Source organism: Euleptes europaea, chromosome 7 (assembly GCF_029931775.1).
Source record: "Euleptes europaea isolate rEulEur1 chromosome 7, rEulEur1.hap1, whole genome shotgun sequence".
NCBI classification, from domain to species: Eukaryota; Metazoa; Chordata; class Lepidosauria; order Squamata; family Sphaerodactylidae; genus Euleptes; species Euleptes europaea.
In genome coordinates this window covers 4,755,455-5,043,812 of record NC_079318.1, presented here as the reverse complement: position 1 = coordinate 5,043,812, position 288,358 = coordinate 4,755,455, and the positions used below count along the sequence as shown (strand labels likewise).

The 288,358-nt window shown below is 42.6% G+C and overlaps 1 protein-coding gene across 1 annotated transcript; it reads right to left on the bottom strand.

Annotated features, from left to right (window-relative positions):
* Positions 1-101,832: 101,832 nt before the first annotated feature.
* ADGRG6 (adhesion G protein-coupled receptor G6) lies at positions 101,833-233,312 on the bottom strand. The gene is made up of 24 exons (XM_056852758.1): positions 233,216-233,312; positions 200,101-200,442; positions 196,046-196,666; positions 185,855-185,923; positions 183,221-183,301; positions 174,962-175,047; positions 173,589-173,641; positions 173,429-173,491; positions 164,382-164,524; positions 159,339-159,453; positions 158,395-158,456; positions 157,435-157,642; positions 155,224-155,389; positions 148,675-148,815; positions 147,220-147,351; positions 144,826-144,868; positions 143,501-143,607; positions 139,109-139,236; positions 137,415-137,683; positions 132,473-132,587; positions 130,184-130,467; positions 115,758-115,859; positions 112,310-112,462; positions 101,833-102,040 (listed from the first exon to the last, which is right to left on the bottom strand). The coding sequence occupies exons 1-24, from the start codon at positions 233,310-233,312 to the stop codon at positions 101,862-101,864; spliced, it is 3,759 nt and encodes a 1,252-aa protein (XP_056708736.1). The 3' UTR covers positions 101,833-101,861.
* Between the last annotated feature and the right edge of the window lie 55,046 nt (positions 233,313-288,358).

Below are 288,358 nucleotides of genomic sequence, written 5' to 3'. Positions count from 1 at the left end.
TCTGAAGAGCCCTCCTTTTTTACGTTAAGAGGTCTCAGAACTTTCGTAAGGATGATAACCTCTTTGTCTGTTTTGGAGGACACCGTAAAGGTCGACGTGCTTCTCCTCAGACCCTCTCGAGGTGGATCACATCAACCATCAAATTGGCCTATGATCTTGCTCACCAAGAATGCCCCCCTATGATTAAGGCACATTCTACCATCGCCTTTTCTTCCAGAATAGATCTCCGGGACATCTGTAAGGCTGCCACCTGGTCCTCGCCCTCCACGTTTATGAAGCACTACGCCGTGGATGTGGATTCAGCCAGAGATGCAGCTGTGGGACCTGCAGTACTGCAATCTTTATTTCGGTGACTGTCGCACACCCACCGTCCTGGTAAGCGAGCTCGCTACTCTCCCAGTGTGGGACTGCATAGAAGCCACGCAGATGAAAAACAGAGTTTCACTTACCTGTAACTGTTGTTCATCTGGTGGATCTTCTATGCAGGCACACATCCCTCCCTCCTTCCCCGCTGTGGGACCTCTCCGCTAGACAGTGGTTGGTTCCGTGGTGGCTGTGGCAGGCTGTCCTTCAGTGTTACTCCTCTGAAGATGCCTCCACAGCTGCTGGCGAAACATCAGGAAACAAAATACCAAGACCACGGTCACACAGCCCAGATAACCTACAAGAACTCATTGTGGGCATGGAGTTCTGCTTTTTAACCATGCATTGTCCATGATGATTGTGGCGGAGGGACCAAAGTTAGGTGGCCTCCAATGGCTCTCTCCCCCAACCCAACTGCCCCTCGCAAAGACGCCATCACATGAGACTACACCGCGCATGCTTGCAAAGTATAGTGCTCCACCCTCCTGCACCGAGAACCCCCTGAGAAGCGCTCATTGGCAAAAGGGGGGGAAAGTGAGGCAAATTGGTGGGAAAAATCACAACTTCACATAAACACTTATGGGATCTGTGCTTGCAGCAACAGAACAAGAGAGGGATCTTGGGGAGTTAGTGGATGGCTGAATGAAGATGAGAAACCACTGTGCGGCTGCTGTAAAACAGGCAAATTTCCAAGCTGGCCATAATTAGACAAGGAATACAGATTGAAACTGCTGATACCATACTGCCATTGTACATATGTTTGGTGAGACCACACTTGGAATACTGTGTGCAGTTCTGGTCACCACATCTAAAAAAGGAGATTATAGAGCTTCAGAAGGTGCAAAAACAGCTGCCAAAATGATTAGGGGACTAGAGCAACTGTCCACGGTGGAGCGTTTAGGACGCTTAGGGCTGTGTAGCTTTGACAGAAGGCGGCTAAGGGGAGATATGACAGAGGTCTGGATAATTGTGTATTGTGTACAGATAGTGGGCAGGGAGAAGTTGTTCTCCCTCTCACATAATACTAGAACACGGGGTCATCTGCTAAAGCTGGAGACAGAGATTATAAACAGATAAAAGGAAATATTTCTTCACACAACACATAGTTAAATTGTGGAACTCCCTGCCCCAGGATGTGGTGAAGGCTGCCAGTTTGGAGGGGTGGAAGGGGGGAGTGGACATATTCATTGGGGAAAGGGGTCTTCTTGGCTGTTAGTTAGAATAGATAGTAGTCATGCTGCATACCTACTCTCTCTGGTATCAGAGGAGCATGCCTATTATTTTGGGTGTGGTGGAACACAGGCAGGATAAATGCTGCTGCACTCGTCTTGTTTTTGGCTTCCTAGAGGCACCTGTTTGCCCACTATGTAAACGGACTGCTTGACTTGATGGGCCTTGGTCTGATCCAGCAGGTCTGATCCAGCAGGGCCTTTTGTGTTTTTTATGTTATTATGGTTTTGTTGTTTTGTAATTTTGGCAAGCCTGGAGTTATCCACATTTACAGCAGCCGCACACAGTGTTGAAATCTTCACTGAGGTATCCGCCACCACCAACACAAGATGTGATTGAATGCCCCAATTTGCATTACCTGTGCTATTTTGGAATGCAAGCACACAATTTTCACTGGCTCATCCCCGTCCTTATGCTTACCCCCCCATGAACTGCTTATGCTGACTCATGGATATTGTATTTCAAAAATTACTTCCCAGAAAAAGATACCTGACTGTAATAGAATGGGAATGTGTACCTATTTTCTGGGGCCTGACCAAGCTGAGACCTTACTTGTGTGGACCAAAGTTTGAGTTGCAAACTGATAATGCCCCTCTTTGTTGATTGGATAGGGTGAAGAGCACAAACCAGAATTTTTTTGTGATAGAGTCTTACCCGGCAAGACTTTGATTTCACGATAGTACATATTAAAGGGAGAGACAAAACAGTTGCTGACCACCTCTCTGTCAACATATGTCAAAGTTATGCCTAGTCTGCAGTTTGCTAAACAGATCATACTGATCAGAGTGACAGCTAAGTCATGTGATGATGCTGGTCTGATCCAGTTTGTACAGCCAGGAATGGGGATTTCCAGAATGACTCATCTCAGGTGAACTGTGATTGGTCATAAATGTGTATATAAGTCTGTGTAGTGAATGTAAGTTACTTCTTGCCTGAAATATACATGCTGGCGGAGCATGCTGATGCTCAGAGCTGTGAATGTTAACAGCCAAAGGACTCTGTGTAGATATTGTAAATAAACTGTACATAGCAGAACTGCGTGGTGCGAAGTTGCTACCAGGTAAACTCCTGAAGTCCAGACAAGCTGTGCGCGACACTCTCCCGCCTGTATGTGGATTCTGATGTTAACAGAGGTTTGGATGTGTAACCTTATTTTGCTTTCTGTTTTTGACTGTCTATTTGTGTATGAATCCATGAATGTAAGTGCAGCTACAACACCAAACCAGTTCATATGTGTTTAAGAGAACTGTTCTATATCCAAATTCAGAGTGTTGTTTGAGTTTCATTGACCACGGTAGATTAGCCCTTTCTTAGGATGAAACTCAGCTCACATCTGTAGTTTAATATTCCCCGAGGGGACAGACGTAAACGAAAAACCACCTTGGTTTCCTTTTGCTACAAAATATTTGGTCAGGCTGCGGCGTAACAGGGATTAATATCAAACCTTTTTTTTATATATAATTTTATTTATATAATTGAAGGGGTACAGGAAAAAAAAGGAAGGGATTGAATATTATAAGTATAAAAACAATACAATAATAAAAAATAAGCTCGATTGTATATTAAGAGACATTATACTAAAAAAACTGTTACATAGTGTCATTCTGTTATTACTTATATTAGTATTCTATTGTATAAGAGTCTAAGATTACATTACTATTGTGTATAACAAATTGAATATTACATAACCGTCATGTTACATTCAATTAACTAGAATTCATATAGGTGTAGAATGACATCCACTTATCATGAAATTGCTCTGTAGATTCAGTAGATTTTGAATTAATCTCGAAAGTCATCTTAGCCATGCTAGCATATTCCAATAGTTTTTCTTTCCAGTCTTCTATTTCGGGTATATGGGTTTGTTTCCAGGTTCTTGCAAGAACCGTTCTAGCTGCAGTAGTAGCATATTTAAGAACGTCCTGAAATTTCGCAGGTAAATTCAGTGGCACTATACTGAGTAGATAGAATTTGGGGTCAAAAGTTAGCTTAATATTTAACATTAACTGAATTTCTTGATGAATTCTTTTCCAATATGTTTGTATCTTTGAGCATGTCCACCAGACATGAAAATAAGAACCATCAGTATATCAAACCTTTGAGGGCTCCATACAGAAAACAAGCCCCCTTGCAAACGCACTTTGGTGTAATGTTACTTTGTGTTTGTAGCATGTGGGAACGAGGACGGAAGCTCTATCAAAGCTGCCTTCCAGGCAACATCCTTTTCCCTAATTGGGGGCCATAAAGACCCATTTGTTTCCCAGGTGACAAATCTGCGGAGGCGCCATCATGAGTTGCTTTTGCATTTGCTGCAGAGATGGTGTGTAAATAGCAAAGTTGTTGTTCAGATGCTAAAGAATTGAACCCACAGTGAGGTCGGCTTCAGTGGGCTGGTGCAAGGTTGACCCCGCCTTGCATTCTGCACTATTAGTTAAAATGAGTAACCAGTCCCCTCCTGAAACCCGGAGGCTCCCTTCCTCCCAATGTGTGTTATGCCTGGGAGGTTCCGCCTTGGATTTGCCGCTCTCTAGGTGCACATTTTCCCCATCCGAATTCTCAAAACCCTGCATGGGGCGCTTACTGTTGAGTTTTGAGAATTTGGATGGGGAAAATGTGCATCTGGAATTGTGCAAACCCAAGGCAAAACCTCCCGTGCATCAATGGCCAAGGAGCCCCAGACCTCCTCCTCCTCCTTCCCCCGCCCGGGAAGGGGGGAAACCCCCACCCAGCCTCCCTCTGCAATCCCCCCACTCTTCCTCAACTCAGCGCCCTCCAGCCTGCCTTTCCAGGTCGCCCCCAGGGTTCCCGAGCAGCTGGGCTCCCAGCTGTGGGGAGGGCCCGGCTGGCCGGTGACCCACAGCGGCTCCCTTGCTCGACTCGCTCCCAACGCCCGGGCGGAGAAGCCGCCGCCAGAGAGACCTCTGGCCCTTTTCTGTGCCAGCCCAACCGGAAAGCGGATCCGCTCCGAAAGGACGAGGGCCACTGCTTTTGGGGGGGGGGGGAATTAAGCCTTCTGTTTCCAGGAACCAAGAAAAACCGGCAATGGGGGGGGCTGGGGAAATGGGCCAGCAGAAGAGACGGAGGCCGTGGCTTTCCCTCTCCTGCCACTCAGAGGCCTGGGGCATCGAGGAAGAGCTTCGCTGCCCACCCCCGTCTCCACACACGCGTCCTCTACCCCCTTCTCTAGATGCAAACTTTCCCCATCCGAATTCTCAAAAATCAACAATAAGCCACCCTCTTCCAATACAAACCACATTCATGCTGCGAGCTGCAAAACCCCTTCGCCAGTGGCCAAGAGGGGGCATGTGACCTGACCGCTGGATGCGATTGGCTCGAATCCGCCAGCAATCAAGCGGGACTTTTGAAACAAAGGAAATAAATGAAAATAGTCACCCAACGCTGACCAATCCCTATGCTGTGTAGCGCAGTCAGAACACTGAGCAAGGAAGCGATACTTGCTGGCTGCCGCACAAATTGCAGCAAAAGGGGCGGTGTTTTCAACCAAACACGAAACTCACCCCTGCCAATCGCCGTTCTTGGGGGAGGGGAAATAGCCGTCATGGGCAGGGGCAAATGAATCGAAGCAAACAATTCTTCATGGGCTTCTGAGCCACAAAATGCGCACCAACAGGAAAGAACGGCTCATAAGTGGTTTGATTTGCCGCCGTTATAACTCTGCTTTTATTGCTCAATCTGGAAAAATTCGGAGCTGCCATGAATAATCCAAAATTTGCACCGATGCAAATCAGATTTTAAACCACAGCAAAGTTCCGTGAAAAATGCCCCTCTGTTTTTCCAGGGTTTAGTTTCTATTTATTCACTTTTAGCCATTTAACCATAGCAGCTAAGCAGTGATTCAGGGCCTCTACTGCATCGCGAGGTATAACGCACCCCCCACTCTTAGTACCCACTCTCAGACTGATTGTGTATGCTGAGGGAAAGTGTTAGCCTGAGTGTACTGTGTGGAGATTATTTTAATCCTTCTCCAGTCCCCAACAGTTTTTACCTCAGAGAGAAATTTGACACAGGAGATTTCTTAACGTTAACAAACAAAACAGGGAAGTTTATTAAAGAAAGGCAGAATTAAAGGGAAAGCACAAAACCACACACACACACACACACAAGATTACTGCAGAGAGAGAGTTTAGTTTAGATTTTGCTTAGATGTTACACAAGGTATCTTTAGCTTAGACGTTTCTCAAGGTTTCATCAGTTCTTAGGTTACAAGCTTAGTTCTGATCCTCAGAACTCACACAGATTCAGTTTCACAGACTCTGTCCCCAGCCTAGCTATCAGGAAGGAAGAGACTTTCAATCTCTATTCCCAGAGAAGAGCAGAAGTATGGGGATTTACCAAATTCTCTCTTCCAGTTCTCACTGACTACCCCACACCAGTGGCAGTAATCCTCCACACCACCCTGCAACCAGAATAGCTCTGCCCCAGAGACTAATTCCCCTTTGTGACCTGAGAAAGGGCCCTTTTCCACCCAATCTCAACCCTGTCACTCCACAGGTTGTGTGTTCCACTAGCTTAGGCTATACAGAACCCTTAGGTTCACAGAGTTGTTCACAGCTCCCTCTCATGCCAGTTACCAAGCTCTGAATCTCTCTATCTCTCAGAGTGTCAGCTTTTTGGCTTTTCCCACTCTCTGTCTCTCAGCTTCTGCTGAAGATTAACCCCTTGTTCATCACACCAGGAGATTTGGATAAGGATACACAGACCTGGGTATTATTAGCGTATTGATTACAGTCAACCCCCAAACTAGGAATGATTTGTCCAAAGGGCTTTACATAGAAATCGAAAAGCATGGGGGATAGGAATGCATAAGTCCTGTGAGTTGTAGATCCCCCAGATTTATTATCTGTTAGTGACTCCATAGATACCTCTTTGTCAAAAGGTGAACTTTTGCTAAATACCCACTTGAATACCCCTTTCTCAAGTTTCTACCCATCTCACCTCAGATGCACACATGAAGCTGCCTGAGTTCTTTCACATCACCTCCTACCTAATCCTTTGAACTGGATATGCTGGGAGTTGAACCTGGGACCTTCTGCATGCTGAGCACATGTCTTACTGCTGAACCAAGCAGGTCTTCAGAAGTGTAATGGTCCCAAGCCACATTGGGCTTTAAAGGTGAATACTAGCACCTTGAATTGGGCCTGGAAGCAAATGGGGAGCTAGAGTAGGGCCAAATTGGTCAGAGCTCATTTGAAACCTTATAATAAGGTAGTGATAGTGACGAAGAAAGCTTGCTTCACTATTGCCATCATGTTGACTGAATAACAACCGGCACAGTTATTTAGGATGTCAGCAGTTGACTGAAGAGTGAGGTAGCAGTTGACTGAAGAGGAGTCCAATTCTATGGGCCCTGAACAGGGAGTCCATTTCTATAGGCCATCCTCCATTATTTCCTATGGAGAGGGGGAGGGGAAATCTCCAAGCTGCTTCCAGGGCAAAACACTGGTCAAATGTCTCCTATGGAAGAACCAACACAATAAACCTAACAGAACCATTGCAGAACTCAGTAATCCCAGTAGAATCACAAGCCAATGTGTCAAGCCAGAACCAAATTCACACTGGAAAATCTCTGCAGTGGAAACTCCAGGATGGGGGGAGGGCACTTTTGCAAGTTCAGCAAAACAAATTGCAATGTACAAAACCCAGCAGAACCCAGAGCCGCTGTGGCAGTCCAAGCCCAACAAAATCAATTTCAAAGCAGAGAATCACAGACAGCAGAACAAATTCAAGTTGGGGGGGATTTTGCAAGCTCAACAGAACAAATGGCAATGTACAGAACGGGGAGGGGCTGTGGCTCAGTGGTAGAGCCTCTGCTTGGCATGCAGAAGGTCCCAGGTTCAATCCCCGGCATCTCCAGTTAAAGGGACTAGGCAAGTAGGTGATGTGAAAGACCTCCGTCTGAGACCCTGGAGAGCCGCTGCCGGTCTGAGTAGACAAGACTGACTTTGATGGACCAAGGGTCTGATTAGGTATACGGCAGCTTCATGTGTTCAATGCCCAGCAGAATCCAGTGCCACTGTGGCAGTACAAGATCAACAGGACTAATGTGAATCCACAAAAGAACAAATCCAATCACTGAGCAACACTGTAAAAATCATGAAGGGAACACAAAGCAACTCTGGCAAAGAAAAAGAAAAACTCTTGAAACTCACAAAGACCCTTGAAATTGACACAAGCAACCTGGCAAGCCCATTGAACCCCCACACACACATAAAAAGAGGGAAAAGAGGGGGGAGAAGAAATAATCCCTGGGATCCTGCAAATGCTGGTTCCTGATCTTCCTGGTAAATCTTGAATATTTCTGGGATTTTTCTGGACCATTTTTTCAGTTTCCTGAAAAATTCCTGGATATAACTGGTATGCCGAATATACCCCAAAAATGCTAAGTGTGACATTCTACCTAAGGTATTAGCTACCAACCTTTTTGTTCCACTCTAGCCAAGTTCATAACTAAGTTCTGAAGTGCTTGGGAGAGAAGTCTAGTCTTTCTTTTGCCAGTCTCAGCTGCATTATAGCTTATGGAGCATGTGTAGAGTGCGGCCCCAATTACCGAGTTATTGAGGTGGAGGATGTTTCTCCACATATGCCTTTACAGCTGTATATAGCTTGGAAGTTTGCTCCATTTTTTTTCATGCAGCTGATTTTCCATGTTGATCCACGCTACAGAAACATCAAGGTTCAAGTATTATATAACATGGACTTTGCCAGTCTGCCCTTGAAGACGACTTAGAGACTTCAGCTGATGCACAATGTAGCAGCCCATTTGCTATCTATGCTTAATCACTGAGATCACATTACTCCTAGTTTAAGATCTTTGCACCAGCTGTCTATTTGTTTCTGGGTTCAACTCAACGTGCCAGTCCTTACCTTTAAAACCCTTCATGCTGTGGAAACTGTATACTTGAAAGAGCGTGTATGACCTTGGGTGACCTGTTCTACTCAAAAATGACTTCTTTCCATTTCTTAACTGGCTAAGGTCTGTTCTGTTGCTGCCCAGGCTTAGAAATATTTGGTAGTCATTCCCCTATCCTGGAACAGCTTTTGGAAGAGGTGAGGAAGGCAAACCAGAATTATTTAGGAGTATTGAGTAGTGATTTGGAACTGGGGTATGGGAAAGGGGGAACAGCATGCTCAGATATTGGGGTTTAAGTTCTGTTATGGGAACTGACATTCAGTCTGTTAATTGCTTTTTTGCTGGCTGTTTGTTTAGATTGTATTTGGTTTTTTTTAAAGCTGATTAGTTGATGGAATTGTTTAGTTGTTGCTTTTATGTTGTCTTCCTTGGGTCCACTTGGATCAGAAAATAAGACAACAGTTCGCTCGACCCATCGAAAGTCACCTTCAATTCCCGCCGGTGTGGTGGGACTGGAGCAGGCCGATCCCCCGGTGGAGGTACAGCAGGCTGACCTGCCCCCACGGGCTGTCCACCCCCCATGGGTTGCTGTGGCTGCGGCAGCCTCTGCCGCAAGTCGTCCAACTCCCGCGCCATGTCCTGCATCAAGTTATACATGGTGTCCATCCGTTCTGCCATCTCCTGGCGCTCAAACTGCAGTTGCCGACGTTCCTCTTCCCACTCATGCTGTAAGCTGGATTCTCGTCGGGACGCATCTCCATCAAACTCCTCCAAAGTTGAGACCACCGGCTTCCGCCACGTGGTGTTTACCCCCGAAGGGACCCAGGCGTGGGGGGAATCCAGACAAGTACTGAGACGGGATACACGTGGTTTAGCTCCCGCCCCCGCCCCATCCGGCTTCTCTGTCTTGGAGTCAGGATCGGGCTCACCCGGCACCGTCTTGTCCTCCTCTTTCTTGTCATCACTGTCCCCCGAGCGTGAGGATGGGAGCGGAGACCGGAGCAAAGAGATTAGCAGCTTAATGTCAGGTTCTCCAGCCAACCTGGGCAATTCCCAAAAAGCCACTCGCTCAGATAGTCAAGTCAGAAGCAGGTAAACTTTATTGTAGAAGCAACAGGTCAAGCTAAGGCAACTTGCAGTTTCAAAGCTGCTAATGAGGAGCCAGGCTACTAGGCATAACTTAAAAGCATGATTACATTACAGGTGCAATTCAAACGGCCTGGGAAATGACTAGATAACAGCGCTTGGCAGGAAGGAGGAATACAGAGCCTAAACACGGTGCTGCTCGTTATCCGCTCAAGGCCGAGGCAAGGGAGGGGGAACGGACGGGGTGTGGGAATAACAGAGCAAAGGAACATCAAAGCAAGCATGCGAACACTGGCCTAACTCATGTCAGGAGCGTGACCGCTTATACGGGTCATTCCCAGCATGGCCAGGCGAGAACTCAGCAGACATTCAGTGAAGAACCAAAGGTATCGAAAGGCAACCTCTGACACTTGGGTCACAACTTTTTAATAACTAAACAAACAGTACTTTCTAATTTTACTGCAATAATTTGACATTAATATATTCTCGTTCAGCAATTTCACATTTCACAAAAAATAATACAAGACAACAGTTTTCCTGTGGGAGCTCTCATACATAAGAACATAAGAGCCTTGCTGGATCAAACCAGGGGTCCATCTTGTCCAATATCATGACTCACACAGTGGCCAACCAGTGAGTCTCCAGCCTATGCTGAAAACCTTTGTCATGAGGGTTGGAGATGAACTCTAAGATATCTTCTTATAAGGCTGGTTGTTGTCTTGAAGGTAAAAAAGGGGGGGTTGAACTCATCCTTTTCCACTAAAGGCAGAGCCCTCTTCTGTCATGAAGACCCTTCCATCAGCACAAAGTGTGTTGCTCTAGTGGAAGAGGTGTGTCCCTCTAGCAGAAGATTCTTTGCATCAGAGGAATGCTCCACTGCTAATGGCAGAGAAAAATTTGAATCCAACTGCATGGGTTTATAAATACCATTTCCAGGACTTGGTCAAATTATGTGATATCTTGATCAATATGAAAAGAAATTAATAGGCTTTCTGTTTCAGTTTTACAATATTCCACAACAGCTGTTCAAATCAGGGGTCTATGTATATGTATGCACCATCAAGTCACAGCCAACATGGCAACTCAGCAAGGGGCCTTCAAGGCAAGTGAGAAGCAGAGGTGGTTTGCCCTTGCCTTCCTCTGCAGAGTCTTCCTCGGTGGTCTCCCATCCAAGTACCAACCCTGCTTAGATTCTGAGCTCTGATGAGATCAGGTGATACCAAAATATTCCACATCTCAAAGCAGGGGTTAGGTACGGGTAAAGGGAAATGTGAGTAAATTCTCCACTTCCTGGAGAAAAGAAAACTCTCTCATGCAAACACACCCCATTTGTTTCCTTTTAAATCGATATACTTCAAACGATACCAAAGTCTGTCCTGTAGTTGGTTCTGCTGGTAGAAATACCTTCCACGTAATCTAATTAGGTATTGCTAAAATACAGAATACTACTGAAAATGCAATTATCTGGAATAAAGTGAATTTTCCAGCACACACACACACACACAAAAATGGTATTTATGAGTCTGAAACTTCAGTAGTGAGGACGGTTTTAGTCAGTGAGTGTTTTTAATGTCTTTCCAATTCCTTTACACACAGGCTTCTTGACAGGCTGCCTCTTTCAGCAAAATTACAGTTGTCAGCTCCATACTGAAAGTGTTAAAATTCATCAGTGTCACTGAACTCTGAACAGGTGATGCAAAAAAGTGACATTCACAAAGCACAGTGTGATTGTCCAACATTTACTGTAATCCTAATGCTATGGAATTTGCACCAAACAGAATGAAAACCTTTTCCATCCTATAACTAGCAAAATATTACAGTGGAGATGGACAGTGCAAATCAGGCCACAACACAACACAAGTGTATGCACAACTTTCAGTGCCCAGATGACTTAAAGACTGCTAATTAAATCTCACTGCAAATAGGGTTTCATTTTTACTTTTAATGGGGAAGGGAAGTGGTTTTATTATATTTATTTGGCTGGCAGCCAAGGCTACAACTCACTATGAATCAAGAAAAGCTAAAGACCTTCTGCAGTGACATATGGATGTTTGGGAAGTATAAGTCATAAATAGAACCAGATGCAAAAAAAAAAAAAATACAAAACTGAAAAGGAGAGAGAAAGAAAAGTTATAAGGTAGCAACCGCCCTGAAATAGCTGTCAATATTGTTAAATCTGATGGTATTCCCACTTCATTTTGAAAAAGAAAATTACATCTGTACATTAATTGATGCTTCCCTCCTCCAGGCTGTCAGTTGTGGAATGCTGGCATAGTAGAGATTCACTCTGCTCTTCTTGACATAGACCTAATTAAATCCTTCTGCAGGCATTTGTTCTTGTTACCTATTAGAACCTAAATCGAATGACTGTTTCAACACATATTTAATTACCTGGTCCTTTTTGTCATGCAAAAGTGCTCCTTTCTTTCCCTCCCTCTAAAATATTGATACCCACTCTTTCCATTTACTAATCTTTAGAGGAGGCTTACAGAAAGAAAAACTAACATAAAATCTATTTAAAAATTCATTTGAACCCCACCTTTCTCAACAATGGGGATCAAAAGCAGCTTACATCATCCTCCTTTCCTCCATTTTATCCTTGCAGCAACACTGTGAGGTAAATTAGGCTGAAGAGGATGTGTAACTGGCCCAAGGTCACCTGGTGGCTTCTATAGCAAATTAGTGATTGGATCCTGGGTCTCCCAGATCTTAGTCTGAAATTTTAACCACTACACTACACCAACTTTTGTGGTGTGACTGCTGTTGAACAGTAGCAAACCACTAGGCCTCGGTGACTAAGTCGGGTGATAGCAAGTTGCCTGGTGGTTGCTGGTGGGGTTGGCCCCAATGATTCCTCCCTCAAAGGGCAAAATAGTCCTGGAAAGGGACTTTTACTAACAGAAACCAAGGCTTGAACACTGGTAATACTGGTATGGTTACCTAGCAATAGGCATTCACTTCTTAAAGCCTCAGGCACTGCTTTTATTATTTGTGGGGTTACTCCTCCCCCCATGTATTTTTTTTTAAATCAGATTTTTCTGCAAACCTGGGTAGTTTTTTAGGATTGTAGAAAGATCTATCTTTTCTGCTAATGTGTAAATCTCCAGATTTCAGTGACCACAGATGGGGCCATGTTGAGAATTAGATATATTGATATATTAACTTATATGAACTAAAGTATATAAATTCAATGTAAAGACTGACAAAATCAAGTTTGTGTGAACTCCTTCATGTGTCCTTCCCCTTGCAAATTCAGCTGAGCATATAACACTTTTCATACATGAACAGGAAGGCACGGTGACCTATCTGAGACAAAAGCAAAATAAAGGTCACACACGGCATTATATTAATTCTGTAAGCCCATTACATTAACACTGCATTAAGGATCCAGACAGTGAACAAATAATGAAATCATGCAATGGAATGTGATGACATATTCTGTGCTTCAGCCTGAATCCAAAGTTTTCTTAGAAGTGTCTGCCATCTGTGGAGGGAAAAGGAAGGGTTTTTCATTTGAAAGACTGCCATCATCCCACAGTGAACGGCTTTTCCTTTTTCCTGTACTACAGTAATGCTGTAGCCACACTGCTAGAGAGGAGATGCATTCCCTTCCTGTGTGTGTTGTCTTTCCCACTGTGACAAAATGTAAAAGCATAAAAATATTTCAGATGATGCTCAGCATAGAAAGCAAAAGGTCTTGAATGGTTGATCCAAAGAAGCTACGTGTGTACCAGCAGTGGCAACTATGCTTTGTCTCTTCTCCACTAAAATGACATGCTATGAATCACATGTGTTGCTGTCCTTCACTTTCCTCCAGTGGAGCAGTGGGGGGATCTAGTGTCACTCTAACATCCCTCCTGATCCCTCAAAACTACAGCCCCTCTCCCAAATGATCATTTATATACCAACACAAAGGTGGAGACATGGACAAGCTTACTGAGAATGGCCAGATGAAATCTCAGTGTTCAGTAAAGAAATAGCTTTGCAGTCAATGGTCTCTCTAATGAGACCAGGGCCCTGGGGGTCCTTAAGGAGTTCCGCAGAGCCTGCAAGACAGAGCTGCTCCACCAGGCCTATGGTTGAGGGCAGCTGCGGTTTGTCCATCAAAGCTGGCTTCCCTACCCTCCTTCACTTCCACGTGCATTTATTACAGTCTAAGGGGGGGGGGGAGACCTGACTGCCCACAGACCCTTCTGTGGATTACATGCTATTGGGAGTGCCATTCTATACATTTTGTGGATGCATTTATGGACTATGTTTATGGGGCAGGTTGCTTTTTATGTGTTTTTAACATGATTTTATTGTAATTTTAGGGTAAATTGTTGTGGTGGAAATCAATGATGTGTAAGCTGCCCTGATCCCAGCTTTGCTGGGGAGGGCAGGATATAAGATAAACAAACAAACAAACAAACGATACCTCCAGTCAGTTCTTGAGATTCTGATTTGGTTCCATGGGAATTCCTCTTAGGAACTGTCAGAAAGCCACTTTCATAAGATGCATGCCCATGACATTTTCTCAAGTCAGACACAGTAAGAAGACGGTAGAGGGGTCACATAAAAGGAGATGTGATTGATTCTTCCCCTTTTCCCTTAGCGGCCCATTCAGCTTTTGTTCATCTGTCTTTCAGGCTTTTGGCTTTAGCCTAGCACTCCATCAATTTTCCTGCCATTCATCGTTCTATACCCATGATATGCTGGTGAGAAGTACAGAGATACAGAGGGCAGCAATTATTTAATACTTTACAACTATTGTTGAAACTCTGGCCCTATATAATATTTGACACTTGAAAGTTGGAAATTCAGTATTTGTTAGGAAAAGTATTTGATATTTCAGTTTTGATAACTGATTTTCAGTATTTGTTTTGATACCTGACTGTCAGGAGGTTGGTAGTTGCCATTTTCTGCATTATATTTAATGTAATAGTCACTATTTGATCATTTCTGTTTATTTTGTTTATGTTCAGTGTGTGATAGCCATGAAGATCTCACAGAACTTGTCTTCTGCTGTAAACTGGGGCAGACTCATGCATTTTAATGGATTGAATCCAGTGTATACGTCAACAGAGAGTCTGGCATCAGTACTGAAAAAGAGTCATTTTGGAAGAGTTTTATTTCTGGCAAAATGGCTAGTGACATATATAGGTTTCCATTTTCGCAAGCTTTGCGTGCTTCCATTTTTTGATATTTAGCTTAATGATGGCAAGAGCTCTATGAGATCATTGGATAAAAAGAGCTGTAGAAACAGCTGTTCTTGCTTCATTGCTATAATTCTGATTGCAGCTAATGGATTTTGCTTTCCAGGTACAGTGAATTCCCTTATCTAGGTCAGTCCTGAACTACATGAGGTAACTTGCTGGGTCTCAGGTGGTCAACATATGCCTCATGAGCAATACACGGAGCTCCTATTCATGCATCACAGATCACCTAAGAGACACCATTTCTTCCTTTATTAAAGAAGAAAACTTTGAATGTGTGTTCCAAATGTTTGAATACAAAGAAGTATATACAAGTTATTCAATTCAACAGTATTTCTATTAACTGTGTACTTCTGTTCCTTTGCTAATTTCTTCCCATGCTAGTTTGTAATCTTTTACTCTTTCAATACATTGTTTAATTTGTTCCAACTAAAATGATGAAGTCTGTGTCTGATATGGCTTCATACATTTCCTCTGATACCACCTGACTAGGTTCCTCAAGGATGGTATGTTCTTTCCTTTCAGGCTAACGTGCCTCTCCAGGTTGCTTGTGTCAGCTTGATTGCCAGGCTTTCTCATGCCCCTTTCTGTACTCAAACCCCTTCTTGAACCTGGAAGTCTTCAGGTACCTTTTACATGTGAGTCACTAGATGTACCCATCCTTCAAAACTCATGGTTATTCAGTTCTAGAGGCTTTTTTGGGTGATGTTCAGCATAGTCCAAATCCAAATATCAGCACATTTGGGACATGGGGCAGGTTTCTCAGGCCTCCCAGAAACTTCTTGGTAGCTACTTGTTTTCTGCAGTGTTCTTTCACTTAACTGGCAGAAAGTCAACACATAACATACATAACAGCAAGCTTCTTGCCTTTTCTCCAGCCTTCAAACTTCCACTAACGTGCATAACTTTTATGTTTCAAGAAGTACAATTCATTTTTTTTTTGCTTTTAACATTTCAGTCAAAAGATCATTTTAATTTCAAACTATTTTGGTGGAAACAAGATTTAGAATATACTTGGAAATCCAAAAATGAAAAATAGAGCATATTCTTTAATTCAAATCAGTCATATTTCTTCCTCTAATAATGATGTTATATGAAAATGGCCAAGATCCAGTAGAAGGCACTGCTGGCATATCAAAAGAGATGAACTTAAAAGGCCCCTGACCATAAAGCCGAAGCAAAACAACTTTCTTATTTACAGAATAGGGTTTTTTGTTTGGAGTGCTTTGACTTGGGAAACCTGTCCTAAGTTCTTCCTGACCTTGTCAATTCATGTTGTCAGCTCCCTGTCTTTCAGAAGATCTTCCACAAACTCATGTTTTTCCGTTGATTAAAATATATCTTACATCAAGATGGATTCTAACTGTACTGGACACTTCAGGTTTCATGAGGCTGGAATAACATGTTGTCAGGCTGACATTAACAAATTGGAACAAGGGGTATGCTTTGAAGATGACCTAAATTTAATAATTTCTTGGTCAGATACCATCAGAATTATTGTGTTAAATTACTTTACAAAAGAAAAGATTAATTACCATTGAGGTTTCTTATATTGCTTGGAGGGTTTTTTCCCCCAAAGGACAATACATTTCTATTTAGGATAACCAATTACTATTTCTGCAAAATAATAATAATAATAATGCATTGAAAGACAATGGCTACAGTAAGGTATGGTTGCAGTTAATTTTTCATATAGCTGTTTGAACATCGAGTTCTGTTGTGTGGGATGAAGCATTTCCATGATTTCTTATGATACATGTACTCCTGGTCTTTGTATCTGCAGTTGTATGGAATGCTATTAAATGAATGATGCTTTGTCATAAGCCCTAACTTTTTTTTGAAGAAAACAACAGTAACAGCAGCAGCAGCAAAACAACAACCTTTAAAAGATGCTTACCCCCCACAAAAGGGGGGGAAGGTTCTTATAATGACAATCTGAATTGATGACAGCAGAAGTCACAGAAGAATGTTCTAGAAGCACTGTCAGCATTTAATAATATCCTTGTTGCTAGACAATTGGTTTAATGGTGTGCGGTCTGCTGACTTTAACAGGTTTTAATCCATTTTATTCAGTACATTCCATGTTCTCCAGTATATATTATTATACAAGACATTCTAAATTTCAGTGCATTAATTTTCATTGAATTGGTCTAATGAATGTTTAGTATGTCCTGTAAGAAAACAGCAGTAGTATCATATGTGGTTAGTTGTGATAAGGGGGTGGGGGGAGACAAAGAAAGTTAGTTAGTTGTCAGGACTGTTGTCAATAAGCACGAGAATGAGCCAGCCAAAAATAAGCAATTTCACAATATGTCATGTTGTTATTATTTTATGGTTTTGTAATCCACTTGAAAGGGTGAGGTATGTGGAATTAAAATGTTTTAGACAGACAATTAAATACAGCCTACATTTAATTGATAAACCTCTTCTTAAATCAATAGAATTTTAAAATGCTTAACTTCAATTTAATTTCCCAGTTTTCCATTTACTTAGTCAGTAAACAACAACAACAACAACAACCCACCCTCTTATGCTGAAGCTGACTTAAATCTTATTTTCACACTGGCAAAAAAAAAAATTGTTTTGAAGATCTCTCAATGTCACCTTTCTCTAAGAAGCCTGGAATTGGAAACAATACTTAGTTCAGGAAACAGAATCAGGTTTAAACTGCAGAATTAACCCACAATATGTTCTGGAACAAAAGTAATTTCTTCTGATATGCCCTAAACTGTTCCTATCTTCAGAAAGATGGCAAAGTGTATGACTAAAGAGGTAGTTTTTTTTCTAATCCAACAGCTGGATTCTCCCAACCACTTTTCAGGAAGTTGGATGCAGTCCTCCAATACCCAATCAGAGGAACTGTAGGCTTTTAGGAATGGCCTCCACTTCCACAGTTCCAGCAGCTATACACCTGTTCCTTTGGATTGGGCCATGTGTATATAAATCACCGATTATATGGGATATAAGGAGATTCTAGGAGATACATTCTGATCCCTGCTGGGAAAGGATGATCTCTTGGCCACCCCTTTCAACCAAACCTGTGCAAAATTCATGTCAATGTGTCGGGGGCTGGAGACTTCCCCCCAACTCAACCCAGCTCAGGATGGGTGAGCCAAGTGCGGAAGAAGGCCCTACTCAACCTGTCCAGGGGATCCAAGGGCTGAGGAGGGTCACATGGCAGGTGGGGAGCCGCTGCCTGACCGCTGAAGCCGGAGAGACCTATGGGAAGCTGTAAAAGACGGCTGTGGCAAGCAAGGCTTGGGCATGGCGGCCATGACCGCTAGTGACGTTATTGGTGGGCGATGATCACCACAAGGCCTCACAAGTCTGGGGCAGGCCAAATGAGGGGCCAGCTGAGAAGGGATGGGCCAGTCACAGTTAGGATGGGGCAGGAAGGCTCCACTGGAATGAGGGCAGCCAAGCCGGAAGTGAGAGACAGGGCTGTGGCCGAGGTCCAGAAGAGCCCCAAAGGGGAGGGGACTGAGGGGCAAGGCCCTAGCTGTGCTGAAAAGCTCCAGGAAAAGGGAAAAAGCTGGCAGCATGAGGAGGGGAAAGTGATTGCTTCCCCAGCCTTTATACTTTCCTGTGAAGGGTACAGTGGAAGGGGATTGGGTTTGGAGCAGGTGGGGGCAGAGCCAGAAAAGACTATAAGAGGGATGCACTCAGATTGAGGGCTGAGAGAGAGAATGCCAGAGAGACAGGCCAAGGGAAGGAGGAGGAACCGGGTTGTTTAACCCCTCCCCTTCCCAATTCCAAGGCCATTGAGAACAATACCCTCCTCTGGTAAGATGGCCGAAGGCAGGCCCCCCTCTGCATGGTACGGGGAACCTCAAACCATAGTTGAAGTAGGGAACAATACAGGTTCAAGCAGAATGATGCCCAGCCATCCAGAACTATCCTGCATTAGTGGCCGCGGGGAGACAGGTGAAGGCAGAAGCATGGCTCGGTGCTCCTCCACCATGCCGTCCCACCAGAGGTGAGGGGAAGCCAGCAGCGGGGAGGCAGGCACTGGCGGCATGGCTCTGCGCCCCTCCACCACACTGTCCCACTGGAAGTAAGGGGAAGCCAGCAACGGGTGGAGGGGGAGCGTTGGGGCGTTGGGTCTGGGTGCCATAAATGTGCCGCTGCTGCCACCACCGGGTCTACCAGTGGCTCGCTTCTGGTGGGGAGTCAACCCAGAAGCTATACTATTGGGCATGCTCTCTCATTTTTAGTGGGGCTAAATCACAATATCAGAGCAACTTAAAAACTTGGAGAAGCTCCAGGGTGGGCCAGGTCGAACACCCAGGTCAGAGACGGCCATGGGTGTTGACAAGGTAGATTTGCTGCATGCCAGGAGTTTCCCCGAACAAAACGGCCATAAGTGTCAGAATAAGAGCTTTCCGACCAATATGGGGGAAAATGTATTGGTAAGTGAACTCCCCAGTAAGTAATCTCTTCCCTCTGCATGTGGGCAAAACTTGCACTGAAGGGCACTACACCCATACTGCTGACAATGTCAAGTCAAAGAGCCGCCTGAAAAATGCCAGCCTTGGGGCAGCTTGAAATGGTGGGCCTTAGTGAAAAGAGCTGCCGTTTGGTGACATCGCTGCTGTCAGCTGGCTCACTTCAGACTTTCTGCCAAAGGCTCTTGGTCTTGTACTTTGTGACAAGATTCCCATTCTCCTTCCTGGAGACTATGACCAAGGTCGCTTCCAGGCACTGGCTGTGGAGAGCTGTACTAGCACCAAGAGGCCTCTCTGACTAGAGGCACCGATGTCCCTTGGTAACACTAATCCAATGTGAAATCTCTGAGACCAGAGAGAGGGAGAGAAAAGGAAACAAGCCACGCTCTCTTTTGCTGCCTTTCAGACATTTCTTACACTCTGTGCATACAAAACCAGGATCCACGCAGCGCTTCTGAGTTCATTCTGTGCAAGTACGAAGGACACTTTCAGGGAGCCAGGGATGACTGTCACATTACTTTTCTTTGACAGGGAGAAAAGGAGTATAATGTAACATAGCAAGTGTATAGTTTGGTCCTGATGCATGTCATAACACGTTTTGCATCCAAAATCTCTGTGTTTTTTTCATTAGTAAATTGTGCATTAGAATTAACCATTCTCTCTTCATAACAGCCATCACGAAAAACACCCTCTTGTCTCAAAATATGGTATACTTTAATTATTTGTATGCTTATTTCCCCCATCTTCAAAAGTGCAGTTCTGACTACATTCCTGATTATTCAGAGTTAGGCCGTTTCTTCAGAGACGAACCTGAGGTTTTGAGATGTTCCTCATTACCACCTTTTCTCACTTTATAGTGCTAGACTATATGTTTTGCGCAAAGTGGTGTATTAATAGACCAAGAGCTGTTACAGCGAGAACAAAGAAGCTAAAGCTTTCAGTCAGTGTGATTTACGAAAGCAACGACTATTCTCACAACTATGGATCTTATTTTACACAACTGTGGTTTTCAAGCTGGCATGCCAGAGTGTGATGTAATGTTCCCATTTAAGCAAGGGGGGGAACCCCTCAGCCTGGTCTGCTCTTGAACCTTCCACAGCAGCTGTAGATGTCAGCAGCAAGGACTGAGCAATCCTACCCTGGTGTCATGCCTCCTGCACAGGAGAGGTTCTTCACTAAGTCCACCTGCACTGGAGGAAAACAGGGGCTCCAGCAGTAGGGGAGAGGATCTGCTGGTGTAGAAGATTTCTTGGTGGGGTAGGCAGGTGGAACTCTGGTGCATGTGGAGTCCATCCCCAGAAGACACAAACAGTGGGCAGCACAAGCATAAGAGAAGAAACAGAGCTCAGGAGGAATCCTATGCCTGCTCAGGGATTATCCCCAGCTCTTGCATGCCAAAGGTTTGCACTCTTCCTAGCATTATCAGAGTATGTTAGACAGAGTTCCAACACAACTGCATTTATGCAGATACATAATGACTACATTATGTTCCTCAACAGCTGACTCTCCAGATGCAGACATCAGGCAGACAATTTCAGGGAAAGTGTGAACCTGGGCTGGGTCATATGGAATGGAAATGTACACAGGGAGTAGCATCTTTTCTCAATCATCCACACAGTGTGCACCCAAGACTACAGTTTGTTCTAGCTGTCACCCTGTATTCAACCAACATGTGTTTCCTATTTCTCTGTAAGCAGCCCTCCCATACATATCATATGACTCCTCATGCCTGACCATGCAGATCAACAATGGCACCAGCAGCCGCATCTCATGGGAAACTGTGGGTGGTCCTGCCACCTTTATCCTACAAGGCCTCCTGCTCCTTTCCAGAATGTGGCAGACAGCTACACAACAGGATCAGCACTGCCCAGTACTGGGATGGGGTAATAGGGAAAGCTGTACATGTTAACCTTCTGTCTGTCATGTATCTATCAGCGACTCCTGACACTGATATTGTTCAATGAATGTCATCCTATCAAAGCCAGTGTGGTATAGTGGTTACAGCTTCAGAGTAGGGTCTGGGAAACCCAGATCTGTGCTGTGGACACACACTGGATGATTTTGGGGCAGTCACATACTTTCGACCTAACCTACCTCACAGGGTTGTTGCGAGGATAAAAAGGAAGAGAAGAGAATAATGTAATCTGCTTTGGTCTCCACTGTGGAGAAAGCTGGGGGTCTAAATGAAGTAAATAAATAATAAATATAGCTGAAGATGGGAGGCAGATAAAAGGTTGGTTGGGGAATGGCTGAGAAGGAAAAAGTGAGGCAGGGGAAAAGGAGAGGATATGGGGGTTTCCAGAAGGAGGGAAAGAGGGAGGGGATACAGGGGAAAGTGAGGTGCCTCCACGAAGTCCTTGATGGTTCCCTACCACACAACTAGGCTATAGTTTTCCTAGGTAAAGGCTGCTGGGCTGTGGGGGGGCAGGGAGAGGGAACTCTTAAGACAGAGGGTTGGCTGTTGGGTGGGGAGAAGGAAGCAGGAAAAGGGGAGAGGCTATGGGGACTTTCAGGAAAGGGAAAGAGGAGAGTTGTGAATTTCCTGCATTGTGCAGGGGGTTGGACTAGATGACCCTGGTGGTCCCTTCCAACTCTATGATTCTATGAGAGGGGGAAAATAAGATGCATCCCACAAGTCCTTGCGGGTTCCTGCTTGTATATTATAAATCTCAAACTGGCCAAATGTGAGGATACCTAAATCCAGTGATTGGAGCTATGAACAAACAAATTCTACAAACCGGAAAAAATGTCCCAGCTTTGCAGAAATACCTGATATCAGAAAAAAATACATAGGGGTTTAAAAACCTAAATGATAGCCTGGTGTTTTAAGAAAGGGATGCCCTCAGTGGCTGTTGCTAGGGAACCACAGCTTGCCAGGGTTGGGTTCTGTCAGTGAAAAGCAGCCAGAGGGGGCGGGGCCCTTTCCAGAGCTGTTTTGGCCTTTCAGGGAGAACTCGTCAGGGTTGGGCCTGGTGGCAATCACTAGGCAACTTGCTACCACTCGACTTGCATGAACTCATCTAGGCCTGGCTGGTTGCTACTGTTCAACAGCAACCACCCTATGAAAGCCAGCTTGGGGTAGCAATGAAAGCTTCAGACAACCATCAAGGAGACCCAGGTTCATATCACCAGCCTGCCACATGCAAGCTTACTAGGTGACATTGGACCAGTGACATATTTTCAGCCTAACCTATCTCACAGGTAGGGTTGCCAACCTACAAGTGGTGGCTGGAGATCTCCTGGGATTACAACTGATCCCAGGTGAAAGAGATCAGATCCCCTGGAGAAAAAGGCTGTTTTGGATGGTGGACTCTATAGCATTATACCCTGCTGAAGTCTTTCCCCTCCCCAGCCACACCCTCCCCAGACTCTACCCTCAGAATCCCCAGGAATTTCCCAGCCTGTGCCTGGCAACTCTACTAACAGGGGTATTGTGAAGATAAAATGGGGGAGAAGAAAATGATGTAAGTTGTTTTGGTCTCCAGTATAGACAAAGGTGAGGTATTAATTAAGTAAACAAATAATAAATATAGCTGAAGATGGGAGGCAGATAAAAAGTAGGTTGGTGAATGGCTGAGAAGGAGAGAATGAGGCAAGTAAAGGGGAGATGATATGGGGGCGGCCAGGTGGATGGAAAGAAGAAATAGTGTGGGGAGAAGGATACAGGGGGAAATGAGGCACCCCCCCATAAGTCCATATGGATTCCCTACCATGCAAGTGGGCCTGGCCCAGCTACTAGCACCATTAGGGGTGCCAGCCTCCAGATGGAACCTGGAGATCCCCTGGGATTACAGTTCATGACCAGACTACAGAGATCAGTTTCCCTGGAGAAAATTAATGCTTTAGAGGGTGAATTCTATGACTAGGGTTGCCAGGTCCCTCTTCGCCACCAACGGGAGGTTTCCAGGTCCCTCTTCGCCACCAACGGCAGAGCCTGAGGAGGGCAGGGTTTGGGGGAGGGGAGGGACTTCAATGCCATAGAGTCCAATTGCCAAAGCAGCCATTTTCTCCAGGTGAACTGATCTCTATATGCTGGAGATCAGTTGTAATAGTAGGAGATCTCCAACTAGTACCTGGAGGTTGGCAACCCTATCTATGACATTGTACCCCACTGAGGTCCCTGTCCTCCCCAGGCTCCCAACATGGATCTGGCAATCCATTTCCCACTGGTGGCCGGGGGGGACCTGGCAACCCTAAGTATCACACAACTGGGCCATAGCTTTGCCAGGTAGAAGATGCAGGGGGGAGGAAGGAAAACTAAAGATGGGGGGGGTTCAGATGAAGGTTGGTTGGTTGTTGGGTGGGAAAAAGACAAGGAAGCAGGAAAGGGGAGGAGACTAAGGGTGCTTTCAGGGAAGGAAAAGAGAAAATAGTACAGGAGGGGAAAATAAGATACTCCTGCAAATCCCCTACTTGTTTTCTTAAATTCTTAAAGGCATGATATTGTCGAAGGCTTTTGCGGTCAGAGTTCATCAGTTCTTGTAGGTTATCAGGGCTGTGTGACCAAGACCACTGTCCCACAGCCCGGATAACCAACAAGAACTGATCTTAAAAGCATGCTTTGTAATTAACACAATTCCTTTGTCATTAGAAGCTGTTGAGGGCCATGCAATGCCCTTGATGGAAAAGAGTGGACTTGGGGCCTTAATCACAATACTCCATGAAAGCAAACAAAGGCATCGTGGAACATAGTTAAGTCAAAGTCATCTAAAGAAGGCAATTGCTTCTTGCACCACTCTCTTTCAGGCTTTGTGTCACATGTGTATGTTTAACAGGATTTTAGACCAGTAGCGCCTTAGGGACTGACAGCATTTCCCAGGGTATAAACTGCCATGCGTCAAAGTTCATTTCCTCAGATATAAGTAAAAATGATAATGGGGAATATATATCCTATTTGGGGTGGGGGAAGAGTTATTAGATTCACCTTCAGTGAAAAAGGGTGACCTATGTCTGGAGAATAGGCATAGTGGGGCCTACCAGGGCTGCCAGTTCCCAATAGGAGAAAAAAGAAAAAATAGCAAGAAAGACAGTATATGCAGCAGCAATACATGTAAATGGTTGTGAGACAGCAAGGGAAAAGTCTGCTGCAGTACAAGACTGTGTGTTGAGTCAGTGGGGGAAAAGTCATGGTGAATGATAAAGGGGACTGGATGGAACCGCTGTGCTCCTGTGCTCCTGACTCTGTGAAACTACCAGATAAGCACCAAATGTTGACGTGTCATGTCTTAGCATTGAACTAGGATAAAAGTTCATTCCCCAGTACAATCGGGGCTCAGTCTTTATGCTTGTTAAGGCGGCTGAGCCGCAGCCGCAATAAAACTGTTTTCTCAACTAACGGTCTTGGGTCTCTCTCCTCCACGAACCCCTGTTTTGCCGCAACAGTTGCTAATGCGGGAGTTCAAAATCACACACAAGACCAGGGGTTTTATTGATAATGGGGGCCCCCATTATCATCTGCACACCCCTCACTGCCAGCCTGAATGTATGTACCATACCTGTTACACAATGAGGAAGTCCCAGCCCCTGAGAAGCAAACACAGCTTGAGGAGCAATCACCATGTTTTGTGTCTGACAATGGATCTTGCAACATCAGGTTTCAAGAAAGCCTTTTTGGGAGAAATCAGTGAGTGCAAGGGTGTTGACAGCAAAGAAAGCAATTAAGCCACACCAGGCTGGAAGACAAAGACACCTCTCCCTGTATGGTTTTCTACATTATATGCAATCATTGGCCATTAACGCAATTTGGATGTTAAGTGCTCTGTGACAGCCTGCAACCTCCAATTCAGATCTTCCCATTTCCTCTGAATATATAACTTAGCATCATGTCTCAGTGTGTGTTAAATGCGGTCAAGTCGCTTCTGACTCTTGGCGACCTTATGAATCAATGTCCTCCAAAATGTCCTCTCGTTAACAGCCTTGCTCAGGTCTTGCAAACTGAGGGCCGTGGCTTCCTTTATAGATTCAATCCATCTCATGTTGGGTCTTCTTCTTTTCCTGCTGCCTTCAACTTTTTCTAGTATTATTTTCTTTTTCAGTTACTCTTGTCTTCTCATAATGTGACCAAAGTATGATAGTACAAAGCATCATGTCTACAGTTTGGTAATTCTGCTTTATAATTCAATGAAAAACTTCCTGCTGCCCTTCCCTACTAATTTGATAAGCACGCACCCAGTTCTATAGTCTTTTCTCAATAATTCTCTCAGTTCCCAAATTGTTCCTTTGTGTGTGTGTTAAGTGCCGTCAAATTGCTTCCGTCTCATGGCGACCCTATGAATCAAAGTCCTCCAAAATGTCCCATCTTTGACAGCCGTGCTCAGATCTTGTAAATTGAGGGCTGTGGCTTCCTTTATTGAGTCAATCCATCTCTTGTTGGGTCTTCCTCTTTTCCTGCTGCCCTCAACTTTTCCTAGCATGACAGTCTTCTCTAGTGACTCTTGTCTTCTCACAATGTGACCAAAATACATTAGCCTCAGTTTTGTCATTTTAGCTTCTAGGGTCAATTCAGGCTTGATTTGATCTATAACCAACTGACTTGTTTTTTTTTTTTTTTTTGGCAGTCCACAGTATCTGCAACACTCTCCTCCAACACCACATTTCAAAGGAATCTACTTTCTTCCTATCAGCTTTCTTCAATGTTCAGCTTTCACACCAATACATAGTAATAGGGAATATGATGGCATGAATTAGCTGAATCTTGGTTGCCAGTGACACATCCTTACACTTCAGAATCTTTTCTAGCTCCTTTTGATTTCTTGGTTGCAGTCTCCCTTTTGGTTGATGATGGAAACAAGGAATAGAAAGTCTTCAACAATTTCAATGTCCTCATTGTCAGCCTTAAAACTGTGTAATTCTCCTATAGTCATTACTTTTGTCTTCTTGATGTTCTGCTGTAGTCCTGCTTTGGCACTTTCTCTTTTAATTTTCAGCAGTAGTCATTTCAAGTCTTCACTATTTTTTGCCAGTAATGTAGTATCATCTGCATATCTCAAATTGTTAATGTTTCTCCCTCAAATTTTCACTCCACCTTCATCTAAATCTAATCCAACTTTCCTAATTATATGTTCTGCATATAGAGTGAAGATATAGGGTGATAAAATACATCCTTGTCTAACACCTTTGCCAATTGGAAACCATTCCATTTCTCCATATTCTGTTTTAACTGTGGGCTAGTCACAGCTCTCTTAGAGCTCTCTTAGTCCCACCTACCTGTGAGGAAGTCTGCTGAATTGTTTCTTTTAACTCTGTTGTCAGGTCTGGCCCGTACAAGTGGTCAGATCCTGGTTCAGGCTCTTGACACATTTTAGGCCTGTGTTTGCTTTTCAGTTGCTCTGTGATTCCCACTCCCTGTTCCTCACCCCTCCCGAGTCTCGATCTTGAGTAGCTAACAGCCAGGCCGTGTTTAGATTCCTGTTTCACTCCTTCTTCCCTCCTTTCCCCTGTGCTCTGCTATCTCGCTGTTTCCCAGGCCGTTTGATCTTGCACCTGTGATGTAATCGTGTAACCATGCTTTAAGTTAGGCTTTGCAGCCCAGCTCTGTATTGGCAGCTTGCTTACTAGATGCTCTCAATAAACGTTTACCTGCTTCTGACATGCCTGTCTGAGCGAGTGACTTTTTGAGACGACCTAGGTTGGCTTGAGGACCTGACACTACCTCACAGGGTATCTGTTGTGGGGAGGGGAAGGAAAGGTGATTGTAAGCTGGTTTGATTCTTCCTTAAGTGGTAGAGAAAGTGGGCATATAAAAACCAACTCTTCTTCTTCTTCTTCTTCTTTTTCGTTGCTATATTGTTAGGTTTGGATGAGGAATGTATTATTTGTCTGTGCTTTGATTTAATATTTGCTAGTATTTGCTTAGGATAACCTCCCAGTCTTGTACCAAAACCCTCAATAAACTCCATATTCTGTTTTAAACCTTTACATCTGTTTTCTGTCATCTTTTTCCTGCTGAAACTCGCTACTTACAATCCCCTCTTTAGGTAAAGGATACTATTTCATGTGTTTGGGAAGGTATGGTAACAGATTCACTACATGGCAGTTTGTAAAAATAAGTGGCCAAACTCATTTATTTGGCCCGGAAACAGGAGCTTTGGTAGCTCATAATGCTGATGTTCAATGTGAAGGTAACAATCACAGTCCCTGAATTCTAATCTTGTTCAGATTGTATATCCAAGCCATAGAAGAACTTCTCTCCTCCCTCTCATCCCCCTAACCACCCTTACTTTGGCTGCTACTGACAGGTAGGTAGGTAGGTAGGTAGGTAAGCAGATGTTATTTCTGTAGGCAGTGATGTGCCTTGAGACAAGTCTTTCACATGATGGTGTCTTAGTGGCAGGAATCTTGAGGAATACATGTCCAGGGCATTATGACCCAGTCAAAGCATGATAACTCAGAGACCGTGTCCATGATGTGAGGGAAGGTGGATAAATAGGCAGAGGTGGATTCTTTGCCTGGTCAGTTTTCTCCACAGCAGCTGCAATAAGTATGGTTGGAGAAGAAGGAGAAGGATTGAAGAAAGTGTGTGTTAGTGGTTTCAGAACACTGTTGAATACTCACAATAGAGCTTGGAATAAAACAAGCTATTTTCTCCCCACCCCCCCGCAAACACACACACACAAATAGTTCAGTTTTCTCGAGTCTAGTTTTAAGTGACTTATGGGAGAGTGAAACCACCACAACTTGAAAAGCAAGCATTTACATGGACGTTTGTTTAATTAATATAATTTTACTGGTCACTGAATTCAGTGATTTCTTGGATTTATATTACCTGTTTATGAATTCTCTGAGAGTTATGGGTGATCAGTTTTTCTTATTGTTTTGTTTCTTGCTTGTTGCCAACAATATATGCTTCTGATAAAGATTCTGTAAAACAATTGCATGACATTGTTTCAGATGCAATTAGTCTGATGCAAAATGTCAGGCTGTCAGTCACATGCTGTCAGTTAAAACAGAGTAATCTTGAGGATTATTTGGGAAGTCCCACCGGGTGGCTTTTATTTTACTTGTCAGTTTAACTGGACACTTATATTTTTAAGCATGAGCCAAGGTACAGGTGGTGACAACTCTTGTTGACATATTACATTTATCTTGCTCTTTGGAACATACTAGAAAAATGTAAAACTCTGAATGTGGTCACCACATTGCCATTAATATAGTGTAGGATGGTGCCTGCATCTCACATTTTTGTCATTCATTTACTCTTTCTGTAACTACAGACAGCCAATGGGGGTGGGGGAGAGAAATATGAGGAAGACTATATCATGGCATGGGGTGCAACAAGACCTTTTATGGCTCCAAACATAGAGTGACCACATTGCTTAGAACTCAGAAGTGGCTGAGTTATGAATGAACAATGTAGATCTAATCAAATCAGCTACTGTTAAAACTTTATAGAACCACATTGTGTCACGTAGCCTGCTTATGCCACAAGGACTATCTTTAGCCCAATAATAACTATCACTGCAGAAGACAAAGCACACTCCATGCCTTTAGTGTGACTTGTCACTGCACACGTTTCTTTTCTTTGGTAAAAGCCCTTCCTAAGCTGCTTTGCCTTTTTGCCCCGAGGAGTAGATTGTTCCAACGGAAAAAATGACACCGTTGTTATGAGCTGAGCTTCATGCAATGTGAAGTCACATGAATTATGAAATGATTAGGTATTCCTCATTGTTCACTGCTTATTGGGATTGCTGCCTGAATTTTTTTAATATGATCCTGAACCACATGTTGTTTTTATATACATGAACACTGCACAACTCTGAAGCTCTTTGGCTTTGAATTCAGATCCAGAACCAGCACAGTTCTGTCTGTGATCCGTGCTCAGCATTACTTATGCAGTGGTGGAATAGGTGGAGTTTGGGGGTATGGAACATTTCCATACATGGTGAAATATTTTGAAATATGGATTCAGTCAAGACATGATTCAAGCAGGTGACTGGAAATTTAAAAAAAAAGAACACCAGCTTGGTGTTTTACAGTTGTTTTACAGTTGTTTTACAATTGTTTTACAATTGTTTTACAATTGTTTTACAGAACATACAGATGATGAAGGTAGAAGTATAAGGCTATGAAACTGCCTACCTGCTGAATTCATTGAGTTGGAAGAAGAAACCACTTTGTCGGACTTTTTAAAGCACATAGGCAAGCCCTTCCAGGAAAACATGAGGAAGAAAGAAATCAGGAAGCTGGGCTGAGGCAATTGCCTCTTCTATAGGGTTGCCAACCTCCAGGCACTAGCTAAAGATCTCCTACTATTACAACTGATCTCCAGCATATAGAGATCAGTTCACCTGGAGAAAATGGCCACTTTAGCAATTGGACTCTATGCCATTGAAGTCCCTCCCCTCCCCCAAACCCCATCCTCCTCAGGCTCCATCCCAAAAACCTCCCGCCTGTGGCGAAGAGGGACCTGGCAACTCTATGCTTCTATCCCAGAAGCATCAATACTTGGCATTTAGATCTCCAGTATTACTGTGAGCAGGAAAATAGCACAGGGGTTTGGGGGGAGAGGCCCAAAGGGTATTTTGTTGGGTGGAAGGAATGCAACTGTAGAAGAAGACTATTTTGAAATAAAAATTTTAAAGGAGAAATTCTCTGTCCATGATTAGAAGGATCACATAGGAAGTAGAGACTGGGGAAGTAGTTCCAGGAAAAAGGTTTTGTTTTCTAGGAAAAATTGTTTGAGCAAACTTCTGTGCCTCTGCCATCCCTTTACAGCCTACTGCATCCCATAAACTTGTGCTCCCAGGGTCAGTGAACCAAGTGAACTCAGCACTTATCCTTGTTGAACTGCATCTTGTTCACATCTGCCCACTTTTCCAGATCTCATTGAATTCTACCTTTATCTTCTGGTGTGTTCACTGCTCCTCCCAATTTGATGTCATCTGCAAATGTATTGAGTAGTCCCTCCATACCCTCATCCAGATCATTTATAAAAATATTGAAAAGTACCTGGCCCATAAACGAACCCTGTCGCACACCTTTCTTTCTCTTCTCCTTAATTTCCCTGGCTTTCCCACACTTTTCTCCATTTCATGCTCTTTCTTTCACAGTTTGCTTTCATTTCTGCCCCCCCCCCACACTTTATTTTCAAGTTTTGGTCTCCTCATTCCTATTCTGCTTGGCAACTTAGAAAGTTTCAAACTTAGCAGCAAACATTTGTTAACATTATGAACAAGAGGGGGGTGAAGTTAATATTTCCCACAATCTATTAAAGTATATGCTCCCCCCACCCTTTATATGTGTGGTAATGGAATGTTAATCTATTTTAGTGGTTATAAATGTGGAACAGAAGTTAGAGCTCCTTTCCCTTTCCATTCTTTCTCATTTTTAAATTACATTTTAAACATTGTTCTAGTAGTGGATTGTTAGTATAATTGTATGGGTGGATATCTAATACCCCTTCATAAATGCTACATTGCTACTGTAGGAATAAAGCTGCATGTTATGTGACAAATCCCACAATCTTTTTTTAAAAGTCAGCAAAATCAGTCCCAGGGGCCACAGTACCTCTCATCCGGCACCGCTACATAACCCCTCATAGATGCATGGTAGCAGCAAGCGAACGTATTTGTTTGGTTAGGATATTTGGTTTGGAACAGGGACATGGGGGTGGGGCAGCTGGAATCTTTATCTAGGGGCCCATAGGGGCTCTTGGCAGCCCAGTTTGTATAAATATATTAATCCAGTGTATTAGTTATTGTTTCTACACTTACAGATTTGAGCCCCTCTGACAAGTAATGGCCCAGAAACTGAGAAAGAACTGAAATAGCCGGTTCGGGGCACAAAATGGAAGGCTGCTTTCTGTGGTTGTTGTTTTTTAAAAAACCCAGATGGTTGTGTTTGGTGACAGTAGTCCCTTTGTAGCTGCACAGCCCCAGGCAAGTCGTGATTTCCGACATAAGCTGAGCCACAATGTTGCTGAGAGGATGCAATGGGAGACACCAGAGATGCCCTTCTGAGCTCCTCAGAGGAAGGGTGGAATATAAACAAGAGCCTGGAAACAGGCTGCTCAGATGGTAGAGGAGGGCTAGCCAGTCAAGGACGATAAAATATATGGTGCAACTCACACATGTGGCTGCGCCAGCAAGTCTTCACAATGCAGGAACCATCTTTTAAAGTTTTCAGCATTCATTTCCTTTCATTATTATTTTATAACAAGTGATTATTTTATAGTGTAAATAATTAAAGCAGGCAACATGAGAAGCACAGTAAATGAGCTGCCCTTGGCAAGGCTGTGAAGAGAATTTGGGGCCTTCGGAAGACCTGGAAAAAGATACATAAATCTCGCTTTCCGCATTCTTTTGGCATGAGGCTTTGCAAGCCCAAAGAAACCAGCAGTGCTGCTGTTTTGCTTGACACGTTTCAGTAATGAAAGCGAGCAGACAGCGAGAGATGGGTGAGACCCAACTCAGGCTGCAGGAAGTCAGACTGTAATTGAATGTGGAGCGAGAGAAGGCATAAAATGCAAAAACAGCAGGGGAATCTCTCTAGGACACGTTTCAGACTTTCTCCCGATAAATCATCTGGCAGTGGCAAGGGACTAAAAGTGAAAAGAAAAAAAAAGAAGACGTTCCCAGCGCAAGAGGAGTAAGTGGGAACACTGTGCACAGTCGCAAGGCGGAAAGCTCAGTAACATTTCTATCACTCCTTGCCCAAGCTAGAAAGGGAAAATGCTAGCCCTTCAATGCCACCTACTGTAGGAATCACAATATTGACATGCTTCTGTTACCAAGCATCAATCTAGGAGTATGCTCTCATTATCTCTTGCACAAGGATAAAATTGGTAAGAAAAAGTGAATTGAAAAAGGGATGTTACATTTATTCAAGAAGCCACATGAGCTATTTATTTCAGCAATTCGCTGCTGCCATTTGGCAACATTCTCCTTACTGGCTGGAATTTGCATTTTGATAGGGGACAAACTTTAACACCATTAAACACCGACTTGTTCTAAACATTGATTTCTACTAAGAGATCACAGCCATCATCTGGAAATTACACTGAGCAAATAAAGGAGTTGAAATTTCCATGAAGGAAACTAGCTGGTAAAGGAAATAACACTGCTGACTGCCTATGTTAGGTAAATACCCAGTAGAAGTGCTGTAGCGGCTGAGGGATACAAAATATGTGATACTGGAGTGAAGACTGAGAGACTGTGGGGTTGCCATGTTCTGAAGTGTTTGCATATATCTGGATTACACAACAAGCAGTATTATTAATGTTGTTATTCCATCAATGTAACAAGGAATTGTACTAGCAAATAGATTTTCAAACAATAGTTCCCTGCTTTTGCAGCCCATTCCTGAGCTCTGGAGCCAAAAGAGCTCAGGAGGCGCACAAGTGGCCGTGCTGGTGCCAGGGCTGCTTGTGCCAAGAGAGGCAGGGATGCCGGTGTTGGGGCGCTCATGCTGGCTTGCCTGCGCTGGTGTGGCAGTGTGGCCCTGGGATGCTGGCTCGGCCTCCTGCCAGCATAAATCCTTGCGCTGTCATCCCGGGAGGCATTCACAGGGCGTTCCAGGGGGCAGAGCTGCCAGTAAGCAGCTTCCTGACCCCTTTCAGGCTAGGAACCCCCCCTCCAACAACAGTGTTGTTGCGCCAGGTTTTTCCTGGGGCAGCCTCACTGTTTTCAATGGGGGAAATGCCCCATTTTCAGGGGAATTTTTTTAAAAGGCATTTAAAAGCCTTTTGGAGGCTGGGAACGATTTTGGAGGCGCCATCCCTGGCCGCAGAAAGGCTCAGGAATGAGCTGTAAGGAACTTACCATTTATATTGTGGCAGCATAAGGAAGAGGAGAGAAACGGGTGGCAAGGAATATGAATGTCAGTAAATGCATTTACACATACTTTGGATTCATTTCAATTGATGTCAATAACTATGGGGTTAACAGGATAACACATATCTGGCCTCATATCAGGATAACACATTGCCAAGCTATTGATGGACCCAACCTTGATGTATCTGTCTAAACCCCCTCTAAAGCCATTGATGCTAGTGGCCATTCTGGAGCTTTTTACAGCTGTATTTTAATAAGGGTGGAAACAACTTGGCTTCAGTTAAAACTTCCAGTCTTATATGTGGTTACTCATCATTGTCAATGAGTTCAATTGGACTTATGAATAAGTAAATTGGCACATAACTGCAGCCTTAGATATTTTTCAATTTGAAGAAAAAAAATTAGTAGGGCCCTTTGTTGCAAACTGCATGTTGTGAGTCAGCCTGAGAGTTACTCTTCAGAAGAAGAGGAGGCTGCAGAACAAGCCCTCACTCCCTCTGAAGAGATAACACCGGAACAGCAAGACGGGGTCTCTGAGCCAGAAGACTGGCCGTCTGAAACAAGAGAACAGGAACAGGGAAAAGAAAGCCTTTCACCTTCAGGGTCTCCTCCACCAGTGGAGAGAAGAAGAGTAAAAGGTAGAATGGCACTGCAGCAAAGGAGAAAGTCGGCTCTGCTTTTGGACAAAAGATGTAAGTTGGCGCAGGAGGAATCAGAGTCTGAAGCCGACTGTTGAGCTGAAACACCTGGAGAGTCACGAAGGCAATATAAGCAAGACTGACCGTTAAGTGCCTCTGGGGAGCAAATGTTATTGCATGCCGCCTGTCTCTGACAACCTCGTCTGAGATTTATCTCTTATCTTGAGAAGCTTCATTTGGAGTCCTGTTTGCCATGGTGTTGAACTTCGAAGAAAGCCGTGGCCTGCAGCCAAGACCTTAAGGGCGAGGAGCTTGTGTCTGTCTGTGACCTAGTTCCTGTATGGTGAGTCTACTGCTTCTGTGCTTATCAAGGAGCTGCTGGCCCCTCCCGGCAAGAGTAAAATATGCCTCAGGCTCTGCTTCCTTCAGCACCGATACATTGCTTTGTGGAAAGCAGAGACTCAGACCTGCCTGTATGCAACACTGCAGCTTTAAAAAAACTTACAATTTGCATGGACAAAAATCACGTTGAAACACTGAATATACAAACTGACTGTTATTACAGGTTGTAATGTCGGTCTTTTAACAGAAGTAATAAGGAATGAAAACAAAAAAGATTACTTTCCCTCAATATAGCAATAACAACCTACACAGTAGCAAAGTGATATTCTTAGGGAAATTTTCTGTATGAGCTGGGTATAAAAACCATATTTCCCAAGCAAAAAATCCTTGCTTTTTTTCTGGTGAACCAGTAGGTTCATTTTTCCATTTGGACAATATTTCAGATATTTACATATCCTTTTTTTTGTGAGTGGGTTTGATCCCTGGATAAGGTCGGCCACAGGAATAAACCACTACTCTCCAGAACACAGAGGCAGGTATTCCTTTTTATTCAAAACGTTTCCATCCCCCACCCCTTACCAAGGTAAGCAACAAACATCTTCAATGGCCACTTTTGTGTGTTTGTGTTCCCAGGAGGGAGAGCCTGGAATGAGATATGTAGTGCTGACTAGGGCTGTCGATTCGGTTCATCCCGAACCGAAAAACCGCTGAATTTCTCCCGATTCTGCGTTTTCCGGTTTGGGACAAACCGAATTCAAAAAAAGGCGGGAAATGGGGGAGCTGAATTCCCCGACTTTGGGGTGTTTGGCAAATAAATTCAGCAAATTCGGGGTTCGGCGCAGCAGCATAACCGTCAGGCTCCCCCCCTCGCCTTCACAGGGCTTCGCTGAAGGCACACGGGGGGCCCAACTGATCTGCGCCTCCCTTCACAGGAAGCCCCGTGAAGGCGCGTGGGGGGAACAGATCTGCGTCTAACAGCTGTTAGGTGCAGCTGGAAGGCACAGATCTGTTTAAAGGGCCCCCCGCACACCTTCAGGGAAGTCCCGTGAAGGTGCACGGGTGGGGGGAAACAGATCTGCGCCTCCCTTCACAGGAAGCCCCGTGAAAGCGCACGGGGGGGAACAGATCTGCACCTAACAGCTGTTAGGTGCAGCTGGAAGGCACAGATCTGTTTAAAGGGCCCCCCGCGTGCCTTCAGGGAAGCCCCGTGAAGGCGCACGGGGGGGCGAATTTTCCCCCGAACTCTGGATCTCGCGCTGAATTTCACGGATCCGAAGTGGGGGAGTTTGGACTTTGGCACGGCCCGAATTTAAAAGGGCCGAATTTTGCCAAAGCCGAACTGTACCGATTTTTTTTTTCAACAGCCCTAGTGCTGACTGCTCATTTGAAAGAAGTTTCAACATGGCTGGTGGCTGCTTCGGATAGCTAGCTAATGGTTTATCAGCTAGACGGAGCAACAACACAGTCCTAAACCCTGTCTCTGAAAAGTGTAGGCTGGTAACTAAGCCTTATGCTGTTATATTTCAAAGATATGCCAATACAAAGCTGGTGTAACCCTTTGAGCTGGTGTAACCCTGATGCTGGCATATAAATAGGCAGCATCAGGGAGGAGAGGGGCAAAGTAAGTACCCTAAGCTTCTCCAGTACCAGCCATGCCCCCAGTGTGGGCATAACGTTACACCAGTAAGAACCCTGGGGTAGTTTTTAAAATGCTCATTAAACACATGGAGAGTGAAAATACTGCTCCCTCCCTTCAGCCTCCCACATCAGCCCAAAGTCCCAGTGCAGCTTAGGATATCTTTTGAGGGCCCTGGCACATCTCTCTTCTTGTATCTTCAGGAAAGACCGGTTATGGAGAGAACACTAGTGCTATGCCTCCTGTCTCTTCTTGCATGCATGAGGAAAAGAGCAGTGAAATGATCAAATGAGGTTACAGAGTCGTACTATAGATTCCTTGTTGGTGTGATCCTTGGAATGCCCTTTGCTCTGGTACATCTCTTGGTGCTTGGCTCCAGTTTCCAGCTCTTTTGGTCTGCTGCCCTTAGTCCTGGCCTTGTCAGCAATGAGGTCATAACTCTGGCTCCTTCTTTTTCTATCACATGACTTGGATATCATGTGTTTTTGCAAGTCTGGAAAGTCTGAAGAGCACTGCTTTATATATTTCCAAACCATATACTTTCTCTGTCTTTCTTGTTCCAGCTACTATTATAACTTTAAGCCCTAGTAATGCTTTTCTGAATCCAGAAGAGAAGAGTTAAGAAGGATCCTGGGGCTAACAATTTAGACATTAATTTTAGTAATGTGTTTGTCTTTTTGGCAATTTATGGATACTGTGGACCATCAAAAAGACAAATAAGTGGGTTCTAGATCAAATCAAGTCTGAACTACAAGCTAAAATAACTGAGGTTATTGTATTTTGGTCACATTATCAGAGGACAAGAATTACTGGAAAAGACAATAATGCCAGGAAAATTTGAAGGCAGCAGGAAAAGAGGAAGACTCAACATGAGATGGATTGGCTCAATAAAGGAAGCCACAGCCCTCAGTTTGCAAGACCTAAGCAAGGCTGTTCATGATAGGACATTTTGGAGGTTATTAATTCATTTTATTTTTGCTGTCAAGTCACAGCTGACTTATGGTGATCTCATAGGGTTTTTAAGGTAAGAGACTGATTTCCCATTGCCTGCCTCTGCATCATGACCCTCATATTCCTTGGTGGTCTCCTATCCAAATACTAACCAGGGTCAATCCTGCTTAGCTTCTGAAAGCTGATGGGATTGGACTTGTCTGAGATATCCAGATCACAGCAGTTAATTCATAGGGTTGCCATAAGTCAGAAGCGAGCTGATGGCACTTACACACACACACACACACCGGGTCATGTATATTGACTTCCCTAGAGGAAAAAGTGAAACCCAATTGTATGTTTTCAATTTGAACCCACTTAAAATATAATATTTCTGTTCCTTCGAATACTATACGATATGTGTTTCTGGTCCCACCATTATAGTGATTTGTACTAACTTGTGGCTATACAAAATGGTAACAGCTGGCTTTTTGGGGTGACTAGCAAAACATTTGGCTTTCAGCTTTCCATTTCCATTCCATCGTTTGGAAATCACACATAGGTACCATCAACTAGTGCCATTGTGTTGGTCAGGGTGACAGAAATGTATGGATTGCTGGTGTCTAATTTTTGTGGCCACTGCTATAAAATGGTGCCAAAGTAGGGTTGCCAGGTCCCTCTTCGCTATTGGCAGGAGTTTTTTGGGGCAGAGCCTGAGGAAGGCGGAGTTTGGGGAGTGGAGGGACTTCAATGCCATAGAGCAGGGGTTGGCAAACTCATTAGTCAACAGAGCCAAATATCAACAGTACAACGATTGAGATTTCTTTTGAGAGCCAAATTTCTTAAACTTAAACTATGTAGGTAGGTACACTGTTTATTAACTTAATAAACTTTAATTAAAGTTTTAAGTCTTAATTAAACTATAGGTACACTGAATAAAACGTGATATCATACTTAATAATGATCTTATTTATTCCTCTCTTAGCAATCTCTTGACTAACCACAAAACTTGCAATATTAACATTGCAATATTAAATGCAGGACTTGCTATAAATTACATTGCATTAAAAATTATCTTAGTAGTAAATAATGCAAGAGTAGATTGAAATATAATATGAGTGAATAGGGTAATTTTTTTAAGCCTTGCAATTTTAGGAAATCCTAGATACCAAAATTTAAAGTTAACAGAACTCCAGCTAGGACTAGATATAGCCCACCTGCCATCACATATTCGAAACTAAACTCTGCAACATTTACAGAAGTTTTCAATGTTTTCATATCTGAATCCACATCTAACACAAACCCTCAATAATATGAACAAATTTTACTTTTAAAACCTTATGTATTAAGCTTTTCCCACTGCAATCATTTGCTTTTTCTTTCTCTCTCTCTCTGCACCTCGCATTTCTCTTCATTCTCCTTTATAAATATTTTTTAAAGGAGAATGAAGAGAAAATGGTGTTAGTGACAAAATCTCAGATGCAATGCATTTGAAGCTGGGTCACAGCCTAGTTGTGGGTCAGGAGACACCAATTCACAATTACTAAGACACCGTCAAGATAAAATCTGCAATAAAGCTGGTATGACCGAAACAAATTTCCCATTTTTACAGACCTCCAGAACAAAAAGGAGGAGGTAAATCAAGCAGTCTTGGGAATTACAAAATCTAGTGAACCTATTTAAGTTACCTTTTTTGGGGGGGAGCCGATATGAACGAAAGAGAGCGAATGCAAGAACTAGGTAGATTGGAATCAGAGTCCCAAAACACATTAAAATGAGGCACTTCTCATTTCCTGTCACTCTTATGCGGAGAAAGGCGGAGGGGAAGAGCAGAAAGGTAGTCTAAAAAATGAACTTTACAATTATGGGGTTTGGTTTTAAGAAACCAAGTGAGTTAATTTGATGGTGACAAAAGTTCACGTGGACAGCTGACCCCATTCCTGCCTTTGGCCGGGTACGAGAGGAGAAAGAGGAAAACATGCTGGATTCCCCCCTCCCCCCAAAAAAGATTCAGCAGGGGAGGAAAAGTGGTCTGGCCAGCAGGAAAGGGGTCCGCACCACTCACCCCCTCCCTTTCTGCAGGCCCTCCTCCACCGCGAGGCGACTGTCAGGGGAACAAGGCGCCGTTCCCGCCAAGGACGGCCAGGAGCCGCCGCCCACACCCTACCTTTCGCCCACACAGGGTCATCAGCGATGGAAGGAGCAGACGCTCCGAGAACGGGTAGGCCGGCGACCTGCGAAGAAAGGGCAGCCCTGAAGCCGGAAAGGAGCCGGCTGGCAAGCGGCTCCCTGCCGCTGCCACCTCAAAGGCCCAACGGCCATCTGGGAAGTGAGTGAGCCCACCCAGGGCGGGGCCGGGGAGGGCAATGCATCCCCGGCCTCTCTCTCCTTATATGGGCTCTCTCTCCTTATATGGGCTCGGGGGTGGGACCTGGGTCATTTGTGGCAGAGCCGCACTCAGGGACCCAAAGAGCTGCATGCGGCTCTCGAGCCCCAGTTTGCTGACCCCATAGAGTCCAATTGCCAAAGCGGCCATTTTCTCCAGGTGAACTGATCTCTATCTGCTGAAGATCAGTTGTAATAGCAGGAGATCTCCAGCTATTACCTTGAGGTTGGCAACCCTAAGTACAAGTCATTGTTCTGGGAGGCGGGGATCCTGATGCGTTCTTTGTGTCTTTGCGTCTTCCAAACTGTTCTGGGTGGGCAAAGGAATTTTTTCAGCATATAACACAACATATATTCATTTTTTGCTACAGCAATAAAATGCTGGAAAGTGGTTTTCCAGCATTTGCCATAACTGATCCTGAAAGCTCTGGCACACCGGAATGCTCGCCTAGATGTCAAATCGGTTTTGCTGCAATTGCCACAACTAGTTGATGCATTAGAGGGAGCTTTATGGTACACATCTTGATCATGATTGGTACCTGTAAGCACAAAATATACTTAGCCAACTTTGTATCCAATTAGCACTCTCAAGATGGGGATGGGGAACTGTTAAAAAAAGATAATACAAAGGCATATGTATGAAATCATACATATTTGGGTTGTGATATTTGTTGGAGCCAAAATGTCACTCTTGGTTTAAAAAACTGTGTGATGCATTTCTCAATATTAAAAATAAATGTTTTTTTCCCTCTTATATTAGCTACGTTATGGCTCCTTTGACCCACTGTTGGAACCATCAGTATGTTGGGATTGTGCATCTACTTAATCATTTTGGATGGATGTGGTTTGGCCTCCTCACTTCCAGTGATAAGAGTGCAGAAACTTTCCTGCACTTCTTGAGACCGAACCATGAGTGAGGCTCCTCCAGAACAATGTTTGTATCGCTTTTCCCCACATTACACCAATTTTATTGAACGGCCCTCCAAATAAAATAATGGAAGGCACATTTTCTTCTCTCTGGTTTTATACAAAATATTAAAAGGTAACCAATAAAGCAAAATTTTGTATGATTTCTTGGTGTAAGCAAATTGAAATGGAAAAGAGAGTTGTTAAAGAAGAAATAGGAGAGGCCAAATGGAAGGAGTGGGGTTAAAGTAGACTAGGACCCACAAAAACCTGGAACTGGCCCCACAGGCATCAGCAAATGATGTTTGGTAGTTCAGTATTTGTAAACTTTTCCACATTTTATTCCTCCCTAACCTAATTATTAATTTCCCATTTAGTGTCCAGGAAGTTTCTCGATTTAAAAAGGAAAAGTAACCCCAATTTTTTAAGACTAGACCTTCTTAAATATGACTTATAAACTTGCATTTGAACTGATTTGGATATTTATTATAAAAGTAAGGATTACACATATATATTAAAAATCAAATGCAAAGAAGAACGGGACTGCTGCAGCCCCTTCAGTACAGGGAATTCTTTAAGTCTCTTCTGGAGTTTCCCATCATTGGAATTCTTACCAAAATTCACCCAAACAGAGGAGATTCTATTTCTGTAAGGTACAGTATAAACAGTTACAAACACTGAAGCATAGTGTTGTTACATCTGGGAGAGAAATGTCAGAACAATAAATTCACTTGCATTTATATATATATATATTCTACCACTGAGATCTCAAAGGGCCTGTAGTTTCCCAAAGTATATCACTGACAGCTGCATAATTCCTCAGACCTATGGAGACCAAAGGTACCAATATAAATACAATTTCCATGTGATCCAGGGGGGGTAGGCAGTGCCTGGCAACCAACTGAATTTGGTGGGTGGGGACATTGGGGGCTGTGACACTGACTTCCAGGAAAAAGAAAAGAAAAAGAAAAAAGAAAAGAAAAAGAAAAACAGAAGTGCCATAGGTAGCTCTAGAAATCACCAGAAATTCTGTGGTAGAACTATCCCACCAGAAGTGATGTAGCTCTTCACGCGATGCTGTGGGTTTAAATTTTTTTCTTCTGCCACCATTTGGAGCGGTGGTGGGCAATAGGAGTGGGGATGATAGGAGTTCTCCGAGGTCTACCTAGAATCCTGCTAAAGAATATTCAGTGGTACTTGCTTCCAGGTAAGTTTTCTTAGGATTGTTCTATAAATCTCTCCATTTAAAACAAATGGAATTAGCAGTACTTACCTTTGAACTGGACTTTGACTAACTTTGTTAAGGAAGTGGGCATTTGTAGCACATGAATAGTCTAAATAATTGCTTGATTTCTGCTCTACCATTAAGCTCATCAGATGACTTGGGCTGGTAGCTATTTCTCAACCTTACCAACTTCACAGATTGTTGTGTAGATAAAATGGGGGAGAGGCATGCTAGTGTATATCAACCTGATCTCCTTGACAGTATTTTTTTTTAAATAGCTGTGTTTATGTGTTGTAGCAAAGTAAAACAGAAAACAAGATGCAATGTTATGACAAACCAATTTGGGTCTGACTGAAGGAAGTTTATGCTGGAATAAATGTGGTTAGTCTTAAAGATGTCACCTGATTTCTGTTTTACTGATTTTCTTGGAGAGAGGGGTAGGATGCAAATATAATAATAGATAATCTAACAGTTAGGGTTCCCAGGTTCTTGGTTATGGCGGGCAATTGCCTGTCAATTCACTGGGCTGCCCGATGACCATTGGCAGGTCGGCGGGCGGAAACAGGCCCAGCAGAAGGGGTGGTGGTGATCGGTGTCCCTGGTGTAATGACATCACTTCCATGTTAACGCCAAAATGACATTATTGCGCTGGAGATGCTCACTGCTGCCCCCAGCCCCGCCCCCACAGAGCTCCCGCCATTTGCCAGGAGGGATCTGGCAATCCTACTAAGAGTAGATTAATGAAAGGCATGCATATGCTATAAAAGAAAAGGGAATAAAAAAATCACCAGAAATAGGAAGTGAAAATAAAAGTCTCAATTAAATTGAAGAAAATGAACAATATATGTTGTCTTTTGTAGGTCAGATTAAAGCAAGTGCTCTATTCTCCCATTGAAATTAAAGGACGCAAAAAATGCTTAACTTGCCTGGATTGCACTTTTTAATTTTTGTTATTAATGGTTTGAAGGTTGGGAGTAGACATTTGGAACTGAGCATTCCATCCATTATTCAGACAGATGCAATGGATTAGTATACAGTAGAAGAGTAAGTTATATCTTTACCATATTGAAGCCAGGATTACATACAATGTAGCCTGTGTTTTGGATTTGTGTCTCATATAAAGCAGGTAACCCCCCCACATTTCTCAAGCACTTCTCTAAATGTCTTCACAATGATTTCAAAGGATGAGCCCATCTCCAAGGCCAAACAAGAAAAGCCTGTGTTGAAGATCAAGATAAAGAATACTGAGACCAGATGTAAGCTACAATGGACAGGAGGAATAACCACACTCAAATTTGGCTGCTTTGACTGTTGCAGATTCTTTGGAGTATAAACAAATGGCTGATGGTTGGTGGCAATGAGGCCTCCTTTATGAATGGCTCATTGAACAGTTTGTACAAGTCATTCAGGTTGCAGGAACAGCAATAAAATACCTTTATATGTAAACTCTTGAGACTTTCCACCAAGCCCAATGACAAGCCACATGAATGATCCCTTAGAAGAGAATGTTGGTCTATCCTATACATGTGGAAAAATTCTGGATTTAATTTGGGCCCTTAGCTACAAGTGAAAGAAAAAGCACATAAAGGAAGGATGTGAATTTCCAAAAGCGATATGCTCCGAGGAGTATTTCATAATACATTGAACCTCCTGTACCAGAAATTAGGTGGGGTAGATTTTTGAAACACCTTAATTTGCAGAATATTTTCAAGGCTGCCAGTTAATTAAAAATGATTCTGATATGACTTGGGATCTTGCAAGGATACGAAAGCACAAGCACATATGCCTTACGAAGGAATCTTCCAAGAGTTATTACTCAGAGAAGGTGTGGAACTAGATCATAGACGTTTTCTATGTTGCGCCATTCCTTGCCTCTCAGTCTAGTGGCCTTCTTCATTGTCACATATAAAGCAAAGTTGTCTCAGTGGCAGGTTACTCAAAATACAAAGAGAGTTTAATATGGTCCAAGACCAGCATAAAAACATACCAGATATACATACATAACACATATAAAAGTGCATCAAGTGTGAGCCCCTATAACATCTTACAATCTCTCACTCATAAAAGCCGTTAAGCGCTTAATTAAAAATTAAAGTGCACTTTAATTTGGAATTAGTATAAATATAAATATAAAATCGCTCAACCATTAAGTTCGACCCATGCACGCCTGGTCCTCATTGCTTGCCACCCAAATTTGGCCACTTTAAAAGTTATCTCCATATCCTTGTCTGAGAGCATGTTAGAAAGACTAAAGGCTCTGGATCGCCCTGGGAGGTCCAATAATACAGAAAGAATGGCTTCTCGTATCTTGTTGTAGATTTTGCATTCAAACACAACGTGCTCGAGGGTCTCAGTACTCCCATCAGAGCAGGGGCATAATCGTCCTGCATATGGTATCTTTTTGTATCTCCCTTCCAAGACGGCTGAAGGGAGTGCGTTACAACGCATCAGGGTGAAAGCCCTCCTGTATTCTGGACTATCTAAGTGGGAAAGGTAAGACATCGGGACCACGTTGGTAAGAGTGCTGCAATTGTAGCACATGTTTTTGATCCTACTTAGGTCATGCTGCCTTTCCACGTCCAGAACTCTTTGCCTGATCAGGTTACTCAACTTTAGATGAATGGGATCAACCATTCTTAAGTGCCTTCTCCTTAAGCGCTTTCTGACCCTGGATTTAAGATGTCACCTGTTCTGGATGGGCTTGCACTACCCTTGAGGAAACAGGTCGGTAGTCTGGGGGTGCTCTTGGACCCAGGCCTAATGCTGGATAAACAGGTGGCAGCTGTGGCCCGGAGTGCCTTTTACCAGCTTCAGCTGGTTAGCTAGCTGTGGCCTTTCTTGGGCAGAAATGATCTGGCCACTTTGGTGCATGCCTGGTTACATCTGGACTAGATTACTGCAGTGCACTTTACATAGGACTGCCCTTGAAAAGTGCAGAATGCTGTAGCTAGGATGTTGACGAATGAGTTTTAGGGACTATTATCACTCTAGTCTTGGCCCATCTATATTGGCTCTCAGTTTTTTTCCAGGCACAGTTCAATGAGCTGGTATTGACCTTTAAAGCCCTATATAGTTTGGGACCACCATACCTGAAAGACTACCCTTATGAATTACCCGACCACTACCGTCATCTTTGGAGGCTCTTCTTTGGATGCCCTTGCTTTCTGCGATTAGGTGGATGACAATCTGGGAGAGGGCCTCTCAGTATTGGCACCTAAACTGTGGAACTCTTTCCCCAGGTAATTCATCTGTACCTTTCTGTGGCCATCTTCTTCCAGCAGGTAAAGACTTTATGTTTTATTTGTCATTCTCTCAGTGATCCCTACTTCTTGTCCATTGTATGTATTGGTGTTTTTATGTCTTTGTATTTTTGCTCTGGTTGTAATTGTTTTAATGATTTGCTTTTGTTTGGTTGGCTCTAATGCTTTTAAAATGGTTTTACTATGTATTCTTTAATTTGTCAGCCTCCTTGGTGTCCCTTGTGAGGGTAGAAAGGTGGGATATAAATTTTGTAAAATAAATATATAGTAAACCTCTATACCAGTAAAGACAGTCCTGTGTTCCTCTACAAGCATATCTTGGTCATATTAACTACATGCTGTTTAGAAGAGTAGCTTTCCCACCAGTATTCCTAGAATGAAAACAATGCAATACAATAATCCTTTCCTCCTATTATTACTGTCTCTCTGAAGAGAAAGAAACTCTTGATGCAAGTCTCTTTATAAATAGTAACCTGTATGCAAACATCCACGGAATGTTCAGTTTTCCTAAATTTCTGTCAATTCCTGCAGCTCCATCTGATCCCTAAAATGATAACTCCTGGGGTTTGTGGAACCATGTGGAAGAATAGTCACACCAGTCAAAGGGAATGGTGTGAGGAAGGAAAAGGGAGTGAAATTGTCCTTTTATAAGTGCGATTTGTCCCTCATCACTCCATCCTCCCTCTCCCTGCTTATGCAGCTATGCTTCCGAGTAGTACCTGTGACCCAAGGAATTATTGTTACTGGGGCCAGAAGGGTCTGCAATAATGGAGAGGAATGAAGGACAACTGTGTATCTTCCATGTACAGATTGTTAGATGAAAGAGAAGATTCCACCTGTATTTTTGGTTGGGAATATTTAATGACTTAGAAATCTGGAAAATTGCCCAAGGAGAAATGTAGAGACTTTTGTATTGAAGGCATTTGTACCCTTTTCCCAGCAAGGGTTGAAAAATGCACATGTTTAAGGAAGTTTTAGAGGGTAGCCATGTTGGTTTGTAGTAGAACAGCGAGAGAAGAAGAAGAAGAAGAAGAAGAAGAAGAAGAAGAAGAAGAAGAAGAAGAGCTGGTTTCTAGACCCTGCTTTTCTCTACCTTTAAGGGGTCTCAAAGTGGCTGCCAGTTGCCTTCCCTTCCCCCGTCACAACAGGCATCTTGTGAAATAGGAAGGGCTGAGGGAGTTCTGAGAGAACTGTGACTGGTCCAAGGTCACCCAGCAGGCTTCCTGTGGAGGGGTGGGGAATCAAACCCAGTCCTTGTCAGGCCTGCTTTCTGCTGAGACAGCCAGACTGTGTATGTTTTGGTTCCACCAGGTGCGTCCCAAGGCCAGGCTTGTTAACTGTCAAATTCATTTCGCTTACTTTATGGGAACTGCTCTCGTAGGGAGGGTGATTTCCATGGCTGCCACCACTATCTGATATGACCAATGCTTCTCCATATAGGCCTTAGGCCGTGCCTGTAGTTCTCATTCGTGCCAATTTACCTGTTAGCTCTGTATACCTGTAGGTTTTCTAATAAATCAACTCTCTTTTGGACTACTCGTCTGTGGATGTTGTTTATGGGATTACCACGGGGACAAGTGCTCACAGTCCTCCAGATTAGAGTCTGCTGCTCTTAACCACTACACCACGCTGGGTCTCCAGAGTCCAGTAGCACCTTAGGGAGCAACAAGATTTTCAGTGTATGAGTTTTTGATGAAGGGAGCTTTGACTCTCGAGAGCTCATAACCCAGAAATCTTGTTGGCCTCAGGGTGCTACTGGACTTGAATCTGGAAGCTTAAGGGACATAGCTTAGATGCAGAGCATTTGACTGTACGTTGACTGTGGGGCCCGTTAAAATCCAGGTGTCCACTCAGGGCAACTTCCCTACTGAGCTAAACCATAAAAGCAACCCTCCCTTCCTCTTGGCAGCATATTCTGGATAGTGAGTGAGACTTTGGCTGTGGCTTATGAAAGTGTCTTTCTAACAGTATTCCTGGGAAGAGTACTGTTTGTCATAGAAACACAGAACATTGGCTCAGAGGCAGAGTGGCTGAAGGAAGGATGCAGAAAAGTAGCAGAGTAACAGCTGAGACCCCTGTATAGGAGATAATTCTCCTCTCTTTCAGAAGGAGATATCATTAACAGATGTGAAAGACATTGTGTCCAAGTGACTGCATTCACTTGTTTATTCTTTCTTTTCAGTAATCTTGTTACAAGTACGTTAATGAAAGCTGTGCTTTCTTCTTGCCACTTGAGTACATTGGGTAGGAAATGTATATGCTTGTTTTCTCTCAGTGTTGATGACAGGAATATTCCTGGACCTAGAAAAATTGCCTCCTAATACAAGGAGGAACACCAGAGAAAGGTCTTTTCTAAGGTTGAAACATTGCAGGGTGGCTACATATGGGGTAAATTCCTCGCTAATGCTGTTGACTACAGATGATGTAGTCCCTCTTTCAAGTCCAGATGTCCCATAAGTCTTTGCTTCAGCAAGCCTCTTTCAAAACCACTGAAGTCAACTGTGCTTTCCTCTTGCCAGTATGTGTCGGGCTAAGAATTTGCATGCAGTTTATAAAAGTAGCTCTCCTCTCCAGTATTCCTGGTGGAATTACTTCTAATTTTAGAAATTTGGCACATTGGGCCAAGGAGTATTTTTAGAGGCCTCTCTCTGGTAGATGGTTGGGCTCTTTTTTCTCAGAAAGAGACATCTGTGGTGGATCTATATGAGGCATAACTTGGTGATGAAGCCTTTGGCTGCATATTAAGTGGTAGGGCTGTTGAATTTTAAAAAATTCGGTATAGTTCGGATTCGGCCGAATTCAGCTCGTTTAGATTCGGGATATGCCGAAGTCCGAACTCCCCCACTTCGGGTCCGTTCAATTCGGCGGGAATTCAAAGTTCGGGGAAAAAATTCGGCCGAATAAAGCCATTAAAAATGCAATTGCGCCTTTCCACGGCTCTGGGGGGGGCATTTTTGGGATTAGAGGTCCCAAACTTTCAGCAGAGCTTCAAAGGACATTTATTTAAAGACTCCCCAAGTTTTGTAAAGATTGGGTCAGGGGGGGCTGAGATATGGGCCCTGAAAGGGGTCCCCCCACCCTTAATGTGCATCTCTCAGCAGAGCTTGCCGCCCACGCACAAAGCTCCCAGCCCCGACAACAGTTTGCAAAGCAACTGCAAAGCAACACAACCTTGTAAAACAACACCTTTGCAACAGGGAAAACCAGAAGACACACAACTGAAACCTCCCCCCTCAAACCAGGGAGCGAGAGACTCGAGGGGAACACACACCCCAGGCAGAACCGACGAAAGCCCCCTTTGGCTTCCCCCCACCCACAGAAACTGCTCCCTCCCCACACACACACAGACTCTGCTTTCCCCCACACACACACACACATACACAGGAGAAAAAATATAGATTAAAGCCCCCAAAGGGGTCTTACTGAGGCTGTCTTCTGTTCCATCAGGAGGGGCTGGGGAGGACTTGTAATCCAAGATGATTCCAATTAGGCACGGGACGTTTTGCTCTGGAGATGCACACACAGGATCGGCTGATCCATTCATCCCAATAGGGGAAAGGGGAAAGGGGAAAGCCCATATCTCGGGACCCCCTGACCCAATGTTCACAAAACATGGGTGGTCTCTTAAGAACACTTGTCTGAAACTCCGCTCAAAGTTTGGGATCTGCACCCCCAAAATGCGCCCCCTGCAGCCATGGAAAGAGAAAAGGGGGGAGGCGATATTTCTGCCCCCACTGAACCCATCTTTACAAAACTTGGGTGGTATCTTAAGAATGATTGTCTGAAGCTATGCTGAAAGTTTGGGGGCTATATCCCCCAAAAAGCGCCCCCTGCAGCCACATAAATGGAAAAAGGGGGGAGGGAAAAGGGGGAGAGCCCATATCTCGAGACCCCCTGACCCAATGTTTACAAAACTTGGGGGGTATCTTAAGAAGCTTCATCTGAAGCTCCACGGAAAGTTTGGGGTCTGTACCCCCAAAAATGCGCCCCCTGCAGCCATGGAAAGAAAAAGGGGGGAGCCCATATCTCGGGACCCCCTGACCCAATGTTTACAAAACTTGGGGGGATCTTAAGAAGCTTCATCTGAAGCTCCACTGAAAGTTTTGTGTCTGTACCCCAAAAAATACGCCCCCTGCAGCCACAGAAAGGAGCGAATGTGCACAAGCACCCCCCCACACACACACGAGGATTTTGCTCTCTCTCTCTCTCTCCCTGGCCGGGCCGCACATCAGCTGATTCCTCCAGTACTCAATCCTGACTGATTGGCCAGAAGAAGACCCAGCTTGGCCACCAATTGGCCGGGGGAGGAGAATGCTGCTTACTGACGGTTATGCTGCTTACTGACGGCCCCGAATTTGCCGGATTTATTCGCGAACTCGCTGAATTCGGCTCTCCGGTTGCCCGCCAGTTTTGAGTTCGGTTCCTCCCGAACTAAAAACCACCGAATCAGGGAAAATTCAGCTGATTTTCAGTTCGGGCCGAACCGAATCAACAGCCCTATTAAGTGGTCTAATGTTGAAGCCTGTGTCCCCTATGGGTTTTCAATTCACAGAACCATTAAGCCCCTTTTCAGCCAGCAAACCTGAGGGAGAGAGACTGTGCATGTAGATGATAAAAGGCACTTTCTTCCAGCATTGCTGGCAAAGTATTTCAGCTTCTTTGAAGCTCCAACACTGTTCCAAAGGGCAGCAGCAGAGACGACTGCTTTCAAGACATTTCTGCTGTTTCTCATGAGGACCAAACTAGATGTATGGATTTTCAAGGAGCTGGGTGCAGTTTACCCACATCTAGATTCCACACATGGTATGCTCATGGAAGAGGAAAAATGGGGAAATGATTCTCCTTCAGTACTAATTTGGCAAAGGAAAATGGCATGGTCTCCTTTAAAGGAAGGGTCTCCTTTAATTTTTTAACAGCCATTTCATGCAGCTGCTTTGTGGCTGGGGGAACCCAAGTTGGGTCCAGACCCCAGACCCCGCATGCATATCTTGGCCTTCAGAGAGAGGCATCAAGAGGGGTCTGTGGGGCACTTTTTCATGCTAGAGTGTTTGACCACAGATCGAATGGTCCCCAATTTAAATCTAGGTGACCCTTCATGATTAATTCTTTAGTATATCTTTAATAAAGGAGTGTAGACATACAATCTTTTCTTCTTGCCAGAGCTTTTTGAAAGCAACCCATCTAGAAGGATGAAATGAAATTTGCCTTCTTTTGATCTAAAAAGGTAAAGGTAAAGGTCCCCTGTGCAAGCACTGGGTCATTCCTGACGCATGGGGTGACGTCACATCCCGACGTTTCCAAGGCAGACTTTGTTTACGGGGTGGTTTGCCAGTGCCTTCCCCAGTCATCTTCTTTTGATCTATGCAAGAGTATTTATGGTCCACAAATTATACAGAATTAGCCAGTCCAGCCTCATGTGAAAGGGCTGTGCACAATACAGTTTTGCCCTTTTCTCACAAAGTATTACTGAAAGATGCTTGGCTGTGACTCAGTGGTATAACTGCATGATTACCCTGTTCAAATATGGGCATTCCCTGATGGCTTCCTGTACAGAAAGACTTCTTTCCCTCTTGCTGATATTTGTTGAGTGGAGAGAGTTATGTGTGCACCTTGTAAAAGCAGCTTTCTGCCAGTACTCCTGTCAGGAGTATCCTGCAAAGCTGAAGCTTTGGCTCAAAGCGAAGCAGCAGAGATCACAATATAGAATAGGTCTAAGCCTCTTTTTCCCCACAAAGAATCTTTGTGATAAATTCTTTAATTGCATATCACGTGGCCTTGCAATATTGAAATGAATTATGTGCATCCCATGGTCCGAGGATTAGCTCCAGAGAAATATTTTATGCTTGTTTTCGTGGAGGGGCACAAAAACATTTGAATGAAAGCTAATCTATTTTACTGAATTTCTACCCAAACTAGTATAACCTTCCTTCCCTTTCCCTTGCCTCCATATCTTGAGGAAGGAGGACGCTCTTGGGAGGGCTTAGCAAATGTGTGTGTGTGTCTATCTATCTATCTATCTATCTATCTATCTATCTATCTATCTATCTATCTATCTATCTATTGTGGGGAGCTCTCCTCCAGCATTCTGGTCACAAGTACTTGTAGTACAGCACTCCAACATCTAACTAGAAATTCTCTATTAACAAATAACCAAGATTTATTCCATAGTGCAGTCAGAGATTCATATAAGATTTCTCCTGTAAGAGAAAAATACTGATCATTATTTGTAGGGATTCATTATAACTTTCTAATTGCCACTAATGGGATATTATCACTTCAGTGAAAGACTAACATTAAACACATGAATAATCCTACTGATGATAGCAGAAGAATTTTGCTGTACAGTCCCTCTGCCCTCAGCCAATGAATCCATTATATGGAAATTCTTTGGTTACTGTTGGCTGTATAGGAGCAACTAGAGATAATCCTCCAACCAGTTCTGTATATTCTGAGCCCACATATTCAGATAATGAATTCCGTTTGTAATATGGGGATCTAAATCTAAAAAGGCTGTGCAGATTCTCCCTTAGCTACCCAATCCCATCCTCTACCATTGTATTTCCTAAAGTCCTTCTGTGTGCTGTAATTGACCACCTCTGATGCTGAGATTAGTTGAATTCCACATGAAAAATTCACTTCCATATGCTCTATGTTTCACAAAGAGAAATGGATTTAACACAGACTAAAAAGAATTTATAGAAAGTGGCACCTTCTCAGTGGATTTCCCAGATGTGTATGCTGTGTTTTATGCAAGCATATTTTTCTAGTACCATTTGGAATTATTATAGGTTATAGAAAAGAAGGAAAAAGCTACACAATGTTTTGTGTCAACTAATTTTCATTTACCTTTCTTTCAGCATCACATAGGTATCATTTTTACTCTGTCAAAATAGCAATTTTATTCTAAATCGGTTACACAAAATGAATAAAAAGTAGGAAAGAAAACTGTTGCCATATTTACGGAGCTCTGTTTTCCCCCCTCTTATATGGAATTTATAATCAGTATGGTGATTTTGACATTGAAAAGTAAAAAAAAATCCTGCAGAAAGAAGAGGACAATCTTCTGTGTGAATCTTCCTTCCCCTCAACATTAGGTAAACTTTATACAAATTACTGCAGAGTTGTCTGTCACAATGTGACGTGTGAAAGCTCCGTAGTGGTGGTGGAATGGTGGAGGTAACTTATCCTTCATTCTTAACCCAACATGACCTGGAATAAAAACTGGAATGCAGTAAACCCCCCCCCCACACACACACAACACAGAAACAGTCTTGTGGACAGGCATTTGTCTATGTTCAAATACATCTATAACTTCTGCTTATATATTGAACTGAAATTTGATGATGCAGAAAAGCTCCACCCTTTCCCTGTGACTATTTGCTGTTTTCCTGTACATAGTTCCCTGACTCGACACTTGTATATGTGTGTGTGGTATGCAGGGTTGCCAGCCTCCAGGTACTAGCTGGAGATCTCCTTCTATTACAACTGATCTTCAGCTGATAGAGATCAGTTCCCCTGGAGAAAATGGCCACTTTGGCAATTGGACTCTATGGCATTGGTCCCTCCCCTCCTCAAACTCTGCCCTCCTCAGGCTCTGTGCAAAAAAACCCTCCTGCCAGTGGCGAAGAGGGGGCTGCCAACCAATGTATTGCTATATCACTAGAATGTAGATTTTTTTTTTTAAATAGCCTGTGGGCTGGTGCAGAATACTTCCCCCTTCCCACTGTGGGTAATGATGAGTCTGACCAGTGCTGGTGTTCAGAGAGAGATAAGGAATGCAGGAAAAGATACCTAGAACAGGAAGAGGGGACAGAGGCCCAGGAAGAGGATGGTAAGGTACTTGGGTAGCTCTAGATGTCTGAAGGAAGCAAAAGAAATCCTTTTCCAGTTCCTCACAGAGCGAAATGAATTTCCATCAATTGGCTCCCTCTTCAATCTCCAACAAGTGCTGATTTCCACCCCTCCTTTAACACCCCCACCCAGAGTCTGCAGCATGGCTTGCCTGACAATCATGATCCCCACTCATTGTCAGTGCTGGTTTCCAATCTGGGCACCTTTGTGTTGTGGCAACTTTGTCCCCCATCCCATGCCTAGTCGTATTCCCCCAAGGATTTACTTTGATGGATGTCCTTCCAAGTTACATGTCCTGGCTTTGCCTTCCCAACACTTCAGGAGGACAAAATACCTCCTTTCCTTTGGGTTGGAAATGGGAGTGGCATAGAGGGTGAGCCTCACTAACTCACCCCCCTTCTCTTGCAGTTAGGGTTGCCAGGTCCCTCTTCGCCAGCGTTGGGAGGTTTTTTGGGCGGAGCTGAGGAGGGCAGTGTTTGGGGAGGGGAGGGGCTTCAATGCCATAGAGTCCAATTGCCAAAGCGGCCATTTTCTTCAGGCAAACTGATCTCTATCAGCTGGAGATCAATTGTATAGCAGGAGATCTCCAGCTAGTACCTGGAAGTTGGCAACCCTACCTGCAATAGTTCCAGAGGGGTAGCTGTGTTGCCAACCCTGGATTTGTCAGAACACAAATTGACACTGAGGTGAGGATGGGCAGAACTAGCTGAAACAGAGCAGACTTTTCAGAAAGATAAAAATACACAGTCCATGAATAGCACAAGAAATCATCAGTATAAAGGAAGTTTGAGAAAAATTGGGGAAAGCACAGTGGGAAGCTGGCTGAGCAAGAAATAGAAAACAGAGCTGTGAGGAAGCTCAGTAATAATCTGATTAACAAAGGTACCCAAAATGTGGCAACTAGATTGTCAAGAAGAGTTTATCCAAGACAAAGATATGGCAGAAAGGAAAGAAGAACACACTATGTTGTCATAAATGAACATTTTCCTTGTACATCAGACCAACCCAAAATTTGCTCGTGAAGTTCCTTGATGAATTATCAGCCTTCTGTGTATCTACAGAATGAAATGTGATAATCCCAGATGTCTACTGTTTCCAGTAAGACAGTAAATCACCCAAATTAGAGACAATATGATGGAGCCAGGACTCCACTTGGAATTCCCATTTTGCTGTTCATTTTCCACTCAAATGTCTCAATTTCGTTCCCGTTTGCCAAAGCCTGGGTATGTGAGTGATAAACAAAAGAACTTGCTAGACAGCAAACACAAAGTGTTCCCTTCCCAGAAAGAGGTGAGGCTCCTAATGATTGGGAAATAATGGGGGCTGCATTAGCAACCAACAAAAGGAAGTGCTAAACATCTGTTGTGCCTCAAACTCCTTGGACTCCTGTCAACTCATTAAGCTGCATCCCAAGAAACAACAGAGGATTTTTCTGGCAGAATTCTGAGGATTTAGTATTCAACCAGCATGATGTTTTCATTAATTCTGAGAGAAAAACCACCTCTGTTTTTTTATGTAGTATAAGTGATAGAAATGTGTGCAGAGCATAGTTCCTCATAGGGAAATGATTGAAACTGGTACCAACTCTTGAATTATTTTTTTAAATGTGTTTTATGGGCAGGCTAGGGGCCTGAGCCCTCTGGGCTGGGAAGCCTAGCCCTGGACTTCAGTTGTTTTAGTAGTTCTAGAGATGGAAGCAGGTACAAAAATAGTCAGTTCACCTAGGTTTTACACCTATCTGGGAGGGGACACCTTTGCTTTCTTGTAGTCACTAGCCTCAACACACACACACAAGCCCAGAGCAGCCAGGCCATGTCTACTTGGTTGGCAATCCAGGCACCATACCCTTTTTGCAATGCACTCTAGGGATTGCTTTGACTTTGACTTTTCCCCATTGACTAACACTAGTAGAATGCCATCATGAAGAAGGGTAAAGGATGAATAGAGGGCTGATTCTTCCTGCAGATCTGTGGTGGCCATACAATGCTACCTTCTCTAAATATTGTTCCTTGTAGTGGTCGGGGACAACAAATGCCATAAACGACTACAGCAGCCTTCATGTGGCTTTTTCTTGCTTCCATGTATATGTGAACACATGCTTCTGTAAGTCACTTTCAGATTAAAAAAACCCACACAATTATTGCATCGTTTCTTTTTTGCTACATAGTGTTTCTTTCAGAGCACACCCACCTGGAACGAAGACATGTAAACAGTCACACAGCAATGGCTGCCTGTGTCATTTGGAAAGGAGCATAATGTGGCCATTCAGCTCACATAGCTCCTATACAACGACTGCTCTTAGCACTGCACACTAGGCCTGGCTTCAGTTAGCACAAACTGGCATGGTACTGTGGATGTCAACGCAGCAAACACTAACTCAGCATCTGGTCTCACACATGTCTATATCTGGACCATGTATACTGCCTCCTTAAACTCTCCTCCCTTTTTATGGGTAAGGTGGGAAGTACTGGGCTGCCCAGAATGAATGCCTGTTGTGAGCCAGACAGGATGCCAGCATACCTTTACAGTTAAGTGACTTTCTCTAAAGGCAGAGTTAATCTTGGCGTTCTAAAAGCCTAGCAGAACAAGGTGAATGATGAAATCCTACAATGAAGTGACTTTTTTATTAGAAGGTATATTTATTGGTGGTGAGAAATGCCAAATGGACAACACAGGAAACAAGCCCCTCATTTATCCACAAAACAGGTGTAGCCGGGACAGTGGCAGAGCCAGCCTCCCAGCTCCAGCCCTATAAATAGAACTTGTAATGAAAACTGCGATTTAACCTGAGCCAAAAGAGATGTGTTTTAGGGTAGAGAATTGTTTGAATTGGCTCTGTGTGTGCATATAAGTAACATGAATATTTTGATAATTTTTGTAAGGACTGGAAACTTGAAAGCTTCAGGGCTTACGAAGAATAAGCTAACCGGCTGCCATGTAGGCACTCCTCTGAGAACACAATTTCTTCAACAGTATATGTAACAGTAAATATATATATTTATATTGGCCTAATATACAAAACAGTAAATGTTATAGTTTTAATTAATTTTATTTATTTCCTTCATTTATACCCCATTTTTCTTCCCAATAAGGACTCAAAGTGAGTTACAACATTTTCTCCTTCTCCATTTTATTCTCTCAACAACCCTATGAGATAGATGAGGCTGAGAGTGTGTGACTGACTGGCCCAAGGTCGCCCAGCAAGATTCCTTAGCAGCATGGAGATCTGAACCTGGGTTTCTCAAATTCAAGTCGAATGCTCTAACCACTACATCACACTTTAGTATAGCAGTAGTTCCAGGCATGTCTTCTTTCTGTCTTGCCTGGTGCACTCCATGCATCACTATAGTTCCCCAGTTCAATCCTTAAACTTGCTTAGATCCCTAAATCCGGCGGCATCTTCCTATCTCTTTCTTCCTCCTTGGAACTATCAGAGATGTATTGCAAACAACAGTCCAGGCCATCTCAATTGTTCTTTCAAGCATCTACAAAAAACATGGAAGTCACACACGATTTAATGCTTCATATTTAGTGGATCTATGCAAAAATTTTGATGGGCTTCACTTTTGTTCAGCTCAGGCCTCTATCGAGTAATTTTATGGTGAGGGGGTATGAGTACACTGGGGAGGGGGGCTACGGTTGCCAGGTCCCCATTACCCTAAATCCTGAGATTCATTGGATGGGGTCTAATAATGCTGAGGATGAAGTCCACTCATGTCATGGTATTAGGCCAAGTGATGTCACATTGAATAGTGACACATGACTAAGTATGCACTATGTGATACCTGTGAATAGTCACAATCATGTACCTTTGAAGAGGTGGGCTAGAATTAAAAAAATAGCAGAAAATTAACTATGTGCTAAATGTAAAATATACTTTGGATTTTAGTGTCAGTTATTACCTCCCACCTCCAATTTACATATGCAGTTGTTACCACAAATGGCCAGGCATAGAGATCTTAGAAGAAGCCACATGATCTGCAATATGGCACACCTTAGGCTGGACAAGGAAAAATAATTTGCATACTAGAACTGTCAGGACCGGCCTGGCCTGAGAACGGAGTACTGTGGTTTTTGAGGTTTAGCCAGGTGCTAATCCAAGGTCGCAACTGTTATGCTGCCATGCTATTGTTTTGAGAGTTGTATGTGTTGTCTAACTTCTGTGGGAACCGAAGGGTTGCCCTAGCAACCAGAGGGGGCCTGACTTTGTAGCCTTTCTTCTATATATATGATCCTCTGTAGACTGCACCCCCATTAGAGTCCTTCTAGTTTTCTGGCTTCTGCAACTTGTTGTATATTTCCAAATAAACCAGCTTTCTTAGGATTTCTTGCCTACGGAGTCTGTTTATGGATTTGTCAACGAGCACAGAGCTTACATTAGGACTCTAATGGGGGTGCAGTCTACAGAGGATCGTATATATAGAAGAAAGGCTACAAAGTCCTGTACCCGCGCAACCTGTTACAGTGCCTGCTCAACCGACCCCAGGAGTGCCTGGAACCCCTCAGCCGGTGCTGCCAGGAGCACCGCCACCTGCGGTGCCACTGCCACAGCCACCAGTGGTACCCCTGCCACCTGTTCCACCAGTGGTGCCACCGCCACAGCCACCAGTGGTGCCCTCGTTCGCGGTGCCGGAGCAACCAGTAGTACTACCGCCTGGAGGCGGGGGGCCGTTACTCGTGCTACCAGGGGTACCCATGCAGCCGTGGCCACAGCCCCTGCCTTGGCATCTTGCCCTGCACAGAGACCTGAGAGTGACTTTTAATGGCACTGCTGAAACTCTGCCCTACTTCTTGCATCAAGTGGATAGTTTCATGAGAGAACAGGGACATACATTCCCCACGGAGGACAGTCGGGTTCGGTTCGTCTCGTCCTTCCTGGAAGGCCCGGTGGCGGAGTGGATGATTCAACAGTTTGATCTCTGGGCTCGATCAGTACGAAGTTTGAATGACTTTATGCGGGCTCTGCAGAGACGCTTTGATGACCCATTCGGGGGGGAAGCTAAAGCAGCTATTTTGCGACTACGCCAAGGGGCGTCTTCAGTTTGAGAGTATGCTAGCGAATTTCAACGACTCGTGAGCAAAATTGTGGATTGGAGTGAAGCTACCCAATTACAATGTTTTCGGGAGGGACTGCACCCCAACATCCTGTACTGGGCGTATATGCAGCGAGACCCCCCGAATCTCGAAGAGTGGATTATGTTTGTGGGGGAGGTGGAAAGCCGCCGACAATCCCTGTCCCTGATGCGGCACAGGGCGAAGGAAGGGGGACAGATACAAAGTTGCGCTATAACCAGGGTGCCCACTCAGCCACCACAGAGACCGACTGTACCCCTCCCAGAGAGGGCAGAACATTTTCAGAGAGGAGCCTGTCTCGTTTGTGGTGCCATGGGTCACTTCGCTGCGGCCTGTCTGTCATGCCAGGAATGGGCTGTCCAACTCCCTTGCCCAGAGAGCATGCCGCGGGGCCGCGGCAATCTATGCAAAAGCACACCGGGGGGCCGACCCACCGACTCAGGTCAAGCGGTGCCTCCTGCGCTCATCCTCCATGTGGAAGAGCCCCCTGAGACATCCCCAGTCACTGACCCATCGGGGTCCTGGATTACAAATGCTGACCCATTGGGGTCCCGGATTACCAATGCTGACCCATCGGGGTCCTGGATTACAAACGCACCCGTCAAAGGCAAAGGTAAGTCATCGTCGTCCAAGGATGAGGAGCAGTGGACTGCCCTAGCATTAAACCTAGATGCACCAAAGACCCAGGAGCAGCCAAAAAATGAGACGGGTCTGCGGGTGATGGAGCAACACCGCAGACCGTGGCTCCCAGTCGGCCTGCTGCTCCGCAGATGGTGAGTGATGTGGAGGACACTGTTTTCCTAGATGTGATTTTGCAGCATCCCAAAGGAGGTCCTCAACTACCAGTTAAAGCCTTAGTCGATTAGGGATGTGTGCGCACCTTGATTAGTGAGGACACATTTAAGGCTCTTAATGTAAAAGCAGTACGTCTGCCTCATCCCATCCAATTTGCCCAAATGGATGGCAGTAACATTCGGGGGGGGGGGCAGTAGATAGGCGCACCGGCAGGGTGGCCATGGGAATAGGCCATCATTGGGAACAGCTCCACTTAACAATAGTACCGGGCATATGCTATGCCGTAGTACTAGGGGCAAATTGGCTGAAAAGACACAGCCCCACCATTTTTTTAAATGAAATTTTTATTTTATTTTTTACTTTAACATATATATAAAACATCAGTTATTTAAAATCAAACAAGATAATAAAAAGTAAATGATTATAATAATTAAAATATAAAACGACTCCCCCCTCACCCTCTTCCATCCTAAGTTAATTTTTATATACTTTTGCTAACAACTTTAATCCCTATCCTGTTAACTCTTTACAGTTAACAGACATCTCATCTAATTATTAATTCAATATCTTAATATTGATAAATTCATAATCCAAAGTTATCCAAGGGATTAAATCAAAGAGTATCCTTTAAGCGGTCCCATTAAAAATTGCTTCTCACAGTAAAGTCTCCACGCCTCCCATTCCCCCATAAATTGTACATTATCCATCTGATTTATCAACGCCGTAAGTTTTGCCATTTCTGTCAATTCCAGCATCTTATTTATCCAGTCTTTTTTTATCGGAATCTCGTCAGTCTTCCATTTAGCTGCAAATATCAAACGTGCAGCTGTAGTGGCATATATCAAAAAAGTTCGACAAGTAAAGATTGTATCCGGTATCATGCTTAGAAGCATCATTTCAGGTGTTTTAGAAATATTTTGTTGTAAAATCCCTTAGTTCTTGATATATCATCTCCCAAAATTTCTTGGCTTTTTCACAAGTCCACCAAACATGATGAAAGGATCCTACTTCTTTATTACATTTCCAACAGTTTGGTGACATAGAAGGAAAGGATTTTGCTAATTTCTTTGGTGTTAAATACCATTTATACATCATTTTGTATACATTCTCCCTTAATAATTGTGAGGAAAAAAGTTTCAAATCCTTCGTCTATAACCTTTCCCATTTCTGCAACGGTATATCATGACCCAACATTTGTGCCCAACTGATCATGGTAGGTTTTATTTGTTCTTGTTCAGTGTACAATTCTAATAACAGCTTATACATCTTGGCTATAAGATGATCATTTGTATCCAGTAAGAGTTTCTGTAAAGTTGATTTAGTTTTAGAAAATCCAGTTTTCAAATCTTGTAAATAAACCGAGTTTATTTGGTAATACTGGAACCACGATAGTACATCTTTAACTTCTTCATACTCTTTAAGTGAACATTTCGTACCTTCCCATCTCAGAAGATCTTGGTAAGTTACAAATTGAGCAGGTCTTAATGGACGTAAAATTAACATTTCCTGTGATGAAACCCATAATGGAGTTCTTACTTCTAGTAGATGTTTATATCTAGTCCATATTCTATAAAGGGACGATTTGACCAAATGTTGCTGAAATGATGCATGAGATTTCACTTTATTATACCACAGATAGCCATGCCAGCCACTTCTATTATCAAAACCCTCTAAATCTAATAGTCGTGTATTTTTTAAGTCCATCCAGTCTTTCAACCATACTAAAGCAGCCGCTTCAGCATACAATTTAAAATTAGGAAGTGCAAGTCCACCTCTCTCTTTTGAATCAGTCAAGTATTTGTAAGCTATCCTTGGTTTCTTACCTTGCCAAATGAAATTCATCAAATCTTTTTTCCAGGTGTCAAAGTATTTTACTTGGGATACAATTGGAAGATTTTGAAACAGAAATAACATTCTTGACAATATATTCATTTGCACCGTAGAGATACGACCTAATAAGGATAAGTTCTTATTTGTCCAGATCATCATATCCCTCTTTATTTCTTTCCACAGTTTAGGACACAGCCCCACCATTGACTGGGTGGCCAGAACAATCGAATTTGCCCAACCTCAATGCGAACGACACCGCTGGGAAGTTGTCATTAAGACGCCGGCCGTTAAAACGCCTCTCCTCGTTTTTGCGGCTCCCAACCCCTCCCAACTGCCTCTGGAATATCAGGACTTTGCAGACGTCTTTAATGTGAAAGAATGTGACGTTCTGCCCCCCCCCCCCATCGCCGGTCGGACTGTGCTATTGAGGTGGTGGGGGATGGCAAATTACCTAAAAGCAAGATCTAGCCAATGAGCCCAAAAGAAAAGATGGTACTCAGAGAGTTTCTGGACAAGAATGCTCGAGGTTTCATCTGGCCGTCCACCGCACCCTATTCTGCTCCTGCTTTCTTCGTAAGCAAGAAGACGGGTGATTTGCGGCTCTGTATAGACTTTCGCAAACTCAATGCAGTCACCCTCACAAACGCCTACCCTATCCCTCTCATCTCTGATTTATTGAGCAAGCTAAAGGAGGGACACATTTTCACCAAGCTAGATTTGGTTGAAGCCTATTATCGAGTGAGAATTCGGGAGGGGGATGAGCTGCTGACCGCCTTTTCCAGTTGTTTTGGGATGTTTGAGTACCTAGTGATGCCCTTCGGGTTGAAAGGCGCCCTGGGGGTCTTCATGCAGCTCATTAACGAAATCCTGCATGACTTGCTGTTTAAGGGGGTGGTGGTTTATCTAGATGACATCCTAATCTATTCCAAATCTCGCGAAGAACACGTTGCCCTGGTACGGGAGGTATTGCAATGCCTTAGAGCCAATCACCTCTATGCCAAAGTGTCGAAATGTGAGTTCCACCAAGACCAATTGACTTTCCTTGGCTATGTTATTTCCCACCGAGGGTTGACCATAGACCCTGAAAAGGTACAAGCAGTAAAAGACTGGGAACCGCCTGCAACCCGCAAGCAAGTTCAAAGATTCCTCGGGTTCGCCAATTTTTATAGATGGTTCCTCCCCAACTTCGTTCAAATTGCACTGCCTATCACGGACCTACTCAAAACCAAGGGGAAGGGAGAGGTGGCCATGCAACCATCCGCCCGAGTAGAGTGGACTCCCCAACGTCTTTTGAGACTCTTAAGCGCTCGTTCACCTCCGAACCCATTTTGAAACACCCTGATTGCAGCCAACCTTTTGTAGTACAGGTGGATGCTTCCGAGGTTGCCATGGGAGGCGCCTTGCTGCAACGGGGAGAGGACAATCACTTACACCCATGTGCCTATTTCTCCAAGAAGTTTGCCCAGGCTCAACTGAATTGGCCTATTTTGGAAAAGGAAGCTGCAGCCGTGAAACACGCTCTCACGGTGTGAAGACAGTTTTTAGAGGGGTCTGACTGCCCTTTCGAAGTCTGGAGTGATCACAAAAATCTTGAAGCCCTGACAGGTGCCCGCAAACTCTCCGCAAAACAGGTACGATGGGCGGACTTCTTTTCCAAGTTTCGGTTCGTGCTTAAACATGTTCCAGGAAAGCAGAACCTACTGGCGGATGCTTTGTCTTGCCTACCCCAGTACTCGAATAAAGTGGATCGCCCCACAGAGTCCCTTTTCACTTCCGCCCAAAGGGGTCTCATACCTATTTTAGTAGTCCAAACCCGGGCTCAAACCCGGAAGCGCACACAAGCGCCCCCACAGGTTGCAGAGGAGCAACCTCTGAACGAACCCTCTGTCCCATCTGCCCCGCTTCCCCCCACAGCAGCGCCCGGAGAGCCTCCAGCCACCCCCCACACAACACCTACACCAGCGAAGGAGCCCGGGCGTGCCCGGTCGCAGCAGAGCCCAGTCTCTGGGGAGTCCGATGAACGGAGGCTGGAAGGATTGCCTGACTCTTTCAAAGACATGCTTGTTCGGGGTTATCAAGCAGAACAGTCCTCAAACGTTTTCCCTACTGGTCTTGTCAAGCAAGGGGACTTATGGTACAAAAATGATAAGTTGTATGTACCTGAAATGTTGAGGGGGGAGGTGTTGGGTCTCGTGCATGGAGCTAAGACAGCAGGCCATTTTGGGTTTGTAAAAACATTACATTTACTGCGCCGTCAGTTTTGGTGGGTGGGAATGCGATCAAATGTGGACTCTTTTATCCACAGTTGCCCCATCTGTGCCGCTGCCAAACATACCCCAGGGAAACCACCCGGATTCCTACAACCCTTGGAAACCCCCACAGGACCATGGGAAGTAATTGCCATGGATTTCATGACGAACCTCCCTCTTAGTCGAGGGAAAACTGTACTTTGGGTGATCACGGGCCTCTTTTCTAAACAGGTACACCTCGTACCGTGTACAGGTGTGCCCTGCGCCCCGAAACTGGCCTGCCTCTTCGTGTCACATGTCTTTAAACATCATTCGTTTCCGCGCAAGGTGGTCAGTGACCGTGGGACTAGTTTCGTGGCTAAGTTCTGGAGAGCTTTTCTCAAGTTGGTGGGGGTGGAACAAGGATTGTCAAGTGCCTTTCACTCCCAGACGGATGGACAAACCAAATGGGTGAATGCGGTTTTGGAATGTTATTTGCGATGCTATGTTAACTATCATCAGGATGAGTGGGTAGATCTGTTGCCTTTTGCTGAGTATGCTTACAAGAATTCTGTGCATCAGTCCACAGGGTTCAGTCCATTTCACATTGTGTATGGGAGGGAATTCAAACCTGTTACCCATGTGGATGACTCTAACTAGGAGGGGGGTACCGCAGGGGCGGAATGGGTAGATACTGTACAGACAACCTGGTTGTGGCTAGTAAAAAATTTGGAACGAGCCAAACGTGCATACAAGGCTCAGGCAGATAAACACCGGTCGCCGGGTTGGGTAAGCAAGGTGGTCCACCAAGGTGGTCTACTTGTCCACCAAAAACTTACAATAATTCTCCTCCATTTCCCCCCCTCACAACAAGAGTAGGGTTGCCACAACCTTGTGCTAAATGAAATAAAGAGAGTATGAAATAAAGTCTTGTTTTAACATTGTTTTTTAGTTTTAAGGTTGTTGTCTTTCATCATAACATGTGTACATATTCATTCATACGTTCATTGCATAAGGGCGTGAAGTATCAAAAATACAATTTGCTATTTAGCATGTATTACAAAGAACAATAATATTTTTGTTAACAAGAAGGCTGAATATTGTCGAAGGCCTTCACGGTCAGAGTTCATCTGTTCTTGTAGGTTATCCGGGCTGTGTGACCATGGTCTTGGTATCTTCTTTCCTGACGTTTCGCCAGCAGCTGTGGCAGGCATCTTCAGAGGAGTAACACTGAAGGACAGTGTCTCTCAGTGTCAAGTGTGTAGGAAGAGTAATATATAGTCAGAAAGGGGGAGGGTTTGAGCTGAATCATTGTCCTGCAAAAAGTATCAAAGGTAATGTGCTAATCATTGTCCTGTAAGTATCAAGATAATGTGCTAATGAGGGTGTGGTATGTTAATGTGGAACCATTGTATCCTGAAGTGATCTGCTAACATGTGGAATCCAAAGCTAATCTGCATGGCTATTGTGGACTGTAGTCTTTGTTAGTCTGGAAATTTTCAGGACAGGAAGCCAAGCCTTATTCATTCTTAAACTCTCTTCTTTTCTGATGTTTATGAATTTGTGCTGATGTTTATGAATTTCAATGGCTTCTCTGTGCAATCTGACAAAATAGTTTGTAGAATTGTCCAGTATTTCAGTGACTTGGAATAAGACCCTGTGTCCTGTTTGGGTCAGTCCATGTTCAGCCACAGCTGATTTCTCAGGTTGGCCAGGTCTGCAGTATCTTTCATGTTCTTTTATCCTTGTTTGTTTGCTGCGTTGTGTGGTCCCGATGTCCACAACTGTAAGGTATACGATATACTCCTGCAGAGGTGAGGGGGTCTCTTTTGTCTTTTGCTGATCGTAGCATCTGTTGTATTTTCTTGGTGGGTTTAAACACTGTTTGTAGGTTATGTTTTTTCAAACGTTTCTCCATCCTATCAGTGACCCCTTTAATAAATGGCAAGAATGTCTTTCCTATGGGAGACTGTTTTTCCTGAGTTTTCTGATTTTGTTTGGTTTAATGGCCCTTCTGATTTCATTTCTAGAATAGCCGTTTGCTAGCAGTGCGTGATTTAGATGATTAATTTCTTCCTTGAGAAACTGTGGTTCACTGATCCGTCTTGCACGGTCCATTAATGTTTTGATTTTTCCTCTTTTCTGTCAAGGGTGGTGGTTGGAGTTTTTGTGTAAGTAGCAATCTGTGTGAGTTGGTTTCTGGTAGACCTTGTGACCTAACTGAAAGTTTGTTTTACGGATGACAAGGGTATCAAGAAATGGGAGTTTACCCTCAATTTCCTTTTCCATGGTAAACTGAATGTTTGGATGGAGATTATTGAAATTGTTTAGAAAGTCCATTAATTTTCCTTCACCATGGCTCCAAATAGTAAATGTATCATCCACGAACCTGAACCAGACTGTAGGTTTGTAAGATGCTGATTCTAATGCTGACTGGTGCATCCAAAATATTATTCTGATCCGAGACCTATGTTCTTCAATCCTTAGTTTTAAAGGGCATATCGTTTTATCAATATAAATTAAATTACAAGGGCAAATTAATGCGTAAATAACATTCACAGAATTACAATTAGTAAAGAAATGCAGTTTAAATTGAAAGCCAGTATCCTCGTGTTTTATTAAAGGGGTCACTGATAGTAAAGCTTTTTACTTGCAGCGCAAAGCGACAAACTGTGTATGTGCCACAGCGGTAGTGGGTGACTGCCCCAGTGGTGGGTGGAGCCTCTTTGACATCAGTATGAACTAGCAGATCTTTTAAGGAAACAGTACATTTATACCCAAATAGAGGGGGTTCAGAGCATCCTGTTATTCTTTGTATAACATGCCAATGTTTAAGAACTATCCTTTTTATCCCATTGGTTAAAGGCATATATTCCAATGAGGCTGTTAATCTATTTTCTTGGCGTTTGGTAGGTTTAAAAAGAGTTTTCCATTCCCTTTCATCAGCCCATTTTTTAGTAGTTTGGACTACATATGATGGATAACCCCTCTTTTTTAAGGTCGTACTTAAAGTTTTAGCTGCCTCTTCATAGCCCATAGAATTTGTAGCATTTCTTTTTAATCATAAAAATTGGCCATATGGTAAGTTGTTCTTTAAAAAGGGAGGGTGGTAAGAATTATAATGTAATAAGGATCCCTTATCCATTGGTTTTTTATATGGTTTAACCCACAGTTTTTCATCAACATTTATATTAACCCCAGTGTCCAAAAAAGGCAGCATAGTAAAACTCATTTTACAATCAAATTGAATGTTTGAATACATGAATTAATATAATTAATGAACAGCCGAAAAATCATAATCAAATCATCAACATAACGACGATAAAACAATACATTTTGTGTAAGTTCATTAACATAAATAAAATTCTTTTCAAAGTAAATCATATAGATATTAGCCACAGATGGAGCCACTGCTGACCCCATCGCAACCCCCTTTATCTGTTGATACAGTTCATGCCTAAATCTAAAAAAATTATTCTAAGGTCAAATCCAAAAGATCCATTAAGAAATGAGTGGGAGGACTATCTTCGGTTCTTGTTTTTAATAAATCCTCTATTACTGTTCGGACACCCGACAGGGACACATTAGTATACAAAGACTTAACATCTAATGTGGCTATAACTGCTCCTTGCATACATGAAAGAGCTTCAATGTGGGAGATGAACTGGGTGGAGTCTAAAATATAAGATGGAGTGGTCACAGAAAATTTATGTAAGTGGCTTTCCAAATACTTTGAAATGGGATCTAACAGCCCATTAATCCCAGAGACTATGGGCCGTCCGGGAGGTTCAAAGGGTGAGAGGTGAGAGATTTTGGGCCTAGCAGGTCTTTAAAAGGCAGGACCTTACAGCTTCTGTGTGACTGCAAGGAATTAGGTCAGGTCCAAGAATCTGAACCCGACTTGCTAAAGGTTGTAAGGTTTAGTTTGAGCCTTACATGGAGGCCTTCTGGGTCAGTCTACCTATTAAAAAGGCTGCCATATTTTGTCCTGCCAGTTTGCACAGCAATATTACAGAACTGGGTGGTCCTGGATGTATTGTCACCAGTAGCAAGCTGGGATTGGTGCCATATCCCTTCTAAATCATTGTACCTTATATTATTAGAACCATCAAATTATTATCTGAAGTTTTTTTTGCCATCAACTCACAGCTAACTTATGGAGCTCGCATAGGGTTTTCAGGGCAAGCAAGGTTTGGAGGTGGTTTGCCATTGCCTGCCTCTGTGTCACAACCCTGGTATTCCTTGGAGGTCTCCCAGCCAAGTACTAACCAGGGTCAGGGCTGAAAGTGTGTGACTGGCCCGAGGTCACCCAGCTGAAATGATAGGATCTAAAATTCTTTTTAGCAAGCCCCGTGGCGCAGAGGGGTAAACTGCAGTACTGCAGTCGAAGCTATGCTCACGACTTGGGTTTGATCCCAATGGAAGTTGGTTTGAGTTAGCTGGCTCAAGGTTGAGTCAGCCTTCTATCCTTCTTAGGTTGGTAAAATGAAGACCTGGCTTGCTGAGGGGTAAAGTGCAGATGACTGGGGAGTAGGGTTATACATATCGAGAAACCCGAACCAAAAATAAACCAAAAATTAGCCATTTCGGTAATTTTCGGGCTTTGGGTTTACTGAACACCAAAACCTGGGGATCTGCCCGAAGCCAAATAGGCAATTCCCGAAAAAGTCAAATAATTATTCAGCTTTTTCAGGTTTGGCTATTTGCCTTTGCTCAGAGGCACAGCTCTGTGCTTTCTCCCATTTTTCTATCTTTACTTTTTGTTAGGACACCATAGTTGGGGCCCTTTTGAAGTAGGGATCATGTAATTGGAGCCAACTTGGTCTGAACAATCATCCAACCACACAACCATCCATCCATCACCATTCAGTGGGTTAATTTGGATAAAGCATAAGGGTTGTTTAAAAGACAGGGCTCACCAGTCCCGTTCAGAGGGATATACCCTCCTTCTAAAAAGAACTTGTTTATACATTTGCTTATGGGTTTTTAATGAGCAATAAACCAAACAACAACTAAAAAGAACTGGCTTCAACAGCTGCTGACACCACCAGGCTTCCTAAGGAGACTCCCTCACCCACGCATATGAGCAGTCTCCTTTAGACAGCCCCCATGGTCAAGACTTTGGGTGGCTCCGATATCACTCCCCAGAAAACCTTCTGTCAAACTGAAGGTTGCCCTGAGTAGAGGCTTTGTTTCCCCACACCGTGGCTATCTCTTGAAATCAGATTTTTAATGACCACAATAAAGGACTGTTCACAGGATGTGATTTGCCACCAAAAGAAATGTTTTTCATGCTTTATTTTTCTTGTATTTAAGCCTTTCCCCTCTGTATGGAAGCTAATTTGCATGGACATCATGCTATGCACCCCAGATACAAATGGAGCTCCCAGACTTTGAGGTACCAACCTGGCAATAGACTCTTTCCACTAGTCCTTGGCAATGCTGAACTTGTGAACCTGAAAACCAATGGACAGCTCGGTTTGCAAATTCCTGTAGGATGGGGGAGACTCCTTTGTGGGCCGATAAAATTGGATGCCCTGTCCCAAAGTTCACCAAACGTTCGTGACCATCTAAGGAGAGTCCCTTGCAGACACGCTGCAAATTTGGGAAAACTACCTCCAAAAATGCCCCCCCCCCCAGAAGCTTTGAGAAAAATCCCCATGGACTATAGTGGACCTGGATTTTCTGGCAAACCCGGAAATAAGCCAAATACCAAAATTTACTGGCATGGGTATTCGGCTTATTCTGGGTTTACCAAAAACTAAAACAAAAAAATCTGGCCCAATAATCCCAATAATCCCGAACCTGAAACTTACCGAATTTTTTTGGGACAACTCTACTGGGGAAGGCAGTGGCAAACCACCTGGTAAACATAGTTTGCCTAGTAAATGTTGTGATGTGATGTCACCCCATGGGTCAGTAACGACCCGGTGCTTGCACAGGGGACTGTGTGTGTGTTAAGTGCCGTCAAGTCGCTTCCGACTCATGGCGACCCTATGAATGAAAGTCCTCCAAAATGTCCTATCTTTGACAGCCTTGCTCAGATCCTGCAAATTGAAGGCTGTGGCTTCCTTTATTGAGTCAATCCATCTCTTGTTGGGTCTTCCTCTTTTCCTGCTGCCCTCAACTTTTCCTAGCATGACTGTCTTTTCCAGTGACTCTTGTCGTCTCATGACGTGACCAAAATACGATAGCCTCAGTTTAGTCATTTTGGCTTATAGGGTCAGTTCAGGCTTGATTTGATCTATAACCCACTGATTGGTTTTTTTGGCAGTCCACGGAAGCCGTAACACTCTCCTCCAACACCACATTTCAAAGGAATCCATTTTCTTCCTATCAGCTTTCTTTACTGTCCAGCTTTCACACCCATACATAGTAATAGTAACAGGGGACTACCTTTACATTAAGGATTATTTTTGTGAAAAGTCTAACCTTATTTCTCTAAGAATATCTAGAAAGAATTTATCATGCAAAACTGATAATGAAATATTTGCAGATGAACACAAGATAGGGGATAGGTTCAATACATAATTTCAATACATCCTTTATATGCTTCAACACATGGAAATGGTCAGCATTAAAATGAGTGGGTTATTCTTTGATTCCCAGGAAAAAGATCCTTTTTCAACCAGTTCCTTTACTTTAAGATAAACAAAAAGGCTCTCCCGGTATGGAAATCTGGCACAACAATAGTGGGATTTGGCCCTTAAGCAAAACTAGACTTGGTGAAGAAACTGGATTATGCTTTTAAATCCTTTATCTTCCCTTTATGAACAAAACCATATACATCTAAGCACTATTTTAATAGAATGCTGCATTGAATCAGTATAATGGAAAAAAATATGAGAAAAATAATCAGCAGTAGATACCTAGAGACAAATCAATCCCTTCTGTCGAACAGAGCAGATGATAATGCAGGAAGGGGTCAACAGCTTGAGAGCAATCCTGCAGTTTCCCCTCCCTTATTCCTTCCCAGGCAATAATCCCATGGTCCACTGTATCAAAGGCTGCAAATAGATCCAGTAGAAGGAACAAAGAGGCATGGACTTTGTCTGCATTCAGATGGTGATCATCAACTAAAGCTACCAGTGCAGTTTCTGCCCATGGCCTGGTCTGAAAAGGGTCCAGATGAGTTAACCAAGAAGACCTGGAGTTAGTCAACCACAGTTCTCTCAGTCACTTCGCCCAGAAACGGCATAGTAGAGACTGTACAATAAATTGCCACATCTGTTTTCTGGATGGTTTTTTTTAGTAGTGGTTGGAATACTGCCTCTTTCACTGGGTGAAAGCAAGTGCCCCACGTTATGATTGATTATGATGGACATGAAGGACTCGTTAATGTGGCCCTTGCATGATTTCAGCAACCGGGATATATTTAATTTTTCTGTTATACAATGCTTTGTTTTACAGTACCCCAGCATTTGGGGAGGGTTTGGGGAGGGGAGGGACTTCAAGGCCATAGAGTCCAAATGCCCAAGTGGCCATTTTCTCGAGGTGAACTGATCTCTATCAGCTGGAGATCAGTTGTAATAGCGGGAGATCTCCAGCTAGTACCTGGAGGTTGGCAACCCTAACCCCCACCCTTGTCCCTCTACTCACCCCCATCTTTGCTGTTCTCCCCACCTAACCCCACCCTCACCAATCTCCATACCTCCCTACCTTTGGCACTCCCCTCACTCCCACCCTCACTGATCTGTTCACCTACCCCCACCCTTGGCACTCTACTCACCCCCACTTTCGCTGCTCTCCCCACCTACACTCTCTGGCATGGTTGGGCCCAGATGGGTTGCAGGCAAACTTCTCCAGCATGCCTGGGCCTGCTGTGGCTTTCTTCTTCCCCATTGCTGCTGCTACTGATCCCAGGCCCAGCGAGGTTCCCAGCCTCTGCTGCCAAGTCTGCTGTGGCTTTCTTCCACTTCCCCCTTCCTCCTCTGGCACCCCAGGGCCTGGAGCAGCTGCTGGCATCCTCCTCTCCCATTGGTTCGCTTTTTAGTTTATCTGCAGGCAAGCTAGTGAGAGTGGGTGGGGGAGGCCTCGCTCACCCAGCCAGACTGGCTTTGACAAGCTGGCAAGAGCGGGGCTGTGTGTATGAGAGGGGAGGCCTCGCCCACCCAAAGCCACTCTGGGCAAGTGAACTAGACCTCCCCCTGGCTTGCTTGAAGTCACGCCGGGCCCAGTGTGGATCCCTGCAACAGCCACCACTGCCACTTCAGCAGAAAATAATGTTTGTCTGTAGGGCTGTCGATTCGGTTCGGCCCGAACCCCAAAACAGCTGAATTTCCCCTGATTTGGCGGGTTTTAGTTCAAGACGAACCAAACTCAAAAATGGCGGGAAAACGGGGGAGCCGAATTCAGCGAGTTCAGGAGTTCACGAATAAATTCGGCAAATTCGGGGCGCAGCAGCATAACCGTCAGTAAGCAGCATTCTCCCCAGGCCAATTGATGGCCAAGCTGGGTCTTCTTCTGGCCAATCAGTCAGGATTGAGTACTGGAGTAATCAGCTGCTGCGCGGCCCGGCCGAGGAGAGAAAGAGAGAGAAATCCTCGTGGGGGGGTGCAGGTGCACATTCTCTCCTTTCTGTGGCTGTAGGGGGTGCATTTTTGGGGGTAGAGACCCCAAACTTTCAGCGGAGCTTCAGATGAGCCTTCTTAAGAGACCCCCCAAGTTTTGTAAACATTGGGTCAGGGGATCCCAAGATATGGGCTCCACCCCTTTTCCCTCCCCCCTTTTCCATTTCCATGGTTGCAGGGGGGCGCATTTTTGGGGGTGCAGCCCCCAGACTTTCAGCATAGCTTCAGACGAGCCTTCTTAAGAGACCCCCCAAGTTTTGTAAAGGTGGGTTCAGTGGGGCAGAAATATGGCCTCCCCCTTTTCTCTTTCCGTGGCTGCAGGTGGCGCATTTTTGGGGGTGCATCCCCCAAACATTCAGCTTCAGACGAGCCTTCTTAAGAGACCCCCCAAATTTTGTAAACATTGGGTCAGGGGGTCCCGAGATATGGGCTTTCCCCTTTTCCCTATTGGGATGAATGGATCACCCGATCCTGTATGTATCTCCAGAGCAGCAAATCCAAGGCAAAACCTCCCCTGCTTAAATAGAATCGTATTGGATTACCCAGTCCTCCCAGCCCCTCCTGATGGAACAGAAGACAGCCACAGTAAGACCCCTTTGGGGGCTTTAATCTGTAATTTTTCTCCTGTGTGTGTGTGTGTGGGGGGGAAGCAGAGTCTGTGTGTGTGTGGGGAGGGAGCAGTTTCTGTGGGTGGGTGGGGGAAGCCAAAGGGGGCTTTCGCCCGTTCTGCCTGGGGTGTGTGCCCCCTCGAGTCTCTCTCTCCCTGGTTTGAGGGGGGGCTTCAGTTGTGTGTCCTCAGGTTTTCCCTCATTCATAAGATTGGCTAGGTCTATTTTGATGCTTGCTCAAAATTGGTTTTCAAATGGTGACTTAAAGAATGTATTTGCCTGGTCCCGAGTCCGATGCAAAAGGGGAAATTCCACCCCCTCCTGCTCATTATGCATAGCTAGCTGCCTCTGTCCCTTTCCATGGTTTGCAAACTCCCAGGTGTCAGGTGTTGCTTTGCATGGTTGCAAACGTGTTGCTTTGCAGTTGTGTTGCTTTGCAGTTGTGTTGCTTTGCAAACTTCTTCGCACCTGCCCTGGCCTTGCTCCCCACAGCTCAGCTGTTTGTCGGGGCTGGGAGCTTTGTGCGTGGGCGGCAAGCTCTGCTCAGAGATGCACATTAAGGGTGGGGGACCCCTTTCGGGGCCCATATCTCAGCCCCCCCAACCCAATCTTTACAAAACTTGGGGGGTCTTGCAAGAAGGGTCCTTTGAAGCTCCGCTGAAAGTTTGGGACCTCTACCCCCAAAAATGCCCCCCAGAGCTGCGGAAAGGCGCGGTTGTGTTTTTAATGGCTTTATTCGGCCGAATTTTTTTCCTGAACTTTGAATTCGCGCTGAATTGCACGGACCCAAAGCGGGGGAGTTTGGACTTCGGCATATCCCGAATCCAGATGGGCCGAATTCAGCCGAATCCGAACTATACTGAATTTTTTTTTCAGCAGCCCTATTTGTCTGCACATGTAGGGGTTAGATTTATAGGTGGTTGGGAGTTGAAAGAGGCAGTTGCGAAATGACAGTTGGGGAGTGACAGTTTAGTGTTGCCAACTTCTAGGTAGTTCGTAGGAAATAACAGCAAAGAGCGCAGAAATTTGAATATAAGTGTTGTATTATACTAATAAAAAAGACAAAACTTTACTCACAGTGTATAAGTGAAAAACACCACCAAAGTGCAACAATAATTACATATAAAATATACAACAACGACACAAATAATATATACAAACTTTCTATGTTATTTACTTTCTTTCATGCACATAGCATTGCTAAAGTTCATGCACCATACAAACGACATGAATAATTATTGCCTAGTAGGCTAATTGTAGAAGCAAGAAAGGGAATTGGAACACCTTCCTGATTATTTTAGCACGTTTTTGCCCATAGGGGGCTTCTTCAGCCTGGCAGAAGATATAATTATAATAAGCAAGGTTGCTTACTGTCAACATCGATACAAAATGTATTTATATAGCAGCATTGCGAACCAATGAAAAAGTAGAAGTATACATACATATTTACAGCACAATCAGCTTTTATCTGCCCCAAAGGGCTTCATGTCTTAACCTTGCCTCTCGGGACTGGTTGTGGTCGTAGTTCAAAGCTCGTAATGGCAAAAAATGTCACTGAGTTGATTTAAAGTCTCACGTATGCACCAAATGCCAATGAGGATGTTATTGTTGAGTCATGGTCCTAACCGATTTTTTTAAAGGAAACTTACAGCTAGTCATATAAAACAAGATAAATCCAGTTCTGTATTCAGTCCGTTGGGACTCAGGGTATTAAATAATTGTATGAAGGATGCTTCTTTCTGTAATAATTTTTTTTGCACATTGCTGTTGTTATATTGTTGGCCACGATACACCCATAGTACAAAAAATCTAAGATCTTCAGCGTTATGCTTTTTCTCCACAAAATGTCTCACTAATGGGGCATCTAACGTGTGGGATCGAATGCGGGAGCGGTGTTCTTCGATTCTTAATTTAACTTGGCGAATTGTACTCCCTATGTAAAGTTTAGAACAACTGCAGGTAATTGCAAAAATAATACGGCTAGTTGAACAGTTTGAAAAATGTTGCAATTTGAAACAAAAATTTGACATGGTCAATTTGAATTCTTTTACAGGTAAGCTCAGTGGACATACACTGCAAGAACCACATTTGAAATGGCCAAGAACAGAGCGGGGTGGAGGGGATGGAAGAAAATCTGTGCGGACTAAACGATCTCTCAAAGAGAGAGATCTTCTCAAACCAAAAATGGGTGTTTGGGCACAGCCTGGTATTTGAGAAATAATATGCCAGTGTTTCCTGATAATATTTTTGATGGATTCTGTATGCCTACTGTACAATAAAGAACAAAAAATGTTGTTCTGTTTCTTCTTCTGTTGTTTATGACGTACTGAAGAGCGTTCCCAAGTTTGTACTTTTGCCTTAGCTTCGCATAGAATTTCTTCAGGATATCCTCTATTGTTGAGGGTAGTTTGCAAATGGGTAGATACAGATACAAAATCGTTGTGTAGTGTAGAATTTCTCTTAATGTGCAATAGTTGGATGTAAGGGAGATTGTGCTTGAGATGCATAGGATGGTAAGAAGTAAAATGAAGGCAAGTATCTCAAGCCATAGGTTTGCGATATGGTCTGACTGCAAGTGTGGAACATTCAGTGACAAAAACGTCTAGATCGAGAAAAGAAATGTGATCAGAATTACACTTGCCTGAAAACTTTAAATGAATATCTAGAGTATTAATCAACTTCTGAAATTGAACAAAACTGGAGGAAGATTCAAATATGAAGAGCAAGTCATCTGCGAAGCGATGATAGAACATACTGTTGAAAAAGGGATTGTTGTTGTAAAGGTGAAGTTGTTCGAAAGAAATCATATAGAGATTGGCTATCGCGGGGGCTCACGTGGCGCCCATTGCAACTCCTTTAATCTGGAGAAAGAGGTCATGGCCATACCTAAAAAAATTGTTATCAAACACAATATCAGCTATGTCCAATAAGAAATGGGTAGGTGGTATAGGATCATATCTAGATGAAAGACATTCTCAAATGATTTCTCTTGCGCGGTCTAAGTGGTGTATAACGCTGCAACGTCTAAAGACGCTAAAACCGCTCCTTTTGGTAAGTGAAAACCTTCTATATGCTTTATCAGGTCGCCCAAATCAAGAACAAAGGATTTGGTAAGTTTGGTAAAGGGCTGTATGTAATGATCCAGAAATTGGGTTAGGGGTTCCAGAAGGGCTCCTCACGAGGAAATGATGGGTCTACCTGGAGGTTTATTGCTGTTTTCATTAATTTTTAGAAGCGAATAAAAAATCGAAACTTTGGGAAATGGCACTAAAAGAAAGTCAGCAGTTTGTTGGCAATAATTATCCGTGTCATTTGTATGGTTCATGAACTTTAGCAATGCTATGTGCATGAAAGAAAGTAAATAACATAGAAACTTTTTTTTATTATTCGTGTCATTGTTGTATGTAATTATTGTTGCACTTTGGTGGTGTTTTTTACTTATACACTGTGAGTAATGTTTTGTCATTTTTATTAGTATAATAAAAAATTTTATTAGTATAATTCAAATTCCTGAGTTCTTTGCTGTTTTTTTCCTACAAGCTACCCACTTTACAGCATTGGTGCATTTTTTCTTGGCAACTTCTAGGTAGTAGCTGGAGATCTCCTGCTATTAGAACAATACAGATCCAGCCAATACAGATCAGTTCACCTGGATAAAATGGCTGCTTTGGCAATTGGACTCTATGGCCTTGAAGTCCATCCCATCCCCAAACCCTCCCCAAATGTCGGGGGGCTGTAAAACAAAGCATTGTATAATAGAAAAATTAAACCACATAAATGGCAGAGGTTAATTTTCTCCACTTCTATTCTTGGCCATTGTGTGAGGTCCGGGCTGGGAGCGCAGCTGGAGTCAAGGACAAGTAGCTTTGCTTATGTTATGACGGTCTGCACCCCGGCCGATAGCTGTAATCTCTGCAGAGACTCTGGGAACCAGAGTCAGCCTACTTTCTAATGGTGCCTTTCTGATGTATATGTATTCAACCTTCCCCCCATTTCCCCACTTGAGTCCTCTCCTCTCTTTCCTGTAAGTTGCTGCTTTCCACCTTATGCTTTCCAAATAAATGGCTTCTTAGACAACTCTGTTTGGATGTTCTCTTGTTTGGGATTCGACAGGTGGACCCAGACCGTACACATTGCCTTTTCTAAACATCAGCAGTACTAACTTTGGCATCACACTTTGGATAGTGGAGGTCCAATATTCGTTAGAGCACATGAGAGAACTATCAATCCTTTACAAACCCATCATGGTGGATATGGGCATTTTGTATGTTGTCTCTTCCACCTTTAATTTTGAAAGCATAGGATTTGGTCACACATCCACAGGCAGCCCACTCCTAAGTGGGGGGGGGGTTAGAAATGAGGCAGCCAGGAGCAGCGCAACTGCGCCACGTCCTGTGAGGCTTCCCTGCCAGAAAACAGAATAAACAAGCTGTTGGAAAATAAGAAAATCACAAAATTGTGCTGGTGTATCTCTGCTGTAGCATAAAGGGGCACTCCTGGGCCGAAGGGGGTTAGAGAGCTGCCTGAATGCAGCTCCATCCCCAGGAATGCCCCAAACGTCTCCAGGACAACGCCGGCGGGAGGCACTGCCAGTGCCCAAGTGCTGTGCTGCCGCCAGCGACCAGGGGGGCCGGTGTAAGTTGCCCTGTGCCAGCATCTGTGCCAGTTGCCCAGCGCAAGTGTCATGGATGCCGGAGTAGGGGGTCACACCAGTTCCTGTGAGGCTCCACCTCCACCTTCAGGATTGCATGGTTAGTGTGGGAACCAAAAGGCTTCCTTTCTGAGGATGGTTTTAGAAGTCAACAATCTAAAGCGTGTCAGTTGTGATGTCTGATGCCTTTGCCTCTCTTCATTTAGTTTCTGGTTGCACCGCTGCTTCAGTGGACATGTATATGAAAATCTGATGCTATTTTCCAAACAAGACAACTGTGTTTTGTCAGCTACAGAAACAATGCCAGTGGAGGTGGATAATCAAGATGGGGTTTTATTGTGTTGGCTCTCATATCACCCACTGATTCAAATGACTCAAAATATATAAGCCTGAATAATAAAACTGGTAGGATCTGAGTTTCTGCCTGAAAAAAAATATTCACAGTATTTTCCAAACTCTGTTATTAAGCTTTTATACTGGATGCATTCTTTGGTAAGATGGTCGGGTCTAGTCCAATACTGCTTAGTTTGCCAGCATCTTTCCTCAGAGGAAAAGAAGTCAAGGCAAAGATAAGTGATTTATGAAGACTTCAGGGAGGCAAGGAATAGTTCCAAGTCTTAGTCACTTTTATGCTATCAGAGATTAGGAGACCATGGGGATCTTTAAGGCTTATTGGACTCACAATTTTTGGGGTCAATTCATGAACAACTGTTGCCAAAAAATATCTTTCCCTAATGTCTTTCTTTCCTGCTGATATATAGATTTTTAAAAATTCAATTTTGGGAAGGCACAGTTAAGATTAGCAAGATTAGCTAGAATGACTCTAACTTGACATCTAAGATTCCAATCAAATTGTGCCCATGTGTAATAGTTTCAGAGCAAAACTACATGTTATGTGGAGATTCTTGATCAGATTATCTAATATTTACTTTTATTCCTATTGGAAGAACTCTAAGATTCCAACAAAGACTGAATGGATCCGCAAACTATTTTGCTACGATGTCTAAACTGACCTGTTTGATAAATAAACAACCGTTAGATGATTTTTGGCATAAATGGCAATTTTTTAATGATAAATATGCATGAAGATTAAAATCAATTAATTGTATTTAGTAGGGCAAGAAGGCTTAATAAGACACAAAAATTTATATATATCATTAGTGTAACTATTTGTGTAGAAATAAGTAACAATTACTAGATGAGCTATTATTTGACTGGGTGCATAATAGATTAATTCGTTTTTTGTATACTGTAAAATTTTCATGAACTGAATTTGGATATTGAAACTTAATTATTTTTTCGTTTCCCTTTCCCCAACTTTCCTTTTTATTTCTGTACCCCAAAACCCATCAATAAAATATATATTTTTAAAAAGCAGCCATATGCAATTTTTGTGATATTTTTACATGTTCCATGTTTCTCCTAGTGGTGAGAAGTTCAAGGAATTGTGACTACCAGGGTTGATCCTTTTGTATGAGAAAGAGAATTGTAGACTTACAGAAATTTTATAGTATTTATGTTTTTTGCAATTTATGTATAGCAAGGGTTCCCAACACTGCCTTGGCAAATGCTAAGAGATTTTGTGGGCAGTGCCTGGGAAGGGCAGCGCTTGGAAAGGATGTGATGTCGCTTCAGGGTTACCCTATAGCTATAGGCTGCTCCCCTAGCTACTGAGGTCTTCTGTGGTAGATTGGGAAAATTCCTAGAGCGTCACTCAGTAGAGGCCGTCTTTTCCCTCCTACTCCTCAGTTCCTTGGGGGCTGGAAATTGGGAATGGCTGTGAATTTCCCACCCTGGGTGAGTAAACAGGAGGCCTAGAAGGGAATAGGTGAAGGCAAAGGGGCATTCTTTTAGGACAGCAGATCCACCAGCCTACACCAGATGCTGAGAAAGATCCTGAACCCTGAAATACTTTGGCAATTCACAGTGTTCTGTATACTTCCCGCTTTGTCTGTTCTAGAATCTAAATTGCAGGTTTTTCACACACAGAACCACATCTGCTCTGCCTTCAGCTGGGAATAGGGCTGCCAGGTAGCCTGCTTTGGCAGGCAGCCTCCCGTCCTTCACCTCTGGGCTTCCACTGCTGTTCTAATGAGCAGCATCAGCAAACAGAGAGGAGGAAACAGCATCATGTGACACTGCAATGTAATTTCCAACCAAAAAATTGAAAATGGCATTACCACTTCACACGGTGCTTAGCCCTATGATGCCCTTTTTCACTCAGGCCGTTTATGCAGGGCAGTTTCCTTGCAGTCACCCCACTGGCTTCTTTGGGGCTTTGCTTTGATGATGCTTGCATTTTCCGACCGTCAGAGGTTGCATCACTCTTCCTGCGTGCTTCTGCACATTTTGCCCATGTTTTCTGGATTTGTGTTTAGCCAGCATCCAGAAAATGTGCGGGGAGAGCAAGGCGACCTCTGACTGTCGGAAAATGCAAGCATAATCAAAGCAAAGCCCCTAAGTAGTCAGCAGTGTGACCACGAGGAAACAGCCAGGCATAAATTACCACCCTCCACAATCTCTGTCCCACAGGTTCAAGGTTACAGGTAGATCAGACGGTCACAGGTCACCACCTGTTGCCTCTTTTAAAATATAGAGAGAGCTTTGACCATTTAACTTGTCAGGTTCCTTCTCTCACTCACAGAGAACGTACCATACAGGGTAGCCTAGTGCCCTTTAATAATCACCACTTACTCAGACATTGCACAGTGCTATTGGGGTTGGGAACTCAAACACTGCTCCATTCACACATTACCACCATTTATTCATATCCTAATATATCTGTATCTATAGGCCAATGTCTTAGCATGTGTGTGCTTCTTTCTCTGAGACCGTACACATACAGCCCACAGGGTTAAACAAACCAGCTTTTATTTATGGTTTGAACATAACATTGGAGAAAATCAGGTAGAGGTTACAAAGTGTCTTTTCAATAGAACCTTTAAACTATTTCCCTCTTCAGGCTTATTATACCATAATAAAACTAATATATAAATAGGCCCTAAGAGCTTCTGATCAGTATTTCTTGAGATTTTTTTAAATAATAAGATGGAACATTTTTAACCACTTTCATATATAAAGGTAAACTTGGGTAATTTAATTAATTTTATTGCTTTTATGAATGAGCCAACAAAGATTTAACATTCCAGAAAGAACTTTTATATTGCCTGATGTCAGTCAAGCCCTATTCAAACTTCCTGCTTCACACATACAATAAGCAAGTGATGCATGTGTGTGTGTGTGTGTGTGTGTGTATGAAATGACCATATGTCTAGTTCAAGTCAGGCTGAACCTATAGCAAATAGTAAAGCTCTATCATCATGCTGAGAGGCTGTGTCCAAGACAAAGCAGTCATCTGTAGACTTGCTTGGGATAAAGCTGCTTATATTAAATGAATAACTCTCTCAACACCAAGCACTTGCCTACAGGAGTACATTGAGGCATCCAAGTAAATATATGGCAGACAGAAGGTTTACTTCGGCCTTGGTGTGATTTTTTCCATACTAGCCAAAAAAGATTTGACAGAAAACCCAGCAGGCTTGAATCAGCATTGCCACCTTGACAGTAAATGGCACAACATTTGTTTTGGTTGGCAAACTGGTTAAGGAGGATACCATCTGGGAGTGATTTCTTTCCCCTAAGCTGAAGTGGCTGGAGGAAAACATAAGGTATGTTAAAAGCCAGATAATCTTGTTGAAAGGGAAGGGAGGAAGAAAAAAGTTTTTTTAAAAATAACTTTTCTTGGAAGAATCCAAAATGAGGTTTCCAGTGCACTGTAGAATTATGCAGGCTTGGCTTCTAAATGCAAGCAAATTGCAGCCCATTCATTAAGTAAGACAGGAAAGATTCATGAACTTGAATAATGATTCCAAGCAGTTAAGGCAACCACTTAAATGGTTCGCTTTTCCCACTGGATTGCAATAAGTGATCAACACCTTTTAATTTGAGATTTCCTCAAGGGGGAGGAAGAAATTATCTTCAGATCAGCAACTCAAATATGTTCACAGCCCAATAATAAATACTGGCCGAACTATGTTATCTTTCCATATTTAGGACGAACAGCAGAGATGTAAGAAATCTCAGAAAGTGAAGATAGCAATTATATTGTGAGTTCCCCAGCACCATTCCGCTGTTGGTATTACACTGCTTTAATGCCTCTGCATGTAAAAAATATTAGTTGATAAATGGCTTCAATTTTTTAACCTTCCAAAACAAACATGTGAATTATTGTCGAAGGCTTTCACGGTCAGAGTTCATTGGTTCTTGTAGGTTATCTGGGCTGTGTGACCGTGGTCTTGGTATTTTCTTTCCTGACGTTTCGCCAGCAGCTGTGGCAGGCATCTTCAGAGGAGTAACACTGAAGGACAGTGTCTCTCAGTGTCAAGTGTGTAGGAAGAGTAATATATAGTCAGAAAGGGGTTGGGTTTGAGCTGAATCATTGTCCTGAAAAAAGTATCAAAGGTAATGTGCTAATCATTGTCCTGTAAGTTGTCAGGAGCAGATCCTGGGAATGGTATGCTGTGGCTGTGAGCAGCTGCTGTTGTGTTCCTCGTCCAAGGTCTCGCCTTGTTCTCTGTTTAGACTTCGCGCCGTGAGAAGCACCGAGTGCCCCGTTGGTCTCCTTTGGTCTCCAGGGGTGTGTGTGGTTACTATGGTGCCCTGTTATCAGTCTTCGTTTTGCTACTTATGTTCTGTACCTGCCTATTGCCTGCATTAGAGTCCATTTGACTTTTAGGCTTCTGAAACCTGTTGATCTTTCTGAATAAACCTGATTTTCTGGACTAAGCATCTCATGGAATTTATTCATTAAATTATCACGGGGCAAGAGCTGACATTTGGACTCTAATCTCTGTGTCAGGTTCTCCAGCCAACCTGGGCAATTCCCAAAAAGCCACTCGCTCAGACAGCCAAGTCAGAAGCAGGTAAACTTTATTGTAGAAGCATCAGGTACAGCTAAGGTAGCTTGCAGGTTTCAGAGTTGCTAATGGCAGGCCAGGTTACAGGATAATACTTAAAGCATGGTTACATGATTACATCACAGGTGCACATACTAACAGGCTTGGGAAAGGGATAGATAACAGGAAAGGGATTGATAACAATGTCTGGTGGAGAGGAGAGCGAAGCAACCCAAAACAGACTGCAGCTTGTTAGCTGCTCAAGGCCAAGGTAGAGGGCGGGGGAAAACTGGGAGTGAGAACAGCAGAGCAACAATGTAAACACCCCGCAGGGCCCTAACTCATGTCAAGAGCCTGACTGCTTGTACGAGCCAGCTCCACCACGGCTAGTATGGACAACACAGGCATCGTGAAGAAGAAACCAAAGGAACCAAAGACCACCTCTGACATTCTGCCCCCCTTAAGGCCCCCCTCCCACATTAGCGGCCGGTCGAGGCTTGTGGGGGTAAGAACCATTAAACTCGTGAACCAAGCGAGGGGCCGCGACATGTGGGGCAGCCACCAACTCATCCTGGGCTGGTCCCAGGTGTTTCCATCGAACCAGATAAAACAACTTCCCCCTCTTCAGTTTGGAATCCAGTATCTTAGCGACTTCCAAATGCATCTCCCCCACCACCACCATGGTAGGCACTTCAGGACCTGGCTCTGGATGGAAGTGGGGGGCCGCAGTGTGAGGCTTGAGGAGACTGACATGAAATACGGGATGCACCCCTCTAAGAGCTTTGGGGAGCGCCAGCAACTTCATTGATCACTCTAGTGACAGGGTACGGACCCACATATTTTTCACTGATTTTTTACACGGAAGTAAGGATCACAGATTCTTTGTAGACAGATACACTTGATCTCCAACCTTAAACTCCCCCCCAGGAGAACGATGTTTATCAGCTTGCTCCTTATATTTGGCCTTGGCCTGCTCCAAGTTCTTTTGAAGCCAAGGCCAAGTGGTTTGTACTATATGCACCCAATCTCGGATTTCCATAGCTCCCTCCCCCTCCAGGGAAAAGGAAGCATCCCCAAAAGGGCCAAACTCTCTACACAGTTTTCCACCGACTGGGGGGAAGATCAGTAATGAAGTCCATGGCTACAACCTCCCAGGGAACAGATGGAGTTTCCAGGGGTTTGAGAAGGCCTGGGGGCTTGCCCATAAGCTTTTTTGAAGTTGCGCAGATTGGACAACTGCGCACAGATAGATCCACATCGGCCCTCATTCCCGGCCACCAGAACTGACGAAGCAACAGATGTAACAGAAGCAACAGAAGCAACATGCTCTTACTCGTCAGGGGGACTTATGGTTTCATGGAGATCAAATGTATGTGCCTGCAACTGTCAGAAAGGACGTTTTAGAAATGGTTCATGGGGCAAAAAAGGCTGGACATTTTGGGTTTGTCAAATCCTTACAAGTCCCCCTGACGAGTAAGAGCATGGGGGAGGGTCTGACTGCTTTCCTCTTGGCACAACGCTTTGCACAGTTTTACCCGGACAACCTCGGGGAGCTTACTGGATGCAGTGGAATCCTTTGCACGGCTTTGAGCCCGGGTTGTCACGGCCAGCCCTGACACCTCCCCCCGGTGCTCCGGGGTGAAGAGGGAATCCACGGGACGGTCGATTTGCCCATGGTATTGGGACAGGCGAGACAAGGCGTCTGCCAAGGAATTGTCTTTTCCTGCAACATGTTTTAAGACAAACCAAAATTTAGCAAAGAACTGAGCCCAACGAATTTGTTTTTCTGACAATTTTCTTGCTCCCTTAAGGGCCTCTAGGTTTTTGTGATCTGTCCAGACCTCAAAGGGCACCTCAAACCCTTCCAGGAAATGTCTCCAAATTGTGAGGGCATGCTTCACAGCGGCCGCCTCCTTTTCCCAAATGGCCCAGTTAAGCTCCGTTTGCGAAAACTTCATTGAGAAATAGGCGCATGGCTTTAAATGCCCATTGCTGTCTCTTTGCATTAGCCCCCCCCCCCCATCGCAACATCAGAAGCAGCTACCTGCACAACAAAAGGTTTTTCACAATCAGGATGTTGCAGTACCGGTCCAGACGTGAACAACTGCTTAAGAGTATCAAACGGCTGTTGACACTCAGGAGCCCATTGAAGCCGGGCAGATGGCAAGGTGGCTTTGGGCGCTTTCCCTTTAGTTCATAGCAAAGAGGTGAGGGGTAAGGCAACTTGGGCAAAATGAGGAATGAAATTCCTATAGAAATTAGCAAACCCGAGGAACTGTTGTAACTGCTTGCGAGTAGTGGGAGCCTCCCACTCCACTACCGCCCGAACCTTTTCATGATCCATCTCAAACCCTTGATGTGACACACACAGAGCGACCGAACTCCCTACCATGGTGAGATGGAACGCCCCGAGGGAGAGGACGTGCTCGGGACGGAGAGCGCCCCCAGCCCTCCACGTCGAAGAGGTGACCCCGGAGGCATCGCCAGCGGACCCGTCGGGGTCCAGGATTACAATTGCTGTCCCCCCGGGAGACAGTTCTGCTTCATCGGATGAGGGTGACCGCTGGGAAGCCGCTGCCCTCAATCTGGAGTCACCCCTTGAGCCGCCAAAAAATGGGTGGTGTCTGCAGTAGAGGGAGCACTGCCGCAGACAACAGCAGGACCTCCTGCAAAACCTCAAGCTCCCTTAATGGTGAGTGCAGTGGAAGAGACGATGTATGTGGATGTACTGTTGCAACATTATAAATGGGGTCCCCAATTAAGAGTCAAAGTCGACTCAGGGTGTGCTCGCACTTTGATCAATGAAGTAACTTTTAATGCACTCCAAGTGAAATCCCTGCCATTGCCAACACCCGTTCATTTCGCCCAGATGGATGGTAGCGATTTCAGGGGTGGGCCAGTGACTCGGCACACAGTTGGGGTGGTGATGGGGATTGGCCACCATTGGGAACAAATTAACTTCACCATAGTAGCCAGTGTTCGAGACGACATGGTGCTGGGAGTAAACTGGCTCAAAGGACACAGCCCTGCTATTGATTGGGGGGCTGGGACGTTGGCATTCGACAACCCGCTGTGCGACCAACACCGATACGAGGTGGCGGTTAAAACCGTCAATACCCCAACCCCTGCCCTGGCCTCAGAGACCTCTGATCCACCCGCACTGCCCCCCCAATATCAAGACTTTGCAGATGTGTTTAATGTGCAAGAATGTGACATCTTGCCCCCCCCCCACGCCAGACGGACTGTGCTATTGAAGTGCTGGGCAATGAAAAGCTGTCAAAAAGTAAGATTTACCCAATGAGCCCTACAGAGAGGGGGGTGCTTCGGGACTTCCTGGATAAGAACTTAGCTCGAGGTTTTGTCCGTCCCTCCACTGCTCCCTTTTCTGCACCCGCTTTCTTTGTGCGCAAGAAAACAGGAGACTTGTGTTTGTGTATTGACTTTTGCAAGCTCAACGCTGTCACACAAACCAATGCTTACCCCATCCCTCTCGTTTCAGATCTCCTCGGACAACTGAAAGAGGGACATATCTTCACTAAATTGGACCTAGTCGAAGAGTATTACAGAGTTAGGATCTGGGAGGGGGATGAGGCTCTAACAGCATTTTCAAGTTGTTTTGGGATGTTTGAATTCCTGGTCATGCCCTTTGGGTTAAAAGGGGCTCCGGGGGTCTTCATGCAACTCATTAACAAGATCCTACATGACCTTCTGTTCGAAGGGGTTATAGTTTATCTGGATGTTATACTTATATACTCTAAAACTATGGACGAACATGTTGCCTTGGTTAGAAAAGTATTGCAACATCTCAGAGACTATCAGCTCTATGCTAAAGTATCCAAGTGTGAATTTCACCAGAAGCAGTTGACATTCCTCGGCTATGTCATTTCACACCATGGACTATTTCACACTATGGACCCTGAAAAAGTGCAAGCAGTACTCGATTGGAAGCCACCCTCCACCCGTAAGCAAGTCCAGAAGTTTCTTGGATTTGCAAACTTTTACAGAACATTCCTCCCCTACTTTCCCATCATGGACCTCCTTAAGACTAAGGGGAAGGGGAATGCAGCTGCCTTACCTTACGCTCAAGTAAATTGGACCCCCCACTGTCAAACTGCTTTTGACACTCTGAAACGTCTGTTTACTTCTGAACCTGTTTTACAACACCTAGACTGTAACCAAATGTTTATTGTGCAAGTCGATGCATCCGAAGTTGCCATGGGGGGAGCCTTGTTACAGCGGGGGGGGGGGGGATGGTCAATTGCATCCGTGCGCTTACTTCTCTAAAAAATTCACACAGTCCGAGCTCAACTGGCCCATATGGGAAAAGGAGGCTGCTGCTGTCAAACATGCTCTGACTGTGTGGAGGCAGTTCTTAGAAGCTTCCAAACTACCCTTTGAAGTCTGGAGCGATCACAAGAACCTGAAGGCCCTAACAGGGGCTCTCAAACTGTCCACGAAACAGGTGCACTAGGCGGACTTCTTTGTCCAATTTCGCTTCGTTTTGAAACATGTACCAGGGAAGCAAAACTTACTGGCCGACGCTTTGTCTAGACTTCCCCAGTATCCTACCAAAATTGATCGGCCCACTGACTTGCTCTTCACCCTTGCCCAGCAACCTTTATTGCCCATGCTCGCAGTGCAAACGCGATCCCAAACCCGGTCGCCGCCACTGCTGTCGGAGGACGGGCAAACCTCATGCCTAGCTGTGCCGGCAGGGCCACTCGTTCCGCTGCCTCCGCCGGCCGAACAGTCTGTAGCTCCCAAAGTGCAGAGCCCCGGCCGCTCAGCCCCACTCCCTCCCGTAGAACCGGCTCCGCCTACACCGCCCGCCACCACGACTCCCGAGGTTGAGGGGGTGGAGGGACTGCCTGCTTTGTTCAAAGAAACTTTGCATTGTAACTACCAAGTTGACAGCTCTGCCCAAGCCTTACCGGCTACTCTAGTGAAATGGGGGGACTTTTGGTACAAGGATTCCAAGTTGTACGTTCCTGTGGGGTTAAGGGGGGAGGTGTTGGGCTTGGTTCAGCCGGACATTTTGGGTTCCTCAAAACTTTACATCTGTTACAGCGTCAATTCTGGTGGGTGGGCATGCGATCAGACGTAGACTCCTTTATCCACAGCTGCCCCATCTGTGCCGCAGCCAAATGGCCCCAAGGCAAGTCACCTGGACTCTTACAACCCTTGGAGACCCCCTCTAGACCCTGGGAAGTGATTGCAATGGATTTCATGATGGATCTTCCCCCCAGTGGGGGAAAAACAGTGCTTTGGGTAATTACTGATCTGTTTTCTAAACAGGTGCATCTTGTCCATTGGGCAGGTATTCCTTCCGCCCCAAACTGGCCCACCTCTTTGTGTCACATGTCTTTTGACTGCATAGTTTTCCGCGCAAGATCGTGAGTGACAGGAGGGGCACCTATGTGGCCAAATTCTGGAGGGCCTTTCTGATTGGTTGGGGTGGAACAGGATCTGTCTAGTGCCTTTCATCCTCAAACTGATGGTCAAACTGAGCGAGTGAATGCTGTACTGGAATGTTACTTATGTTGTTATGTTAATCACCACCAGGATGATTGGGTAGACTTTAGAACGAGCCAAGCGCAAATAAAAAGTTCAGGCCAACAAGCACCGTTCGCCAGGGAAGGACTGTAAGGTGGGGGACTTAGTGTACCTGTCCACTAAGAATCTGCGCTCCACTTGCCCCTGTGGCAAACTCAGCGCCAAATATGTGGGTCCTTTCCCCATCTCCCGCATCATCAACCAGGTCACCGTGGAGCTCTCCCTCCCCAAATCTCTACGCAGAATTCATCCAGTATTTCATGTCAGTCTCCTTAAACCATATGTGCCCTCAGACAAATGGCATCCAGGGCTGAAACCAGTATCACAATTGAAACCACCGCCTGAGGTGCCCAAGATGGTGGGGGGGGGAAGGAGCATTTCGAAGTCACCAAAATCTTAGATTCGCGATTTCACAGGGGCACCATTCAATACTTAGTCCGCTGGAAACCTTTTGGCCCCGCGCAAGATGAGTGGGTGCATGCCAGGGACGTCTCTGCCCCCCGGTTGGTTCAGGACTTTCATGCCGCCTACCCTCACAAGCCTGCCACTGGGGGGTGAGGGAGGCTTTTCGAGGGGCAGAATGTCAGGAGCAGATCCTGGGAATGGTATACTGTGGCTGTGAGCAGCTGCTGTTGTGTTCCTCGTCCAAGGTCTTGCCTTGTTCTCTGTTTAGACTTTGTGCCATGAAAAACACCGAGTGCCCCGTTGGTCTCCTTTGGTCTCCAGGGGGTGGGGGTGGTTACCATGGTGCCCTGTTATCAGTGTTCGTTTTGCTACTTATGTTCTGTACCTGCCTATCGCCTGCATTAGAGTCCATTTGACTTTTAGGCTTCTGAAACCTGTTGACTTTTCTGAACAAACCTGATTTTCTGGACTAAGCATCTCATGGAATTTATTCATGAAATTATCACGGGGCAAGAGCTGACATAAGTATCAAGATAATGTGCTAATGAGGGTGTTGTATGTAAATATGGAACCACTGTATCCTGAAGTGATATGTTAATGTGTGAAATCCAAAGCTAATCCGCATGGCTATTGTGGACTGTAGTCTTTGTTAGTCTGGAGGTTTTCAGGACAGGAAGCCAAGCCTTATTCATTCTTAAACTCTCCTTTTCTGTTAAAGTTGTGCTGATGTTTATGAATTTCAATGGCTTCTCTGTGCAATCTGACATGTGAATTGTCTCTTCAGTTTTTGCCACATTATTTCTGAAAATGAGTTATCCAAAACTCTTCCTACATTTTGATAAGCACACAGAGATTCTGATTGTGCAAAAATCCCCATTCATTTCAATGAACTGTTTTGCACATAAAAAGGAATGCATATGTGGACTGCTTCTGTCCGATGAAATGAATGGGAAGCCATAGTGGGCACTCGTCTGCCCATACATTTGTTTCAAGTGCAGCAACTCAGATCACTGGATAAGAGCACTGATCACTTTTCATTACATGTTAATTCTTTCATTTAATATCTAAAATAAAATTCTGTTTAAGAATTCCTCATAATAAGGTATAGATTTGTAGCAGCTGAAACAAGATATAATTAGTGATCACCTTGTTCTCTGTGCAAGCACAACTGAAATTTGTGTCATAGATACATAGAGGGAAAAGAGTATTATAAATGGTTTTTTTGTAGTAACTGCTACCTTAAAACAAAATAAATCACAATGGGTAGCCGTATTAGTCTGTCTGTATCTGAAGAAGTGAGCTGTGACTCACAGAAGCTCACACCTTGCCAGAAATTCTATTAGTCTTTAAGGTGCTACTGGACTGTTCCGCTTTTCTACTTCAAACAAAATGTACAACAAAAACATAAATCTGAAACAAAAACTAAAAGAATTATAGCTGATCTATCTCTATATAAAACTAAATTATTCACTTATAAAGGGATTAATTGTCCCATGGAATTTACCTTTACTTACTATTTTGAGATGGAGGGAAATGTTTTATTACAGTTGAGCATACCAAAGCAGTAAATCCCATTTTGTTAAATGGAAGAACAGGCCTAGTTTCACTCAAATCAGAGATGCCAGCAGCTTGGTTGAAACCATCTGATTCTTGAGTGGCTCTTTTTAGGGTTGCAGCCAACTTTGGGAACTTTGTCTCTGTGGAACTGGGCCTGGACTTTTGTGTGAGGTGATTGCTTGTTCCTCCCAAGGAAAGGGCTGAGGCCTGCAGACTTCAACCCACACATAGTTTCTTGGCCTTTACTCTGCTCACCAACTGGGTGTGAGTTTATAGTCATGTTAGAGAAATGTCTTGGAAGGAGGAAAGGACCAGTTGAATGAATAATCCATATGACCCAAAGGAGAGACCACATCAGTTAGGCAAATCCTTTGAGAAAGGTTCTGATGCTAGATGTTCAAATGTAAGTATTCATGAACAGATTTCCGCAATACAATTAAAATGCCAGCTGTGGAGATCAACAGTTGAGTCTTAAAGTCAATATTTCATGTTCAAAATCAGAATTTCCATATTTCCATGGAACTGTTAACTGAATTACAGAACTGCTGTGGACCTGCTACAGTTGCTATTTGCACACCTTCCATGTGGGGGCCAATAAAATTAGACCCCCTAGCCCAATCTTTACCAAACTTGGGGGTGCTTCTAAGGAGCATCACCAACAGCTAAGCTGAAAACTTGCTGCCTCTACCTTGAAAAACAGCCCCACCCCACAGTCCCAGAAAGATTGCCCATAGACTACATGGAGATGTACTATTTAAACTTTAAAGAACTGCTGAATCTGCGGCCTGATTCAAGCTGGGTGGCGGGTTTGGCGGCAGCTCTTTAAAGTTTAAATAGCACAGCTCCATTGTAGCCAATGGGAAATTTTCTGGGGCTCTGGAGAGAGGGGCTGTTTCTTAAGGTAGAGGCACTAAATTTTCAGTGGGTAGCTGTTGGTGACTCTCCTTAGAAGAACCCCCAAGTTTGGTAAAGATTGGCTCAGGGGGTCCAATTTTATGGGCTCCCATTTTTGCTCCACTGGAAACAATGGAGGATGGAGGGGGGGTCACTCTCTTTGGACCCCTGACCCAATCTTTTCCAAACTTGGGGGTTCTTCTAAGAAGAGTTTGGTGCCTCTACCTTGAAAAACAGCTCCACCCCCACCCACCCCACCCCTGGAAAGAGTGCCCATACAGTATAAAGGGCCCAGGTTTTTTTTTCTGATTCCCGACTCTACCCCCTTTAAAAAAACACATACCGGTATGGGGATTTGGGATTTTTCAGGAATCTTGAAAAATGTCGGGTTCAATATACCCAAATCTGAATTTTACTGAATTTTAATGCACACCCCTAGTCTTGGTATTGTGATTTTGGGCCAGGAAAGAAAGAAAACATAAACCAAAACAGAGGCGCACTGGTACCCAGAAATTCCCAGTTAATGTGATTCAGATAGCTGTGAGAGAACCTAAGCTAGGCCCCACTCCTTGGCTGTGAGAGAACCTGTGAGAGAACCTGAGCTACATACTGAGCTAGGCCCCACTCCTTGGCTGAGGTTCTCTAAGCTTTCATAGACAGCCTTGCTCCTTCTAACTGGGCATGGTTCCTAATATTAGCTCCGGACTGCCTGTTGCTGTTAGCTGGAATTTCTCCCTGTAGTGGCTTTTCTGAGGCTCAGCACTGGGCTAGCAGCATTACCTACTGGGCAGGTAAGATATTAGCTACTTGCTGGTCTCTGGTGGGATCAGTTTCTTCAATAGTTTGGCTATATATGAGGATGGCCAAATTAACAGATTTCCTACACGGGAAAGATATGGGAAAGTTTAAACAAACTTGGTCAAAGGCCGCCTCATATTGGGATAAGTTGGCAAAAATGGATTTTATGGTTATAATTAACGAGTTATAGAAATTAGAATAATTTTATACCTTTGTATTTTTAAATATTAAAAACTGATAAGACACCGCTACGGAAGTCGGGTGAAGGGTCACTGTTATTGGTGGGTGGAGGGGGAGGGGTTATCTTTTTTTTGAATATTAGAAATTTTATAATTAAGACTGTAATGAGTAAGACATATTGATACCCTTCTGAGTTTTTATTTTTTATTTTGTGTTACTTAACTTTTTTCTTTGTATTGTTTTTTTGTTTATAATTTGCTTATATATTTTTTTTTATTTCCGTTAAAAAAAACCAATAATTTTTTTTTAAAAAAATAGTTTGGATACAACTTCTAACTCCCAGAGTACCACCATCAACAAGCAACAGTAGCTCTATATTTTGTGACTTTATTAGCCCTCATACATCCCATTCCCACCCCCAGACACTTGTTCTAGGCATCCACTGCCCTGCCTGACTCATATAAAAAGAAGTAGAGATTTATGTCATCAGTATATTGATGATACTTTGTTGGACTTCTCCATCCTGCTCTAAGAACACTCACTAGCAGCCTTCCTTTACTTTAGCCTTGGTCCATACTACTGTCTCTCTCCCTCAGCTTTTAAGCCTCCCTGTTTTCCCACAGCAGACATTTAGGTGTTTTCCTGTCCTTTTTATGATCTTCCTGGTCTTTCCAAGAAGACTGCATAGGTGTACTAGATAGGCAGACATACAGACCGACCGACCAGGGTAAAGGTTTTTTAAAAACATATATAGCCATTAAAAAGAACACATCAATTCAATTATGTAGCACAAGTCCACCAGAAAATGTAACATTTATGAAGGAGCCATTAACTTCTCCTATCTTCACCAAAATCGGCAGGGAGAATCCTCTGTGCCAGTCATGCAGTCGCAAAGAGTCTCATCTTAATTTGTGGAAAACAAAAAAAAAGTTATAACTGGAAATGGTTTGGGAGAGTATACACATCCAGGAACACATCTATGCTTGCCAACAAAAGCAAGCTACATCTACTCATTTTTTTTTTAATGTAGGGCTGAAAGGCTTAGGATTCTCCCTACCCAAACACTCCTAACAAATTACCTCATGCAGTTTTTTTACTTCAGGGGAAAATTCCTTTTCAACTCCAGATGTGCTTGAAAAGGGAAAAAAGTCTGCCAAGCCTTCCCACACAATACTTCACACCATCCAAAATACCTTTTCCAGCTGTGACTGATGCTTCTGTTTCAGAGGAAAGGGAGAAGTCCAACAGTCTTTAAGGTAAACGTTTTGCATTAAATTTTCAATACATGTTGCATGTTGAAAGCTATATAACATTTTGCATCTCACTGTCAGATTATATGCAGTTCAACCCGTTTGAGAGGACGGTCTCTTAAGAGTGCTCTGTCCATCTGAAAGCACGCAACAAATCTTGAGCACCATCTCCTTTGCCAATACTTGTTCATTAGACTGCTAACATGCACCTTAAATTCGGGCTAGTTTTCTTGAAACTGGCAAATTGAGAAGGTGTTCTCTTTTGCTGACAGATTTTTAGTACACTTAGATCTATAAGTTAGAAGATGATGTCAACATTAGCAGTCTCTAGATCAAATGCACTGGAGGGGGTGCTTTTTTAGTCCAACTGTAGTATAGTGAACTAGACAAAAGCTGAAAGTACTTAACTCCCCAGTTTGTGGTTGGGCCTAATAAAGATGAGGGTCCAGATGCTAAGGTATCTAGGATAAAACATTTATGGGGCTTACCTAAGCAGCCAATCATTTATTTATGAAATTTATTTAATTTATAGACCACATTTCCAGAATAAAAACAGTTCAAACTGGCTCACAGCATAGGAATAAATCAAACAACAAAATTGATATGATCACATAGTTAAAATTAAAAACAATCAAGAGAACTCGTACTAAAGAATACAAACTTTATCAAATTTTGAGCTGAAACTTCAAGATCTAAGTCTGTGTTCAAAATTAAGAAACTGATATATTTTGAATTTTTCAAAATTCTGTTTCAGCAGTATTTTAAAATTTCTATCTATTTACTACTTTCATAACAAGGTAAAATGGTATTGATACTCCGTTCTTGTATATTAATCCGAAAGGGCAAGAGTCCAGTAGCACCTTAAAGACTAACAAAAATATTTTCTGGTAGGGTATGAGCTTTCGTGAGCCACAGCTCACTTCTTCAGATACAGCTAGAATGTGAATTCATCGGTCTTTAAGTAGAGGAACAGTATGTAAATGTGAATAGCTGGCTTGATGGGATTAGGTGTGATATGCAGAAGAGTCTGTGATGTCCAGGGGAGAGCTGGGTGTAGAGAAATCAGCATTGGTAATGGGCCATGAATGCAAGGTCTTTATCCTTTTTGACTACTGCAAACAGACTAACACGGCTACCCCTTGTATATTAAAACCTTCTTCCAGGATCCTTCCAATAAGCAAGGCTGGCTCAACGCAGTTTGCTGCCTTGAGAAGGTCTGAGTAGCATGGGTCAGGAAGGTTCTAGAGCTTGCCTTCCTCCTAGGCAGTAAAGGTGCAGATTGGGGAGGTGACAGGTCTTTGCTGGTGGCTGGGACTTGGGGAAAGAAGGGGAGCCCCAGTGGTGCTGCCACTACAATGAGGTCATCTGGGACCCAGGTGGAGCAGAAGTGACTATGAGTACAAACCATGCCAATTATCTTCTCCTGCACTAGGGTTGCCACGTTCCCCCTCTCCTCCAGCAGGAGGTTTTTGGAGCAGAGGTGAGATAAAGATCACGCGCATGATCACATCACTTATGGTTTACACCCGGATGTGCCGCATTGCAAGGGGCTTTTTACCACTCAAGGGGCTTTTTACCACTCAAACTGGTAAACTGGGAGTTTGAGTGGTAAAAGGCCTGTTGCGATGCAGCACTTCCGGGTGTAAACTCATTGCAAGAGGCCGTTTACCACTCAAACTCCCAGCCTGAGTGGTAAATGGCCCCTTGCAATGTGGAGCTTCGGGTGTAGCCCGTAAGTGACCTGGCACGATGGGCAGACGCGCGTGCACGCGTTGCCCACCGACCCTCAGCTGGTCATCGGGCAGCCTGGTGGATTGGCGGGGGTTTGCCCGCCACCACCTGGCACTTGGCAACCCTATCCTGGACCCTTTTCAAATGGTGGCAGCTTATGCTTGTGCAAGTGAGCCACTCCTGCCAATAATGTCATCCAATGTCAGGCCTGTCAATAGGAGTCCATCTTCGGCACATGAAAACGTTTTTTAAAAAAATGAGTCAAGGGGTAAGAAGGGATCATCTGAGTCTGTTGTCCAAGTTTGGTGCAATAAACTCTTAAGAAGAAAAGATGGGAGACAAGCATTTAACCAGCAAGTAGCTGTATTACCCTATCCAAGGCACACAAAAGAGAGGAGGAAGTCAAAGCAGAATGCAAGACAGTGAACAACTGAAATAGTAGTCAAAAAGGGCAAGAGTCCAGTAGCACCTTAAAGACTAACAAAAATATTTTCTGGTAGGGTATGAGCTTTCGTGAGCCACAGCTTACTTCTTCAGATACCTGAAGAAGTGAGCTGTGGTATCTGAAGAAGTGAGCTGTGGCTCACGAAAGCTCATACCCTACCAGAAAATATTTTTGTTAGTCTTTAAGGTGCTACTGGACTCTTGCCCTTTTTGACTACTACAAACAGACTAACACGGCTACCCACTTTGAATTGAAATAGTGCTATGGGAATTTATTTATAGCAATACAGTAAAAACAATCACATTTGCAGAATTCTAGTGTGTAGTTCACAGTTAGGGCTGCCAGACCCCTAGTGGGATATCCCCCGCTTTGGGCCCCCTTCCTCCTTCACTACCCAGCTGGCCAGTGGGGGTCTTACCAGGGACAAAATGAGGCCTAGGTCTTGATGCCATCAGCATGTTGATGTCACTTCCAGAAGTGATGTCATCACATCACTGATGACATGGGATCACATCTGGTATTTGGCTTCTACCATAAGAGTTTTTGCCCAAATACCAGAGCATCTCCCACATCGTCAGTACATGACATGTTGACAGTCTCAAGGCCTAGGCCTCAATTTGTGCCTGGTAAGATTCCCCCCTCCCCCATCAGTTTGGCAGGGGTTACCTGGCAACCCTATTCTCAATTACACAATTGAAGCTAATACTAACTCAATTTGTGTCCTTCCTATAGGGCCAGTCCAGAGTGAACCAACTGAGAGCAAGGAGATAGGTGAGGGGTTGCCCCATAGGGATCAGAAGGCATGATGGAATAAATGGGGAAGGAGATTTGGAAAGGTGGGAAGGGAGTCTCTGACCAGGTGAGAAGGCTGTGAGGAAGAACAGCTAGCAGTTAGGCAGACAGGCTGAGAACAGGAGATGGAAGATGGGGGAATGGGTATAAAGATGTGGAGGGTTAGAGCTGGAAAGGAGAGCAGAACAAGAGAACAACATACTCTGCCTGTGCAGATGAGAAGAAGGGTCCAGTGATTTTGTGCCTGTGGTGCTGGAAGGAGGTTCTGGAGGTCAAACCAGCTACCAGACGGGGAGGGAATCCTATGATTCCAGTGTTGTAAGAAGGTCTGGGAGAAGAACGTACACAATTGGAGGGCTTGATATGCCATTTTAATGGATTTAGCTTTATATGGGCTCCAATTGTGCCGTCAAGTCACTGCTGACTCATGGATTTCAACTCTATGCTGAAGCGGCAGCTTTAACATGGCTAAAAGACTGGATGAACTTATCCAATGTGCGTGTGTTAGATCTTGAAGGTTTTAAGAATATAAGTGGATGGCACGGCTACTTGTGGTATGATGAAATCAAGATACATGCATCATTCCGTAACCATATAATCAGGTCCGCCCTATTTCGTATTTGGATGAGATATAAACACATTTTCGAACCAGTAACACCGATGTGGATATCACCCCAAGAAATGTTGACAATACGCCCACTTAGACCGGATAAATTTATTACCTACCAGGAACTAATTAACTGGGAAGGGAAAAAATGCTCACTAAAAGACTTTCAGTTACTTAAAGACGATTTACAATGGCTTCAATACTGTCAGATTAAATCAGTCTTCGCACAAGATATGAAAAATGGATTCTCTAAAGAAAAATCACTTTTTCATAAGATGTTATTAGACAATGATACTCAACTGATTTCTAAAATGTATAATCATCTTTTAACAATATACTGTGAGCAGGAGACAATTAAACCAACAATGATTGATTGGGCTCAAAATGTGGGACATGACATTGGTTTAAATAAATGGGAAAGATTATGGTCGAAAGACCTGAAAGGATTGAATGCGCAGTCAGTTCGAGAAAATATTTATAAAATGATGTATAGATGGCATTTAACACCTAAGAAGATTGCAAGGATTTACAAAATGACGTCCCCTAAATGTTGGAAATGTAACAAGGAAATTGGTTCCTTTTACCATATGTGGTGGACCTGTGACAAAGCTAAGGATTTTTGGGATATGATTTATAATGAATTAAGACTGATCGTACAAAAAAATATACCCAAAATACCAGAAATGATGCTACTAAGTATGATACCTGATGACTTGTCAACACAAAGAAACTTTTTGATTTATGCTACAACAGCTGCAAGACTGATTTATGCAGCAAAATGGAAAGGGGCAGATATTCCTGGGAAAAAAGACTGGATTATGAAAATGTTCGAACTGGTGGAAATGTCAAAATTTACAGCCATTTTAAATCAAAAAGACAATGCTCGATTTATGGGGGAATGGGAGGCTTGGATGAAATATTGTGAATATGAATTAAAACTGGGAAAAATGGAAGAATACCTTTTAATCTGATCTAGATGATACTATTAATATTAAGAGTTATAACCATTTATATCAATAGAGTATGTTATATGAAATTTAAATGAGTTTAAGAATAATTATGATCAGATCATATTACGATGGGATATAATACTTTATTAAGAGGCGGACAGAGGTGATGGGGAAGTCAAGAAATTTTCTTTATTTTTCTTTTTTCTCTTTGTAATGTTTATATGCTCTTAGTTATCATGGAAAATTTCTATTATAAAAACCAATAAAAATTTATATATATATAAAAAAGTCACTGCTGACTCATGGTGACCCTGTAGGGTTTTCAAGGCAAGAGACATTCAGAGGCGGTTTGTTATTGCCTGCCTCCACACCACGCCCCTGGTATTCCTTGGAGGTTGCCCATCTAAATACTTGCCAGGGCTATATATTTTCTATCTGCTGGTCTTGGACCGTATTAAAGATTATTATTATTATTACTTGCCAGGGTCGACCCTGCTTAGCTTCTGATATCAGACAAGATCAAACCAAATTCTTTGAGACCAGGAACACAATCCTAAATGGGTCTGGCCAGAGATAAGATAAAAGCTAGTATCAAAGTACTGTATAGCTTTTCACTTGGACACCGTGGTTCCTGTAAGCCCGTAGTAGATAAACAGCTGAGAGCAGGAATAGATACAGGGATCTGGTATTCTCCTGTTCCGATTTTGAAAAATCTTCTTCAGGAAGCACTGGCCAGGATTGCACCTGTTTTCCTCTCTCTCTAGCTCTCTCTCTAATCATGTTCCCCCTCAACCTCCTCTTTTTCAGACTAAACATTCCCAAATCCCTCAGCCTTTCCTCATAGGTCTTGGTCTCCAAGGCCCCTGATCATCCTTTTTGCTTTCCTCTGTACCCACTCCATTCTGTCCACTTCCTTTTTGAACTGAGACCTCCAGAACTGCACACAGAACTCCAAGTGTGGCCTGACCAATGTGGTATGCTCCTGTTGATATATCCCAAGACTGCATTAGCCTTTTTTGCTGCTGCATCACAGTGACTGCTCATATTTCGCTTACAGTCCAGTACCCCTAGATCTTGTTCACAACCACACAAGTATATCCCTCATCCCTCAAATGTGTTCCTATCCCCCTACTCCTATAGTTAAAGCTGCAGCACTTTTCTGATGTATGCTCAGTGATTGTATCTTCAGGCTTTCATGCTCTGCTGTGTATCATGAGTCCAGGCTCTCCCTTGCTGTTCTCTGTCCTACTTTGTGTGGTTACTGCTATGTGCTTTTCCCAAGACTCTTACTGGATATTTCCTAGATCTTTGTTTCAGTTCCTGCTCCAACTCCAGCATCCCTTCAGGAACTCCTGATCTTCTCATTTGTATGTAGGTTTGAAGGACAGTGACTGTCTGAATGCTTGGGATCCTTCGCCTTGACTTTCTTATTTTTACCTGGATACACTTTCCCCACTTCAATTGCTCTTCCAATCTTCTCTTGCATCCCAATGTTTCCTAGGCAGACTTTGTTTACAGGGTGGTTTGCCAGTGCCTTCCCCAGTCATCTTCCCTTTACCCCCAGCTAGCTGGGTACTCATTTTACCGACCTCGGAAGGATGGAAGGCTGAGTCAACCTTGAGCCGACTACCTGAAACCAACTTCCGTTGGGATCAAACTCAGGTCGTGAGCAGAGCGTGGACTGCAGTACTGCAGCTTACCCCTCTGCGCCACGGGGCTCCTTTTATGTACAGAGGTAATAATACCAGTCTAGATTTTTATCCTATTGGATTCCTCCAATCCTCACTTCTTGATTTCCCTCACATTCTGGTCTGTAGGGAGACTAGAAAGAAAAGACAGCTGACGTAACAGAATGACCACTGCAATATTTTAAAAGAGGTATGTTCTTATCCATATGTGTCATAGATCTATACAATTTAAAGATGGCAACCTCAAAGGTTGCCTGGAATGATACCAAATGGAACAATTTTATATTGAAGTCAGGCCATACTGCCCTGACCTGGATGGCCCAGGCTAGCCTTGGTCTCATCAGATCTCAGAAGCTAAGCAGGGTCAGCCCTGGTTAGTACTTGGATGGGGGACCAATTGTGCACAGAAGGCTTTTAGCTTGCTCTGGCCATGATGACGTCTTCCATCTCCAGAACAGGTTGATAGACCAGGGGATAAGCAGGAGGAAAAGACTCACAGGTCAGCCATCATTCAGTTTGCTGCTAGGTTTGTCCATCGTTTCAATTGTGATACTGGTTTCAGCCCTGGCTAAGAGATGCACAATGAGCTCTGTTAGTACACGGTATGTGTCTTCAACACTAATATATATTGTGCTGAAATGCCATCACATATCCAACCCCCACCCAAATAGCTGTTAAGCCCCACACAAGCACACAGAATCAACATTAGCTTTATTTTGTGGTGAACACTTTTTAAATAATAGCTGAGATTACAAATTGTATGTGAACCTACTCGCTCTCTTCATCTACGTTAACTGGAAGAAAACAAACACCATTCCCGCCCCCCCCCCCGAAAAGTTTTTATTATTTTCCAACAGCATTCGCACAGTGCCCTCTTCTGACTAGTTCTGGAGAGACAGCCAACTGTGTTTTGACCCGATTGCTCTTTTTATTCTGTAAGGTATAAGAAACATGCTGGGAACGACTGCAATGCAGGACTAGCTTTTAAAAGAAGAAGCCGACCAACAAGGACATCTCACCACACTTTTGAACAGAGGGGAAGGGAGATGGGAGAAAGTGATTTCTAAGGACCGTTACAATTAGCTAATGGAATTGTCAAAAATCCAGAACCCAGCAACCCAATTTTTGCCACACAGTCACAAAGAAAGAAACAAAGACGCCCATGATTAAAAATTTTAATTGTTTGAAGCACTAACAATTGAAATAGATCTTTAAATATTTCTGGTTTGATCACACTCTAAATCCATCTCACTAGTTCCTATTTAGTAAAATACATATTGGAAAAAAATACACATATATATAGTTGAGATGATTTTTCTTCCTTTCTATTGTGAAACAGATATGCATAACAAAAAACAATGGCCACTGTTCAGCTAACACTATGTCAACATATTTTAAACCTCAAAAATAAATAATTATGTACAAGGGAGGGTATGCTTTGCCAACAACAAAAGGAATGATCTCCACTGAAAAATGTGTGACAGAAGAAACGGAACTGGAAAAAGTATAACTAAAAATATATTTTAAGATTACTACATGGTAGTAAAAGCAAAGAATGTTCTTAATTTAATGAAGATATAGGAAAACTGTACATTAATCTGAGGGTTAATCACAGATAAGATTGAGACAGAAACATGTTCACTTTTTACCATTAAACTATCGGGTTGGATCCAGCCAGCCTTTTCACTAAGTCTTACCTAATCCCCCTCCTTGCTACAGCTAGGGATGTTCCAACACTCACTGGCCTGGCTCATGTCTCGTTTGTGGGTCATGAACAGGAGACCGAACTTTTGATGACCAGTTCAACTGTTCATTGACCTGCTTGTGGCAGTTTGACAGGCTGCTTCACTGTATTCCTTCCTAACAGTACAGTCCGATGCAATTGGCTTTTCCTACAGCCATGGCCTCCATTGATAGTTTTTTTTTAGTTTTTTTAAGTTGCTCGTGTGAACTAGCATTCTAATGCTCTATTGCCACATTTGGTAAAAAGTCCCAGCTTTCTTTTCTTTTTTTAAAGTAAGTCTTTAGCCCCCTCTGTTGGATAGTCATAAGGGGAAAAATGCTACCTGCACCTTTCCTCTTATAACTCTACCATTGAAGGATTAGAGACTTTATTTTTTAACAAAGCTGGAACTCCAGAGATTGTGGAATTCAATCATAATGATTATTTGTAATAGAAATTACTAATTAACAAACAAAAATATTCGAAATGCCTTCTGGTGGCACAACAGGTGAAAAATGCACTGGAAAGGGTGGCTTGCTGTAGGAATTCAGTCACAGATAAGTTACATCAGTTCCAAATTATAGAAATCAGTCATAAATAAATGCTATCTTAAAAAAACAACACCCTCCTTTTTGGTGTTCATCCAAGTAATCCTTAATATCGGCCGATTTTTTTGGCAGTGTATGCTCAGTTTTTTTGGGAGAAAACCCTAAGCAAACCTTTTCAGCAGCCATTCCTGGCTATTTAGCACAAACCAAATAGTTTGAGTGATCGGTTCATGGCTGGCTGACACCTTCAAAACATGGTACACTTGACTGTTGGGCACATTCAATATGAAATTTGCAGCTGCCATCCCACTTGATTGCGTGATCCCCTGCATAGTCTTTTGGCAGTGAATGGGGACAACCTCCTCCTCCCTTTTCCAGCAGCAAAATGGAGTGAGATCCAACCCATTGTATTCCATTCATTAGCATTTGGTTTCCCCTCCCATTTTAACTGGAAGAAATATTATAGTGAAGTCACACTCTGAACACTATAAAGGAAAAGTGATAATCATATCAAAGTTAGTGTATAAATATAAATTACCCCTTTCCATGACAAAGTTGTTTAATCCCATTAAAATCCCGCAAGATTTGATGTCTTCAGCGATCATTTAATTATACTCAACTTGATCCACAACTCATCTGAGGTGTAACACTTCAAGTAAATTTAATTCCTATGATCCCTAACCAAGGACTAAACCGTTTTTAGTCAGTACTTCAATGTAACTGTCCTATTTAATTCGGCTGCCTACATGTAAGGAAGTTCTAATTTTAAGTACATGTAATACAGAAGAAAAATGTTGCACTTAATTATAGCAATCAATATATATATATTGAAGACATACAGATAAATAACTTTTTTATTGCATACATAAGGGATAATACCAGCAGGTACTATAGGAGATTATATGACTGACCACTTGCAGTGGGAGACAAATTTTGGTAGAAAAAGGATGAGGTAAACAGGAAGTATTACTTCAGGATGAAGTATAGTGGCATTCGTCTTTAATACATTGAGATCCTTCCAACTTTTCCAAACAATCTCACCATTTAGCTCTATTTTTTGGTTCATCTCTCCTGTTTCTTTATCTAGGAGGAGAATGTGGTATACATATTTACAGTAAAAATAATAATATGCTTCCTCTGTAAGGGTACAAGCTTAACTGAACCAATGCAATTTTAGACATGGCGTTTCAGCCTCAGGGTGTAAAAGTAAAAAAAATTATATGATGGTGAAATGAGTGCTGAGTTGGGGGAAAAACTGGGTGTGTATACCTCTGTTACTTTGGTAGACTGAAGTAATTTGTAGCAACATAATGATGTCCTGTGGTCATGGTTTATTTACTATTTATGTTATTTATAGCCCAGCTTTCTTCCCAATGGGGACCCGAAATGACTTACATCAGTCTCCTCTCCCTTCTCATTAGACCTTGTTCTTTTTTCCAGCTGAAGGGATACATCCTGCACAGGAAGAAACCCTCACAAGAAGTAGTGAATGTATCTTGAGTTCATAGAGACTATTTGACTGGCACACTTGGATACAATTAATTTTGCACAGTGATACATGAATTTAAAGCAAAGAGTGTAAAGGTGCATAGGTTAATAATGATATACTACTTTGTGTGTAGTTCAAGGTATGCAGAGCTCATAGCAGTAGACTTTTCCACTTATTTCGATAGCTGGAAAGCTCGAGTTTGAAAGCATGATGGGAGATGTGTGTTCAAGTGTAGCTCCTGACATAAATGAGCAAGCCATGGATGGCAAAGATACCAGTGGGATTAACATAACTAACATACAGTGACATAGCAGAAATGGGAGAACCTTTTCAGTAAGGAGTTGCAAACAAATGACGATAAACAGATAAAGCACAATATGGTTATAGTATTTATTTCCTTATTTAGTCACAAAGTCCTTCACCGTTGTCAATTCCCAGCCTCTGTTGCATTTCCTTGTTCCAAATGTTCTCAGAACTTTGTGCTGTGGCTCAAAGTGTCTGACATAATAATATTTTTATAGAAGTTGTCCGAGCGAGTGCTGCAATACCCCTTCACTTTGTCAATAACCTGGTGAACAGGGATAATTGATGTCTGCTCTGAATCCACTTGGGTATATTTTAATGAAGGCTTGTCAAGAAAAACATTGTCTGACGAAAAGATAAGAAATCAGAAGTTAGGCATTTAAAAAATTCTTTACTGCTAACTTGCTCAACTCGATTTCTCGTTGCAGTAAATATAACTATTAACCTTCTTCTTTTTTTGATTGCTTAATACTCTGCTCCATAGCACAACCTTGTACAACATGCAAATTAATTAGCTTTACCTTTCTGTCATTGGTTAAATCTTTGTTCCTATTTCCATAATGATTTTCTGTATGTCTATTATATTCAAATATATGGTCTGAATATAGTTAATAGAGCTGTACTGTATATGTTTACAAAATTGGCGGATTTAGTGGGGCCTAAAATGTCCCTGATATCTCTACCCTCAGTATTTAATTTCTTGCTGCTTTTCAGAGGGTGCTTCCATCCCTTCTCAGCTGCTGTTCTGGCACTATTTTTTTTTTTTACCTTCAGTTCCTGTGATAGAAATCCTAAACAGGGGATCACATTATGAATGTGATGACATCACAGTACCAAACAGATGATCATATCTGGCTATGAATCAAAATTCCAAAGCAGGTTCAGAAAGATGGAAAGGCTTTTGCCCTTTTTCAGGTATGTGACTGTCAAGAAGGTGTCTGCAAATACATTTGTAATGTCTTGTCAGTTAGTTAAAGTATTTGCAAAACATTCTACATTTCAGCCCAGCATGAATGTCTGTGTAAGGAACAGTCCTTCATAGAAGTTTTTCTTGCATATTGCCACATATTCCGGTGACAGTTGGTCCAGGAGATAATTTCAGTAGAGACTGATAATACCCATCTTCCCTTATTCCATTCATGGAAGATGAGTCGTAAAAGCCCATGAAAGAGAATGTTAGGTATTCTTAAATCCCTCTAAAATAAGTGGTGCTGGTGCAGCGAAAAACATTCTTACGTTTAAACAGCCTAGTTTAAACAACTGGCTTTCTGACACAAGAGCTTCATTATGTGCACAGAACTGCTCATCTGGGAAAGCTTAACGTGTTTTTCCAGTTCCTTTGTACTTCCATGGAAATGGCTGGCAAATTCAGCAGATGCAGGTACACATCTGAGGGTGAAGCTTCATGTTAAAGGAGATGCAGGACTGCCACCCAAACTGCCCCCCCCCCAATTCTGTCACATAACATGCAGTATTGTTAACCCTTTGTTGTGACATGACGTTATTACATTCCCATCCTCGTCTATAGCATTGGCTGACAGGGAAATGCCCCAACAGGTCTTACAGGGAAAGATTTGTTTTCAGTTATATCAATGAAACTTCCCATTCATTACTGTTACAGCATCGTCATAATCTTCACTTAAAACTAGCCAGAGAAATTCACAGAGAAATTACAGGCCAGAATTTAAGTTTGTGAATAGCCTGCCTGATCTTAGTATGGCCAGTAGGTGGCAATCAAGTGTTGAACATTGAGTATAACAATTGAGCACATTACCACTGTTTATGAGCATATAGCAAATTAAAACTGACTTTAGTTATCAAATATGTTTTATGTAATGCATGCTACTTTAACAGAATTCCATAATTTTAATAATGAAAACAATAACATTGTATATTTGAAAAAGTAGTTTCAGTTCTATTTGCTTTGGAGTTGCTTTGGAGAGCATGGACTCTATGGTATCAAGTCCATGCTGAGCTCCATCCCCTCCCCAAACCCCACCCTCTTCAGACTCCATCCCAAACCTACCCAGCCCGCAGCTGGCAACACTAACCAGCGTGGTTCTATATGAAACTTTTTGTAATGTCACTAGTGCAAACAAAGATAAAAGGCTAGTTTCACAAAAAAAACAATTTATGACAAACTATAAAGAAGTATATTTCAAAACTGGAATTGCTTTTGAACTGCAAGTGAAGAAAAAGCAGGTTGCACAGAGCAAAAATTTAGTTTCATTGAAGAAAGAGCAAGGCATGCTTAAGCATATCAGAATGATGATTTTTTTAAAAAAGCAGGTGGATATGTCAAATAATTCACAGCGGTCAAATGGCAGCAGACAATCTGCTGACCCAGGCCAACAATCAAATATTTCACGATTTTTAATCTCAGCTTTTTTCCTGAATTTTTATCCACAGAATTTTGGGGGGGAAAAGCTATTGCATCTCATAACTGTGGTTTTCTATATCAAATTTATGCATTTCTGAAAGAAGTGTGTGATCCTGTTTGACCGATGGCAATGTGACTATAACAGGAGTCCAGTGGCCCCTTAAAGAATAGCAACATTTTTTCCAGCACAAGCTTTTGTCAGTCAGAGCTCATGAAAGCCCATGCTGAAATAAACGTTAGTCTTTAAGGTCCAGCTGGATGTCTGTTTTATTTTGCTACAGTAGACTAACATGGTACCCCTCTGGAATTACATGAATGTAGCCATCGCCTTTACTGAGCAATCCTAACTGGGGTGGGGGGAGTGCGAAAGGGGATAGGAGCCGGTGTGACCCCTGCAACTGGCATTAGTGCCACTTGCACTGGCTAAACTGGCACTAGTGCCGATGCAAGATTAGTAACACCAGCCCCAGGGAGCAGCGCAAGCTGCGGGTGCTGGCACAGCCTCACCGGCACCGTTTTCCTGGCACAAGGGCTTGTGCTGGCATCAAAAAGGGTTTTTTTCCCCTGGGGATGGAGCTGACTTTAGTCAGCCCCCAAAGCCCTTCGGGCCTGGGAACACCCCTTACGCCTGCAAAAAGGCAGGTATAGATAGCCCTGTGAAACTCTATGGAGGAGTTCCATGGGGCTTAGGGGGAGGGGGGATTTCATTTTATTTTAGCCTCTGCCCTGCTGCAAGCTGCTCAGGAGGCAGAGCAGCTATGCCATCCCTGGGCCCGTAGTAAGTACCTCCCTATTAGGATTGGGCTGTTAGTGGTCTATTTACCTGCTGCATTTGAGATATCAAAGCTGTGCCACATTGTGTTATAGCAAACTTCTTACAAGTCTTTTTGTTCATCTTTATGGTCCACATTCAATACATTGAAATAAAAATAAATGTGCACTGGAGAATGCAGTGGGTTGCATCCTAAGGAAAAAGGCTAACTGAAGGAGTCAGCCAAGCATATCTTCCCTATGTTGTTCTACTCCCAGCAGCATTCTGGGCGCACCCCAAAAATCCTCCAGTGAAGGTCAACCATTGTAAACAAAATATGCCACAGCAAAGGGGCCTGAGTAAGGAGGAGGAAGTGGGAGAAAATGCCCCCTCTCCCTCTGCTGCCAATCTTCTGATAGTTAGGTGTATGATGGGCCTTTTGTCCTTTGGTAGAAGATTTTGGGGGCATGTGGGAGCAAACAGAGAAAGGACATGATGGGGAAGAGAGGTTCTACCAACCCCTTCTGCACACTTTTCCACAGGAATCACTCCAATACTTTCAGCTGCAAGAAATTGCTAGAAATGAATTTTAGCAGCTTAACAATGCAATCCTAAGCAGAGTTACCTTCTAAACCCACTGACTTTAATGGCCTTAGATTTAGAAGGTGTAACTCTGTTTGCAATGTGATAGTGACCATTCGCTCTTTGTTTCCATAAATTATTAATAAGCATTTTGAGGAAAAAGCTCAAGATTCTGACACCAAAATGAAAATGTGTACCGATGTTGTTCCATTCATGGTATCCGTAACAGAACAGTAAATTGTAGGGAATACATTTATGAGCAAATTCCACTATCCGATAGCGCTCTCACTACATATTTACAGGCTATATGGAGCCCAGACTCGTTTTGGGGTGGATTTCAAGAACATCAAAGAATCATAGAATCTCATTCCCACGCAATGACACAGCCAAATAGAATGTGAAGCATCCTTATTTGCTGACTTACAGTCAATCAGAATTAATGACAGAGGAAGTTGCAGAGAACAAAATGAAGCAGTATGTATGATTAGCAAGTCCTTTATGCCAATCAGAACTTCATGCAAGTGTCCTTATAACCAACTGGAAATCATGCATTCAGCAAAAGCGATGCACACTTTACCTTTACTGTTCCACCTCTGGTGAGGAAATGTTCTTAGAAGACATTATCTATACCATAAACATATGAGTGTCTTAGTCAATTCCTGGAAACAGCAACTATTTTATCAACTGCTATGGAGGCATACAGTCTATTAAAATGTGGTTAAATGTTACAATAATGTGCCCAACTGGATAACTAGAGTCACATGGATAGAGATAATTTAAAAAGAAATCACTATTATAATGTATTTAAAAATACTAGGAAAATTTGAAGGCAGCAGGAAAAGAGGAAGACCCAACGTGAGATGGATGGACTCAATAAAGGAAGCCACAGCCCCCAGTTTGCAAGATCCGAGCAAGGCTGTTAAGGATAGGATGTTTTGGAGGTCATTAATTCATAGGGGCCCTGACCTGGAGGGCCAGGCTTGCCTGATCTTGTCAGAAGCCAAGCAGAGTCAGCCCTTGGATGGGAAACCACCAAGGAAATCCAGGGTTGCTACACAACGGCAGGCAATGGCAAACTACCTCAGGACATCTCTTGCCTTGAAAACCCTACGGGTTGCCATAAGTCAGCTGTGACAGCATGACATTTTCCACCACCACCAATTCATAGGGTTAACATAAGTCAGAAGTCACACACACTCACACAAAATAGGGGCTAAATCAATATCTGTGCCATACCCAGTGATCAAGGTTTGCTTTACATGATCAGCAGTGGCTTAGTTCAGGAAACCATTTCAACATATACAACCATATTTCTGGGCCCTCCCTAGGATATCTGACTCAGTAGAATCCATCAAACCAAGACAATTAATGGAATGTGGTGGTATGTGAATAATTCTAACTTTTGAACTTTGGCACAAAGAACCGTAATGTGCCTTGTCACAAAATAATATCTTATATATTAGGCACAAAGGTTTAGATAGCAACCTCCCTTTCTGTTTACACCAGGTACTTCAACTTGCAAAGGGGGGGGCTGATTTTTGCAGAGTCCCCCTCTCACTGAAGCTTCCACCTCAACCCCTTCGATGTTCCTTGGAGTACATTTATCCACAGGATAAATCTGGGGGCCACGAAGACTGGAGTGGGAAGGTGGGAAAGTTGCCATTTATTCAGCACAGCTCAGCTTGTGCTGCATAGGATCCAAAATGATAAGCAACAAAAGAAAAGGTGCAATCAGTAATACTCCACTGAAACTTTAAATGTAAACAACATACTAATTCTACTGACCAGATGTTCTCACAGATATACACTCCACCAGCAGTCACATAGCAGCATCAGATGCCCTGTGACTGAACAGGAAAATTTGCCATTGCAACAAGACCTGCTAGAATTCAATGGGAGGAAAGGCGCTTCCTCCTTAACTTTCAGAAGCAAATTATGCTGTAGGCCTTTTACATACAAATATGTTGAATATGAAATAATTGACCTGTTCACAGAAAATAGGGCATATAAATGTAATGCACATATTTCTGTCAGGCTAACTGATCCCTTTTTAACAAACTTGGTTAAATATATGGACTTTTTATTTTAATTTCATCAAAGCACAGAATGTATGAAGAAAGGCAGCAATGGAAACATCAGGCAGAGGTAGAACTTTTTAGGGAAACTTTGCATTACAATTTATAAATGATGCAAGATTTATTTTTTGTAATATATTTCCCACAATAAGAGGCCATGAGGTAGGAATATCAGTGTTTATTCTAGAAATAAAATACAATTTAACCTATTAAAAATGCCCAACAATCTTTTTAGAAGCACAACAATTAAACAACAACGACTTGGAACATATTGCAAGCTCATGACATTTAGGGCTCCTTTATCCATTAATATTTTATTTATTACTTTTATATCTCACCACATGATCCAAATGTATGCACACAGTATTTTTTAAGAAGACAAACACCATGTATGACACAAAAGCACTGAGCAGTGAGTGATTCTGTTTCATTGGGTAGTCAACATGGGATCATTCCCATGTGATTGTCTGAAAGGACTGTAATCAGCCCTGTCCAAAAAGCCACTAATAAACTGCCTGATATTGAGTCTGACTAGCTCTTCACTGTTTCAGAAAACAGGGGTCTTTCCCAACACCTCCTGCCTAAAGTACTTCAGTTGGCAATACCAGAGACTGAACCTGGTACCTTCTGTATGCAAAGCAGGCTCTCTTTCATGAAGTTATGGCCCCTCTTTGGAATGAAGACCTTGATTCAATATGCCGTTTGCAGATTTCGGCATTGATTTTATCTGATTATCAGGTTCCTCTAGAAGTGAAATAATATTTTAAACCTTTAACAGACATCCAAACACGCCCACCCACACTTACAGCGCATTCTTGAGGTTTGGAGCCGAAAGGGCTTAGGAGGCCCGCAGGGCCTTCCACTGGCGCAAAAGGCACTTACACCAGCGCAAGAGGTCTGGATGCCGGTGTAAGTGGTGTTAGGCCAGCAGCAGTAGGTGCGGAGGGGGAAGGCACGGGGACACTGCTGCAAGGGCCGCGCAGCTGCTGGTGTCCGTGGGGGTGTTCCCGGGGGCGTTCCGCTGGCTAGGAGGCCTCCTAAGGCCCTTTCAGCCAGGAACACCCACTTTTGCTGCCAAAAAGTTACACCAAGTATTTACTTGGTGTAGCATATTGAGCCCCATGGAATCACTCCAGGACCTCATCTTTGCGTCACCCAAAAGGACTGCCCATCTCAGCCAGGCGCCTCTGGAACCCAACTAGGAGGCTGACCAATGGGGCCATCCCAGGAAGTGGCAGCACCTCCCTGGGGGAGGGCCCTGGAAGGTGGGAACTTGACAGGTAAGCCTCGCATGGGCTGGCATGCTGCCCGTCAGCTCCAGGGGGTCGGGACTTTGCTATTTCCCCCCTCCAACTCCCTACTCCTGGGGGACTTTGAGCATGTTCGCCTCTGTGCGGGCCCACTAGGGCTGGGTGCCGCTGCGTCAGCGTGGTGCTAGGAGGAGGGCTGCAGCGGGTGAGGCAGCAGGCGGGGAGTCTCTGAAGCTGGGGCTTCTACAGCTGGCAGCTGTACTAGCTTGGGATGGGCATGGGAAACACAGTCCAGTGCACAGTCCGAAAGTCAGTCCAGGAAAAAGGCAGTCAAGGCAAGAGGCAGGTGCGAGGTCAAGCCGGTCTGAAGTCAGGTCAGGAGTCCAGAAAGTAGCAAGGTCGAGGTACAGTCCAGGTCAATTTACAACAAGCCAGAGTGGAGCTTAGCAGGTTTGCACTGTGTTGCTTTCACAGCGTCTTACTGCCTCAGCCTTCCTTAAATACCTACAGCTGTCTGGGAGAGACTGCTCCTGCTGTGCACTCAATCACTGTCTCCAGCATCAGCAAGGTTCCTTCTCCACTGCTGCAGCCTAGCTGAATGCCGGCGTTGCTCTAACTGGGCCCTGCCCAGTCTCCTCCGAAGAGTCCCAAGAGACAGCTGTTCCCCACTGTCTTCCGGCTCTCGTGGCATCTCTCTGGATGTTCCAGGGTCGGGTGGTGTCTGGTCTTCCCCCGGCTGCTCTCCAGCGCATGCCTTTAAGGTCGGGCTAGGTATTAATCAGGAGACCCGTGGCGCAGAGTGGTAAGCTGCAGTACTGAAGTCCCAAGCTCTGCTCACAACCTGAGTTCGATCCCGACGGAAGTCGGTTTCAGGTAGCCGGCTCAAGGTTGACTCAGCCTTCCATCCTTCCAAGGTCGGTGAAATGAGTACCCAGATTACTGGAGGTAAAGGGAAGATGACTGGGGAAGGCACTGGCAAACCACCCCGCAAACAAAGTCTGCCTAGAAAACGTCGGGATGTGACGTCACCCCATGGGTCAGGAATGACCCGGTGCTTGCACAGGGAACCTTTACCTTTAGGTATTAATCACCCTCAGCTGCTTCCTCTGTCAGTGCGGGTGGGGGAGGTGACACCTGACACGGGCTCTGTTCATTGTCCGTCTCTGAGTCCGTCGACAGGCAGACCCTGACAGCCTCCAATTCCCATTGTTGGGTGACTCTGCCTGGGCCACCCCTGAAATCCGGGGGTCGGCCGCCTCCCAGGCTGGAGTCTCCCCAGAGGAGTTTGACTGTGGGCAGGTGAGCTCTCCAAGCTGGTGGGAGCTTGCCTCCCTCCACCCTCTCCACTGGAACAGTGGAAGCGCAGATCTGCCCTTGCTCTAGCAAGAGCCTCCGTTGAACCCCTCGGGGAAGCCACCTCTGATCACTCTCTTTGCTTTTTTACAGATGCCGAGGCTGGCCTGGCCAGGATAGGGTCACTGCCGCTCTGCCCGCCCATCCTGACAGCTGCCCTTGGGGTGCCCTGCCATCATTTACGCAGCTGTCACCGTCAGGCCTCTTCAGCCTCCATGGAAAGCCTGACAACAACCCCTCTGGCTGTAGAGATGAGCCAAGGCTCGGGACCAGCACCATGCCACAGCCACCAACCCTGGCCGGCCCAGATGTTGGTCAGGGGTCTGCCAGCTGTCCCCCCTCACACCCACATTTCTCATTTCAGATATCTCCATGGGCTGGGCCACCACTAACCCCCCCACACACTGCTGTCTTGGGGAGGCACCCACAGAACCAATACTCCCAACTGCACCCGTGACGGGAAGGCGGCTGTGTGCGGAGCCTGTTCCCGCGTGCTTCAGTGCCGTGCCCCTGGCTGACAGTTGACACCCCGACCAAGTAAGGGTCACCCCACCATACATCCATCTCCCACGCTGCCCCCCAGCTGCTACGCCATGTGCCAGGAATCACGAGGAGCCAATCTGTGAGGGGCAGCTCCCGCGGCCTCCATTCTCCATGGCGACTCGCATTCCCCCCCACAACAGGAAGGAAGGAGGAAGGAAGGAACTGGGAAAGGAAAGAGAAGGAAGGAACTGGGGAAGAAAGGATGAAAGGGAGGAAGGATGGAAGGAAGGAAGAGTGGGGGGAGGGACAGAGAGAAAGAAAGAGGAAGGAAGGAACTGGGAAAGGAAAGAGAAGGAAGGAACTGGGGAAGAAAGGATGAAAGGGAGGAAGGATGGAAGAGTGGGGGGAGGGAAAGAGAGAAAGAAAGAGGAAGGAAGGAACTGGGAAAGGAAAGAGAAGGAAGGAACTGGGAAAAAAGGATGGAAGGAAGGAAGGAAGGAAGAGTGGGGGAGGGACAGAGAGAAATGAAGAGGAAGGAAGGAACTGGGAAAGGAAAGAGAAGGAAGGAAGTGGGGAAGAAAGGATGAAAGGGAGGAAGGATGGATGGATGGAAGGAAGGAAGGAAGGAAGGAAGGAAGAGTGGGGGGAGGGACAGAAAGAAAGAAAGAAAGAAAGAAAGAAAGAAAGAAAGAAAGAAAGAAAGAAAGAAAGAAAGAAAGAAAGAGGAAGGAAGGAAGTGGGGAAGAAAGGATGAAAGGGAGGAAGGATGGATGGATGGATGGAAGGAAGGAAGGAAGGAAGGAAGGAAGGAAGAGTGGGGGGAGGGACAGAAAGAAAGGAAGGAACTGGGAAAGGAAAGAGAAGGAAGGAACTGGGGAAGAAAGGATGGAAGGAAGGAAGGAAGAGTGGGGGGAGGGACAGAGAGAAATAAAGAGGAAGGAAGGAACTGGGAAAGGAAAGAGAAGAGAAGGAAGGAACTGGGGAAGAAAGGCAGCCTGGAGCTGGACCTTTGGGAGCCGCCTGAGGGGGACGAGGAGGAGGAAGGCGGCGAGGAGGAGAGTTTACCCCTTCCAAGTGGGCCGGTGATTAAGGCGTGAAATCCGCCCCCCGCCCTGGAAGTTCCCCCGCAAGATCCCGGCCGGGCAAGACGCGGCCTGCGAGGGGGGCGGGAAGGCGATGCGCTGGACCGGCTCCAAACTCTCAGTCTGAGGTGCGGGGAGGGCGAAGGAAGCTCGGTCCTGGCCCAGGAAGCATCGTCGCCTTCCCCGCCCAGGGCCAGGCGGAGCCAACAGGAGGAGGAGGCCCAAAGAGGGCCCAAAGAGCCACTTGCAGCTCGGGAGCTGCACTTTTGCGACCCCTGCCCTAAACTAACATTCTCAATTGGTGCATTCAGTTGATGTACATTCAAATTTGGATCTCCACAAACATGTAAGATGCAGCATTATTTTCAGATTCACACACTGAAACTGCTAAAAACTATAAATAAAAACCTACATGGTTGTTGCTATTATAGGTAATATTATATAGGGAATATACTCTATAAAAATAAACTTCTGAACAATACATTTTTCACAACCCAATACTTTGAAAAAACTTGCTCTTCATTTTGTATCTGTGTATTTGCTTGTAGTTTCCTTGCATTCAAACCGTGTACATTTATAATGTAAAATAAATTTTCACAGGTTGAAATGTCATAGCATAAATATAGTGATTTTACATTACATAAATACAATCACTCACCAGAATGGCTGTTTCTTTTAAGATAGGAATTAGATGTGGATTTAGATTTAGAAGTCAGATAAGTTGAGTTAGAACCAATGGAACTGGAAGACAAAGATTTTCCCAGATTGTCTGAGCTCTTCTTAATGATGTTAGTTGCTGTTTTGCTCCAATCTGAAAATAAATGAAAACAGAAACTGTATGGCTGCATGTCTGTTTAAAATAATATTCTCTGTGTGGGTTCAGACTTCAAACACGAGAAAGAGGATGTACAAATTTTTCACACAGTCTCTTCCTGCATCAAAGAGGGGCTTGCTATCTTTTCTTGAGTGATACGTGGTACTTCAAGATGTTTGAGGATATGCCCAAGATCCAGCCTTGGATGGTTCATTCTCTGTTCTGTTGTTGCTCACAGCAGCAAAATCAGGATAGTTTCAGATAATACAACCACATTGTGTTGAGGGAAAAATTAACTTTACTGCAGGGAGGTACAAGCAAAGGACCATGAAAAACAACCCACAAAATAAAAACAAAAGCTTAATACAACCCACAAAATAAATACAAAAGTGGGGTGACATTCACAGTTTATGATCAATATAAGCAGATTTTAACCAGATATTTTTTCTAAGAAACTGTATAAGCCAAATTATGTTTTTAGCTCCCATTTCACAAGGGGATATTGAAGGATATTGAGACCACTGTTAAAAAAAATTCCAAGATCCTTTATACCTCTGATTCATAAGCTACATTTTCTTCTTTGCCAGAATTCAAACATGCAGAAGTCATCTGACCACACTAAAAACAAGTCAGAGGAAAATTTCTTTTTACCCCAGTACTGAAACATGGATATTTCTTATTCTGGGCACAGTGGGCAGGCTTATAGTAATCAAACTTTTCCACTGCTGAATTCATGGCCACTAGTTCCTCTGCATGGGATGAGGACATAAACAACAAATTCTAAGCCATGTGGTCATTTTTTAAGGAATCTAGGACAGCGTAGTTGCAGTACTTTCAGCGTAGTTGAAGAACCTCTCGGTAATCATACAGTGATAGTGCCATTAATGTTGCTCACTTTTAACAATTGCTCCATTATACCCCACACAGTTCTATGAGCTCGTAGAGGTGTTCCAAAGCATTTTCACTATAAATGCCACTCATTTATTTGTCAAGTTTACATTTCCCAGGATACACCATGGTGCAACACTTTCGATGTGACAGAATAAGAATCTAATGTGCTAGGAAGGGGCAGGGAGGAAAGAGTTTCTGTTCTCCAGTCTATTGCCCAGAAGCAGCCATCCCAGTAAATAAGAAAGAGGGGAGATTTCCTGCCTGCGGGCCCAAACCAGACACAGCACCAGCCATACATACCACAGTCAATGGAAGGAAGAGGAAAATTTCCATAGAATCATAGAATTGGAAGGAACCACCAGGGTCATCTGGTCCAACCTCCTGCACAATGCAGGAAATTCACAACTGCCTCCCCCCCACACACCCCAGTGACCCCTACTCCATGCCCAGAAGATGGCAAAAAAAAAATCCTCCAGGATTCCTGGCCAATATGGACTGGAGGAAAATTGCTTCCTGACCTGAAAGTGGTGATTGGCATTACCCTGGACATGTAAGAAAGGGCCATGAGAGCCAAGCATTCCTCTCATGATCTGCCTAAGTTCACAGAATCAGCATTGCTGACAGATGGCCATCTAGCCTCTGCTTTAAGAATTCCAAAGAAGGAGAGCCCACCCCCTCCTGAGGAAGCCTGTTCCACTGAGGAATCGCTCTGTCAGAAAGTTCTTCCTAATGTTTAGACAAAAACTCTTTTGATTTAGTTTTAACCCTCTGGTTCTGGTTCAACCTTCTGGGGCAACAGAAAACAACTTCGCACAATCCTCTATATGACACCCCTTCAAGTATTTGAAGATAGTTATCATATCACCTCTCAGTCATCACCTCTCCAAGCTAAACATAGTGAGCTCCTTCAACCTTTCCTTATAGGACTCGATCTCCAGACCCCTCACCACATTCGTTGCCCTCCTCTGGACACGTTCCAGCTTGTCTACATCCTTCTTAAATTGTGGTGCCCAAAACTGAACACAATACTCTAGGCGAGGTCTAACTATAGCAGAGTAAAGCAATACCATCATTTTGTGTGATCTGGACACTACACTTCTATTTATACAGCCCAAAATTGATTTGTCTTTTTAGCTACCACATCACACTGCTGACTCATGTTCAGTGTATGGTCTACTAAGATTCCTAGATCTTTTTCACACATACTACCGCCAAGAAAAGTCTTCCCCATCCTGTAATTATGCATTTTCACTACCTAAATACAGAACTTTACATTTATCTCAGTTGAAATTCATTTTATTAGTTTAAGCCCAGTTTTCCAGTCTGACAAGATCACCCTGTATTCTGGCTCTGTCTTCTACCGTATTTGCTACCCCTCCCAATTTAGTATCATCTGCAAATTTAATAAGCATCTCCTCTATTCCTTCATCCAAATCATTTATAAAGATGTTGAACAACCAAGTCCCAGGACAGATCCTGGAGGCACTCCACTTGTCACTCCTCTCCAAGAGGATGAGGAACCATTAACAAGCACCCTTTGGGTGTGATCTGTCAACCAGATACAGATCCATCTAACAGTAATAGGATCTAAACCACATTTTACCAACTTGTCAACAAGAATATTATGTGGAATCTTATCAAAGGCCTTACTGAAATCAAGATAAATTACATTCACAGCATTCCCCTGATGCCAGTTATATTATTTGTTCTCCTCTTTCCTCTGACTTCTATGAACAATGCAAGAGACAACCAGGTACAAGAACAAGGAACAAATCTTAATAGGAAATAATATCGCTGTTATTTTAAAATTTTAAAGAGATAATATTAATGAAAAAAGCCTTTTGGTTCATTTTTTGAATAATAGAAAAGTAATACACATGAACACAGGGAGCTGCTTTATACTGAACCAGACCATTGATCCATCAAGGATAATATTGTCTACTTAGACTGGGAGTGGCTCTCCAGGATCCCAGGTTGAAGTCTTTCACATCACCTACTACATGATCCTTTTAACTGCAGATGCTGGAGATTGAACCTGGGACCTTCTGCATGCCAAGCAGATTCAGCCATGGCCTCTATTTTACATGTTAACATAGTAGCTAATAATAATAGTTAATTTAAATACTGAACTATAAAAAGATTAGTGGCTACCTACTGGATACGGGAAAGAATTGCTGCCCCCTGTGTCGTGCATTGGAATTTTGCCACAGCCTTAAAATGAGATTTTAAAGCAATGAGAATGAAGTTAAAATAACGTAAGTGAACTGTTTGAATCCTCAAGCCTTCACTTTCCAATAATACCCATAGAAGTTTCCAAACACTGCAAAAGAAATCTTGGCAATGATTTAATTTGAGATCATGAATTATAACTACATGACTGTTTCTAATCACATGTTTTTACCTGAGTTGTCTGCCAGCCTGAATCTACCACAGCAGAGATGCCGCCTCCACTGTTTCTGTACATTTTCTTTCATTGCACAGTGGAATATAAATATAAATAAACCTGGAAGCAAGGTAAAAAAGAAAAGAAAAATCAATTAAAAATACAACAAATGTGAGATAAGGAAATCACTTAATAGAAGCAATCCCCCCCACCACAAAACTGTGTTATAAAATACTATAACACAGTTTTCCCCCATAAATAAATATTGAGTGTATGCTGAATTAGGCAAATTTGTATAAATTTGAAACATCCCATAACCCTACATTTAATTCCTCATAGAGGCCAGTAGCTACATCGAAGAACACAAGGCTGCACTTTAGCTGTGCACCCTTGTGTTCTTCGATGTAGCTACTGGCCTCTATGAGGAATTAAATGTAGGGTTATGGGATGTTTCAAATTTATGCAAATTTGCCTAATTTAGCATATACTCAATATTTATTTATGGGGAAAACTGTAAATATTTATTATTACCATGCACTGTGAACAAGCACCATATCCCAGGCCAAATTACAGGATGTTTTTCACTTTCAGGCCCTATTAGTGAGTAGAAACTTGGGAGGCATCTTAGTCAGATTGCGCAAGGCAATTCGTATGTCCTTATCTGGCTTAGAGATCAATTGACTTAGGCATTTCACAACAACACATACACTATGTGAAAGGCACATGCATAAAACTCCAACAGGAGATCTTTACATGCACACTAAGGCCCACCCTGTTCATGTAACATTTTCACACAGACAGGCATCACCAGCATGTCTGACACCACCATAGGAAGCTTGAATTACAACAAAGGATCAAGTGAATTTTACCAAACTAGATGTGAAGGTGATTCTATGAATAACTTAAAAAGTAAGTCAGACTGGAACTATGGCACAGGGGGGAAATTGTTTAAAGTCTTCCCTGTTGGGGTACACAGATACCTTATTATACAGGTCCTGTCCTGCTCCAACAGAGCAAATAGCACACCCGTGGGGCTTTATCAGGTCAGGAAAATGATGTGGAGTGGTAAGGTTTATTTCATTAATTTGATTATTATTTGCTTATTTAAAACATTTCTACGCTGCTTTTCCACCCAAATAGGGCCCCAAGGCAACAAATATCAAAACATTAAAACAACATTTAAAATAAAGCATATATATATAAAATAAACCATTCAATAAAAACATATAAACATACCAACAACCCAATAAGAAAGGACTGACCATAACAGTTACTGGGGGTATGTAAAACAAAACTAAAAAGTCCTCACCTGCTGGCAGAAGACAATGATAGAGGGAGACAGACAAATCTCCCAGGGAAGGAAGTACCAAAGTTTGGGTGCCATGACTGCGAAGGCCCTTTCTTGGGTTGCCACCCATCTAGCTTCTGATGGTGGGGGGTACCGGTCAGGAGTCATGCTGTCCAGGCAGGCTCTTGACATGAGTTAGGCCCATTTCTGTTCAAGTGTATTTTTTGGTTTTCAGAGCTGTTCAAGCTGTCCCCGCTCCTTTCCTCCCCCCCTGCTCTGACCTTGAGTCTCAAGCAGGCAACTTCAGTATTATGGCTTGCTCACTCCCTACTTCCTACCAGGCACCGTTATCTCCTAATTCCCAGGCCTGCTTGGAGTTGAACCTGGGATTGCTCTGTGCTTAAAGTTATGCTTTGTTGTTTGGTTTGTCATTAGCAGCTTTGAACCTGTGGATTGCTTATGCTGTACCTGCGGCTCCTGAATAAACGTTTACCTGCTTTAGACCTGCCTGTCTGAGTGAGTGACTTTTTGGGATTGCCGAGGTTGGCTGGAGAACCTCACAGTACCTGAAGCAGGGCCTCCAAAGATGTCCAGAGTGGACAGGCAGGTTCATATGGGAGAAGGTGGACATTAAGGTATGCTAGACCCAAGCCATATACAGCTCTAAAGGTCAATGCCAGTACCCTGAATTAGGCCCAGAAGCAAATTGGGAGCCAATGTAGATGAAACAAGACTGGAGTTATATATTTTAAAAAAAGACTGAAGAGATATGCTCCCTATGACCCACTCCAGTAAACATTCTGGCTGTAGCATTCTATACCAACTGTATCTTCTAGACAATCTTCAAGGGTATCCTCATCTATAGCATACTGCAATAATCTAATCTAGATGCTATCAGGGTACGCAAAACAGTGGCAAGATCTTTCCTGGTCAGAAAGGGCCACAGCTGGCTCACCAGCTGAAGCTGGTGAAAGGCATCCATGGCCACTGCTGCCTCCTGTTTATTTAAGAGGAGGCCCAGATCCAGCAGCACCCCTAAGTTATGATCCTGCTCCTTGGGGGGGGGGGGGTTGCAACCCCATCCAGAACAAGAGACATCTCAACCCTTGAGACAAACCTTCCCCATATCCATAGCACATCCCTTTGGTCAGGATTAAGTTTCAGCTTGTTAGCCCTCAGCCATCCTAAAACTGCCTCCATGCACCTGTTTCATGGTTTCCACAGCCTCCCTGGAATCTGCTGGAAGCGCAGGAGAGCTGTTTCAGTCTCATAACGAAGCCTGAAACCACACTGGAAGGGATACAATCAATAACTCCTTTATCTTGTTCTTCATCCAAATTGGGTCTTTCTGCCAATTTTGGATTCCTCCAGGATTACTTCTACTTTCTAAGTGATCCTTCCCTCCGCAGGGCCTTTAAGCTAGCTAGACTAAATGCCTTTCCATCGGCGGTTTTATTCGGGAGATTTAATGGTACCCCTTTGGAAAAGAGAATTTGTGGCTGTGGCTCGAACCAGATAGACTCCATTTATCATATTTTATTGGAATGTGAAATGCTAGCGGACCTACTTACTAAATTTTTAACGCCATCAATTTTGGATAGGAACTCTTCCCCCCACTCTTTGTTTAGACTTTTACTGAACGGGTATGATCAGAAACTACAGAAATAGTAGCCATGTTTTTGAAGCAAGCTCTAATGATAAAAATCAAACAAAAAATATAATAGCTGCTATTCCGGTTACTTGTAGACACTCGTTTTCTATATATACCTTATATTCACTCTACTCCGGCATACCTCATTTTATTCATATCTATTGCTACAGATTTTGATATTGATGTTTTTATCATTTGCCAAATTCTGGAATACCTTATACGATTTGTTATGCCAATAAAGGTTTTTGAATTTGAATTTGGATCCAATCAATCTGCTTTCAGAAATCCCTGAAGCTGCCCAGCCTCCACTTGTTCAATTACCTTGCTCACAAATATTATAATTAACACTAGATGGTAGTTATTCAACTCTCCTAGGTCATTTACTGTCTCCCAGACCCAATCCACTAGCTCCTCTGGCACATTTAATGCCCCTCCTTTTGCCCCATACTCCAGATCTAAATTGGTACCCTGCATACCTGCTTTAAAAAAAAAAAACATTTAGAAGCTAATTCGTGGAACTCTAGTTTGGCCAGTAATTAAAGAGCCTAGTACTTTAAAACTGTTGCATTATTAGATGTTGGAATCTCTGGGTGTTTTTAAGTTACCGTATTTTGCGCACTATAAGACGCACTTTTTTCCTCCTCAAAAGTGAGGGGAAATGTCAGTGCGTCTTATGGTGCGAATGCAGCGCCGGCCGCCCCGGGAGCCGGCTGGGACGACGCCAGCTGCAGCTGGAAGGCCCCTCCCAGCCACCCAGCACAGGGCAGAGAAGTTTAACCTCCCCCCCCCCCCGCTTCCCGGTCCCGAGGCTCAGCTGCTGGGCGGATCCTCGGAACGGGAAGCGCGGGGGGGAGGGTCTTTAAACTGCTCTGTGCTGCCTGCCCAAGCAGCGCAGAGCAGTTTAACGTCCCCTGCTTCCTGGTCCGAGGCTCAGCTGAGCCTCGGGACCGGGAAGCCGGGGGGGGGGGGTGCGGAGGACCAGTTTAAAGACCCACCGCCCCTCCTGATCGGGCTTGCCTGACTGGTCCCGATCGGGCTTGCAGCCTGGAAAGGGAGGCTGGAGCCTTCCCCCAAGCCCTGCTGTGCGCAAGCTCTGATCTCTCAGAGCATGCACACAGTGGGGCTTTGAAGACTTCAGCCTCCCTTTCCAGGCTGCAAGCCGGATTGGGACCAGTCAGGCTTGCAGCCTGGAAAGGGAGGCTGGAGCCTTCCCCCAAGCCCGCTGTGCGCACGCTCTGATCTCTCAGCGCGTGCACACAGTGGGGCTTTGAAGGCTTCAGCCTCCCTTTCCACGCTGCAAGCCTGACTGGTCCCAATCGGGCTTACAGCCTGGAAAGGGAGGCTGGAGCCTTCCTCCTAGCCCTGCTGTGTGCACACTCCACAGAGCAGGACTAGGAAACTGGAAGTGGAGTGCAGTAATCCCTCCACCCAGCCCTGGCCATAATAACCCCTCAGCTGTTGGTTGTGTGTGCGGACGTTAAACTGCTCTGCGCTGCCTGGGCAGGCAGCGCAGAGCAGTTTCAACCACCACCGCCCCCCTTCCCGGGAGTCCCGGGAAGGGGGGCGGTGGGGAAAGAGAAGGAAAAAGGAGGAAAAAGAAGATAAATATATTTTCTTAAAGACGCAGCGGGTCTTTAAAAAATATATTTTTCTTCTTCTTTTTCCTCCTTTAAAAACTAGGTGCGTCTTATGGTCAGGTGCGTCTTATAGAGCGAAAAATACGGTACATAATTTCTTTTCCATATGCTACCAGTTGTGGTGAAATCAACATATTCCTGAATTTGAAATAGTACAGTTTAGGAGAAAAATAATTTCAGAAGATGTCAGGATCTGGAATCCTCTAAGCTCTCTATCTTGGATGAAGAAAGATTCCGAGACTCCTAAAGTTGAGAAGGAGGGAGGCAGCTGCTCGGCTACAAACTACCTTTAATGTCTCATTAGCCCAACCCAACCAGTCTCTCACCCAAACCTCCACTTTTGGAGATTTTGGCAAACCTCTCCAAAGGAAGGACCAGTTCTCAGTAGGCATTGCAATGTGAAAGTGTAAAATCTGTGTATTTCATTTGACATGTGATCTTGCTCTTTGAATACTTCAAATGTTACATATTCATATCTACAAATTAATAATCTATTTCTGTAACATGTTCCAGGCTTGGCTTAAATCCACCCATTTGGCACACCCAAGGATTGACTGCAATTAACAGTAAATGTAATACTCCAAGCTCCTAATGTCATTAAAGGAATTATAGAGATGAAATAATGCAAACACTAGTTTTTACCATGCATTATATAAACCACAAATGTTAAATTACTCACACAAAATAAGCTAATCGGAACAGGTGCCTTACCTCTGTTTTTGCCAAGAATCTTCTACAGTGAGGAAAGGGCTAGGGGAAGTCTGCTGAGCTTGCACTTGAAGAATTATGTCAATACATATTGGTGTCAGCTAGGGCTTTCTGTCGACCCCGGATAAACAAGATGGTTCCTCACCAGAACAAAATGGAGTTTGAGTTCACTCCGCCCTTCCCCGTTTGCATTCTGTCCCCCGCCCGGCATCTGCACCACAATGGAGACCCGCCCAGGATAATCACTAGTATGATACCAGGTCCCGCAGTACAATGCCTGGGAGCCCTGGAGATCGTCTAGCTATTTCACGCGTTAATTCCTTGTATGCGTTTTCAATGAGTCGTTACCGGCAGTTACCTTCTGTATTGTTTCCTTGTATCTGAACTATCAGGACAGCTCTGCTACACCTCGTCCTTTTGTGTTATATCCTGAACATAATCAATCCTATTGTATGTACCCTATAAATGTACTGGTGTTTCCCCACGTCTGTATTCTAGCCTTATGTTTCTATGGACTTACTGAACTCGCTGGCTTTCTTAATAAAACTTTTAAACTCGCGACTACGTCTGGAGTGAAGTTCCTTATGAAAGAAATGCAACGAAGTACTGCAGTCTGACAATTGGCAAGTACACGAGCAGGTTGCATCCTGCCAGTGTGAGTGGAGCTTCTCAGCTTCACCTTCTCTCTCCAATCCCCTGTGCATCATGAAAGCCTCTGCTAACAGTCAGGACAGAGACCCTGGTGAACAAAATGCCAGATGCACACAGGGGGAGTTTCAGTGAAGACGAGGAACTGGGGGAAAATGTTCCCTTCACTAGAAGATCAAACTTTGGAGTTGAGTTTGCTTCATGAACACAAGGGTGGGGGGGTAAGAGGCTGATTGTGCCCAGTCCCCCCCTCCTCACTGGAGTTCACTTGAGAACTTGAGAAATTCTAAGACTGGAGGTTAAATTAAAAATGAATAAGACTCTGGGTCCAGCTGGCACATACCCAAGGGTTTTTAAGGCATTAAAATGTGAACTTGTTAATCTTCTAACCAATATATGTAACGTGTCACTAAAATGGGATTCTGTACTGGAAGACTAGAAAGTAGAAAATGTTACACATATATTTAAAAAATTAAAATGCCTGTCAACAGGGACGTCATATTTCCTTCAGTGGCTCACAGTGGTGAGGGCTGGGGCATTCTTTGCTCCCCACCCCACAAGCTACCACCGCATCCAGGAAACCCTGGATCTGATTCACAAACTACTTCCACAGAATCCACCCGAATGTCAAAAATTATGGCATATAGAAACGTATGATGTGCCAGTGCAAGTGGTTAGGAGTCAGCTACCAGATATGCTGGTGGCTTTTGGGCATAGCATGTCATAAACTTCTTAAATATTTTTATTGTCAACATTTTTTTTAATTCGTAAATACAGAGAATATGTAATTAAAACTGTTTTGTACCATACTGAGTAACAAGGTATCTAAATCTATATAAATAAAAATGTAAATGTTCATTTGTTCAAAATCTTAAATCTCCTAAAGTTCTTCACCGATTGCTTTGAAATTTTGACACAACGTTGCATTCGAATACGCGCGTGTTTTTATATACCTACTATTATATAGATGTCAACACCTGTGACAGGTAAAAACAGGCTGGAAGATACATAAGCAGCAATGAAGCTGTATGGCGAATTCTTTCATTTCCCATACATCAACGAAGTCCAGCTGTTGTTCACTTAGCAGTACATCTAGAAAATGGACAACGCGTTTATTTCTCAGCTGCAAATGTGCAACAAATAGCCCTGAATCCACCGGCTACAACGTTAACTGCTTTCTTCACGTTATGTCAAAATGACGCGTTTGCGAAAACACTGCTGTATTTGGAAGTGCCTACGTATTACACATGGAATACGAGCAGAAAATCATTTGAACGACGCAAACGAGGAGAGCGAGTTGACGGACAACCTGGCATATTCAAAGAAACTACGATAGGCAGACTGTACACCGTGCATCCCAATCAAGATGAATGCTTCTTTCTTCACATGCTGTTGGTAAATGTGCCGTCTTTCCAGCAATTGAGAATTGTCAATGGCGTTACACATGCCACTTTCCGCAGTGCATGTCAAGTTCTGAATTTATTGGAGAACGACCGACACTGGGATGTATGCATTAATGACGTGTGCAACACGTCACATCCAAATCAAATTCGTGCATTGTTTGCACGAATTATATTGTTTGCATGAATACTGACCGCCTGCTCTCCGTCATCTCCAACAGAGTTATGGGAGAAATATAAATCGCACATGGTTGAAGATATTTTCCATCGAATACGCAAGGAAAATTCAAATATGAACATGGATTTCACAGCAGAAATCTACAACGAAGCATTGATAATGATTGAAGATTTGTGCTTAGAAATCGCGAACAAAGTTCTCAATCAATTGGGAATGCCATCACCGAATCGATCTGCTGCTGCTTCGTTCGATGTAGAATTCCGTCATGAACAAAATTACAACACGGGTGATTTTTTGTCGTATGTGCAATCAAATATTCCTAAGCTAACGCTTGAGCAAAAAGGCATTTACGATCAAATAATGCAAACTGTCAATAACGGGGTTGGAGAAATCTTCTTCTTAGATGCACCAGGAGGAGCTGGTAAAACGTTCCTAATTAGATTGATTCTGGCAGCAATTCGATCCCAAAATGACATAGCCTTAGCTGTTGCATCGTCCGGAATAGCTGCGACATTGCTACTAGGTGGAAGAACTGCTCGTTCCGCTTTGAAATTGCCATTGAACATGCAATTTATTGAAACTCCCACATGCAACATTTCCAAAGCATCCGGCATGGGAAAAGTATTGCAGAAATGCAAAATTATTGTTTGGGATGAATGCACAATGGCGCACAAGAAATCGCTCGAGGCTCTTGATCGATCATTGCAAGATTTGCGTGGAAACATCAGACCATTTGGGAACGCATTAATATTGCTTGCAGGAGATTTCAGGCAAACATTACCTGTAATTCCTCGATCAACACCAGCGGACGAAATAAATGCTTGCCTGAAATACTCTACTTTGTGGCAACACGTCAAGACATTAAAATTAACTACAAATATGCGTGTCCAGCTGCAAAATGATCGATCAGCTGAGATATTCTCACATCAATTGCTGGAAATTGGGAACGGAAAGGTGCCGGTTGATCTGACCTCAGGACGAATTTCATTGCCTCATAACTTTTGCAATTTAGTGACATCAAAAGAAGAATTGGTTGAAAAAGTATTTCCCAATATTCAAACCAATTATAAGAATCACGATTGGCTGAGTGAACAGCTATTCTTGCGGCCAAGAACTAAGACGTCTACGAACTTAACAATATTATTCAGTCTCACATTCAAAGTGAGGCAGTCACATACAAGTCCGTCGACAATGTTGTGGAAGCAGATGAAGCGGTTAATTATCCAACAGAATTTTTGAATTCACTTGATCTGCCAGGGATGCCACCGCACGTACTGCAATTGAAAATCGGAGTGCCAATTATAATGTTGCGAAATATCAACCAGCCAAAGCTTTGCAACGGCACGCGTCTTGCAGTAAAAAAATTCATGAGCAACGTCGTAGAAGCAACAATCTTGACAGGACCTTTCAAAGGTGAAGATGTCCTCATTCCTCGCATTCCTATGATTCCAACGGATATGCCATTTCTATTTAAGAGATTGCAGTTCCTAATTCGATTGGCGTTTGCAATCACCATCAACAAAGCTCAGGGCCAATCTTTAGAATTGTGCGGTTTAGATCTAGACACGTATTGCTTCTCACATGGACAATTATATGTTGCGTGTTCTAGAGTCGGCAAACCAGACAATCTCTATATCTGCACAGACAATGGAACAACAAAAAATATTGTATACCCACAAGCATTGTGAAATTAAACATATTAGAAACGTGAGCTTTCTCTTTTCTTTCTTTTCCATTTAACCAGACTGAGCCACAGCAACGTGTGGCCGGGTACAGCTAGTTACTAAATAAAACCACAGCTAGGATAATATGCTGAACTGAAAACTTATTTTTTCCTACACAGCATCGGGTTATTTGGAGAAGCCATAAAGACTGAATTTGTCTTGGAGCTGCCACTGGATTTCCAATGAACATTCTCTAATAATTCTATTGGTTATTGGATCAGAACCCAGATTCCATCACACTTCCCCATAAACACTCTATAAATAACTCCATTAAAATCAAGACTCATCGCTTGGATGAAAAACGTTTGGCCTTGGCTTATTTAATGCAATATGTTTTGCCGATTGATCTTTTTAGCATGAAAAATTGCAACTGACTGCTTGAATCTATATTTAAAATCTAAGATGTGTTCCTATGACAATAGGTGGAATGTGTAATGAAATGACTGTTTGGTGAATAAATAAAAGAATGCGGAAATATGCAGTGAAGGACAGTTCAGATAGTGGGCAAAAGGCCAGGACAACAGGTGAAATAAAAATGGTGACATATGAAAATCAAACATAAGAGATGTCACAGGAAGATCATAATTTCTTTTGTGGGGTATATGGGCCACTTTAAAGCCATTAAAGAGAGCTGCAGTGTCATATTGTTCGTCCCTAAGGCCAAATCAGCCATGGCATTAGGAAAAACTAGAAACAGAATGCATGAATTTGTAAGAGATTCAGACCGGAGCCATGGCAAGGAAAGGAGTTGTTAATTCTTCCCCTGTGTTATTTTTTGGACCCCCATCAATTTCCATATGACTCCTCCAGAGTAAACAGATGTTTCAGGAAGGACCATTGAAATTGGGAAAATGACACGGTAAGGAAGCGTTAAACTACCTTCTCGCTTAGCCTAGATTTGAACAAGGGTGTTCTTCTATGGGTGTTATTTGCTGTTTTAACCAAGTGCAGGAGACCCACTAACAGATCTCTCAACGTGTCACTGGTATGGCCCCAATAAACCTGGAAACAGAAAAAGAACTGCCTGAATCAGGTAACAGAATGAAATGCAGACTGTAGAAGTAACTTCTCATATGTTCTGGGACAAACTCTGCAAATTAACTGGTACAGACATACCCTGAATTTCTTATGGTAGAATATTTTATTTATTGCATACCAAACTATTTCTCTACGAAAAATAATAAATACCTTACTTTATGTACTTCTAGTTAATATTTGGGGAGGACTATTTTTTCAGTGTCATAGTATATGCAAAAACCTGTTTTGCATTTAAATTGTCTTACCTATCAGCAAATATAATAATTTCTGATTGTCAAAAGCTTGATAACAATTAACAGTTTTCTGAAAAACAACAGGTTGAATGACAGTAGATGGGGGGGAAAAAGCCCAAATCACTAATGAAAGAACTATCACTGAAAAAGTAAAAAGCCTGCTATAGTCATTGATGTTTCCCAGACCTGCCAGAAATTATAACAGCAAAACAAGCTTTGGACTAGTGTCATAAAGTTCTTGAATACATTACTGTATTTTCAAACAAGTACATAGGAAGAAAGTAAATTCCTTTGAAATGTGGTGTTGGAGTAGAGTATTGCAGATACCATGAATTGCCAAAACAACAACAAATCAGTGGGCTATAGATCAAATCAAGCCTGGACTGACCCTAGAAGCTAAAATGACTAAACTGAGGCTATTGTACTTTGGTCACATTATGAGAAGACAAGAATCACTGGAAAAGACAATTATGAAGGCAACAGGAAAAGAAGAAGGCCCAACAAGAGATGGATCGACTCTATAAAGGAAGCCACAGCCCTCAGTGTGCAAGATCTGAGCAAGGCTGTTAAAGATAGGATGTTTTGGAGGATATTGATTCATAGGGTCACCGTGAGTCGGAAGCGACTTGACAGCACTTAACACACCCTCACACATTTTCTTAAGCCTTTTTCCTAAGGAAACAAGTTCTGTAAAGAGATTTCCTACAACATAATAATAAATTTCAAGAGTAATATGTATCACTTCCCCCCAGAAACTAAAGTAACTAAACTGAGTCTACTATATGTTGGTCACATTAAAAGAAAACAAGAGTCACCAGGAAAAACAATAATGTTGAAGGCAGCAGGAAAAGAGGAGGACAACATGTAATGAGACAGCGTGGTGTAGAGCCAGCGTGGTGTAGTGGTTAAGAGCGGTGGCTTGGAGCAGTGGAATCTGATCTGGAGAACCGGGTTTGATTCCCCACTCCACATGAGCGGCGGAGGCTAATCTGGTGAACTGGATTTGTTTCCCCACTCCTACGCACAAAGCCAGCTGGGTGACCTTGGGCAAATCACAGTTCTATTAAGAGCTCTCTCAGCCCCACCTACCTCACAGGGTGTCTGTTGTGGGGAGGGGAGGGGAAGGTGATTGTAAGCTGGTTGGAGTCTCCCTTAAGTGGTACAGAAAGTCGGCATATAAAAACCAACTCTTCTTCTTCTAATTAATAGATTCAATCAAGGAAGCCATGGCTCTCAGTTTGCAAGACCTGAGCAAGGCTGTTAACAATAGGATGTTTTGGAGGTCACTAATTCATAGGGTCACCATAAGTCAGAAGTGACTTAACACACACACACATGTATCAATTCAGGTTCATCTAATTACAAATTATAATGCATAGCTGATGAAAGCAGTAATAATTGTAATCATAAAGATCTTTACATCTGAAGTTTCTGAGCACTCTGAAAATATTAACAACTAAAGAAGAAAAATAACAACTAAAGAAAACCAAAGAATGCACATACTTAAATAAACTTTGCACCTCCCACTGTCCTGTGACATAAACTTTCATATTAAGTTAAAAGCAGCAAAATACAAACAGAATTATTCAAGATGGCATTTTTAAAAAGCGAATAGCATTCTAGTTTTAATGTCTAGGAGAAATTTTAGACACTTTTTATTGTATTGTCGAAGGCTTTCACGGTCAGAGTTAATTGGTTCTTGTAGGTTATCTGGGCTGTGTAACCGTGGTCTTGGTATTTTCTTTCCTGACGTTTTGCCAGCAGCTGTGGCAGGCATCTTCAGAGGAGTAACACTGAAGGACAGTGTCTCTCAGTGTCAAGTGTGTAGGAAGAGTAATATATAGTCAGAAAGGGGTTGGGTTGAGCTGAATCATTGTCCTGCAAAAAGTATCAAAGGTAATGTGCTAATCATTGTCCTGTAAGTATCAAGATAATGTGCTAATGAGGGTGTGGCATGTTAATATGGAACCATTGTATCCTGAAGTGATCTGTTAATGTGTGAAATCCAAAGCTAATCTGCATGGCTATTGTTGACTGTAGTCTTTGTTAGTCTGGAGGTTTTCAGGACAGGAAGCCAAGCCTTATTCATTTTTAAACTCTCTTCTTTTCTGTTAAAGTTGTGCTGACGTTGATGAATTTCAATGGCTTCTCTGTGCAATCTGACAAAATAGTTGGTAGAATTGTCCAGTCTTTCAGTGTCTTGGAATAAGACCCTGTGTCCTGTTTGTGTCAGTCCATGTTCAGCCACTGCTAATTTCTCAGGTTGGCCAAGTCTGCAGTATCTTTCATGTTCTTTTATCCTTGTTTGTATGCTGCCTTTTGTTGTCCCGATGTAAACTTGTCCACAGCTGCAAGGTATACATTATACTCCTGCAGAGGTGAGGGGGTCTCTTTTGGCTTTTGCTGATCGTAGCATCTGTTGTATTTTCTTGGTGGGTTTGAACACTGTTTGTAGGTTATGTTTTTTCAAAAGTTTCTCCATCCTATCAGTGACTCCTTTAATAAATGGCAAGAATAGCTTTCCTATGGGAGACTGTTTTTCCTGAGTTTTGTGATTTTTGTTTGGTTTATTGGCCCTTCTGATTTCATTTCTGGAATAGCCGTTTGCTAGCAGTGCGTGATTTAGATGATTACAAAACAAAAATCAGAAAACTCAGGAAAAACAGTCTCCCATAGGAAAGCTATTCTTGCCATTTATTAAAGGAGTCACTGATAGGATGGAGAAACCTTTGAAAAAACATAACCTACAAACAGTGTTTAAACCCACCAAGAAAATACAACAGATGCTACGATCAGCAAAAGACAAAAGAGACCCCCTCACCTCTGCAGGAGTATATCGTATACCTTGCAGCTGTGGACAAGTTTACATCGGGACCACAAAACGCAGCATACAAACAAGGATAAAAGAACATGAAAGATACTGCAGACTTGGCCAACCTGAGAAATCAGCAGTGGCTGAACATGGACCGACACAAACAGGACACAGGGTCTTATTCCACGACACTGAAAGACTGGACAATTCTACCAACGATTGCACAGAGAAGCCATTGAAATTCATCGATGTCAGCACAACTTTAACAGAAAAGAAGAGAGTTTAAGAATGAATAAGGCATGGCTTCCTGTCCTGAAAACCTCCAGACTAACAATAGCCATGCAGATTAGCTTTGGATTTCACACATTAACAGATCCCTTCAGGATACAATGGTTCCATATTAACATACCACACCCTCATTAGCACATTATCTTGATACTTACAGGACAATGATTAGCACATTACCTTTGATACTTTTTGCAGGACAATGATTCAGCTCAACCCAACCCCTTTCTGACTATATATTACTCTTTCTACACACTTGACACTGAGGGACACTGTCCTTCAGTGTTACTCCTCTGAGGTTGCCTGCCACAGCTGCTGGCGAAACGTCGGGAAAGAAAATACCAAGACCACGGTTACACAGCCCAGATAATCTACAAGAACCAACTTCTTATTGTATTTTTCTTGTCTATAGTATCCTGTCTTCACCACATTTTTCCTAATTTTTGTAAACCAGTTTACTGCATTGCATGTATTATACTGTCTTTATTTCATCTTAAAAATAAATTCCACCTTGAGTCTCAGTGAGAAAGGTAGATTAGAATTGGAATAAATAAGACAATCTGTTGGTCTGTTATATTTCTAGGCACAGTTCTTATCTCATAAATGTCCGAGCTTTGCCTAGAAATGTTAGATATTTAATATTCCATACCCTTTAGAACTCACTGTATATATTCTTTCTCTAATACAACTGAGACTAACACTTCACACATTGAAAAAAATAGCTCTAGTCCATGAAAGTTTATGTCACAATGAACTTATAAGGCCCCAAAGTGCCACAAGTCACTTCATTTTTGCCACCTCTAAATTATTTGCTTTGTTCATTCACAGGGAACTCATCTTACCTTGCAATGAGTTGAAAATACAAAAGAGGTACACAAAAGGGAGATATAGTGGCCCCCAGGCAAAAAAGGCAAATCCCCATGTCATGCCTAGCAGAAAGGTCAAGCTAACAACACTACGAAGATTCCTCAGGATCTCTTCCCGCATTGTCCGATTGCTCCGTTTTCCATTTCTTCCACAGATTTGCATCATTACCACAACAAACATGGCAATGTTCATGAGAAACATGATTCCAAAGTAGCCAACACAGGTTGCATAAAACACAATACTGTTCACAATCCAGCAGCTGTAAAGAAAGGATCAATTATTTTTGTGTAACTAAACTGATTGACCATTTTATATTTGTCATCAAGGACAGATTCAGACATTAATATGGTAATGGCTTCATTTTGGTTGCAAGCCAGACTGGTAGAAGACGTTCGCTTTTTATCCACATGTAACCTCAAGCACCCCCTTGGAGCCATTTGCAGTATGGGGGCATAAGGTGACTATATTTCCCCCCATACAGGGCAGCCTCCTTTCCCTTTGCTCTAGTACTGACCTGTGGCAGGGGACCCCTACAGCTGAAAACCACTCTTTTAAAAAATCATGACAAACAGTACTCAGTCTTAAGGCAGTTATCCCAGAATGGCCAGTCAAATCACTTCATCATACTAACAGAGAAAGCACTTCCAGAAATTTTGTAACTATCAGAGCAACTCAGTGTTAAGGTAATGGATGCTCCAATTTTAAACACTGGTACTGGCAAAGCCACTTTCAACTCTAGAGTCACATATCTATGTGAAATAATGTAATATATTCAACATTCATGACAAGCTACAACAGTCGACAAATGGTATTAAAATATATGAACAATGGAGTGGCACATAATTCTCTTGTCAGGAACCTGAAAATTACATAGCTTAGCAAATAAAGTGACCAGAGAAATGGATGTATCTGTTTATCTTCAGCTGCGTGCAAAAGCCTAGACAGCTGCATCAGCAGATCTGTATCTTTAAGTAATGAGTCCTGACTTGTACCTGAAACTGTTTCAATATTAAACTTTGGCCTTTTATGCACAGGTTGTTTCCGCTGGATGTGCTGCTCTCTCAATGCACAGTATTTGCGCTTGAATTCTGAAACCACTATGCACAGGGGCTTCCCCCAGCCCTAGGAAATTCCCAGAGTTCCTGGGGTTAAATTTCTGCATCACCAGTGAAAATGTGGAGCTTCTGAACTAATGGGGGAGTGGTCAACGGTGTCATTGTTTCACAGCTTGCTACTCGTCTTTTTTTCTTCTTCATGCATGCACTCTAGTGAGAAAGTCGCTCCTGCCTTCACCTGAGAAACCAGTTCGGGGGTTCGGAAGCAAAAGGGTGGCTTGGTGAGCATTCCAAGAGGTGGGAAGGAGGTACTTTCCAGCATCCTCACTGGAGGAAATGCATGAGCGCAAAAAGAATTGCTGAATCCTGGGACAATTAGCAGTGTTGCCAAGTGGGAGGGGGAGCAGCCACTAATCGCTCTAATCCAAGGCTGGGTGGGGGAGAGAAGGGATTTGGTGCCTCTGCTTGGAGCTGCTCCTCCACTGCAAATGTGCCAAATACACCACTTGAGAAAAGTGGGTGGTTGGCAGTGGGTGCAGTTCACTACGACCAACCCAGCCTATTCTCCACCCCATCCCAAGCCCCATTTTTTAAACAGGACCTTCTGTGCTGTTGTTGGGATTCATTCCACAATAGTCTTTTAATTATTTTTTTCTGGTAAAAAGAAACTCTTCCTTCAAAGTCTGAAAAAGGGAACCACTGACAGAAAAACAACAAGAGCTCACAGAGGATACTGTTCTCTCATGGTGGCTGACAAAGAACTGAGGGAAGGCTCTCCCTTCCCCCCTATGCATGCATTGAAAGGGCAGGAAAAGACAGTGTGGGGAGGGAATGCTGTGCACCTTTTAAAGGACTTCAGAAGCTGCCATGTGGCAGGCTTGCAAAGGTGCAGTACCCATGTGGGATTGCACAGAAGCAGTAATGATGAAGCAGAGTTCTACATGTGAGTCCCTACCTGGATTGGGAATTGTGTGTGCAAATGGATTTTCAGCATGTTTTATTTACTTATTAAACTATTTATACTCTGCCGTTCCTCTTGGCTCAAGGCTAGCTTCCTGACTCAACAGTTTGGGTTGCATGCATACAGCATTTTAAACAGTGATAAAAACCCACATCAGGGTTTGGGGCTGGTTTCCATGCTTCCTGCCCAACAGTTGATCAGTGAAATTTCAGCTTTTCCCTTTCAATCACTGGTTACAAAATACTCACAAATCATCTCCACCTTGTTCCATAGCATTTCTGCCATAAACATCTTTGCCGTAAGTATGATTTGCATTTGTGTTTGTGCTTGCTAGAACAATGACGACCACCACTGCAGGCAAGCCTGTAATATAATAAAGCACAACAATAGGCAGGTGTATAGTGTAAGAATTGCCATGCTCAGTCAGAGCAGCAGATCGTGTTCTAAAACAAATTAATTCTCTACCACAACAACTCTGATAAAAATTCCAGTATTCGTTTTTATAATGCCATTTTATATTTCTTTGCTGGTATGCAAATTTAGCTAACTGTTTTTATTCTTTGGTATATCTCTGAGTTTTCAGACTTGCACAGATTTGTTTGGCACTGCCAACACTTATATGAACCCTGGCATTTGCCAGTTTTTGGACTTGCATTGCAATTCTTCAATGGAAGTATTGCATTGCAATACTTGTATAATAATATATTGTATAATAATTCTATCAACTGCTTGTTTGTGTCCTGTTTCTAAAATAACTTTAGTAAGTATATGAACAATAGATAAGATGATAAGGATAATAAAACCATAAACAGCAGTAACATTTCCACATTGAGTAAAGTGCCTGTAACTGTTTAACTGTATTAAACAGTTTTATCCACCTTTTCTCCAAAGCAAAAATGAAACCCAAACTGGGTGTAATAAAACTAGAACCAGAAATCCTAAAGAATTTCAGTACGCTCATATATAAAATCAGTCAACTACTTACCATGTAAAACAGCAGTTTACCAAGGTATTATTATTCACTCCAAAGCCCTCCAAATAGCTCCACTTCACAGAACTTCCCCAAAACTGGGAGATTAGCTCAGTTTCTAACTGAAGCCACCACAGAAAAGCCTGAGACTGGGGCTGTGATACATGCACCGCACATGTAATTAATTTTGTACTCTTTCTTGTATAAATGGATCAAAGATCAATGCATATAAAAGATCAGCCTCAACTTAAATGACAAACACCTTCACTGATGGAAAAAACTCAAAGGCCTGGAGCAGGGGTCCTCAAACTACGGCCCGCGGGCCGGATCCGGCCCATCAGGGTCCTGAACCCGGCCCCCTCCTCCCTCCGGAGCCGCCGCCGCGCCCGTCCCTTCCCCAAACTAAGGCGGCCGTTCGCCATATAAAGCGTCGGTGGCAGCAGCGGAGACACCTGCGTCGACCCGGGAGCCGCCGCCGCCTCTGCACCTTCCCCACCACAGCTGCCCTGAAGAGCCGCCGCCGCCGCCACCTTCCTTTCCCCAGGCGCGCGCATGGCTCAGGGGATGGGAGTCACCGTTTCAGACTGCAATGTGCCCCTCGCCGCCGCTGCTCCTCCTGCCGCAGCAGCCGCTGCAGCCCTGAAGAAGCCATGCCGGGCTGGAAGAAGACCATCCCTGTCTGCCTGCAAGCCGAGTGAGCGCTGGGCCCCCCGCACAGGGGGCTTGGGTGGCAGCGCCTACGGGGAGGGGAGGGCTGAGAGACCCCCGTCTCCTGCCGGCCTCCTCCCGCGCCCTTCCCCCTTCCCCTCAGGCACTCTTTGCCAAGCAGGGGGCCAGCCCAGCCCGCCTCCCGCTCCAGGAGGCGGGAAAGGAGGGCGTACGGCGGTGGGGGGGTGTCTCTCAGCCCAGCGAAGGGGGGAGTGTTGGCCATGGAGAGGCACCTGGGGGAGGGGTGGCACGTCCTCCTGCCGCAAGTTAACTTTTCTTTGCCTGGGCGCCTGGCTGACTTCCCGTTTGGGGGGGCGTGGCCGGCCCCCAACAGTGTTTGAGGGACAGTGAACTGGCCCCCTGTTTAAAAAGTTTGAGGACCCCTGGCCTGGAGCATGAAAGTCTGTGGATTGTGCCCTGATAACTCTGATGACTTAGTTGACATGTCACTAAGCAGCTGCAGTGCTAACTTGAAGCAGTGTCTACTATACACAAATTATTAGAGGCAAGCCACCTACCTGTCAATAGGTAACTATCATAATATGAGGTTAGGCAGCAGATGTTTGTAAAATATTATGGGCAAAAATACATGAAGCTTGTTTGGGATACTTAACCATCATATAATGTTATAGTAAATTACATTCCAGCCCACCTTGCTTCTGAGGTACACAGATTCAGCCTACAGTCAGTGAAAGGTTGCCTACAACTGCAGGAAAATCTAGCAATGTGTGTCGATGATGAGACAATTACAATTATTTGAAACTGATAATATGGTTAACCTCTGAATGAGGAAATGACCCAGGCAATTGGCATGATTGCTCCTAGGATACCCTCTCTCTGGTCTAAGAGCCCGGGCAGCCCCTTGCTTTACTGAGGGGCTACAGATGATGAAAAGATTACTAGAGTGACAATGGAGAAAGACTCAGGATTAATTTGACAAGGCATGGGCTAGAGCTTATCTTAAAGCCTCAATGTTGTCTCATTAGTGTGCAGGTAGGCTTAGATAGACAAACCTGACCCAAAATGCTGTAAGCAAAAAACTGCAGTTTTTTTCCTGGGATTTCCATGTAAATCTTTCATTAGTGACCTTCATGAATACCATACAGTAATTGCCATTCTAGTCTGATGCCTTGAATGTAAGAAACTGCTAGCAGCATAGACAATTTATATGGCTCTTATGCTAATGGAAGGGCCACTGAGAGCTGCCTGATTTGTTAGTCCAGATTCAAAATGACTGTGATGGGTCAGAGTTTGTCATGCAGATAGGCTACAGTTTGGCTCATCACTCCTTCACATTGTCTAGGAACTTGGGTGTCATACAATCTGCAGGAGATTGTGACTAGTGCACTTGTGACTAGTTCAGTCCATTTTGAGCCTGGGTGGAAGAATGGGGAGGTTCATCACAAGCACAAGGAATTATGTGAATTTGTCTTCATTCACCATGTGGTTGGGGTACTTGGATAAAGGTGGTATGTGGCTTCCATTAAGAGGCAACACAAAAGATACCCATACCTTTACAAACAAGAGTTTGGTGACTATGGAGGCAGGTATGTTTCTGACACTAGTCAGCAGCAGCAACCATGTCAGTCAGTCATTTATTTATTTAATTTCTATGCCACTTTATTGCCTTGTTCGAACTGCCATATAAATTAATGTCACAACACAATAAAAATATTAAAATATAATGATGGACAACCTACACAGATTAATCGGATAGTTTTCACTTAAAAGAGAATAAATACCCTTGCACAGTTTTTAAAATATGGATGGGGGTGCCCTATGTGCCTTCTCTGATAGACTATTCCAGTGACACCCAGGAATCCAAATCCCCTGATACAGTAGAGGTCTTGAATCACTGCCTAACTGCTGTGGTCAAGTGGCTGAAAGCAAACAGATTGAAACTGAACCCAGGCAAGTTAGAAGTGATGCTCTTCGTGAAGGTAGAGCTCTTGATGGATATTGTGCTTCCCACTTTCAATGGGGTTCAGTAGACTATTGCTGACCCAGTTAAGAGTCTAGGGTTTATACTGGATCCAGCACTGCTGCTGGAGATGCAAGTTAATGCAGCTGCAAAAACAACGACACTTTCTTTCTAGAAGATGGCCCCATACTTTGAAACAGCTGATTTGGCCACCTGGATCCATGCCAGGGTAACATCAAGACTAGACTGCTGATATCAAAACTAGACATAGAGACCAGACTAGACTAGACAGGTCCCCTCTCCAAGTTAACTTGGAGATTCCAGTTGGTGGAGAATGTCACAGCTTGGTTATTATCAGGAACGAGGCAGAGCATGCACATTACTCCCATTCTGTGGTCACTCCACTGGCTGCTCATAAGCTACTGGGCTCAATTCAAGGTATTGGCTATCACAGATGAAGTACTTCATGGCCTTGGTCCCTCATATCTGCAGGACCGTCTCTCTCCCTACACTCCACCTCAGCAACTTCACTTATCTGAGCAGTGGCTTCTGTAGGTACTACCCTACAAATGGGCAAAATCAGCAGCTGCCCATACACACACACTGTCTGTTGTGACCCCCACTTTATGAAGTGTCCCGCCTGATGAAGTCAGGAAGGCTCCCACTCCCTTGGCTTTCTACAAACAATGAAAAACTGTGCAAAACTGAATTATTCAGGTGGACTTGCTTTACACAGTTAAGAGGGCAATACCGTAAGGAAAGGGTTGAGAAAGATGCTTTAGTAAATGGATAGGGACTGTAGACTATACTACTATGTATGGACTGTTGCCGTACCTGCTAGGTATTTAACATGTCACGTTTAAATGCTTATGCTTTGTTTCACTACTGTTTCATCTCTGTATCAGATTTCTGCCTGTTTTCAAATTCTGCAATCCAAACTCTATTGTATTGTTTATTGGATGTCCCAACTGTTGACATTGACTTATACTGTGTAACCTGCTGTCAAGAGAGAAGCCATCTCAGAGGAATTTTCCAGCTAGTTCCAGTTAAGTTCACTGTTTTGTGCAGGTGTCAGCCCCCTGCCCCCTGCCCCATACTGGCAGTTATTTGTCAAGGCCATCTGCTCAGGCCTGTTAATTAGCTCGCACAGTTCAGCTGTGAATCTGGTATGTGAAGGGGAAACTCACTCTCACCCTAGAATGTTCCATGGATACTGCCCAGTGATATAAATGCATTACGAGTGAAAGTTATTTAAAGAAAAATAACAGTTTTAAAAGTTCATTAAATAACTTTTATTGTTGAGCTGTAGTTTCCCAGACAGCACTCTAGAAACATTCTATATCTTTTAAGTACCGTAGCATAGCAGTGTAAGTTGCAGACTGAAGCCAGAAACAAAGCAAAACAACAACAACAACCATGGTTGGAGGAAGGGGTAAGTTTAACATACTAGAATAATTTAAACGTAAGCCTAAATTTACCTTAACTCTTAAGTGCCTACAACTTTGATAATAGTGGGAGTTGACGGTATTAGTGAAATGCAACAAAGCCAGAGTACTAATTTAAAAATATAAGTTGCAAAAGTATTACTTACCCCAGCCAATGACACAAAATTTCAGAATGTATCGACGAATGTAGGTATTGAACACTTTCACTAAAGCTATATACATGTGAACAGCTTCCAAGCCCATCCACGTAAAGGTTGCCAGAAGAAAATAGTGTAAGAGGGCAGCAACAGCAATGCAGAGCCCTTCTATGTCAAAGGATGCTATCCAACCATCAAGGAGAAAGACCAAGTTTAGACACAGCAAGGCCGTGCTCAAGTTCATTAAGATTTTGGAGGGATAATCTCTTCGCAATTTTCTAGTGAGAAATGGAAAGCAATCTATGTTGTAACCGATGTTATTTATAACAAATAAGTGTTCTGAGTTTTAAAGGTCAGACTTTTTTTGGATTTCAGAACTGTAGAAGATATAATCCATTGATATTCAGCGAAATCAATAAGTTTAAACATGCTTAACTTTATGATGGAGCTAGAAATTTCAAACATTTCAAACATTAAATTTATACGATTCAAGCAAACACTCAAGTCCCTTCAGATCTTTCACCAGAAATATTGAAGCACATTAAAAAAAAACACTCCACGACTACGGAAAGTGTTCCATGACACATGTAGTGTTGGATCCTACAAACTGAAGAGCAAGGTGCCCATGGAAGTGGATCTTCCTGGCTCCCCACTCCTCACAACAGCTCCTTGTGTTTTCTAGAAAGGGAATCAAAAGCAAAAATCCATACATCATGGAGGGCTGTGTCGAGTAGGGGGAGTTATTCAAAATCACACACACACCCATGCACTAGCACCAGTAAGTCACTCACCGTGACCTGGATGCAGCCTAGACATTTCTATGGACACAAGGATGTCTACTCATGGTTTGTGATTTTCCTATGTCCCCCTTCAGCTCTCCCCACAGCAGCCCAAAAAGCTCGCCAAAAGCTCCTTGTCTTAATAATGGAAGATTTCAAAAATATTACTCAGAAGAGTAATATTCATCATCAGAAGTTCATCATCAGCACTGCCCACAAAATACCAGGGCTGGGTACTATTTGCCAAATTGCAGTTGCTTTTAATGCTCACGTAAATTTCTCCAGATGTATCATGCTGTTTATTATATCTATGGAGCTGAGATAACACTGTGTGTAAACACCAGTAATGATTTTTGGTTTGTCATTATAACTTTAATTTGTTTACAAATGGATTCTGTTTTCTTATTTGGGTTTAAACTTTTCTATTCAAATATACCAAAATAAAGAAATTCATGTTACTCTCAGAATAAATATCTGAATGCCTGAAGCAGCTCAAAGTATTATAAGAAACCTGAGTTTTCATGTGATGCGTGTGTTAAATTTTTAACACCTGGTGCTCTTAAATTGGTTAAAAAATATTCTGTCTTCCTGATTCTAGATATCTGATCTAGTTCATTTTTTGCAGTGTTAGAATAACATCTTTGTAACTGTGGTATACCACAGAATGCAACAGTAAGGTGTTTATACTATTCTAGGTCTCAATGGAGTTCTTTTTTAACAACTAGTGGCTGGAACAGCAAATCCTAAGAACAGGCTGCTCACCTTTTAAATTCCTGATACATAAAGTGATTACTGAATCCTGGTCTTTGCTGACTACAATCAGAACTTTAAAACAGCACCTGACATGATGCCCTAGAAACAAACTGATGGAGGAAGCAACTTAATTTTTTTTTTTACCTGTCTGAGAGGAGAACAAATACTTACTCAAAAGCAATGTAGGTCAGAAGAGTTGCAGCTGAAAATATAGCAGATATTCCACAACCAATGTATGTTATAAAAGTAAGGACTTTGGTATTTTCAGCATCTATTTTTGCAGCAGTTCCAGTCAGGTCCTACACATAAACACACACACACAAAACTGTTGGATATGCATTTTTCTCTTGCAACAACACAGGTGAAAATTCAAGAGAATTTTTGGCTAGAGCCATGGTATTTGATATACTGAGCACACTGTTGTCACACCTCTGGCTTCCTTCCTATAGCTCCTGAAAAAAGTCAGCGAGCAAGCGATGTAACAGCTGGAAACAACATTTATATATGAGTCTCTATTGTTTATTTTATGTCATAGCTCAAGAACTTTCAGTAGGAAATTGTTCCTCTTGGATTTTCCCATTTTTTATGTTCCAGGGCCAGGATTTCTTCTTTTATGAGCATAATCATCAGCTTTTTAGAGTTCAGAAAACCTCTCAAACATCACGACATTTTCCTACAAAGCGATCATTGTAGTTTATGGTAGCACTGTACACAATGAGTCACAAAGCTACTCAGACAGATTATTAGGGATTGTGGTCTACACTACTTTGTTTAGTTTCCTGAAACTAGGATCCTACTAAGTAATTTTTGTACCATTTAATGTGTCATGTTTAAGATGTATGCCTTGCTTCAGTTCTGTTTTTTAGACTTCTGGTTGGTTCTACAACCTAAATCTGGTTTCATTGTTTGTTGAATGCCCCATCTTGTTGATTGTATTGACTCACTCTGTGTAATCCACCTTGAGTCCCAGAGGGAAAAGTAGAATATAAATAATGTAAATAAAAATTTAAAAATATTATGAAACTCAGACTGACTTTCTTTTACCATATATATTCAGATTAGGAAGCCAATGTGATGGTGCACGTTGCTTTCCTACATTTAGAAATTACTTGTGTTTGAAAAATGTCATGTGAAGCAGCCTTCCGAGTATGAGGATCAAAGTGTTAATGATCTCAAGACCATTTTTCTGCTCCAAATTTCTGTGCTCTAAATTATCTAGTCAAGCTGCTTTTTATTCATTGCCCATTTTTCTATCCAATACTACATTATCTCCCTACCATCCATGCTATCTTTCCATAGGCAGCTACAAGGTGTAACATCTAATTTAGCCCTTAAGGTGTATTGGAAACAGGAACTATATCTCATTTAACATAAATTGCAGCTTGTGTGTGTGTGGGGCGGGGTGGGAGTTTAAGAGACTGGCTAGGGAAGGTACTTGGGTTATATCATGTTCCCAATGGTGCCCTTGCAAGCATAACTGGATTTCCAGATTTTGGAGTAGACTTCCATAAAACAGAGCTATTTTACATTGGTGGGGAGTGGGGGATAGCCAAGACTATTCTGATTCAAACTGAGAAGAGTTTGTTCACCTATCACAGCTCCCCAGGTGATCTTTCCATTTTGAGACAGCAGCAGATTCTGGATCCCAGTGTTCCAGTCCAGGATGAAACTGCCAAAGACAACACTTTCCATTGCCTTCTGTTCATTTTCCACAGATCTCATGGCTTTAGGGATTATTGAATCTAACTTTGTGCCTCTTATTCTCATATATCACTTATGTTATAACAACATCTGTTCTCACAATCAAACCATAATATATCTGCCCAAGGAAAATGCAGTTCTTTCTCCAGCTAGCCATGCGGGATGTGGCAGTGTGAGTATTGCATCTACCTACTGCATAATCCCTATGACAACTCCAATTTTTATTTATTTGTTTGTTTGTTTTATATCCCACTCTCACAGTTGGGCCCAGGGCAGCTCACGAGATACTCTACACCAGTACAATAAATACAATAAAATCACATAATATAAATAACACCATTCCTCATGTAGTTATACTTCTGTTTTATTGAGGTTTGGCAGGTAGGGATCTAAGCCCACTCTTGCTTGCTACTAACTTCAGCTATATTCAGAATAAGACTTACACTAGGAGATGGGATAGAGGTCTTTCAATGTCTGCACATATGTGCTCTACAAGTGGGGAGGGCAGGATCTGGGCTGACAATCCCCAATCACTGCTGGTTATTAAAAGGAGATGGCAATATGAACCTCTTGAATATAACAAAGTGATGGGAAGGTAGCATGTAAATAACAAGACTTTAGGACAGCCCACGAGTACATGAGTAGCCCATCCCCAGTGGAAAACTTCAGATGTGTCTGTGCATGAGACTCATCCCAGGACTCTCTGATAACTAGTCACATGCAAGGCTTGAACTTGGGACTGCAACCATTCTAAGTCTGCGCACCATGCTTCTTGATCATTTTTCTTGCATGTGCATTTTGTCAGGAGGCCCACTGAAGATCTAATGTTCTATCATGTTTACCTTTCCTGTGTGCCCAGTTGGCTGTATGGTTGGAGGCATGCTGTGCAACACGTGTCTTGTTTCCTCCTCATTTGCTGCTGATAGGATTGCTGCTGGGTAAAAATTATATTTGCTATATTCCCACCTTTCCTTTGGTGTGACTTCCATTCCTGACTTCTGTTTGTCATAATACCTTTCCCAGTGAATGTCCCATTGTGTGTTCTTATGTTGCTTGTCCTAGTATCTCTTCCCTTTTCCTTATAAAATGCTCCTATTACTCCCACACATACCTTGTGGGATTGAAATTGAGTCGGGGAGGGGCTGTGAGTTTTTCATGGGGGTTTCCTCTCATGAGTAAGCTATGGATGAGGCTGGTACTCTTGGACTGCCTATGGATCGTTCCTTATGCAGCCTCCTGTCAGAAGGGTAACCATTTGCAGAAGGGGATTTTGTGGCTCTCTCACAATATTGAAACCATAGGGTTCTTTCTGGATGCATCACAGTCCTTCATACACGAGTGTTCCCTTTGATTCTTCCCTGATTTGTGGGTAGGTCGGGAGGGTATGGCGACATCACAGAACTGTTCTAGCATTGTTCTTCATTGGTTGATTCCTTCCATATATGGCAGATGTATAATTGTCAGTGGCCTGCTGCTCAGTGATAGATGGTTGTTGTTGGTTTAACTATGGACTCCTGTAGTACAGTTACATTGTAATTTCTTACAACCAGTTGCTGCAAGAACACAGGATATTAACTACTTGTTTCTGTGCATAAATCACTCTTGGTAGACTGGAGCTGCAATATTTACATGACCAAGCACAGGCATTTTGGAATGTCAGATAATATAATAATTCTCAAACAGGAACAATGGCAGCATTCCAAAGACTTTTCCCACACTTCCGAATTCCACAAAAGCATTATGAGCAGGAGAAAAAGAACACTGGATTTATTTTAAAGAATGTCCTCTTTCCCAGAAGCATGTGAATGTAGAACAGTACATGCCTGAAAAAAGGGACAGAAAGGATTGTGATATTTTTCATACTTAAATATAAGCAACATGTGGAAAAAGCTAATGTACAAGGCTGCAAACACCAAATTAAACTTTGGAGCTTTAAGAAGGGGAAAATTCCATTCTCACGCTTTTCTTTGCTTGGTAGTTTAAAAACTTTAGCATTAAAAAAAACCTATTTAAACCAGTTAAATCAAATCTCATGTACCAGTTTAATTTTATTCCTAGATGTAAGTAATCAGTGGAAATCATGGAACGTTGATACCAAACAGCAGAATAACACATTTATTGAAAAAGGGGTTTCTAAAAATAATGTTTGTTTAAAAGGTTTGATTTAATATGCCTCTTCTGGTTTTTAATATTAGCTAAAGTGATTCAATAGGCAAAAAAGCTAATAAAGTGAACAAGGGATAGTTATAATCTAAAAATCACTGGCTGACAATTATGGGGATCCATGGCAGAAACTATATTTTCAGTGCAGAATTGCAGCTTGGATTAGAAACTGTAGACACAGTCACCAAAGCAGGATCAATGAAAACAGGATATCAATGTGGATGAGATTCCTATCAGTACTGAACATAGTGGATGAGGATGCAAATTCCCACATGTCTTCTACTGCAGACAGGAAAGCAAGTCCTCTTTCACTACCTGGAGAACAGTGTGGGGTAATTAGCAATGAATACCTAGTAAGGTATCCTTGGATCAGGGCCAATGTTTATAGTGGTATACTCTAAACTGAATATTGTCGAAGGCTTTCATGGTCAGAGTTCATTGGTTCTTGTAGGTTATCCGGACTGTGTAACCGTGGTCCAAGACCACGGTTACACAGCCCGGATAACTCTAAACTGACTTCCTAAAAAAAGGTTCCATGAAAAATATCAACAGATTTCATTCTTTTTTTCTTTTTTTTGAGAAACATCTCATTTCCTTTTAGAAAACTGCACAATTGTTTCAGGATGATAGCAAGCTGACACATATATTCCCTAATTTTCTTGAATCTCAGGTACAAAACATAATGGGATTTGCAGTTACCATCAGTATACCAAAATGTGTAAGATGATTGCATAGGCAAGTTGTCTCATTTTCATTGGACTCTGCTAGTGCAATACACCCTGTAGAATTCCATCCACCTTGGCCATCTAGAAAACCAAGAAATGCAAAAATGTATTGCAATGGCAATTGATAATAATGCTGTAAGAGAAAAATATATTATTTGAAATCTTACAAGTCCTGAAATTTCATCAATTTTTCTCAGAACAAAAATGACTAGCATCAGCAGAGTTATACCCAACATCAATAGGATCTGCTAACAAGGAAGTAAATTTAACCCAGTCTAAAGACCTATGATATTGGCTTGGCTCATCCTCCCAGGTAATTTCTCCTTTAAAAATAAAAACTGTGTTTAAACTGCTCCTCGCTGCCTGGGCTGGCAGCGCGGAGCAGTTTAAAGACCCTGCTGCCAGCCCAGGCAGCGAGGAGCAGTTTAAACACCCCCCACTCCCTTCCAGGGAGTCCCTGGAAATGCCCAAGTCCAAACTCCCCCGCTTCAGTTCCATGGAATTCGGCACGAGTTTTGAGTTTGGGAACAAAATTCGGCCGAATAACCCGCCCCCCTTCCCGGGGCTCCCAGGAATGCAGGCAGGTGGCTCTTTGAACTGCTCCACGCTTCCATGGTTGGCAGCGCACAGCAGTTTAAAGACCCCCCTTCCCGGGACTCCCCGCTTTTCAGCTGGGTAGTCCCACCGCCCAGCTGACAAGCGGGGAGTCCCAGGAAGGGGGGGTCTTTAAACTGCTGTGCGCTGCCAACCATGGAAGCGTGGAGCAGTTCAAAGAGCCACCTGCCTGCATTCCTGGGAGCCCCGGGAAGGGGGGCGGGTTATTCGGCCGAATTTTGTTCCCAAACTCAAAACTCGTGCCGAATTCCATGGAACTGAAGCGGGGGAGTTTGGACTTGGGCATTTCCTGAATCAAAACGGGCCGGATTTTGCCGGATCCGAATTTTTCCAAAAAATTTTTTCAACAGCCCTAGCTAGAAGTATGAAAAATAAACAAACAAATAAATAAATAAAGGGTTCATTTAGCGATTTTGTAGGGTTGTACTACTGTACAGTATGAAAAAAGTATCCGGTTTTCATATTTTATTGATTTTGTTTCATTATGTGATGCTGTACTTTTTAAAGTAAGCAAATTTCTGAAATGACAGAAAAAAATGGATCAAATGTTGGTTGTGGCAGCCACCTAACTCTTGAATCTGCATACAGAACACAGTTAGTTTTAGTAGGTTCAAAATAGGTTTAAAAGGTCAGAATTAATCATTATACAATTCTTCCCATAAGGAAACTAAAAAGAAAACTTACCATTTTTATTCATATCCCAAAAGACACATGAAGGTGTAGATTTCTCCTAAATATTTTCATAAAGAAAAAATTAACATTGTAAAACATTGCCTCTTCATGCATTTAAATATAAAATTTTACGATGGAGGCATATAAATTTCCCAACCCAAACAACCTGTGAACTGGGGCTGATCTAGTAAGGGTAGAAGAACAGCCATCTAGTAAGGGTAGAAGAACTGAACATGATACTGAGTCTGACAGACACTTGCTTCCAACCTCACGTATACTGAGATAATATTAATGCAGATGTGGAAGATCTGATTGCATGGAAGAAATGTTGGGTGAGAAAGAGGGATGTTCAAGGGCTACTGTGCCTGTAAATCTTTCCCTGTAAATGCTTCCATTGAAGTGGGTCGTGCTGTTCAGATGACAGGCTCTTAGAATGTATCACTTACTGAGAAGTGAAGGTATCTTATTCAGCCAATCATCGAGTAAGCAGGACTCAACAACTTTACTTACTGTTAAAAAGCAAGTCTTTTTATTGATATACTTCTAGTAAAATATGTATAAATGCAGATTATCAAGTCTTTAACACTTCTATAAAAACTCTTGTCAAAGTACAATGTATGAAATAAAAGCAAGCAAGTCTTACATACTATTCAGTTTCAAAATCCAACTTCTAAAATATAACAGTCAAATTATTCTGATTCAGTTCAAAGTATTTAATTCACAAAGTCTAGAGTAATGTATTTAAGCCATACATACCATTCAGCCTTTTCTTGAGAGCCTTTTGAAAGGTTCTGATCCTCTGGGCTTACTGTGGCTGTATTTATACTGATTTAGACTCATTAAGAGTGAAGGGGGATTTTTATTCCCACTTTCTGACAACATTTTTATCCATCAAGAGGGATACCTTTTATTCCCTCTTTCAGATAACATGAGCAGTGCAGTAATGTTTTAGTTGCAGCTGTTCAGTTCTCCATGACCATATATGGGCTTCCTTTCCTTTCAGTCTACTTTGCTTAAAGTATAAACAATCATTTCTAAGTTTCATGATCACGTTATATACTCAGTTTTCATACCATTCTCATCGTTATTACAATACACATTAAATGAGACCATTTAGAAATCTATAACACAATATATAACTATATAAAGCATAAAACACAATTATTGCTTACACTGCAACTTGTAACCAGCTAGTTAGTATGAAACGTAGCCTTCAGCAAGGTTATAGAATGTAGCCTTTAGCAAGGTCACAGAAAGCAAGAAGTTACTGCCTTGAGGTTATAAAAAGCAAAGTTGAAGCTATTAATGCACTTACAGTGCAGTAAGATCTTTTTAGTAGACCTTGAGGATGGCAGGACTTTTCTGCCTTTGAGATTCAGCTGACAGCTGGCAGCTGAATCAGAAAAGGTGATTTTAGTTACATCTTACTGACAGATAATGAAAGTGACTCTATACTTCTCCCTTCAAGGACAAGACCTGGGTAACATAATAAGCTCTTAAAGAATTCTGACCTTGAGAGAATTCTGTCAGCATTTTGTAAGCTGTTACCAGGCTTTTCATTACACAAACCTCTGCAGTTTATGGTTCAGTTTTACATGCTGTGTTCAAGCTCTACATGGAATTAATTCTGCACACGTACACAAAATACCATAATTATGTCAGAGACCGTGACACCATTGGCTGTTTTTCCTTGCCCAGGCTTACTTCTGTTTTTGAAGCATAGTGCTGGAAAACTGGCCATGGGAAGCATCCATGGGTGGGAGTAGTTGAGCATCACTTCCTGCATACCGTTTCCCTTCTGTAAATATCCCTCACATCACATATTTCCTAGTTAACATTTAATTCTAGACTGTGTGCTGGTCTATGGCGGTTTTTAATAAAGATTGAGATAGTTCTAGACTGAGTTCATGCTTGAACAGATATTTGAATCTAGATATCCAAAATGTTTAGCTCTGGCAGTACAGACATGTTTTATTTTGTACAATCCTATTTTGTACAATTTCCTTTCTTCTTGTGCTTTACTATTTTATTTGTATTCTAATTTCATTTTACTTTAGGAGGCATGTGTGAGCTCCAAGCTGGGAAAGCAGCTGGAGTCAATGTTGAGTAGCTCACAGTTTGTTATGACAGCCTGCCCCCGGATAGCTGTAATCTATCATGGGAACCAGAGTCAGCCTGGTATCTAACGGTGCCTTTCTGATGTATAACTGATGTATATGTTTCAACCTGCCCGCCTTTCCCCACTTGAGTCCTCGTCCCTTTTCCTGTAAGTTGCTGCCTTTCACCTTATGCTTCCCAAATAAATGACTTCTTAGACAACTCTGTTTGGATGTTCTGTTGTTTGGGATTTGACAGGTGGACTCAGACCTTACAGCATGATCTTTTTAAGACAAAGCAAACTAAAACATCCAGAACTCTTACCTGTTTTGTGGTATGCTTAATTGTAATCTTCACAGATTCTTGGAGATCGTGGATGGTAATATTGCCAATGCTACATGCCACCACAAAGCTGGTTAAATTGCCATTAGCATCTTTGTCCTTTGGAAGAGTAAGTGAAACATTACAACAAAAACTATTATTCTGAGCTCTCAGATCAGTAGACAGGATACATGGATTTATTTCTGCAGTCTGCCAGAATAAATAAATTGTCAACATGCTAACATTTCACATTACTCATTATAAAAACATCCTGTTTATAAAATTAAATTGCAGTTTTCTTCAAAGAACCCTTTGCTATTTCCCTTAGTACTGTAATGAAGAGTATTAAAAAGACATCTTGTAAGATAATTTCTAGAAATGTTTTCTCAGTCATTTTCCCCCCTGAGGCTGACCAGAGTTAAACCTCAAACAATACTGACGAATATCAAACTCTAACATAATTAGATCACTTCACAAACCAAGAATGCTCTAATTTTCTTATCTTACTAGTACAACAGTACGCAGGGGAAGAGGATAATCTTAATTTTTTAAATTAAAAAGATATAAAGAGTAAATATGTAGTATTAATAACAGTTATTTTTTTATTTGGGATATGTTATCTGCTACCTCTGCTCAAAGCTGCTCAAGGTGGCTTATCTTAATATCACAGATAATAAATTATAAAATCTAAGCACCAATTAAAATACCAACAACAAAAATTAATAAAACTCAGAAAAATAATTCAGACTAGCGCCAGAAAAAACAGCCAACCTAGAATAACATAAAATAACATCTCAAGCTTAACAAACCTGGTCTTTAGTAACAAGCAAAGCCAATGAACAAAATATAGCCAAAGTCAACAAAATTATAGTATCAGCATAAGAAAAAACATCCATATAGTGAACCCAACTTAACAAAAAATGTACAAATCTCAAAGTCAATCAAAATGCAGAAAGGCTACAAACCACAGTAAAACAACCAAGCTCTTAAACATAAAAAGTGTTCAGAATAAAAACTCTGGGTGGCTCTGTAATGCAACTTTTGTTATTTGCACAGGGACTAGCTTTAATGAAAAACAAAGGTTATTGTGCATGGATCCATTGCATTATAAATGCATGTTTTACCAGTGGTTGAGAGGTTTCTAAAACTCAGGAATTCTTGCTGACATTTGACTCAAATGAGAACCAATATAATTACAATACCTTAGAATACTATTCTTTTAAGAACAGTTTGTCTCTTAAACTTGTACAGAGTCATCAGAATTGTACCACACATATCACAATATCATTATAATCCACATACTTGTACTGCTCTATTTTGTTCCCAGTGTAACGTTCAATTTGTGTCACCCATGTGAAACTACAATATGCTCATGTGCTTCATATTTGCAAATGGCTCTTTTGTACAAATAGATTTAAGACTTTGAAGCATGTTCATCCTTACCTGGAAGAGTCCATTTTTGTTGAAAAAAGTAAATTGAGCCCTGGATACAATGTCAAGCTCTTCTTGACTTAAGTTTTTCAGTAAGCTTGCAGGCAAAGCAACAGAAGCCAGTGAATTTTCCTGGGTTTTTCCAAAATCAATCTAGCATACAAAACAAGAAAAGTTATATGAGAACAAAAATAAAATAGGTTGTATAGAACTGAAATTTCCTTTCCCTTACTGCAGCCTTCTGACTCCCAGGGCTTTTGATCCAAGAGGATATTGTAACCCCCACAGTCACCTTTTTGGGAGACTCAAGGCACAACTGGGAGAAGGGCAAGGCAGACACCGGTCCATTTCTGTTGGTGGAAAGTTCACAGGATCCAGCGTGGTGTAGTGATTAAGAGTGTTGGACTCTAATCTGGAGAACTGGGTTTGATACCCCAATTCTTCACATGCAGCCTGTTGGGTCACCTTGGGTCATTCACAGTTCTGTCAGAATTCTCTCAGCCCACATGGAGGCAGGTAATGGCAAACCACTTCTGAACATCTCTTGCCTTGAAAACCCTTTGGGGTCACCATAAGTCAGCTGACACTTGATGGCACTTTCCACCACCAGCAGCTTAAAATAAAAAGAGAACCTAACAGCACAAAGGCTGTGTTGTCGTCCCAGGAGGCGTTCCTGAGGAGTCCCGGGACCAGCCAGGGGCAGGGCCACCATTAGGCGGCCTCCTGAGCCGTTTGGGCTTGGGAACCCCCCATCCCCCCCGAGATACGCCACCTCCCCCCCCCCCGAGATACGGCACTGGGGCCTTTTAGGTGGTGTATCTCCCATGCAACCCAATGAGGGTTGTACCGGGGTTTTTTTGCGCCGGGTGGAGGTTTCAGCCAGGCTGAAACCTCCTTAGGAGGCAGTGCTGCTGCGTTGCCTCCTAAGCCCGGCGCAGGCATTCCGGTCAGGAATGCGCTGTAAATTACTAAAAAAAACCTAGAAAGCCAAAAGAAAAGACCATGTCACAGATCAAGAAACATAAAAAGAGAAAACCTACAAAGTGCAAAAATTCTCAACAATATCTACTCTCAGCATCAACCCAACAGCACAGTGCTCACTAACCCTTGCCATTTAAACTGAGACACACATCCTACCCCCCAAAAAATTGTTTCAACCATCTTTCCTTTTTGTTTAAATAATTTTATTTCCTAAAGGAAAAAATACAGTTTGCAATACAATATCAATCACATAATATTCATGATTATTGACAACTCACTCTCAAGGATTAAAAATAAACAAAGTATAAAGCATGGTGCCAAATGAACTTCACTGCCGGATGAATAATGCAATCTGATGCTACTTTAACATAACCTCATTTACTTTATAACACTACATTATAGTTGGAAGCACAGCAACCATTTAGGCATCCAAATCTACACCATAATTGTGTGTGTGCGTAAAGTGCCATCAAGTCGCAGCAGACTTATGGCGACCCCTTTTGGGGTTTCATTGCAAGAGACTAACAGAGGTGGTTTGCCAGTGCCTTCCTCTGCACAGCAACCCTGGTATTCCTTGGTGGTCTCCCATCCAAATACTAACCAGGGCTGACCCTGCTTAATTTCTGAGATCTGACGAGATCAGGCTAGCCTGGGCCATCCACACCATAATTAGAAGATGAAAAAACTCATTTCTCAATTAAATATAAATATTGTTGCATCCTTGGACCTTTGCTGTCTGCAGAAGCAGCCTTTCTGTGGTACAAGAAACTACTGAGGCAAGAGATTGGATGGAGATTTTGTCTTTCTCCTGCTTTCTGCCCCCACCCATATTATGTATGGTTTTATCCATGCAGGTTCCCCAAAACTTGCTAAATTATTTTTGGCACTGACAGATGACTCATGGGAGATGACAGGAAAAAACTGCCACCATCTTCTGTCATCTTTGCATATGAACCAGCTCATTATATTTAATGTTTTACCAGCATTGATACTGTAAAGTTATAGCATGTTCACAGCAAAAAAATTACTCATGGAGCAGACTAGCTGGCATATCTTGGAAATACACTGGCACAACCCAGAGATACACTGGTGCAGCATCTTTGTGCCATTGCACTGGTAGTGAGTGCCAGTGTGGTGTTGCCCCAGCCCCCTTCCAGCACAACCCTCTGTACCTACAGGGAAGGGCCACAGAGCGTGACTCCTTTAGTGGGCTCCCTAAACCATTGAAGCCTGGGAAAGCCCCCTCCCGAACCTGTGCAAAGTTATGCCAGCAAAACCTATGGCATAGCCCATAGGTGAAGGCAAAGAAACAAATGGTGCAGAGGGAAACAAATTATTTAATAATTTTAAAAACCTCATAGGTGGCCATGGAATCTAGAAAAATCACCCACCCACACACACACAGCTGCCATGCCCCAGTGCCCCGGGAACCACAAGAGACTGATGAACTCAGTGCCCAGCACCTATTCCGCAGAGCCATGGCACAGCAGTAGCAGTGTGGACATCTCAGCACAGAGCAATGTAAGTTCAATGCCCTCACCCCTCTTCCACAGGTCCCCCTCCTGCACCACTCTTACAGGTATTGGCCATCGCTGCACCGGGGCTGCCATGGCTGATGGTCTTGGGGAAGACAGCAATACACCACTGAGCTGGCAGGGGGCTGCCACCAACTGCAGCCCTTTGGGGATGGCACCCTGGAACCTACCCATCGCTGAGGTCAGCCCCAACAGAACCTGGAAGTGAATCACCATGGTGACCCCCAATGTAACCCCACCACCATGAAGAGTGTTGCCTCTCCCCCTAGAGACCCACCTGCCACCCGAGATGCCAAAACCCAGCCAGGCCTGACTGCCCTCGGAGGCAGACCCACCCACCAGTTGGCAGATACAACCTATAACATGGAAGATGATTGGTTCAGTAGCTGGCACCCCACAGCCCAGCCTCTCAACCTCTCCCACTCAGCAAGGCCTTGGGCATACTGGCCCACTATTGCTTCTTCCAGCAGCTTGTTTCCCATGTCCCTAACCCAGACACCTCCCCACCAGTTGTGGTGGTGGATGCTGCTGGATAACCATTTTATGGAGCACGGCACATACAGCAAAGAACTTGATAATGTTCTAGCTGGCTTATCAACAGCTGGAGTCAGGATACAGCGTGTCTCAGGAACAGGGCTGGGGAAATTCAGTAGTTAAGTCAAACAGTCCAAGCTCAATAGGGAGCCAGAGGAGTTGCCAAAGCCAGTTATCAGTCCAAGGTCGGGTAAGTTCAGGAATCAATCACAACGGGATCAGCAGGTTACATGTGTGGCAAACAAGTTGCAGCCACACCCTGCAACTCCTTCCCGGGAGCTTTATAGCTGACGCTTGCCTCTAAGAATCAGCACTCTTCATCTGACAGCACTCTTCATCTGAGCTTCCCCCATGTAGCTTATACCTGGCAGCCAATCTTGTGCTGCGCTGGCATTTATGCATCTCTGTGCGCAGGCTTCTGCGGCAGCCTTCCACGGGGGCTGGTGATCCTGGAGAGCTGGGGCCAAGGTCTGGGGCTGCTGCCTCTGGTGTAGGAGGTGCCTCTGGCCTGTGTAATGGCTGCACCTCCGAGAGTGCCTGGGTCTGGTCTTTCTGCTGGCTCTCCGCTGACAGCCTTGGGCTGGCCACACAGGGTCCCTCTTCCTCCAAGGAGTCCTCACTATTGTGGAACGCAGGCTGGACCATGACAGGAAATGGTCTGCATGGCCCTGTGGCCCCTGGTGTGGTACAGTGAGCGGAACTGCATCTTCAGTATGCCTACCATCTTCATGTGGGTGCGATGGGACACATACCTTTAGGGGATGGAAGATAGGGGTGAGATGGCTACAGATATAGGGCATGGTTGTACCACTTGTGGTACTTGCAGGTCCCGCCAACTGATGCATTGCTTTCCAATTCCCCCAAGGCTCCTTCACCTTGATTTCACCTTAATTACTCCGCCTGAAGCATAATTGTGCCGTCACCCCTTTCAGATGAGCTGTAGAAGCCAGGTCGATCATCCTCCAGATCTGGGCAAGCATTTATGAATGAGACATAACAGTGGGCAGATGCCACATCCTCAGATGTAGGTGGAAGCCACATGGGATGAATGGGGGGCAGCTGCCAGGGTTGAAGTATGTCCTGGCCCAGCTCCAGATGGTGCAGCCAGAACACCCTCTGGTGGATCTGGGGATTCATATCCATTGGCAGCCCCACAGTTATGGGGACCACAACCACTGCAGCGTATCCCCCACCATCTCATGCATGCTGGTGGCCTCTGAGACAGAGCAGCTGGCAACTCGTTGCAAGTGGAAGGATGCTATGGCCTGGAGTCAACTGTGCTTGGAGGGACTCACTGCAGCTTAGGGAGTGGCTACTGGGTGCCTTCAGCAGCTGGTGGCTGTTGCTGGGGACATGAATAGGAGGTGTGAGCCTTTGGTACAAGCCAATGGGACCTTGGCCTGAAGCCTGAGTCAGTTGTGCCAGTGGGTCAGGTACGAGCCCCAGATATTGGATTATTTAAATTCTGTTTGTTTAAATTTTATTTTGAGTTTAATTTGTGTTCTGCTTCAAGTCTCCACTGTGGGAGAGAAATAGGGTAGAAATGCATAAATAAATAGATCATGTCTGTCCTGATGAACATTTCACTAGCTCACTAGGATCTGGACAGCTTAAAAAATAGCCAAATTTAGTGGAAAAGTGGGTAGTGGATTTTTTCAAATGTGCCAGGCAGCTGCTTGGTAATATTGAGAAAGAGACATTGTACTGTTGGTGAACTGTGAACTGAAGTACCAAGAGAAAGCAGTCTGTATGCAAACAATTTTGCAGCTGTACAGTGTCTGCCTCTAGAACAGGACAACTTGTTCAGTTAAGCATATACACGAACATAAGTTTTTCAACACTTACATTTATCAAGAACATGTTGAGGTGTGCCCTAAGAGCTGAACATTTTGATGGCTTTTTAAAAAAAACCTGTATATTCTTTAGAGCCTGACACAATTATTGATAATGTATTACACAAGGCGCTGTAAGCAATATTCTTCCTGATTACACGTGAGATACTGCAGGGTTTTAACTGTTGTATTTATTTGTTGAGCTTGTTTTTTTTTCATTTTGTAATCTGCCTTGAGAAATTCTTCTCAAAAGGAATGTAGGAAATTTTGTTTATCTATTTAAATAAACAGAATTTGGGCAAAAATATTCATGTTTTCTGCAACCATCTTTCTCATAATTGAACTCTTATGTGGGAAATGCCTCAGGAAATCTCAGAATCAGAGTGATGGAGTTAGGCAGGGTTTCTGCTGGTTAGGAAGGGGCCACCGGCACCAGGCTTCTCTGGAGCACTAGGCTCTTCCTTGTAACCTTATGTATATGCAGGGCCACTCTGATGCTTTTCCCAGGGCCCTTTTTACTTCCCAGCCTTCCCTCTACAGCAGTTTATTTTAAGATCTGTATAGCAGAAGCAGTCTTATTCTGTATGCCAGATATTGTATGTTAGATGTTATAAGGGGCTTTTAAAACTGAACTGGTCAAAAAGGAGCATATAAACTTCTGAAATAAATAATCATATCTAATTCCCAACCATGAACTGCACATTTGCCCTAGTGTAAATGTAATGTAAATGTTTATTGATGCAGCACAAGCTAGACAACAATATAAATATACACTTATAAAATACAAAATTATAGGACGCCAGGCATACTTATAAAAATTCTACCTTATTATAGCAATTAAAATTCCTTGCTTAGCAAGAGGTTACAAGATTAGTGTTCATCTGAGTTACCGAGGCCCACTCTTAAGTGGCAAGTCTTACAAATGAGTGCACAGAATGCCCTAGTGTAAAGATGAAATGTCCACACAATAAGGCCCTTTGAGAATTAGGTAGATATTTCTGAAATCATAGGGAAACCCCCACACTTGCAACAACCTACAAACCTACAACCTACAATCTAAAACCGACAAATGTAAAAATTGGGCCAGTTAACCACATGGAAATGCACAGAGAGATCTATGAAAGTGCAGCTTGTTGCAACTGTCACACACAAAAATACAGTGACCTAGATCTCATGACACTATACCACGATACCTCAGCCACCATTCGGAGACATTCTGCTAGACAACCCCATGTAACGGTCATAGATCAGTTGACAGAGGGAGCTTAGAGCTGAAAGAACATAAGACACACTTTCAGTTCTAAGCCCCTATTTCCCCAAAGCCATGACCAACTAGTTCATCAAATTGTGCATATCTGCCCCATCCGCTGGCCAGTGGGTGGCTGGGGGGTTTGGAACTGGAAATATGCAAGGTTCACCTTCAGCTATCAGTCCCTGCTCAACTAAGCAGGAAAGGCTTGGAGCTGGCGAAGGGGGAAGGAAGAAACAAGAGGAGAGGAAGCAAGAAGGCCGCCCATGGGGAAAACGGGATATCTCCAGCCCATGAGTCCTGGCAGGTCTCTTTCTTGTAGTGAACAAATTACAATATAAACCATTCAATCATTGGCAAGTTAGCCAATGTAAATCCTGTGTATGTATTACTGTATTTCACCAGTTATGTGCAATTGTGTGATCTGTACCTGAAAGTCTGAAGCATTGTTCTGAGAACCAACACTAAAGGTGGATCCACTGAATAAAGTTGAATTTAGAGATGAAACACCAAGTGCCAGATTCCGTGTTGAGATGCTCATGGAGGGCCCCGTAAACTGAATCTTTAAAGCTAAGGCATCAATGGTCTTTATAGCTCTAAAATCAAGCAGAACATGATGAATTTTTAAAAGATTTTTTTATTAAAGCAGTAGTAATAAAAGTACCTCAGCACCCACAGGAAACACTTTGTCTTTGAATTATAAGCAAACATGAAGTATGGTATAAATTTTATTTGCCAATTTATTTTCCTAGAGCCCCGTGGCGCAGAGTGGTAAGCTGCAGTACTGCAGTCAAAAGCTCTATCACGACCTGAGTTCGATCCCAAAGGAAGTTGGTTTCAGGTAGCCGGCTCGAGGTTGACTCAGCCTTCCATCCTTCCGAGGTCGGTAAAATGAGGACCCAGCTTGCTGGGGGTAAAGGGAAGATGACTGGGGAAGGCACTGGCAAACCACCCCGTAAACAAAGTCTGCCTAGTAAACGTCAGGATGTGACCCCATGGGTCAGGAATGACCAGGTGCTTGCATAGGGGACCTTTACCTTACCTTAATTTATTTTCCTAGATGCCAAAATATTGAAAGATAGTTCCTTAGGAACTACTTCTCCACAATTTATGTAATCCTGGAGGGACCCTGAAGCAACTTTTTGAAGTCATACTGATACATTTCAGCTAGATTCAAGTCCAATAGCACCTGAGACCAACAAGATTTTCAGGGTCAGTGGAGGACCTACATTTTTTGGGACCCTGAAGCTCTAACTGATGCCTGAACTACATTTGAACTGAAGCCTTGAACTACATTTTTGGGACCCTGAAGCCTTTGCAACCAGCAACAATAGGGCAACATCCAACAAGTTTCAAAGGGCCTTGCTACCCTTGCAAGGACTTCGAGGCCCAGAGAATAGGGTGGTGGGGTGGAATCCTTGAAAATGGTCCATACAGTGAGCCCCTTTCCAACAGCAACGAGGTCTGGGTAACCCCTGTTATCTTCCTCAATGGGGTTGTTCTATGGCAGATATATTGGTTTATTCTCTAATAGAGAGACAGAAGGTCATCAGAGGGGGCTCGTTAGGATAATGAGGTGAAAATCTGATTTTTGGTGTTAAAATGCACAAGCGAGATGAATGCAGCCTGAATTGAGAATTCAGATGCCTTTTTATGGTTCCGATTGGCTCTAGCCTAAGGGCTGAGCGATAGAACTATTAAGCCATGCACCAATGAAGGATTCAAGGTTCCAGCTGCCAAAATGTAGGCCATGAATAGATTCTGGCGAGCTTATCAAGCCCATACAGGTGGGGGTTCGGGCGCTGTAAGCCCCCAAGAAAATTTTGAAATTTGACCAGTTACAGGAACATTTTTGGCCATATCAAAGGGGTATTAGAGCATATTCTAAGGTCAATATTAAGTTCTTCAATCCATTGGCTTATGATTCTATCACAAAAACAGCCTTATTTTAATAACAAACACAAAGCCATCATTTTGTTGAAAAATTCACTCATTAAAAACAAAAAGTTGCTTCAGGGCCCCTCCAGGATTAGGGCCCCTAAAGCTTAAACTTCATTAGTTTCATACTAGACCCGCCCCTGTTTGGGGTTTAAGCTTTCAAGAGTCAAATTTCTCCCTTTGTTAGATTTCTAATGGGGGTGGGCTTTGACTCTCAAGAGTTTACTCTGAAACCTTGTTGGTTTCTAAGCTGCTATTGGACTTGAATCTAGCAGTTCCAGTGCTGACCAATGAAGTTACCCTCTGAAACCAATACTTCAGTTAATACTGAGCTCTGTGTAGTGATGTTCTGGGAACATGAGAGCATAACCCAACCCTATCACTTTTACTCCTTTTTTTATTTCTTCTAACATCAACTTTCCCTTACCTCAAAATGATGAATATGCTCGAATCTGTGATTTCCCAATTAGTATATTTGAAAAGAAATTATTATTTATTCATCTTACTTGGGGTAAGTGAATACCACAATACACAGAAATCGTTATACTGATTATGGGCCCTTTGTGCACTACCAAATTTGTTTTCAAATAACAGATTGTCTATAGACAGTGCAATCTTAGAAGCATGTAGCTCATCTTAGAATTGCAGTTTAAACATTCTCAGACTTTCTTTATTGTCTTTCCTTTCTAAAAAAAACACTTACTCAGAAGATGCTGCCGCCAAAACATTGTCAGAACTGGTCAGAATATTGGAAAAGATTGTGACCACAGTAGAACCCAAAGACTCATCAATTTCCTCATCATTCACAATTTTTTTAAGCTTCTGGACAACATCATTAACTTTGTCTGAAGTCAACTGCTGCCCTTCTCCAGTGAGATTCAACAGCTGATTGGCTATATCAGCTGCATTTTCTGAAGGGGAACAGAATAGAACAAAACCTTTAGTGCCCCCACAAGAACCAAAGAAATGGTCAATTTCAATTAAATTTAAAATGCAAATAATTGTGCTATGGAATAAATGAAAATTTGTTGTACTGAAAAGGTATTGATTTAGGTACTGATCCTGATCTAGTTTATAAATTTGCAACCAGCTTCATGTACTTGACCAGTTGAAATTAGAGCAACTTTGCTACAACTTTAGTTTGTAGCAATACTGATTTATTAATTGCTTATTCACAACATTTATATCCCACTTTTCTATCTATAATGGCATCTGAGATGGCTTTAACACAAAACAAAAAACACAGTAAAAAAAATAAAAAGAAGAATTTAGCATTAGGCAAACAATGAAAGTTTCTGAAATCAATGGAGAACTATTACTAATTGTATCCTAGACTCTAGCAGAGTAGTGCCAGTGTGATGTAGTGGTCAGAATGTCAGATTAGGATCTGGCAGATCCAGGTTCAAATCCCCACTTTACCATGGAACTTTGCTCTCTCAATCTAACCTACCTCACACGGTTGTTGTGAGGATAAAAGAGAACTATGTAAATTGCTTTGGGTCCCTACTGGGGAGAAAGGTGGGGTATAAAGGAAGTAAATTAATTAATTAAACATAACTATACTTTTCCAGGAGAGTACCAGAGGAAGTATGAGAGAGCAGCAATAAATGTGTAACCCAACAAACAACATTCTTTATCATTCAGTATGTACTAAAACACTTGCCTGAGCAGTTTCTCAGGTCAGGAGGGCCCCAGAATGATGTGAAATTTTGTCGATCTAGAAAACTATAAAGAGCAATAAAATAGGCTTTTAAAAAATTTACTACATTGTTTAGACAGCACAGTTTTTTAATCAGTTACGCACTCCTCCTAAATAATTCTTCACAATTCAAACCCTAATTGGAGTGCCTTCTCAACTCCTGTAACATTTTGCCGCTGCATCACTCCCATTCCATCCACCCAGCCCATCACACCGTACCTTAAGTCCGGCTTGAGATGGCAAGGTATTTCTGCTGTTTGTAGCTTTGTGCATAGCTCAGCCAGCTAAATGTAAGACTTCATGGAAGCCACAATCAATGCATTTAAGTTATCATAAAATTGTTTTTGTTATTCTAACATAAGGCATTCTTCACTCCATTTCTCTGTTTCTACAACACTTGCAGAAACCTGACAAGAAATGCCAAAACAGAACATACCACTGCCTCTATAGTGTGCTAACAGTGCAGTCCTAAGCAGGTCTACTCAGAATTCTGTTGAAGTCTACTCAAGTGGGGCTTAGCCCTAGGAAAGTGTTCGTAGGAGTACACTGAAGGAATACTTTGTATTTTCAAAAGAGAGCAAACTATATTGTATGGGCAATATTTATTGTTCCATTTCCTCTCATTTTCTTTAATGGTAAAAAGCAACTGTGGGTCCCTAAAATTGGATCAGGCCAGGGATGCTTGGGGGGGGGGGGTACCCATTTTCCTCATGATAATTCCATGAAATTGTCCCCTCTAACATAATCTATTAGCCATGGTACGACATATCTATCCCCAGCACAGATAATAGACACTGTAAAGCAGGGGCAACTCTCCCAGTACCACAGCCCCAAATCAATTCCCCCACAACTTCTTCTCAGTGTTACCATTAGTTTGGACTTAACCATTATGATTTTTGAACTCCTACCATGTTCTGGATGCAATCTGGGTGGAGCTGCCATGACATAATATGAAGTTGGTCACTGTTGGTCGGGTTTCTGGCCAGAAATAATTTTCAGGGGCTTTCCCTGCCATGCATTTCTCTACAATATCAAACATAATCCAAACGAATAAGAAAAAATAAATAAACATTGTTTAAATCAGCCTCCTTTGATACACACATTCTCTTTATACTAAGCCATTTTTGCCTGCACATGGCTGCTTCTATCAGTAAAGATGAACTGATACTTGAATGGAAAGGTATAACTGAAGTATGTTAGCTCTATATTTTTACCATTAGAAAGAAAAGCAGTATAATTTATCTGCTTATAGTCTGCCTTTCTCACTGAGACTTACTGTGCAATCCTAAAGAGGGGGTGGAGCCACACAGGAGTCAGCATGACCCCTACACAGGCGTCTGTGCCACTTGCGCTGTGCAAAGTCGCACAGACGCCAACGTAGGGTGACTTACAGCAGCCCCTGGGCGCCGTGCTGCCTCCCCAGCAGTGTTATCCCAGCATAAGAGGCCATGCAGGAACCCAAGGGGCGTTCCCAGGGGCAGAGCTGCCCTTAGGAAGCTTCCTAAGCCCTTTCAGGTTGAAAACATGCCATTTTGCAGGTGCTGAGATATGCCTGCAAAATTGTGGCGCAGACCCAAGGAACTCTATGGGGACTTCCACGTGTTTTTTTCCAGAACAATAATTTTATATTATTTTTTGGGTTTGCTGCACTGGGAGCAAGCTGCTCTGGAGGAGGTGTGGCGGAAGCGCCGCCTCTGGCTGCCGCTGCACCCCCCCCCCCAGGAATGGGCTGCCTCGATGGATTACAAAATATAGAAAACAATTCAATTACACAGCATAAGGCACACAATAAAGAATGCTGTAGGATTGAATTAGAAAACAATGCAAAAAATGGTCTAAAGCCTGGGCGAAATAAATTAAAACAAAGATTATTAAAAAATATATGCACAAATTAAAACAATTTAAAAGCACAGCCCTCCATCAAACACCCTCCATCAAACACCCTCTGAATATTATACATTAATTTTATAGATGGGGGTTAATGCTAAGGCACTTGGATTATGGCAAAACTAACCCTGAAATTGATTTGGAAGAGAAAACCTCCCTTAATGAATGTCAAAATAATGTGTTATCTAACATGTGTGGGGAGGCATACAAATGAATATCCAGGTGGCAAAATTGGCTTCCTTACAGGAATGGTTATATCCAGGTGAGTTCTTGGCTACAGAACACGAGGTTTTGGGAAAGGGCCTGGAAAAAGAAATTTATTAAATTCCCCTAGGTTGTTTCAGTTTTAAATATCTGATAAAAGTTTAAACCTGGTATTGACTCCAGATCTCTCACATTGTTATCAATGTTATATAATGATTAATTTATCTTAGAGCCAATTGAAATAGCTAATTTTAGACTTGGGAAGGATTTTGATTTACATGTGTTAAAACATTTTGTAGAAAATGAAACATTTGCCTTATGGCCAAGTGGTGGATAGAATAGGTGGTATTAGACCACCTTTCCCAATAACTACAATGTAGAAATGTGGCTTTTTCTGATCAAAGAAAATATGGGCTTTTATATGATAACTCGTTATTTGAAAATACAGTGAAATCTGATATCTGGTTTAAAGAGCAGAATTGATGGCCTACCTTTAAGTTTGGATGAGACCCTTTGTACTCCTAATACGAAATGCAAGAAAAAACTGGCCTTTAGTAGCCTTGTGGAATGGTAGAACTAGAAAAATTAACATACCATTTTTGTCATCTGCCTTAAGGGAGAATTTTGACACTGCATAGACTATGTCTAATTTACTCATGTACAAGATAATTAATGGCATTGTGGAAAGGAGTGTGCTGATTTTAAAATATTTCTGGGCTGTGTTCAACTAAAGACATTTTGGCTGTAATTAAGGAAGTAACAGGATAATAATAATATTTATTGGTACAATCAGACCAGTAAAAACTATACAACAATAAATCTTGAATGAACAATATAAAAAAGGATTTTTTAAAAGTGAGACGTATTTATATAAATTTTAAGAACACTTTACATAAAATTGGATGGAGTAGAAAAAAGTGCAACAAGTACCAATAACATCATTCTAGCAGAGGTCTATGAAGCTTCATAGAGACAGCACAAAATCTGGCAACCTGAGTTGTAACCTGAGGGTTCTCGCTGCTTAACAATTTCGCGACCCTGGTTGGCCACTGTGTGAGCAGACTGCTGGACTTGATGGGCCTTGGTCTGATCCAGCAGGGCTTTTCTTATGTTCTTATGACCCTATCCGTTGAGTCCCGGCCTGGAAATCTTACCAACAATGGAGAAATCATTTCAGCACGAGCATTTTCATGAAGAGGGCAGAACAGTAAAATGTGTTCCGTGGTATCAACCTGCCCACTGCCACACAGACAAAATCTTTGAGCCTTGGGGATTTTTTTTATAACGACCCTCTAGTAAGGCTGAGGGCAATGCTGAGCATCTGGCAAGTGTGAATGCTCTTCTATGTCTATTTGCTTCAAGGGAAAGCAAATATGTGGCTGGCGCCAACAGGTATCTAGTTGTGGCTGAGGCAATAAAGGATGGTGTTCTAGTCAAGTCTAATTGTTGTCCAATGTCCTTAACTCTCTGTTTAACTGATGTTATCGCCTGATCTAAGCTTAGCTCTAATATAAAGTAGGTAGAAAAACCTAAGTGGGCTAATTTGAAGTAACAAGTTATGTTGTGACTATTATTCCAAAGTTGATTTCACTTGGCTATTTTAAACATATTGTGAAGGATGTTGTCCATGAATTAGTTATGAATCTGCTTACTGGTGCTAAAATGAGCATTGCTTCTTTATGGAAATCTGCTGGCTCATCTTTACAGAATATTTGGTATTGAAGAACAGGGTCAATTGCTCTCATGTCTAAGTTGATATACTTCAGGAGAACTGAAAACAATGTACTGGCAGACAAATCTTTGAGCTTATTGGAATAAGATGATGGGTTGGATCCAAGGCCAGTTTCCCTCTGTGGAAAGGATGGCAGTTTTACTGAGTGTCACTGTCCTGTTCTCCATTTTTTATCTTGCCGCCACATCAAGCAGGGGCAGAGCATAGGGGAGGGAGGTTGCTTGTCGTAGCCGGAAACCTGGCCACCCCTGTATATTAACCTGGCTGCGCTGGGTAATGGGTTGGCTGATTGAGAGAGAGAGAGAAAGAGCACAACGTGAAAGAAAGAGATGGACATCACCATGGCTGAGTAAATACCTCTCCAGCAATGTGACTTTTTTCATGAACAAGAACTGATGTGACTCAACAGTTTTGGTTCCAGAGCTATATATAAAAATGATTCACTTGTCTAGTTACACTTTCTATGTTTCTTCAGTAAGATCAACAGGGCTATCAAAACTCTGATTTTTTGCTTTATAAAGAGACAAAACTTTTTCAGTGGTGGAGCCTTTCTGTGAAATTCCCTTGCCACTGAGGCTTGCCTGGATGCTACCCTGCTGCCTTTTAGGTGCCAGGCCAAATTTTTTTTTTTTTTACCTAAGCTTTCAAGGGGTTGATCTTTTAAAATCATTTTTAGAGTTTGCATCTAGCCTGAGAATTGTTTTATGAGTCAACTTGGAGACTCCAGTTGGTGCAGAGTGCTGCAAGTTGGTAACTGTCAGGAGCGTGAATACTGCACCCTTTCTGCAGTCACTGCATTGGCTGTCCATCAGTTACTGAACTCAGTTCAAGCTATTGGCTGCCACATATTAAAGGGTTATCAACCTTTATCTTCTTTGACCCTAATATCTGCAAGACTGCCTCTCCACCTGTGTCTCCCCCTTGACAACTTTGCTCATGTGACCAGAGCCACCCTTCAAATGGACTAGGTAAACAACTGCCTGTGCATGTGCCTTCTCAGTAGTGGCCCCTACCAGTAGAATGGCCTGCCTGTGGTGGTCAATATGGCTCCCATGTTCCTGGCATTTCACAAACTATGTCAAACAGAATTCTTCAGGAGAGCATTTTTATAAAGGTAATAGGGATATATTATAACATATTGATCCAGCAAAACGCACTGTTTCTACGTATGTATTACCATGTCCTGTATTGTTTGACACATCGTGTTATATACAACATGTTTAATACTTTCAGCCCACTCCTGAGCTGGCGGCGTGCGGAGACGGCAGGGAGGAGGCACCGCTGCGGTGCCTCCTAAGCGGTTTCCCACACGCCGAAAACATTTTAAAAGCCTTTTTGCGGCTTTTTAAATTTTAAATGGGGCTTTTTAACCCCATAGAGAAAAGGCAGGTGCTAAAAAGCAGGCGCAGCAACGCCATTCTTGGCACCAGCATCCAGGGCCAAAAGGGGGCAGGAAGCTGCCAAAAGGCAGCTCCTCCCCCACAAACGCCCCGGGAACGCTTCCTGGGATGCCAGAATGACCCCTGTAACACCGGCGTGGGCCTTTACGCCAGTGGGACACTGGCGGAAGGCCCCGCTGGTGTCCAGGGGCGGCACTGCCATGGCAGCGCCCACAAACCGGCGTAAGTAGCCCAGACGCCAGTGTGGAGGACCCCAATGCCGGTGCAGCGTCTTCCTAGACTCCTGAGGACTTTCGTCCTCAGAAGTCAGGAATGTGCTGTTATACTTTGTTAAGATGACAGCTCCATTTCAAATGTCTTCCATCCTAGTCCTATCAGACTGCTTTAGATGTGTCATTCTATTGATTGCTTTCATTTACATAGCGTAATCTGCCTTGAGCCTCAGTAAGAAAGGAAAACTATAAATAACATAAATAAATAAATTTTATTTATTTAAGACTGGGTTTTTAATATTTATGGCTCCCATTGCTTTAAGTTTAACTCTGTAAGCCACCACAAGAATTTTAGCTGGAGAGGCAACATAATAAAGAAATAAATAGCAGTTTAAAGAAACAGCATAATCTGAAACAGAATTCTGAAAAAAAAATTGAACTGTGAAAAGAAGTATGTTGAATTTTTTTAATTAAACAAAATACAGATAACTGTCAAGTGGAAGCCGCTATACTTACCAACAGGATCAACATATACTTCATGAAGTCTTAAGCCATTCCCCATTGTATCATTGCTGCTTATAAGCTTATTCCGAATTGTTCTTTCTTCTAAACTGATATTATTTGTAGAATTGTAAACCAAAAGAGCCCGGACTTCAAGACTGCAAAGAAATATACCCAGTTACTCAATCAGCATGCGAAATAACAGAATGACATTTTAAACAAGGTTTATGAGGAAACGCTGAATCACGTTATCTTCTCTATAGAATTCTCCAAACATAAAGGAAGAAAACGCTTCTTTATGGACTTTCCAGCAAGAAAAGATTAAATAAATTAAAATTCTATCATTTGCAATTTAATCTTGAATACGTACATGACTCCCACATATATTCTTAGTTATTAATCTACACTCTTGGGAAATAATCATGAAAGTTTCTTCCCAAAAACTTGATAAAAAAGAAAATGAAATACCTGAAAGTAACATTGGGCTGTTAGTTGGGAAAGAGTGAGGCGTACAGATGTTGAGAGGTGGAACCTGTATCCAACCAGTTTGCTCAGCGAAGCATGGAGTCTTCCTCCAGTGGAAGGAGACTTCCTGGGGGTAACAAGCTCTGCTGGCAGATCTCCTTCAGCCAGACAAGGGCTTAACAGCTGAACAAAATGGCAGGATCTACCCTTGTGTCTTCTGTTCTTTAACTTTCATTGCAGGTTGAATTGAGAAAAGATCCTTGATAGCATTGCTAGAAAGGATTGCTAGAAGTCTAGAGTACAAGAGCATATCAGGACAAGGGGAGGTATCATTGCTTCCACAGCCATCCTCTTAATAGAAGGAGGAAACATTATTGATCCTGCTGCCCTTTTCATGGCCACCAGTCAGTCAATCCAGAAGCTTATTGACAGCCTCTGGTTAATTATGTGAAGCAAATATGTGCAACAGATTAACAAAAAAAACTTTACAGCTGCATAAAAAAACAGAATGATTTTATCTTTCACCTTTGGTCTTTAGTAGTAATAGTAATACATGCATCTTTTCCAGGAGAAAATTAGCGTGTGTGAGTGTGTGATTTTGAACAGAAAAACAGCAGCAATGTGAGAGCTAAATTTCTTTTCTTGCTCAAGGCTGTAGCCTTCCAAAACTCATTTGTAGTTTTTAAAGTTATTTGAAAGTTATAAGCAACTAATTTGGCCAGTTACATTAGATCATTTGAAACAGAGGGTTTAAATCATCATGGCAGAATGACCAACACAACATTATGCCTTCCTACCTACTGGAATGGGCGCTGGCCCACTAGCATTTTCCAGGTACTATTAAAGTGGGGGAAAATGTTTTGGGGCAGAACTCATTTGTTTAGAAAATTTATACTTCTCATTTAAGTACAGAAATGGGGATGGACTAGTCACTTTCTTAAACTGCCTAGGCACTCAATGTTAGCTGCCTAGGAGATGATGCTTTGAAACGCTGCGTGGGAACACATACTCAGAAGAACAGGCGATACACATACCAAGAGGATAATTTTATTTATTCAATAAACCCAAAGAAGCCAAAACACATGGGGATGTTATGATGGATTGGACCAAGTACAAAAGTGAGGTTAATTTTTCATGTATATAATACCCTCTCCAAACGTCATCTGTTTCCAAAAAAATGTACTGCATAGCCACTGAAACTGTCAAGAAGCTATTGTCGAAGGCTTTCACGGTCAGAGTTCATTGGTTCTTGTAGGTTATCCGGGCTGTGTGACCGTGGTTTTGGTATTTTCTTTCCTGACGTTTCGCCAGCAGCTGTGGCAGGCATCTTCAGAGGAGAAACACTGAAGGACAGTGTCTCTCAGTGTCAAGTGTGTAGGAAGAGTAATATATAGTCAGAAAGGGGTTGGGTTTGAGCTGAATCATTGCCCTGCAAAAAGTATCAAAGGTAATGTGCTAATCATTGTCCTGTAAGTATCAAGATAATGTGCTAATGAGGGTGTGGTATTTTAATATGGAACCACTGTATCCTGAAGTGATCTGTTAATGTGTGAAATCCAAGGCTAATCTGCATGGCTATTGTGGACTGTAGCCTTTGTTAGTATGGAGGTTTTCAGGACAGGAAGCCAAGCCTTATTCATTCTTAAACTCTCTTCTTTTCTGTTAAAGTTGTGCTGATGTTTGTGAATTTCAATGGCTTCTCTGTGTAATCTGACAAAATAGTTGGTAGAATTGTCCAGTCTTTCAGTGTCTTGGAATAAGACCCTGTGTCCTGTTTGTGTCAGTCCATGTTCAGCCACTGCTGATTTCTCAGGCTGGCCAAGTCTGCAGTATCTTTCATGTTCTTTTATCCTTGTTCATATGCTGCGTTTTGTGGTCCCGATGTAAACTTGTCCACAACTGCAGGGTATACGATATACTCCTGCAGAGGTGAGGGGGTCTCTTTTGCTGATCGTAGAATCTGTTGTATTGAGGGTAAACTCCCATTTCTTGATACCCTTGTCATCCATAAAACAAACTTTCAGTTAGGTCACAAGGTCTACCGGAAACCAACTCACACAGATCGCTACTTACACAAAAACTCCAACCTCCACCCCCGACAGAAAAGAGGAATAATCAAAACATTAATGGACCGTGCAAGACGGATCGGTGAACCACAGTTTCTCAAGGAAGAAACTAATCATCTAAATCACGCACTGCTAGCAAACGGCTATTCCAGAAATGAAATCAGAAGGGCCATTAAACCAAACAAAAATCAGAAAACTCAGGAAAAACAGTCTCCCATAGGAAAGGTATTCTTGCCATTTATTAAAGGAGTCACTGATAGGATGGAGAAACGTTTGAAAAAACATAACCTACAAACAGTGTTTAAACCCACCAAGAAAATATTTTCCTCACGTCCTCCCAGCTGGGAGGCGGGCAGGCACACAGAGTGGGCTGGGAGGCGGGCGGGCGCACAGAGCCGGCTCCCGTTGTTCCAGCGCGCCAAGCCGGCTCTGTGTGTCCCCCCCCAGCTTCCCAGATGGGAGGCGGGCGGGTGCACAGAGCAAGCTCACGTCGTTCCAGCGCTCCAAGCCGGCTCTGTGCTCCCGCCCCCGTTTCCCAGCTGGGAGGTGGGCAGGCGCACAGAACAGGCTGGGCGAAGCACAGAGCCGGCTGGGCGCGCTGGAACAGCGCGAGGCAGCTTTCCCCGGCCGCCTCCCAGCGCGCCCAGCAGGCTCTGTGCGCACATTCGCTCTATAAGACGCACAGACATTTCTCCTCACTTTTGAGGAGGAAAAAAGTGTGCCTTATGGAGCGAAAAATACGGTAATGTAAGAGCCATATCTTTCTCCTTTCCCTCAAGAATGGCCAGATGACTGAAGAGCTGCCATATAGCAATAGGGTCATACATGCTATAGAATTTATGTTGCCTTTCTTGAACTATAACAATAACACAACAAAGTAGGAGGAAAGTAAGAACTTCCTATCAAAACTGATGGCAACATTCCTATTGAATTCATCACACGCAATAAAATCATAATCTGACTTTTTGCTTTAGTGTTTTACATTTTAAGAGAATAGTTTTAGGAAATTATTTTTAAACAGCTTGTTAAATGTGACTGATTATTTTTATTTAAGTGGGTTACTAGTTAATCAGTAGTTAGAATGCCCATGCCTCATAGTAAGAATAAACACAGACAATGGGCCTAGATTATTATCCAGTAAAGTAGGAGGAGCAAGCACATTTTATTGAGTTGGTAAATGAAAATGCTACAGATTACAAAAACTGCAAAGCTGTTGGTAAAAATAAAATTGGGAATCCACAAAGGGGAACAGCAAAGCCCTTCGGAAGACATGTCTCTTACCCACATGACCCAATCTTGGCCATATTCCTACACCTAGGATCTGGCGGGTCTTTCAGAGAAAAGCAGCAGCAGCAGGAACAGAAATGTGCGGCACTACTGTGATGTCAAAAAGGGCAGGGGGTCAATTAATTAATTCCATACAGATGAAAGTGGTATCTGTGTATGAGGTACAGAGACAGAGGACTGCCATAAACACAAGTCACGACCACCATTAACAGATCTGAACAATCTCTTCCTCTTTGCTCTCCAGTGGACACCATTTGATCTAATTGGGAAATGGAGAGCTACTGGGATGAAAAAATTAAACATATGCAAATATTAAAAGAGAAACTGACTATATTTTTCCTTTTTTATTTAGCTAATAACAAGCTTTTTAAAATGAATACACTCTGCAGTCACATTACTTCTTCCAGGTGCAGATAACAATAAGCATGTTGAGACTCTGCATTCATATGTCTTTCACCAGAATGCATAGTTAGTACTCTGTGAGAGGTGCGTGCTTTCTATTGCTTTTGCTTTCATGCTGATTGCTGAGTGTTGTAAGATGAGCATTTTTTTCCCTGTTTTTCTGGGAGGTTTTATATTCCATGCCACATCGCCTGTTGTTTCAACAATTGAAATGTTTAGTGATCTATATTTCATTATTGGGAGGATGAAAGAATGGGACTATTTAAATTTTTGGCCAACAATGAAGTGTAGAGGGACAAAGAAATTATTTGGAAGTACTAGATGAAGCAACTTCTTCTTCCCATGCTGCTCTGGAACTGACTGGCTCCTTCACATACCCCCTTGGTTTTAAGATCCAGCTGCTGAATGGCAGGTCAGTAAATGGAAAAACTACAGCATTTCAGGATTTAATCCTGGATGGAGAGGCTGGTCTGCCAAGTATTACAGAGACCTGGCAGGATGAATCTGTCCCTGCTGGGACCTCCAGATTTCTCTGTGAAGCAGCAGGCTAGGCCAGTAAGGCAGGAAGGTAGGGTCATGGTGGTCTATCATGATTCCATCCATCTATTGCAGGGGTGGGGAACGTCAGGCCCGGGGGCCGTTTAAGGCCGGCGAAATCGTTTGGTCTGGCCCTTCGTGGGTCCTGGCAGATCTCTAGCTCAGAAGGATCTAAGACTGGTGATCTGCCCCCTCCCGCGGACAGGAATAGCCTCTATTCAAGGCAGATGTGAGTTTGTTTTGCTGAGAAAAGGAACCTTTTTCCCCCTTGCAAAAGAGTCATTAGCTATGGAGCTGCTAGGACCACCCAAGAAACTGTGTTAACCCTTTCCCCCCAGGAGGGGCTAATTTTTAAGTTGATAATTTTGTATGGCCTGCAAATGATGTAATAAACATTCAGATGGCCCTTGGCAGAAAAAAGGTTCCCCACCCCTGATCTATTGAGATGCCTCATCCAATAGTCTACCGGTTTTGAGCATGGGTGACTGGGACAGGGTTGGGATTCTGCCGATGTACTGTCTGCCCCACTGCCCAGCTGTTCCTGAGCTAGCTGAGCTGGTCTCGGGCATGCTGGTGGAGCCCCCACGACTGGTGGTCTTGGGTGACTTTAACTTCCATGCGGGGGCCAAGCTGTCAGCAGTGGCTCAGGACTTCATTACCTCCATGACAACCATGGGCCTGTCCCAAGTAATTACTGGCTCCAGACATTTAGTAGGGCATACACTGGATCTGGTCTATTATACTGATAGAGATGGCAATCTGCAGGTGGGGGAGATAAAGCTTACTCCCTTGTCATGGACAGGTTATTCATTCTCTGACAGAGTTTAGACCTTCTGCTTTTCCTCCTCCCTTCATAGGAGTGGTGGACTACAAGCACCTGATGGATCCCGATGGTTTCCTGCCACCTTGGCTGATGCTGATTGCACTGAGGTCCTGAATAGGGAAACGGCCCAGGCTGTTGACACAATTGCCCCTAAATACCCTCTCCCCCCAGGCAGAGCCAAACAGTCTCCCTGGTTTACCAGGGAACTGATGGTGATGAAAAGGAAGGTACAATGGCTTGAATGTCGCTGGTAGAAAACACAAAGCAAACACAGCATAGAGCCCATAGTAGAACCTATTCTGTTGCAGGAATCATCGAATCACAGAATCATAGAGTTGGAAGGGACCACCAGGGCCATCTAGTCCAACACCATGTGCAATGCAGGAAATTCCAAACTACCTCCCCCCCCACACCCCCAGTGACTCATACTCCATGCCCAGAAGATGGCCAATGTGCCCTCCCTCTCATGATCTGCCTAAGGTAATAGAATCAGATGGCCATCTAGCCTCTTCTTAAAAACCTCCACAGAAGGAGAGCTTACCACCTCCAGAGGAAGCCTGTTCCACTGAGGAACTGCTTTAACTGTTAGAAAATTCTGCTTAATGTCTAGACGGAAACTCTTTTGATTTAATTTCAACCCGTTGGTTCTGGTCCGACCTTCTGGAGCAACAGAAAACAACTCAGCACCATCCTCTATATGACAGCCCTTCAAGTACTTGAAGATGATTTTATCATATCACCTCTCAGTCTTCTCCTCTTCAGGCTAAACATACCCAGCTCCTTCAACCTTTCCTCATAGGACTTGGTCTCCAGACCCTTCACCATCTTTGTTGCCCTCCTGTGGACACGTTCCAGCTTCTCTACATCTTTCTTAAATTGCGGTGCCCAAAACTGAACACAATACTCTGAGTGAGGTCTAACCAGAGCAGAGTAAAGTGATACCATCACTTTGCGTGATCTGGACACTATACTTCTGTTGATACAGCCCAAGATCGCTTTTGCCTTTTTAGCTACCGCATCACACTACTGACTCATGTTCAGTGTTTGGTCTACTAAGACCCCAAGATCCTTTTCGCACACACTGCTGCTGAGACAAGTCTCCCCCATTCTATAATTATGCATTTGATTTTTCCTACCTAAATGCAGAACTTTACATTTATCTTTGCTGAAGTGCATTTTATTATTTTTAGCCCAATTCTCCAGCCTATCAAGATCATCCTGTATCTTGGCTCTGTCTTCGACCGTATTTGATACCCCACCCAATTTAGCATCATCTGCAAATTTAATAAGCATCCCTTCTATTCCTTTATCCAAATCATTTATAAAGATGTTGAACAACACAGGGCCCAGGACAGATCCCTGAGGAACTCCACTAGTCACTTCTCTCCAAGTAGATGAGGAACCATTAACTAGCCCTCTTTGGGTGTGATCTGTCAACCAGTTACAGAGCCACCTAACAGAAATAGGATCTATACCACATTTTCCCAATTTGTCAACAAGAATATTATGGGGAACCTTATCAAAAGCCTTACTAAAATCAAGATAAACTATGTCTACAGCATCCCCCTGATCCAGCAAGGATCAAAAAGGAGATAAGATTAGTATGACATGACTTATTCTTGAGAAACCTGTGCTGGCTCTTAGTGATCAGATCCATCCTTTGTAAATGCTCAAGGACTGATTATTTGATAATGTGTTTGAACTTTTCCTGGTATAGACATCAACCTGATGGGTCGGTAGTTACCCGGATCCTCCTTTTTCCCCTTCCTGAAGATGGGGACAACATTTGCCCACCTCCAATTTTCTGGCACCTCACCTGTTCTCCAAGACTTCTCAAAAATAATGGACAGAAATTACATCTGCAAGTTCTTTGAGTACCCTTGGATGCAATTCATCTGGCCCTGAGGAATTTGTTTCATTTAAAGAAACTAGGTGTTTGTGCACTACCCCAATGCCAATCCTAGGATGCAAATCCCGTCCCTCATCATGTGTTCTGTTTATGCCATGTTGAGCACAGCTTCCCTCGCAAGAAAAGACTGAGGAAAAGTAGGAATTGAGAAGTTCTGCCCTCTCTTCATTTCCTGTTACAATTTCACTTTCCGGTCCATGCAATGGGCTTATCATGTCCTTGTTCTTATTCTTACTCTGTACATAGGAAAAGAACCCTTAACCTAAGCTCATACTGAGCTTGAGATTTCCTAACACTCTCCCTACAAGCCCTACTTATTTGTTTTTATTCCTCTAAGGCCCTCCTTCCACTTCCTACATAAGTCTCCTTTATTTCTCAAATCTTTAAAAAGCTGTTTATGGAGCCACCCTGGACTCTTTGGGCTCCTCCCATTTTTCCTTCTCATAGGAATGGTTTGTGATTGCGCCTTCAGTATTTCATTTTTAAGAAACTCCCACCCTTCTTGAATTCCCTTCTCCTTAAGTATTTCTGACCATGGGATTCTACCCAGCATAAGTTTGTTAAAATTTGCTCTCCTAAAGTCCATCCTATATGTCTGACTATGTACAGTTTTTCCTTTCCCCAAGATTTCCCCAAAATTCCAAGATTATATGGTCACTACTACCCAGAGTGCCTACCACTTTAACCACATCAACCAGTAATGGTCGTGAAAAGGCAATATTTTGCCACCACCATTGTGTCTGATCATAATCATCCAGCTGAGCTTTTTCGTGTGGTTCAGGGGCTTTTACATCACAGCCACAGAAAACCGGACTCTGATTGCATGACAACTCACTGTAATCAATTTGCCAATTACTTTGCAGACAAAATTGTTCAGATCTGCTCTGAGTTAGATACTGGCATTTCCAGTATGCATAGAAGAGGGGAGGGGAGAAAGTGGGGAAATAAAGAATGAAATTGGAATATTTTCCTCTCCTCCTGGCCATCCCCCACCACATCATTCAAAGCAGATACACTGTGGGTGAGAATTTTCATTCACTCAGATTTACCATCTTAGCCAGTGAGATATTTGGCAGCTGGAAAACTTATACTCTGAGCCAAACAAGTATGAACGTCAGTATTTCTCAAATTAGTTAGGTCTCATGATGAAGAGGGGCAGGGGTGAGGCATGTCCAGGGTCTAAAATTACCTAACTGTACCAATGTGTGTACGTGTAAAGGAGGCCACTGAATACAGGCACTATATTTATGCAGCCAATTGCACCATTCCTTCCCATCCAAGAATTGCCCCTTCACTTCCCTACCAGCTAGGAAACAATAAGCTGGAAACAAACCAGGTAGTTAGGCTCACTCATATGGTTACTGTAATCAAATCTAAGAGCCCTATTCAGAGAAACCATGGGGATACCCCTCTCATGCTGCCATCAGCTAAGCATATATTAGGGCAAAGTGCTTGAGCTGAGAGAACGGATTAGCTGGATATATGACAAAAATGGTATTTCAACACTCGATAAAATTAACAAAATTACCCACGTCATTTGAGCAATGGTCACCACCATCTATTACAATTTTACCTTTGAGGATCTAAGTTTCTCTTTTTCCTCAGACCTTCCTTCACAGTGCTCGATTGAATAATACTGCAAAGGCAAGAGGCATAAGCATGAGCAAAAATAAAGAATTTCCCATTCAACATGTTAACTATGTCTTTGCTTTTCAGTGATATTGGATATTTACCTGATATTGACCACATACACAGTGTAATTCCAGTTCTGAAAAGTGTGATTTAGCTGAAAAATAGAAAGAAAACGATGTAGAAAATTACACATTATATGGAATGAAGGTATACCTTGTTTTGTCTTCACTTCAAACTATTGCATTGCTACAGGACAACAATAATTTTGGATCAGCTTTTTAGGACCCTGTGAGAAGAAATTACAATGTTGCCTTGATCAAAGTCAAAGATAGCCAGATATGCTGGAAAGTTAAAGCACAGAATGCATGCTTCGTGAATATAGCAAGTCAGAACGCAAGGATTTTACAAACTTATAGAGGATGTTGCATTGAGATAACACCATTGGTATGCCTCCTCGACCCTATTACACCACAATCCCATTATACCACAGAAGACACCTTAAACTTTTGATCAGCAAGGGCAATGCAAATAACACAAGCCATAAAAGTGGTTTCCCCTTTTGTACAATACTAACCTTGAGATAACCTTTATGGATCCTATTACCCTATAAAATGGAGCAGAATGGATTGAGATAATTGATTATGGAGACAAAGTGCCCTTGAAGACAGAAACTGAACAAGAACAAGTGTTCCTCTAGTGAAATCTTATAAAGATTTCATTAGCTTCGGTCATTATTTGGGAATGGATGGAGTCTCTAAAACTATGAGGTTTCTATGAGGGAGGCTGTTGAAACACCGTCCTTCCCACCATAAGACACCAACAGTCTGTGTACTACATTTTTTTAAAGCTACTAGATGGAGAAGATGGTAATGAGATAGCAAAGACATCAGGGTTAGTAGTTTGGTGAAAGAAAAGTACGGGGCTGGGAAGATAATCTATGTTGATTCCCCCCCCCCATAAGGTTTGAATCTGAGATCTATTTCAGTTGGGAATGCAAAGAGAACATGGGGATAACCATAACAGCAGGGACAGAAGCAACCTCTGCATAATCACAAGATTCCAGCTAAGACCTACTCCTTCCCCACGCCACCAAATTTATCCCTTTTCCATTGCTCTGGTAGCATCCTATCAGTGTCAGGTTATGCACGTGGCAGCCTACCATTGGTGCAAAGGAATCACTATGCAATATAAATTTTTATAGAAGGTGTAGGATTGCAGCTATCTATAGCTCAAGTTTAATATAGTTTGTTAGATTCCATTTTTTAAAAGATATGATTAACTATCTCATACACAGGAAGTAGAAGAACTTCCCTTGCATGCAGACACTCATACGCAAATGTACATGCGCAAAGAATCTTAAAGTCTGGACTAGTAAATATCTTCTATAATTTAATGCTACCTGTAAAATCTAATGATGCAAGCATAGCACTGTGTAGAAAGATACGGAAGATCCTTAGAACATATACGAACTTACCCATTCTGCAACTGTACTCTGCACTTTGAACTCTTCATCGAGGTTGTAATTGTAGACAGTAATAGCAATTCTGTAGAACAGTCCCCCTAGCCATTAAAAAGGCATATCAAAGGTTATAAGACACATACTTTATAACAGCTGATAAAACTGGCTGGTTCTGAAAATAAAGATTTAGCATAATGAAGTGTGTAGGTAATTCAATCAGGTCACATTAAAGCGCAAATAAACCTCATAATATGCAGGGGAAGTTTGGGTGAATGAAGATTCAAATCTCTGTCAGAATCAAAAGCAGAATGTATAAACTCCCATTTGGGGATACTTTTTATGATCTTATGCAGGGCTGATTGCAAAGACGGTTGTAGCGCACTAGGATCTTTGACACTGCACCAATTAAAAGTGGTCAGCAAAGCAAATGTTTAAAAAATGGTTTCAGATATTAATTTACAATGCAGTCCTACACAGAGCTGCTTCAGTCTGTCCACTGAAGTTAATGGGTTTAGACTGGACTAACTCTGCATAGGGTTGCACTGCAAGGGTATATTAAATTCTACGCTGGGGCTTTGTGGGAGTCTGTTTACTTCCCAAACTGTGACATATTTGATTTCTGTATTGACTAAGGATGCTTAAGCACTGTCGGTTCAGCTGACTTCCTGCTTGCCAATGGTACTTAGGCAGTCAATTCATTGACAGCTGAACAATTTGTGTCCTGTTCTTCACAACCTGTTTATGTGTATTCACAGAGCAGGCTACTTGCCGCCTCCAGAAGCTGACTCCCAGCTGATGAGGAAATCAGCTGGAAGTGACTTCTCATCTGCTGAGAAAATTTTGTCTGAGAAGCAGCACATTTATGTCTTGGTGTATGTGTGGAGGGTTATTAGAAGCCCAGATGATTTTTATTTTCTTCTCCCCACCCTAAGCTGTCGGCTTAGGCTGCAGAGCAAAGGAAAGAAACAAGCTTTCTCCACTGCCATTTGCTAAGCAGAAATCAGAAGCTTTGTATCTGTCTCTACCCAGCTTGGAAAAGAGGCAAGAGAAACTTTCTGTTTCCCTTTTTGCAACTTCACTGTGTAGCTATTTTGCTGAGTGGGTGGGGTCAGACCTGGACTTCAAGCTGAACTTCCTATCAGCTGTAAGTCGGCTTCTAACCAAGAATTGCTCAATGCCATCTAAACTTTTTGGCTCACAGTCTGATTATGAGTGAAGAACAAGATAAGTTTAAGTGCTGAACAGATTTACTGAGAAATTCATGGCATCCCTAGTATTGACTACTCATACCATGAACTAGATTGATTGAGATTTAATATCTCGTGGTAAAAATACTGCTTGACACAGATCCAGTTTTTGATGTGGTCACTCTTCCAGTTCTGAGTCTGGTGATGTAGCATTGAACTTTTAACACCATGAGTCTGAACCAAAATAAATTAGTCAGTGACTGTATCTAAAAAACATATATTTGATCTTATGTGATAGGTTAAATGTTCTATAATAATAAGCATTATGAATAAATTCAAGCCTAATTTTGGTCTATTATGTTAATGTAAAAATTATGATTCTAGGAACTTGAGCAGAGTTTTCTACTAAAACAAATTTCACATGAGTGGGCCTTTGTCACTGCCATATAGTGCTGTGTCTTCATTCCAAAACCACAATAAATTGCTAAGCTTTCAAAGTTTTCAAATGATGGTAGTATCACTGATGCAACCTGCTGTGGGTCAGAGCATGGCCCAGTTGTAAATGGCAACCCATCAGTTGAAAACCAGTGTGCAAAGTGCTTGTTCCAAATGTACATGGTTACAAGCACAGTTGCTAATACCTATACTATTCTATCAGTGATATACAGACCAATTCTAAACAGGTCTACTTAGACTAGATGGAAGGAGGGAGGGATGTGAAAACCGGGCATATATGGCAACAAATAAAAGTGGGTCTGGTGTTATAGTTTGGGACTGAATCCTAGTCAGGTGAGTTTCATTTGAACGCAATAGTTCCAGTGCATGAAGCATGGGGAAGATGAGCTACAGGTGTACCTATTAATCTCCATCTCTCTGTTGTATCCCTGTCTCTCTCCATGCTATAGGTACTGAATTTCAAAGCATGCCAAAACAACAGCAGCCAGAGGACCGAATCCAGTTCAACCATGAGCCCATCAGATATATGTCAATGTCTACATTCATTGTTCTGACATAGCAAGCAAGGAAGTAAACTTTCTGCTGTCCTGATTAGCTTTCAGGTGAGGAAGATGAACAGAAATGTAGCCCTTCACAGGAGAGGTGACAAGAACTGGAGAAAGAGCCCACTCATGTGAGTTTGAATCCTTTGTCACTGCCATATCATGCTGTATCTTCATCCCAGAACCACAGTAAATTGCTAAGCTGTTCCTTTATAAAAGCTGTAACAGCTACAGATAATGCTATTCAAAGAGCATTCTTCTCATATATGATTGTTATTGTCACCCTATTGTAACCAATCTGCTTCCAAAGTTTTGTATAAATGCTCATTGGGGTGTTTGCAAGACCTCACAGCACTGATCTTCCATCATGCCATGTATTTTGACATGTGCGCATGTGATCCCTCAGTGATGAGTGAAACACTTCTCAGAGTAAATCCTATTTCCATATTAGTGAAAGGGAATTTTATACTTAAATTGGCTGAAAATACAGTAAATATATTTTAAATTAATGTAATGGGAAAGCTCTAATCTATAATAAGGAGCAGAGGTAAAGGGTTTAATATCCACCACCAGATAGCAAATGACAACATTTTCAGTAAAGTTAGTATAGAAGATGATAGCATCTTTGCCATCCTCAGGAGACTATAGAATGACAACATCTGAACATTTTTGTTCCAAGCAATGATAAATTTTCTTCTTTAAAATTATGGAAGATGAGCAATAGTTACAACATGCCCATTCCCAGTTTAAAAAGCAAAACATTTTAGCTTCAATGCGATTTTTTTAAAAACATTAGCCCATATTGAATATTTTTCACATTTTTCATATATATTCTGGACAGGTACTAAAATAAAAATAATTGTTAAAAAAAGCTATATCAGCCCAAACAAAAAATATAGTGCTGCAGTAGTTTGTATGCATCTCCTATTCCTTTCATTCCCCACTGATCAACAAGAGTGGCAGTGGAGGAAAGTGTATAGAGATTCCAAGGGGTGGATCCCTGGATCAAGTGTGAGGTACAGGAAAGAAGCGCAATGCGAATACCAACATACAGCAAGGGATTATTCTGACACACATTTCCCCTCACTTGAACATACCGCACACTTTCTATATTTTACTTAATGCCCTTGCTGTCACTGAAAAAACAGTACAGAAATACAGCTAAATAATGCCAGTGGATAGAATTGGCAAATCAATGACATTTGATTAATTGTCATAGAAGTCTCCTCAGAATTGTTGGTTAGTAAATGAGTCGGCTATGATCTGAAGTGGCATGCTAAAGTGATATACTACAATCATTTTTTTTAAATACCATAAATGCATTCCTAATCTAGTTCAATTACTTTAAAGCTTATACTACATATGAGTCTAATCTAGCTCCAGCTTTTGCTAAATCCATTCTACAAAATACAGCAGATGGAATGATTTTTTTTCTCAACATCTAGCTTCATATTTTGACATACTGTGGTTGACCTCAGGTCCACACGAGCAGCCCCAGTCAATGAAGGAGTTACATAAAAAACAAGACAAAACAGATTTGGGAGAGTTGGTACTGGGATGCAGAGTTGTGTAGGGTGTGATACTTTGGCTTGCTACGTTCAGTACATTCGCCAGCGGTTTTTCATGAGGTGACATTTCAGTTTCTGACACTGAAGCTGAACTTTGGGGATGTAAGATGGGACGATGGGATGTTGCTCCAGTAATTAATTCTGTGCTGTTCAAAATGTTTTCATTAAAATGATTAATATGTTCAACATATGAAAATAATTGATCTGTTGTATTGGTAACTACTGAAACCACTGTTGATTCCAAAAAGGAAGAGGAGTATTCCACTTTTTCATAATCCAAGTAATCTTCAAAAGATGTGGAAACTATCCACATGGGCAAATCTGTAGCCTGAATGTTACTAGGATTTAAAGGTGACAACCCTGTGTTGTTAGGATGCTGGGCAGAAAAGTGTTTTACCTTCTGAATTGATTCTTTTGCTAAAACTGCAGGTGCAGTAGAATTATTGCTTCCATGATCCACATCACCATCTACATGAGCTAGCAGAATGGAAGAGATAAGTTTGCTTTTTGGATCTTCTGCTAATTGTTTTTCATTTTCAGTTAGATAGCTTTCATTCAGCGGCTCTGTTTGCACATTTAACTCTCTCATCCACAAAGAGTTTGAGTTAAATGAATTTTGATTAGGGTCGCTTAGAAGAATATATGAGACTGAAGATGTAGAAAGCTTTATTGTTGAGAAGTTAGCAAGCTGTGCAATTTGGGATTCTAGAGTATGAGTCAGCGCCGATTCCAAAGGCTGTGTCCCTTTGAGATTAGACATCAAAGGAATTTGCTTTCCTAGAAAAGCATTATTCACAAATGAGTATTCTTTATTGTTAATATCATCAGAAGCACTTGTGAACTGATTATCCAGTATGTCTGTATACATGTTCTGAGACTGCAGCAGTACATGATCAGTTCCTGGACTCCATCCAAATTTATCCTTTGTGCAGTCATGATGATCATTTTCTGTGCATGATGACCCAAAATGTGATGTTAATATGTTACCGAGAGAAAGGAAGGTATTAGCTACATAGCCAAGAGCTGTTTTATCAAACCTGAGCTGATTGGTTAAACTAGAAATATCTTTCAACCCATCAGTGAATGTTACATGTGAAATTTCAGAAATATCTATTTGTAAATGCAAGGAAGGATGAATCATCACAGGTATTTCCAATGAAGTCAAAGGAAAATTAAGTGGAGAGCCATCATTTATGGGCACAGTGTTAAGAAAAAGGGCTCTTTTTGTTCCCCATGGTGGTGTTTTTTCTGTTCTTTCTGAAATCCTTGATGAGAACACTGGAACAATTGAACTAAATTTCATTCTTTCTTTTTCTAATTTGTGAGTGGAAGAATTAATTTTTTTAGCTCCCTTGCCCATTGTAGTATTATTAGTAACTGTTTGCATTGAGCGATCATCTGTCTGTGGGAGAGAACTGGAAAAGGGTCCTCTCTCTCCTAGGAAAGAAAATGGCTGACTAAGTGAGAACCACCACCTTTCTGAAGATCCCTCAAATGGTACCACTGTCTCTTGTGCCAAAATCCAGTTTCTCAATGAAGGTGTATTATCTACATAGTGTGTAGGAAGAATTAAGTAACCTGGCTTCCAGAACTTGCTGATTTTAACCGCATTTTTAGTATCAGTTGTGAGAAAAGCATTACTTGAATCTTCAGATATATTGTCTTTTAAATGTTTAGGTCCTGGAAGTGTGTTTGGTTTCAAGCTGATATTTTCCAAGGCAACTAAAGAAGCAGGCATATAGTTGATGTAAGAAATAAATGTATTTAGGAATTCAAGTTCATCTTCTGGAGAAGAGGCCTCCTCATATGAATGTTCTAGCTGTTCCATTAGAGGCTTAAGCATTATTAAACCATCTTCTGAAGTAGCCACATTCAACATTTCTTGATACAAATGTGAAGTAGAAATAGTCTGATACAATTCTGAACTTCTCTCTCTTGTTTTTAATAATACTGCTGATAAATTTTGCAATTCTGTACTGTACTCCACTGGCAGGAGAGTTTCAGTTGGCTGGATGATGGGCATAACATCTGGAAACCAGGCTTTTATGTTTTGTAATGAACCAGAAGGACTGACACTTGGTTTTAAAACTTGTTTTTTAAACTGTACAGAATTATATTCTCTGATGTAGTTCTCTGATTTTGTAGATTGTAGATCCCCCATGACAAAAAAGCCATTCCTGGCAGAACCCTCTTCCAGAAGCCTCTTAGTGGGTTCCAGATAGACATTTTCAAATGATCTTTCACGTAAATCTAGAGTCGTTTCCTTGGGAAGTGCAGAAGGAGAAGACTGTATAGAAAGAGAATGATGATTTTCTTCTGGATTTTCAGAAATGAGGTGACTGTAAAAGGCAATTTCATTCCATGCACTCAAAGACTGTAATACACTGTAAGTATTTTTATATAGAAAAGAGAATACATTGCTGTTAGGAGATAACATCCATTGCTGTTCTTTTGTAGATTCATAAAGATTATCTTGGCTCACCAGAGAAGGAAATACTGGATCTGATTTAGTATGTTCTATCTGAGGAGCCCAAGTTTGTATTGGTCCTGTGTGAATACTTTCACTCTGTTGAAGAGGAAGGACCATGTTTCTGATATGACCAAGAGGGATAGTGGGCATTTCTCTTGGATTACCCTTCTCACTTTGTAAGCTTCCAGAATGCCCTGAAGTGTTATCAAAGGTCGAATAATTTATGGAGAAATTATGGTCCATGTACACTAATGCTGAAGAACCGACCAAGATATTAATTTGAGCCTCCACAGGAACAGATGATATAATTTCAGGGGTAGTCAGGAAAAAATAATTGGGTGCATTTTTTCTATCTGGGCTTTGGTCCTCAGTTGATATAGATTTACTGGTATGGAGAGGTCTCTGCTTCACAGGCCATACTATTGGAGTTGAGATAATTCCTATGTTTTTAACCCCTCTTATTTTAGAATCTTCCTGCCCATGCAGTAGTGGATGAGAAGAATCTGCTGAATTTCTCTTCACTCTGAAGGCCACAGTAGCAGGATCTTTCAATTCCTGCAGGTCTGAATGTGGTAAGCCATATAGTTAATAGACAGAAAACGTTTATGAAAATTAATTACTTTCCCCCAGGCAAGGAGACTGAGAGAGAAAAGGAATTCCCATTTATTTCAGAGGGAACTGCATTAGAGTTCATTAAGTTTGAGTTCAGCCAATGTACAGAGACTTCTAAGACAAAAAGCGGCTTTGAATAGTCCAGCCTTATTCTACTTATTGTTAATGTTTGCAGTTCCTACTGAAATTTAGTTTGGCTCCCTGATTCTTTTAAACCCTGTTATCTCTTGTACAAAAACAGTTGTTTAAAAAAGCCTGTGGAAAGCATGTACGCCTACATAATACATACATTTGTTAAAAACACAAAATCATTGATTTACTCTTGCAGGGTCAAAAATTCAACTAGAAACATTTTTATATAGTTTTGTGCACAACTGGTGACAAGATCCTAACAAGATGTGCATCTTGTACAAGACCTAATAATACTTTAGCATTGTATAAGGACCTGATGGTGGCCATAACCTTGCCCTGTACGCTAACAACCTGCTCTTCCTCAAGGGTCTGCTTGATATCCTCTAGTGATACACTGGTGATTTCTATCAAGTACTGCTCTTATGAGATTATGCTGATGTGGCATTGGCTAAATATATCCTGTCATGTATCTACTTCCCTATGCATGCCTATTCCTGAATGCTTTTACCATCTCCTTTCTAGACTTCTATGTTACATTTGGTGCTTCAATCCATATTTTAGATATGGTTACCACCAGGAATGTACCTATGTACTCTATCCATTATTTTAACGTTTTCAGCCTTCTATATATTCAAGCTCTCTGCCTTCTCTTAATTTTATACTTGCCTTCTTTTCTATCCTTGCCATAGTCTGACTCTGCATTTCATAAGTGTGCTTATATCAGACAATGGCTCAGAGGTAATCGCTGGTCTTGGTGTGATTTCCAACTCTACCTTTAACTTTGCCTTGGAATGTCTCACACTCTGGCTCTAGGACTTAGTTTGCCAATGTAATCCAAATCTTGGCCACAGTCAGAATCCAATATCCTCAGAGATGTAACATCTTCAGTACTTATCATACACATGAAGAAGAAAATTCAGTGAAATTTGTATCTAATGTTTTCACTTGTGTTTATAAATCTCATGATGAAGCGGAACAAGGTGAGGTTATAATACCATAATAAAACTTTCATTAACCTAGTTACAAAAATAGATAATCCAAAGTCATAATGGTATCAAGGTTGCCATTTTATCTTGCCATTTAAAATTCAATGAAATAAAAATAAAAATATTATGATATGTCGCTTAAACAGAAGGCATCTGTATACCACAACTTGGCTTATGTATACTTTATGTATATTTTGCTGGTAGAATCAGAATCTATCATCTTTACATTACATCTGACACACATAATGTCACAAGTTAACTTAAAAGGCAATAAACCTTTCCAGTTACATAATAAAGAAAATGTAACATTGAATTTCTTACCATTGTTTTGTTTATCGGTTCTATTAGTATCAGGCATGTTAGTGGTGACAGTGGGTGATGTAGTAGTGGAATTTACAGTAGCTGGTAATAAAGATGAGAAATAAGTGAACTTGTATGGAACATGACTGTTAATAAGACAGGCAATGGGAATTATTCTTGGAAACATAAACAGGGAGCAGAGGATTAAACTACCAGTCAAACAACACAATGCACATACATATCCCTACACATTAATTAACATTTGATGAACAGAGGAATAAACCTGGGTTCAAATTGTAGTTCAGCCTATTTTTCCAGATGACCTTGAGCAATTCTAATATCCTATCTGGTAAAATGGAACTTCCTTGACATGGTTCAAAAAGGATGAACATCATAATGAAACTAAATTTTCCTTACTTTAAGGATAAATGTATAAATCTAACACCCTGTTCCTAGGTCCATTACTTGTAAGTGTGTCATTTATTAAATGGGCCTTGCTTCACAGTAATATATTTATGCTTGCGGTATAAATAGGCCAAATAACTTCAGATCTGTTACGTGGAAATAATCATTTGCTGATGTAATAGCTGCAATAGCAGGCCTTGTATGAGTGAGTATGCAAATTCTGAATCATCTACTTTTAGGGCATTTAAACAAAAAATTTGTTTACAAGCAACATAAAAATAGCATCTATTGAGCACTTCTCACATAAGGATCTAATTAAGTTCTCTAAGCTTGGTACAATAAACAGACTTGAAGTCATAAATGGATATTGCAAAAGGATACAGTTTCAAAGTGTTGCTTGGGATTTTAGCAGTCCATTTCCCATTGGTATTCAGAGAAGACACCACACATAAAGATTCAAAGGTAACCACAAAGGAAATATTTAAAAAGTGATACATTCTTAGCCAATGCAGAGAAGAAATATTTATAAGAGCTCATTGTCTTAAAATATGTGTGTGTGTAGACAAAGCAACTGAAGGCATTTTAAAGATCAGCTCCATCTAGTACCTTGAAGTAATTCACAAAAAAGCCAGCAGATTTCTTTAAGCACAAAGTAAATAATTATAATTAGTTCCCAGTCAACTAAGCACTGATAGTATTCAGCTTCTATTCTCTTCAATGGGATCTTCAGAGCAACTTGGCTCTTAACAGTTGTGATACATTCTACTAAATGGATACAATATTTTTACATTTTCTTTCCTGTGCTGTATGGCAGATGGGGTGGCATGAAATTGGGGAATGCATACATCCCGGCACATGTATTTTGACCCTAACTGTAGCCCCATATTCCAGATTATAATAAACTGTTGGAGTTCTGTTAGTGTTAATCTAATAAATTATCCTGCCATAAACTCCCCCCCCAAAGCTTCCAGCTGATCAGAACTCCTAAAAGTTGACAGTTCCCCTGCTCCTCGAGTTTTCCATCTTTCCCCCTTTCACTAACGTTCAACTGCTTTCAACAGTGAATGGCTTCTGTAATGCAACGAATATGTTTGTAAAGTTTTTTTTAAACACTTTGTCTCAAGAAATTTACAATTTCTTGGGAATCCTCCAAGTAAGTAGAAGACCCCATCTTATTTTTGGGTGCCCCATTTTGCTGCCTGATGGGTAGACACAGGATCATCACATTCAGAACTACATGGTGTGGTGCCACAGAGAGACTTAAAAAACAACAACCACAAAACTTTAACTTCAAAGCAGGACATCAGGAACCCAGGCCCTTGCATACATTTATATTAACTGACCTGTGGGGTAGTAAGCACAGATTACCTTTTCTGTTCATTGAGAAAAGTGATTATTGTATCACTGAGCATCCTTTCTATGTTTCATGTGTAAAGCATGAATAACAAAATGTAATCAAATGATACTATTATTGTCAGCTCTGGGCTCGCCAACAATTCCCACAAACGACTTCTAGGCAGGTTCTCCGTAGAAAGGTAGTTTAATGGAAATATACAGCGAATTACAGAAACCAACTTGGAAACAGCGAGGACACTAATGAGGGAAGATTTAGGATGCAAACGATATAAAGGTGAAAGGGGACTTTCTGGGTTACCTAAGCAACATAAGATAACAGTTCCCAGTTTCCACAGAACATCAAAGATATAACAAAGCGAAACTGAATAACAGAATAACCTTGGAAAGCCATCTGGCCTGTCCGCCGTTTCCCCTGTTGGCGGGTACCAGGCCGTGCCTGACATTTATACAGATGCATTGCAAGATTCGTCTTAGTGCGCAACCACAGTTTAGGGAGAGTTCTATCTGAATGAGGTCCCAGGAAGAAAGCTGCCATCAGTATCACTGGTTTGTCCTTGTATTCTTAATGCTTAGATTATTATCCATACCCTGTCTATGCTTTAAAAAATGCACAAAATAAAAAGAAATTACATTAGTTCATTTTGTCATAATATGTGCTGTTTGGGTGGAAGGAATAAAGACTTTAGAGAAATGATGTTATCAGGAGAGTTATTGTAGTCTTTCCACATACAGTGTATACAGTTTGGCCATATGTATATATTCCAAGAGTAAAAAATTCTTAACTTTGGTTACATTATTCTTTTAAAGGCTAAACATTAAAGCATAATTATTTTTCTTTTAAAAATCACAGGGATCTATCACTGTTAAGCCTGCAAAATGGCACCAATCTCTTACCTTGACAAAGGCTTCCTAGGTTTGCGCAGCTGGTCGGTTCAATTGTTGGCAGGGGGATAAGATAAGAACCTTTAAAAGAAAGAAAGACAAGCCATAAGACTAACTTGGCTCAAAACAACTTAGGCATGTAATATTTTTAAGCTGTTATATACTCTGCTTGTAACCTGGGAACTGTTGCATGAATACCACTTTAGGCTTCTGAATGTTGTTTTAAGCTGCATGGTTTGTTTTTATTGCTTGTTTATTAGTGATTTTTTAAAAATTCTGAAGCCCGTATTACTTCAGTATAAAGTGAGTGGTTGAATAAATTAAATTAAAGTAGTGTGGTAAAAACTGTTCCAATATCATTCACGGCTTCCATCTCAACAGGGGATGCTGACATGGAGCAGTTATGTCTACATATATTTGTAGCTGTCACTTGATTACAGTGATCTATATTTCTGGTTCAAGATTTGCTGATAATCATATTTGACTGGAACACAAAAGTAGGAAACAAAGCAGAATAAATTTTGTCGGCAAATTTGGGCTAGCAGCATGAAATGAAGCAGGGCAACAACTCATAGAATTTTGTGAAGACAACAGTTTGTTCATTGCAAACATGTTTCAGGCAACCAAATCAAATAGATTACATCATTGGAAGCAGAAGATGGAGAAGCTCTATTGTCTCTGCAAAACTAAGACCAGGAGCCAACTGTATTACAGACCATGAATTATTAATATTGAAAATTAGAATAAAGCTGAAAAAAACACCAAAACATTCATAGTGCCAAAATACAATCTAAGTAACATTCCTGAAGAGTTTAAAGACCAAGTAAAGAACAGATTTGTATCACTAAGTTCAAGTGAATGTAAACCAGAAGATATTTAAACTAGAGATATTATCAAGGAAGAATGCCTAAGGACTATTCCTGCAGCCAAAAGAAATGAAAAGCCTCAATAGATGACTGAGGAAATTCTTAAAATTGCCAAGAAGCAAAAGTAAAAGGTGACAGAAACAGAATCAAAAGTCTAAGTGCAGCATTCCAGCGACTCGCACGTAGAGACAAAGAAAACTATTATAATAACCAGTATAAAGAAACATAAGAAAACAACAAAAAAGGAAGAACAAGAGAACAGTTCCACAAGATGCAAGACGTCAAAGGGCAATTTAAAGCATAGTTAGGCATGCTGAAAAATCAACATGGAAATACATTAATTTAACAAGACAAAATAAAGAAAAGGTGGGAACAATATACTGAAGAACTACAAAGAAGAGATGAAAGGATGACAGATTCCTTCCAAGAAGAACCTTTTGAAGAAGAAACTACAGTTTTAGAAAGTGAAGTGAAAGCTGCACTGAGAGAAATTGGGAGAAACAAATCACAAGGAGCAGATCGGATATCAACAGAACTATTCCAAGCCAGAGAAATGGAGCCCATCAAAATCTTGACAAGAATATGCCAACAAATATGGAAAAAAAACAATGGCCCACAGACTGGAACTGGTCAATTTAAATTCCAATTCCCAATAAATATTCTACAGAACTTTTGGACGAATCAAATAATCCAGGTAGGAAAGAAGATTACCCTTAGATAACAGGCCCAGGGCTATTGGAGAACATGTCCTCTGAGCATCAAAATGAGTGTAAATCTTATCTTTAGCATAGATTAATTTGGCCACATGTTTTTTACATGGATCTACTTAAGAAGAGTAAAGGTCTTCCACCTTCAAATTTACAAGTGATAGCTTATGTTCAAAATGCTGGAGGCAGGGAGCCTTATAATAGTCCTTGAGGGTTAAACTTACCAAACTGTCCTCCGGGACTTCAAAAAACAGATGAAACCAATAATTAAAGGTGCGTATCCAGGCACAAGCATCTATTGAGCTAAGACAAAATTCATAACGAAGGGCTGATGATGAAATGCACCTTGGGAGCCCTCCAATTGCTTGAAGGAATGAGGACTGCACTCTATTTATGGAATTGTCTACAGCAGAAATCCATATAGGGGCGCTGTACAAAAGTTGTGACATCACTATTGAGTTAAAGTCTCTAGCTGCTGGGATACAATGTGCCCCATTAGAGGGGGGGAAATCACAAAATTTTCTATGGAAGGAATTCTCATCACCCTTCATCCTTTCTGGTTCAGACTTTGTCACAGAAATCTTGGGAACTACATTTCCCATTAAGGTTGTCAGCAGGCCTAGAAAACAATGTTCCATCTCTTTCACAGAGGCAAAAGCTCCACCTGCCCATTTCCCTAAAATATTCTATCTTTAAGGGGGGGAAGCTAAGCAGTCTCATAAAGGTGTGATGTACAACTCTGGTTTGTTGGTAATTGTATTGGAGCTGATATTTTGGTGAAAAACTGAACAAAATGCATGCCTAGTTTTCTTGCTTGCACAAAACGTAAGTGCTAAAAAGTTATATTTAGGTCAGCCTTGTAGAAACTGCATATGAATATATTTTTAACAGCCTACCTTTACCGTAAGGCAACATATCTAGGGACTTGAAATCTCATTTCAAATGTCACAGTAAACAAAGGGAGCCACTGTTATCCCAAGACGATTATCTCTGTCAATAGGTTGGAACACTAATATTGAACAAGTCCATTAGCAAAACATTTTCCAGAAAAATCAGAAATGAAAATAAAAGCACTTTACCACTCAGTCTGATAATGGAAGTGACATTCATATGAAAATCGAAGCTCTTTTCTTTGTTTATTGGATTTCATTGCAATGAAGTGCAATTAATGTACCAGGATGGCTACTTTTCTGTGAACTTTGCATGAGAAATTAATAAGCAGAACAGATAGTCACATCAAAGCTTTTCATTTGCATAACGTGCCAATTCTGATTTCAAAGTAACTGTAACTAATCTATTTCAATTATTGCAGGAGGTATTTAAGGCTACTCTTACCTTTGAGGGATACTACCCAGAGAAAGAGTAAAAGCTGATAAGCCTGATCTTTTGAATATTCAAATTACAGATGGAGTTAAAGATTTCAACTTTCAATATTATAATTTAAAATGAACCACCAAACCAAGCAAGTAGTACCTTAAAACTAAGATCTCTATAGTGTTCATTAAAAACCTATATATAACATGCTAAAAGACATTTGAAAGTGGTCATCTTGAAAAATTGCTTGTTTGCTATTCTAAAAATGAATATTCTTCCTAAGAAATGTATTAATTCTCATAAATCTATTAAAATATTAGAAATCGTTAGTGAAATTCCTATGGGAATATAACTGGTTAATCCGAAATTCTGGATTTTGGTGCAATGTTAAAGTACCTTGTCAATTTCCTATGCTTACTCAGTACAAAAAAGAAATGGCAAAGTAACCTATGCTTGGAGCTGAGATCACAGCAGCTTTACTGGAGTCCACAATAACACCTTCGCCCATCAATCACAAAACAGCATGCTGAAGGCACCTTGTAACAACCAACCAACCAAAGCCAGAATGCCTCACTGCTGCGACCCTCCTCTCACACACAGAGGCCAACTATTCATGGCGATTTGCCGCGCTTTCCAGGCTGTGTTGCCGCTCTGCTAATTTTTAATTTTTTGTGACTGATTCGGGTTTGAGCACAAAATTCGCTTTATCCCCACGGTATCTGAAACCTGTTTTGCTGCAAACCTGGATTCTGCGCTGCCCTCAACACGCCATTTTCCCATGAAAAACTCCCTGGATTTGGATCACTTCTCCCCGCCCATGCTGGCAAATGTCTCCTCTCTCTCTCATGACTCCCCACCCAGGCAAGCAGCGATTGGACAAGTGTGTTCTGTCTGGAACCCCCCCTTTCCCACCCTTTGTCCTGCTGTGTTTCACACCAAGACTCTCCTCGGGTTGCCATTTCTTGATTTGCCTTTTGCACGGCCCTCCATTTCACATTAGCACCAATGATTGTTAACAACACAAATGTCTTTAGCCTTTAGCCAACATGGTTTAAAAGAAGCACATCATACGGGAGGGGGGGCAGGGAGCACCCAGTGAGCAATGGGGGGGAACCCTGCAAACTCCAGTGGCAAGCTGGGGGGGGGAGCGTAAAGTAGATGGACTGGGAGAGCTGGAAGCAGGTGGCGAGCTGCACACGGGCAGAGCTGGAAGTGGCCGGCGAGCCCATTAGAAACAATGGGGGAAGTTGCACAGCTCACTGAAGATAATAGGAGCCTGGATTGCCCGTGGACTTGCTTGGGCTCCATAGAAAAAGAGTTGCAATGAACATGTGGCATGGATTTTCCAATAAGGTCTCTGATCCTAGCTACATTAGTCTGGTTTGTCAAGTGTTTGCAAACAGAGCTGCTGGTTCTTTTTTTTTGGGGGGGGGGTTAACTTGTAACCTTTTCTCCCTGTAGGCTGTGGTAGACCTTGAATTGTTTCTGCATCTCCAAGAACGGGATGCTTTGGGGGGGGGGAATTGCTTGCAGGGCCAGTGAGGACACTTGCCCTCACGTTTCCCCCCCGCTAGATCGCCCCTCTAAAGCAAGTGCAGATAGGTCATGGGGGGGGGGGACCTTTTGAAATGTGAAGCTGTGAAAATGATTCCCTGCTTCCCTGCAGAGCAGGTCGCGTGTCTTGACTCATTTTATCGGGAGCACTATCAGGTATTGAAACATTCTCTTTTGGAGCTGGTCTGCACTTGTTTACTACAACTACTTTTGGTTCTAAAGGGACAAGAGAACATGAAGCTGTAGGACTAACTCTTAAAGAAGAGTTTGGACTTGGGTGTCTAGGAGTATAGAACACATCCTCAGTTGTACCATCTTGAATTCTGGTCTTTTGTTGGATAGCAACCAGTTGTTGTTGGAGGAACTGGAACCTTTGGATTACATTATTGTGCTCTATATCTGGAAGTGTTGAAAAGGAGGAGAAAAGGTCTGCCTCCACATTGCTCAACACCAGATCTTCCCCTTTTTCTGGAGGTGATAACTCTTCGGGATGCTTGGTGGCTGTTGGGATTTTCTGAACTTTTTTAGAGTCTCCGCAGCTACACAAGGGTTGAGCATTAGACACAAATCAAGACAAATTAGCATCTCCTCCTCTCTTCTCTCAGTAGAGGTTTCCACTTGGAGTGTTTCTTTGGCTTTAGAATATCTAGTACTTTCTTTAGCAGCTCCTTCATTCGTATTCAATGAAATCAGAGGTTTGACTTTACTGTTTTTGAAAAATTCCAAAATGCTGCAGAAATTTATGTTTTTCCAATATCAAAGAAGGAATCCACAAGGTATGTAATAAAATATGGTCATGATTAATCTTCCTGTTCCCCCTGTTTTGAAACTACAAAGTCTGAGGTACCGGGCTGTTTACAAAAAAATTGGAGTAATGGGTCAAGCTTCTCATAAATTTTACTTGCAATCTGAGCTATTAAAAGTGTTTGGGAAGCCAAAAATTCAAAGTCCTTGGAGTGAATCTTTAAATATTGTTCTTTGATGAAACCTGTTTCTAGTGGCTTAGGTGTTGAGGAAAGAGATATTTTAGTCTCATTAGTAATACTTGTATCTGTTAATAGTGGAGCTTTATAATTGGGGAGTAAAGGTAAATAATGGTTTGACCAGATACTTTGTTTTCTTTGGCATGCTGAAAGTTCCTTGAAAGGGCGTTTTCTCTCCATACTAATAACCAATTATTTTCAATCACCTTAGTGCTTGAGTTAATAAAAGGCGACTGTGTATCAAGTCAGAGTTTTGTGCTCAATTTGTAACAAAAAACCCTGTCTCCCTATGGGAAATATAGAGCCACAAAAGGGAACAAATCTGGAAGAAGTGAAAACTCCAAGAACACTCTTCTCAGCCAGCCGAGCCAGCTAAGCTCCACTTTAAAATAATATGTTCGATAAATTAAGTGAATAAATAAATAGATAAAACACAATATACAGCCTGCAACTAAAGAGCCGAGAGGAAGCCTCTGTCTCTGCCTATAGCCCAGCTGTTCCTTCCCCAAAAACCAAAGTTAATTAAGACACATGTGGCATTTTATCAAACATCTTCACAAAAAGGAGCACAAGCCTGCCAAAGCAGCTATCCTAGGACAGGACCAAACAGACCCAAATCAGCTGATCAAAGTGAATAAATGAAATAAAATAATAATAAAAAAGATGCAGCTCTTTGGGGAGCGCAGCAAAAACAAACAAACACCCAGATAACTAGAAAACCAGAGCTGTAATCAACAAGAAAACCAAACAAAAATGGAGCACAGAGCTGAATAATGCCCTTCTGAGTCAGGCAGGACAACTAAGCTCCACTCAAAAGTAATAACAATTAAATAAAATGAATGAATAAATAGATAAATAACAAAACACGATATGCAGCCTACCACTATAAAGCAGAGAAGAAGGCTCTCCAGTTGTTCCCTCCTGAAACCAAAACTAATTAAGGCACTTTGGGAATATTATCAAGTAAACACTGAGAAACAATAAGAAAAACATCGCAAAAAAAAAAAAAAGGTCAAGGCTGCTGAAGCAGCTATCTTGAGATAGAAAAAAAGACCCAAATCAGTTGGTACAAAATAAAATAAGTAAAATAAATAATAATAAAAAGGCACAACTCTTCGGAGAGCACAGCCAAACACCACAACCACCCAGATAACCGGAAATGTGAGAATATCTACTTTCCCCTAATAATTTCCTGTGCTTACTTCTTTACTGTACAGTTACACCAAACAATGTTCTATGAGTTGTACTAGCTGCTACAAAAACTGATGAAGTCAGTATAATCACATGTCCTGTTTGAATCAGTTCTCTATAGGATTTTTGTTTAAGAATTGTTTACATTCTCATGTAATGTAACCCACCCCACAAATATAAAACTAGACACTTTGTTTCCATCCTTCCCCACAGACACAGTTCAAGGAGGACTCCTGTCCTTTTCCTGTACATTCTAGCACAGATAGCAATGTCTGCAGCAGACAGTTAAACACACTGAAAAAATCACATGGTAGTTACAACTGGACCAGAGTCCTTCAACTGACTAATGGTTAAACCCCCTTCTTCCCAAAACACTGGATCATTCTGACTCTGACCACCCAGGTTCTATGACGGATAGACAGGATCCTTGGATCTGTGATGGCTATTACTTGTGCCCTGGATCCATGTCCATCCTTGCTGCTAAAATCATGTAAAGACCACAACAACAAACCCTTGGTTTCTATCATAAATCAATCACTAACTCAAGGCACTCAATCACTAACTTCCTTCAACCACTGAAAGAGGCAGCTATGCATCCACTTCTTAAAAAACCCAGTGGCGCAGAGTGGTAAGCTGCAGCACTGCAGTCCAAGCTCTGCTCACGACCTGAGTTCAATCCCAACAGAAGTCGGTTTCAGGTAGCTGGCTCAAGGTTGACTCAGCCTTCCATCCTTCCGAGGTCAGTAAAATGAGCACCCAGCTTGCTGGGGGTAAAGGGAAGATGACTGGGGAAGGCACTTGCAAACCACCCTGTAAAACGAAGTCTGCCTAGTAAACGCTGGGTTGTGACGTTACCCCATGGGTCAGGAATGACCCAGTGCTTGCACAGGGGAACTTTACCTTTTTACAAAAAAATTATGTGGCCAGTGATCACCCAGTCTGCTTGCCTTTCTAGGCAAAGTGATTGAAAGAGTAGTAGTGGACCAACTCCCAGCCTGTTCTGGTCCCTTTTCAGTCAGACCTCTAGTAGATATCAGGGGATGTACTTTGGACTGATTCAAATCATTCCTGATAGATTGGACTCAAAGGGTTCCTGTTGGACACCAGCAGTATATCCTGTAAAGGTCCCACAAGGTGCAATCCTATGCTATTCAATCTCTATGTCTTGCTATTAAATCCATCATTACTGGTGGAGATAAAAGTTCATGCAGCTGCAAAAAAATAAAAAAGGCAACTTCCAACTCAGTTTGCAGAAGATTGCCCCCTACCTTGACTCGGCTGATCTGGTCAACGGCATCCATGCCATGGTAACATCAAGACTAGACTATTATGATAGTGATAAAGTTTATTGTTTGTGGCCGAAGGCCATCACGATCTATCATACAAATCGTTCAAATAACATTAAACACTAGGCTATTATAATACATTCTACATAGGTCTCCCGTCAAAGTCAACTCAGACACAGCTTGGTTATTATCAGGAGCTAGGTGTAGGATGCATTTTATTCCAATTCTGCTGTCACTCCATTGGTTGCCCATCAGTTATCAGGCTCAATTCAAGGTATTAGCTATCACATACAAAGCCCTTCATGGTATCCTCATAGCTGCAAGACTGCCTCTCCCTCATGAAATGGCCACTTTTTCTCTTTCCACAGCTGAATAATTCTGTAGCTGAAGATCCACTGTAGGAAAAAGCCTTCCATTCATGACTGTCATTTTTATTTTCTATTGTTTCAAAACGCAATGTGAACTAATTGGGATCTGGTACTTGAATGGTATTTGCCAGAGATACCGAATCAAGATTCAGGAACTGCAGACTGATAACTTTTTAATTCCTCAAAGACCGCTTCACTCATCTAAGAGGGGCTTTCTGCAGGTGCCACCCTCCAAATGGGCAAGGTCAACACTACTTGTACACATACATTCTGCATTGTGGCCCCCATTTTGTGGAATGGCCTGCCTGATGAGGTCATAAAGGCTCCTACACTCATGGCATTCTGCAAACTACACATAACAGAATTATTCATGAGAGCATTTTTACACAGCTAATAGGGCTAGTAGGGAGCTCCATGGCGCAGAGTGGTAAGCTGCAGAATGTCAGGCGAACCTCTGCTCACAACCTGAGTTAGATCCTGAAGTAAGTCGGTGTCAGGTAGCCAACTCAAGGTTGACTCAGCCTTCCATCCTTCTGAGGTTGGTAAAATGAGTACCCAGCTTGCTGGGAGTAAAGGTTGATGATTGGGGGAGGCAATGGCAAACCACTCCATAAACATAGTCTGCCTAATAAATGTTGTGATGTGACATCACCCCATGGTTCAGTAATAACCTGGTGCTTACACCTTTACCTTTAATAGGGCTATATTGTAATAGACTGGTTCAGAAAAAATGTTTTAATGAAGAGAAAGGAACTGTGGATTATACAACTGTATGTACTATCTGTTGCTGTATGTATTATCCTACCATGTGTACTCTGCATCAACATGCCATGTTAATACTTACTCTTTGTTTTACCCTTGTTTCAGATTTCTGCTTGGTTACAGAGTTTGCAATTCTAATCCTATTATATTCCTTATTGGATGTCCCATCCTGTTGATAGTATTGATTTTTAATACATAATCCTCCTTGAGTCTCAGTGAGAAAGGCAGAGTATAAACCACATAAATTTTATAAGGATGACCTGAATTTGAAGAGCTGCCTCCTCTCATACTGTCCAACCCACTAGCTCAGATCCACCTCACAAGCTTTGCTCTCCACGTTCCTGCCTGGCAATGACAGATATGGCTTTTTTGGTGGTGGCACCTTGCCTATGGAATTCCCACTCTCTTGAGGCTCACCTAGAAACTACGCTATGTTCTTTCTGGTGCCAGACCAAACATTTCTGTTTACCTAGAGTTTTAACTAAGGCAGTTGATCTTTTAACACTATTTTCTAGCATCCTTTTAGCCTGAGAAGAGTTTAAAGTCATTTTAAGCTGCTCAGTGATTTATGTTTTTTATGCTCTGGCTGGGCTTTCATTAACAACTTTTAATGTTTTAATGCTTTATGATGTTTTATTTTGTAAGCCACCTTGCGCAGGTTCACAGGAAAGGCAGCTTAATTTTTTCTCGAAAAATAAATAAATAGCAATTCATCTTAAGCCTTTGAATACACACATATTTTATCTTGAATTCCTAATTTCAAAAGTCCTCAGAACTCTATTAATATTATTTGTGTGTGTGCATCTTGATCAATTTGAGCATACAAGTCTACAGAGAAAGATCAAAGAACATTTATTGTTATTCCTCATAGTTATTTATTGTCTTTAGTTCATATAACATAATACAATGTTACAGTTTAACAAAGCTTGCTAGCTGTCTTTCAAAATGTTTGAAGATCATCTAGATATTATGATGAGACTGATTGTACTAAAAGAACAAACATACCCAGAAGCAAAATAAATATTCTGTGGGTTAGAGCTGACAAGCTCAGGAAAGGTGAGGGCTGTTTTTTGGGAAGCTTAGCTTATTTTCATTATAAACACACAGCTTATTTCTAACATGACATCTTCGCCGCTATGCCAGAGAGAAAAACCCCAATAAAAGATGCTTACCACAGCTCAAGTTATTTTCTGCTTTCAGGGTTGATGCTGGGATACTCCAGAAGTCATTTTCCCAGTCTACAATATTGCCTTTCACATCGCAGCTGAGGTTGGAAAGTGCTTGGGAGTTCATTGTGAAATTCCAAAGGCGAAAGTTGTAAATATCTCCACTGAGAGGGTTCACTTTTCTGTCAGAGCCCAGAACTAACTTTCCATTGCCAGGAATTACTTTTCCATAAGTATCTGAACAGTTTACTGTTTTATACACATTTCTGGCACTCACTCCTATAGCGTGAGAGAAGCTATCCCATGCAATACAAAGCTGCTCAAATGTTTCTGTGAAAAAGTCTCCATGTGGATTGGTGTCAAGTGCATCATCTAACCAACATTCTGTGCCCGAGATAAATATGAAATGGCCACTTTTTCTCTTTCCAAAGCTGAATAATTCTGTAGCTGAAGATCCACTGTAGGAGAAAGCCTTCCATTCATGACTGTCATTTCTGTTTTCTGTTGCTTCAAAACACAATGTGAACTGATTAAGATCTGGTATTTCAATGGTATTTGCCAGAGCTACAGAATCAAGATCCAGTAACTGCGGAATGATGACTTTTTGATTCCTCAAAGACACAGCAACTGAAACATGGAAACAAAATTTGTTGTCATAATGTTCAAGCAACATTAATGAAAATAATGTTATTCTTCTCATATTGTAAGGAGGTAGAACATGCATATGACTAAAATCATATGCAAAAATTATTTTAACATTACCATCAACTAGAATATATCATATTGCATTTAAAATATGTCAAATCAGATTTTACATTAAAATAAATTGCTGTCTACCTGTTTGTCATCATTAAGTCTTTATTGCATTAGCAAAAAAGCCATAGCAATAATACAGAATAAGGTGGAAAGTCCACCAATAACATTAAAAATAGTAACATAATTTAACATAACTTAAAGAATTAAACATTTCCCATAAAATATTAAAATGGAAATACAAATTCATCCTTAAAATATATATCTAATAATAAAGAAGGAAAGCTCATACAATCCAGAGACAAATAAAAGATGACAAGTGACCCTGAGAACAATTATGGGTCAGAGATATTATGGTCTTTTTATGCTTCGTGATAGCGGCAGCAAATCTTGCCATTTGAAAAGTAATGGATTTGTCTCTGTATTTCAATAATATGACTAATCTCTCCTGATCTGACTTTCCTGGGAAGCAGGATAATATGGTCTTCAAAAATCGGTTATGCTCATCCTCATATTTTGGACATTGAAATGTGATATGGCATAGATCCTCAGTGGACTTTTGATCACAGGAGCATACTCTTTTCCTATATGGGATCCCACTGAAACAGCCTTCCAAGACTGTGAGCGGTAAAATATCTAAGGGTGCCCTGGTAAAGGCCTGTCTATGTTTGCAGTTCCTTAAACTGGCGAAGTACTCTGGAAGAGTCAGGGGAGAGAGAGACAGCTGTCTATAAAGTATTAATGTTCTCAAATTGCCTACAAGACCTATATCAGTTTACCATGGAAAAGGAAATTGAGGGTAAACTCCCATTTCTTGATACCCTTGTCATCCGTAAAACAAACTTTCAGTTAGGTCACAAGATCTACCGGAAACCAACTCACACAGATCGCTACTTACACAAAATCTCCAACCACCACCCCCGACAGAAAAGAGGAATAATCAAAACATTAATGGACCGTGCAAGACGGATCGGTGAACCACAGTTTCTCAAGGAAGAAACTAATAATCTAAATCACGCACTGCTAGCAAACGGCTATTCCAGAAATGAAATCAGAAGGTCCATTAAACCAAACAAAAATCAGAAAACTCAGGAAAAACAGTCTCCCATAGGAAAGCTATTCTTGCCATTTATTAAAGGAGTCACTGATAGGATGGAGAAACTTTTAAAAAAACATAACCTACAAACAGTGTTTAAACCCACCAAGAAAATACAACAGATGCTACGATCAGCAAAAGACAAAAGAGACCCCCTCACCTCTGCAGGAGTATATCGTATACCTTGCAGCTGTGGAGAAGTTTACATCGGGACCACAAAACGCAGCATACAAACAAGGATAAAAGAACATGAAAGATACTGCAGACTTGGCCAACCTGAGAAATCAGCAGTGGCTGAACATGGACTGACACAAACATGACACAGGGTCTTATTCCAAGACACTGAAAGACTGGACAATTCTACCAACTATTTTGTCAGATTGCACAGAGAAGCCATTGAAATTCATAAACATCAGCACAACTTTAACAGAAGAGAGTTTAAGAATGAATAAGGCTTGGCTTCCTGTCCTGAAAACCTCCAGACTAACAAAGACTACAGTCCACAATAGCCATGCAGATTAGCTTTGGATTTCACACATTAACAGATCACTTCAGGATACAGTGGTTCCATATTAACATACCACACCCTCATTAGCACATTATCTTGATACTTACAGGACAATGATTAGCACATTACCTTTGATACTTTTTGCAGGACAATGATTCAGCTCAAACCCAACCCCTTTCTGACTATATATTACTCTTCCTACACACTTGACACTGAGAGACACTGTCCTTCAGTGTTACTCCTCTGAAGATGCCTGCCACAGCTGCTAGCGAAACGTCAGGAAAGAAAATACCAAGACCACGGTTTAACAGCCCGGATAACCTACAAGAACCAATGAACTCTGACCGTGAAAGCCTTCAACAAGACAATATTGACCTTGACAAGCCAATTGTTTGGCTCTGTGTAAGGCAGCCTCATATGTTCACAAGAAAAAAATTCAGAATCTACTGGATGTATATAAACATTTACAGTTCCATTCTGCCTATTTTTAAATTTAAATATAGGTCAGATCTATATGTCAAGGAGAATAAGGAGATGTTGAATCTTACAATGGTCCAGCAGATTATACTAGTTTACACTGCAGGTGGAAGGATGCCCATGCCCTGTCCTTTTTTCTTTCCTTTCCTGATAGAGATCCCCATCATTGGAGAATATCCTTCCGATTCTTCGGCAATTTTTATGTTTTTTTCTGTGGACATTTTGCTGCCCAGATTGATCTGCAAAGCTGCACAAGGTTCATTCCTGGTGCATGCTGTCCATCCTTTCTTTGGCCACATCAGGTCTGCTTCATGTTCCCTCTCCAGCCATGCTGCTGTGATCTACTGCAGAAGTGATTGTTTTTCTTGCACTTCCCTGATAACTCCCCTGCCAAACTGCCACAAAAAACTCCCTGCTAGCAGAAGCAAAAAAGCTTAACACATATGGAACATAAGAGCTTCTATAATTTTTTTCTTCAACCAACAGGGGCCAACACCCAGATACTCTGATTGTGGTGATGGCAGAATGAAATGCACACCCTCCTTCTGGGGACAAAGCACCCCATCTTTTCCAGTGCTACCAGATTATCTTGAATTCTTAACCATTCCAACTTTTCGCAGACTTTTCTTCTTGGCCAGACATAATGCCTTATACCCCTCAATGAATTAACTGGCAGATTTTTGAAAACCCCAATCGAACAGAGAGTCTGCCCATGTGGAAAGGCAAAGACAGAAACAGTCATATTTTATTCAGTTGTGATTTATATTCTTCTATAAGATCTTCTTTGATTACTCCATTGATTTCACACTTTCCTGTATGTTCTCATGACTACCACTGTTACTCTATCCGTAGCTTACTACTTAACAACCGCTTTGAAGATATACCGAAAATTAAAATGAAGTTATGCCTAAAGGCTCATTTGCATACAGGCACTCTTTTTGCGCTGGATCTGGAACTCTGATTGGGCTATTTGGTCTTGCTCCACAATGGGACAGCTATAAAATCTACAAAAAGTTATTAATATTGCAATTCTAAATTCCACCCATCTAAGCCCATTGAAATTGGAAGGGTACAACTCTGTTAGAATTGCACTCCCCACCCTCCACAAAAAAACCAAAAACAGAGACTTGCCAGTTCAAATCCTAACTTAAAGATACACTCTTAGCAGAATCTTGGAGTTCATCGGGTGTGACAAGAAAGAAATATGAAATATTTACATGCACCTACCTCTGGTATAACTGGCATTGAAACCTCTCTTTTGGATACTAAAATCACTTGTGAATGATACAACCATTTGATTCCCAGAAGAGTTAAATGATAAACCTCTAGCAGTGACTCCACAAAAATTAACTTTTTTGTCTCCAGTGTCCAGTGTCAGATAATCATAAATGCAGTTTGGAGCTTCTTCAATTTCAAAATCAACAAACGTTATTTGAATTATGAATCCAGAAGGAGCTCTGATGGTCCATTTGCATGTTTGACTGTTGGGATAATCACTTGGAAAGCAGGGAGAAGAAAAAAATCCTGTGGGGTGGGTGAGTGCCATTCGACATTCAGAACATCCATGAGCTAGGGAACAAGCAAAAAATAGATTAGCATAAAAAGGTAATTCCTTTTCTGCTTTAAAAATAGCTATTGTACTAATCAGCTATAGTGGTATGATACACTGTAAAGTCACAGTTAAAAAAAAGTGATTTCATCCAATTCATATAGAACTAGACTTTTCCATTACGGCAAATGGAGAAATACTTTGTAATACTGCTTGCTAATGGGAGCAGCTTAGCACTGTGAATATTGAGCATTACAGCAACACATAAAGGCAAGAGTTTGCAAAGGACCCACAGAATGAAACACATTCTGAATAAATGTGAACAAACACATGCATTCATGGGCAGAAACCATATGAGAACAGATTTAAAGCATGACTTTCAGTTTTCTCCCACTCTCTTTTTCCACCACTACTGGTAAATATTATGCCATATTTTACAGTGATGGAAAACTTTAAATTTTAGGCCCTCATTCTGAAAGCAATTATATGCCCACATGTAAATCTACTGATTTTTCTAGAAGTATGAATTTATTAATGTTCTAGGTATGCATCTCTAGTAAACTGAACATCAATATTCAGAAGGGTAGCAAACTACTTTGCTTAGAAACAATTTATATTTTCCTTAAAGTTAGTTTTAAGGATGCCAGGCCTCCCCCTGTAGTGGTAGGCCTCCTGGCATCTCCTTTGCAGTAAATCTGGAAGTAACATCATCACATTGCGCACAACAATGGCTTCCCCCCCTTCAGTGGGCCTGCTTCTGCCCACCGACCAGGTGAGGGTTGGCAGGCAGCTCAGTTAATTGGCAAATGGCAAGCCTACATGTCACACTGGCATGCTTATATCACTGCCAGTAAAAACCAGAGGTGACATTTTTAGACACTCTAGCATTTTACCTCTAAATACATTGCTTCTGTTTTTGTTTTGTTTTATTTTGTTTTAGCCAGAAGTGATACTGGCATGCTGCCACAACACTGTCATTCTAGGACCTACCACCGCAATTCCTCCTTGGGGTTGCTGGCTGCAACCTGGCAACCCTACTTAGTTTACACATGTAAAGTAACACCCCATCACTTCTTAAACTTTTTGCTGGCCACTCCATCCTAAATGAAGAGAGGAAAACCTGCTTGAACCCAGAATAACGAATTAGCTTATGTTGGTGGGTTATGAACAATTCTTTGTTCCAGTCCAGGACAACAGAAATTAGTAAATCTTTCTCTATGTATGTGTGTCTTACAGCATAAGGCACACCTAAAGGCCTAAGTAAGGGCATGGCTGACAAATGGACACTTGCACAGTTTAGAGTTACCAGGTCCCCTGGGCCACTGGAGGGGGATGGGGGTTAGGGCAGCCAGATCCAGGTTGGGAAAGTCCTGGAGATTTGGGGATGGAGCCTGGAGAGGACAGGGACCTCAGTGGGGTACAATGCCTCAGAGTCCACCCTCCAAAGCATCAATTTTCTCCAGGGGAACTGATCTCTGTAGTCTAGAGATGAGCCGTAATTCCGGGGCATTTCCCAGGTCCCACAGCAAAGCTAACTATCATGGACTAGGGTGGGTGGGCATCCACTTCTTTTCTTTTTTTAGCAAATGTTGATGTATTTTAAGGAGACTCATATTTTTAGTCTCCTTTTGTAATTTTAATGTTAAATATTTTACAATGACATGAAAATAAAGCAGTTCATTTAAGACACATTTTCTAGTTCTAAAGAAATGGGTGATGTTTAGGTAATATAAGCAATGGATACTAATTCTGCCCACAGTGTCCTTAACTACAGTCAACAGCCCTTTCAAATGGTAGTGGAAGAAACCTATTAAACTGTGTATGGATTTTAGCATAGACAGCACACCTCTCTTCTCTGCAATGAAACTACTAGCAGCAACAGTAGGCCGTGCAAACTGGAGGTGACACCACTAAAAAGGCAAAGCAACTTTTTCACATATATCAGCTGTTGGAAAATATTTAAACGACCTCAGGATACTGCACCGTTCTTTCTTGCCTCCCCCCCACCCAGCAAATATGTTTCTAGTGCCACCACTGGCTAAGACAGAATATGGATTTTATCTTTTCTTTGCTATAGTAACGCAGCATTTCAAGCACAATGGATTCTTTTGCTTCTAATATTAACTGAGCCACATTTTCAGAAATTGAATCATTTAATAAGAAATAGAAGAGGCTTCTTTTGGCTCACTTTCTGTGGAACTAGCGGCTGATTTAATGGATAAGAGGACACAATTCGGAACACAGGTTGATAAATAAATATTTGTTTATTCGTTTAAAACTGTTTCATTTCCTGTTTTTCAACCAATGTTTCTCAAGGCAGCTCACAGCTGTTACTTAAACAAAATGTAACAGTAAAAAACAATGGAATCAAAACAATAAAATATCAATAGCAGATATATCAGCACAAATTCAATAAAAATGGACAAAATAAAAATAAAAATATCTCAGATCTTGATAAAATTATAATGTTTAAGTAGAAACTAAAAGTTAATTAGGAAAATGCTTTAAGAAATTAAATCATAAAATTACTCTGTTTTTCAAACTATTCTGTAAAGTCACATTGTATCTGATGCACTTAAATACACATTACTTAAATCATGTGGTCTTTCTGCAGATCTCCCTCAGTCCAGAAGAAACAGTAGAGCGTCCGGACTGGCCTATTGTTTTTTCGGGATTTTAAATGCTACCTCTCGAGAGACCTGCTCCAGAGACTCCTATTGGGTTTTTAAAACTAGAATATTTCCCACAAATTGTATGTTTACAACAGGACAAAATGGAAAATAAATTCTATAGCTGAGCTATAAAAAGCAGATTATTCCATTCCAACATTTTGAAGCAACACCCCATTCTCTGCAGCGTAATATTGAAGCCACAGATCACAGGCATTTCTATGTTTAGGACTCCTAACAAGTGGCTGAACAACAACAGTGGAAGGCACACCTGCAGACAAACAGGAGAAAGGGCCAAACCACCATGGTGTATGTGTCCCGAACAGGCTACAGGACAAACAAAAACTTCTTTTTTCTATAAAAGACACAAATAGAAAATGCACAAAAAAGTTACAGGGTGTCAGACTGCTTCATTTTTAGAACTGCTGGTGGGTAGAGAAAATGTAGAGGAAGCAATGTATTAATCCCCTTGTGACTCCGCAGAATTCTACAATTTCTCTGTATAATAATAAAAAAAGACTGCTCCAACTGCATGTTATTTTTAACGTGATAATACCACAAATCCCAGCCAGTGCCAATGGTGTACAATGTCTCACCACCTCATTCATAATAAATGTAGCCACAGCGAAGAGACATAGTTTTAATACTACTTATTTTTTTTATGATGTAGGCAAATGTGCACTTGAGGACAGCTTATGGATAGTACAAAATAGAAAGATCCTTCAAGTCAAGTCAAATGAAGTGGAAGTGTTATGGGGAAGATAAATATGCATTACTAGAATTCTCCACAACTTTTGTATTTGCTTCAGTAAGGATCAATGTACTGTATGCTTCAAACGGTGAAATGCACAGTCACTAAAAATGTTTCCTTTTAAAAAAAAAGATTCACAAAACAACAAGAATGAGCATATGCATTCGCTATCACCTCTTTTAGGCATTTACACTTTAAAATCACTGAGGCCACAAGCATTAAGAAAATCTCAGTCTCCTTGAACTATTCCTACTTGAAATATGTTAATTTTTGGTTTATTTACCTGGATCATACCTTCATATGTTATCTGAGGTATTAAAATTTAAAACTTAGTTAAAGCACGTTTTGGTTTTTTCCTACCACTTTATCTGTACAACACTCTTACATTATAAGGAAGAATGTAAAGTCACCATATTCTGGACTGGAAACAGTGCACAAGACTGTTGAAACCTTTTAAAATTCAATGAAAGACAGATTGTTCTCTCACACAAATTATTCAACAATTGGGTTTTGGCCACTGATGACAACAGACAAAGAGAGTATTATATCTCCAGTCCTATCGGCCTGCATTACATCTTCATTTACTGATACTTTGAGTCTCGAGAGAACGCATCCTACGGTTGAACTGGCTGATGCATACAGCAGTGAGTGAATCAATCAAAAGATCTCAGAAATTAATAGTTATGTTTCTTTGATACTTAAGAATAATTGTAGATGGGGTAATGAATTCTTATATTTAATTTTTATATTTTGCTAGTCCAAAATAAATGCTGCATCGAGGGAAAATATCTACTATTGTTAGCAGCGGACTCCTAAGAAGGTTGAGAAAAATAATTGTGTTAGTACAAAAGTTGTCAGTTCAAACCTCTTGGCAGAATTTTCAGTAAAAGCAGAATTTAACTGTCCCAGTACTAGGCAGTTTTTAAAGACCTGGAAGTGACAACTGCATATTTAAGACAGAGGAAATTTAACATGGAAACAACTTGAAGGCAAAAGAGAGACAGACAGACAAACACAGTTCTGCTTCCATTTAAAGTCAACAAGCATATTTCTAACAACAGTGGAAACAAAATGAGCTGAATAGACCAGAACATCAGACGATGTAAATGTACAACACCCCATTTCAGACACTTGAATAGATGATGTGGCTCTGAAATGACAAGCCCACAAGAATACTTATTGCAACTCTCTTATTGGAGATGGTTTCTATAAATGATTGCTTTTTACAACAGTGTTTTCAAGATTTAGATTCAAATTCAATTACATATTTTGTCCCAAGGTTGAGGTGCTCAGTGGGTGACCCTGGGTCTATTTCTCAACCTAAATCATATAGCTTGGTTGATATGAGGATAAATGAGCAGAACCACAATTTTTCTTTGAGCTTCTTGAAGAAACATGGGATTGCCATCATGCTGAGGGACAAGGGATTTACCTACATGCCATTTCTCTAACAAAAATTGCACCTAAGATTGCTTTTATTCGTGGACGGCGGGAAACAACAGGTGCAATATGCATGCTTGTCCTTGTCTCCTAGGGGGACCCTAAAGCAGCACAGAGTTGTCAGTTCCAATGGGGACAGAAGAACTAACTCCTTCTCTTCCAAACACCATTGTCTAATACGTGCTGGGCCTTCCAGAATCATATGCAACTTGACATTAATCAGCCGTGAGTGAAATATTTTAAATTGTCTGCTACCTTGCTTGTCTACTTCTTTTCCTTCAGTGGGTCATTATCTTCCTTTTTTTTTTGTTATTGTAACCCTACCGTGAATTCATGGTTTACATAGGACTTAGGTTACTCTTAACTACATTTAAAGAAATGTAGTTATATTATATGGATACCAAAATCTAAGATCATAACACATTAGTCGTTAAGTATTTTTACTTGTATTACCCAGTGTGTTTGTATTTGTGAATACAAATTATCAAAAATAATGTTTTAAAATGTTTTGTATTTTTGTAGATGGTTTCTATATTAAATTTCACAAAAGTGTGTCCATTCTACTGAGATTTATCGGCTTAATCAATGACACCTTGAATAATTTTGGTCCAAGCTGAACTGGGAAATTCAAAGAGAACCTAATGTAAAAGAAGAAAATATTCTTGTTCCCCGGTTGAGCCCTGCCCTGCCTGTTTTCCCTTGCCAGTGCCAGTGAAAATTGAAATTAAAGCAAAATGCATTGACTGGCTCAGCCCACAGTTTGTAAAGAGGTCACGCTGGAAGCAAAGTTATGGATTTCCCCCAGAGGAAGGGGTAGTGTGAAAATCCTGTGTTACGCCCAGTGTAACTTAAGAGTATTTTCATTGGCAGCCCTGCAAGAAGCTTATACAAATAACAAAACTGACAAGCTAGCATTTACCTTAGTTACAATTTTATAAAATACAGCAGACTGAAAGACATTGTAATAACATGCTACATAGCTATGTTTCATCAAATAGTACCGGTAGAAGTTCTGTTACAGCACTTAACCCTACTTTATTTCTTATTTATCTTTTCTCTGCAAATTCAGCCCACTGCAAAGTAATGCAGTTTCTCCTTAACAGTTCTTAAAAAATATGGCATTTGTTCTCAGTTCCTCTGATAAAAACCACCAGATCAGGCTTAATTTTAGTTTTTTATTTCTGTTTATTTTAACTTCAATGCCACCTTTCTTCGTTAAAAAGGCACCCAGGGTCAACAGTTGCCACCCTCACTGGCTATTCATCCTGCACTTTATTGATCCCATCACTTTGCTAATTCACCTATTTCAGACTAAACAGTTTCTGCATCTCCCAGTGCAGGTCAACTGGAGCCCTGTTCACATGTTAGTGAACACAAGTACATCTGTTTGTAAGAAAGAGCCAATGCACATTCACTTTACAAATGAAACAAGGAACTAGTGCTTGGATAAATGTGGGGTGTAACTCACACATTCAGCTGTACATGTGTTGCACATAACATGAGGATTACTCAACCCACGTATAAAGAAAAATCTAGTCTACACTGTACACAGATTGTACTTGTGTTCACTGTAACTTGTGAATAGGGCTAGCAAATAAGATTATGAATGGGTTCAGAGACTTGACTTCCATCTCCATGATACTGGTTTTAATACCTCATGGACTGGAAAAGGTATGGACCTTTTCATCAAAAAAAAGATGATGATGTCAGGAACTGCATAGGGCCAATTCTTGGGATCGGATGAGATGTGATTGTTATGGACAAGGGAGAGTTTGCCTTCCCTGGCTTCAACCAAATCACATGTAAAACGGGAGGGGGGAGGACTGGATTTCTGAAAGAGGGCAAAAGAGCTTAACATCTGACCAACTGTGGAGTGGAGAGAAAAGAGAAATACGGGACAATTTTGGTGGAAGAGGGGTCTGGAGGTGTCCTGGTTAGGCAGAGAGTCCAGTGGGGACTTCAGGAGTTTGACAGACAGACAAGATTTGGGTGCAGTTCCTTTCAAAAAGTTAAAAGACAAAAATCTATCAATTTGGTACAGATCTTGAACTGTAAATGTGTACTCTCCCAAGACCCAGCTCTCAGTTACTTTGTTACATTAAGAGCTGAAGAGAGCAGAAGAAAACCAGACACTCTGGCCAGTTAGGTAAACTTGCTATTGTGTGTGTGTGGGTGGGTGGGGGGGAGTATTATCTTCAGTATTATAAATGAGCAAGGATCATATAAACAGAGGGAAAGGTCTACAAGTAAATAGAAGATCTGTCTGTGTAAGGATTAGTTTTCCCAGAGAATGTATCTTCACCACACATCTGAGAGTCCTAGAAATTATAAAGGGAAGGGAAGGTGTGCTTGGTGAAGTGAGACATCCTGCCCACTCCAGGCTGGGAAATTCCTGGAGATTTTTGGGTTGGCATGGGAAAGGTGGACTCTGGGGAAAGAAGAGAGCTCAATGGGGATGTGATGCCATGAGTCCATCCTTTGAAGCTGCCATTTTCTCCAGGAGAAGTGATCTCTGTAGTAATTTTAGGAGAACTCCAGGCACCACCTGGAGGTTGGCAACCATAACCCTGGTTCAACAAGAGGGACATTAAGAAGAATTTTTTTAAGTGAACAGCTTGGATCAGGGTAGGTTATGACAATGCTCTCCTCAGAGTATGAGGATCCCTTCACATTCAAAATACCAAAGGATCGTGGAAATCAGGATTCAAAGATGGAAGCTTAAAGACCACCAACACCTATAAGTGCCATCTGTTGAACCAGCAGAAACTGAGAACACAGAAATGTCTACCTCCAGACCACTCTCAGGCCCAGCAAAACAGTCAACACAACAAATTCACACCACAGACCCAAGATGATGATGTAGCGCTCACCTAGAAATTTGGGGCACTATTTATTTAGAAAACTTAAATGCTGCTTCTCCAGACCTACCTGAAGAGGCTCACAAGTAACACAATAAAATCAAGTCCATGACAATAAAACATCCTAAGTCAGTAAAATAAAAACTAGTCTATGCTGGGATATGAAAGCACATAAAACAGACAGAGCAGTCTGGAATGCTATTGATGCAAACTATATAGCAGCAAAAAAGATGGAACCTCTTGGTTAAAAGGCTGGATGGAGAGAGGAATGTTTGGCCTGGCATCTAAAGGAAAGTAACGTGGGTGCCAGCTGAGCACCTCATGGGGAAGAGGATCCCATCTCATAGCCATACTCTGGGTCCAAGACAAATTCAATCACTTGTACATTTGTCAGGACCAGAGCCCACTGAAAACATTTGAAAGCATGGTATAACCAGCCAGACTCAATGAATCTGTAGATGAGGCATGATAATCACTAGTTCAACATTCACTTCCACCAGCTCCTTCCAAACTACCTGGTCAATGCCCCTGCCACCTAGTACTCTAGTGTAGGTTCCTATGACCGCGCTGTTGGACAGCGCTGATTAGTGCTTCAGTGGCCAGACCTTGACCTCTGATTCTCCTGACTGACTGGACTGGATTGTATCCTGCTCAACTGAGTGCAGAACCATTCTACAGTGCAATAATGCAAAAGACTACTTGGCAAACTTGAATGTAAAGAACAGAGAAGAATGAAATTGTTTCAGCCTCAACTGAAAATTATGCTATATGTTATGACATTATTTTTAGTCAAGTTACTTTAAATAGCCAAGACTTTATGTCTGCTCTGCTCCAAAATATGCAAAGGTTATTTGGAATCTTTCAATTGGCTTCAGTGTATTTTGGATGTAAGCTTCAGATTTTTTTAAAAAATGTTTATTTTTAGAAAGATGGAAAAAAACTATTAAAATCACCTCATTTATCCCATGTTAGGATTTTCCCTAGCCGAATTGCTTATTTCCAAACTAAATATATTGACCAAAAGGAGATTCCACCACTTTTCTAAGGAAGATAATTCCACTGTGTAACAGATTATACAAGTAAAGTCAAATATTATCTGATTTTTCCACAAGTTGTCAAGAGATATACCGGACATCCAAAGTTTCTCTGGACAGTGTAGTAATTGGCCCTCTACTCTAGTTTCCAGATCATCCCCATTTTACTACATGCACACACACAATTTATATATACTCCCCCTAATATTTGTCCTATGATTAGAGCCTGCAATGTGTTGTATCCAATGTTCATTTTCTGCCAGCAGTATAGTTGGGGGGGGGGGGGGGCTCCACCAAATTGCTTCTTGGCTTTCAGTTTTCACCTCCTACTCAGGGGAGCTGTACTATTATAACTGGTATGGGAGAGGGAGGTGGAAGCCTCGGCTGGCTGTCATACTTTTCCATCTTTAACTGTTTCCTGTCACATTCTCCAAAGGAATCCCACCTAAATTATAAAGATATTCAATAATACTTATATGTCTTCTCTTTGAGTATAGGCAACAATGTTGTCAGCATCTCTTCTGGAATTAAATCATCAACCATAAAACTGACCTCCTTCTTTTCTTTTAAAGTCTATATTTTCTTTTCTGTCAACAAGCATTTCAGGAAAGATGGTTCTACTTCCATATCATTCGCCACATTCATATTATCATATGTGATAAGAAATTTGAAAAGGCCAACAGATGTATTAGGAAACAGTGCAGTACTTTCCCTGAACTCATATACAACCACCATATCAGAACAGAAATTAAAAAGTGGTCTTATGACTGGGGGAAAATATTGCTAAACAAATTGCAACTTATTACTAATAAGGCATAGCGGTGAAAATGTGCTTGTTTTATTGTCTGGCCCACTGCTGTGCTTTAATTACACTGAAACTACAATGTTTCCCAGTTGCCTTGTTCTACAGTTTTTTTAAAACAAACCAAGCACATTTGCCAAAAGGAAATTTCTTTCGTGATTATGTATTTAAAAGTAATACAGACAGGAAAAGGGTATTTTGTTATCTCTGGAGACATACTTTAAAGAGGCTTGACAAGATTTATGAAACAGGATGACAAGTGCACAAAGATCCTTGAAATGAGAAGGGAAGTGGCTTAAGACTTTTTTATTGTTCAGTTAATTTCATTTAAAAGTGACAAGTGGTCATTCCCCTTAAAATGGATTATATGCCTACATTTAGAATTTAGCATAATATTTCTTACTTTCAACTTTAGCATAATGTATTAGGAAAGTATTTACTACTGTTAGATTTGATAAAATACAAGAACTAATTATCCCCAGCAGCCCTATTTTATTTGTTCCTTCTGCCTCCTGATTCACTTCTCCCTTCTCTGCTGCTGCTTGCCACATTTCCACATCCTACTTCTACTGTCTCCATCTTGCCATCTTCCAGCTGCCACTTGGGCCCCTTTCCTACCTCCCTTCCCTATTATCCTCCTGTGTTCCTCTCATCTCCCTGCTGATACATGCCCCTTTTCCCCACCCCCCTACTTACTGTTGCTGTTCACATTTCTGTGATGCCCCATTCTCCCCCTCCCCTTCCTGTTGCCTGGCAACCCAAAATACTGCTTTGATTATTTCTTTCCATGATGCCTGTACCTCAGCAGACATTACTCTACTTTTCTGGGTTTTCTAAATTGCAATTTTATTTTTAAAAGTTTTTGTATTTGTTTTGGCGAACCATGGAACTCCAAATAACGTAACATCATCATTGATACTTCAAAAATGCACTTTGGTTGCATTTAACTTTGTCATATTAAGTTGTAAACATATAATAGAACAAATACCATAAACCAATCAACCCTTTTCACTGGTTCTCGTAGGTTATCCCGGATGTGTAACAGTGGTCTTGGTATTTTCTTTCCTGACGTTTCGCCAGCACCTGTGGCCGGCATCCTCAGTGTTACTCCTCTGAAGATGCCTGCCACAGCTGCTGGCGATACGTCAGGAAAGAAAATTCCAAGACCACGGTTACACAGCCCGGATAACCTACGAGAACCAATGAACTCTGACCGTGAAAGCCTTCGACAATATTTTGAACCCTTTTCACTATGTCTGAGACTCCAGGCAGCTGTTGAATATGAGTTAAAGATATTGGTTAGCTGGTGATGGTAAAGACAGAGAGAGAGAAGGAGTTACGAGTGGAGGTGGAGATGCCTCGCTGGGCAGGAGACTTGACAGAGCTGTATAACTTCCTTACTTGCACACTGGGCAGACACAAATGCCCATGAGCCCCATTTCTCCACAGCTTCCATTCACTGTTACACTACATCATGAATTCTTGTGAATATATGGGCAGTTATAGAAGACTACTTTGATATCCCCAGCAATGTTGCCATACCCTCAGGGTTCACTTCAAAGTCTTCTGGCAGTTTCACAGGGAGTGATAATGGTTATAAGCCATGTCTATCATCTTCTCCCATGACAGTGGCAATGCCAGCATCTCAGGAGCTTCCTTTGGCAGAGAACCAAGCTTCTATAACAAGCAAAATGGTCTGGTGTGTCATTATTCAGCAAGTATTCAAGGAATTGTCTATCACTGCTCTGAATTGTACTACGGCATGTTGTATTTTAGTCTTTTAATTACAAGTACACTTAATTACAAGATACATTCTCAAACTGGTCTGGAGTGTATATACAGATGATTCTCACATACATATATTTACTATTTATTTTTTTATTATTTATATCATTTATTAGCTGCTTTTCTTCCTTACGGAGCTCAAGGTGGCTTACAACATAGATAAAACACATAAAATAAAAAGTTAAAAACAAAACAAAATTTAAAATCACAACTGAGTACTGTTAGTAAACTTAACTGACTGCAGTCCAAATGAAACTGTCCTCAACTGCCTCCTAAAGATTGAAAGTGAGGAGGTCAAGCACACTTCCATGGGAAGGTTGTTCAATAATTGTAGGACTGGCACTGAAAAGGCTCTTTCTCAGGTACCCACCAAATTGATTGATAGGACAGTTAGACATGAACATATGAGAGAAGATGGTCCTTTAGATACCCCAGTCCCAAAACCATGCAGAGCTTTAAAGGTCAAAAGCAGCACCTTGAACTGGGTGTAGGAGTGGACTGGTTGGCTAGTATAATGGCTGTAATATCAGGGTCACATGCTCCCAATAGCCACCCCCTCCCCCAGCAGTCTAGCAGTAGCATGCTGCATTGGCTGAAGTTGCCGAACACTCTTCAAGGGTAGCTCCAAATAGAGTGTATTGCAATAGTCCAGTCTAGATGTAACTAAGGCATGGATCACCATGGCTAGATGTGACTGACCCAGGAATGGATGCAATTGATGCACAAGCCAAAACTGGGCAAAAACACTCCAAATCACTACAACCACCTACTTTTCTAAGGTGACTGCTGTGTCGAGTAGCACACCCAAGCTGCGAACCTGAATTTCAACGGGAGCATAACGCCATATGATACTGGAGAGATGTTCCAGGTCTGCCTTTCTACTAACCAGAGAACCTCTGTCTTGTCTGGATCAAGTTTCAGCTTGTTCACCCTCATCTAGCCCATTACTGACTTCAAGCTCTGGTTCAGGACATCAACAGAATCCTTGGAATTAGATGGGAAAGATAGGTAGACATGGGTATCATCCACATACTGGTAACACTGCAGCCCAAACCTCCTGATGACATAGGTATTAAATAGCCATGGGCAGGAAAGATTGAATCCCGCAGAACCCCACAGGAAATGACCCTGGGGCAGAGCAGGAATCCCCCCAGCACCATGTTCTGAAACTGCCTTCCCAGACAGGACTCGAACAACAATAACACTGTGCCCCCAGTCCCAGTGTCAAGAGGTGGCTTAGAAGGATCCTATGTTCAATAGAATCAAAAGCTGCTGAGAGATCCAGCAGAACTAGCAGGGTCACATTCTCTCTGTATAATTTTCATCAGCCAAGGAGACCATGGTAGAGGTCATCAACCGAAGGAACCAAAGCAGTCTCTGTTAGAAACCCCGGGCTGAAGGCAGATGGAAATGGGTCCTGAAAATCAGTCTCTTCCAAGAGCCCCTAGAGCGGAGAAGCAAACACCTGCTCAAGAATGAAAGACTGGAGATGAGATTGGAATAAATTTAGCATTATTTGGGTCTGCTTTTTTTCAGCCCCCCCCCCTTTTGCCACCTTCTTAATGCTGGTAAAAAAACACCTCAATAATACCAAAAAGGTATTTTTCGGTTTTTTTTAAAAAAATTCAGCATATGCACACCCCTATTGGCCAGAGGTTCTCCAACATAGTAGGGCATAGGGACTGAGAAATTTCTATAGAAGAGCTCCGATGAAGCAAATTGCAAAACGCTGTGGATCTAGAGGAGCTAAATAAACTCTCAACCTTGCACCTTGCTCTTGCAACTTTGTTTTTTCCTGCCAATAATCTGGGTCATTTCGCTATTCCAGAGAGTGGTCAATGGAGCTGTACACATTCACTGAGACAACAGTAAGCATGCTCATCACTTGAGACACTGTGCAATGTCTGTGTGGCTTCACTATTACATATATGATGGGTATACTCAATGGTTAACAAAATTGATGAGTTACTCAATGGTTAACAAAATTTTATTTGGCTTGACTGCCATCAGTGATGTGAAACAAGGAAACAAGGAAAGAAGCAAAGCCACAATGCTGGAGGGTCCCAACCTCCCCTGTCCATGCTGGTAAATCCATGGGGAAGCCTAAACCTCTGGATAATACTATTATGAGTGACTGCATGATGTCATATCAACATGTCAAAATACGACAAAGCCACAAATTGTAGATCTGTTGTAGATCTGTTGTAGATCTCTGATCCTAGTCAACAGTGAACACACATGAAGCTGCCTTATACTGAATCAGACCCTTGGTCCATCAAAGTCAGTACTGTCTACTCAGACCTGCAGCGGCTCTCCAGGGTCTCAGGCAGAGGTCTTTCACATCACCTACTCGCGTTTAACTGGAGATGCCGGGGATTGAACCTGGGACCTTCTGCATGCCAAGCAGATGCTCTACCACTGAGCCACAGCCACAGTGATAGCCATATCACATCATCAGCTAACAGTGGCTACTGCACTAAAGTTTCCACCAAGTATATGGATAACCTGTAGGTTCTGGATGTACTTTACTAGATTGCTGTATGTAGCTCCTTCCCTTTGTGTAACAAGTCTTTCTACTCTGGTCAAAACCTGTAAAGAAACCAGGTTACTAAGGTGGAAATTCCTCCCAAATGCAGGATGCATGACTTTTGTATATATTTGAGATACTTCATGATTCTGTACACAAATTGAGATATAAAAAAGTAGGAAAATTCATAAACCAAAACTGACTAATAGATTTGTATTTTCTGCATTTTACTTGCATATGTAGAGATAAATTTATGATTAATTATAAATTTTGCTACATTTATTTACATTAAGCAAAAACTACCACAAAAAATACTGTCTGATTCAGATTCTAGCTCCACTAAGTTTCCTTATAGAATTATATCTGTTGGCAATCCATACCTAAAAACAGTAACAAAGAGCCTCCCCTCAACCATTACTGATATTTCATACAGTTTTTCGATATAGTTCTAATATCACTACATATGTGAAGTGACAAAAATGTTCTTATTTTAAGCTTTTCTCCCCCACATCAAAACACAACATAACATGAAGCCTTTTCTTCAAAACACCCCAGTTCTCAATCTCACACAGAACGGGCTGTGCCTCCCAATGTCGGCAAGGCGGTGGGGTCCAAAAGATCATCATCGACCATGTTGAAGGCTGCTGATAGATTTAACCTGCCTCAATCCAGCTACTGTCAGAGATCATCCGTGAGGGCGACCAGAGCCGTCTCCATCCCATGGCAAGGGTAGAAGCCAGACTGGAAGGGATCCAGAGCCAATCTATCATCCAGAAACCGCTGAAGCTGCTTGGTGACTACTCTCTCAACTACCTTACCCAGGTATGAAAGATTCAATACTGGGCCATAGTTGGCAAGGTCCTTAGGCTCTAGAGGTGACTTCTTTAAGAGCGGTCTTACCACTGGCTCCTTCAACTCCCCCGGGAAGGTCCCTGAACAGAGGGACCTGTTGATAATCTTTCCCGGGGTCCCCACACTGCATCCAGACTGGCCTTAACCAGTGGGATGATACTTAAAATGTTAGGAGAAGAGTTGGCATCATGACCCTGGTATTCCTTGGAGGTATCCCTTCCAAACACTAGCCAGGGCCGACTCTGCTTTAGCTTCTCGATCTGACGAGATCGAGCTAGCCTGGGCTATCTAGGTCAGGGTGTTTTTAACTTAGGTATAATGGGAATATTATTTAATGGGTGATATTATGTACCTCAATTGCATGAAAAGCTTCAGCTGCTCATTTACATATATTAAGCCTCTATTAAAGGGATTTAATTTAAATTAGCACTTATTATCCAACAGAATGCAGTCCTTTTCAATCTGTTCTTATACTCAAGCTGCTTAACCTTCAAGCTCTTAGAAAAATTAGGGATAATATGTTAAATCATATGATAATACTGTTAGAAGTATGGTGAAACAGATTTATCTTCTGCTTAATTTTAAGAAAATATTTTCTTCAGTATCTGAGATTTTTTGTATCAAAAAATAAAAAGCCTAATTTGTTAATTATATTGAATGCCTGGTTATCTAAATTTAGAGCTGTACAGTTTTCACAATCCCTATGTGTACTGCCTTATGACACTTCCAAAGGTTCTCTTTCAAAAGGCAATGAGAGTTTTTACTGAGGAAGGAAACACCTCTTGCTAAATAAGTAACCAAAGGCATTGGTAACAATGCAGCAGGGATAGAAGCTAAACCACCACTATTCTGACAAAATATCAGAGGTGTCAGCAAGTGTATGGTGAAATCAGCAGTCCAGCAACTCAGATCCCAGTAAATAGACATATAGGACCAGATGGATGCCACAGACTTTCCTGTAAACTAATATTAGTAGTATTTGCAACATCTTTTTAATAACCAATCCTTTTAAAATTATGAATCCACTTCCCGTTTATTTGTTACATCGCATGAGAATTGCTTATAAAATATCCTTAAATTCCTAGAGTATTGTGACAGGAAGTGACATCATGACATCAACTGATGCCATCCAGCCATTTCCCCCCTACCACTCCACTGAGCGAGGGCAGGGGACAAGGAGCATCGCTGGGAGGTTTCCTGACAGAACCATATAAGTGGCAACCCTACCAATTTCGAAAGTAAATATCAAGGAATAAGCCTCTTCAGCTCAAGTGCGTCTCCAGTGCTGCTTCTCTACATTGCATTTAAGAAATATCTTCCTATCTTCCAGAAAAAGGTTTTTGTTTAAAGGGTCATTTAAAATAATTGTAACAGTTGATATCTCTATTATGTGTAAATAATAAATTAAGGGTAGGGCAAATTATGGCAACAATAACAATAACTTACTGCCTCTAATAACAGGGACAACAACTGTTAATAACCAATAAACAAGGGAAACCATTCATACGCCTGCAGTTTCTATGCCTGACAACAATATGTACAATTGGTCCAGTTAGGGTTGCCAGGTCCCTCTTCGCCACCGGCGGGAGGTTTTTGGGGAGGAGCCTGAGGAGGGTGGGATTTGGGGAGGGGAGGGTCTTCAATGTCATAGAGTTCAATTGCCAAAGCGGCCATTTTCTCCAGGTCAACTGATCTCTATCGGCTGCAGATCAGTTGTAATAGCAAGAAATCTCCAGCTCGTACCTGGAGGTTGGCAACCCTAGGTCCAGTATATCCTAAAATAATTATGACCATATAAGGTCACTGTAACTGTCAATCTAAAATAACCATAAATTACATCAAAATAATTTTAAACAAATTTACTTTCATATGGTAGGATTATTTCGAAACATATTCATACTATCCCTTGAAGCAAATTCCTTTAAACTGAGACAATAAACATGCCAAATGTGAAAGAAGTTAAGTTGTTGAATGATTAAGACTTTTATTTTCTTTGGTAATGTGTTTTGCTTCCTGCTGGGTACAAGATGTCCATGCAGCATTTTATGTATCTGGCATGAACAAAAGCAGTAGCTGATTATTTAAGATAAGAAGTGTTCCACACTACATGTCTGAGATTAGGATTTGGCCCAAAATGTGTTACTCCTATTATTGGGAGCCAACACTCTACAGTAAATTGATTGTAAAGCCACAATAAATTATTCACTGCAATGTGATCAAAAATAACTGATGCCTAAGAAAACGTTTTGTACTCTTTGAGCTTGGATTAAAAACATCTAGATTATTTATGGCTGGATAGGTAGCAACATGGATGATTAACCAAACTCAATTTACTACTTTATTCCTCAGAGAATTACTGAACAGGACCCAGCTGCTTTAAACCTTACTGTGATGGAAGGAAACATTATAAGAATTAGAAAGTTAATTTGTACAGATTCAACAGATGAAATGCATTTGCCGTACAAATATGAAACAAGTGTCCATTCTTATTGTTGGCTTGATTAACAGAGCTTCTGTGCCAATATCAGCCATAGTGAAACCACAGGAAGATGCAGAGCTCAGCAGAAAATTCAGCCAATACAATATTACAGTTTATTTAGGATGCCTTTTACTTAGCCTTGGGAAAACTGAATGAAAACATTTGATACCAGTGGCCCCAGTAGGGTTCATTCTTTTACGACTTTTGCAGACAAGAGCTAACTCATTGCTTAAGTGCGCTTCACTGTCACTGCATGACACAGAGATTACACAGACAAAAAGCAGACCAAAATCCCTTTTCCTTTTCAGGCTCTGACTTGAGATCACAATAAGCTCCATAGAAAATCAGAAGAGCAATGTGTTGCGTTGCCAAATGTGCACAAGTTCTTCTTTTCACATCCTGAAAACTGAATGGCAACAACCACAGAAATATAAGAGGTTATAAGAGTACTTTTGTTCCTTCTCACCTAACAACATAACTGGCTTTCAGCATAAACTAGAAACACGCTGCATTTAGGGAAAGTTCATTTTTCAAAAGTACTAAAGTTTTCCTAGCAAAATTAATGATAAAAAAGGAAAGATTCAAGTCAACAATGAGGAAACGTGAATTCTAGCACTTGCTCACTAATGGACTTGAAATCCTCTCTCACTTTGTTACAATGAAATGCCGATCAGCAAATGGTGTTGAATTTTAAAGGTGCTTCACTACCTTACAGGAATAAGATTTTTTTGTTGTTCCTTCTAGTTTCTAGGAAAGTATTCAGTCACATCAATCATCTTAACATTATCCTTCATGTGTACTTGGGCTGAATGGACCTTATATGAACAGAATATGGAATATAATATAGAGTTCCCATTAATTTCCAAGAATATGGAGGAAAATGTACAAAATTGTGTGCCAATTTCTGCAAAATTACTAGAATGTAATCCTAGTCTGGGCAACCCAAAATCCAATAGTAATATAGGAGTAATGTGTGTTTGTGTAAATAAGTCAAGTCGCAGCTGACTTATGGTAACCCCTTATGGGGTTTTCAAGGCAAGAGACTAACAGAGTTGGTTTGCCAGTGCCTTCCTCTGTATATCAACCCTGGATTTCCTTGGTGGTCTCCCATCCAAATACGAACCAGGGCTGACCCTGCTTAGCTTCTGAGATCTAGCCTGGGCCATCCAGGTCAGGGCATAGGAGTGATACTACACCCTTTGTTGCAAATCTCGGGAGCTTTTCACCACCATCTTTCTGCCCACAATCTGGAAAGTATTATTGCTACTCCTCTATTCCCAGAACAAGAACCTGGAGCTTTATATTACTTTGTCTAAAACTACAGACTTGATTCCAACAAACCTTTCGGGTCCCATTTGAGCCCCTGTATTTACTGAGCAACTTTAAGTTGTTTGGTCAATGGAACTGCAGCTTGCAGCTACCCGTATTTAATAAGTAACCAGAAGAGTATTTTGCTTCTGAGAAGGAGTCACTGAATATTATCTGCCCACACAGCAATTTATTTATATCGAACTTTATCAATGAATCTCAAAACAACTCACATTTAAAAAAATAAAAATAAAACACACAGCATATAGCCACATAAATACCAGAAGAATAAAATGGATCACCAAACCATTAAAATGAACACAAACAGGTAAAAACCAACCACAGTATAAAAATAAATGGCAACAGAACTCAATATTAAATAGCTAAAATGCCTAAAACCTAGAAACCATCACAGCAGAAGCCAATTAAAAATCCAACGAAAGCCTGGAAAGGATAGACACAAATGAGCAGGGAAACAGATGAAAAGTCAGGGAGAATAAAAGTGTATTTGTCTGCCACCTAAAAGCCAGTAAACTTGGCACCTGGTGAATATCTGTATGTCTCTGATGGCAGGGCCCCTGTAGAAGAGCTATCTGTAAAAGAGCTTAGGTTCCTGCATTCTAATTATGAGAAAAAGTAGCTCAAGCAGTCCCCCGAAGCAAACTGATAGCTCTTAAAGATTTTTCAAAACTGGCAAAAGATTGTCTGTGTATCTAGTAACTCAAGCACTCGATCCACTATATTTTGGAGCAGTTTAAACTTCTGGACAGTCTTCAGAAAAAGCAAAGGTCCCCTGTGCAAGCACCGGGTCATTCCTTACCCATGGGGTGATGTCACATCCCGGCGTTTACTAGGCAGACTTTGTTTATGGGGTGGTTTGCCAGTGCCTTCCCCAGTCATCTTCCCTTTACCTGAAACCAACTTCCATTGAGATCGAAATCAGGTCATAAGGAGAGCTTGGACTGCAGTACTGCAGCTTACGACTCTGCGCCACGGGGCTCTACAGTCTTCGAAGACAACCCCATATAGACTGCATTGTAGATGTTTATTCTGAATATGATTAGAACATGGGTTACTAGCAAACATCATACCATATATACTCGCGTATAAGCTGAGTTTTTCAGCCCAAAAAAAGGGCTGAAAAAACCGAATTCGGCTTATACGCGGGTCAATATGGTAGGGGGGAGGGGGGAGGGAAGGAGGGAAGAGGAACTTACCGCCGCCACCACCACCGCTGGCCCGCGCGCCTTCCGGGCGGCCTGGGAGCGGCCAGCGGGGCCTGCCTGCGCTCAGGCAGGGCCCCGCCGCCACCCCCGCTGCCGGTTCGCGAGCCCTCCGGGCGGCCTGGGAGCGGCCAGCGGGGCCTGCCTGCGCGCAGGCAGGTCCCCGCCACCACTGCCAGCTCGAGCGCAGGGAGGGCGCCGCTGCCGCCTCCAGCTGATCAGCGGGCCTCCTCCTCCCACCTGTCCCGGTGAGTATTTGGTTCAGGGGCTCTTCCCCGTCCCCCCCCTAGGGTGGCGCTGGGGTCGGGGTGGGTCTGGAGGGCCCAGGAGGGGGTGGCACTGGGGTCGGTCTGGAGGCCCGGGAGGCCGGGTAGGAGGGCGACCCGGGGCAGGGGCGTTGTATAAGCCGATCCTCGGCTTATATGCGGGTGCCTAATTTTTCCCCATTTTTGGGGTGAAATTAGGCACCTCGGCTTATATGCGGGTTGGCTTATACATGAGTATATACGGTACTTCTTGAGGACCAATCATGGCTAGCAAACCAGCTGAAGGCGCTATGTACTAAACACAGCAGATTTCTGCTTCTTCTCTACTCTGAGATGTAAAAGCAACTTCAAATGGTGAACCTGCTCCTTAAGGAGTTCAACCCTACCTGGAACAGGATAGCACCAACAATCCAAACTTGACTTATCATCTATTGACAACACCTCATAGCAAGTGATGTGCTATATTTTTCCAGGGCAAATTTCTGGCCCACATATGTAAATATAGTCTATCTATAGTCATCAGGGCTGTTATGTTGCAAATCAATCACACTAGATGAGCTACATATGGGATACGATGCATGGACAAACTCTAGTACTTATATATGATCCAGACTTGTATGTGGTGCATTTGTCTTCTTTTGCTAACTTTACAGCCCATTCCTCACCTTGAGGGCTGAAAGTCCTTAGGAGGAGCGCATGGGCTTGCGCCAGCGTCTGTGCTCTTTGCACCAGCACCCATGCCCCTTGCGCTGGCAAGACTGGCACAGATGCTGGCATTGGGTCTTTCAAGCTGCCCTCCCTGTGCTGCCGTGGCAGCGCAACCCTGGGACGCTGGCTCAGCCTCCCGCCGGTGTCCTGACGGTGCATTTCTTTGCTCTGTCTTCCCAGCAGGCGTTCCTGGGGTGGTCCAGAAGAGAAGCCACCTTTAGGTAGCCTCTTAAGCCCTTTCAAGCTGAGAACACTTCCTTTGCCCTCACCTCGATTTACGCCACCTTTTTAGGTGGCGTATCCCCATGGAACCCTATGGAGCGTTTCCACGGGGCTTGAGGGTGATTGCAGCATTTTTTCTTCAGTGGGGGGGAGGGCTGAATCCACCAGCTCAGCCCTTTCCCTGAGGAATGGGCTGTTCTTTACAATTTGCTAGTATTATTTAAACATTAAATTATTATTTAAAAATTATTATTTAAAATTCCTCCAAAAAATTCTGATTCATATATTTCTAGAAAACTTACATCACTGCTCATATTGCTTGTTCTAAGCTTCAGTTTATTGGTCCTCACCAGCATTACCAATTCCAGACTGCAGTTCTTGGCATCCACTGTCTCACACATGATTCATTTGAAGGGTTGGGTTGGGTTTCATCTACCTACTAATTACACCTCATTCCAAATCCCTCAATGACTTCTTCAAGCAGCTGCATTCAAACACTGAACATATGGACAGAGCAGAACCCTTTGGAACTGTATAAGCCATGTGACTGAATAGGTGTCCCCAGTCCCACCTTCTGGAACCAGTCAGCCAGGTACAAATGGAACCACATGAGTGGAGAACCCTGATACACATCTTCAATAGCTACTTCAGAAACATACTATGATTGATGCATTCAAAAGGTACCAAAGGTCCAGATAATCTAAGGTCATGTTACACCTTCTCTCTCCTAGCAAAAGTCAACCATCAGAGTGACCAAGGCATTTTTCAGTCTCAAAACCAAAACAAATACCAGATGGAAATGGGTTGAGATAACCAGTATCATCCAAGAAAGCCTGGAACTTTTATCACTGCCAGAATGAATGGAGCGATGTAAAAGAAGACAAGCATGAGCCCAGAATAGTGGAAAATATATATATCAGTTCTCCAGAATAAGTGTAAGAATAAGAATCTAAGTGTCCCAAGTGACACCGATTAGAAAATTATTTTGGTTGCAGATACATTTTATTTTTATTTTGTAAACTGCCCTGAGTACAGTTTGGAAGTTCACATCCTATTCACATTTTTAATTAGGGTATTATTTGATCTTACCTTTAAAGGTAATATATATCATGTAATATTATTCATATTAATGTTAGATGTCTAGGTATAACCAAATACAAACACAAACATAATCGATCTGGCTCATATGCCACCTGCCTGTACTATCTCCTGCATCCCAACCCTAGCTCTGGTCACTCTGTTTGCATATGGTAGAAAGATTTGCTCCTGTGCACCCACACAGAAATGCTCTGCTATCATCTTGGCAGTAGGTGATGATTCCCAGGGTCATAGAACTGCAAGAGAAGAGAACTAAATTGCTCTTCCTGCCTCTTCTGGCTGTGGTACTGTTCTAATGCGGGGAGGAGGAGAGGGTGATTTCACCCACTTCCCTTTCTCAGTACAGTCCAACAACCTACATAGGTCTCATAACCAATGTTTCCAGAATCAGAAAGGACTACACAGAGGAGGGGAGTATAAGGAAAATCTTTAATCCTTGAGCCCACAGATTACTGAATCCAAACAAATGTAAATGTATACCTAGTACAAAAACTAATTTCCAGTCAATGTGGTGTTGGAGGAGAGTGTTATGGATACCGTGGACTGCCAAAAAAACAAAACAGTGGGTTATAGATCAAATCCCTAGAAGCTAAAATGACTAAACTGAGGCTATCATATTTTGGTTGCATCATGGGACGACAAGAGTCACTGTATGCCAGGAAAAGTTGAGGGCAGCAGGGAAAGAGGAAGACCCAACAAGAGATGGATTGACTCAATACAGGAAGCCACAGCCCTCAATTTGCAAGATCTGAACAAGGCTGTCAAAGATAGGACATTTTGGAGGACTTTCATTCATGGGGTCGCCATGAGTCGGAATCGACTTGACGGCACTTAACACACACACAATTGCCTAAATAGTTTACTCTTCACATTTTCATCAGTGTATAAAATCATGCTATCTATGGTTTGCCTTGTTACACCTCTGTGGGGCTGAGAGATGGTCACTGACTGTTCCACATCACCTTGTTTAAAATCCTAAACTATGCACCGTACCACTCTTATAATAATAGGCCCACAGCTATACATAAGTCAGTCTTTCCAAATATTCTTGCATAAAACTGGTTTCCTGTTACCTAAGTTGTTTATTCAATGGAGTGTGCATTGCAGCATTTGTGCTGGTAATACTATTGAATATGAGCTCTAGAGCAGCTCTTTCTGCAATATTAAAAGTCAATCATAAATTATATAGGCCCCCTGAAGGCTGACTCAATATTTTTTCCCTCCATATATAGAGATCCATATAGAACATACTTCCATTTATAGGTTCTAAGTTTATCCAGTTGTCCTTCCACCTTGTGCTTAGAAGAATAATTGGGATATGTTGTGCTCAGCAGCCAAACTTTTAGTAAGTCTGTTGTCAAGACTCTGATTTTAAGTGTACCTGCTGTGAATTACTTGGAAAGAACCACTACACACTGAAAAAATAGGAACCTGAATTCCTCCTAAGAGAAAGCAGTTCCTGTGATTTATAGCACAGAAGGTAGTGATGTGTCATCTAGCCAGGTCTGCCTTCCCCAGACCCAGTGAATCAGTTATATATTTACAGAGAAGGGGAATACTGGAGCGTCTGTATGTACACTTGCCTCACACAAACTTTAGGACTGTAACCAAAACCAGTTTGTAAAATATCATGTACAAAACATGTGCAAACATGTCAAGAAATCAGTATGCAGTACCTAATTATTTTTTCCCCTAGAACTGGCTTTTCCTCTATCCTTTACGCACATAAAAAGCAAACACTAAGGATCCTGTCACCACAAATTCCTCTGTGATAACTTAAGCCATGAGTTCTTTTTCTCCACCTAATAATCCCTTTATGATAAAAGATGACTTCAGTCTGATAGTATGAACTTGTCATTGCAACATTAATTAGAGGAACAGGGACACTGAACATTCAGAGCATGTATCTGAACAAAACCAACTCTGTTCAAGGAGTGTTCTAGCAGCCAGACTGAACACTCATTTTGAACCAAGTTCACAGGAGGGGGGGAACACTGAAAAGCTGTTATCATACTTCATCATTTATGAGTAAGTTAACCGCATTCATATCTCCCTGTATTTCCTCTTGCCATTTGCATTCTATATAAGGACTAGAGCCACACAAATTATTTGCTGTGACACTAACTATGCTGAAGCCATAGTCAGAAGAAACAAACAGGGCTTAATTTGAGCCTGTACCTACCAAAGCTTGGTTCTGATCTGTAATCTGTTCCAGCTAACCAAGCATAGATATGGAACAGTGAAAAGTAGTAATAACTAAGTGCCAAGAGTATGTGAAAATTCTGCTTTCACTGCTGAGTAACCATAGTCTACCACCAGATAGAGAAAGAAGGTAGATCTGAGATGAATAGAGCCTGGAACTGTTAAGATACTTCAGCCTCTTTTTAATATCACAGGGATACGTTTTAGATCTGGGGGGAGAAGACTGGGTTTATATCTATTTGATTTTTCAGTGCTCACATGCTGTACTCTTTTGCGGTTCAACTGTACATTACTTGATTTATTCAGTGACTGTTTATATACTTAGAGAAAATATTCTTTTTCTGAAACCAGAGTTATTTGGTCTTTGCACCCATAAAGAAAGCCTCATACTTTGGCTGACACATATTAAAGTACAAGAGAGAAGCAAGGAGAGCCTGTCTAGCTCAGAAATCTTAGTTGTTAAGAGATATTCCCAAATTTTCCCATATTTCCATGGTGGCTCAATTAAGGAGGAGAATTCTGATTTTAATAGAGGAACTGACTGCAGGTGATCAGACTGCGACACTTATAGTGGCCTGCTAATGGCAGTGAAGAGTAAACCCTTTTTTGGGGTGAAACTGAATGAGTGGAATAAGGTTGAATGCGTGAATTCCTCATTGTGAAACAGCAGCTTGAGATCTGACCCAGCCAAGTAAATCCTTCATTCCCTGTGGTAAAATCAACAGCCAGCAAGGATGGTGCTTCCTGCCTGTCAGCTAGCCTGGGGCCTGGATATCAGTGGGCAAGAGACTACCAGGGGAAGGGACAATAGGATTTTCTTCTCCAAGAGTCTCTGTGGGGGCCGCTCTTGTTTTAACCTATCACCCACCTTGATGACCCATTAGATGGAGGGGTAGCCTGTAAGTAATCAGCCTGCAAGTAATCTAAGTAAATAAATACTCTCCTAACTAAATTATCTTTAAAGAATTGTGACCGTGCACATTAAATTTTAACACCTTGAATTAAAGCCTTTTTAACAGAGAAGTTTCCAAATATGATTTAGCTAGTCTGGAATTGACAGAAGGTCTGATTACTTCCAATTAGCAGTAAGCTTTGGTTCCCGCTTAAACGGGAGCCATGTTTGCTGCCCCGGGGGAAGGAGGGAAGCCAGAGCGCAAAAGGGTAGGGAGACGGGGCCGGCCGGCCGACACGTGCATTTGCGAGTGCACGGGAGGCTCGTGCCGGTCCTGGTCCGCCCTGCAATAGCCTTCCTATTGGCCAAAGCCGAGAGGCTCAGAGCCAATAGGGGCTGAGGGCGGGAGATGGGCAGGGGCGTGGCTAGCCCCGCCCAAAAGGTATTTAAGGGGGTGCTGGGCCCGCCCCAGCTCACTCCGTCTTTTTCTTTTGTATGCAGCAACCTCGAAACTATTCTAAATACCAACTGAAAATCTGTGAGATTATCTGGAAAAGAAAAAGCATACACACACATACAGTAAAGTGAATAAATCCCAAAATCCCAAAATCAGTACTGAATACCCTCCATTTTATCTCATGAAATGCCATACTGTATTTGCTTACAAATTTCAGATCTCAGAGATAGGAATTTCTTGTCAAATTAAGGGCAGTCTATACTCCATTTCAAAATTAAGTCAGCATGATAGACTGTCTAGAAATCCTAGGAGCTGTAGTTCTGTGAGAGAGCTTGGGGTTTTCAGCCCTTTTGTAAACCTACAAATGTCCTTGGTACCATCAGGTAAGATCCTGTCCGTTAAGCCATTTAAAGTCTTTGGTTTAGATGTTGCAAATAAATAGCTGCATCAACAGTTGTGAAACAGAATCACCAATATGTGAAATTATATATTTATTGCACAATATGGTACCACAACGTTACTTCACATAATTCTCATTTTTTCCAATCTAAGCCTCTGTTTAACATGTCTACATTCACGGTAATTACTTTTTTACGATCTTCATTTGTAACAAGTAATGACGAACAGGACCCAGTTATCAGGTAAGATTTCTAAAACTTCTAACATGATAGATATATTCAGTACATTTTTTCATCATTTACTCTGCAGAACAAACAAGTGAATGAGCCTACATTTATTTAATAGAACACACTTTAGCAGGTGCTTAAAAAACTAACTAATCTGCTTGAGTGATTCTGTCATCTCTTGGTTTATTAATATAAATACCTCTTTTCTGTGAAGTTCATAACAAAAATAATTGGAGACCCTGTCAGCCAGGCACTACAATTCCTAATTCAGTTCAGAATTATTTCAATATCTAACTACATTCCGTTAAGTCCTTCCAATATCATTGAACTAAAGCTGCAGAAACTATAACCTATGCTGTTGCAGCTTTCATGGCATCCTATCTCTAGTAAGAGTAGCAGAACCTTCAGGGGTATTTTTCACGGAGATTTGCTGCTGTTTCGACGCTGATTTGCGTCGGAGTCAAATTTCGGTTATTCACTGCAGATCTGGCTTTTCCCCCACTGAGCAAAATAAGCCGCGTTAAAAGAGAGGCAATCCAAACCACTTTTGAGACGATCTTTCCTGTGGAGGCGTGTTTTGTTGCTCGGATGCCCATGAAAAAATGTTTGCTTCGCTCCCCGGGACGTCTCCTTTCTCCTCCCCCGAGAACGGTGATTGGCTGGGGGAGACAAGAATACCACCCCTTTTGCTGCCTGCCTGCCTAGAATCCTGGCACTTCTCTCCCTCCATCCCGGAGGCTGGCGGCTGGCCCGGGATGGGCCTTGGAGCTGGGCCCACACCTCCAAGCCCAGGGGACGTCGGACGGCTCCAGGGGGAGACCGGCGGGGCCACGCCATGTGCTCCTCATGCGCTGGGGTTGTTGGTCGCAGCTCAGTCTAGGGCAGCTGGACCCATGGGGGGATGTTCAAGGGAAGGGGCTGTTGGTCCCTCTACCCCAGAGGGGAGGGGGGATTTTTGAGAAATCGGATGGGAAAAATGTGCATCCTGAGAGCGGAAAACCCAAGGCAAAACTCCCTCCCATCACTCTTCTGAAGAGGGGTGGCCAGCCTGCTCTTATCTCCCTCCTCTCTCTCGATGCACTGTGGCCGGATCATGGCTGGCGCGCAAGCCAGGGGCCTTCTTTCCTCTCCCCCCCCCCCCGCCATTCCCACTTTCAGCTAAACACTTCTCTGGGCACATGGATGCAATTCCTGCCCTTCCCCAATCCTGTCTATCATTAAAGTGCAATGGGTTCCACACCTATAGAAAATAGAGGGAAGCTTTGAGGAAAGCGCTGCCTTGCCCCCCCCTCCAATTTGGAATCTGACTGTTCTAAAAGCAGAACAGAGCGAGGGTGGAAGAAAAATGGAGGAGACCAGAGGGACTGGTGCTTGTTTTTTGCACTGGGGCTGGTGAACCGCACGAGGTAATCTGCTGGGTGGAGTTGGGGCGGAGCTGGGGGCAGGCATAAACAATGAGCCTGTTGGAAGGGGAGGCCTCCTGCAAAAAGGACAGACCAAACCGTTGTCAAATACAGCGTGCTTTGTTCCCATGAAAAACCAAAACTACATTGAGATTGACAGGGATAAATCGCGGCCATGAAAAAAACATTTAAATCGTGTGTTTTTTTAGTCCGTGGCAAAACAGAAGCAAAATCTACCGTGAAAAATGCCCCTCAGTGTCTTTCTCCTTTCCACTCCTGCTAACAGTACTTGAAACATGAAGCCTTCCCTTTCATCTCTTTGCTGTGATCTTATTGGCCTAGATTAGCTGAGGTTGCTGGAAAGGCTGATGCCCCCCCCCCCTTCTACCCCTACTGATGTACAGCGCAGGTTCTGATATGAAGCTCTGCTACACCACATTGTTAATGTGCGTGGCTAATTGAGGAAGTTAACAGGCTGATAGCCTTTACTGTGTCAATTATGGGATCAGGAAATGAAGTAATAACTAAATAATTTAATTTAAGCAAATACTAAATTGTTTTGTCCTCAATAAATGGATACAATTATCCATTTACTCTGTAAAAATGTATGTAATTGGTCAGGTACCTTTTCAAAGAATACATTTTAATTCTACCAAGCCTTTGAAGTAAGAACAATGCAATCAGTGGATTTTCTACCAAGCCTTTGAAGTAAGAACGATGCAATCAGTGGATTTACTAGATCTACTGTCCCTCCCACATGCAAAAAGGAGATAATCCTGTTAAATCAGTGAGAACTAGTTATAAATGGCTTCTGAAGACCTTACTGCAGTTAAGTTCATTTTCATATGAGCTGAATAGGTCAGAAACTGAAAAAGAAGAAATTCTGTGCTCCCCATATGTACTTCTGCTTACAACATGTTCTCAAAAGAACATGTGGCTAAGTATATATGTTACAGTCTTCAAGCTTTACTCCAAAACAGTCACACTGGTTTTATTAAGACCTTACCTCAGTAAGTAGCTTTAGGAGACTGACCACACATTGTTAGGCACTTAACATTTTACTCTGTAATATTTTCCATTCACAATATCAACACAACAGGAAAAGGAATCCACAGTAAGAGCAAGTTCAATGGAACCTCCTGATAAATATGTGTTAAAATGTTTGAGTTTGCTTCATTTGGAAAAAATATATATGTGCACATACATACTGTGAATGTGCACTCACATATACACACGCCACTGTTAAGAAACTGAGGCTCACTATCGTAGAATGTTAGAGTGTAAGAGTAGGATCCGGGAGACTCAAGTATGAATCCCCACTCTGCCATGGAAGCTTGCTTGGTGAACTTGGGGCAGTTATACACTTTCAGTCTGCCTGTCTCACAGAGATATTGGGGTATTCTTCACGGAGATTTGCTGCTGTTTCGATGCTGATTTGCGTCGGAGGCAAATTTTGGTTATTCACTGCAGATCCGTGTTTTCCCCCACTGAGCAAAATAAGCCGGGTTAAAAGAGAGGCAATCCAAACCACTTCTGAGCAGTACTTTCCAGTAGAAGAGCGTTTTGTTGCTCGGATGCCCATGAAAAAATGTTTGCTTCGCTCCCCGGGACGTCTCCTTTCTCCTCCCCCAAGAACGGTGATTGGCTGGGGGAGTTGCCACTCTAACAGCATTGCACCGGCAGGAGGGAGACCCAGAGCAGACTGGCTGCCCCTCTTCAGAAGGGCGATGGGGGTTTTGGCTTGGATTGGCTGCTCTCAGGATGCCCCCCCCCCAACACACACACACATAGGATCGCACCAGCTGGAGGGAAACCCAGAGTAGACTGGCTGCCTCTCTTCAGAAGGGTGATGGGAGTTTTGGCTTGGATTTGCTGCTCTCAGGATACCCCCCCCCCAACACACACACACAAATCATGGATATGCCACATTCATTTACACATAATAACTACACAACGTATGCACACTGATCACTATGATACACGATGAGATAATTTTTATTCTCTGTTCCTCAGCTCCATACTTGGGTTCACATAAACTTTTGCATTGCATCCAGACTTCATGCTATCATCATAGCATGAAGATCAGAGATAAGCAGGCTCCTCCTTATTTGCTCACCAGTCATTCATCGATAGGATCTTTGGCTCTTAGGCAACTGCCTAATAAAGATAAAACTGAATAAATTTCATTGGCAAGCATATCCTGAAAACTCATAGCCCTAGTATACTTTTAATCTTTTGCCTGTAATTGACTCCTATTCAAGGGAGCATAGTTCAATAATGAGCTGGACTCAGTATATTGTCGAAGGCTTTCACGGTCAGAGTTCATTGGTTCTTGTAGGTTATCCGGGCTGTGTAACCGTGGTCTTGGAATTTTCTTTCCTGACGTTTCGCCAGCAACTGTGGCAGGCATCTTCAGAGTAGTAACACTGAAGGACAGTGTCTCTCAGTGTCAAGGGTGTAGAAAGAGTAATATATAGTCAGAAAGGGGTTGGGTTTGAGCTGAGTATTGTCCTGCAAAAGTATTGTCCTGTAAGTATCAAGATAATGTGCTAATGAGGGTATGGTATGTTAATATGGAACCATTGTATCCTGAAGTGATCTGTTAATGTGTGTAATCCATTATCTTGATACTTACAGGACAATACTTTTGCAGGACAATACTCAGCTCAAACCCAACCCCTTTCTGACTATATATTACTCTTTCTACACCCTTGACACTGAGAGACACTGTCCTTCAGTGTTACTACTCTGAAGATGCCTGCCACAGTTGCTGGCGAAACGTCAGGAAAGAAAATTCCAAGACCACGGTTACACAGCCCGGATAACCTACAAGAACCAGCTGGACTCAGTGTTCACTTGTCCACATTTCAAAACTAAATAAGCAAAATAACTGCGTTGACTCTATGAAACACTAGTGTTCCTAAGTAGAAACACATTCTATGCATGTCATAAACAAGAAACCTTTGAGATCCCTTGCATGGGCATACTGGCTGGTAGCCAATAAGAAACAGTTACTAGAGCATCGCATGCGGATAAGGGAAGCCCAAATTAAAATCTCTGTTTAGCAATGAAGGAGAGAATAGGTAGACTTCAACAAGTCACTCACTCTCTTTTACGTTATTAAATCTCACACAGTTGTTGAGGGTCTAAAAGTTGGTATTACAACTTTTCCTACAGGAAATATTTTAAAAAAGCAAAATACAGTTAGATTCATTTTGTCCTCCTGTCATGAAAAATAAAAGGATTTTAAAGAAATATAGTGACCTCTTATATCTATTCTTATCAAAATCTCAAAATTAATAGCTAACACATACCATGTAAATGATTTATACTAGCCAAGAACAATCATGTAAAGTTACAAAGTTGAAGGGGAAAAAAACTTTCCACATTAACTTGTCTTGAATAGCTGTTTCACCACTGAATAAAGACCATTTTGTCAAAAAATATTGGCCCTCTGCCTTCTATTAAAAAGTCTGATTAAGGCTGCAATCCTAAGCAAATTTACCAGGAAGCTGCTACACTGAACTATATGGCCCTCTGCCAAATAAACCTGCTTAGGAGAAGACGGCAACCAGTACTTCCCACACTCTTCACAGTCAATCACATTTTGTAGTGGATTCCTGAATTTTCATATGACTGCTAATACTTAATTCATTACTAGCGGTAAATCCTGATCAGTTGTATCTTTTCATAATTTCTCTTATCACATTTGCACACTTTTTCTCAGTAACAAGGTATTTTCACATAGGACTACCAACAATGAGGAAAACAACAACAGGTATTAAGGCATACTTCCAACATCATCACTATATTTAATAATAAACTATACAGATGATGAAAGCAATAAAACCAGGCCACACAGAGATGTTGATGGAGTCATTACATACTAACAAGATTATGTATAGATTTTATACTATTGAAATGGCTATGTAAAGGTAATTTTTAAAACCATGTGTTTGGTTTGCGGCAGCCGGGATGGCACAGCTGAGAGGCCTCTTTAGAGGCTTCCTAGCTGCCATGGAGGAGAAAAAAGCCTTTTCTCCAATATAAAAATCAGGGGGAAAGGCTTTTTCTTCCCACAGGGGAAAAGGTGGTGCAGGCCCACTGGAATCTTGGGAGGAATTCCCGAGCTGGAAGGGGTTAGTTGACTAGAGTCCACCATTCCCAGAGAGGCTACACCAGTGGAGGAGCCCTGTGTATCTCTGTGGCGCCCTGGCACCGATGGGAATGCCCCCCGTGCCAGAGTAAGTGCCTCTTATTCCATGGTAAGAGAGCACTTATGCTGGCATGGGGTCATGCTGCGTCTACACCACTTTCGGCCCCCAACCTCAGGAATGGGCTGTTATTATTGCCATGTGAAACAACTGAACTACAAGAGGTGCTAGCTTTACAGTAAGTGAAAAGCTTTTCTAGAAACAGTTTACCTAAAAAATTAAAATAATGCTTCTTAGGTTATAAGAGTGGGATTCATGAGGTTTTGTGGGGTAAACAAAATTCCATTGCCCCTGCCCTTCCCCTTCTTACCCCTACCCCAGCTCCAACTCTACTTTCTTTGTGCCTTCTGGCTCCACTTCCTCCCCACCTGCTCACTCAGCATCTCCTTCTTTCTTCCTCTCACACCCATTCCAGATTTCCCTTGCCCACTTGGTCTTGGACTTCCATCCTTGCCCACCCTATGTTCCCACTACCATACAGGCTTCCCATTGCCCTCATACTTGACTTGTCATTTCTCTTCTACTTCCAGCTCACTGACACAGGAGATGGAAGCAAGGCAGAGAGAGAAGGCAAACCAGAGCAGGCTCTAGCTTCCTTTCCTTTATCCCTTAGAAGCTCCTTGATCCATTGATCTTGAGCAGCATATATCTAACGTTTGTGGGATATAAGGACTGAAACAAATCTTGCCACTGACAATGTAGCCTTGGGATCCCTGTCACTTAGTAAAAAAGGCATTATGTCAGACACAGAGGCATTAGATTTATATGTTAAAAGGGGAGAGATATAATGTGATCGAAGTTCCTCATAAAGCTCTAGCTTCCTGTGCTTGCTTACTCATGGTGGCAATCAGCTACAAACATCTGTGCGATCCAATCAAAATCAACATATTTATGTTCTTCTACTACTTTCAGCTATTGTAGCTGGGTTTGCAAGAGCCACACTCTGCAGGATAAAACAAGAAATGTTTCCCTCTTACCTGAATGCTGCACACATATAAGGGAGAGAGTGAATAAGACATGCAAACGAAGCCTCCATTTCCATTGATAGCACCACATTAGGCCCTCATAAGACATCCTATGAAACAAGAAAATAAAAGTACAGGAAAATGTAATTCCTTTGTGTGTGTTTTTAGTTCAGTGACTCTCATGATACAAATACAGGGTTGGATCCAGTTATCCAGTGACGATTGCAGATCATTCTCACTTTCTTATCTCCCCACCCCTATGTCCAGCCCTGAAAAAGCTGATTACTAGCATACTGCAGTGAAGAGTGAGAAGGGGGCAAAATTACTCCATTCATTATCCCTTTCTCATTGCTGTCCATCACTCCACATGGCTATTATTTCATATAGGTCCCACAACCCCAGGAATTAATTTTCCCAGGGTCAGAAATGGCTGCTGATAGAGCACAGAGGAAATCTGAGACTGTCAGCACATTCTGCTGATGGATCACTGGATACAACCTACTGTCTCTAAAAACACAGCTTTGCTTGATTTCAATGAGCGTATAGTTCAATTGAAAAAAACATGCAAATTGTATATACAAGTACGGTCTAAAATAAAGGACATGTTAGCCTACTTTGGGGGCTTTTCTCTCTTGGCATGTCAGGTTTAGCTCAAAAACTGTGAGACAGTGGTGGGCTGGGAAGACAAAATGGCCCAGGAAAAAGAACACACCCTCCCTGAACATGACCCCAAAGAAGGAAAGCCTTCTGCAGTTGTTCTCTTGTGGAGTGGTCCCAGGTGAGATGAAGGGCCTTGTGCACTACCACTGCCAGTAAGGCAGTCCCAGTGGAGAGAGGGGAGCACATGCAATCAGCCCTCTGGGACTTTTCCTGGAGGCCTTTAGTGGCCAATCCTGTTTTGAGAATATTTGACTTTATTCCTACACAATCACAGTGGAATAGATTGTCCAAACTTGAAATACTTTTGTTATATTGATTTATTATTAAAGAGGTTTTGTTTTAATTTGCCAAATCTTCCATACCCTCCTTCTGCAAACCACATGAAAGCCACTTCTAATTTTACACATCTACCAGTCTAATTTTCTCATTCTTTTTCACAAATAAATTAACAAAATAAGCACTGTAATATCAAAGCATCCCAAGGCTACATTGTCAGTGGCAAGATTTCTTTCAGTCCTTATATCCCTTCAGGCATTAGATTCACACTGCTCAAAATCAATGGATCAAGGAGCTTCTAAGGGATAAAGGAAAGGTAATGTCAAAGCAACACACACACACACTAGAAAAGTTCTGGATCTGTCAGTACCAGTGCATGGTAAAATGCCATTTACTCCAGTGTTAAAACAGTGTTATCCAAGCACACAGAAGTCTTTTCCTGGAACTCCTAGTCCTCGTGCCATTTCACAAGTTGCTTTTGAAAGTGCCCCAAGTTCCAAAAGGGGGTTTGCCAGGTGGGTTTATTCCACATGACTCTTTAATCTGAAACTGCCAAGGTTTAATCACACTTTTCTTCTGGAGGACCCAGATGATGTCGTAGTTAACTCACTGCAGTGCTGTGCTTTCTGTGTTGTTTTTCTGGGTTTTGTTTACACCTGTTTTGATGTGATTGTTTTCACTTTAAATACAACTGCAGTGTAAGGATTCCAGTACAGAGTTACAACAGCCCTACTGAGACTTCCCAGGGCTACTGGCCCTTTAAAATTGTTTCCTTTTGTAAAGCAGCTTCCATTTTTCAGCCTAAGTAATTCCTTCCAGTACATTCCCTGTGGCTGCAAGTCTTCGGGGGTAGGAAGTTTTCATTACTACATTGTCTGCTTTGGTCTTCACAGCCAAAGGCATTCCCCCCCTTTCCCCCCCAGATCATAATCATGCAATTATGACCCTAAATTAAAATATATTAATGAGCCATCCTTTTTACTGCAAACCAGAAGAAGTAACTAACAATTCCACCCTAAGCAGAGTTATGTTTTTCTAAGTCTGTTCAAGTAGATGGGCTTAGAAGGCTGTAACTCTGCTTAAGGGTTTCACTGTAAATCTCCCCCTTCCCCCAAAATTGATTAAGGAGCCATTCAGCAATAATGGAGTTGTTGTGAGGAATACAAGCTAATTAAACTCACTTATTCCATCTCAGAGCAACACCAATGGTGAAGGTGGCAGAGGATGGATGGGAAGGAGATGTCACCCAATCCTCCCTCACTTATCTAGCTGCTGGTTTCATCTGTGCTCTCTCAGCCTATCTGCTAAGATCATGTGTAGTATCCACATCTTGCATTTCGACCTCTTCCTTTCCAAAGCCATTTGAGGGCTATGGGGAGAAAGCAGGATACCTGGGAAGATACGCATGCTGGAATGCGAGCAAAGAATGAAGGGCCAATATGCTGCTGTGCTGAATTTCTAAACAGACTGAGTTGAATCCAGCCTTCTTCCAAGGAGGCTTCCTCCAGCAGAAGAGCCACTTAAGTTAAAGGAAGGCTCCTTAGGCTAGAGAAAGGTTTCAAACTTTGCTCAGTGGTACGGTGAAATAGATGTAAGATTCACCCCACTTTCATCAAAGTAACTCCACAGAACTGAATGGGGCTTACTGCACTTTGCATCATGCACATAAAGACAGGTGTTGTGGAATTTTTATGGAAAAATATGTTTCTTATTAAATCCCATGTAGAATTATCATTCTGCTCCTGCAGTTAATAGAAAAGTAATCTTTTGACAATGCCACTGGATATAATTAGTGTAGAAAGGGAGAGGAGATGCTAGTCTTCATGGAAGCACTACTAGCTAGGCTAAACCAGTTGCATTTCTACAAGTGTACTAAAAAAGTAAGGAAGCAAACAGAATACTACTTGAAACAGCATTTCTAAAAAAAAGTTTAAACTGCACACAGTTACCTATCTCTGAAGTAATCTCATTTACTTTGACGGGGTTAATTAGCAGTCTGAAGCTCAATTCCTTTGAGAATCACAGTCCCAATATGACTTTTTAAGATCAACCAGCTAAAACTTAAAAGGCACAATGAATTTCATGGAATTAACTTTTCAAATGAGTTATTACTCTACATAAATAAATAAGTTGATCATAAAACACCTGTACCCACTTTTTTCTCTTCAAACACACAAGGATAATTTTTACTCTTCTCCACATTTTGGTGTGAGTGAGGCCGACAATGAATAGCCAGAGTGTACTCTGCTCAGAAATATCTGATGGAATAACATATGACAACCCTTGTGGATTTGGGAAAAAAAATGGATTGAAAATTCCTCATAATTTTTAACAGTCTAACTACTTCACACTTCAGACATTACATCAGTCAAATAGACCTGCCAAATTTACTGTTTGGAATGGGAGCCTACTGGTCTTTGTGGCAGTTTCCCGTGAGCCTGTTCTTGTTCCTTTCCCTACCATCACTGACTCCGACAAGTCAGGGCTGCTCCTGTACCATTAGCTGTTTGCATCTATATTGGTCCTAAATCAAAATCCAAAAATATGGTGGTCTGCTCCTATACCATCAGCCTCCAGCAGTAGCCACCATTCTATACCATTGCATCACATAAACACACATATGTCAATTATAATTTTTAGATCTGATAAGGTAAACCCTGCAATGAAGATTGCTGCTCTAATAACTAATTGTTCCATTAAGAGCTATACCATTTTTATTAGTGCCGTGATCTTCATTGCAAGGCCCGTGACAGCTCCAATAGACCCCAAGCATGACTCCAACACCAGGGTAGGATCTGGGCAAGATCCACCCCCTCACACCACTTCCCATTCCAGGCAGACCCCTGAACCCCTCTGTTGCCATAAACATTGTCACGCCAGAAGTGTCAAAGACCTGGCAGTGCTAGAGGGCCAACTTCCACCCTGCCAGCCCTGACTTCTCAACCCTCTAGCACAGGATGGAAATGGTCGATGAAGGGAGGAAGCAGCCACAGGAACTGATAAGCCAGATGGTGAGACATCACCGGCAGGTGGAGGCAGGGAGGAGCCCAGCAAGGAGTAACTGGAGCCAAGCAAGAACCAGATAGTGGGACCAGCCTCAATGGGATCCAGAGGGTGTAGCACAAAGAAGATGCACATGGGGGCAGAACAAACTGTGGGACACTACCTTTAACCACCCTGGGAAAATAGAACAGGCAGGAAAGACTGATGTGCCAGTAAGCAGGTGAGTCACAGGAGGGCAGCATGTTGGTTGAAACTGAGTTCAGAGCTAACCTTGTCCTGAACAGGCAGGACAGTTAGCTTACTGTCTGAAGCAGAGCCGTCCTAACAGCATCATAGGCCCCTGGGCAAAGCGGGGCACTGGGGCCCCTCCCTACACAACCACTCACAGGAATAAAAATGTAAATGATCAATAAAATTAAAGATATATTTATTGGTACCGCCAACAAAACCAGTGTTTAAACATTAAAAAACAAATATTTATAGTTTAGTACAGTATTCATTTATTCATTGACAGCAAGTCACAACATACATAGATTAGCATGGGCCCCCTATACTCGTGGGGGCCCCGGGCAACTGCCCAGCATGCCCATGTGTTAAGTCAGACCTGGTCTGAAGCCCCAACAACCAGGGAAAGGTTTGACGCAAAACCTCTTGGGGGGGAAACCCCATCAGGCCTCAGTTAGCCCTGTGGGATCTTTCTCACATCTCTTAGTGGACACAGCAACCATACCCTTTCACCGAGGTGATATAGGAAGAAGGTTCCACACCGCTGACAGCAGTAAATGATGTACTAACAGTTAATGTGGCTCTCTCACACTGATAAATTTTGGCCAAAGTGGCCTTTGCTTGAGAAATAGAGAAGATCACAGGATTATAGCCATAGCTGCAAGTGTTCACAGGTCACAAAGCTCAACCCTTTCCCTCCAATGACTACCAGCCCTCCACAGTTCCAGGCCCTAGGATGCCACAACATTCTGTAAACTGTGCTATGAAAACACTCCTGTTGTGCAAAGAGACATGCCACACGGTGAAAGTAATCCTGCCATTCATAAAACCATCCCAGAATAGCAACCTCATTTGGCCTGGGGGAAATTTTACATAGAACAATCAGTCAGATGCTGAGCAGAAGCAACATTTACACACTCAAGAAAATTAAAATGGGCACTAATTAATGCTAGCTGGTCACTAGCTGAGGAGTCCTGGTGCCCTAGTACCCAGAACTGCAAAAATAAGGAAGGCATTAATAAAGCAACTTGCAGATACTGTACAGGGTTGGTGGGTTGCCTCCAAGCAGGGCCATGTATTGTTATCTGCCCAAGCACACATGTTGCAGTTACAGGTCTAACATGCCCCTGCTGAACCAGAACACATTACTGCCTGGCTGCATACAGTGTGGTGCAGTGGTTAGAGCATCAGGCTAGGATCTGAGAGATCCAGGTTCAAATCCTGCCTTGCACCATGGAAGCTTGCTGGGTGACTTTGGGCCAGTCACACACACTTAGCCTAACCTATGTCACAGAGTTGTGAGGATAAAATGGAGAAGGGGAGAATGTTGTAAACTATTTTGGGTCCACGCTGGGGAGAAAGGCAGGGTATAAACGAAGTAAATAAATACATATCAGACTGGCAAGCCAACAGCAATGGACAAGTGCATTACTCCAGCAGTGGAGGTTGGCTCTTGAAGCTCAGGGATTGGCACTGTAGCTTGTAAGTTCAAGGTAAGAGTATACTACAGGACATTATTGTTCCCCATCTTTTAAATTCTCACACAAATCCAGACCCCATCTGCAACATGTCTGTGTCTCTCTATCCCATACTATCCCCCATAATCCCTCTTTATGCAGCAGCAATACGATATTACTGAAGAGGCTCAAACTGGTGAGGTTACATTTTTTGCCGCAGATCAGGGCTTAGCTCTGAACTGGTAAAGCAGTGAGACAGTATCAGATCCTAACATGATTATTTGCATTTAAATCCCGCCCTCATTCCCAGCAAGCCGGGCTCAGAGCGGGTTGCAACATAATTATAAAAACATCAATTAAGACATATATTAAAACATACTTTTAAATTCATATTTCATATTACAATAAAACAAGATGGCATTTCTTCTAATCGCAGCCACTGGGCAGGCCTGGTCAGCAGGGGACCTCCAAACCAAGTTGGGGGAGGATGGGGAGGCCAGCAATCAGTGATAACAAAAAGACTTGCGGCTGCCCTCAGGTGTAGGCCAGGAGGAACGGTTCTGTTTTTCAGGCCATGTGGAACTCAGTTCCCGCTGGGCCCTGAAGTTACTTGGAAGACTGTTCCACCAGGCCGGGGCCGAAAAAGCCTTGGCCTGTCGAGGACAGCAGCACACTCTGTGGTCCGTGGACCACCAGCAAGTTGTTGTTCCTTGAGCGCAAAGCTCTGGGGGGGGGGGTGCCAGGAGAGGTATAGATCCATCCTATAGGTATGATGGACCCAGACTGAGTAACCCCCCAAAAAAGTTGTGACAAGATTCCTACATTTCTTTAACTATGCTATCTTTCTACAGTAGCATGGTCTTCTTTGTAAACAAATAATTATTGTGTTTAAAACCTGTTAACACGTTAATTAAAAATGAAAACATTTCCAGAACTGTAGTTTCATTAGATTCTGAGCCTAAAGAAAGAATGCTGCCTCTAGCATGGTGGCTTATTCCTAGGAAAGACATTTATCCCGACAGACTTAAACATTGTTCACCTTAATCTTGCCCAGAAGGCATAGAAAAAAAATGATTATTTTATTCAGGAATACACTGGAAATAGATTTTTTTTAATCCTTACTCTTTATACCTACTTTTGTTCTCCTGTACACTTACTGTACAAAACCACTTGATTTCGTATCTGATTACAATAGTATATAGGCAATTAAGAGGCCAGTCAGCGAGGTAGATGAAGCATGTTTGGTAACTGTGCTGTGTTTAGTAATATCCAAAAGTGGAACTAGAACTAGGAAACATGGTAAATGCAGTTCTTGATGTATTGCCATGACATTCTCTCCCGGAAAAAAGAAAGAAAGAAAGAAATGTCTCTCTAGCAATATAGGATTCTTCTTTCGGACTGGCAAGACTGACAAAAACGTCTTTCAACCTAGAACACGGAAAGAGCAAAAGCATTGAACCCTTTCTGTTCTTCCAACCTTCCTTCCATCTTCTGTTTTTGGCACAGTGCCTTTCTGGCTAGAAATAGCTCGTTTCCCAAACTGTCTCACTCCGGTGAAGTCGGAGATTTCATTACGTTGGCTACAGAAAGATGCTTTTTAGTAGTACCAACTGAAATCACAGACAGAAGTTCGAGCAAAAGCCGCAAGCCTGGGTCAACCATGCTCACTGCTCCTTGAATGGAGCCAGAGGGCACCCCCTCCCCCAGGAACGAATAATTCGCTGCCCATTAATTACTATCACTACCGATTTAAGTGAAAACTGCAGTTTTCTTTACTGCCTTCCCCCTTAGAGCTAACAGCAGTGAAACGCCATCATTTCCCCCCCCCCCCCTTCCCTTGTGAAAGAAGTTTTTGGACCTTCGGGACTGAGAAACCTTGCGCCTGCTCTGCAGAATACAGGCGCCAACCTGCCTCTCAGCCCCCACTTAAGTCACCTTTGCTCCGGACAACGACCCCCCCCCCCCCAGCCTGGCCGGAGCCTGCCGCGCAGGGCGGGCGAGAGGGAAGCCGGCGCGGCGGAGCGCGCTTCCAAGGCACCGCACGGCTTGGGGGGGGGGGCGGCGGGGGGGGGGCGAGCAGGACGCTTCTCCCCCCACCCCCACCTCCCCGCCGCAGCGAAAAGGAACTTACATGTTGCCGGCAATTAGTCGGTCCGAGCGACCATCCTCTCCGGCGGGCGCTGCTCTTCCTCCTCCTCCTCCTCCTCCTCCTCGGTGGCCAAGCTGGCCGGCGCTAGTCCATCCTTGGAGGGTTTCCACGCGCGGTGGCGCCCCGCCTGACTCCTTCCCACCCCACCCCACCCTGCCCGGGGGCAGGGAAAGGGGCAGAAAGCAAAGGCGCGCCGACGGCTCCGAAGGCGCCTCCGAATTTGGGGCGGGGGCGGCAGGGGGCAGGGGACCCGCCGCGGCTCCCCGAGGGCGAAGAGAGGCGCCGGCACTTGCGCCTCGGCCCCGCCCAGCAGGGCGAGCCCGGGGTTTCAGGTGGCCGGGGAGGGGACGGGGGGGGGGCTCCGGCCGCGCTCGCCTCGCCCCCTCTCGAGGCCCGCCCCAGCCTGTATGGGTGGGGGGCGGCCTCCCCGCGGAAGGGACCCGCCACTGGCCCAAGGCGCGCGACTCCGCGCGCGGTGCTGCGCTGCTGGCGAGGGTCGTGGCCGCCGCCCCGGCCCAGCGCCCCCTTTCGCGATGGCCCTTTCCCTCAGAAGCGCGCCCGGGCACCCCCGGGGGGAGGGGGGGGCGAGGAGGAGCCAGACTTGGAGAAGCCCCCGCTCGAAGGAGGGCCTGACCCGGAGGCGCCCCCGGCCCAGGCCGCCAGCCCCATCGCCGCCAGTCTCGGGACGGCCCTCCTCGGTATTGGGACGGGGGACAGCCGGAGGCAGGCAATGGCAAACCACCTCGGCCCCTCTCTTGCCTGGCAAACCCGGCAGGGTCGCCCCCATAAGTCAGCTGGCACTTGACAGGGCAAAAAAACACCCCTCAAAGGATGATGAAGGAGAGGAGTTGGTTTTTATAGGCCGACTTTCTCTACCGTTTAAGGGAGGTTTAAACCGGCTTACAATCACCTTCCCTTCCTCAACAGACACCCTGGGAGGTAGGCGCTCTAAGAGAGCTGTGACTAGCCCAGGATCACCCAGCTGGCCTCATGTGGAGGGGTGGGGAAACCAGCCGGGTTCTCCAGATTCGCCTCTGCCGCTCGTGTGGAGGAGGAGGGGGGAATCAAACCCGGTTCTCCAGATCAGAATCCAACGCTCCAAACCACCACTCTTAACCACTACACCTCGCATGCTTAATATGTTCCCTAGGCTTTTTACCAGCACCTCAGCCCCGGGCGTGTGGCTTTGTCCTCCTTCATTTCATCCTCACACCACAAAAGCTTATGTCACAAGACACCACAGTCTTTATCCTTTTAACAGTTGCCTACAAGGCAGAAATGCCAGAGGTGCCCTTTCGTTGTACCTCCAGGCAGAAGGAAACCACCTGTTGGCGTACTTTCTCACAAAGCTTATTGGGGCTGCTGCTACAGGGGCCGAGCAGCCACTGGCCATTCCATTCTGGGGTGGAATTCAGTTTGATTAGTGATGCTTCAGTTGTATATCACTTCACAACTGACTCATCAGTCAACTTGCCTTGTGTTAAAAAGTCACTGGACACCTCCAGTTAGAGGTCACTGAATGATCAGATAGCAAATGCTGGCTACAGATCGATGCTCTCTAAACCTCAGGAGTAGACTATTGATACAGAACACCACAGCCCAGCTACTATCACACACTAAGCAGAGTGAAGAGCACTCCCATTCTGCAGATACTCCATTGGTTACCAATCAGTTACCATCACGCTGAGAGCCAGCGTGGTATAGTGGTTAAGGGTGGTGGTTTGGAGAACCGGGTTTGATTCCCCAACTCCTCCACATGAGCAGCGGAGGCTAATCTGGTGAACTGGATTTGTTCCCCCGCTCCTACACACGAAGCCGGCTGGGTGGCCTTGGGCAAATTACAGTTCTATTAAGAGCTCTCTCAGCCCCACCTACCTCACAGGGTGTCTGTTGTGGGGAAGGGAAGGTGATTGTAAGCCGATTTGAGTCTCCCTTAAGTGGTAGAGAAAGTCGGCATATAAAAACCAACTCTTCTTTTTACTGGGTTTGAGTCAAGATTCTAGCTATCATCTCTGTGTGAAGTGCCATCAAGTCGCAGCCGACTTATGGCGACCCGTTTTGGGGTTTTCATGGCAAGAGACTAACAGAGGTGGTTTGCCAGTGCCTTCCTCTGCACAGCAACCCTGGTATTCCTTGGTGGTCTCCCATCCAAATACTAACCAGGGCTGACCCTGCTTAGCTTCTGAGATCAGGCTAGCCTGGGCCATCCAGGTCAGGGCAGCTATCACCTACAAAGCCCTTAAAAGCACTGAACCTGTGCGGGACCTGTGCCTCTCCTGCTATGTTCTACCATGACAGCTGTTTCCATCTGAGCAAAACCTTCTGAAGGTGCTGCTTCCCTCCTACCAGGTAAGATCAGCAACTGCCTATTCATGTGCATTGTCTGTGGCAGCTCCCACATTATGGAATGGCCTGCTTAGTCTTATCAGGAAGGCCCCCACACATCTCATTTTGCAGCATGTGCAAACCAGAAATGTTTGGGAGGGCATTCTCACAAAAAGATCAGAACTGCAGTATAATGGATTGGCTCAGGAGGTTGCTTGCTTCTATAAAAAGAAAGTGTTACGGTTTACTACAATGTTTATTATTTGCATCACCCCCTTTTTGTAACCCTGTCTTCTGTATGGTATGTCAAACAACAGACAATTATGTTGTAGGCAGCTTTGTGCCTACATTGACTTTGTTGTCTTATCAGAAATTTTTGCTCTTGATTGAGTTCTTTTTTCACATTTAAAATATAAGAAAGATCCATGAAACAACGGAATATATATTTAATTGTAACTTACATCTATCAGTACTATTTTCACAGAAGTACTTCTATACACTCCCATCCAGGCTACATGCTTCCAGGGAACTATCCATACGCATTCCAGTGGTATGATCTCTAGGCCACTGACCACTGTTTTGAATTGATTTGGCTAGTTCACTTCTAGCAGACACCAGCGAAGACAAACATTAACATGCTAGAAGGTAAGTAATCTTTAAAACTCACTTGAATGCATAAGTGTGAGTTCTAAATATTACACAGTGTCAGCTAAGTTCCTCCTTTCTCTTTTCTCCTTTTTCATAGCAAATATATATAAGACTTTTTGAATCCTAATCCATTCAATGGTAGCTATTTTCTTTTTAAAAACAACAATTACAGGATATTGTCAAAGGCTTTCACGGTCAGAGTTCATTGGTTCTTGTAGGTTATCCGGGCTGTGTAACCGTGGTCTTGGTATTTTCTTTCCTGACGTTTCGCCAGCAGCTGTGGCAGGCATCTTCAGAGGAGGTCCTTCAGTGTTACTCCTCTGAAGATGCCTGCCACAGCTGCTGGCGAAACATCAGGAAAGAAAATACCAAGACCACGGTTACACAGCCCGGATAACCTACAAGAACCAACAATTACAGGATTATTGAATTCAGTGTTTTCACAAGTATCAAAAAACCAGTAGAATAATCATGTAAATGAAGGGGGAGGGGCTCACCCTCTCAAAGTAACACATATATCTCACATAAATTACATATCACATAAACCATGTTGTTGATCCTGTAAATGAACTTCTGGAATAGTGTTTTCCCCATTCCACCATGCTCCATGGATGCAAGTAGAGCCAGATTGTCAGGGCTGCATACTGAAGACTACAGCATTTTAAAACTCCTACAGACTGATACTTTGTTCTCACATGCAAGAGAATGAAATTATATCGAGGTGGTGAAGCCCTAAAGTGGTAGAATAGACTCTCTTCAGTCTGCAGGTAGCAGATTCTACTTCTGAATGTTCCTTTGCATTAAAAAAAAAATCCATCCAAACAGAAAACTGGCAGAGTAAGGAGAAGTATTTACGCTCCCCTTTTCCTTCTGTGCTTGTTTTCTATTTGTAGGGATTTTTAACACAAGAAATGCAATATTACATAATCCCCCATCTACATTCTGAAGTAGTACAGTTCTTTCTATTACTTCAGCATTCTGATACTTCAACCCCACCCCTCATTCTCCTGTATGTGAGCCTTTCCTGGTAATTAAAAACAACAACAACACTTTCCCCCAAGGAATTTTATTATTTGCATTGCATTGTATCAGTGAGAGCCAGTATGGTGTAGTGGTTAAGGCGTCAGGCTAGGACCTGGGAAACACAGGTTCAAATCCCCACTCACACCACGGAAGCTTGCTTGGTAACTTTGAACCAGTTACATACACTCAGCCCTGACCCTGGCTAATATTTGGATGGGAGACCAGCAAGGAATACCAGGGTCATGACGTGGAGGCAGGCAATGGTAAATCACCTCCCTACGTCTCTTGTCTTGAAAATCTTACAGGGTTGCCATAAGTCAGCTATGACTTGGCGGGCAAAAAAATTTTTTGTATCAGTCCTAAACCAGGACCCCTATATTTCATCACCAAGTAATGAAAGCAGACAGGTTGACTTTGATTGCAAAGGAAATGGTCAATTAAAGGTGCTATCACCTACAAAGCCCTCCTTCATGGCCTTGGACCCTCACATCTACAGGAGAGTCTCTCTTGCTATACTATGCCATGACAGCTACACTCATCTGAACAGGGCCTTATGGTAGAGCCACCCTGCAAATGGGTAAGATAGACAACTAATCAAACATCTACGTTCTTTGTTGTGGCTCCCACCTTGTGGGATGGCTGTCTGATGAGGTCAGGAAAACTCCCACACTTCTGTCATTCCATAAACCATGTAAAACAGAATTGTTCAGGAGGCCATTTTTATAAGGTAATAGGGCTATGGGAGGAAAGGTGCCGTGGTATAGCCCAATCTCAGCGGATCTTGGAAGCAAAGCAGAGGTACTTGGATGAGAGACTGCTAAGAGACTTGGATGAGAGACTGCTAAGGAAGACTCTGTGAAGGAAAGAAATGGAAAACCACCTCTGCTATTAATTTGCCTTGAAAGCCTCTTGCTGGAGTTGCCGTAAGATGGTTGTGACGATGGCACTTACATACGTAGTAGGGTTACATAATACAGTATTGCAAAATGGTTCAGGAAGGCACTTTTGTAAAACGAACAGTACTGTGAACTATACCACTGTGTATAGTATGCATTATCTGATTGCTGTATGAATTTCCTATTCTCACTGCATTATTTTCTATTTACGTAATATCATTTTCTACATTGTTTAATACATGTCTAATGCTTTGTTTCAAACTTCTGTAATCCTAGTCCTATAACATTGTTTATTAAATGTCTCATCCTATTGATTGCATTGTCTTGCACTGTGTAATTTGTTTTAAGCCTCAGTGAGAAAGGAGGACTATAAACAAACAAATATTCTGTGGTGTTTTTTAAAAAAAAGGTAGCTTGAGACATACTCCAGTGCTATAGAGGGAGCCCAGACACCCTTCTCTGAACTCAGGAAAAGAGCAACAAAGCTGATGAAAGGGCAGACAGTTCCTGCAGGAGGAGACAGTGCTCGTGCTTGCATACTATCACTTTCTGGTTGTTTAAAAATGTTAGCTGAGCACTCCACTACAGTGGCGCCATTCTGTTACTACTGGGGCTACATGGAACTTTCAAGAACTGAATTACTGTGTGCTTGTGCTGCTTCTAAATTTTAAAACAATACAAAGAAAGAAAAACTTTATTTCAGAAAGGAGAAGGGCACTGGGGTGGACCCAGACTAAACTGGCAGTTTCCACCCATTCCCACTGTGCACACACACCCACGTCATTCCTCAGGCCTCCTATTCCCAAGGAACAGCATAGGCTGAAGTGGGGGGGCGGGGAGGCAGGAAATTTCCATTCTGCCACTGGAAATTTTCATCTGGATCTAGTCCACTGCTCCTACATTGCCTGAGTCCCAATTTACTCAAATGCATCATCCATACATTTGCTCTCTTACCTCCTCAGTCCACTACCTTCCCAATACTGCAGGAACCAAGGCATGTCACTTCTTTGGAGGAACACCATCCAATGAAAAAGAAGAAGAGTTTGTTTTTATATGCCGACTTTCTCTACCCCTTAAGGAAGAATCAAACCGGCTTACAATCACATTCCCTTCCCCTCCCCACAACAGACACCCTGTGAGGTAGGTGAGGCTGAGAGAGTTTGGACAGAACTGTGACTAGCCCGAGGTTACCCAACTAGCTTCATGTGTAGGAGAGGGGAAACAAATCTAGTTCACCAGATTAGCCTCCGCCGCTCATGTGGAGGAGTGGGGAATCTCCAGATTAGAGTCCACCGCTCCAAACCACCACTCTTAACCACTACACCACGCTAAGATAACATGTGCACTACCGCAGCTCTCCAGTCTCTGAGCTCTTTAGATCGGCCATCTGAGAGTGAATGTATAAGAGCACCAAAGGACAACAGGCCTGGTCAGTGCCCTGAAGGAGCTGAATGTGTGTTCTCGAATGTATTTGCAGAATCCTCTCTAGTTCCTGAAAGAATTACAGAGAAAATTAAGGCGGGATGCCATTTAAAATAAAACCATTAGAACGACACTGTTGTTTAAGAAACAAGACTAGTTTGCATTCCACATTAATCGGATTGCTGCCAGCTTAGCTGTAATAGGTTTAACAAATCCCTAGTTTGTACCTTTAACTAGGAAAGCACTGTGTGAACAAGATGGATAGGGTTGCCACGTCCCTCTTCTCAACCTGCGGAAGATTTTGGGGGCGGAGCCTGAAAAGGGCGGGGTTTGGGGAGGGGAGGGACTTCAATGCCATAGAGTTTAATTGCCAAAGCGGCCATTTTTCTCCAGGTGATCTGATCTCTATCGGCTGGAGATCAGTTGAATTAGCAGGAGATCTCCTGCTACTACCTGGCAGTTGGCAACCCTAAAGATGGATGAATAGCACAGGCCTCTCCCCACTACCATGAAAACAGCCTCACATGAACACATGAAGCTGCCTTCTACTGAATCAGACCCTTGGTCCATCAAAGTCAGTCTTGTCTACTCAGACCGGCAGCAGTTCTCTCCAGGGTCTCAGGCAGAGGTCTTTCACATCACCTACTTGCCTAGTCCCTTTAACTGGAGATGCCAGGGATATGAACAGTGCGAACAAGGCCCACCATGTGAACTGTCAGTTGCATAGAAACTCAGTTCATGCGATTTTTTTTCCTCTTGAAAAAAGAAAGGGATCATATGATATAAAGAAACTAGCCCTGTCTAGCTGTTTCTTGACCTTTCAAATTTTGGTTCAGGCTTTTCAGCCTAGATAAGTTACTGAAGGCTCCTCTCTGGGAAATTATGTCACAATGGCTTGCAGTTTCCAGAGAGATAAGGGATGAGATGGAGTCAGGCAGAGGTGCAAGTGAGATTATGGACCTGGTAGCTTCAAGGCCAGAAACCCAGAAGGAGTTTTGCACTCAAATTCCATCTCATTAGAGCAAGGAATCCTGGGTGTGGGTAAGTAGCTGAGTACGCACTAGCTGCAGAAGTATGTGGTCACGTATCTTAGAAACACACCTGAATGGCCAAACAGGATCAGGCCAACTGCAGGCAGTCTGGCATAAATAGGGTTGCCAACCTCCAGGTACTAGCTGGAGCTCTCCTGCTATTATAACTGATCTCCAACCGATAGAGATCAGTTCACCTGGAGAAAATGGCTGCTTCAACAATTGGACTCTATGCCATTGAAGTCCCTCCCCTCCCCAAACCCCACCCTCTTCAGGCTCTGCCCCAAAAACCTCCCACCCGTTACAAAGAGGGACCTGGCAACCCTAGGTGTAAAGAAAGACCATTTGTTCTAGTTTTGATCCTTCCTTTGGGCCTTCCTTCCTGCCATCCTTTTGACTGTATGTTGGGCCTCGTGCAGCCAGAACACCAGCTTTGTGGACTTTGGAATTCTATCCAGACTTTGTACCTTCAGTCTGACCAGATAACATCTAGGTCAGAGGACTAAAGCCTGAATAAGTATTTTAGGATAGTTATTTAGTTTTATTATTTTCTTCCCTGCTTTGCATTGCTTCTATATTGGTATACGTTTGCAAATTTCTTTCAATAAACCTTAATTATACCTCTGTGGTGTTATTTGGGTTTGGGGACTTCAATCTAAACTAGGGTTGCCAACCTCCAGGTACTAGCTGGAAATCTCCTGCTATTACAACTGATCTCCAGCCGACAGAGATTAGTTCACCTGGAGAAAATGGCTGCCTTGGCAATTGGACTCTATGGTACTGAAGTCCCTCCTCAGGCTCTGCCCCAAAAATCTCCAGGTATTTCCCAACCCGGAGCTGGCAACCCTAATCTAAACCCAGTACCTTGGCTCATTTTGGCTACAGCTACCAAGTAATTGTTTGTGGAACATAACTTTCAAGTGTCCTATCTTGTAGGCTTTTCTCGATCTATACCTGGTAGGGCTGGAGTGGAGACTTGGACCCTCAGTCTCTCAGCTGAGGGTTATCTTAGAGTGGCTGGTGGTGACTCGTTACCCTGGGCATATTGTGTGCTTTGCTTTTGACCTTCACTCGAAGCCTTCTTGTGGGACAAGGGGGCTTTGACAAATGGCTCCCTGTAAATTGGCCCTCCACACAACTGGATGCTCAGGAAATAATTGAGTGTGTGTGTGTGTGTGTGTGTGTACATGCACAATGCTGGGGGGTACTTGTGCAAGTTGTCTTTCATACTCTTGCAATCTACTCAGTTGAATGCATAAGCTGAACCTGTGTACCACTGTTGCTAATGTAAGTTAATTCTGTTTTATAATATGTATTTGGAACATATTGGTTTCTAAACTTTAGAGGCAAGCTATGTAAAATAATGTGGAAAGGGGGGTTACATGTTCACACATTTTGAAAAATAAGACATTAGTTAACTTTCTGAAATGAGTTACAGTCCACTTCTACTTGGTCTTTTTTTGTTTTCCATTTTCTGAACAGATGTAGAAGTCTACAAATATGCAAGGAAGGCTGACCTCAAAATAGTTCCATCAGGGGTATATTAGCAGAAGTACTGGAAACCTTATGAGGAAAAGTCTTTTCAGTTCTGTGTTTTCAAGCCAGTTTAGCAGGCTCAAGGCATTTGGAAAATCTGGATAAGTTTTAAATAAGAATCCTCAAATTTGGATGAATATGCAAACCCAAACTAAACTCTAAAACCTTTGAGATTCAAGTGATCACTCTATTTTTGTTGTGCAGCGCTTTGCTTTTATGTGTTATCTAGTGGTAAAAGCCTAGAAGGCCCCAAGTGACCAAAGCATCAGGTTCGATACAGTCATTTGATTTGAAGACAGAGAATTAAAATACATAAATAAATAAAATTAACAATTGGTTCTTGTAGGTTATCCGGGCTATGTGACCGTGGTCTTGGTATTTTTTTTCCTGATGTTTCGCCAGCAGCTGTGGCAGGCATCTTCAGAGGAGTAACACTGACAGACAGTGTTACTCCTCTGAAGATGCCTGCCATAGCTGCTGGCGAAATGTCAGGAAAGAAAATACCAAGACCACGGTCACACAGCCCGGATAACCTACAAGAACCAATGAACTCTGGCCGTGAAAGCCTTCTACAAAATTAACAATTATTGTAAAATTGAAATTAAATGCCACATGTTAACACAGCAGACATCTAAGAAAAAACAATCAAGAATCAATCAAACCTGACTCATAAGCTTTCATCTTGCAGGGAGCGGGGGAGATTTTTGGCTTAGGGTTACCAACCTCCCAGTGAGGCCTGGAGTTTTCCCAGTATTACAACTGACCTCCAGACTACAGCAATCAGTACCCCTGGGAAATGACAGCTTCGGAGGGCAAGCATCACATCCCTGCTGACCTCCTTCCCTGAACTTTCCTCTCCCCAAGTGCTGCCCCAAATCTCCAGGAATTTTCCAAGCTGGAACTGGCTACCCTACTTCTATAAATCAAATACCTAATCACAATTTATAATACTGTAATGAAAAACTCTTATGGAACAATCCCAATTAACTGAAACAGTTGGGAGGGTTCCCCCCACCCCCATTGCCTTCTAAAAGTTAGGATTGAAGCTTTTGACAGCCTTATTACTATGAATTTCAGAGTCTCCACTTCTTCACTTAGCACACTTTATTGCAAAGTGTTTTTGTGGCTTGAGCAAATCCTGACTATGTATGAGAGACTGGATCAGATGACCCTCTGGTCCCTCTGGACCTATGCTTCTATGATAAATTGATCCAATATCTGCTCAGCTCAGTGCACGTGGCTATGGAATCACCCCATATGTATGTAGCCATTTCCCACATTTCACAACTCAGACTTATGAGACCTATGGAAACAAAGCTCAGTAAGGGAACAAAAATAATAAAAATACTCTAGAGGTGAGCTTTGTGAATGATAATATTTGTATTGGCTTTAATGAAAAGCAGCTGAATGTGGTGAATCAAAACAATTTTTCCTCTTAATAACAGAACCATGATCTGTATTTCTCTAGTGGCCATAAAACTTTGAAAATCAATGGTGAGAAATGAACCAAATTAATCAAAATATCATATCTTTGCTTATTATTGACTGTATTGACTGTAGATTAATGTTACAACGTAGGAAGACAAAAAGAAGGGCAGAAAGTAGGAGGTGAGGAAGGGTACTGAAATAACATGGCTACTGAAATAACAGAGCCAAAGTGAAAGGCCAAGGAACATGCTCACTCAGTGCTGTAGTTTTGCTTGGAAAGCAGCAGTTCAAAATTCTAATTTTGAATTGTGAAATTTAAAAGTCAGATTTCAAAGTGGAATATAAATGAGGAAAGTACACGCCATATAAGCACATTCAGTTTTGTCGAAGGCTTTCACGGTCAGAGTTCATTGGTTCTTGTAGGTTATCCGGGCTGTGTAACCGTGGTCTTGGAATTTTCTTTCCTGACGTTTCGCCAGCAACTGTGGCAGGCATCTTCAGAGTAGTAACACTGAAGGACAGTGTCTCTCAGTGTCAAGGGTGTAGGAAGAGTAATATATAGTCAGAAAGGGGTTGGGTTTGAGCTGAGTATTGTCCTGCAAAAGTATTGTCCTGTAAGTATCAAGATAATGTGCTAATGAGGGTATGGTATGTTAATATGGAACCATTGTATCCTGAAGTGATCTGTTAATGTGTGTAATCCAAAGCTAATCTGTATGGCTATTGTTGAATGTTGTCTTTGTCTGGAGGTTTTTCAGGGCAGGAAGCCAAGCCTTATTCATTCTTAAACTCTCCTCTTTTCTGTTAAAGTTGTGCTGATGTTTATGAATTTCAATGGCTTCTCTGTGCAATCTGACAAAATAGTTGGTAGAATTGTCCAGTCTTTCAGTGTCTTGGAATAAGACCCTGTGTCCTGTTTGTGTCAGTCCATGTTCAGCCACTGCTGATTTCTCAGGTTGGCCAAGTCTGCAGTATCTTTCATGTTCTTTTATCCTTGTTTGTATGCTGCGTTTTGTGGTCCCGATGTAAACTTCTCCACAGCTGCAAGGTATACGATATACTCCTGCAGAGGTGAGGGGGTCTCTTTTGTCTTTTGCTGATCGTAGCATTTGTTGTATTTTCTTGGTGGGTTTAAACACTGTTTGTAGGTTATGTTTTTTCAAAAGTTTCTCCATCCTATCAGTGACTCCTTTAATAAATGGCAAGAATACCTTTCCTATGGGAGACTGTTTTTCTTGAGTTTTCTGATTTTTGTTTGGTTCAATGGCCCTTCTGATTTCATTCTTGGAGTAGCCGTTTGCTAGCAGTGCGTGATTTAGATGATTAGTTTCTTCCTTGAGAAACTGTGGTTCACAGATCCGTCTTGCACGGTCCATTAATGTTTTGATTATTCCTCTTTTCTGTCGGGGGTGGTGGTTGGAGTTTTTGTGTAAGTAGCGATCTGTGTGAGTTGGTTTCCGGTAGACCTTGTGACCTAACTGAAGGTTTGTTTTACGGATGACAAGGGTATCAAGAAATGGGAGTTTACCCTCAATTTCCTTTTCCATGGTAAACTGAATGTTTGGATGGATATTATTAAGATGGTTTAGAAAGTCCATTAATTTTTCTTCACCATGGCTCCAAATGGTAAATGTATCATCTACGAACCTGAACCAGACTGTAGGTTTGTAAGGTGCTGATTCTAATGCTGTCTTTTCAAAATATTCCATGTAAAAGTTTGCTATTACTGGACTGAGTGGACTTCCCATAGCTACTCCATCAATCTGTTCATAAAATTCTTGATCCCATAGGAAATAACTTGTTGTCAAACAATGGTGAAATAAGGCTGTTATATCTTCTGGAAAAATCTGGTTAATCAATGAGATTGTGTCTTTTACTGGAACCTTGGTAAAGAGGGATACAACATCAAAACTGATTAATATATCCTTTGGATTGAGTCTTAACGGACTGATTTTGTTGATGAAGTGAGTTGAATCTTTGATGTAAGAAGTGGTTTTTCCAATGTGGTCCTGTAGGAGGGTGGTCAAATATTTAGCTAATTCATATGTTGGGGAACCAATGGCACTCACGATGGGTCGGAGTGGAACGGAATCCTTATGAATTTTAGGTAGTCCATATAATCGTGGTGGTTGTGCTTCAGTCTTGCATAGTTTTCTGTGTGTGTCGGGATGAAGAGTGGAATTCTTGATCAGAATGCTAGTTTTCCTGGTAATTTTGCAAGTTGGATCTCGTTTTAGTTTTTTGTATGTGGCAGGGTCCAGAAGTTCCTCAATCTTCTTTTTGTATTCTTCTGTTTTCATGATCACTGTGGCATTGCCTTTGTCAGCTGGTAGAATAATGATTTCTGGATCTGCATTGAGGGTCTTGATGGCGTTTCTCTCCTTGCGTGTTATATTGCTAGCAGGGGGCTTTGCTTTTCGTAGAATTCTTGCTGTCTCTCCTCTTATTTCCTCAGCATCTTCTTCAGGTAGATTACGAATGGCAGATTCTACATTTGCAATGATGTCTTCCACTGGAATTTGGGTGGGAGTGACTGCAAAGTTTCCTCCCTTAGCTAAGATGGAAGTTTCTTCAGGTGAGAGTTGTCGGTCTGTCAGATTGAAGATAATCCGTTTGTTGTCAAGTTTTGGACTGTTCTGTCTTCTTTCCTGTAATTTGTTAAACTTTTGCTTCTGTCTGGAAGTATGGCTGGTTAACCCCTGTTCCATTTTTCTGTAGGTGAGATTATCAATCTTGTCCCAATCATGGCTTTTCATTTTGTGGCTAGTATTGATATGTAAGGAAAACAACTCCTTGTCTGTGGCAGCAAGTTCTCTGCGGGTAGTGTGAATTCTCTCTCGTAAGAGAGCCCGTTCTAGATGGTCATAAATGCGGTTAGCTCGTGAAGTTTTAAAGATTCTTTTACTTGTGAGAAAAGATGGAATGGTTCCAGTGTCTCTGCATCGCAGTAGAAAAGTTAAAGAACAAAGTAGATGTGCTTTCTTGTTCCGAAGTGTTTCCAATCTCCGGGTCTGTTGAAATATTTCCTCCCCGTAGAGGCGTTCAAAATATTGTCGAAGGCTTTCACGGTCAGAGTTCATTGGTTCTTGTAGGTTATCCGGGCTGTGTAACCGTGGTCTTGGAATTTTCTTTCCTGACGTTTCGCCAGCAACTGTGGCAGGCATCTTCAGAGTAGTAACACTGAAGGACAGTGTCTCTCAGTGTCAAGGGTGTAGGAAGAGTAATATATAGTCAGAAAGGGGTTGGGTTTGAGCTGAGTATTGTCCTGCAAAAGTATTGTCCTGTAAGTATCAAGATAATGTGCTAATGAGGGTATGGTATGTTAATATGGAACCATTGTATCCTGAAGTGATCTGTTAATGTGTGTAATCCAAAGCTAATCTGTATGGCTATTGTTGAATGTTGTCTTTGTCTGGAGGTTTTTCAGGGCAGGAAGCCAAGCCTTATTCATTCTTAAACTCTCCTCTTTTCTGTTAAAGTTGTGCTGATGTTTATGAATTTCAATGGCTTCTCTGTGCAATCTGACAAAATAGTTGGTAGAATTGTCCAGTCTTTCAGTGTCTTGGAATAAGACCCTGTGTCCTGTTTGTGTCAGTCCATGTTCAGCCACTGCTGATTTCTCAGGTTGGCCAAGTCTGCAGTATCTTTCATGTTCTTTTATCCTTGTTTGTATGCTGCGTTTTGTGGTCCCGATGTAAACTTCTCCACAGCTGCAAGGTATACGATATACTCCTGCAGAGGTGAGGGGGTCTCTTTTGTCTTTTGCTGATCGTAGCATTTGTTGTATTTTCTTGGTGGGTTTAAACACTGTTTGTAGGTTATGTTTTTTCAAAAGTTTCTCCATCCTATCAGTGACTCCTTTAATAAATGGCAAGAATACCTTTCCTATGGGAGACTGTTTTTCTTGAGTTTTCTGATTTTTGTTTGGTTCAATGGCCCTTCTGATTTCATTCTTGGAGTAGCCGTTTGCTAGCAGTGCGTGATTTAGATGATTAGTTTCTTCCTTGAGAAACTGTGGTTCACAGATCCGTCTTGCACGGTCCATTAATGTTTTGATTATTCCTCTTTTCTGTCGGGGGTGGTGGTTGGAGTTTTTGTGTAAGTAGCGATCTGTGTGAGTTGGTTTCCGGTAGACCTTGTGACCTAACTGAAGGTTTGTTTTACGGATGACAAGGGTATCAAGAAATGGGAGTTTACCCTCAATTTCCTTTTCCATGGTAAACTGAATGTTTGGATGGATATTATTAAGATGGTTTAGAAAGTCCATTAATTTTTCTTCACCATGGCTCCAAATGGTAAATGTATCATCTACGAACCTGAACCAGACTGTAGGTTTGTAAGGTGCTGATTCTAATGCTGTCTTTTCAAAATATTCCATGTAAAAGTTTGCTATTACTGGACTGAGTGGACTTCCCATAGCTACTCCATCAATCTGTTCATAAAATTCTTGATCCCATAGGAAATAACTTGTTGTCAAACAATGGTGAAATAAGGCTGTTATATCTTCTGGAAAAATCTGGTTAATCAATGAGATTGTGTCTTTTACTGGAACCTTGGTAAAGAGGGATACAACATCAAAACTGATTAATATATCCTTTGGATTGAGTCTTAACGGACTGATTTTGTTGATGAAGTGAGTTGAATCTTTGATGTAAGAAGTGGTTTTTCCAATGTGGTCCTGTAGGAGGGTGGTCAAATATTTAGCTAATTCATATGTTGGGGAACCAATGGCACTCACGATGGGTCGGAGTGGAACGGAATCCTTATGAATTTTAGGTAGTCCATATAATCGTGGTGGTTGTGCTTCAGTCTTGCATAGTTTTCTGTGTGTGTCGGGATGAAGAGTGGAATTCTTGATCAGAATGCTAGTTTTCCTGGTAATTTTGCAAGTTGGATCTCGTTTTAGTTTTTTGTATGTGGCAGGGTCCAGAAGTTCCTCAATCTTCTTTTTGTATTCTTCTGTTTTCATGATCACTGTGGCATTGCCTTTGTCAGCTGGTAGAATAATGATTTCTGGATCTGCATTGAGGGTCTTGATGGCGTTTCTCTCCTTGCGTGTTATATTGCTAGCAGGGGGCTTTGCTTTTCGTAGAATTCTTGCTGTCTCTCCTCTTATTTCCTCAGCATCTTCTTCAGGTAGATTACGGCTACTCCAAGAATGAAATCAGAAGGGCCATTGAACCAAACAAAAATCAGAAAACTCAAGAAAAACAGTCTCCCATAGGAAAGGTATTCTTGCCATTTATTAAAGGAGTCACTGATAGGATGGAGAAACTTTTGAAAAAACATAACCTACAAACAGTGTTTAAACCCACCAAGAAAATACAACAAATGCTACGATCAGCAAAAGACAAAAGAGACCCCCTCACCTCTGCAGGAGTATATCGTATACCTTGCAGCTGTGGAGAAGTTTACATCGGGACCACAAAACGCAGCATACAAACAAGGATAAAAGAACATGAAAGATACTGCAGACTTGGCCAACCTGAGAAATCAGCAGTGGCTGAACATGGACTGACACAAACAGGACACAGGGTCTTATTCCAAGACACTGAAAGACTGGACAATTCTACCAACTATTTTGTCAGATTGCACAGAGAAGCCATTGAAATTCATAAACATCAGCACAACTTTAACAGAAAAGAGGAGAGTTTAAGAATGAATAAGGCTTGGCTTCCTGCCCTGAAAAACCTCCAGACAAAGACAACATTCAACAATAGCCATACAGATTAGCTTTGGATTACACACATTAACAGATCACTTCAGGATACAATGGTTCCATATTAACATACCATACCCTCATTAGCACATTATCTTGATACTTACAGGACAATACTTTTGCAGGACAATACTCAGCTCAAACCCAACCCCTTTCTGACTATATATTACTCTTCCTACACCCTTGACACTGAGAGACACTGTCCTTCAGTGTTACTACTCTGAAGATGCCTGCCACAGTTGCTGGCGAAACGTCAGGAAAGAAAATTCCAAGACCACGGTTACACAGCCCGGATAACCTACAAGAACCAATGAACTCTGACCGTGAAAGCCTTCGACAATATTTTGAACGCCTCTACGGGGAGGAAATATTTCAACAGACCCGGAGATTGGAAACACTTCGGAACAAGAAAGCACATCTACTTTGTTCTTTAACTTTTCTACTGCGATGCAGAGACACTGGAACCATTCCATCTTTTCTCACAAGTAAAAGAATCTTTAAAACTTCACGAGCTAACCGCATTTATGACCATCTAGAACGGGCTCTCTTACGAGAGAGAATTCACACTACCCGCAGAGAACTTGCTGCCACAGACAAGGAGTTGTTTTCCTTACATATCAATACTAGCCACAAAATGAAAAGCCATGATTGGGACAAGATTGATAATCTCACCTACAGAAAAATGGAACAGGGGTTAACCAGCCATACTTCCAGACAGAAGCAAAAGTTTAACAAATTACAGGAAAGAAGACAGAACAGTCCAAAACTTGACAACAAACGGATTATCTTCAATCTGACAGACCGACAACTCTCACCTGAAGAAACTTCCATCTTAGCTAAGGGAGGAAACTTTGCAGTCACTCCCACCCAAATTCCAGTGGAAGACATCATTGCAAATGTAGAATCTGCCATTCGTAATCTACCTGAAGAAGATGCTGAGGAAATAAGAGGAGAGACAGCAAGAATTCTACGAAAAGCAAAGCCCCCTGCTAGCAATATAACACGCAAGGAGAGAAACGCCATCAAGACCCTCAATGCAGATCCAGAAATCATTATTCTACCAGCTGACAAAGGCAATGCCACAGTGATCATGAAAACAGAAGAATACAAAAAGAAGATTGAGGAACTTCTGGACCCTGCCACATACAAAAAACTAAAACGAGATCCAACTTGCAAAATTACCAGGAAAACTAGCATTCTGATCAAGAATTCCACTCTTCATCCCGACACACACAGAAAACTATGCAAGACTGAAGCACAACCACCACGATTATATGGACTACCTAAAATTCATAAGGATTCCGTTCCACTCCGACCCATCGTGAGTGCCATTGGTTCCCCAACATATGAATTAGCTAAATATTTGACCACCCTCCTACAGGACCACATTGGAAAAACCACTTCTTACATCAAAGATTCAACTCACTTCATCAACAAAATCAGTCCGTTAAGACTCAATCCAAAGGATATATTAATCAGTTTTGATGTTGTATCCCTCTTTACCAAGGTTCCAGTAAAAGACACAATCTCATTGATTAACCAGATTTTTCCAGAAGATATAACAGCCTTATTTCACCATTGTTTGACAACAAGTTATTTCCTATGGGATCAAGAATTTTATGAACAGATTGATGGAGTAGCTATGGGAAGTCCACTCAGTCCAGTAATAGCAAACTTTTACATGGAATATTTTGAAAAGACAGCATTAGAATCAGCACCTTACAAACCTACAGTCTGGTTCAGGTTCGTAGATGATACATTTACCATTTGGAGCCATGGTGAAGAAAAATTAATGGACTTTCTAAACCATCTTAATAATATCCATCCAAACATTCAGTTTACCATGGAAAAGGAAATTGAGGGTAAACTCCCATTTCTTGATACCCTTGTCATCCGTAAAACAAACCTTCAGTTAGGTCACAAGGTCTACCGGAAACCAACTCACACAGATCGCTACTTACACAAAAACTCCAACCACCACCCCCGACAGAAAAGAGGAATAATCAAAACATTAATGGACCGTGCAAGACGGATCTGTGAACCACAGTTTCTCAAGGAAGAAACTAATCATCTAAATCACGCACTGCTAGCAAACGGCTACTCCAAGAATGAAATCAGAAGGGCCATTGAACCAAACAAAAATCAGAAAACTCAAGAAAAACAGTCTCCCATAGGAAAGGTATTCTTGCCATTTATTAAAGGAGTCACTGATAGGATGGAGAAACTTTTGAAAAAACATAACCTACAAACAGTGTTTAAACCCACCAAGAAAATACAACAAATGCTACGATCAGCAAAAGACAAAAGAGACCCCCTCACCTCTGCAGGAGTATATCGTATACCTTGCAGCTGTGGAGAAGTTTACATCGGGACCACAAAACGCAGCATACAAACAAGGATAAAAGAACATGAAAGATACTGCAGACTTGGCCAACCTGAGAAATCAGCAGTGGCTGAACATGGACTGACACAAACAGGACACAGGGTCTTATTCCAAGACACTGAAAGACTGGACAATTCTACCAACTATTTTGTCAGATTGCACAGAGAAGCCATTGAAATTCATAAACATCAGCACAACTTTAACAGAAAAGAGGAGAGTTTAAGAATGAATAAGGCTTGGCTTCCTGCCCTGAAAAACCTCCAGACAAAGACAACATTCAACAATAGCCATACAGATTAGCTTTGGATTACACACATTAACAGATCACTTCAGGATACAATGGTTCCATATTAACATACCATACCCTCATTAGCACATTATCTTGATACTTACAGGACAATACTTTTGCAGGACAATACTCAGCTCAAACCCAACCCCTTTCTGACTATATATTACTCTTCCTACACCCTTGACACTGAGAGACACTGTCCTTCAGTGTTACTACTCTGAAGATGCCTGCCACAGTTGCTGGCGAAACGTCAGGAAAGAAAATTCCAAGACCACGGTTACACAGCCCGGATAACCTACAAGAACCAACATTCAGTTTTCTTTGTCCTGCTTTGTAACATATAGCGCAACTTACCATGAGCACCGAGGAGTATCTTATTTGATACTGAACTTTAAAACACAATTTATGTAGTTGAAAATCTTCAGGGCACACAGTCATATTGTAGTTTATTGTCCAATAAGAGCCACATAAAAGCAGCTCCTGCGACTTCTATGATTTCCAGCAATTTAGCTGCAAAAACAATGTGCGCTTCTCAGCATAAATATCCCTTAACTTCCCTCTAAATCATTTACATTGGATTTAGAAAAGGGGAAATGAGAGAAACCTGGCAGGGGAAAGAACCTTTTAAAAAACTGAATTGTAACTACAGTCTGATTTGAGTGTAAATTGCCGTCAAGTTAGAAATGACTTATGGTAACCCCAGGAAGGGGTTTTCAAGACAAGCAAGACGCAGAGGTGGTTTGCCAGTGGCTTCCTCTGCAGAATCTTCCTTGGTGGTCTCTATTCCAAATACTGATCCTCCTTAGCTTCTGAGATCTGATGAGATCAGGCTATACCATGCCACCTTCCCTCCCATGTAGTCTGATTTACGTGTACAAAAAGTTTTAAAAGTGATAAAACATATTGGATCATCTCATAAGTGTAAAGACAACTTGCTTTTCTGAACAAGCCAAAAGCAATATTTGCCCTGTGTTTTACAAGCCTGTCCCATTCTAGGTGATGAGAACTGGCAAAGTAACCTGTAAGTCCTGTCCTGTCCTAGAACTTCAAGTCCTCTGACTTATTTGTTTGTAAAAAGATAATATTTGCTATTGCTGTAGATGCCCGATTTTATTTGTTTATTTTCCTCCCAAGATAGAAACTCTTATAACAAGAACTGAGGAAAGTATATGGCTTTCCAAGTTGTTGTGTATAAGGAAGACTAGCACAGAGTGGGTGGTCAACACAAAAAGGAACTCCATGGAAACAACAGCAAGTGTGAAGCATCCTTACAGAAAATGTCACCATCCACAACACAAGATCTTGACCAACAGCTAACTGCCTGAGTCGGGACAAATGGAGAGTGAGAATCTGCATTTGCCCAATGCCAGGACTGAAAAAGAAATAGCAGTGTAACAATTTAGAAGAGATGTTGATAAAAACAAAGATGTCAATTAAAGAAATCCTCATTCCTGTAAAAATGTTTGGTTCATCACAGATATAAACAGAGTGCTTTATGCTTTTATATCATATCTTCAATATATCTAATTCTTAACATGGCTAAATCTGTGGATACTTAAATCTGGAGACTGGAGCCATGAACACCCAAGATAGATATTTCTACAAACCTGAAAATTGCCCCAAGCATCACCTGTAGCTTTAAGAAACAAATACCTCCATGACCATTGCTAGGCAACCATAGAGTATTGCCAGCCTTCAAGCCTTGGTTTCTGTCAGGGGAAGGGGAGAGGGCCCTTTCCCGGTCTCCTTTGACCTTCGAGAGAGGAATCATCAAGGCCAGGCCTGGCAGTGACCAGGGGGTGACTTGCTACTGCATGACTCGCAAGACTTACCCAGGCCCAGCTGCTTGCTACTGTTCAACAGCAGCCACCTTATGGATGCCAGTGTGGTGCAGTGGCTAGGGTTTCAGACTTGGATCTGGGAGACCAGGTTTGAAACCACTGTGCAATGGAAACTCACTGGGTGACCTTAGGCCAGTCACTCATTTTAAACCTAACCAACTTCGCACAATTGTTTGGAAGAAAAAATGGAGGAGAGGAGAATGATGTAAGCTGCTTTGGGTCCCCACTGTGGAGAAAAGTGGGGTATAAATGAAATAATAAATATAGTGAAAGATGGGAGAAGATATATGGTAGGTTGGTGGGTGGGAAGGAGAGAAGGAAACAGCAAAAGGTGAGAATATGGGGTTTGCCATGAGGAAAGAAATAGTGTGGGAAAGGAGATAAGGGGGAAATGAGGACTGTCCGTGCAAATCTTTGTGAGTTCCTCACTACACAGCTGGGCTTGGCCCAGTAGCTGTGCAAATGGACCATAGTTTTTTCGGGTAGAGGCTGCTGGGGGAGTGAAGGAGGAAAAGCTAAAGACAGGGTGGTAAATAAAGGTAGGTTGGCTAGTGGGAGGGATGGAAAGTGGGAGAGGCTATAGGGGTAGGGTGGAAAGGGGGAGGGATGGAAAGGGGGAGAGGCTAAAGGGGTAGGCTGGCTAGTGGGAGGGATGGAAAGGGGGAAAGAAAGGGGCTTTCAAGAAATAAAAAGAGGAAATAGTGCGGCAGAAGACAAGAGGTTCCCCCCACTAGTCCTTGTGGGCCCTCTATTTCTATCTACGTATTTAAGTCACAGGTTTTATGAAAAATCCATTGTTGCTCATTACTGGCAGTCCAGTTCTATTGATTGATTATATTTTCCTTGTGCCTGAGGCTAAGGGCCAGACTAGACATGTGGGTTTTTCAAGAGTTAGGTTCCCCACAACCACACAGCAGCTGTGAGAACGTTTGACCTCGACGTTCGGGGCCGATGCACCCGCGGTCGCGGTCCGAGTGCAACCATTGCTAGGTGGGGATCCCGACCCCCTATTCACGCTCCTGGAAACGGAACTTTTACCGCACATTACCGCAGCTGCCGCTCTGAGACTTGAAAGCGCAAAAGCTCTCGCGGATAGGGAAGCTGCTGAAGCGGCTAAGGCGGAAGCCGAGGCTCAAGCCGCAAGGGATAAAGAACTGCAGTTGGCTGCGGATCGGGCGCGGACAGGCGGCCGCCCCAAAGACTCCGGAAGGAGCGGTCCTCCATTGGGTCTGTCTTTTTCCCTGGTATTTGCCCCGTCGCGCACGACCCAACGCGCACGCCGCCTAGCGGAACGACGCCAAGACTCCGAGGAGTCTGAGGAAGAGGACTTGTATGGGGACAGTTCTCAATGGGCCACAAGTTTTAGGACAAGCAAACTTCATCATACAGGTGGCCCGGGTGAGGACGTTCACCTGTTACGAGCTCAGAATCGAGAGCTATCTGGCCGTGTAGATCAACTCCAGGAGCTAATGGAACGCTTGCTTCAGGACAACAGGCAGTTACAGCAGGCCCTGACAACCCCGGCACAACCCGTTCCACAGGGGGCTGCAGTACCGGTTCAGGGAGTGCCAGCCCAGCCACCCGCTAATGTGCCTGTTCAACCTCCGGTTCCCGGAGGTCCCATTTTACCTGCACCCAGGGCACCCGGGCAACCGGGCCAACCCATGCCCGGTCCTTGGAAACAACTCAAGTTGAAAACTACTTACGATGGATCTCTCGAAACCCTGCCCTGTTTCTTGCATCAGGTGGACAGCTATATGCGAGAACAAGGACAGTTCTTCCCTACAGAGGACAGCCGGGTTCGCTATGTGGCTTCCCTTTTGACAGGTAAAGCAGCCGACTGGATGGTCCTCCAGTTCGACACCCGATCCCGCTCTATCCGTTCCCTCAACAATTTCATGACTGCCTTACGGAGGAGGTTTGAGGACCCCTTTCTGGGGGAACGAGCCAAAGCGGAGCTTCTACAACTAAGACAGGGCTCTACTCCAGTTCGAGAGTTTGCCGATGAATTTCAAAGACTAGCAAGCAAAATTGTGGGCTGGCCCAAAGCCACCCTAATTCACCATTTCAGGGAAGCCTTACACCCTGACATTCTGAACTGGTCGTATATGCGGGGTGATCCCGACACCCTCGAGGATTGGATTCTATTAGCCGAAGAGGTGGAAAGCCGCCGGCGCTTTATTTCCCTTGTCCGCCAAAGACACAAGGAGAAAAGCATCCAAAAGCCCTAACCCAAGGCACCGCCCCCCCCAATCCACGGAAACCCGCACGTCCACCCCAGGATCGCGAAACCCGATTTCAAAGAGGTGCTTGCCTCACTTGTGGGGAACTGGGCCACTTTGCAGCAGTCTGCCCACATCGCCCTGAACCCTTTCGTCCCAGCATGACAGCCCGAGCTAGAGGACGACCTCAACGCAGAGGCACCGCGGCCACCCACAGCGCAGCGCCGGGAAGACCCACACCCTCTGCACTTCACGTTGAGGACTCATCTATCCTTCCTACATCGAATGACCCCGCCGGGTCCTGGATTACAAATGCCCCATTGGGGGACAACTTTCCTTCTTCTGACAAAGAGAACCCATGGAATCCTCCAGCTTTAAACCTGGAATCCCCCCTTGATTTGTCAAAAAACGGCTCCGGTCTGTGGTGAGTGGAGCGTCTCCACAGACCTCTGCAGAATCTCCTGCTAAACCGAAAGCTCCCACTAAAGTAAAGGAAGTAGAAACCACCGTTTATGTGGACGCAGTTTTACAACACTATGAAGGTGGTCCGCAATTACCCGTTAAGGCACTCATTGACTCCGGTTGCGGTCGCACACTCATCAATAAGGCCACATTTGCAACACTCAAAGTCAAGTCCGAGGCTTTACCAGCCCCCGTCCAATTTGCCCAAATGGATGGGAGCCATTTCAAGGGGGGCCCAGTTGATCATCGCACTATAGGGGTGGCGATGGGTATTGGCTCCCACTGGGAGCAAACAGACTTTACCATAGCCCCTATCCGATTTGAAGTGGTCCTGGGAATTAACTGGATTAAAGGTCATAGTCCCAGTATAGACTGGGAGACGAACACTATCTCCTTTGCCAACCCCAAATGCGACCAGCACCGACAGCAAGTTGCGGTGCTGTCTCCTCCCGCTCCGGCATTAATCTCCGATGTCCCATCACCACCATCCCTACCTGATGTATACCAGGACTTTGCGGATGTCTTTAACATTACAGAATGTGATGCCTTACCCCCCCACCGGGCCACTGACTGTGCAATTGAGGTGGTGAAGGACTGCACATTAACCAAGAGTAAGATTTACCCTATGAGCGCTTCCGAGCGCACTGTACTACGGGACTTTTTGGACAAAAACCTTGCCAGAGGGTTCATTCGCCCATCGAATGCTCCCAACTCAGCCCCCGCGTTTTTCGTCCGAAAAAAGGAGGGCGACCTACGCCTCTGTATTGACTTCCGAAAACTCAATGCAGTTACTCAAGCCAATGCCTATCCTATACCGCTAATTTCAGATATTTTGGGGCAACTACAAGAGGGACGTATATTTTCCAAATTGGACCTAGTAGAAGCCTACTACCGCGTCCGTATCCGCGAGGGGGACGAACCCCTCACTGCCTTCTCTAGCTGTTTTGGAATGTTTGAATTCCTTGTGATGCCCTTCGGGGTAAAAGGTGCCCCGGGGGTCTTCATGCAACTCATCAACGAAATCCTCCATGATTTACTGTACCGCGGGGTGGTAGTTTATTTGGATGACATTCTTATTTATTCAAAAACCATGGATGAGCACGTCACTTTGGTCTGAGAAGTTCTGCACCGCCTGCGCAATCACCAACTCTTTGCAAAGTTGGCTAAATGCGAATTTCACCAGAGAAAAATAACTTTCTTGGGATATATAATCTCCCACCATGGCCTTAGCATGGACCCGGCCAAGGTCCAATCTGTCCTCGATTGGACTCCTCCCTCCAACCGCAAGCAAGTACAACAGTTTCTGGGCTTTGCTAATTTCTACCGCGGATTTATCCCTAACTTCGCCCAATAGCACTGCCCATCACTGACCTTCTGAAAACCAAGGGTAAAGGAAGCTCTGCTACATTACCCTCCGCTAAGATACTGTGGACTGATCAATGCCAGACCGCCTTTGTAGCCCTCAAACGCCTTTTCACGTCGGAACCCGTGCTACGGCACCCAGACCCAAATCGAATGTTCATTGTACAAGTCGATGCCTCCGACGTAGCTATGGGAGGGGCCCTGCTCCAAAGAGGACCAGATGGTCTCCTTCACCCCTGCGCTTACTTCTCAAAGAAATTTGCTCACTCCCAATTGAACTGGCCCATTTGGGAGAAAGAAGCCTCAGCCGTTCACCATGCACTTACTCTATGGCGACAATTCCTGGAAGGGTCTAAAGTCCCCTTCGAAGTTTGGACCGATCACAAGAATCTAGCCGCCCTCACAGGAACCCATAAGTTATCTGCGAAACAACAGCGTTGGGCGGAATTCTTTGCTCAGTTTCGTTTTGTCCTGAAGCATGTCCCTGGAAAACAAAACGTTCTCGCAGATGCTCTCTCCCGGTTGCCTCAATACCCGGCGAAACTTGATCGGCCAACAGACTCTCTATTTACGCCCGCGCAAAGAGAAGCCCTGCCCGTACTGGCTGTACAAACTCGATCCCAGACGCTGCCCCAGCAGAAGCACATGATAACCGGCGCGCAAGCTCCTCCAACCCCACTGGCCGCCCAGCCGCCTGCAGTCTGCACACCACCGCACGTAAGCGCTTCCCCCTCGTCAACCCCCATAACTGCTCCTACTGCCACCGTAAACAAGGGGGGGGTTTTCCCGTCTCTGAATCTTTCTTAAATTCCCTTCGGGAACAATGCCTTATGGAACGCTCTGCTCAAACCCTGCCTCCTGGTGTAATCGAACAAGGAGGCTCTTGGTACAAAGACTCGAAATTGTATGTGCCCAAAGCGCTCTGAAAAGACGTCTTACACTTGGCTCATGGAGTAAAGACAGCTGGACACTTTGGGTTCCTAAAGACCCTTCACCTGTTGCGCAGACAATTTTGGTGGGGGGGAATGCGTTCTGACATTGACTCTTTTATTCGCAGCTGTCCTGTTTGCGTCACAGTCAAACGATCTCAAGGCAAGCCCCCAGGACTACTGCAACCACTTGAAATACCCAGCAAACCCTTGGAAGTGATTGCTATGGATTTTATGATGGATCTCCCTCTCAGCGGGGGAAAAACTGTGTTATGGGTTATCACTGACTTATTTTCTAAGCAAATACATTTGGTTCCATGTGCGGGGATCCCCTCCGCTCAGACGTTGGCCCGCCTCTTCGTGTCACATGTCTTTAGACTACATTCGTTTCCGCGCAAGATAATCTGCGACCGCGGAAGTAGTTTCGTTGCTAAGTTTTGGAAAGCTTTTCTCAAATTGGTGGGGGTGGAGCAGGGGTTGTCTAGTGCATACCATCCCCAAACGGATGGTCAAACCGAACATGTCAATGCTGTACTTGAATGCTATTTGCGCTGTTATGTCAATTACCACCAAGATGACTGGGTGGAACTGTTGCCTTTTGCAGAATATGCCTACAATAATGCTGTACATCATTCCACAGGTTTCAGCCCGTTTTATGCGGTGTATGGACAGGACTTCGGTCCTATCACCCCAATAGACGGATTAGAGGGGGAGGGGGATGCCGACATTGCCTCTTGGGCACACACCCTCCGTACAACATGGCCCTGGCTGGTTAGCAACCTAGACCGAGCCAAGCGCAAATACAAGGCGCAAGCCGACAAGCATCGTTCCCCCAGTAGGGACCTGCAAGTGGGTAACTTGGTATACCTTTCCACCAAGAACCTGCGCTCCACCCGTCCGTGCCATAAGCTCAATGCTAAATACATTGGCCCATTTCCCATCGTCCGCCTCATAAATCCTGTCACAGTGGAACTGTCTCTCCCCAAAACTCTGAGGCGTGTACACCCCGTTTTCCATATCAGCCTTCTAAAGCCCCATGTTGTTTCCAAACAATGGCACCCGGAGCCGCCTCCTGAACAGCCCATAATGGTGGGGGGGGAGGAACATTTCGAAATCTCCAAAATCCTCGATTCCCGCATGCACCACGGGGCCTTGCAATACCTGATCCGCTGGAAACACTTCCCCCCTGCCTATGACGAATGGGTTCGCGCACGGGATGTCTCCGCCCCCAAACTCGTCAACGCTTTTCACAATACCTACCCAGACAGACCAGCCCCCTTACCGGATGGGAGGGGGCCTTAAGGGGAGCAGGATGTCAGGCTGTTATCTCGGTTTAGATGTTTCCTTTCGTTTCTCTGCTGAACCGTCCAGACTTCAAGGACGACTACACATACCAAAGCCTGGGAACGCCACTCCTGGGAAATAATGCTCTGTTTATGCTTTGTAATCTCCCGCCGTTTCTCTGCCTTATATTTCCAAATAACGGGCAAGACAACCCATAGCTGTCATCTTGCCTTCAATGCACTGTATTGCCTATTTGACCAGTAAAGCCATCTGCTTGGAATCTGATTGTCTCTGTGGTGATTTCTGGTTCGATGGGTCAAGAGCTCACAAGGAGAGACGTGTAGATATGTGTGACTCCATGAAAGGCCATGTGGAGAATGGGAAGAACAATGGACACACAGAGAGAGGAGGGGTCAGAGGGCAGCTTCCAGGTTAAGACAAACAGAGGGGCACCCCATTCAAGGAGATAATACCTTTACACCCTTCGAGTCATGTAACTCCCCCCAATGTCCAGGCATTCTGAGTTGCTCTTTGTGCATGGTGCAGAAAAAACAGGGAAATAGCATGGAGGAGCAATTGGTTCCATGCAGGAAAATGGCTCGGGGCGGTGGGGAGAGGAGGTAGGAGCCCTTTCTCCCCCATGGCAGCATTTCAAGGCCATTAGGGCTCGCCTTTACTTTTTAAAAGTCATTTCCCACAGCTGTTATGTGGCTGCAAGGAACCTGAGTTTGGTTTTGGGAACCTGCACCCAACTTTTTAAGAACCCACACATCTGGTTTGATCCTAAAGCTTGCTCTGACACTGGACTGAGGGGGGCAGTACTAATTAGCTCTTCCTTTTGGCTTGGGACCCTTCCTCCACCACTACTAACATGAACTGTATTTGACACACATCTGTAATGGTCTCTTCTGTGACATGAATGGCCAAGCTGAAGCCCCTTTTTCAGATGGAAGATTGCGACAACATATTTAATTGCTACTCTTCTGTGAACAGAAAGAACCCATAGGTTGTGTTTCCCCAACAAAATGATAAAACTGATGCTACTTAAAAGCCCAGACAAGGTTGGAAGATATTGTCGAAGGCTTTCACGGTCAGAGTTCATTGGTTCTTGTAGGTTATCCGGGCTATGTGACCGTGGTCTTGTCGCACAGCCCAGATAACCTACAAGAACCAAAGGGTTGGAAGACTTATATAATAATGCTAAGGCCAAAACAAATTTCTGAGATTATCATTATTTAATCTTGTTTCACATAGCTATGTTGTGTTTGTCTTGGCTCCCTATAACAGCCGTAGTTGAACTCTCACACGTGCCACAGAAAAGACTGAAGCATATATTTGGGTTTCCAGTCAATTCTACATCATTAAAGCACTAGCTTCTTGACACAGTCTAATTATCACCTTCCCTTCCCCAGGCCTCCTTTTACTTCTTTCATTACAAAGATAATGATGTATTTGTCTGTTGCAGCAAAAACAAAAATCCTTAAAAAACAACAAACAGATTATAGCTTAAACTTTCATGGGCTTGAGTCCACTATATCAGACAAAGTGGGTTCAGGCCCATAAAGGCTTTTGCTACAATAAATGTATTGGTATTTAAGGTGCCATAGGTGTTCTGCTTTTCCATTACTCCAAAATGTTTCATGCATTTTTCCCAGATCTAAGAAGTAAAGCCACATAAGTAAAGCCACAGTGGAATCAGTCAGTTGGAATGGATAAGTAAAGGCAACACGTTAATGGAATTCTGAGTGGAAAAAGCATTTTATTGATATTTCTTACACTTCTTTTTTTAAATAAATTTTTATTGTTTTCTAATTAAATCACATTCAGTTCCATCATTCAATTAACATAATTGTACAACATAATATCTATCTAATCAATATAAATAATTCTAACTTGTTGACTTCCCCTCTCCCCTCCTCTAGCTATTTGATATCTCTGTTCTCCCCTTTGTATTTAAGTTCTAATTCATTATAATATTTCATTTATAAATTTAATTACATATCCCATTGTCTTAAAACCTGAATTTTAACATTAATATTATTTCTACTTTAATCAGTTGAATTAAATCAAAACATAACCTTTAATATTTCCCAGATTAAGTTCATTTACACAGTATGTTGTCCATGCCTCCCATTCTCCCACAAATTCCGTATTCTCCTTTTGATTTACTAATGCAGTGAGTTTGGCCATTTCTGCTAGTTCCAACATTTTATTTATCCAGTCAGTCTTATCCAGTGTCTCAGACAATTTCCATTTTGCTGCATAAACCAATCTTGCGGCAGTAGTGGCATATATCAAAAAAGATCTCTGATTCAATATAGATTCCGGTATAATACTTAACAACATCATTTCCGGTGTTTTAGGGATATTTTGTTGTAATATCAGTCTTAATTCATTATAAATCATATCCCAAAAGTTCTTAGCTTTTTCACAAAGCCACCAAACATAATGAAAGGAACCAACCTCATCTTGACATTTCCAACAGTTTGGTGACATTGTTCTATACATTTTATCTAACTTTTTTGGTGTCAAATACCATCTGTAGATCATCTTGTAAATATGCTCTTAACGATTGTGAAAGTATATATTTCATGTCTCTTGACCAAAGTCTTTCCCATCTATTCAAAGGAATATTATAACCCAATGTCTGTGCCCAAGTTATCATCGTAGGTTTGATTTGATCTTGTTCTGTATATATTATCAACAACATCTTGTACATCTTTGAAATTAGATGATCATTATTCTCCAGTAACATTTGTTGTAAAGTTGATTTATCTTTAATAAAACCTATTTTCATATCCTGTATATATACAGATTTTATCTGATGATATTGAAACCAAGTCAGGTGTTCTTTTAGGACTTCATGATCTTTTAGGGCACATTTATTGTCTTCCAATAACAAAAGGTCCTGGTATGTTACAAACTGAGATGGTCTCAATGCTCGTAATGTTAGTATTTCTTGTGTAGAGATCCATAGAGGTGTTCTGGTTTCTAAAAGATGTTTATATCTTAACCAAGTTTTTATTAAAGGAGATTTTACAATATGATGTGGAAAAGCCGTGTGATTTTTAAGTTTATCATACCATAAGTAACCATGCCACCCAAATCTATTGTCAATACCTTCTGATATTTCTTACACTTCTAATGTAACATTACAGGTGTTCTGGAAAAAAGCAGTTTCATTGGTGAAGATAACAGGCTAGTTTGGTTATCCGGGCTGTGTAACCGTGGTCTTGGTATTTTCTTTCCTGACTTTTCGCCAGCAGCTGTGGCCGGCATCTTCAGAGGAGTAACACTGAAGGACAGTGTCTCTCAGTGTCAAGTGTGTAGGAAGAGTAATATATAGTCAGAAAGGAGTTGGGTTTGAGCTGAATCATTGTCCTGCAAAAAGTAACAAAGGTAAGGTGCTAACCATTGTCCTGTAAGTATCAAGATAATGTGCTAATGAGGGTGTGGTATGTTAATATGGAACCATTGTATCCTGAAGTGATCTGTTAATGTGTGAAATCCAAAGCTAATCTGCATGGCTATTGTTGACTGTAGTCAACAGGCTAGCCTTGGAACTACAAGAGACTGCAGTATGGAGAATAATTCTCATTTTATTTAAAAAAAGAGAGCATTTTTTCTAATTACTTGATGCCCAGAATGCACATGACAGTGGAATTGCAATTTTTTTTGTACCTAACCCTGTTGCACCACTAGTATGGAAGATTCAAGGGGAGGGAGCGATAAGAACAAGGAATGCTATTTATTATGGCAGAGCCGTAACAGTGAGTAGAAATATGAAACGACTCTTTTGCCAGCATTCATTACCTTTCATTCCATTCAGCTACTATCTGGAGAATGGGGATCTGGACAGGCATATGTTGATTTTACATATGGTACTTTGTGATACCATTCTAGTTATGCCCATAAGACTTCAGAACTTGTATTGCAAAGAGGCAAAATCTCTTACATCATTACCATTTAATCTCTAGCAGTTCTTCTTTTCCTCTACTAATTTTCTTATGGGCTATTTAGATAGTTCCTTTTTTCTTTATTTTGATCTCAGTGTGACTTTGTTCAGGGCCAAATTGGCCATATGAACAGTATCATTAAAGTAAGGACAAGGTCTTCTTTTCCTCATTGCAGCAAGTCAAATATCAGAGAAAATTTAGAGGCATGATCTAGCCAAATGCAAGTCTTTACTTGGAGGGACCATTAATTCTAAGCATGCCAATTCTCCCACTGAAAGCCTGACTTTAACTGAATTGTGCCCTAGCATTGCAACTGAACTCTGTAACTAGTTCAAACTGGGGAAAGGAAACAGGAAAGAGGAAAATAATGAATTACAAATGTAGGAACTTCCCACCCAGCTTTATTATCAGCTTTATTTGCATCATATAAAAGCCATTATCATATATCCTGTTCCTAGCAAGTGAAGCAATTACAGGCTCTGTTTGCCTAACACTAATATGTATTGCCATCATGGCTCCTGTTGGCCAAAAAAAAAAAAAAAAAAAGACAGAGAAGATGCCAGAGGCAAGGGGGCTTAGGGCAACCATGTTTCATTCCATCTTTTTCTGCCAATGCACAGTACTAAGATGCCATAGCCAGAACAGAGGACCATTGTGAATACAGAACTCTTTTAGTTCTCTGATAAGAGTTTTGGCATTTGGACACCCATTTGTAGCCTTGCAGTAGTGCTAGCCTCATGAGGCATAATCCTCCCCACATTAATCACTTTAAAGCTAACTGAGGGTTGCTGGAGAAGGAAACAAAGGTGTCTACATGCCAATGCTAGAAGTTTCCAAGCCAATATGGGGAAGCTGGAGTTCTTGCTGCTAAATTACAATTTAAATATAGTGGGTATCTCAGAAACATGGTGGAATGTGGAAAATCTATGGGATACACTCATCCCTGAGTATAAGCTCCATAGGCAGGACAGGGAGGGTCAGGTTTGTGGAGGTGTGACATTGTACAGCAAAGAGAGCATAGCATCAAATAAGTTAGAAAGCACCAGGGGAATGAACTCCTAAACAGAAGGGATATGGGTGGAAATACTGGGCCCTAAGGATTACTTAAAAGTGAGGGTGTACTATCTCCCACCTGATCAAACCCTTGAAGCTGAACTCAAGATGGAGAATGAAATAAGGGAGATCACTAAGCAGATAATGTTATGATACTGGGAGTCTTCAACTACCCTTACATTGACTGGGTAAACATGTGTTTGAGTCACGCTGCAGAAATGAGATTCCTTGACATCATAAATGACTGTGCACTTGAACACTTGGTCACAGAGCCAGTGAGAGGGGTAATGATCTTGGACTTGGTTCTGAGCAAGGCTCAAGACCTGGTGAAAGATGTAGAAGTTGTTGTACCAGTTGGGAACAGTGACCACAAGGCTATTAAGTTCAGCATTCATGTCAATGGAAAGTTACCTCCAAAGCCCAAAACTGCAACATTTGATTTCAAAAAGGGGAGCTTTACAAAAATGAGGATAATAGTTAAAGCAAGCTGAAAGGGAAACACAAGTGAGTCAAATCCCTAGGGGATGCTTGGAAGCTATTTAAAACCACAGTAATTGAAGCCCAGATAGAATGCATTCCCTGGATTAGGAAAGGCACCACCAGGTCTAAAAGAATGCCTTCATGGTAAACAATGCAAGTCAAGGAAGCTATAAAAAATAGTTTCTTTCAAAAAGTGAAAGATCTACCCCAGGTTTGTTGTGGCCAAGTTTGCAGATGACACAAAATTATTCAGGGTGGAGAAGACCAAGGATGACTCTGAAGAGCTCCAGGAGGACCTCCACAAATTAGGAGAGTGGACAACAATGTGGCAGCTGAAGTTCAGTGTTGCTAAGTGTAAGGTGAGGCACACTGGAACAAAAAAAATTCCAGCTTTGAATATAGGCTAATGGGGTCTGAACCTGCTGAGACTGAGAGGGGAAACGATCTTAGGACCATAGTAGATTGCTCAACGAAAGTGTCACCCAGTGTGCTGCAGCAATGAAAAGGCAAATTCTATGTTGGGGATTATTAGGAAAGGGATTGAAAATAAAATGGCCGATATTAAATTGCCCCTGTGTAGATCTATGGTGCAGCCTCATTTGGACTACAGTGTGCAGCTCTGGTCAGCGTATCTCAAAAAGGTCATCGCAGAGCTGGAAAAAGTACAGAAGGAGGCAACCAAGATCTCCTGCTATTACAACTGATCTCCAGCCGATAGAGATCAGTTCACCTGGAGAAAATTCAGGCTCCACCCCCAAAACCTCCTGCCAGTGGCAAAGAGGGACCTGGCAACCCTAACTGCCACTGTAATCAGCAATCAAGGAGGGCAATTCCAGCAAGCTCCCTGCTGTGATGATTCTAACTGCCACCAAACCAGCAGCTGTGGAAGAACTAGGGCTGGAGCAGCCCCGGACCTGTACCCCAGGTGTCCTCTAGAAGTCAGCCATCCTGAATGTCTAATGGTGGAAGGGTGGGATACACTACTTCGAAATGAATAATACAAAGATGGTGGTTGGAGTGAAGTGGGATAGATGCCGCTGCCTGCCTGCTACCCTAGAAATGTGCCCATGGTACATGTACAACAGAAGCTGAGTTGAGGTTTTCTTCAGGCCATTTCTCACTTCTCCTAAACTGATATAGGGACAATCCTGGCAATCTCCCATTAAAATCAATAGGATTTTTAACTGCTTGAGAGTTTAAGCACGTGTTTCAATAATTGCCATTGACATGTAGAAAACTGCTCACATTTGGCTCGATAGTGCTGAATATGTTTTTAAAAGAAGCTTGTATTTCTGAGGTGCTTCAAGGAAACAAGCAATTGGGACCTTATGTGGAAAAGAAATCTCTGGATCCCTCACATGCAAGTAGTCAATATATTATTGGGCACTTAAAAAACATTTCAGTGTACTGATGCTTTTCAACAGCAATCTGTAGAACAGCACAGCAATTGTGATGAGAGTCTCCCTACTAATCTCTCTTCCCCATTTCTTCCCTTTTGTTTTGGTTTGAATGAAAGATTTTTACCCACTGTACACTGCTACGAAACAAATACACTCTCTCTTCTACTTTTCTATCCCTCTGGGTTTTCTCCTTTTGAGAAAAAAAAAAGGGATCACAGTTTCACAGTGGCTGGGTCATCTTGTGAGACAATACTTCTTATAGTATTTGTACTTTTCAAAGGAGTAGGCAATGTCTATTCTACCCCAAACCCTGGAGATAAATTCCATTGCAGGACAGGAAGCAAATGCAAGCTTGTGTGTGTGTGTGTTGCATTTGGTTGGAAGACTGAAACTTCATTGTGATGCTAATGTAAAGAATGACTGGGAATGAATTGCAAAGATTCAGATCAAATTCAAGACTACAGTCTAGGCAGGTTTTCAGTCCAGAAGATTTTCTTCTGCATTATTCTATATTGTACTGTCAAAAAGGGTAGATTTCTGGACCAATCAGATGAATTGCACCACAGAGATGCAAGATATGAAAAATCTATAGTAGATATTATATGAAAATATTGCTGTTTACTGCTGGCAGGCATTGAAACCACCAGAGGAGACAGGGAGATCTGGCTTGATTGCCTGGGCAATGGGATGTATTCCCTCTTTCCTTTCCTATTCAGAGTAAGAACAAAGGGGAGTGTAGGTGCCTTCAGTGACATCACCATGAAGCTAAATTTTATTGGCTACATGTGTTAGAATGGTTACTATGTGATCCCTGATTGGCTAACATCACAGAGGAAAGAAAGAAAGAAAGAAAGAAAGAAAGAAAGAAAGAAAGAAAGAAAGAAAGAAAGAAAGAAAGAAAGAAAGAAAGCCAAATGAGCAGTAAATCAAGTAAACAATGGATATGAACTGGCATTAAAAATGTGTGAAAGATATAGGTTTTGTGTATCATTTCTGTCTCACCTTTAGTCCATCTGAAACAGCAGAGTTCACACTTTAAAAGAATACAAAATCTGGTAACTCGCTAATTCTTAATGTTTATGTGCTAGAATCATTATGTACATTTATAAAACTTGGCATCTAACATACCATATTGATTTTAGTGACATAACTGTGTGTGAATACGGAAGGGGTTACAAGTTTTAAAAAAGCATTTTGGTGTGACTGGCAAACTCAATAGATAAAAATCAAGAAAGAAAAATAAATTCTCATTGTGATTAAATAAATTGCCACCGTTTTCTTAAAATTATTTATTTATTTATTTATTTTGTCAAGTTTCTACCCTGTCCTGCCCAGCCAAAGCCAGGCTCAGAGTGGCTTACAGAAAAAAAGTTTACAGAAAAAAAATTGTTTAAGGGTTGGATCCAACTTACAGGCTTTCAGAAACAAACTCACAGGAAAAATAGTTTAAGGGTTAGATTCAACTTACATGCAAAGGGGAGAGCCCATGGATCAGTGGAAGTGCATCTCATTTGAATGCTGAAGGTCCCATCTCAAGTTAAAAGGATCAGCTAGCAGGTGATATGAAAGACCTCCACCTGAGACCCTGGAAGGCTACTGCCACTCAGGGTAGACAATACTGACCTTGATAGACCAATGTCTGACACCCTATAAGTCAGTTTCATGTGTTCATGAGCAAAGCTCACAGAATGGGATTTTAATGCTTTCAGTTCCTTTCAGTCCCTTTTCAGTTCCAGAGATTTGGTGCCACAGCTGAGAAAACCCTATCTGTTCTTGGGCTCATGGGACTTTCAAGAACAGCATAGGGACATACTGTAGGAGACTCATCCAAAATTATCTCCCTAAGCCATCAACAAAACTGCCATTCTGCTCATGTTAAGAGCTATTATACCGTCAGAAGACCACCTTTGGATACAACGCTAAAACATTTTGGTGTTACATGTTCGTTTGTAGCTTATGAGAGAGTAGATTTGTAACCTGGATCAGTATTCCTTTATGGCTCCGCTAAAAAATGTTAAGTTTTGTGCTAGCTTTATAGGCTGTGTGATTTTCCTTGCTCCCCTCAAAAAGGTATAATTCCCACAGATGTCCCACAACTTCTTTGGCTTGTCTTTGCTTGAATGATTTGACATAATGTTTCTGATGTCTCTTTCCCTCTCTCTGAAGCATGTGAAAGGGATCTTCCACGAGAAAGTTGTTTGTTTGTGAATTTGTTTCAGACCTGCAGAGGCTGTTTGAGTCATGGGAAAGGGTTAGTTTCAACAATCCCAAGTGCAAAAATGTCTATATTTCTGAGAACAAGTGGTTACATGCATGGGTGTGTGTGTTTTAGAGAAAGGCAGAGGGAAAATGTGCAAGGCCTCTCCCATTCATCTTTATGCATACCAGCTGAACCTCTTGGCCTTCTATTTAATAACTGGAGTTTCCTTTGGAAATATTTCTTTGTACCATGTACTACTCTATTCTTAGAACTCATTTGAATCTTAATTTTGCCCTTTGCCAGTTCACAAGAAACCTACAACAATTTTTTTCCACTATCAAGAATGCCCAGTTGTCATTTTTTTGTTTGTTTGTGAAGAATTCCAAGTATTTCATTCAAGTGGAAGGAAGCTTATGGTGGAATTTTTAACTCAATTATTTTAGTAATAATCCAGCCAAAGTTAAGATATTTTGAGGCTGTAATCTTAAACATACTTACTGGGAAGGAAACCCCCCCCAATAAAATCAATGAGACAAACTTGACAATTAACATGGTTAGGATAGGCCTGCAATGGCAAGTCCCACTGGTTTCAGTTGCAGAGTTATACAAGGTGTGTGTGTGTCAAGTGCCATCAAGTCGCAGCTGACTTATGGGGGCCCAGTAGGGATTTCAAGGCAAGAGACTAACAGAGGTGGTCTGCCATTGCCTTCCTCTGCATAGTGACCCTGGCATTCCTTGGTGGTCTCCCATCCAAATACTAACCAGAGACCATCCTGCTTAGCTTCTGAGATCTGACAAGATCAGGCTAGCCTATACAGGGTACCTGCATTACTATCTCCAAGTAAAATAAGCTAGATTTAGAAGTGTCTAACTTTGGCTGGATTTTGTCCTTTTGGTTGATTTAGAGACAGAAGATAATAAGACAACTTGTCTTCTGTTTCCATACCCCTACCCTCTTTCCTATTTTATACCAAAATGTCTCCTTGATTTGCTTATATATACCAAACTTCACATAGCCGAGAATATTGGAATTAAGACACAAGAATCTTTCTCTCTCTCTCTTTTTTTTAGGGACACTGAGAATTTTGGTATGAATGTGACTGCCAGGCAAATTTACAATGATCAAAACACCTTGCTTACATGTGATAAGAGTTCCTGATCAGATTGCTCAGTGTTTTGTGCAGATATTCATCTTGAGCACTGTGTCAAGCAGTTTCTCCCTTGTGGAACAAATGTTTAAGTGATCTACTCATCAAACAGAGCCATTCACTGCATAATTCCCTCTTTGCCCCTCTTCAGTTGCATCCTTTAAATAATCATGTAGATAATGCATAGCCTGCTTTTTGCACCTGCACAATGAGCAGCATTCATCCTGATGCATCTATCCAAAACTGCCCGCAAGATTAGCTATGTTTTTAGGCAGTCACCAAAGCTATCAGAGACATCTAAGTAGTAAGTTTCATCACAAAAAATCTTAAATCTTAAAAAAAAAAATACCACAAGCCTTTTAAAAATTGGAGGCAGTGGCAGAAGAGAGAGTGGCTAAAGAAAGCAATCTAACTGGGTAAGAAAGCAGGGTAATTGTGCAAATCAGATCCAAACATGTCAGTGAACAATGGGCTTGATATGCATATGCTAACCAGCAGGTTATCAGGCATCTCTGTATTTTTTTTAAATTGACACAGATATCAAAGTTATTGGCAAGGCTGGAGTGCTGTTCTAGAACCTACTGCCTGGCAAGACTGGTCCTGTGGAGAAATTAATTCACTGCTTCTTATCATACAGTGTTCTAAGAATGAACTTCTGTTAATATTCAGCCTGTGGCATCTACAATTTGCCAGGCAGTCAGCAATTTGGTATGGTAAGAAAAAATAGAAAGAGTAGGGAAAAAAGATTTAATTCAAGCCAGGGAACACAGTGGTATAGTTTTGGAGCTTGGATTCTTGTTCTGAAATAATTTAAGCTTTTGTTCATGATCAGAGTGTTCCTCCCCATCGGGCAACGTAAGCCAGAACATTTCTATCAGGAATCAAAGGCAAGATCTTCCAGGTGAGTGTGAACATCAACATTTTTTTTTACTTCAGAAAGGAGGCTTGGGCTGAAATAATCCAGGTAGCATGAAAGCCCAGCACAGTCTGAAAGTCAATCTGCAAAAGGGCTTGCCACAGATAATACTTTAACATACCGAACTCCAAACAAATCTGTGCAGCCAAATGTTAGCTTGAGCAATCTCTCACACACTCACTTATTTCAATTATAATTCTTGTCCAAGAAATAACAGACTTTGATCTAAGCATTTTTTTGCATAGCACAAGCAGCTACTATTACTGCAACACTTAACTAACAGCATAAGAACATAAGAAAAGCCATGCTGAATAGCCAGAGGAGGGCGGAGTTTGGGGAGGGGAGGGACTTCAGTGCCATAGAGTCCAATTGCCCAAGTGGCCATTTTCTCCAGGTGAACTGATCTCTATCGGCTGGAGATCAGTTGTAATAGCGGGAGATCTCCAGCTAATACCTGGAGATTGACGCTAAACGGTGTGCTGTTATTGGGGTAAGCAAAAAAGGATGTAGGTATAACAAACACACAAACCACAATAATCAAATTTCAAATGAACTCAATTCAATTCAATATGGCAATAACAGATATAGCTATAAGTATTATTGCCATATTGAATTGAGTTCATTTGAAATTTGATTATTGTAGTTTGTGTGTTTGTTATACCTACATCCTTAATACCTGGAGATTGGCAACCCTAATGCTGGAGCCATGCAAGATGAGCCATGCAAGGCCCATCGAGTCCAGAAGTCTGTTCACACAGCGGCCAACCAGGAGCCTCAAGGAAGCCCACAAACAAGACGACTGCTGCAGCTTCCTGCCTGTGTTCCACAGCACCTAATGTAATAGGCACGCTCCCCTGATACTGGAGAGAATAGGTATGCATCATGACTAGTATTCATTTTGATGAGTAGCCATGGATAGCCCTATCCTCCATGAACATGTCCACTCCTCTTAAAGCCTTCCAAGTTGGCAGCCATCACCACATCCTGGGACAGGGAGTTCCACTATTTAACATCCCTCCTAACATCTGCAAGCACACACACACGGGATCCTTCCTCTTTTTTCTAACTGAAAGAAGGGTGGGGGAATAATGATAAGAACAAAGAAAAAAATGAGAATGGGGAGGGGAGACAGAGAGAGAGAAGATCAATCAGGGAAACATAGGTAAGCATTAATGCTCCACCTCTGTGCCTTCACCATTGCCCCACTTCAGATTGGCCCCAAGTTGCTTTTTAGAACAAAATTAGACATCTGGATTTCCAATGACAGCATCATGTGCCCTTCTGCCCTGAGTATAATAAGCAGGGTTGGCCCTGGTTAGAATTCGGATTGGCAATCTCCAAGGACCTCCAGGGTTGTGACACAGAGGCAGGCAGTAGCAAACTACCTCTGAACATCTCTTGCCTTGAAAATCCTACAGGGCCGCCATAAGCCAGCTGACACTTGATGGCACACACACACACAATACTAGGGCTATGACACTTCAGCAGTGGGTCATACTCCACCACTAACATCTTCAGGGTTCCAGCATACTGTGTTCTTTCCACTGGTCTGCTGATTTCAAAGAAGGCGAAGCAACTTTCTTACTCTAGATGTCCAGTCTGCCAAACTGATTTCTGTGCATTCCAACCTAAAATAGCTCCATTTATTTAAAAAAAATGGAAATAATGCTTGTAAATGCTATGGTAGCCTTAAAAAAATGTTTTAAACTACCGGGGGTGGGGATCTTACCCACTGTTATCCTGAAATCTGCTATACTCCACAAATCCCAATTACCATCACACAAGTTAAGCACGATATTTAAACCATCTTTTAGGCCTCAGGGAAAGAATAAAATAAAAATCTGTGTCAAATAACACTAAGTACAAGAAAGTAAAATAAATAAACTATTTCCCCCCCTGGTGTAATTTCCCAGAAGGGGCATGGAAAGTCTTTGAGAGTGAAAGGAAATTGGCAACTGAGACTTTCAGTCTATTTGGTAAAGATGGCTAGGAAAGGGAACATAATCTTCCATGGTTTCCCCTTTATGACAGGAAGTGCCTGGGCTGCATGTTATGGCTACTATATGCAATGCAGCTCTGAAATAGTTTCTTCCTTTAAAAAAGAAAAACAGCTTGGGGAGGAGTTGATTTGGGGTGAGAAGCAGAGGGACTGGCATTCAAAACGTTGCTTTCAAAATCACCCCCAAGTAGTTGTTCCTTCCACAGAGTTCAAAATGTGGCAAACGTTTGCTATGCCTGGATAAGATGCATTCTTTGCCAGCTATAACAAAAGGACTCTGGAGGAGAAGGAACAACCAAGAAAATTCCACACTAAGGTAGCCTTCTTTGCTAAGAAACCTGAATTCTGTGACCTGCATACAGTATGAAAACTAAGACACATTTTAATATAGTTTTTTGTTTTACATAATGATTTTGTAGAAAAACAATGAGCTATCAGGTAATCACTTTATCCTGATTTGCTCTATGAGTTAAGAGATTCCATTAAAGTGTTGCCCACAGAAGTCATAAGGGGTAGAATCTTGCTTTTTAACTATATGAAAACTGGAAATCCTCAAGATACTATATTTTGTATCCAATATCAAGTTTTTCATCCTTCCCCCTTTTATCCTTACAAGGAAACATAGAATACTCCAAGTCTAGAAGTCAGGGTAAATATACATGCATAGTTACAACATATGAAATTGATGTTTTTGTGTATTTCATAGAATCATAGAGTTGAAAGGGACCACCAGGGCCATCCCCCCTGCACAATACTATGGATCATAGTAGATGTGAAAAGTCCAAGGAAATGAAGGTGGACCAGGGGACCCCTGTAGAAAGAACGTGTGCAAGGACTGGATTTCACTAGCAGAGGAGGAATGGAAACTGACATACCTCGTTGAGCAATTGTTACTTATTATTTAAATCCTTTTTATTCAGCTTTCGTCCATATGGTATCAAGGCATCTAACAACATTAAGCAACGTTATTAAATAAGGACTGCAGTTAGTCCAAATGGAAAAAAAAGGATTTTTATGGGAAACAAATGTAAGGAAAGTTTGGGTAACATCCTTCCCTCTTTGAACTCAAAGAACTCAAAGAAATATCATTCCTTCCCATCTCAGCTGGAGGAGACTTAATTATAGCGGCATATGGATATGAGCTTGCACTTTATTTAGAATTCATAAAATATAATTAATCCCATTACTGAGTGCAACATTTTTACTCCAGATGAGTTAAACAGTTGTGAAAGCAAAGCTTGGTAGAAACTAAATGTATACGAAATTTCTAAGCATCGTACAGAATTTCAATCTTCCAAAGAATGTTAAAAGCAGTGGATTGAAATGTAGGCTTTCCAACCTCAGAGGCTGATGTATTATTTTTTTCTCTTTCCCTTAATTATGGTTAATAATTATTCTTTAATTATAGAATGGGGGAGACTTGTCTCAGCAGTAGTGTGTGCAAAAAGGATCTTGGGGTCTTAGTAGTCCAAACACTGAACATGAGTCAGCAGTGTGATGTGATCTTGGGCTGTATCAACAGCAGTATAGTGTCCCGATCACGCGAAGTGATGGTATCACTTTACTCTGCTCTGGTTAGACTTCACCTAGAGTACTGTGTTCAGTTTTGGGCATCGCAATATAAGAAAGATGTAGACAAGCTGGAACGGGCCCAGAGGAGGGCAACAAAGATGGTGAGGGGTTTGGAGACCATGTCCTATGAGGAAAGGTTGAAGGAGCTGGTTATGTTTAGCCTGAAGAGGAGAAGATTGAGAGGGGATGTGATAACCATCTTCAAGTACTTGAAGGGCTGTCATATAGAGCAGCGGTTCTCAACCTGTGGGTCGCGACCCCTTTGGGGGTCGAACGACCCTTTCACAGGGGTCGCCTAAGACCATCGGCAAGCCCCAGCCCCAGCCGGGGGCAGCCCGCCCGCCCTCGCTGGGGCTCCTGGCCACTCAGAGCCTCCTCTCCTGGCGCAGCGGCGGCCAGGGCGCCAAGGTGGCAGCGGGGACTGGGCCGGCGGCCGGCTCACCGGCCAAGGCGGGCAGTGCCAAAAGCACCCTCTCCAGCAAGAAGGCGGCCCGCGCCCAGGAGCAGGCGGGAGGCAGGCCGGCTGGCCGGCGGGATGCCAGATGGTGGTGAGGCGGGCCACCCCCCGGGCAAAGGCCGGAAGGGGAAGCGATGCCCCCCTTTGCCCCGCCGGGCTCACTGGCCCCTGCCCGCTTCAGCCACACCGACAGCAGCTCCGACCTCTCCCGACCGCTCTCCAACGAGCAGTGGCTGGCCCAGGCCGCCAGCAGCGACGGCGAGTCCGGCACCGGCTCCAGCGACCGGGAATGGGAGTCGTCGGGGCCGGGCGGCAGCCCCCAGCACTCCCTGCCCTCCTCGGACGTGCCGAGCAGAGGGGCCGCGGTGGCAGTGCCCGCCTCGCCGGCTCTCCCGGGGACCCAGGGGGAGCAGCTGCCGCCGCCGGGCGTCGAGGCGGCCTCGGGGAGAGCCCCGGAGAAAGCGCCCGCCAAAAGCGGCGTGAGGCTGGGTGGCAGAAGCCCGCCGGAACCCCCCTGCACCAGGCAGCTGGCCGACGAGGAGGAGGAGCTGCGCAGGGAGATGGAGGAGCTGCACTCGGAGAACGATTACCTCAAGGTAAAGGGGGAGGGAGGCGCCGGGGCCTGGGGGCAGTGGGCAGGCAGGCCGGCGCCTCCCCTGCCAGACTGGAGAGAGAGGAGCCAGGGTGACTTTTCACAACTCAGGAGCCACTTCTGGCCCCTCCCTCTCCACAGGCAGGGCCAGTGCTACCATTAAGGCGAACTAGGTGGCCATCTAGGGCGCAGACCTCAGAGGGGTGCAGACCTGGCCTGAGGGGCACAGTTTTAAACAGATTAGTTTCTTGGGGGGAAAAGTGCAACTGACAATTTGTATTTTTTTTTAATTTTAAGATAAGTGCCGCAACAGTGCTATGGACCATAATTAATTGCAATGTCGTATAAAAAGTTTTGTGCTTTAGGTTTTTCTTCAAGACATCTGTTTTTGAAAATTGGTTTGCAATGGGAACCACATAAGTAGTTAGCCTTGCCTGTGTGTGTTAAGTGCTGTCAAGTCGCTTCCGACTCATGGCGACCCTATGAATGAAAGTCCTCCAAAATGTCCTATCTTTGACAGCCTTGCTCAGATCTTGCAAGCTGAAGACCGTGGCTTACTTTATTGAGTCAATCCATCTCTTGTTGGGTCTTCCTAGCCTTGCCTAGGGTTCAAAAATGACTGACACCGGCCCTGTCCACAGGTCTGGGGAGTGAGTGTTGGCGGGCTGCTGGAGGCTTCCAAGATTGGCTTGCAGCCCGTGGCCATGGCCGCTTCCTGTAGCAAGGGGTGGAAAGTTTCTTGCCAGCTTAAGACCAGGGAAGGATGGTGGAGGCCAGGTGTGCTGGTACAGGGCAAGGAGTTGTGAGGAGAGAGAATGCATGCGCACCTGGGAACACTTGCACATCCCACCTTCTTTTCAGAGCAAAGGGAGTAGGAGCTGGTGGTCTCTGAAAGTATTTTGTCAAGAAAGGCCCCCTTGAGACGAGTAGGCAAAAAAATCACCATTGTAGAAAATTATTTCAATTTTTCTGAATCGTCTGTTCGGTGTTTTGTTTTGTTTTTCAATGCAGTCCTAAGGTCACTTTTCTAGGAGTAGGAAATGCCATTTCTTACATTCAGGAGGCAATTTTTTTTTAGTTCCTCCTTATGTGTTATGCAGATTCATATAGTAGAAAGCAAGCACTTTAATTCTGCAAAAAAAATACTTGTGTAAGTAAAGGATTGAGATGGAAGATGCAAGGCTTGGGTTCGCACTGTAAGGTTGCCAGCTTACAGGTGGTACCTGGAGATCTCCTGCTGTTACAGCTGACCTCCAGGCGATCAGGATCCATTCCCCTGGCAAAAATGGCTGCTTTGGAGGGTGAACTCCTTGGCATTATACCCTGCTGAGGTCTCTCCTCTCCCCAAACCCACCCTCCCCAGGTTGCACCTCCAAAATTTCCAGGTATTTCCCAGAATGGAGCTGGCAAGCCTACTTCACAGATCTGAGAATGAAACTGGTGAAAGCAGTTATCAGTTGATACTTGGATATTATGGAAGGATGGATTAGATATGTCTAATATCCTGTCTCTCCAACCATTTTTGGTGGGTATTTTGAATGACTATATGATGCATTTTCATAGTAGTGTGATCTCTAGCCCACTCTGAAACATTGTCTGGGCTTTGGGAAAATATGGTGCTAGTGATACCCAAATTGTTTTTGTGATTAATCACTATGCTTTAATTATGTTAAATTTATAACAATGAAAATACATCCTGCATATCAGATATTTACATTACGATTCATAACAGTAGCAAAATTACAGGTATGAAGTAGCAACGAAAATAATTTTATGGTTGGGGGTCACCACAACATGAGGAACTGTATTAAAGGGTCGCGGCATTAGGAAGGTTGAGAACCACTGATATAGAGGATGGTGCCGAGTTGTTTTCTGTTGCCCCAGAAGGTCGGACCAGAACCAACGGGTTGAAATTAAATCAAAAGAGTTTCCGTCTAGACATTAGAAAGAATTTTCTAACTGTTAAAAAAGTTCCTCAGTGGAACAGGCTTCCTCAGGAGGTGGTAAGCTCTCTTTCCCTGGAGGTTTTTAAGAAGAGGCTAGATGGCCATCTGTCAGCAATGCTGATTCTATAACCTCAGACAGATCATGAGAGGGAGGGCACCTTGGCCATCTTCTGGGCATGAAGTATGGGTCACTGGGTGTGGGGGGGGGAGGTAGTTCAGGGGGTTGGACTAGATGACCCTGGTGGTCACTTCCAACTCTATGATTCTATGATTGTACTTGGATTCATGTCAATGCTATCATGTCTGCTAATTTGGAGGGAACCCCCACCCAATTTGTACCCTGTGGTCTATTCAGGTTCTTTCTCTCATTCTAAACACTCCATCCCTTTACAAACACAGGGTGTGTTGTTTTACCTAGTTGATAATTGCACACACATTTTATATGGGAGACATATACAGCCCAGTATAACAACTTGTAGACAATTTAACCAGATGTTTGTATAATTGAAAATATACTATACAACTTGCATACATGCATGGTCTGATATATAATTGTCTGTATATGTAAATATACATGTAAATATCTGTATTTACATGTAAATATGTAAATTTGCATGTATGTTTTACATGGGTATCAATTGACCACTGAGGAAGGCCAAACAGGCTGAAACATGTCTGGCATGTGATTATAGTATATCAACCTAGGATATGCCATTGTGCTGTTTTAACAATATTTTAAAATAACCTTTATCCTGACATAGCGCCTTAAATAAATTATATTTTCTTTCTTTATTTTATTTATCCCACCCAACCTTGGGTACCCAGCTTCTGTTTTTCAGGCTGGGTCTCATTCCTCTTCTCTTTTTTCCTAGGAGTGGAACCTGCCACAGTGAATTAATTCCTTTCTTGAGGGAATTCAGTCTGCATTGGTAATTAACAAAATGGGTATTTCCACCTAGCTAGTAGGCTTCCAGTAGTACTTTCAGTACTGGGACAGATATTGTTTAATCTGCTTCTTTTCTATCTGTACTACCCATTTCCAAGAACAGTTACGGTTGCTTTCTCAACTTCTGCTTGACATTGAATTCAATTCAAGAGTTCCCCTTTTGCTGAAGGAAAGAAAACCTTAAAACAGTTTTTCAGTGATAAAATTGTTCTGTCAAACTTCTTTCCTATATCTATCTATCAAAATCTCCCTTCCCCTTGTTACAGCTGCGGTATTTCTCCACTGTGGTTCCTCCCACCCTTGTTTCCCTCTGCAACATTTTGTATATAATGTGCCATTTTCAGGCCTGGATTTGCATCTCTGATGAAAAAGAGAATTTAAAAAATCCCTCCCCCTTCCCTCGTGGGTAGGGTTGTATCCTGCCTTTACATGTGGCTCAAACGTACATGTAGAAGAGGCACTGACCAAGGGTAAGTGCCTATTTTTGAGGTCTTCTCTGTAGCCTTTTTACCAGTTTCAATTGGTATGTCAGTTGGTAGCCACAGTTAAACATTGTGTAATCACCCTGTAAGATTAAAGTGCTGTGTGTTGAGAAACCACAGATGGTTCAATATCAAGGAGATTGTTATCTAACATGGAATATAGAGGGCAACTTGAAACATCTAAATGGGCTGCTAATTTGTTTCCGGGCCTAATTCTTACCTTTCCAACTCTAAATGGCCTGATGCCAGGGTACTTGAAGGACTGCTTACTCCCATATAATCCTGTCTGGTAGTTGAGGCATATGTTTTAGGCATTCCCATCTTCTGAGAGAAGATAAGGAGACCCACCATTCTCTGTGATGGCATCGTAATAGTGTTGCCAACTTCCTGGTGGGACCTGGAGATCTCCCGGAATTACAACGGATCTCCACAGATCAGTTCCCCTGGAGAAAATGGCTAGACTGCTGAGGTCATCTCAAACCCTGCTCTCCCCAGGCTCCCCCCTGCCAAATACCAAGGAATTCCCCAACCTAGAGTTGGCAGCTGTGACCTGAGAAAGGGCCCTTTTCCACCCAATTCTCAATCCTGTCACTCCTCAGGTTGTGTGTTCCACGAGCTTTGGCTACACTGAACCCCGAGGTTCACAGGGTTGTTCACAGCTTCCTGTCACACAGGTTCACAAGCTTAGAATCGTTCCCAGCTTCTTCTCCGCCTCGTTACCCAGCTCCGAATGCTTTCTGTCTCTCAGAGCTCAGAATGGCAGCTCTTTGGCTGCGCCCACTCTTGGTCTCTCCGCTTCTGCTCAAGATTAACCGTCCGTCACAGCAGCCCTATGTCATAACCACGTCATGACTTCCCCCACAGCACTTTGCATGGGGCCTAGCATGTTAAGCTTTGGTCACCAAAAAAAAAAAAACCAAAAAAAAAAACCTAGTCTAATTGCCCTGACAATTGGTTAATTTTTTACAAATATCTTGTGCTGTTGCTGCTTCTCTAAAAATATATATGAATACTTCTACATTTAAAGCATACGAATTAAATCAGAAGCCCAAATCCAGCCGCAGATGCATTTAGCTGCAGGCCATTAGTGACCCCCTTCTCCGTCAGACTGGAAGGACATTGTAATGCACGTCTGTGTAAGCCATACATGCAGATTTTTCTTGCTGTTGTCTGATCATGGCAATCCGACTTCTAAATCACCATACTCATAAATGTCATACTCTCCCTTCCATCCCATGAATACTGTGTGTGTGTGTGTGTGTGTGTGTGTGTAAAGTGCCCAAGTCGCAGCCGACTTATGGCGACCCCTTTTGGGGTTTTCATGGCAAGAGACTTCTGAATTAAGGAGAAAAATCATTGTCGAAGGCTTTCACGGTCAGAGTTCATTGGTTCTTGTAGGTTATCCGGGCTGTGTGACCGTGGTCTTGGTATTTTCTTT

What these genes read in the sequence shown, in the direction of transcription:
- ADGRG6 (XM_056852758.1), bottom strand. Translation starts at nt 233,312, where the DNA reads ATGTCTTATGAGGGCCTAATGTGGTGCTATCAATGGAAATGGAGGCTT. An exon ending in TATATGTGTGCAGCATTCAG is followed by an intron (nt 200,443 to 233,215) that starts GTAAGAGGGAAA and finishes CTTGTTCCCTAG; the next exon opens with CTCATGGATGTTCTGAATGT. An exon ending in ATTTTGTGTCATTGGCTGGG is followed by an intron (nt 132,588 to 137,414) that starts GTAAGTAATACT and finishes ATTATATTACAG; the next exon opens with GCTTGCCTGCAGTGGTGGTC.